This window comes from Drosophila obscura, unplaced genomic scaffold (assembly GCF_018151105.1).
Source record: "Drosophila obscura isolate BZ-5 IFL unplaced genomic scaffold, ASM1815110v1 contig_150, whole genome shotgun sequence".
Lineage (NCBI taxonomy): Eukaryota > Metazoa > Arthropoda > Insecta > Diptera > Drosophilidae > Drosophila > Drosophila obscura.
The window spans coordinates 13,105,880-13,323,967 of NW_024542736.1; the positions used below are offsets into that span (position 1 = coordinate 13,105,880).

At 46.0% G+C, this 218,088-nt stretch overlaps 43 protein-coding genes and 3 non-coding genes across 65 annotated transcripts; 20 read left to right on the plus strand and 26 right to left on the minus strand.

Annotated features, from left to right (window-relative positions):
- The first annotated feature begins 5,238 nt into the window (after positions 1-5,238).
- Positions 5,239-14,584, plus strand: LOC111066576 (J domain-containing protein). Of its 2 annotated transcripts, none has more exons than XM_022355296.2 (5): positions 5,239-5,338; positions 6,050-6,196; positions 8,751-8,852; positions 11,933-12,088; positions 12,876-14,584. In XM_022355296.2, the coding sequence occupies exons 2-5, from the start codon at positions 6,110-6,112 to the stop codon at positions 13,128-13,130; spliced, it is 600 nt and encodes a 199-aa protein (XP_022210988.1). In that variant the 5' UTR covers positions 5,239-5,338; positions 6,050-6,109; the 3' UTR covers positions 13,131-14,584. The 2 variants fall into 2 exon arrangements, with proteins under 2 accessions (XP_022210988.1, XP_022210990.1); XM_022355298.2 differs by having other exon boundaries at positions 5,240-5,338; positions 11,933-12,049.
- A 142-nt stretch (positions 14,585-14,726) lies between these two features.
- Positions 14,727-17,327, minus strand: LOC111066573 (prolyl 4-hydroxylase subunit alpha-2). The gene is made up of 10 exons (XM_022355292.2): positions 17,286-17,327; positions 16,785-17,156; positions 16,547-16,698; positions 16,329-16,485; positions 15,952-16,270; positions 15,417-15,893; positions 15,286-15,348; positions 15,151-15,226; positions 14,995-15,084; positions 14,727-14,919 (listed from the first exon to the last, which is right to left on the minus strand). Exons 2-10 carry the CDS (start codon positions 16,961-16,963, stop codon positions 14,795-14,797), a joined length of 1,638 nt encoding a protein of 545 aa, XP_022210984.2. The 5' UTR covers positions 16,964-17,156; positions 17,286-17,327; the 3' UTR covers positions 14,727-14,794.
- Positions 17,328-17,575: 248 nt separating this feature from the next.
- LOC111066575 (prolyl 4-hydroxylase subunit alpha-1-like) lies at positions 17,576-19,730 on the minus strand. Of its 2 annotated transcripts, none has more exons than XM_022355294.2 (8): positions 19,510-19,729; positions 19,315-19,454; positions 19,109-19,259; positions 18,716-19,052; positions 18,219-18,656; positions 18,116-18,163; positions 17,892-18,057; positions 17,576-17,829 (listed from the first exon to the last, which is right to left on the minus strand). In XM_022355294.2, the coding sequence occupies exons 1-8, from the start codon at positions 19,716-19,718 to the stop codon at positions 17,747-17,749; spliced, it is 1,572 nt and encodes a 523-aa protein (XP_022210986.2). In that variant the 5' UTR covers positions 19,719-19,729; the 3' UTR covers positions 17,576-17,746. The 2 variants fall into 2 exon arrangements, with proteins under 2 accessions (XP_022210986.2, XP_041452404.1); XM_041596470.1 differs by having other exon boundaries at positions 17,669-17,843; positions 19,510-19,730.
- Positions 19,731-19,852: 122 nt separating this feature from the next.
- On the plus strand, positions 19,853-21,977 carry LOC111066572 (prolyl 4-hydroxylase subunit alpha-2). The gene is made up of 5 exons (XM_022355291.2): positions 19,853-20,200; positions 20,261-21,395; positions 21,454-21,510; positions 21,582-21,747; positions 21,814-21,977. Exons 1-5 carry the CDS (start codon positions 20,013-20,015, stop codon positions 21,909-21,911), a joined length of 1,644 nt encoding a protein of 547 aa, XP_022210983.2. The 5' UTR covers positions 19,853-20,012; the 3' UTR covers positions 21,912-21,977.
- Positions 21,978-22,350: 373 nt separating this feature from the next.
- LOC111066597 (prolyl 4-hydroxylase subunit alpha-2) lies at positions 22,351-24,608 on the plus strand. The gene is made up of 6 exons (XM_022355329.2): positions 22,351-23,137; positions 23,212-23,399; positions 23,472-23,626; positions 23,729-24,160; positions 24,220-24,400; positions 24,517-24,608. Exons 1-6 carry the CDS (start codon positions 22,644-22,646, stop codon positions 24,537-24,539), a joined length of 1,473 nt encoding a protein of 490 aa, XP_022211021.2. The 5' UTR covers positions 22,351-22,643; the 3' UTR covers positions 24,540-24,608.
- Positions 24,609-25,965: 1,357 nt separating this feature from the next.
- LOC111066592 (prolyl 4-hydroxylase subunit alpha-1) lies at positions 25,966-29,295 on the plus strand. The gene is made up of 8 exons (XM_022355323.2): positions 25,966-26,287; positions 27,017-27,171; positions 27,239-27,386; positions 27,481-27,692; positions 27,750-27,901; positions 27,966-28,475; positions 28,540-28,705; positions 29,194-29,295. Exons 1-8 carry the CDS (start codon positions 26,106-26,108, stop codon positions 29,292-29,294), a joined length of 1,626 nt encoding a protein of 541 aa, XP_022211015.2. The 5' UTR covers positions 25,966-26,105; the 3' UTR covers position 29,295.
- A 618-nt stretch (positions 29,296-29,913) lies between these two features.
- On the plus strand, positions 29,914-33,524 carry LOC111066565 (prolyl 4-hydroxylase subunit alpha-2). Its single transcript, XM_022355281.2, has 6 exons — positions 29,914-30,148; positions 31,668-31,822; positions 31,879-32,035; positions 32,096-32,948; positions 33,010-33,175; positions 33,236-33,524. Exons 1-6 carry the CDS (start codon positions 29,976-29,978, stop codon positions 33,334-33,336), a joined length of 1,605 nt encoding a protein of 534 aa, XP_022210973.2. The 5' UTR covers positions 29,914-29,975; the 3' UTR covers positions 33,337-33,524.
- On the minus strand, positions 33,241-35,293 carry LOC111066566 (prolyl 4-hydroxylase subunit alpha-1). The gene is made up of 5 exons (XM_022355282.2): positions 35,057-35,293; positions 34,841-35,001; positions 33,801-34,780; positions 33,576-33,741; positions 33,241-33,496 (listed from the first exon to the last, which is right to left on the minus strand). Exons 1-5 carry the CDS (start codon positions 35,239-35,241, stop codon positions 33,402-33,404), a joined length of 1,587 nt encoding a protein of 528 aa, XP_022210974.2. The 5' UTR covers positions 35,242-35,293; the 3' UTR covers positions 33,241-33,401.
- Positions 35,294-35,967: 674 nt separating this feature from the next.
- On the minus strand, positions 35,968-51,260 carry LOC111066606 (prolyl 4-hydroxylase subunit alpha-1). Its single transcript, XM_022355342.2, has 10 exons — positions 50,826-51,260; positions 43,368-43,560; positions 38,927-39,078; positions 38,696-38,852; positions 38,449-38,636; positions 37,324-37,493; positions 36,783-37,265; positions 36,641-36,706; positions 36,412-36,577; positions 35,968-36,338 (listed from the first exon to the last, which is right to left on the minus strand). Exons 2-10 carry the CDS (start codon positions 43,550-43,552, stop codon positions 36,253-36,255), a joined length of 1,653 nt encoding a protein of 550 aa, XP_022211034.1. The 5' UTR covers positions 43,553-43,560; positions 50,826-51,260; the 3' UTR covers positions 35,968-36,252.
- Positions 39,492-43,357, minus strand: LOC111066605 (transcription factor SPT20 homolog). Its single transcript, XM_022355341.2, is given in 3 exon segments — positions 39,492-39,909; positions 39,980-40,084; positions 40,086-43,357. Coding segments are annotated over 3 exon segments (1,731 nt in total). The 5' UTR covers positions 41,376-43,357; the 3' UTR covers positions 39,492-39,573.
- A 457-nt stretch (positions 51,261-51,717) lies between the features above and the next one.
- On the plus strand, positions 51,718-53,830 carry LOC111066558. Its single transcript, XM_041596390.1, has 6 exons — positions 51,718-51,896; positions 51,944-52,050; positions 52,085-52,252; positions 52,320-52,708; positions 52,792-52,943; positions 52,996-53,830. The coding sequence occupies exons 1-6, from the start codon at positions 51,808-51,810 to the stop codon at positions 53,624-53,626; spliced, it is 1,536 nt and encodes a 511-aa protein (XP_041452324.1). The 5' UTR covers positions 51,718-51,807; the 3' UTR covers positions 53,627-53,830.
- A 466-nt stretch (positions 53,831-54,296) lies between these two features.
- On the minus strand, positions 54,297-59,414 carry LOC111066557 (neutral ceramidase). Of its 2 annotated transcripts, none has more exons than XM_022355270.2 (6): positions 59,311-59,414; positions 56,718-56,874; positions 56,325-56,648; positions 55,393-56,259; positions 54,725-55,335; positions 54,297-54,663 (listed from the first exon to the last, which is right to left on the minus strand). In XM_022355270.2, exons 2-6 carry the CDS (start codon positions 56,844-56,846, stop codon positions 54,480-54,482), a joined length of 2,115 nt encoding a protein of 704 aa, XP_022210962.1. In that variant the 5' UTR covers positions 56,847-56,874; positions 59,311-59,414; the 3' UTR covers positions 54,297-54,479. The 2 variants fall into 2 exon arrangements, with proteins under 2 accessions (XP_022210962.1, XP_022210963.1); XM_022355271.2 differs by lacking the exon at positions 59,311-59,414 and adding an exon at positions 58,130-58,860.
- Positions 59,415-59,996: 582 nt separating this feature from the next.
- Positions 59,997-62,558, plus strand: LOC111066559 (STAM-binding protein-like A). The gene is made up of 6 exons (XM_022355276.2): positions 59,997-60,109; positions 60,194-60,508; positions 60,653-61,207; positions 61,269-61,584; positions 61,644-61,756; positions 61,819-62,558. The coding sequence occupies exons 2-6, from the start codon at positions 60,393-60,395 to the stop codon at positions 61,982-61,984; spliced, it is 1,266 nt and encodes a 421-aa protein (XP_022210968.2). The 5' UTR covers positions 59,997-60,109; positions 60,194-60,392; the 3' UTR covers positions 61,985-62,558.
- A 1,945-nt stretch (positions 62,559-64,503) lies between these two features.
- LOC111066590 (calcium-binding mitochondrial carrier protein Aralar1) lies at positions 64,504-72,036 on the plus strand. 2 transcript variants are annotated; one of them, XM_022355320.2, is made up of 10 exons: positions 64,504-64,880; positions 68,065-68,217; positions 68,729-68,891; positions 68,955-69,046; positions 69,114-69,308; positions 69,371-69,594; positions 70,037-70,203; positions 70,272-70,390; positions 70,461-71,070; positions 71,132-72,036. In XM_022355320.2, the coding sequence occupies exons 1-10, from the start codon at positions 64,863-64,865 to the stop codon at positions 71,416-71,418; spliced, it is 2,028 nt and encodes a 675-aa protein (XP_022211012.2). In that variant the 5' UTR covers positions 64,504-64,862; the 3' UTR covers positions 71,419-72,036. The 2 variants fall into 2 exon arrangements, with proteins under 2 accessions (XP_022211012.2, XP_022211011.2); XM_022355319.2 differs by lacking the exon at positions 64,504-64,880 and adding an exon at positions 67,775-67,916.
- Positions 72,037-72,741: 705 nt separating this feature from the next.
- LOC111066667 lies at positions 72,742-73,775 on the plus strand. Its single transcript, XM_022355427.2, has 3 exons — positions 72,742-73,302; positions 73,366-73,568; positions 73,629-73,775. Exons 1-3 carry the CDS (start codon positions 72,852-72,854, stop codon positions 73,773-73,775), a joined length of 801 nt encoding a protein of 266 aa, XP_022211119.1. The 5' UTR covers positions 72,742-72,851.
- A 474-nt stretch (positions 73,776-74,249) lies between these two features.
- Positions 74,250-83,171, plus strand: LOC111066655 (corticotropin-releasing factor-binding protein). The gene is made up of 7 exons (XM_022355412.2): positions 74,250-74,711; positions 78,940-79,015; positions 81,782-82,047; positions 82,122-82,228; positions 82,296-82,414; positions 82,472-82,635; positions 82,692-83,171. Exons 1-7 carry the CDS (start codon positions 74,661-74,663, stop codon positions 82,932-82,934), a joined length of 1,026 nt encoding a protein of 341 aa, XP_022211104.2. The 5' UTR covers positions 74,250-74,660; the 3' UTR covers positions 82,935-83,171.
- A 36-nt stretch (positions 83,172-83,207) lies between these two features.
- LOC111066560 (sphingomyelin phosphodiesterase) lies at positions 83,208-85,616 on the minus strand. The gene is made up of 4 exons (XM_022355277.2): positions 85,494-85,616; positions 84,489-85,380; positions 83,557-84,424; positions 83,208-83,481 (listed from the first exon to the last, which is right to left on the minus strand). Exons 1-4 carry the CDS (start codon positions 85,582-85,584, stop codon positions 83,377-83,379), a joined length of 1,956 nt encoding a protein of 651 aa, XP_022210969.2. The 5' UTR covers positions 85,585-85,616; the 3' UTR covers positions 83,208-83,376.
- A 538-nt stretch (positions 85,617-86,154) lies between these two features.
- LOC111066587 (sphingomyelin phosphodiesterase) lies at positions 86,155-88,967 on the minus strand. The gene is made up of 4 exons (XM_022355312.2): positions 87,491-88,967; positions 86,681-87,398; positions 86,468-86,617; positions 86,155-86,402 (listed from the first exon to the last, which is right to left on the minus strand). The coding sequence occupies exons 1-4, from the start codon at positions 88,513-88,515 to the stop codon at positions 86,274-86,276; spliced, it is 2,022 nt and encodes a 673-aa protein (XP_022211004.2). The 5' UTR covers positions 88,516-88,967; the 3' UTR covers positions 86,155-86,273.
- Positions 88,968-90,252: 1,285 nt separating this feature from the next.
- Positions 90,253-98,298, plus strand: LOC111066588 (autophagy-related protein 16). Of its 5 annotated transcripts, XM_022355315.2 has the most exons (11): positions 90,253-90,267; positions 90,321-90,589; positions 90,707-90,968; positions 91,019-91,181; positions 92,032-92,120; positions 92,533-92,993; positions 93,530-93,672; positions 97,106-97,406; positions 97,488-97,572; positions 97,635-97,778; positions 97,985-98,298. In XM_022355315.2, the coding sequence occupies exons 2-11, from the start codon at positions 90,490-90,492 to the stop codon at positions 98,076-98,078; spliced, it is 1,842 nt and encodes a 613-aa protein (XP_022211007.2). In that variant the 5' UTR covers positions 90,253-90,267; positions 90,321-90,489; the 3' UTR covers positions 98,079-98,298. The 5 variants fall into 5 exon arrangements, with proteins under 5 accessions (XP_022211007.2, XP_022211006.2, XP_022211008.2 ...); XM_022355314.2 differs by lacking the exon at positions 90,253-90,267 and having other exon boundaries at positions 90,268-90,589; XM_022355316.2 differs by lacking the exon at positions 90,253-90,267 and having other exon boundaries at positions 90,268-90,589; positions 92,557-92,993.
- A 2,239-nt stretch (positions 98,299-100,537) lies between these two features.
- LOC111066633 lies at positions 100,538-107,290 on the minus strand. Its single transcript, XM_022355376.2, has 8 exons — positions 107,120-107,290; positions 103,740-104,211; positions 103,502-103,662; positions 103,182-103,383; positions 102,545-102,796; positions 101,545-102,476; positions 101,244-101,444; positions 100,538-101,116 (listed from the first exon to the last, which is right to left on the minus strand). Exons 1-8 carry the CDS (start codon positions 107,271-107,273, stop codon positions 101,004-101,006), a joined length of 2,487 nt encoding a protein of 828 aa, XP_022211068.2. The 5' UTR covers positions 107,274-107,290; the 3' UTR covers positions 100,538-101,003.
- A 1,462-nt stretch (positions 107,291-108,752) lies between these two features.
- LOC111066638 (trypsin alpha-3) lies at positions 108,753-110,146 on the plus strand. Its single transcript, XM_022355383.2, has 2 exons — positions 108,753-109,180; positions 109,240-110,146. The coding sequence occupies exons 1-2, from the start codon at positions 108,791-108,793 to the stop codon at positions 109,648-109,650; spliced, it is 801 nt and encodes a 266-aa protein (XP_022211075.2). The 5' UTR covers positions 108,753-108,790; the 3' UTR covers positions 109,651-110,146.
- Positions 110,147-110,167: 21 nt separating this feature from the next.
- LOC111066632 lies at positions 110,168-113,668 on the minus strand. 2 transcript variants are annotated; one of them, XM_022355374.2, is made up of 4 exons: positions 112,980-113,668; positions 112,747-112,909; positions 112,401-112,683; positions 110,168-112,342 (listed from the first exon to the last, which is right to left on the minus strand). In XM_022355374.2, exons 1-4 carry the CDS (start codon positions 113,512-113,514, stop codon positions 110,315-110,317), a joined length of 3,009 nt encoding a protein of 1,002 aa, XP_022211066.2. In that variant the 5' UTR covers positions 113,515-113,668; the 3' UTR covers positions 110,168-110,314. The 2 variants fall into 2 exon arrangements, with proteins under 2 accessions (XP_022211066.2, XP_022211067.2); XM_022355375.2 differs by having other exon boundaries at positions 112,401-112,700; positions 112,980-113,114.
- Positions 113,669-113,927: 259 nt separating this feature from the next.
- On the minus strand, positions 113,928-117,356 carry LOC111066636. The gene is made up of 3 exons (XM_022355379.2): positions 116,569-117,356; positions 115,252-116,499; positions 113,928-115,197 (listed from the first exon to the last, which is right to left on the minus strand). Exons 1-3 carry the CDS (start codon positions 116,985-116,987, stop codon positions 114,111-114,113), a joined length of 2,754 nt encoding a protein of 917 aa, XP_022211071.2. The 5' UTR covers positions 116,988-117,356; the 3' UTR covers positions 113,928-114,110.
- A 94-nt stretch (positions 117,357-117,450) lies between these two features.
- On the minus strand, positions 117,451-118,930 carry LOC111066637 (triosephosphate isomerase). Of its 2 annotated transcripts, none has more exons than XM_022355381.2 (3): positions 118,778-118,930; positions 117,988-118,557; positions 117,451-117,926 (listed from the first exon to the last, which is right to left on the minus strand). In XM_022355381.2, exons 1-3 carry the CDS (start codon positions 118,913-118,915, stop codon positions 117,720-117,722), a joined length of 915 nt encoding a protein of 304 aa, XP_022211073.2. In that variant the 5' UTR covers positions 118,916-118,930; the 3' UTR covers positions 117,451-117,719. The 2 variants fall into 2 exon arrangements, with proteins under 2 accessions (XP_022211073.2, XP_022211074.2); XM_022355382.2 differs by having other exon boundaries at positions 118,745-118,834.
- Positions 118,931-119,024: 94 nt separating this feature from the next.
- LOC111066635 (D(1C) dopamine receptor) lies at positions 119,025-133,321 on the minus strand. 3 transcript variants are annotated; one of them, XM_041591638.1, is made up of 5 exons: positions 132,870-133,321; positions 122,413-123,215; positions 121,620-121,831; positions 121,059-121,545; positions 119,025-120,979 (listed from the first exon to the last, which is right to left on the minus strand). In XM_041591638.1, exons 2-5 carry the CDS (start codon positions 122,882-122,884, stop codon positions 119,775-119,777), a joined length of 2,376 nt encoding a protein of 791 aa, XP_041447572.1. In that variant the 5' UTR covers positions 122,885-123,215; positions 132,870-133,321; the 3' UTR covers positions 119,025-119,774. The 3 variants fall into 3 exon arrangements, with proteins under 3 accessions (XP_041447572.1, XP_022211070.2, XP_041447571.1); XM_022355378.2 differs by having other exon boundaries at positions 121,053-121,545; XM_041591637.1 differs by lacking the exon at positions 132,870-133,321 and adding an exon at positions 124,373-124,388 and having other exon boundaries at positions 121,053-121,545.
- Positions 133,322-135,234: 1,913 nt separating this feature from the next.
- Positions 135,235-136,340, plus strand: LOC111066653. The gene is made up of 2 exons (XM_022355407.2): positions 135,235-135,601; positions 135,665-136,340. Exons 1-2 carry the CDS (start codon positions 135,400-135,402, stop codon positions 136,039-136,041), a joined length of 579 nt encoding a protein of 192 aa, XP_022211099.2. The 5' UTR covers positions 135,235-135,399; the 3' UTR covers positions 136,042-136,340.
- LOC111066648 lies at positions 136,020-142,624 on the minus strand. Of its 3 annotated transcripts, XM_022355398.2 has the most exons (7): positions 142,464-142,624; positions 138,995-139,083; positions 138,498-138,833; positions 137,689-138,444; positions 137,419-137,548; positions 136,336-136,660; positions 136,020-136,268 (listed from the first exon to the last, which is right to left on the minus strand). In XM_022355398.2, exons 2-7 carry the CDS (start codon positions 139,015-139,017, stop codon positions 136,138-136,140), a joined length of 1,701 nt encoding a protein of 566 aa, XP_022211090.2. In that variant the 5' UTR covers positions 139,018-139,083; positions 142,464-142,624; the 3' UTR covers positions 136,020-136,137. The 3 variants fall into 3 exon arrangements, with proteins under 3 accessions (XP_022211090.2, XP_022211091.2, XP_041447594.1); XM_022355399.2 differs by lacking the exon at positions 138,995-139,083; XM_041591660.1 differs by lacking the exon at positions 142,464-142,624 and having other exon boundaries at positions 138,498-138,854; positions 138,913-139,080.
- Positions 142,625-146,842: 4,218 nt separating this feature from the next.
- Positions 146,843-148,479, minus strand: LOC111066650. The gene is made up of 2 exons (XM_022355403.2): positions 148,064-148,479; positions 146,843-147,997 (listed from the first exon to the last, which is right to left on the minus strand). The coding sequence occupies exons 1-2, from the start codon at positions 148,385-148,387 to the stop codon at positions 147,167-147,169; spliced, it is 1,155 nt and encodes a 384-aa protein (XP_022211095.2). The 5' UTR covers positions 148,388-148,479; the 3' UTR covers positions 146,843-147,166.
- Positions 148,480-148,573: 94 nt separating this feature from the next.
- LOC111066647 lies at positions 148,574-152,924 on the minus strand. Its single transcript, XM_022355396.2, has 10 exons — positions 152,738-152,924; positions 151,685-152,591; positions 151,071-151,623; positions 150,351-151,007; positions 150,014-150,297; positions 149,637-149,958; positions 149,401-149,485; positions 149,158-149,347; positions 148,816-149,096; positions 148,574-148,749 (listed from the first exon to the last, which is right to left on the minus strand). Exons 1-10 carry the CDS (start codon positions 152,823-152,825, stop codon positions 148,640-148,642), a joined length of 3,477 nt encoding a protein of 1,158 aa, XP_022211088.2. The 5' UTR covers positions 152,826-152,924; the 3' UTR covers positions 148,574-148,639.
- Positions 152,925-154,396: 1,472 nt separating this feature from the next.
- LOC111066652 (myosin regulatory light chain 2) lies at positions 154,397-156,093 on the minus strand. Its single transcript, XM_022355406.2, has 3 exons — positions 155,998-156,093; positions 155,136-155,378; positions 154,397-154,939 (listed from the first exon to the last, which is right to left on the minus strand). The coding sequence occupies exons 1-3, from the start codon at positions 155,998-156,000 to the stop codon at positions 154,517-154,519; spliced, it is 669 nt and encodes a 222-aa protein (XP_022211098.1). The 5' UTR covers positions 156,001-156,093; the 3' UTR covers positions 154,397-154,516.
- A 1,016-nt stretch (positions 156,094-157,109) lies between these two features.
- On the minus strand, positions 157,110-159,238 carry LOC111066651 (pyridoxal phosphate homeostasis protein). Of its 2 annotated transcripts, none has more exons than XM_022355405.2 (5): positions 159,026-159,238; positions 158,751-158,954; positions 158,552-158,699; positions 158,249-158,490; positions 157,110-158,192 (listed from the first exon to the last, which is right to left on the minus strand). In XM_022355405.2, exons 1-5 carry the CDS (start codon positions 159,116-159,118, stop codon positions 158,124-158,126), a joined length of 756 nt encoding a protein of 251 aa, XP_022211097.1. In that variant the 5' UTR covers positions 159,119-159,238; the 3' UTR covers positions 157,110-158,123. The 2 variants fall into 2 exon arrangements, with proteins under 2 accessions (XP_022211097.1, XP_022211096.1); XM_022355404.2 differs by having other exon boundaries at positions 158,751-158,963; positions 159,026-159,236.
- Positions 159,239-159,314: 76 nt separating this feature from the next.
- On the plus strand, positions 159,315-161,644 carry LOC111066649 (serine/arginine repetitive matrix protein 2). Of its 2 annotated transcripts, XM_022355400.2 has the most exons (5): positions 159,317-159,666; positions 159,720-159,909; positions 159,972-161,060; positions 161,122-161,241; positions 161,296-161,644. In XM_022355400.2, exons 1-4 carry the CDS (start codon positions 159,385-159,387, stop codon positions 161,184-161,186), a joined length of 1,626 nt encoding a protein of 541 aa, XP_022211092.1. In that variant the 5' UTR covers positions 159,317-159,384; the 3' UTR covers positions 161,187-161,241; positions 161,296-161,644. The 2 variants fall into 2 exon arrangements, with proteins under 2 accessions (XP_022211093.1, XP_022211092.1); XM_022355401.2 differs by lacking the exon at positions 161,296-161,644 and having other exon boundaries at positions 159,315-159,666; positions 159,972-161,211.
- An 857-nt stretch (positions 161,645-162,501) lies between these two features.
- Positions 162,502-163,219, plus strand: LOC111066594 (trafficking protein particle complex subunit 1). The gene is made up of 3 exons (XM_022355325.2): positions 162,502-162,715; positions 162,769-162,911; positions 162,967-163,219. The coding sequence occupies exons 1-3, from the start codon at positions 162,617-162,619 to the stop codon at positions 163,160-163,162; spliced, it is 438 nt and encodes a 145-aa protein (XP_022211017.1). The 5' UTR covers positions 162,502-162,616; the 3' UTR covers positions 163,163-163,219.
- Positions 163,220-166,093: 2,874 nt separating this feature from the next.
- Positions 166,094-171,115, minus strand: LOC111066598 (acyl-CoA Delta(11) desaturase). 2 transcript variants are annotated; one of them, XM_022355331.1, is made up of 4 exons: positions 168,771-168,927; positions 168,054-168,184; positions 167,120-167,511; positions 166,094-167,059 (listed from the first exon to the last, which is right to left on the minus strand). In XM_022355331.1, the coding sequence occupies exons 1-4, from the start codon at positions 168,910-168,912 to the stop codon at positions 166,624-166,626; spliced, it is 1,101 nt and encodes a 366-aa protein (XP_022211023.1). In that variant the 5' UTR covers positions 168,913-168,927; the 3' UTR covers positions 166,094-166,623. The 2 variants fall into 2 exon arrangements, with proteins under 2 accessions (XP_022211023.1, XP_022211022.2); XM_022355330.2 differs by lacking the exon at positions 168,771-168,927 and adding an exon at positions 170,488-171,115 and having other exon boundaries at positions 166,095-167,059.
- A 3,628-nt stretch (positions 171,116-174,743) lies between these two features.
- Positions 174,744-176,263, minus strand: LOC111066600 (acyl-CoA Delta-12 desaturase). The gene is made up of 4 exons (XM_022355332.2): positions 175,997-176,263; positions 175,779-175,909; positions 175,429-175,634; positions 174,744-175,355 (listed from the first exon to the last, which is right to left on the minus strand). The coding sequence occupies exons 1-4, from the start codon at positions 176,169-176,171 to the stop codon at positions 174,854-174,856; spliced, it is 1,014 nt and encodes a 337-aa protein (XP_022211024.2). The 5' UTR covers positions 176,172-176,263; the 3' UTR covers positions 174,744-174,853.
- A 144-nt stretch (positions 176,264-176,407) lies between these two features.
- Positions 176,408-181,777, minus strand: LOC111066623 (acyl-CoA Delta12-desaturase). Of its 2 annotated transcripts, none has more exons than XM_022355364.2 (6): positions 181,548-181,777; positions 178,334-178,789; positions 177,541-177,671; positions 177,080-177,471; positions 176,841-177,016; positions 176,408-176,777 (listed from the first exon to the last, which is right to left on the minus strand). In XM_022355364.2, exons 2-6 carry the CDS (start codon positions 178,755-178,757, stop codon positions 176,614-176,616), a joined length of 1,287 nt encoding a protein of 428 aa, XP_022211056.2. In that variant the 5' UTR covers positions 178,758-178,789; positions 181,548-181,777; the 3' UTR covers positions 176,408-176,613. The 2 variants fall into 2 exon arrangements, with proteins under 2 accessions (XP_022211056.2, XP_022211055.2); XM_022355363.2 differs by having other exon boundaries at positions 181,602-181,776.
- A 3,663-nt stretch (positions 181,778-185,440) lies between these two features.
- LOC111066624 (40S ribosomal protein S7) lies at positions 185,441-187,508 on the minus strand. Its single transcript, XM_022355365.2, has 4 exons — positions 187,441-187,508; positions 186,999-187,166; positions 186,610-186,942; positions 185,441-185,662 (listed from the first exon to the last, which is right to left on the minus strand). The coding sequence occupies exons 2-4, from the start codon at positions 187,164-187,166 to the stop codon at positions 185,579-185,581; spliced, it is 585 nt and encodes a 194-aa protein (XP_022211057.1). The 5' UTR covers positions 187,441-187,508; the 3' UTR covers positions 185,441-185,578.
- Positions 185,894-186,040, minus strand: LOC121403848. The gene has a single exon (XR_005967503.1). It is a non-coding gene; the product is annotated as a small nucleolar RNA psi18S-1377 (small nucleolar RNA).
- On the minus strand, positions 186,061-186,206 carry LOC121403847. Its single transcript, XR_005967502.1, has one exon. It is a non-coding gene; the product is annotated as a small nucleolar RNA psi18S-1377 (small nucleolar RNA).
- On the minus strand, positions 186,244-186,387 carry LOC121403846. Its single transcript, XR_005967501.1, has one exon. It is a non-coding gene; the product is annotated as a small nucleolar RNA psi18S-1377 (small nucleolar RNA).
- A 3,430-nt stretch (positions 187,509-190,938) lies between the features above and the next one.
- On the plus strand, positions 190,939-191,391 carry LOC111066664 (cecropin-2). Its single transcript, XM_022355425.2, has 2 exons — positions 190,939-191,129; positions 191,203-191,391. The coding sequence occupies exons 1-2, from the start codon at positions 191,031-191,033 to the stop codon at positions 191,293-191,295; spliced, it is 192 nt and encodes a 63-aa protein (XP_022211117.1). The 5' UTR covers positions 190,939-191,030; the 3' UTR covers positions 191,296-191,391.
- Positions 191,392-193,859: 2,468 nt separating this feature from the next.
- On the plus strand, positions 193,860-194,288 carry LOC111066665 (sarcotoxin-1C). The gene is made up of 2 exons (XM_022355426.2): positions 193,860-194,048; positions 194,107-194,288. The coding sequence occupies exons 1-2, from the start codon at positions 193,950-193,952 to the stop codon at positions 194,197-194,199; spliced, it is 192 nt and encodes a 63-aa protein (XP_022211118.1). The 5' UTR covers positions 193,860-193,949; the 3' UTR covers positions 194,200-194,288.
- Positions 194,289-195,192: 904 nt separating this feature from the next.
- On the plus strand, positions 195,193-195,976 carry LOC111066628 (nucleolar transcription factor 1-B). The gene has a single exon (XM_022355369.2). The coding sequence runs from the start codon at positions 195,268-195,270 to the stop codon at positions 195,898-195,900; it is 633 nt and encodes a 210-aa protein (XP_022211061.2). The 5' UTR covers positions 195,193-195,267; the 3' UTR covers positions 195,901-195,976.
- LOC111066629 (28S ribosomal protein S18c, mitochondrial) lies at positions 195,849-196,537 on the minus strand. Its single transcript, XM_022355370.2, has 2 exons — positions 196,444-196,537; positions 195,849-196,388 (listed from the first exon to the last, which is right to left on the minus strand). The coding sequence occupies exons 1-2, from the start codon at positions 196,475-196,477 to the stop codon at positions 195,979-195,981; spliced, it is 444 nt and encodes a 147-aa protein (XP_022211062.2). The 5' UTR covers positions 196,478-196,537; the 3' UTR covers positions 195,849-195,978.
- A 238-nt stretch (positions 196,538-196,775) lies between these two features.
- On the plus strand, positions 196,776-199,391 carry LOC111066630 (thyroid transcription factor 1-associated protein 26). 2 transcript variants are annotated; one of them, XM_022355372.2, is made up of 3 exons: positions 196,776-197,056; positions 197,115-197,376; positions 198,729-198,817. In XM_022355372.2, exons 1-2 carry the CDS (start codon positions 196,853-196,855, stop codon positions 197,346-197,348), a joined length of 438 nt encoding a protein of 145 aa, XP_022211064.2. In that variant the 5' UTR covers positions 196,776-196,852; the 3' UTR covers positions 197,349-197,376; positions 198,729-198,817. The 2 variants fall into 2 exon arrangements, with proteins under 2 accessions (XP_022211064.2, XP_022211063.2); XM_022355371.2 differs by lacking the exon at positions 198,729-198,817 and adding an exon at positions 199,084-199,391 and having other exon boundaries at positions 196,785-197,056.
- On the plus strand, positions 198,752-199,391 carry LOC111066631. Its single transcript, XM_022355373.2, has 2 exons — positions 198,752-199,016; positions 199,084-199,391. The coding sequence occupies exons 1-2, from the start codon at positions 198,872-198,874 to the stop codon at positions 199,098-199,100; spliced, it is 162 nt and encodes a 53-aa protein (XP_022211065.2). The 5' UTR covers positions 198,752-198,871; the 3' UTR covers positions 199,101-199,391.
- Positions 199,392-218,088: the final 18,697 nt, after the last annotated feature.

Consider the following 218,088-nt stretch of genomic DNA (forward strand, 5'->3'; position numbering starts at 1 on the left):
TGGGGAAAGGCACACGAAGCAAATTACACGATCACGAATCCGCTGCTGCTGCCTTTGCTTTGCTTTGCTGCTGCTCTGCTTTTGCTTTGGATTCCGCTTCTGTTTCTGTTTCTGCTTCTACTTTTTTCTCTGCCTATGTTTCTAAATCTGCTGCCAGAGGCCACCGGAACCGATGCCGGAGAGCAGCCGCCCCAACAACAGATGTCTTTCTATAGGGGTGTGGCATTTCCTTGACAATTTCTCTACGCTCTGTCTAGCTCTTTCCTGGGATCACGAGGCGATGGTGGAGCAAGAGCACTCTCTGGCATTTCCTAACCCTACTCGAAATATACCTTGGCCAGCAGCATATAGTCGCTGAGCAGAATGGAAAATTTGTGCAGGAGAGGATGTGGGGGATATATAGGCTAGAAATAGCCCAGCGACTAGCGCAGACATCTCTCACGCCCCACGCTCTCCACTCTACACTCTCCACTCTTCACTCTCACTGATGCTGCCTCTACTGACGTATTTCTCATTTTTGAATGTTGATCTTCGTCTCATTTTTTGTATTTTGTATTTTGTATAGCTGCTATTGTTGCTTTTGCTTTTGCTTGGCCAAAACAAAAGAGAATGAGAGGTCCCGCTAATTGTCCGCCTGTTGCAATTTTCCCGTCAGCCAGGCGGCTGCTACTGCTTCGCTGCCCTGGCGACTGCAATTAGTGCGGCTGCCTCCTGACGTCTGAGGCGCGTTAAATTTGAAACCCCTACCGCTGCACAGACCACCCACCCCTGCATCCCTCTAACCCACCCATGCAGGGAGTCAGTCCCATGTGCGTGGAGCTATTTCGGTGGTCTGTTCCCAGAGCATGCCGTCAAACAATGGGCAGAGAGACTGAAAGAGAGAGTGCAGAATGGAAGAGTTGCTCAAATGATGGACTTTGCGATACCTATTCCCATTGTCGTTCGTGTTCCTTTCTCATATTTGTGATCACTTTTTATAAAAACAATTTATAAGAAAAATTAAAGGGGGAAACTTTCTTAATCAATAGACGGATGGATAGCCGGACGCAGCTTTCCCCATATTTAATCCCTATCATATTCCTTGCTATACATCTTTTTCCCTCCCCCTATATCATACACCGTCAGACACCCTCCTGAAAATGATACTCGAAATTGGGCTTCTACCCCACGGCATCCTGCGCCGTGCATTTGGCATGTCGGCCATTGGGCTGCTCGTTGCTGGCGTTCGACAGCTGAGAAGCCAGTGCATCCACATGCATCCCTCCCTCGCGTGGCGGTTTCATACAGGGTGCCCCAAGGCGACTGGCAGGGCATCTGTCAGTCGGCCATCTCCATCTCAAGTGGCGGACAGCCTCCGCCTTGTGTTTGATTTCCATATGAATTTGATTTTGATTAGCAAATGCTTTCAATTGCCGCTGCTGCTCGGAGATACCATTTTGACAGCACTGTGCGGACTTCCTGTATCGCATTGGCCGACTGCAAGATATATGAAAGACAAGTGTTCCAATGTCTGTCCCCTCGCCCTCACCCCACTGTACGCTGTGTAAACAAAGCGGGAAACACACGCAAGACGAAATATTCTAAAATTAATTTTCGAAAATGTCTTTTCAGCTATGCTATCCATCCCCAAAACGCAACGAGCAGGGAAATGCGACATGAAACGAGACAAATGGATGTATATACATAGATACAACCAATGGATCTCGCTCTGTCCTCTGTCTGATGAGCAAATGCAATTATGGGCTACGAAATGGGGCTACGAAAGAGCTACCTACTATCCATCTAGTGACACAAAGCCAAAGGATAACACTCATCTTTATGGGGTACATATGTACATACATACTACATACTACTAGGAGTATGTACATATGTATGTAGGTATGTGTAGGGATGCCGCCCCACCACAACATCCAATCGGGATCCTTTTGGCGTTGTGGAATCAGCGCTCAAATATGATTAATAAGTAATTTCTTTGTCAACAACTGGCTGGGGACTGGCGGATGACGACAGCCACGATAACGAGAGGAACGAAAACGACGCCATGGAAATCTTTAATAAAAATACATGCATAAATAAATTATAGGGAAAACAGGGGGAAAAGCAAGGGCTACGAGCTGAAAGGAAAGTGAACGAACGGGTAATAAAACAAAGCGATGACAGCCCCACATATGTATACTTTGTGCAGTGTGTGTACCCCACAACAGAGTTACCCAGCTGGGGAAGTGGGGAAGGGGAAAAGTGTGAAGGGGTGTGAAAGGCGTGACCGCACTTCCTTTTTGGCCTCCTCACATTTCCTTGGCCTTGGCTTTCCCTGTTTATTTCACAGTTGTAAATTGCACAAAGTAAATTAAGTACTTTTTATTATAAGCCAACAAGGCAACCCCACTTCTCTCTCTTTGTGGCAAGTGTCGTTGACTCTGGGTGACCTAGAGACGGCAGAGGGGCAGGGTGGGGAGGCAGGAAGAGCGGCATGTGTAACGCACAAAGATGATTCTCGGAAATGGAGAAAAGTTTCGGTTCTGTCTCAATTTTCTCCGAGACACAGAGCCACTCCTAGCATTGACAGTACGCAAAAACGGCAAACCGAAAGCGATTTCTGTCGACTTCTAGAGAATTCACCCCCCTCTCCCCTCAGCCATTAAATGAGTTCAATGTGTGGGAGAGGACGTGGGCGATGGCGAGGGGGAGGTGCTGGCAGGAATGGACCATTGAAAAGTTCAGATTTCCTTCTGCCACACACATCCTGGGCACTCGAGATTTGTTTGGCTTGCGATTTTCCCTTTAACTGCAAGCCAGGAGAAATTCTGTCAAGAGACAGAGAGTGAGAGGGTTAGGGGAGTGATGGCCAACAGAGATGGCAGAGAATGCAGTCCTGCAATCCGACCTGAAACGGAAGCTCACACTGTGCGAGATTTTCCATTGCATACTTTCAGCATGAAGCAGCACTAGAAACCCAAGGAACGGGGAGAGATTATAGGGAAGAGAACACCGTCTGGTATGCATACATCTGCAGTCGCAAGGAATCTCCAAGAGAATGAGCAATATTCCCCACAATTCTTGAGCTATTTGAAGCTCTTTCTTTACGGAAAAGTCTCGCTTATCAGTGCCACAGGGAATCTCAGTCCTCTAGCCCTCGCCGCATCCCCAACAGAAGGAAAAACAAGGACACAGAGTGGGGTAAAAAGAGAATGCAATTGCTTTTGGCGAGAAGGTTTATCAGCAGCTGCAGGCTTCGCTTCGACTGTGGAACGAAATGGTTTGGCATTGTATTGTCCACGTCGTAGCTCTGGTGTCCACTCCGGAGCCGGAGCAGTGCTGCGGGCTGTGGACAGTAAACAGCACAGGCGAAGCAGAAATGGAAATAAATAGTAGCTTTGCTCTTTTGTCTAATTAAAACGTTTCATTTCGTGCCGTTTCCCAGCACCAGCGCCATTTGTTGACGTCACACGCACAGCCAGCCCGACGGCCCGCACGTGTGTGGGGGTAAGGTAAGCCTCAAGCTCTCTGGCATGTGTATACCCTGTAGCCATGAAGCACGTGACTGTCTATCTCCATGTGCGAGCATGTGAGCATAGACACAATTTGATGTCTGGATTTCAGCTTGATCCCATTTTCGCCTTATTGTGTCCATTTTTGGCATATTTTGGGTGTGTATGTTCATTAGCTACTTATCCATTAAAAATAATTTCCTTAAGTAGATTTCCAATCTCAAATATAGGATATCTTTTAGTCGAAATAGCCGATCCATCAAATTTTCTTGTTTTCTCTGTCTGTGTGCGTGACAGACAAACGCACGGGCGCACTTTCCCCACTCACTCATTCGCCAACAATCTCCTCCCACTACCACTCTCCAATCGTTAGCTGGTCAAACGGTTTCGTCTTCATTTGATTCTGGTTTTCCCTCTGACCAGATATACATACATACATATGGCCGGAACTGCTTCGCCATTATGATGATTTATGAACGGAAATCATTTTTCGGCCTGGTCAAAGTGGGTGCTGGTAGTGGGCGGCGGTGGTCTATTGGCTTTTCCTGGGGACTGGTGCCCGTGGAGTTCTTGTTTTGCGGCCGCCCAAAGTATGCAACAGTTTTCAATTTCGTTTCCGTTTGCTGCAAACTTTCCTTCACACTTCGATGGTTCTTTTAATTTGAAAACGAATGCTATGTGGCTCCTTTCGTTCGGCCCGGTTCGGCAGAGTTACAGTATATTCAGTTGGGTACAGTGTGGGTGGGGCTGATGGGGGAAACTTTGCTGACAGCTGTCCGCAGATTGATGGGCTTCTCTTATTTTTTTGGGCATTAATTTCCATCTAACGAAACATTGAAACACAACATTGACAGCTGCGGGAAAGATGAATACTAAATATTTCTTTATATTTGGCTAGGCAGCAACAAGTGGGCGGAGTGTGCTTCGCATATGCCCGATCAGATTGGGTTTAGGATACTTTTGGATAGCCAAAAGCTGTCGCTCTATCAGATCGGCCTACAAAAAGCGGAGAAAACAAAAGTCGCAATGTTATAATTCAAAGAACATTAACGGGGAGCCATTTCTAGCTCAGATTGGCCCAAAAAGAAAATGAGGTGCATATTTGAACCTCGCGCCCTAACATAAACATTTGACATTAACATTAGACTTGCTCTTACGTTAACATTAGATATGACACATGAATTTTTAGTTTGAGAAATTCCCGTATACACCATCTGCGGAGAGCTTTTTACCTCTGTCAACTTTCTGAAAAGCTTTTCGACTAAATTCTGTTAAATTGCAGAATGAATAGCAAAGCTCATTTTATGGTGTTAAATTTAAATAAATCTCTCTACCTTTCTACCACAGCACACATGTGTGGGATAAGAAATATTACATACATGGGTTTATATATGTATGTACATATATATTAATTGTTCTTTTTTATTCCCCGTTTTCTCTGAGCTAAACTGAGTCACAAGTCACAGACCTTAAAATAATATTGTAGTTCCCCGATTAACCTGTTGTTCCAAGCAGACAGACCCTTCCAGGTAATCCAATAGCTCTTCTGGCTCTCTCTCTATCTCTGGTAGTGGGAGGCTGCGACGCAATTTGTTAGCCCGCAGCTGCAAGCCTCTCTCTCTCTCTCTTTTCAGTGCGTGCAATCAAGTGTTCTCTCGGCTCGCTTCGGTCACTCAGCTTCAGCGCTTTAACAGAGTTCGGTTGATGGAATCGATGGAATTCCATGAACGAAAATCTGTGGGGCTGTAAAGTGGCTTTTGAAAAGTGAATGGTACGCCGCCACGGAATTCCAAACAAAACGAATTTTGACGCGCTACCAGCAACATCGTGAGCGCTCGCTTGGCCCCAAAGTAAATAAACTGCTCCAAAGCATATACACACACACACACAGGCAACAGAGAGTGGGAGCTGGAGAGAGAGTTGAGATTTGCAAAGAGAGTGGAGTGCAGTGTGTGGGCGGCAGAGAGAAACTTCCAGCACAGTAGTCTCTGGTGCAATCCACGATTCCGTTTAGTTGATGCAATTCTGAGTGCGGAGAAACAATCAGCAACCAAACAATAGTTATTGTTCTTTAGAGTGCGGTGTTACGAAAGTGCTAGAGAACTGAGAAACGCACAGAGAAGAGAGCGGAAAAAACAGTGAAAGTGAACTGTGGCTCAAACACAAACAAAATCGAACACAAACCAGATCTGTCCCTTGATTGTAGAGCTTATTTTTAGTTGTTAATTGTTCGAATGGGAAGGTCACTCGCGGCCCCCCTTTGATTTCCACCTTTCATTATTATTATACATATGAAATAATATGAGCCAGAGTTTTGTGTGCGATAGATCTTAAAATTTATCTCCCAAGGAATATTTAAAAGATTGCCTGATGCGTGAAGTGCTCCTAGACGGTTTTCTTTTTTTTACGTTACTTGTCACCATTTATTTGTACCTGGATGTTATTGTTTTGATCCTAAGAGCGTTGAACATTTGTCCGTAAAATAAAACAAAACTGAAATCAGCAACATTTCGAAACTCAACTTTCTTGTCTCCCCATAAACGGAATCCGCTACCCCGCAGAACCAGAGAGAGAGAGAGTGAGAATCCCAGCCGATCCCAGGAAAGCAAGATCCTGACGCAATGAGCGCCGTCGATGCCATTATCAACTACAAGCGTAGTCCCAACGAGGACTTTTACGCCTTGCTCCATTGCGATGAGACCTCATCGGTAAGTCTTCCACAGGATTTTAAGGATAAAAAGGTGACCCATAAAAACCCATTAAAGTTCTCAGAGCATTTAATAGAGGTCTAATCGAATTCCGTCCAACAAAAAAGTTCGCAACCTTCAGATGAGTTCTGTTTATGCGCTACCTTGAAATCGTGATATCTTTTTATTACTTGAAATTTCCGGGCTCTGTTTCCATCTCTGATATTGAGGTGAGAGATTTTGCTTTGGGAATTAGTTTCAATTACTCAAAACAGTCGTGTTGGATTGGCGGAATAGGCACTGATCTGTCCTAACTCCACTTCCAGCGCTTATTGAAAACCATATGAGAAAACTTCCTGAACTCCACTCCTCTGAGAGTAGAATTAACGAGCTTCCTCAGCCACTCTATTGGCAGGCAAGGGCAATCCCCAGCAGCTTAATGGCACTTTGGCACATGACATTCGTCTTGAGCTATCGCATTTTCGGGCTCAGTAAATTTCAATGCTTGGAAAGGCGTTGCTGTAATCAAATTTATTGGCCCGGAAAATGCTTTTACCTTTGGCAATTTTCAGAGCTGTCGATTGCATTGGGAAAATCTATTGAATTATGCATCAGTCGAGCAGTCGAGGCATGCTATGCTGTGGCCAGGCTGTGGACAGGAACCTAAGCCTGGATCAGAATCGATTTCATCAAATATTCTCCCTCCCTGTGCCACAGATACATATCCGCTGGGAATGGGGCGGGGAAAGGAAAGGAAAAGGCTTGGGTTAAGCATTATGGCCTGGCCTCCATCACGTACTCGAAGTCTCTGATGACCCGCTGACGTTTGTTTATCCAAGACTCTTACACCACACATTCCCCTCAGCCTTGACCATCGAATGACTGGGGAGAATGCATCGGCCGAGCGGAGGGTTCATTGTCATGTAGATTAGTTGGCAATTGTTCTCGGGAATGGAATTTGCATACCCAAGACAGACAATCCGAGCAATTTCAGCAATCTATGACAATCCCACTGAACAAACTTGAAATGTTTTCGGGGCTAATTTGCAGTGGGATTTGTTCTGGGAGCTATGTGGAGTCTTATTCTCATCCAACAGAACTGGTGCAACCGAATGAATCAATTGGAAATGACTCTCCGGGGATGCAATTGCTATGCAAATCCAGATACAGATACAGATTGGCTGGCGATGGATTTAATGAAAGACATTCAATGGCATTATGCAATTTGTTAATGCGATTGCGGATTCCAAAGATTCCTAGGAGGAGGGGAATGCATTCTGTGATTCCTCAAAGGAATTCAAACCCCCGAGGCTGCCACAGTTTCCATGATTCCACTTGGTTAATTATACGAACATTTCTCGGTCTATTTTCTGTTTATTTGTTGAGTCTTGTGAGTGCCGCGTTCCTCATGTACACCAAGACCTATGAGTAATGTGAATTGCATCGAAATTAATTATACGCCCCGTTGCAGTGAATTTGGCGCAGCAAAAGGCAGCTAATGAAAACTAGAAATGGCAGAACGTTCCATTTGACCTACAAAATATCCAGGCTTTGGATACTTTTATGTTTTGCGCAATGAAATGTTTGGAAAAGTCTAGAAATAATAGAATGACCTAAATAAATTTGCTCTCTGGCTCGGCCTTTTGATATTTGCTTTCTGTTTTGTTTGGGAGGCAGACAAAAGGTTCAGAAATGGAATCAAAGTAATGCAGGGCCAACACCCCTGCTGGGCAGCACCTCTCTCTCTGGGTCCTTTGTGTGTCTTTTGTGTGCCCCGCTTGGTGGTGCCCGAAAAGCCATTTCCATTTACAAGACAATCAACAGGCGGCTTTGTGCTAGGGATAGTGGATGATTCTGATTCCCCACCAACTTAATCCTCCCTTAATCCGGCCCATTGTTACGGTGCCAGTACCAGTGTCAATGCCAGAGGTAGAGTCATTTTGATTTCTTTTAGCCGACGGTCAACTTGTTGCCCGGTTTTAAGACACTTTTGGCTTAATTAATTTCAATTTTTGGCCAATTGTTGCCGTCTGACAACAACCGTTTCGTCAGTGTCAATGTCATAAAAAGGGGAATAGTTGAGGGCGAATTAATTTGGCAACAGCTTTCAAGCCCTTCAAGTTTTCCAAACCTTCGTTTGCTTTTCCTTGCTGGGACGACAGCTTTTCTATTAGTTTAAGTGGTTTTCACCATCGCACGAATATTTTCCACACCATTCTCCATTTCCAGTCAAGTTTTAATATTTTTCCCATTGTTGTTTCCTTGTTCGGCTGGGTTTTTCATGGAAGACAGATACGACCACCAACAGTCCTGCCTCATGACTTGCTATATCCTTGGCAGGCCCCGCTCATTCTTCGGAAATCTGCATAAAACACACATACATATGAATGAATGTATGGCTGGCTGTTTCTCTGGGGATTTAGATTCCCATTATATAATATGTTTCCCCAGAGAAAGAAGCACAAGCACTTTAAAAATTAATGACACAAAATGTTTAGTTAATTTGCAGCAAAGAGAATTTCTTATCGCAATTCACTTAACGTCCCAATCCCTGTGCTATTTGTTCCCGTTACAGCCCGAGCAGATCCAGGCGGAGTACAAGGTGCTGGCCCTGCAGTGCCATCCTGACAAGAATAGCGGCGACAAGGAGGCCGAGGCCAAGTTCCAGAACCTAAAGGTAAGCAAAAGGAAACTACTGAAAAATGCCTTGTAACATGGACTCAGAATAAGGACCGGGACCAGAATCGAGACCCAGTCCCTCTGAAATGAAAAAAGGCAAGCGTTTCAACATTTTGCATATTTAATGAAGTTTTCACTTGCTAAAGACAGTGTGTGAGTGGGAGTGGAAGGAGGAATGGGGCATCATGGAGACGTTGTAAATTTGACAGCCTGTGGGCCAATATGTTAGGAACAAAGTTGGCGAAGCGAGCTTAAAATTAAAAGATGTTTAAGCCCAAAACATGGTAGAGGCAGGGGCAGATAACAAACTTTCAGATACCTCACAATCCTCTGGCATTTGTAGCCCACATGTGTGGGGCGATTAAAAGAGATGTGCGATGAGAATGGAGGATATAATATAATAGAACTATAGTGTCTATAAATATCTATAAAACTGCCTATCCCTAACATATGTCAAAGAAATCAATGCTATCTTAAAACATGATAGTGGAACCTTCACAAACAGAAAATACATTTGGATATCCTTCATCCACCTACCCACAGCCCCCCCCTATCCTAGGATAGTTTCAGTAATTAGCTGAAGGCTCACTCAACCGAAGGCACAATCCATTCAAAGTCGTGTCTGCCATTGGGTGAAAGTTTTAAGCTGCATTAAACAATGGATCCCACACACACACATGCACTTAACCGAATTCCACCCAGGCACTGTTCAATGGCTAACACACACACGGATACGCACCCTCAGCCTCAAATTGAATTTTCCGAGCAACAAAAGAAAACAAGGCGCCAGCGACGAGATAAAATCAATTACCTATAAATAATATATATATTTTTTTTGAAAACGTTTATTGATTTTCCATGTGAAAGCATGAAACATTGTCAGGACCACAAATGGCGGCGAGGTGCAGAGGATTGTTAGAGCCTGAAAATTCATTAATGTGTGGATGAAAGAAAAAAGACACACAATTTTAATGAAGAGGCAGTGGGAGATGTTTGTGGGGATTGGTACAGGTAGAGGTGTGGTCTGCTTCCACTTAGGGGATGATTTAATTTACTGAGTGTAGAATTCACTCGTGAGAATCTATGACAGTGTGCTATTTGGAACGATATTAACAGATGACCAGTGATGAATGGTACTCTACTTCTATTCCTTCCAATCTATTTCAGCAGAGATTCTTCGAACCGTAATCAGGTGTTAGAAAAAATGAAAAATAAATCCGAATCGATGATGAAATCTCGGGAATATTCTGTGTTGATATCATTACAAACATGAGAAATCCACAGGAACTGCTGCTACGGTACAGATATGCTATCTGTCCCAAAACACTTCTCTAAGTTAAGGGACTTAAATTTCCTCCATTAAAAATCTTCAAACTTATTATTCCAGTCTGTTTGAAGTTTATAATACGAGAGCCCAGAAATTACATAACTCCCAACACAGGTGGGTGTCTAAGCCTGTAGTCCTTGAATACGCATGAGGGTCCTGTGCACACTCTCACAATTTCGTCATAATGATACTTCTAACAGTTCAGGAGCTTGTTCCCTAAAATTTACAGCTCGTAAAGTCGGACACGTGTGTCGTAAAGATGTCTGCATATGCAGAAGCGGAGAGCCAAGCGGAGGAACAGAAGCAGGCTTTATGGTTAGGCCATAAAGCAAAGCCAGCTCGAGACCATGAAACGTTTAAAGTGAAATGTGGAGATTCAGAAGAGTCGGGACGTGTTCTCCATTCCCCACAGGCTATGCAAATGAGACGGGTGGCAGCGGAGGAAAAAGAGTAGAAGGCCCTGGCATAGTCCTGACTTCATTTTAAACATTTAACCAACAACTTACAACACAGTTTGCAGTTGTCAAGCTGCCCCAAAAGTGACACAAAAAGGAACCGCAGACAAGCGGACAGGCATCCAGTGCTTTGAAGCAGTTTTCATTTTGATTCCAGTCGTGTGCAGATGAGCCGCAATCTACCGACTAATTGCCACTCTGCAGGAGCTTAAAATTTTCTCGGAATATAACTAATTGAAGACAAACAAGCTGGCAGGAATCCTTTAAGGCATCCTTCTAGCAGTCAGTCAGTGAGAGTCCCGAGTCCAAAGTCCTGTTTGCTGACCCACATAATCAGTGAGTAGTAAAATAATTGATTATCATGTAGACACGGCCCCGAAAAGCGTCCCCCGAACAATAAAACAGTAGGGCGGCCGATGAAATCTCACATCTTATAGTTGTAGAATTATGCGTGTGTGTGTGTGTGTGTGTGTGTGTGTGTGTGTGTGTGTGTGTGTGTGTGTGTGTGTGCAACATGCCTATCTGTGTCTCTACCATCGCTTTGTGTGTCTGTTTTGGTGTTGGGTCTGGCCGTAAAAGTAGTCGAGATATAAATCCAGCCCAAGCAGAGCTATCAAAGCCACTTGAGCGTGCAAATATGTGAGGGCTAGAAGGAGCCCTTGCCCCTGCCCCTGCCCCTGCTCCTGCCAACTACCTCTATCTGAGTGTGAATCACTGACATGCCAATATGTGTGCTATAGACCCGTTCTCAAAGCCGTATCCTGGCTTATGAAATTGATTAACATGCAAAGGAAAGGCAGAGCCCCAGACGAAGGCATCCGCAACCTCTGCAGCTGTTTATTTTGCACTTGAGCAAACCTGACTTCTATGAGGCCATAAGGAGGAGCGGGGGCAATAGTATTGTGTGTGTGTAGGCCCACACATAAAGAAGTTATATCGAATTGCAAGTAAATGGTTTACTCCTTCCCACATTATTTGTGTAAAATGGAAATGAATTCAGGGAAAAATGCAACATTTTAGGGCCAATTATTTTTGATTTCCAAGAAACAGAATCGGAGATCAAAGGAACCACAAAAAATCGATATAAATCCGAGCAATAGTGCCAGAACTTTAAAGATTCAATGCAGTAATATTTCTGGCTGTAAAAATCAAAATAAAGCTATGCAAGTTGTCAGACATATGTATGTATATGACTTTATCCAATTTGAGTGCTGTATTTATAGTATTCCTAGTGCTATTGAGATCCAAAAACCATTTCATTTATGAATGCATTTTATTTTCATTAAATTTTCGCAGGAGGCCAAGGAGACTCTTTGCGATCCGGAGAAGCGGGCCGTGTACGACAAGTGGCGCAACAGCGGCATCTCGATGAGCTACAAGCAGTGGCTGGGCATGAAGGAGCATGTCGGTCAGGTGAGAAGATACACGATTGCCGAGAAAGTGGATAAAGAGGTATGCGTATGGGCCAGGAACAGCAGACAATACGAGAAACCAGTCAGAGAAGTAGTAACCTCTACCTCTAATCTCCCTCCGTAGCACTCCATCCCTATACTATTCCCCTCCGTGGCACAAAAGCTCGAGCCGAGTGTCCGCTTACTTATTATCCGACTTCTTTGTCCTTTAGTATCCCGCTGCACTGCGCCAACACCTGACCCTGTTTCGGTTGTTCCTTCAGTTGTTTGTTGTTTCCCAGGCAGCTAATGAAATTTGTAATCCAAGCTGGAGTCGCTTTTTGTTGCGCCACAATTAACGTGATTATTCAACCACCAAGCCCATGCCCATGCCCACTCTGCCTCCGCTCCCCCATGGTAATTTCCGCTGCCGGACAGAGCGGAAATTGTCGCGCATCCATCAGCGGCGGACATTGTCCGGGGGCCTTTGGTTGGAGTGGGAGTTATGGAGTGAAAATCCTCATTTGCAATTCCAATTTAACTCAAGTTTTAGTGTACACACAATTAGACACCCCTACCCTACACTCGTACATATGTATCTCTCTCTATATCTCTGTGAGCCCGTTCCTGCTCCTGCTCCTGAGCGCCCCACCGAATGTCTACCTATCTTGAATGTGCCTCTTCATCCAACTCTGTGTGTCGTCCGTGTGTGTGTGCATGCTTCAAGGATAGCCAGTGCATTTGCATTTGCGTCTGCATTGCCATTGGCCATCCTAGAAAACCACAGAACTTTCAATTAATGCCAATTTTCATCCTCTCCCGAATAACCCCAATAATTCCAATCAAAGTCGATGCATTGGGTCACCCCCAAGACCAAGGATCGTATGTTGCCGGAGACCGCAGATGGACCTGGAACCGGACCGGGAGCTTTAGCCGGGGCTGGGGCTGGGTGCAGCGGCGGCGGATTGACCGCAGCTTCCCCCAATCCGGCCCATCGTCGGGCCTCCGAGGGCGGTGCCGCACTCTACTATGGCGGACGCAAGACCGAGTGGGGGGCCGAGAATACGGATGTGGCCAACAAGTTCCGCAACTACGAGATCTAAACCTAAACAGGAAACAGCAAAGAGCAAAGAACGTAGGATGGAGTTGTTAAGAGGCCGATTTGCAGCCGATGGGGAGTTTCAATTTAAACATACATACATACAATATATACAAGCATATATCAAATCAAAGGATCGACATGATGGTCGATGCGCAAAGAGCGCAAAGCAAAGAAATGCAAATTATTCCATAAAAGTTAATGCAATTATATCAAAATATTCAACAAGAACAAACTTATTATCGATGTGAAGTTAATGCGTTGCAAACTACTACAGAGCACAGATACTCTCTATTATAGATACGATACTCTTTATAGGTGTACAAAAGATATAGAAAAATGGTAATATATATTTATGCGAAGAAACTGTAATTTCAATAAACGAGAAACGAGAAGGCAAAGCGTGTGCGGCAACAATTTTAAGTTAAACTTAGTCAAATTTTAACGATGAATATACAGATATTTACTATATACAACATATATATATATATATACATGTATACCTATATTTATGTGAAATCGTGTATTTGTATATCGATGTTGAATGTGTACCATGTGCCCGTGCCCCCAAAGACAATCCCTTGGAAAGACATACTAAACTATGACTAAACTTTAACTGAAACTAAAACTAAAACTAGTGAACACAGAGACACCCACCACAAAGCGAAAGCGGAACCGGAAACGAATCCGGGCCATTACACACAGAAATACACATAGTATACACACACATATGAAACGTAATGAAAGATGGAAGATACATATACACTCGTAATAAAGCGAATTTAATCTTTATAAACAAGAAACATGAAACATTTGCATAGTCAAAAGAACTTTCACTTGGTGTCCTTTCAATTGCAACTCAAATTGCAGCAAAACTCCACAACTGACAAACTATTTTATTTACTAGAAGAAAAAACAATATATCGAGAGATATAAAAAATTAAAAAAAAGAGAAATTTATATAAATGTTTTGACGGATAGAGCGGTGAACTTTTCAACTTATATGCATATACAAACCCCAGAAAAGGACAAAAGAATTACTGTCATATTATTCGACTATTACTATTATGCCAAAGAGCAGATAAGAAAGAACACACACATAAAATTACTAAATGTTGTTGCTGGAATCAAAGGCATTACACATATATATCTACAATAAACACATATGGATGTTTGTTTTAAGACATACTTATTGAATTTATTCAAATACACACATATTGCGGATAGAACAGACCCGATCGGACCCGAATCGTAGAAGCAGCTGCATGCCACAGGCAGAATATGGATTCCTCTCATCCCGTCGGGGAATCCCAGCTACTAGCAAATTATTAATGTTGGTTAGAACTAAACTAAAAAAAAGGTCGACAATTGTAAGCCGAGAATGAAATGAATGAGTAACGAAATAAAGAACTTGGAAAGGGGACCTCTGGAGACCGTTTCTGGAGGGACCTCAGGCAATCATGGCTGTTTTTTTTTATGGGATGCTTATGGGGACAGTGGGAAGGAGAGACTGTACGAGTATTTTCGTAACCAATAATGAGGACCAAAGAGACATAAAATTTATCGTAAAAAAGAATCACTTGAAATTATATTACATTTATTGCCCTATAAATATAAAAAAACTAGAATCTCATTCCTTAAAGCTTGATTTGGTTTTTTGAGTGGCCCTTAGCTTGATGCGTCCTGCTGTTTGGCCAGCTCAATAATCTGGCTATAGGTGACAAGAGAGTCATCCCACAGCAGGCAGGGACGTCGCTCGGACTGCACGAACTCCCGAATCCAGCGATTTTGCACTGGAAGGAAGATATAGAGAATAAATATATAGAATATACAGACCGCCATCTGGAGATGGAGATCCATTCGCTTACCCCATTTAGATCCAGCAATGATGGGACAGGCACCGTGCTGCGTGCGGGTATCCCCTCCGCCCGATGCATGCAGATTATACCAAAAGGCGGCTGTCGTGGCGGAAAATAACTAATTGTTAATGGTGTTTGAAGTGAACAATGGATCCTGTTAAGTACCTGCATATTTCTTGGGACGCAGGTGCTGCTTCAGATGGGGAAAGGCTGTGCCGCCGCCCTGCGCCACATCCGAGAGCTGTTCGAGGAGACGTTTTACGTAAGTAGGCTAAGCGCAGACTTAATTTTGTTACTTACGTAGAAGAGGACTGTTGCAATGCGGTTTCCCATCTCAGGGGAGGAGACCAAAGCATTATCAAACTGGGAAGAAGAAAGAGTGTCACGATAGATCTCTACATATCTAAGAACTATCTCCCACAAGAACCTACGGCATTTTGGGTGAACCAATCCATGTGCTGTGCGTAGTGTCCACCGATGCCATAGTTGGCGAACTGATGATCCTCCGCATAGTCCATGTTCAGGTTGGTCATGTCCGCCACGCGACGGTCGATGGTCTGCAGCACCCTGTGCTCTGTTTTGGGGATAAAGGTGATCTGGCTAGTGCGCGCATTGGACACCACCGACTGGTTGGTGCCTATGATCATTGCGCGGCGAATCTTGTCGGTTGTCATGTGCTTGATGGTGTCGATCTCGCTCTGGTAGATCACGTCATGGTAGAGCACCAGCAGGGGGTCGTGGCTCAATTCCTCCGCTTTGAGGGGTGCTAACAAAAGGAAGGGATGCGTCTCGGTCATGTACCCGCAACGCAAATGTCGCTCCTCTCCGGCTGTAAGCCTACGGTGGCCACTGCACGTCAATCTGTAGGCCTGAAACTCGTCCAGCTGCGAGGAATCCTCGGGTATGGGCTAGAAGCGAAATCAATCGGTTGGAATGTAAACTTGAAAATTAGCTTTTCGCACTTACGGCGTGTTCCTCTATGGTTTTGGATTCATACAAGCCATCTCTTCTTGAATGGTTCCGCATGAATTGCTCGTAGTTTCTGGCATGCTCCTCGCTGGCTGGTTGGAGCCTCAAGAGCTCCTGGTAAGTGCCATTCACTCCCTGGAAGTCGCCCAGCTCTGCCTTGGCCTGCACAAGCAGAGCCAGAATCTGTGGGTGGAGTTCAGGATCCTGAGTCAGCCGTTCTTTCGCCTCCAACAGCCAGGCGTGCGCCAGTCGCGGATGCTGATCCTTCAATGCCAAGCGAGCAATGTCCAGGCAGTGTTCGGAGCTCAGATGTGTGCTAAAAAGCAAAGGAAAAATACAGCAAATGTCAATTGGGTGCATTATCGATGTCTCACCCATGGTTCACTCCATCCAGGATGCCTTTGGCCAGGTGCTTGGCCTCCAGTCGGTAGACGAACTGCAGCCGGAGCAGGCCATCCATGGCACCCTCGAGTTCGCTGGTATCGGGCATGGAAGGACGCCTTCGCAGCTTCAGCAACCGCTCCAGTGGCTCTGGTAAGGAAGAGATGTGTCTTTAATGGAGTTTGAACCGCTAAATTCATGGGTCACCCACTCTGGCCCGTGTCGGCGTCCATGAGGTTCTCCACCCGCCGCCAGTCCACCGTCAGTCTCTTGCTGAGCAAATATTGGTTCAGCGGACTCTCGAAGTATGCCGTGCCCCAGTGCTGCGCCTCGCTGCGCACCTGCTCGAACTCTCGCAGCCGCCTGTCGGTGCAGATTGAGTTTTCCGAGATTCGATTAGTCCCTGCCGAGTCATGCTCGATTTGCCACGCCCCCTCGCTACCACTTACGCTCTCAGGAAATCCAATTTGCTCTGATTATCGGCTACAAACTTTTGCATGTGCTGCAGCATTTTCTGCTCGTAGCCAAAGACCTTGGTCATCTCGTGCACGGAGGAGTAGAACTCGGCCCCACAGCCAGGGAAAAGGACCTGCCACAGGGCACCCACCAACAGCAAACATAACATCATCCCGAAGCGATTCAATGCTGACTGAATCTACCAACATCACTTGACCCCGCGCTAAAGAGCGACTGAATATTATATAATTCCAGAGATGTCAGAGGTTCTATCTCTGATTCTGATTCGAAACCTGATTTCGCACGCACCCAAAGAAAGCCCGGGGTTCATTGAGCTGGAAACTGGTTTTTTGCTTAGACAATAACTAATCGCAGTAGGGAGAGACGTGCTAGCTTCAGAATATACTTTATAGAAATGGATAGAGAGATATGCTACCTGCTGGTATAAATCATAGAACAGAAACTCTCTTTAGATTAAGATACCAGGTTTATACATATGTGTAATAAGCCACGAGCACCGCCGCTCCAAACTGTGATTAGTTTTAGTTAGGGACCGGCAATGTTGGTCTAGCAGCGATATGCGATCGACCGACTGCAAGTCAGAGTGAGAGAGCACTTGCTCAATTATGCGTTGGAGTCACGGCGTCGACGTCGCTGCTGCTGTTGCTCTTCGCTACCGGTTCACACAATATGCACGCACGAACATGCACGTGCATGCACAAAACACTTTAACGATGGGCCACGAATGGGAAGAGTGAGAATAAATAAAATATCTGGCGAAATGTACAGATGACAGTATAAATGGTATTTATTTTGTTGCTGCCTAAGCAATTCGTATTTAATCATCCATTTCAGTATCAACGCAAGATTATGATGATTAATTAAAAAATAATATTAATATTTGCATTTAAGAACTCGTGTTTACATAATTCAAATATGGGAGTGCATCTTTTTACTATGCTACTTTTTTTTCAGTGTGCTCCCTTAGGCAGGGTCGTCGAAAAAGTTGGGGAGGCTGATTTATCCACTTGGTCATAACTGTTCGGGGGGAACTGCATGGGTGAAAATCAATATTGTTTCGCTGTTGCAGCGGATCTTACCCCATCTGGAGCCGACGACGACTGGGCAAGCCGAATGAAATGTCGTTTCCATGCCCTGCCCTCTATGATCCAGGTTGTACCACATCAAGACTGTTCCCTTCTTAGGAATCACCGACAGGTCGATCATGGGAAAAAATGTAGCGCCCCCCAGAGGCACATCACTCAGCTGCATGAAGGGAAGATTCAGAGATATCTCTCCCAAAGAATAACCACAGCATACTCACATAAAACAGGAGTGTGGCAATGCGGTCGGGGAGGTAAGGATCGGAGACCTAATTTGAATTTAATCAGTGTGGGTTTTTTTGTTCCAAGGAATCTAGAACTCACCGAAAAGTAGTCCACGTGGGGGGCATAGTGGCCGCCAATGCCGTAGTTGAGAACCTGAAACTCCTCCGATCCTTCGAGATCCAAGTTGGTCATGTCCTCTGTCAATATTCCCATCCTGCGTATTATCTTGTGTCTAGGGTTCAGCCAACCAGCTTTAGTGGTGCGGTGGCGATCTTCTGAATACTTCTTTTCCGTCTCATTGTAGGTTACAGCTCGAACCAAATTGTTCTTTGCCAGCGACTTTAGTACAAACATTTCCCTGTCGGAGAGCACGTCATGGTAGAGCACCACATAGGGCTCGAGGGACAGCAGCTCCATTTTCAAGGGCGCCAGGCGGAGGAAGGCCCTGGCTGTGGTATTGTAGAGGCAGTACAGTCGCGATCCTCGGCGGCACTCTCTGGAACAGCATCGAAAGTAGGTACTCAGGTCGTCCGCCTCCTACATGATAGATTCCTCCGGATTACGGGCTTTTCTTTGCTTTTCTTTCCTCCACTGACCTGTTTCTGTGTTTCCTGCTCTTCCCCAATACGATTGCTCATTTCCAGCCTAGTGAGAGCTCGTTCCAACTTGTGATTCTCGGGATACCTCTTTATGGCTTCCGTCATCATGGCTAGAGGCACTTCCTTGTCCTCACTCAAGTTATCTAACACCTCAACGTACAGCTCATAAAGGCTGTCCGAAGAGAGTCCCTGCTGTTCATAAAAATCCCAGTTCCCCCCATCCGCCAGGTATAGATCCAAGGCTACAGAGATCCAATCTTTTGCCCCGCCATAGTCCCCTCCTTCCGCCAGATACTTGGCGATGGTATAGCCCTCAAAGGGGGTGAGGGAGTAACTGCAAATAAACGACTACTTTTCTTATGTTCGAATGATTTTTTCCTTGTTTCTCACTTGTGCTGAACTCCCATGAGGAGTCCCCTGGACATAGCAGAGCCATTCAGATTGTAAATCACCTGAATGCGGTACAACCCATTGAGGGTTTCGTCCAAATCCTTGGCAGTCGGCAATTCGGAGTGTAAAAGGCTAATAATCGTAGCTTGAGCTGTTGACAAAGACTCCTAGTGAAAAGGTTATTCAATGGTTGCAGGAGCACTGACCTTCTCCCAGCCGCTGCTCTAGATGCCACAGAATGTTGGGCCAATCATATTGCATGTGTCGGAGGAGGGGAAAACTGGACAGAGGGTTGGAATCTATCCCTTTGGCTTGTGTCATCTTCTCTTTCGTGATCTCAACAAAGCTGCAGGGTCCAAAGGAGATCTATCAATGGGGTAATCTCATGGAGTGGCACTCACCTGTCTACCAGATACACCCTCTGCTGCAACTTATCCGCGTAATCCTCAAGGTGGTTGACCAGCACTTGATTGTAGTTCAGCAGCTCCCCCAAATCGTATATGGACATGGCATAGTTCTTGTCTAGATTCTCTAAAGTCACACTAGGAAACCAGAGGAAGATCAGGCACAAGAAGCACTTTACTCTTCTCATTTTCAAAAGTTCGTGCATACTAAACGTTTGTTTTTGAGTTTCCAAACACAAATAACAAGCGGGAAATGCATTTTTCACGCTTTGATAGCCATAACCTACTGTAGACTTTCCAACTTGGTTACCATTAAATTTTTGAATGTTATTTACTACAAGAATACTCGGGCCACAATGTGTTTGTCCCAGTCCCAATCCAGAAACATCAAAAAAGAAAAACCCAACTGTGTCAATGTTTGCCGAGCTGCTGTCTGCCGCTGTCTCTCCGGTTCAATCTTCCATCGATGCCAGTAGCGATCTACAGACAGAGCAGTGAGAATGTCCCGAGTCAGAGCGCTTCTGTGGGTGCACTTCGTGAGTGTGAGTGTGGGCTTGGGCCTGGTTCACGGGGATTACTATTCGGCCATCAGCGAAGTAGAGCGGCTGCTGGATCTGGAGGCCTTCTTGGTGGAACGGTTGGAAGATTACTTGGAAAAAGCCCAGCAGAATCAGGAGAACATCGAAAGGTTGGAAAGAAGCGGCTGAAGCGGTGTGAAATGAATGCTAACAGAGGAATGGACTTTCAGGTTTCTTCTTCATGTGGAGAAGTTGCAGAGCCAACGCGGGGACATCGAGGACTACTTTGGCAACCCGCTGAATGCATTTACCACCATCAGACGCCTTGCCCACGACTGGAAGCATAGTGTCTTCGAGCCGGTCTTCGAGACGAGTAACTTGGAGAACTACAAGAATTTGGTGAGCGCGGGGTTGGCAAAGGCCGAGATACAGGAACCGACAAAGGAGGATTTGCTCGGAGCTGTTCGTGGCTTGTGGCGCCTACAGGAGATGTACAAACTCCCCACAAAGCAGTTGGCGGCTGGAATCTTGTCCGCCGCGGAACAGCACCAAGTGAATGTGTCACTTAGCGCCAGTGACTGCTACGAGATTGGGCGTCATTTTTGCCTGATGAAGGAGTATTCCTACGGCTCAGAGTGGCTGCTGGAAGCAAGGACCAGGCTGAATCGGGATCCTTCAGGATTTGTGCTTCCCAAGATCACTAAAGTGCAGATCCTGGAGCAACTCTCGCCTGCCTTTAGCCAATTGGGCAACAAGAAGCTTGCGTACAAGCTGAACAGCGAAATCCTGGATGCGGAACCTGGCCATGAGGAGGCCTTGAAGAACAAAATTGTGTACGAGGCTCAGCTGGCCAGAGAGAGGAGCAACAGTCCCAGAATTAAAGTAGAACCTTCACAGGCGCCTGCTCCAGAGCCTGAGCTGAAGGAGAGCCAAGAACTTTACCAGCGCGTGTGTCGAGGAGAACTGCGGCAGTCCCCCAAAGAGCAGCGGGATCTAAGATGCTGGTTGAGCCACCGGAATGTGCCCTATCAGCGCCTCTCGCCCTTCAAGGTGGAACAGCTGAGCGTGGACCCCCATGTGGCCTATTTCCACGATGTGCTCAGTGACAAGGAATCTGAGCTGATCATCGAGCATGGAAAGGGGCAGGTGACGCGCTCGGAGATTGGCCAGAGCGGAAACTCCACCGTGTCGGAGATCCGCACCAGCCAGAACACGTGGCTGTGGTACGAGAACAATCCCTGGCTGGCGGACATCAAAATGAGACTGGAGGACATAACCGGACTGACCACGGACAGTGCGGAGCCCTTGCAGCTGGTGAACTATGGGATTGGTGGGCAGTACGAGCCGCACTTCGACTTTATGGATGTACGTATTGACATTGAATCCTATCCATTCACTTGGATTACTTTTCCCCTCTCCATAGGATCCCGAAAAGAACTTTGGCTGGAAGGGAAATCGCCTGCTGACAGCTCTTTTTTACGTGAGTTCGGAGGAGGCACTGATTATGATTCCCCGTAATCATTTTCATAATTTGTGTATTTCCATCTGCAGCTGAATGATGTCCCCTTGGGAGGCGCCACTGCTTTTCCCTTCCTTCATCTGGCCGTGCCGCCCGTCAAGGGGAGTCTTCTCGTTTGGTATAACCTCCATCGTTCACTCCACAAGGACTTCCGCACCAAGCACGCCGGCTGTCCCGTGCTCAAGGGCTCCAAATGGAGTAAGTTCTTCAAACTTTCTTTCTAATGATGATTTGTGAGTACAATATGTATTTTTTCCCTTCCAGTATGCAATGAGTGGTTCCATGAGGCTGGCCAGGAATTCAGGAGACCCTGCGGGTTGACCAGCGATGCTGAAAAGTTCCTCGAACTCGAAAACAAGTAGTGTACAGCCGGATATGATTATTCTGCACCAAAAATAAATAAAAATCCATTTCATTTCTAATAATTTTTAACACTAAATTAAATTTAAATGTATTCCAATTCGTTATTGTTAGCTAATAGTAAGGAAGGTCGGGGTATTTTAGGCCACGGTAATTAGTCTTACTACAATTTAAAGGAAATCTTGATTTGATGGTCCCCTGTTGAGCATAAAAAAAAAGCTTACCAAAGTACCCCACCTCCCCAACTATGCCCCCCCCCCGGGAAAATATTGATTCCTGTTGAATCACGCATTTAAAGATTGAATAAGTCCTATTTGGGTAAGTCGTCAAAATATTTTCCTGCTTGAATTTCCATTTAAAGATTGAATTCTCTGCCTCTACGGTCTTATACGGGTAGGATGGGCAGGAGGTCGGGGTGACTATAAAAACTCAGCTTAAAGGTTAGATAACTGCTAATTACTATTCATAAATAGAAAAAAAAAAAGTTGTGCCACAACTTTCCTGAGGCAAACGAGCTTCTGGACTCAGAAGAAGAGTCTATTGTTGTGCTCAGTCCAACAGCAGCATTCAAGCCCGCTAGTCGATGGTTCATTCTACTCCATTCGATTCGAACGTTCCATACATTTTTAGAAAAATAAATACTTACTGAAACATTGTCATTGACCCGAGAAACCGAAGAGGAAAAGAGAAAAAAGCCAAAGAAGAAATAAAAGCAGTGGCAGCGACATCTAATTATGCAAATGCCCGGGGCTGTTGTGGGATTGTTGTGGCTAGTCCAGGTGTCGCTTCTCTGGTCAAGGGTGGGCTGCTCCTTTAATAGTGAGGAGCAGCTGGAGGGCCTGCTGGCCACAGAAACGTTTCTTATTGATGAACTGCGCGACTATATAGAGCGACTGGACCAGCAGCTGGAAGAGATAAGGCGGGAGACTGCGGCCATCGCGGAGATCCACAGCCAGGTGGGGGATCACGTGGAGGAGTACATGGGCAACCCACTCAATGTGTTGACCATTCTGAAGCGCTTCCAGACCGTGTGGCCGAGACTGGAGCAACAGGCGAATGCCACTCACAATATCAGCGTGAGTGATGACAGGGATCAGAACATGGATCTGATTCTCCCCACAGAAGAGGACTACGAGGAGGCCCTGAGCAATCTCCTCCACCTGCAGTCGGTCTACGAGCTGGAGCCGGCAAGCCTCTCCCTGGGCGTGGTCAATGGCATGAAGCTGGGGTAAGAATACAGTTATTCAGACGTACAGGAAATGGGAAACGGAAAACAATCAAAAATTGTTTGCATACTTATAGCTCAGCCATGTCCTGGAGCGATTGCCTGGAAATGGCCGTGAAGTCGGATGTCGGAGTGGCCAAGTTCTGGCTGGAGACGGCTTTGGATAAGCTGCCGCCGGCCGCAAATGCCACGGACCACCAAAGCGAGTGGGAACGCGGAAAGGTTCAGATTCTGGAGGCGACTCTTAGCATGGAATACCGCGCGGGTTGGTTTCCCCGATTCAATGCAATTTGCCCAATTTTCAAAGAATGCTCTCTTTCCCCCCTTCTTGCCACAGGGGAACTTTCCGAGGCCCTGGACACCGTGGAGGAGCTGCTGCTCCTCCGACCGATGAACCAAAATGTGCAAAAGGCCAAGGCCAAGATTGAGCGAGCACTGGCCAAGACCTCCACAAAGCTGCCCTCTGGCAGGGGGCAAAAGACAAAGACAAAAGTAGGTGGCAAGTAGAATTTCAGTAGGGAGACGGGAGACTGGAATCTGGAATCTGGCAAGGGAATCTTTGTGCAAAGAAATGATTGAAATACCGTTTTGCAGAATCCTAAATCAGCAGAGCAGAGGCTTATAGAAGAACTATGTCGTGGAGCCACTCAGAAGGCCACGACTGGAGGTCGCTTCACCCACTGCCAGCTGGAGAGGAGCACGCCTTGGTCCATCCTGCAGCCAGTCAGAGTGGAGCTCCTCAGCTCCGACCCACACATAGCCCTGAGTCATGACGTGCTGACCCTTAAGCAGAGTGATCAACTCGTGGGAATGATGGACGAGGAGGAAACCCGAAAGGGAGCCAGTCATCAGCCACTGAAGGTTTCGATGCTGGCCCAAAAGAAGCTGCGAAGCATTCACCACCAATTGGGGCATGTCAGCGGGGAAAAGGATCACTGGGAGGGGCGTCGCCATGGCCACGAGCACACGACCAAGCCAGAGGAGCCCGTTCGGTGGCAGTGCCATCAGACACGTGTCATGCTGAATGTGTGTACTAATTAACTGATTAATGTGTCCCTAATTGGATTTTGGCCTTTCGCTTCCAGCTCCAGGCACCCGGAATGGGCGGAGCCGTGGTCTTTCCCCAGCTGGAGCTTGGCGTGAATGTCCCACGTGGCGCACTGCTCCACTGGCGCACACGCACCTCGTCCGCGTCCGCGTCCGTCTCCGAGATGGACTACCGCAGTCGCCAGGCAGTCTGTCCCGTGCTCCTGGGCGCCCAAGTGTGTGAGTAATACCGAGCAGAGATGAGTGGGTGAAATCGCAGTCCTGGCCCACGCCCTCATCTCTGACTGGCTGACTCCAGGAGTTGCCATTATTATTCATCTCAATTTCCTTTGCAGCGGCGTGGACGGGACTCTGTTGAGAGGGAAACTTCCCGTTTCCATGTCTTTACATGTGCATTAATTGCCTCTGGGAGAATAAAATAAAGTCAGCCTTGACATTTTATTGAATATCAGCTTTTTATTGCATTCCACTCGCAGTGCAGGGAGTGGTCGATGGTTGATGGTCGAAGTGTGAATGGAGTGAGCAAATACTAGTGCGAGTGGCTGGGCGGCTGGGAATATGGCATCAGTTCTGCTTGCCTGATACCCACAATGGCGACGTTGGCAAGAGGAAATACGAGTAGCAAAGGCAAACATCGGGCCAACATCAAGCAGGTGTTGGGGCTACCTTTTGAGGCATTAAATCAAAGGCGATTGCGAATCAAAATAAATAGTGATGTTTATGGGGGGATTTGTTTTGCATTTGTATACCCTCGCTACGGGGTTAATGTTATTCAGCGCAGGAGTCGACACTTGATAGAAAGTATGTCTTTTAATGGTATATCTTCAACGATGATTAAAATGCAGGCCAAAACAGAACTTTACCCTTTCGAGCCCATTACCACATAGTTTCCATTTACCGGAAGAAAAATATACATGTTAAATAATTATAATTGCTTACCTAATTTTTTCACATTTTATTGGCTACCCATGGTTATCGGTCTGCAAGGGTATACACATCTTCGTTATACCCTTCGCCGCTGTTATGTTGACACTTCATTAAAGATTCATTGCTCCGAATTGTCGGCCGGAGGCGATGAGCATAAACAACGGACCGTCAATGCGCAGTCGGGAGCCCATAAACCAAAATGACATATGATGGCTGCCCAGACCCAATCGGATATGAAATGTTAATAAGCCGCAATGAGGTGGCACTTTCCAGCACTATTGCTAGTCGGAGTCGCACTGCAGCCTTAAATATCAAACGACGCCCGTCCAATTAGTGCGTATTAATATGCTCGGGCTGGTCTAAATCAAGCCCAAATAATATCCAAACCGAAGACAAAGCCGAATCTGAATCGGAATCGGAATTGAAAACGAGCTGATGCGATAAACATCAGTAAATCAGCACAAAACAAGCCATAAAACACGCCCGACCGTCTAGAACTCTATACACTGAGAACAGCGATACTAAGCCGAGACCTAGGCTTCTAAATAGGTATTACGTTGCCATCCGATAGGGGTACGCATAAATGATGCATATGGCAAGATTCGAAATGTGAATATATAATCCGTAAATATTTAGCGCCTCAAATTTGAGTTCTCAATTACGGGAGCATTTTTTCTCAGTGTAGGCTCTTCATCAGAATGCACATAACAGGCTGATAAAACAGTTTTCTTCAAGTCGTAGTCATAGCCAACTAGTTTGATGCCGAGACTCAAAGTACCCGAAACCCGTGCAAAACGACTTCTCCGACTGTCTCTGGGAAGTCTCAGCCCCAAGCCAAAGATCCGCTAATACGATCAGTTAGCTACGAGACGCGGACAGGGGTGGTCGCCTAAGCCAGCAGCGAAGAGAACATAAAAGAGATATAGATCACGGAAAGGATATATATATGCATATACATATATCGATAACTAAAATACATACCAGAGCAAATTAAGGAATGATGAGGAGATTCTTAGTACTCCTAGGACTCTTGTCCTGTCTTGGGCATTCGTGTCGTGGCTCAGATTACTTCTCATCGATCACAGGCCTGGAGAAACTGCTGCAAACGGAAGACTTTCTTCTCAGGAACTTACGGACTACTGTAAATGCAGTCAGGACATCGCTGCAACAATTGGAGAGGTGAGTGAAGGGATGCGATGTCATCTGGGAACCGATCTCAATATGACGCGACTTTTGACACAGTAAGTCCAAGACTTGCTTAGAGGACATTCAAATAGGGTTTATTTAGGTATATCAACTAGGACTAAAGGATTCTATCGTACACAGACATTATTTGGAGGATATCTTATGGTCGAAACAACCCCTATGAAAACTATGTATAGTTTTAGTCAAAGCACGATTTTCGAACAATGCTAATTTAATTACAACTTGGCGATCGAAAATCCATTAAAGTTTTTATGCCGCCTGCGAGAACTAGTTTACAATGAGCCACGAGCCCACGAGCACACAAGCCCACGAGCCCACGAGCACACGAGGGTACCGCCAGACTTTGTGTCTGAGTTCTGTTCTGTAATAATTGAATTGATCGGAGAGCTGAGCTTGAAGGGTGCCATGACAAGTTAGCAAGAGAGTTGCGATAGTTAGTGACAGTTTGGGGATAATCCTAAGTTGGTTAGCAGGTTTCCGGCGGCTGGCATTTCGCTTTCGTTTGGATTCGTGGTGGGTTATCGCTGCGATCGTAAAAACTATTATGAATTTAGCATCAGACATAAATTAGAATTAATTAAGGCTGAATATTCGTATGCAAAATGTGCGCTTGTGACGACACAAGTCATAGATAGGGGCAAACTGGTACTGCTAAGCTCAAACTGGAACCTGTGCTTATTCTGTCCTGTTTATCATGGCCAGCGAGTTGTCCTCCATCGAACAGGAGCATGTTGTGGCTGCCAAGGATACGGAAAACTATCTCACCAACCCGGTGAATGTGTACCGCCTGATGAAGCGCCTCCACACGGACTGGCCGCATCTGGACGGACGTGTTCAGGAAATCGCTGATAAAATCGGTAAATAAGAGCTGGGCTCCGTTTCGGCCTCGAAAATGCTAAAACTGATTCTCATTCCCTCCCACAGATTTCAACGTTACCCAGGGATGTGGCCTGAGTTTCCCCAGTCAAGAGGACGTGGATGGTGCAGCCTTGGCACTGGTCCGCCTGCAGAGCACCTACAAATTGGATGTGGCCCAAGTGGCCGCCGGCATACTGAATGGCATAAAATATGGGTGAGTAATGGTAGGAGAGGAGAGGGCTCCAATAAGCAATAACCAGCGAGGCTTAAAATATGCTCATACGCCATCTATTTGAATCCTTTTTTAGCTCCGACATGAGCTGGCAGGACTGCTTCGTGCTGGGTCAACAACTCTTTGAAATGGAGGACTACAACAACACCAAGGTGTGGCTGCGGGAGTCCATGGAGCGGCTGGGACGTCACAGTCACAGCTCCAGTCCTAGTCCCGCCTCAGCCTCCGCCCCCGACAGCGGAACCCTCAATCGAATGGAGGCGGTGGCCAAGAGTTTGTTCCAGCTGGGTAAGCAGCAGGCGGAAGGATTGGCTCTCTGCATATATTGACCAATCGACTTTTTAGGCGACTTTGACACCGCTTACGAGCTCAGCCAGCGGGTTCTCCAATTCGATCCGAAGCGCATCCGGAACTGGCATCTCGGTGACAAGGGAGCTGCGACTACCCCTGAGGAGGTGGAGGACATGGCACTGCCCAGGCATTCAGATTCCTACAGCGTAAGTCGGCCCCAGGCCAGGCCTCATTCCCTCTTCCAGTTCGAAGCTAATTTTAGGTCTGCAGCTCACGCAGGAGTTCGCCCACTACGAGAAGGTGTGCCGAGGCGAGGTGGGTCCTTCTCCCAGCCAAGAGCGTCCCCTTCGCTGTCGGTACTCGCAGGGAAGCCACCCCTATCGACGCCTGGCCCCTCTAAAACTGGAAGAGCACAGCCTGGACCCCTTCGTGGTCACCTACCACGACATGCTCAGTCCGCGCAAAATCTCCGACCTCCGGCAGATGGCCGTCCCCCGGATGCACCGCTCCACGGTGAATCCCCTGCCCGGCGGCCAAAACAAAAAGTCTTCCTTCCGCGTCAGCAAGAACGCCTGGCTCGCCTACGACTCCCACCCGACGATGGGCGGGATGCTGTCAGACCTAAGCGACGCCACCGGCCTGGACATGACCTTCTGCGAGCAGCTGCAGGTCGCCAACTACGGCGTGGGAGGCCACTACGAGCCGCACTGGGACTTCTTTCGGGACCCAAACCACTATCCCGCCGAAGAGGGCAACCGCATGGCCACCGCCATCTTTTACGTGCGTGCAAGTCAAGCTAATCCCCATTTGAATTTATGACGAGCTACTGCTCCCTCCTCTGCAGCTCTCCGATGTGGAGCAGGGCGGAGCCACCGCGTTTCCTTTTCTCAACTTTGCCGTGAAGCCGCAGCTGGGGAACGTCCTCTTCTGGTACAACGTGCACCGCTCCCTCGACGTGGACTATCGCACCAAGCACGCCGGCTGCCCGGTTCTCAAGGGCAGCAAGTGGAGTAAGTACTCTCCATTTATAGGGATTGGGGACTACAACTACAAGGTTGCGATGTCAGCTTAGTTTTTAAATAAAGTGTTCCAGGGGGTATTGCCAAAAGTTGTGCAGAAGAATGCAGAAAAAGAAAGACCTTTAAAGAGATAAATGATAATATATGTGACGAGAGCCGAGTCGACTGAATAATAGTTCGTGGTTATATGAAGTTCTCTGGTTGGTATTTTTAGGGTATTATTGATTCTTAGACATCTTTGATGACCTATGTCGGTACTTAATAGACTTTGATTCTACTTACATTTTCAAAAACCTCTAACTCTGTGGCTAATCACTTGTTCAATTATATACTATATACTCCATACCACCGAACTTCCATTAAAAGTTCATATTAATTGTTACAAACCGTTTCGATTCACACAATTTAAGCGACGCCCAAGGGAATCCACATTAAAGTTCACCTTAGCAATTAACCTCCTCTGATTATTTTTCTTGCAGTTGGCAACGTTTGGATACACGAAGCCACACAGACCTTTGCGCGGCCCTGCGATGTTTTCCGGGATCACGAGGTGTCGTTGGAGTACGAGATTATTAAATAAAGCTAGTTACCAAAACATTTTAGTATCTCTTACTGCCCCCAAAGGTGCTTAGTGGGTTAAGGCAGAGCTTTGAGTGGGATTTGTGGTTCCACTCAAAACAAAGTCGAGACATGTCGCTTCGGTAGAGAGATTGTGGATGGTGGATGGGAGAGAGCAGAGAGCAGAGCGATGAGTCGGATGAGCCGGCTTCATTTGCATAAACAAGTTCACGGGCAACAAAGTTTGGGTGGGGGACTCGATTTGAATATTTGTGGGCTTGTGAAGTGACAACTGCTGCGAGCAGCAAAGTGAAAGTAATTACTAGAGTAAAATTCTGGCTGAAACAATTGCTTGGCGTCTGAGAAATGCCTTACATAACCGATTTCTAGAATAATTGGTACATCTTTGAGCCATGTAAAGGCATTCCCACAATGGTTCCGTTCAGGGTTTATTGAACTCCAAACATGCTCCTCTTGAGTACTCTCTTCACGTGGCCTATTCAGGCAGAACGTCTACCCCCGAGGGCAGTTCTTTGACCACAGCTTTGACACGATCGATCACGCACGAGCTTCACGAAGTCGCACACCAGACACCGCAAGCTTTTTTCGGAAGACGATCGCAGATCACATCGGATGCCGAACAGTTTCAAACGATTCGCGGCTGAGACAGCAAGCAGCAGCGCACCTCGCGACTCCCATAGAGATGTTTCAGTTGAAGTGGATCCTGGTGCTGGTCGTCCAGCTGGTGGCCTGCCGCGCCGAGTTCTACAGCTCCACCTCAGGCCTGGAGCAGCTATTCCGCACGGAGTTCGTGCTCCTGGACGAACTCCAAAACTACGTGGATGAAATTACTCAGCATGCAGAGGCTCTACAGAGGTAAGCGGGGGAGCCAAATCAGTCCTATGAGGTAACTTTTGATGAGAGAGATAATCTCTAGAATAAAATGGAAAGTTCAAGTAGTCTTCGTTGTGTGCCAATCTGGTTTCTGCGGATTCCTAGGCCTACTCATTATATGCAAATGAGCTTTGAAGCCCATTCGCACTCCAGCCAATTGGAATTCCGAGAGCCAATCAATCTGCCAGTTTGTCGAAATTCGAATGCAGTTTCCCATTGGAAGCCCATTCGCTTGAACAATCATGTAAAAATGGCCACAACATCCGATTGTGAATATTTCACGTCATATGCGTGGACGCCCACATTGATTTTGAATTAATTGAAAACGATTGTGGGTTTTTTTCTGATTAAAGCAAATGTTTGAGGTTGTGGGAGAGATTGCCTGGCAGATGGTATCAGACTATTCTCATGCCACTCTTATGTTCATTTAACATGGAACTTGTAGAGATATCAACCGGTTGCCATAAAAGAGAATGCCGAATAGAATTTATGTATAAGCATTACGGCCCAACGATTTGTCGTCCTCAGGGGCTCACGATCAACGATCGGTCCATCTGTTAATGTTGCTTCGGTGCAGTTTATTTTATGGCCTGCTAATTTCTCCTAGTTCCTGCCTTGATTTATTCTCAGCGGTTATAGACTTATTTATTGGCCAAATAAACCACAAATAGCGGCAAAACTTTCAATAGCATTTAGGAAATTAGCATTTCATTATCTCCGTCAATCGATTGCTACCAGAGGAGCGATATTCGCAGCTAGATCTGAAGCTGGAATCGCCGAAAGTTAATTTTGCTGTTCAGAAATAAGTGTCATCGACTTTCAGAATAAACAATATATGGTGCAATCATCGCCTCGGACACATGCGAGTATACGTAGAATGGGCATGGATATTCTATATTTTGTTTATCATGCGCACTTTCGAAACCGGATTGTCGGCAACTAGAAACCGTTAACAGATTGTAAAGTATATAATTTATAACGCCCTGGTGCAACGCTGATTCCAAAACAGGTCTTGTAGACACACATTGTGTCTCTGTACTATTCAATTGAATACCCTGCTCTCCACAGAATAAAGTATCATATTCGATTGCTGGTTTAGGGGATAATCAACAGATTAATGGCCAACAAGTGCTGCAAATTAATCATCTACAAAATGAAGATAGTGGAGAGTTGGTTCCGCTTCTAAGCTGGGAATTTGGTAACGGTTTGGTTCTTAATCTTAATGATTTCTAAATGAACTTCAATGCAGGCGACAGGCGTACAAATAAATGCGATAATTATACAAATCAGGTGGCCCGCTACTACCTCTCTGCCGCGCCGCCCCCTGCTGATTGCAACAATTAATCAAGGTTATGCAAAATTATAGAAAACCAAAAAAAATTTGGGGTCTTGTGTGACAGTTTATTCATTCAAATGTATGCAAACCCCTTCAGGTATTTTGGGAGTGGGACAAGGGATTACTCTCCTGATAAATGATACATCTGCTTACCTCTGACCACAGCGAGATCGATGCAATACGAGTGGAGCACCTGAGTGCCATGGACAGTATTGGGAACTACCTCAACAATCCTGTGAACGCCTTCCGGCTGATCAAGCGGCTGTACAGTGACTGGGAGACCTTCGAGAGTAGCGTAAAGGGAGACACGAGCCGCGCGGGTAATTATCTCTGGATATATTTTTATGATCTATGTGTGGAATTGTTTTTCCTAAAGACTACCTTGAGAACATCGCTGTGCTGAAGGAGAACCTAAGCTATCCTTCACAGGACGATTTCGTGGGTTCCGCCATTGCCCTGACACGACTCCAACAAACGTATCAACTGGATGTGGCAGAGCTGGCAAGCGGAATGCTGTATGGAGTCAAGTACGGGTGAGAGATTCCCAGACTCTTTATATAAAGAGATGTTATCAATCAGAGAACCTCCTACAGCACTGCTATGTCCTGGCAGGACTGCTTCGTCCTGGGACAGCACCTGTACGCTTTGAGAGACTACAACCATACGGTGCCGTGGCTGCAGCAGTCGATGCAGCTGCTGGGAGAGCAAAGCTACGGCGAGGAATCTGCCTCGCTGGACTTCATGGAGGCGGTGGTGGGATATCATCAGCAGATGGGCGACCACGAGAACGCCCTCAACCTAATCAACCACGTCCTTGCCATTCAGCCAGAGGAGCGACGTCACCTCGAGCAGACCCGCACGCAGCTGGAAGATCTCATCACGGATGGGGTGAAACAGGGACTCCTTCACACGACTGCCCGCCGGCCAGGGGATTACCACAGCTCCCGGGAATTCCGCATGTACGAGCAGGTGTGCCGCGGTGAGCTCGCTCCATCCCCCGCCGCACAGAGACATCTTCGCTGCCGCCTGCAGAGGAGTCGCTTCGGCTACGCTCCCTTCAAGCTGGAAGAGCTGCATGCAGATCCCCCCGTAGTGCAGCTGCACGATATGGTCAGCCAGCGGGAATCCTTGTTCCTCCAGAATAAGGCCCGACCCCGCATCCAGCGATCCACAGTGTACAACCAAGCGGGCGCTGGCACCACCGCAGCCGCCTTCCGCACCAGCCAGGGCGCCTCCTTTAACTATTCGCGGTACACGACCACCCAGCGACTCAGCCAGCACGTGGCAGATATCTCCGGCCTGGACATGGACTATGCCGAGAATCTGCAGATCGCCAACTACGGCATCGGGGGCCACTACGAGCCGCACTGGGACAGCTTTCCCGAGCATCACGTGTACCCCGAAGACGATCGCCATGGCAATCGCCTGGCCACGGGCATCTACTACGTGAGTTAATGAATCGCTGCTCCTTAAGCCGATACCATCTGTAATGATCAATCCCTTACAGCTCTCCGATGTGGAGGCTGGCGGCGGAACTGCCTTTCCCTTCTTGCCGCTGCTGGTATCTCCAGAGAGAGGCAGCCTTCTGTTCTGGTACAATCTGCATCCATCTGGGGACCAGGACTTCCGCACGAAGCATGCTGCCTGTCCCGTCCTCCAGGGAAGCAAGTGGAGTAGGTTTATGCATAAGAGTTTAGTTTGAAATCTGATTTAATTAATTTCTGTCTCTGCAGTTGCCAATGTGTGGATCCGCGAGCGCAATCAGGATCGTGTGCGGCCCTGCGGTCTTCAGCGGAACCATCTAGTCTCTTTACACTACAAAAACTTTGACTGAAAACTGAAAACTACTCAAACACTCATTAAAATAAGATACTAGTTTATTAAGAGACGAAAACCCACTCATTCCCGATATGCCACGGACTTGAAGCTATCCGAGGTGAGGTTGCATGGCCTGCGGAACTCCTGGTAGCCCGAGTGCATCCAAATGTTTCCAACTGCGGAAGAATAAACAGTGATAATTGCGAAGAATATTCTGTGTACTTGTACATCAGTAATAATGAAGTGTTCACTTACTGCGCTTGGAGCCAATGATCACAGGACAGCCGGCATGGTAGGTGCGCGGATCCACTTCCAGTGAGCGATGCAGGTTGTGCCACATGACCAGAGCACCCTTGATGGGAGGCAGGAAGACATTTAGCTTGGTGAAGACCGTGTAGCCGCCCTGTTCCACGTCAGAGAGCTGCAATTAAATGAGAGAACAATGAGTCTAGATACATAACAGATGATGCCGCCACTTACATAGAACATGCTGGTGGAGATGCGATCTCCTTTGTAATCAGTCGGTAGGTTGACCTCAAAGTAGTCCGGATGGGGCTCGTACTGTCCGCCCACGCCGTAGTTGGCCACCTGCATGGACTCGGCCCCGGCAATGTCGAAGCCGGATATGAATGCCACAAGGCGAGCGATGGACTTCATTATGGGACTCTCGTAGTCGAGCCACGTCTGCTGGCTGACTCGAAGATCGACTACAGTTCGCGTTCCACCGGTTCCTGCCACCCCAGAGCGTGTCATTTCAAGCTTGTCCGCCTCCTCGAATATGGAATCGATTTGATCGAGGCTCAGAATCCCGTGATACACGTTGATGTCGGGGTCCAGATGCACCTGCTCCACCTGTAGGGGAGCGAGGGTGAAGTACGCGTGTCTATTGCCATCGAGGAAGCAACGTAGTGGAATTCCATTTCCCTTCTCGGGAAATCTTCTGCCCTGACAGAGCCTCGTGTAGTTGGCGAACCACGAGGGCTCTTGTTTCTGCTGCCTGGTCTCCGCCAAATCCCTGTGTTCCATATAAATTCGTGTGTGCCGTGCGGGATGCGTGGGTTCGGTTTGCAGTACCTTCTCCAAAAGTCTGACAGCTAGCTTGGGATTTTCTAGCTCAAAGTTTGCCAAGGCCACATATTCCTTGATGTCAGCTATGAACTGGGACTTCCCTTCTTCCCCCATCTCGGGACTGGTCCGGAGGAGGTTGAACGCAACTTGGAGCCACTCCAAGGAGCGCTGATGTTCTCCCAAATCAAAGAGCTGTACCCCAATCTCGTAGCACTCTCGCCAATTCATTTCGGAGTCGTAGAAGAAGCCGTTGATGATGCCATCGGCCAGGTTCGCGGCGGTGAAATTGTAGACCGTCTGTAGTCGTAGCACGCCTTTGACGGCACCCTGAAGCTCCGACAGATCGGGGAAGCCGACTTCTTTGGACAGGTTATCCACCACCTGGCGGTAGTCTGCGATGACGAGGGACATACTCTTAAAGGATTAAGTTTTATCCTCCTACGAATAATCACCTTCTCTGGGTTTGTTTTCCACCAACGGAGTGTGCAAGGCATCCCAATCGTAGACCAGTCGCTTTATCAGCCTGAAGGCGTGCAGTGGATGCCCCAGATACTCATCGAGATCTATCAGATCCATGGCCATGTCATGTTCTTGCTTCAGCTGTTCTAAAAATCTGCCAAAAGACATCAATACCCGGCGCCGAGCGACTCCAATCTGTATTGAATTACCTGCGGAATAAATTAGTCTGCTGCTGCTGGGCCATCAGATAGGAACGCGTGGCATTCAGCAGCTCCAACTCCAGTTGTGCCAGCTCCTGCATGGTGTCCACAGACGAGTAGAACTCTGCCCGGGCTCGAATAATGAGCATGACGACCAGCCACAGAGACAGACAGCTCCAAACACGATGTGACATTGTGAAATGAGGGAACGACTGGGACTGACTGTAGCTGATGGATATTTCTTGTAGCCGGGCCATTTATCTATGGCCCAAAAGAATGATATTCCATTAAGAAACTGTCACGTATCCAGAATAAAATGCTCAGCAAACAAATGCCAGCCACAGACACAAGTGCGGCTAAGCAAACAATTCGCTCACTGCTCGTTCTCTCTTTCTTTGGCATTTCCCTCAGAAAGCGACAGGTGCAGATGGACAGTTTCATACCCGGTATTAGTAGAATTGAATTTATTCGAACTGTTATTCTCCCATTCCTAATACTACCAAGGAAACTTTCTAGCACCCGTAATTCTGGTACGCCTTCCCATCCGCATGTGATTCATAATTCTGTCAAACCCGACAGTGCAGTCCGTGGTTTGCCTACCGCATGGAGGCACTTTTCACTTTTCAGGCAAATCGAATTTGCCGCATGCGTCGCAGAGCATGCAACGCGGTCCTCGAAAGCCGATTTGCCGTATGCATGGACACACCACCACCCCCACATGCCCCACACGCATACGTACATATCAACTGTTAACAGCTGATGGTACCGAACCAAAGCTCCTCTTACTTACTACTCCACTGCACTTGATGGATGAGCCCTTCGGGCAGATGGATAGTCAGTGGGTGTGACTGGACACCGCCACTAATCGAGCTGTAGCGTGAGCAAGCTTCCGAAAGGTTTGAAGAATGGTTCTGCTATGGTTTCGTTTTCGATTTATTGCAATTTGTTCTACTATTTAAACTAGGCAATATACAAAAGTAGATAAATTCAATAGGGTTCTATGATATAGCTATGGACAGTCTATGCAGTCCGTAAGTGAGTACAGAATAGAAGATATGCCGCCGCCTTCTAGCTGGATGCTGTATGTACAATAGGAATTCGATGACCAGCCTGCGAGGGCGCTGGCGAGGGAGAGGGATGAGATTTAGAGGGTCCTCTCCGCACTTAAGATTCGATGTTTTGCATTGTATTAACTAGATCCCAAACTAGATGGCAAAGTCACCACTGTCCTCGTTCAAGGCACAGGGTCGTCGGAACTCCTGGCCACGCTCGTGTATCCACTTGTTGGAAACTGTTTACGGAAAGAGTAAAGGATATTGAGAAAATTCATCAAATGGAATTTATTTGGTATTGCTAGAACCCACCCCATTTAGTGCCCGTGAGGACGGGACAGGCGGCGTGCTGGGTCCTTTTGTCGCCCTCGCCATCCCGATGCAGATTCATCCAGAAGGCAGCTGTGCCCCTCTTCGGCCACAAGGCAGTGCGAAGTGTGGTGAACACAGTGGCTCCACCCTGTTCCACATCACTCATCTGCAAGAGATAGGGAAGTATAGGATATAGCTTAGGGATAACAAAAGAGTCGGGGAAACTCACGTAGAAGAGGACAGTGGCAATGCGATTACCCAGATTGAGGCCCTCAAAGGCGCGCTTCTCCTCCCTCTGCAAAGATTCAAAACAGAACAAATCAAACGGGAAAGGGGACAACAGGGGCATGTATCTGGGAATGACCACTCACCCTGGCAAAGTCAAAGTGGGGCGCGTAGTGGCCCCCGATTCCGTAGTTGACAACCTGCAGCTCCTCGGCCGACTCCATGTCCAGGCCAGTCATGTCCGCGGTGCGCTGCACCACTTTCGCAATCACGCTATCCTCCTCGGTCTTCAGCCAGGCCGACTTGCTGATCCGATAGTTGGCTGTCTCCAGGGCCCCGGTGATCGAGTTCTGGACGGTGGCGCGACGGAAGCGCGGACGGGCCATGCGCTTGATAAGATCCATCTCACTGTCGTACATGGCGTCGTGGTAGATCACTATGTAGGGATCCTTGTGGGCCTCCTCCAGCTTTAAGGGTCCCAGCCGCAGGAAGGGCACATTGTTGGTAACATAGCGGCACCGCAGCGATCGCATGTACGTCGGCGAGGGCTTCAGCTCCCCGCGGCAGAGCATTTCGTAGGACTTGCGCTCCTTCACGCCGAGTTCGCCGGTATCGCTCCTGGCCACAGGCTGAAGAGGGAAAGCCTTATAGTCTATGAGCCTTGGGAGCTGCTCGTAACTTCCTTACCAGATCGGAGACGGGCATTTCGTCGGTGCCATCGTCGCCCTTCATCTTCTTCATCTCCTTCTGGTGGGCGATCTCCTTCTCGTAGAAGCGCTTGTTGCCATTGGCCCGCTCGTGGTTGGGCAGCAGCTGCAGCAGCTCGTTGGTCATGACCAGAGCGCTCTCCACGTTGCCTGTATGGGAAAGTAAATTTGGGAAAAGTTAATTTCATTGCTCGGCCACAAGAATAACTCCAGCTGCCCGAAAGTATGCCACACTTTAGATCTCTTCTGTGGTTCCTTTTCCAGTTGGAAAGTTTCGTTTCCCGCAAACGACATAGCAACTTGTATGTATTGGATTTCTTCTGTGCTTCTTGCTTAGTTATTCATTTGCGATGCTGTCCTTGGCCCCGACTCCTTCTAGTTCACTAATAAGGTCGTCCGACCTTCCAGTCTGAGGAGCAGAGCAGGCTCCAACCGCCACCGCCACCAAAATTCTGAGACCTTGTCAGAGACAGGAATTTATATTTGCATCTCCTCGCCTCACACGACACACATGTGAACTGCTACTGCCTCCCTACCCTCCTTGGAAGGGGGTGACAGAAAGCCTGTCACTTGCCTCAGGGGCAGACAGAATTGTGTGTGTGTGTGTGTGTGTGTGCGTATGTGTGTGTGTTTTTTTGCTTGCCGTTCTCTTCTTCAACACAATATGGCGGCACTTCCGCTACGCCCAAGACCCGCCCATAAATTGTGTGCCACGAGTGGTACGCCCAACGTAAAAGTAGATACAGATGCGTGTGCCTGCCAACTCTTTGATGAACGGATGGGGCGCAATTCATGGCAATCCATGGGTAATAAGACTGTTCAAAAAACCATCAGAGGATGCGGGTGAGTATGGGCGGTGGACGTGCCTGGGGACTGAGACTGGCTCTGACTATGTGGGTGGCGCTGCTGCTGCTCTTAGCCACAACACTGTCGCAGCGACTGCAGATGGCCAACAGTTTTTAGCACTTAATGTCTGGCTCTTAGTGCACCTCAAGTCACCTGGCAGACTGGCAAAAGTGCAATTTCCTGCAGCCAAATGGACCTCAAAAAGTGCCATGCAAACGAGGACCAGGACAACAACGAGAGTAAACTGCCGGATGCTTACCCTCCTTGTAGGTGGAGAAGGCGAGGTACTCCAGCACATCGGCACGGGTGAATGTCTGGGTCTGGTTAAGGGGCTCCTCCAGCATGCGTGACATCGCCTCGTTCATCCAGAGCACCGTGTGGTGATAGTCGTTGTTCACGTACGACTGACGCCCCAGTTCGAAGCAGTCGTCCGATGACATTTCCGTGCTGCGTTTCGGAAAAGAATGGTCATTCCGGGTCTAGACGGGGCTCCCTTCCCCACTTACCTGTACTGAATCCCGTTGAGCTTGCCGCGTGCCACACTGGATGTGTCCAGCTGGTAAGTGTCCTGCAGCCGCAGCAAAGCCACCGCTGCCCCGTTGAGGTCCTCGTCCGAGGGGAACTTCAGCACGTTCCGGTATTGCGTCAGATTCTGCAGGAAGTCTATACGGGAGCAAGAAACATGTCGTGGATGTCAGGCATGTACCTAAAAAACACCCTCATCAGCCCTCACTTACCAGTGCCCACGTCGTGCTCCATTAGGTTCTCCACCTGCCGCCAGTCCGTGGTCAGCCGCTTGGTCAAGAGGTAAGCATTGATCGGGTTCGAGACGTAGGCGGTTATGTCGCTGGCCGCGTCCGCGTGCTCCCGCTGGTACTCGTCCATTTTGCTGCAGATGGAATTAAAGAAAGTTTCCAGAAACTTCACTAAGTGCTTTTCTTGAGTTTGAAAATCGTATTAGAGCAGTGGAAAGCCTTCGAGGAAGAAGTTTTCCCAGCAATTAAGGGAGCATTGTAAGCTCAACTGATATGCCATAAGTTGGGAAAATCCATATCACTCTTCCAAAGAAGGAACCAATAATTGAAAGAGCCCTCGAAGAAGTGGTGTTGAAAGTGCCTTTATTGTATGCTTATCGTTAGTTGGAAACTAACGGTGTCTAAGGGTGAGCAATAAGTTAGGAGAGATTAGAAACAAACTAAAGTCTACTCGTAAGGTAAGTACAACCCACATGGTATTTACAGTCTCTTGGGAATAAACTCTCTATGAATAATACTAGTCTTTTGGTCTTTTAGCCGTTCCGTGTGCCGAGTGCTCGAAGGAAGGGGACTACATCTATTATGGGAACTTAAAGTAGACAATACAACTACTCGTGCTAAGACGATCCTTAGACAACGTTGACGCGGTTGTCTGGCGGGGGACGGTAGCACCAGAGGCTGCCCATCACGCCCAGGCCGATGAAGAACATGGTGAAGGTGGAGAGGCCCAGGATGACGCCCGTGGTGACATCGTGGAGTGGCAGGCCGGGGAACGGGTCCAGCACGAGGATCACCAGCAGGCCGCAGCTCTTGAACAGGCAGAACACGGTGACCAGGATGTATCCGGAGGTGTAGCTCCGATTCGGCAGCCACTCGCAGTGACGCGAGCGGAATCCGAGGAATCCCAGGCCCACGCCGCAGAAAGAGGCCACCAAACCGAATTGTAGATAGAAGGATTTGCCAAACTGCAGGAGGAAGCAACAGGTTATCGAGCGATTCTTCGGAAGTTCATGGATTACTTGACTATCGACTTACGTGGGCTATCATGTAGATGATGAGGCCGGCGTTCATGGTACTGCCCAGGACGAGCATCAGTGAGACAACGGCCAGGGTGATGGTAGCATTGGCCAACTTCTGCGGGATAGGAGTTATTGTTCTGCGGCTTGCCCTGGATGCTGCTCATGTCCTGCTCCCGGTCACGCTCCTGCTCCTGCACCCGCGGACTGATCACGGCCATGGAGCGGTCTGCCAGTGGGGCAGGAGCTGCCTTCACCGTCTCGTAGTGGAGTCTCTGCGGCGAGAGTCGGTTTTGGCGGAGCGGCACTGTGGGAGGAGGAGGAGGAGCGACCTGGCTGAGGATCTGCTGGCTCTGGTAGATCTGCAGGCGCCGCTCCAGCTGCAGCTGCTCGTGGTGGGCGGCGTTGCGAGGCGTGGAGTGGGCAAGACGCGGCGGCGGCTGCATCTTGCGGGGCGTGGTGAGCAGCTCGTGGAGTGCCCGTGTGGCGGCCGCTGCGTTCCTCTGCTGTGGCGTCGAGGTCCTTGCGGCAAACTGCTGACTTAGCTCCGTGGTGCTGAGGCAGGTCTCCTGCTGCTGCTGCATCATCGAGGACTCCTCCTCGACCAGCTCCTCCTCGTCCGCGTCCGTGGGTATCATCGCGTACCGATGGGCCCGACCGTTGTGCATCTGGATGATCTCCTGGTTCTCGTCCACCAGTTCCTCGTCCTCGGCCGTGGGCACCATCTGGTACCGTTGGTTGCTGTTCTTGTCCACGATAAGGAACGTCTTGCTGCCAAAGTCGCTGCTAAAGGCGTGCTTGATCTTCGTCTGTCCCGGCATTCCCTGTTGTCCTTGGCTGGCGATGGGCTTCGGGGGCAGAGCATTCAGCATGGGCGGCAGACTGGCGAATTGCGTCTCCTGGTGCGGCTCCTCGTGGAAGGAGTGCGGCTCTTCGTCCGACTGCAGACCGTACCTGGATCCATAGCAATCGAGGTTGTCCTGGGACCTGGCCAGTCGCTGGGCCGCCTGTCCGGGCACAATGGCATATCGGCTAGCTCTGCTCACATTAAGCTCCTCCAGGGGCACCAGAGCATAGCGACCACTCGAAGATTGTTGCTGCTGGTTTTGCTGCTGGTGTTGCTGGTGGTTCTGCTGCAGCTGCTTCTGCTGCTTGTAGTTCTGTGTCTGCTGCTGTTTCCGCGTCACCGATCGCGTGGACATGCTACGCTGCATCCGCAGGGGACCCTCGCGGGGATCGCGACTCGGCGAGGGCGCGACATGGGCTGGCCGAGAGACGGCGCCGAAATTCAGCTGCAGACTGCGGTTGTAGATGGACTCTACGCGACTGCTGCCGCTGCCGGTGCCGCTGCTGGGCACCGGATAGAACTCGCTGTTCTGGCAGAAGGCCGGGTTCGTGTAGTTGTGCTGGGACATGATCTGTAGAGCACTGTACCGTATCTCAGGTCTATGTTCTTGGTATTCCTGCTTTAAGGGGTGCGTTTCACTTCACTTATTGTCTTTACACTTTCTAGGGTTCACTTTTCTCTGGCAAGATCCGTCTCTTGCTATTTCCGATCCGCTCGCGACGACAACTGCGACTCGACTGAAGCTAGAAACGTGGAAATGTCGGCTCCTCGACTTCCTGCGCAGGCGCGCAGTCGAGTGGATCGTGCCTGTCCGCGTACCTTCCCCCCCATTCAGCCATTTATCCATTTATACATAATATACATATAAAAGAGCTCTGCCCAGACACCCGTACAATGACTGTGGCTGTGTGGCTGTTCTGTTTGGCGCGTTCCATTAAGCCAGAAACAGAAAACAGAAACATCTGCTAATGCTCCTGCTCCTGCTTTTGCTTCCTCAGCGAGGGTTGAAACGAATCGAAAGGCAGCAGCAGCCACAGCCGGCATACCGTGGGTTGCGTTCCCTTTATCAGCACTCCTCGTATAATTCTTATTTACCAACTCATAACCTACGAGTATGTAGTATGTATTCGCTGCGCGTGTATTCTCCCCCAGAATTTGGTGCTCTTCTCTTTCTGTGTCTTTGTGCAGCGAAAACCTTCCCTGCGAACGGGCGCAGGGAACGGTCTTCCCTCACCCTTGGAAGCGACCGTTACATTTCCGTGGCAGACCAGGGAGATCCCATATCTCCCCATTAATTTATCCTGTGTGTCCCTATGCATATTGCATGCACATATATATCCCGGCAGTGGCTCCATATCCATATGCACATGCATAGCCATTTTCTGGCAGGCAAGAGGAGAGCTCCCGCAGATTTTTCTTTGTTCTGTGCAGGGAAATTTAATTGATTTTCCGCCATCCGTGACAGAGGCGCAGGCCAAAATCAAATCAAAATTTCATTGGGAGGCGGTGGTCAGTCGGCGCTGGGGCCAGCTGTCAAAGGGATTAGCCCTGACCGGGCGGGCGGGCACTGGCGCTGGACAGCTGTCCCGCCGGGGAGATGTCAGTTGGAAAATTTAAAGCGGCATTAAAACTTCAACTCCTGCCAACAGACGGACGGCACGCGCCACAAGCCACTGGCAGAGTAGTGTATCTCACAGATGCATAGCCAGACAGAGAGAGAGAGAGAAAAATGATGATGATGAGGAGAAGCTGAGCCACAGAGTCAAAGGGAGAGAGAGATAAAGAGAGGGAGCGACAGAAAGGGACTTCAACTGCAGGGCAATGACAGCGCACAAGGATACAGATGCACAGATACAAAGACACACACACAGATACAAAGGCAGCAGCGACAGGCAAACAGCTGTCAGCTGTTGTGAGGATCTCCTGCCAGGTCCTTTGTTGTGACAAAGCCGAGGAGCGACAGGAACAGGAACATCCAGATAGATCCTGCCTCTACTCTGACTGTGCCTCCGCTTGTTCCTGGACATGGCATTATTTGATTAGGGGAGTTGCCTCACCGCATCCTGCACCTCTCTGCTCTCTGCTCTGCGCTCCACCATGTGCATCCGCCGCCACATTCAAACACGCAGTTACATATGTTCATAAGCAGAAGCAGAAGCGAATGATGGGTATCTTGTAGATATATACATATATCTATAATCATGTGTGCAAGGCGCCGCGACAGATATGTACATATGTACCTACATGTTTGGGTGTATCTCTATCTGCGGGCGACGTGCAACAGCTGCCGCAGCACGCCGCACGTGGCAAAAGCAATTACCAGAATGCACCAAAAGACTACCTGAGCTCCCATTTTGTTGCGTGCCCCAATCCAAATCCCTCATTAGAAGATATATGAGATATTCGCCTCATCCTCATTTGCATGAGGAATGGAATTCAAAGGCAAAGGCAAAGACTGAGACGTATTTATGCGAACTTTAAGACTGATTAAGCGAAGACCATTAATCTGCATCTGTATCTGCGAGATACTTGTTTGCGTATTCATGCAAAGCATACTCACATTTTGAGGAAGCTCAGCTTGTCCTCCTGCACGCGGATGTAGCCCTCCAGGTTGGTTATCAGCACGGACTCAGTCTCAAATAGCTCCTCCATCTCCGCCAGCGCCGTGTACAGTTCCCCGTTCACGGCCACGCCCAACAGCAGCAGCAGGCAAAGCCCGCCCAACAGTCGCCAGTCCGCGGACATCTTTGGATCTGAAAGGAAAAGAAGATTTAAAAAATGAGCGAAAGTAAAAGATTGTTAAAGTTGAGGGAAGACGACCCCTAGAATGGGTGGGGAATTAGCGTATGCGTCTCCAGCCATGTGTAAAGCGACTCTAAGTCCCAATCCAGGAACCTCCTCACAAATGGGAAAGTGAACACGAAAGCCAAGCTCACTGAACTCGAAAAGCAGCTTTCATATTGATTAATATCACTTTCAGACCGCCTCATAGAACTTCAGAACATAACAGAACAGGGCTTTGTTTTAGGGGAGCAAAATCGAGACTAGGGGGAATCGGGCATGTTTTGGTTTGGGGACTTGGCAATTTATTTTAATGAGCGTTTTTTAATTTGCGCTGCAATCCAGCGGATTTTTTTATGGCGATTGCTTTACTGCTGTCGCAAAGCGCTGACTACATACAATAAAACGGGTAGACGATACATTCTCGGGGATACGGGGATACCAAACTTCACTAGAGAATACTCTGCTTATCTGAAGCACCATTAATTCCTTCATGTATTCATATTCCCAAATATCATAATCGTGGATAGAACTCTAAAGCAGTAGTTCCTTTCTACTCGTACTACTGAAATGACTCTTAATTTTGATGGAATATTTCCATAATTATTTCCGAATATCCACCTTAGTGAATGTACCTCAATCAGTCACCTGGGCGGGGGAGGAGAAGTCTCTGTCTGTTGTCTCTGTCTCTGCCATTCAAGTTCCGTTTTCGGGTGTGGGGTACATGGATTGCGGCTTGGTTAACGTGCCAATAAATTTAAATTGATATTAATTAGCAGCGCGCAGCTAATTCGCATCTTTAAGATAAATGCGCTGCGTTGATGTTTTTGGGGAATTCGATTTGCATATTGAAAAAGCTCCTCTGTGACTGCGACTGGGACTGTGCTGGGTCCCTGGCTGCGGCTGTGGCTTTGGTTGTTGCTGGGGCCAAAGGGCTCCTCCATTACCTTTGGCCCTACCATCTGTTCTCATAGCTTGGGATGGGCTCTTAAGGAGAGTGACTTGTAGATGAATTATTAATTAGCATTAATTAATTTTCTGGCTCACACTCGAGAAGGTAATTGCTCATATCAATCAAGAGTGAGGAGCGTGGCGATAAGATCTGCTATTAACATGCGGCCCCTCAGCGAGTTCTGCAGAAGTTATGGTCGCTCTAAACGGCTGCGATTTATGTCGGCTAACACTTGTTAAGCGGACACAGGCTGTCAGCAAATATAAAATAATCTTGCCTGGTTTAACGATCGGATCGGATCAAACCGGTTCGGATCAGAGATCTCTACCAATTTCCATTTCTAGTTGGTCAGTCCTATGTTCGATCAGAATGAGAGCGATAAAGTTTTACGACTCGGATATTCAATTCTATTTAATTTTATTTCATTTGTCTGTTGTTTTTGGGTCGTCTCCAGATGGAGATACTCGTTGAAGCTGACGCTGCATCTAGACGAGGCGGAGTGGACCAAACGATTCATTTGGGTTCAAAGAACTCCGTTAAATATGCAAATGTATCCACCAGATACGCGTCGCTGGTGCAACCGAATAGAACAGAGCCGAACAGAAAACTTTCATTGTGGATGGACATATAACGGGGACCCCACTCTCCCCATCGCTGCCCCTCGCTGCCTGCCCCTCTCTGGACCACACGTTACACAATCAATGTTATTGAAATGCAAATATCTATTTCATCCGGAGTTCAGGTTCTGGGACAGGTTCCCTCATCCCCCATATGCCATCATGACATCTGCAGCGTGTGCCAATGAGCAATGTCTTCTCCGAATGGGTTCACTGAACTGCCCCACCGATCGTCGCTCGTCGGTCGCTGTATGCCGCTCATGCCACCTCGGGCCAAATACTTATTGTATTTTGCTTCACTTTGCACGAATGGAATGCCAGAGAATGCCCCAACCAATGCAGGCGGGGAAGAGTGTTTGTTTTTGATGAGTTGCATAATTGGCGCTGAAGCATTTCCAGAAGCAAACATTTTGGGATTTACATGTACGTTAAGGGCGATTATTCCATGAATCTCGAGACTTGCATCTACGACTCGAAATAATATTTCAAATAAGAAAAAAGAATGGATAAGAAAATTATTAAAGATGGAGTACATAAGATATAAAAAAACACGTGACCGAATAGTCCATTAGTCAGAAATACCTAAGCGAATCTTATGGAATATGCTTAAATTAAGCAATATCAGAAGATGATCTGTGATCCCATAGGGGCACTTATCACACTGTACCTGTTATTAAATAAAATATGCCATCTAATCATCTATTTATAGATGCTTTTAAACATTTTCAGAAGCATCTGCCACCTTGTCTGGCCCAACCCTCGACGGGACCCGGCTTTCGACTTTCGGCTTTCGATTGCTCAAATTCTGGTCAATCAAATTAATGTTCGAATAAAACTGAAACTGGCGCTGAAACAGCCTTTGTCCAAACAGAACTCAAACGAGAGCTGAATGAAATCGACCATCAATATCACAATGGCAGATCAAACAGGATTCGATGCAAAGCATTCAATATTCCGATTCAATATGCGGATATTATTAATTTAAAACAGATATAAATTTTGCCAGTCAAAATGTCAGGCGGCTCTAATTACCATAGACACTGGGCTGTGCCTGTGGCTGCGGTGGCTGTCATCCAGAAATGTCAGAGGATACACATCAGGAGTCGAAATTGGATTTCAATTCACTAATTGGTAGAAAATTAAAAAGTGCGACTGGTCGGTAAAAGTGTGGAAATTGATGGATTTAACTTTGGGATGTGGGAAATTAAAGTATGTATAAGTGACATTGACTCGGTTTGTATACTCGTAATTGGTAGCTACATCCGATGCGAATAGGATGCTCAAAGCCAAATTGGCTGCATCCAGAGATATTTATTATATTTAAATGGTAAAAATAACATGGAAACATTTTACTAAGCACGAATCACTCCCTGTCGAACCTGGAAAATGTTATGTGAGCCTCGATTTGGAATGGTGAGTGTCTCCTGTAGAATCCCGTGCCTTTAACCATCTTTGCAATCAAATCATGCCTCATCTTCTACACCTCCCTCCTGCCTCTTTTGTGCCCAGTTTTCTGCAGACCGAAGTGCATTGTGGATTGGGGCATACCAAAATGGACTTTCATCATCGGATTGCACTTTTCACAATGCCCACGCCCATTTTTCACAGTCCGCCCTCAAAAAAAGCTGCCTCATCAATTTCTGGCTTTCTGGCTTGCGTGTTGCAGTTTTCTGGCTCGCTTCTGCCTGGTTTCTGCCTGGCCTGGGCAATGCGTCAGCTTTATGCAACACAAAAACAATTTTGATTACTTGCGGTAGACTCTTCTGTTTTTCCACCATTTTTTTGTTATTTTTTTTTCGATTGCACTTTTTCACAGAAGGAAACGTAAGTAAATGAATTTTTAGCTTTTTTTTCCACAACTTTGTTATCGTGCGGCAATTAAGTTATGAAATATTTTGTGCAAATCGCTGACTAAGCTCGACCCACTGCCTGACTGACTGACTGACTGACTGAGGATGGGTGGAACGATGGGTTGCTTGGTTTGCCGACAGCAGGTATGTATGTATGTACATATGTATGTACGAACGTGCATATGGATATGGTAGATACAGATATTCAGATACGTTTGTGGTAGGTGCCAACGAACGAACACTATCCAGCCCCGTCAGCAACAATTGCCACTACTCTGACAGGGCGACAAGCGACTCTGTAAACCCTTCCTTCACTGAGCGAAACAAAAGTGGGATCTAGAATCGAGTTCTGCACATATGTACATATATATAAATTGAGTGGGATTCGGCAAGGCCAATATAAAGGCTTTATTCCACAAGTTAGACTTACATTTTTCCGCAGTGTACCTCCCCTTTCTCTAACTGTCACCTTGCAACAAAAAAACAGTGTCCTCGTTGCCGCATCCACAGTAAGCCACAGTAAAAAAGTGTCAAACGCTGACCTGAATCGGGAGCATTGTATGGTATGGGATCCATTCCTTGTGGGTGTGTGCTCTGTACTGGGTGTGGGTGGATGGAACATTTGTCCACTTCTGGGAGCATCCACTGTGCATGTCACAATGGTCCCCTGCTTATCGTGAAAAGCATATTTCCCTGTTGCCTCTGCTGTTGTCTCCACCGTCGCTTTTCCTTCCTCCCACTCAAATGAAACTGTCGACAGGCGGCGGAAATTCTATAAAAGTGCAACGGGACAATTTGAACAGCCCGACATCATTATTCAGGTGCAAGTGCCACAGGACACTGGCATGTTCGAGTTCGGAATGCTCCGGCAAGGCCGACTGGTAGGCAGGCAGGTGCCTTCTCCCCCTCTCCCCACAGCAAACCCAAGCCTCTCACATCCGTCTGGTCCGCCTCGCTTGGCCCACACAATGTCGTCCATCAATTTTATGACCAGCGAAGGTAGCTTCTGAGATGACCGGGGCCATTGTCATAACTCAAAAGCAGCAGCAGAAACAGCAACTAGAAGCCACCAACATTTATGAGCCACCAAAAAAGACACAAAACTATGCATCCGCATCGAATTGGGAGCTGGCCCACATGGCCCACACTCTGCCACCCTGGCACTGTGAGAATTGTGGAGACTCCGCTTACTCTGGGCTAGTGGCTGTTAATGTGGCACGAAGTCGCCGAACTGCTCCCCCTTTAGTGTCTGTCTGCTAAAGGTCAGACCCCGGACTAACCTTAGCCATACTTCCATTACTCCTCTGCTTCGTTTCGTTGGCTGCTGTGACATTTGCCCATTCGGAATTCGAATTTGGGTACGGCTTCCTCCGCGTACGACTGAGTTTAACTCCCCAAAACTCGATTTGGCCAATTTGCCTGATCGAATGCATAATTAAAAACGAATTGACGGCAGTGCTCAGTCCTCAGATTTGCTGAGTTTCGGTCTCTTCTACACTGTAATTTGATGCCGAGTTTTTCTTTTAATTCAGTGACTTAATGGGCTCGTTAGACGCGCCTCGTCTCGTCTCGTCAATAACCACATCACATTATCGTCATTATCAAGCTCCAGTCTTGGATCTGCCCTAACATGAATGAGGGTCTCTTGCGCCATAGCAGTGGGTTGGATCCTTAGACATTGCCCTTATCTGAATGCATACAAAATCTCAATGATTTCATCCATGTATTGAGATACGCCTTCTCTGTCTAGGGATGTCCTATCCCCGCTTAACCGCCTAATTCTGTGAATATTATGCAAACAATTCGGTTAAGTGTAATTCGGTTAGCCTTGCCACATGTTGCCAACGCAGTTTGAGGTCAGATCCCATCCCATCCAGACTCCGACCACCGACAGTCAGTCACCCAAGGGTAATGTGATTTGTCAGCTGCAGGCAAAAGTTCCACTTCTACGAGGACGAGGACGAGTCTATCTATCTATGTATGTATCTATATAGAGAACAGCAGAGTGTAGGAAAAACTTTTCAATTCCATAAGCGTTAATTTGATTGCGCTGAACTTTTATGGAAAAGAGACCCAAACCCCTACCCATACCCATACCCGTCCCCCATGGGTGGGGAAAATGGCGTCCCATTCGCATTAAAGATTCAATTGGGGCGGCAGGAAGCATGGAAGCAAGGATCCGGGGAGAGCGAGAGCTTTTCAAGTGCATTCAACGAGTTTTCTAATTAGCAATGAATGACAAATGTTCGGGGACCCAATCCCAGTTCCCTCCCCCTCCGGATCCCCATGCCAGATGCCAGACAGGTGTCGTCATGGAGTGGAGCGTGTGCACACATAAATATTACAATTCACCTTGAAATGTGAGCATAAATGAAAACGGCAGCGCAAACCGGTCCAAAGTGTTCATAAAAAAGCCAGATACAAAGATGAGCTCGAGCCTCGGGAGGGAGTCGTGGAAAGTGGAAGGGGGCACGGCACTTGGCCAGACAGCAGGGAAGTGGGCCAGTGGGAGCCGGAGCCCCATTCGATAAGTAGTCAACACTTTCATTGCATTCCCATTCCCCCTAAACAAGTACATACATACATGCATATGTGTGTATCAGTATTTGGACAGCGAGTGACTTTCGTTTTCAAATTATCAGCAGATATGGAGTGGGACTGGGAGGAGATGGATCCACCTCTATCTACAGCATTTGCAAAATGAGTAACCGGTTAACGGACAACTCTCATTGCTCGACTAATTAGCAACCAAATATTGGCCAAGTGGCGATCCGATTTGATCCGACGAACGAGCGTAATTTAGTCTGTGAAACTCATTAATTAAAACAAATCGCAAGTTAATTGAAGCTATAGGAGCCGCTCTGCGATTGTGCGGCAAAAACAGAGAATTCCATAATTTATCATCAGAACCAGCCGCTAGTTCGTGCAGAATCGGCAGTCGATAGTCGAGTGGGGAGAAATGATTCAAATTGGAATCGAAAAGTTTATTTTAAATGCGAGGGGTTGTGTCCTGGCTAAGCGGAGACACAGGACACATGGGGAAAGGATATTCGGGATGGTTGGCAAGGCATGCGCATTGAACCAGTTCCAGGTTCCTTACAGTTCCTGTTCCTGTACCTGTACTAGTTCCCCTACGGAATCTGAATCCCTTTCCGTCACGAGGGTGGATTTCTTGGCCTTTCCAGCGAAACAGAGAGAGAACGCAAATGCAGAAGAGAGGAAAACAAAACCAAAACAAACGCCAACAATTGACTACGTGACCGAAGCAGCTTCCTTCTCGAATTCCCCCGATTCCCGGCCTTTTTATAAACACACGCACACAGAAGCAAACATATAGAAGTCTATGCCTATATAGACATTTTCGAGTCCAGATATATATATGTATGCCGCTTATCGCCAGCGGTGATGATAGGAGGAGGAGAGAGCGGTCACTCTGACAATTGAATGTCTTCCATGTGGTGACAACAAGTGCATACACGCACAAATACATTCATGGGTCTATATGTGTACATATGTATGTATATATCATATAGAACATGTACATACATGCTCTCTACTTAAATGATGAAAAATCACATTTCATATTCTAAATAGAGAACATTTCTTTCTAATCAAAATCGAATTCAATTTTGCTGCCCCAGATTCTGTATGGCATATCAGCTCCATGACGATCCCTCCCTACAATTCTGTTATCACTGCAAGGCGGAAGCGGGACAAGACACGTCAGCCCCAGCGACCATTTCTATTAATTAATTTTGGGCAATGTATCTGATGGATGGTGGTCAGTGGATGAATCGCGTACGTTCACCCGTACTCACCCAAATTCGGTTTCCTCTTGACTTGTTGCTGTGGTTCTTTCTTCTCCGTCTTCAAGGACAGACACCTGAGTGGATGTGGTTCTGCTGTCCACTCTTGCACTGTTCACCTTCACACTGCCCCCCTCACACCGCTGTCGATTTGTGTAGGGAACACCACGATTGCATATCTCACAGATACCTTTTCACGTATTTTATCGCCCACCGCGCACGCACTTAAACTACACAAAATAAATGCACCCGGACCACACACACGCACACACAGTCCTCCTCTCGAATCTTCTATATACTTTTCAGTCACTCCTGGTTTAATTTTTGTTTCGTTTCTTAAAAATGCATTTTTTATGTTTTATTTCTCTTTGGTTTAATGCGCGCCGACTTCTTTTGTGTCGGTTTATTCTTCGGTGGGTGGTGGGTGTAAACTGAACTAAAGCAGCTATGCTATAGACTCTATATGTATATATAAATTCCCGACTTCTACATTTCAAACCAAACAAGCTTTTGTATGAAAGAGAACATAAGGAGAGCATTTTACTCTCTCCCGACTCAATTTTGCGTTTCACGTATGAGCTCGGCCACATGCTGCTGGAAATTAGACTGAAATGTTCGCGGGCGATTCAAATTTAGTATGAGTATCGGAGAAAGAATTCAGCGGATAGAGAACCATATATGTATATACATTTTTCTTTCTACAAGTTCTTCTTTCGTTCTTCTATAGTCGGTACCCGAATTAAAGCTATAACTTATTGTATATGAATCGTCTGCACTTGTCGGTGAACCAACAAATCACCAACACTAACACAAATGTATCATACTGTTTCAGACTAAAGCTACACGATTCCAGTTTAGTGTAGTAGATTGTACTGACATATCAATATATATCGACGCATCCATACATATATCGCTGCAGCTGATAAGAAAAAGTGGGTGCAGCAATGCAATAAAAAATAAAAAGTAAAATTAAATTTAAATGTGATACAACAGGATGGCTGAACCACTGAATCTCACCGCCCGGGAAGTGCAGCAGGTATTTGCAGAGATTCTCAGCCATGGCGAGGACATCACCTGGGATCTGTGAGTGGCCGCACAATTTCCATCTTAGCTCCACTTAAAATCTATAGATTGCCGATCCCTGACAGATTGATGCAAAACCAAAAAGACATCCTGAAATGCAAGATTGGGGAGATATTTAATCATCAGTTTGGTACATCTCAGATTGGCTATGCAAACTGCTGCAAAACAGCAGTTCCGTCTCTGATCGCTTTCCGTCTACATACATACCTACATACCCTCAGGTAAATACACCAATGGCCAGTCCCTTTCTGCGCTTTTCTTTGTGGTGATTGTGAAGGGCGTGACTGAACCGAAGCTAGCGGAGACGAACAGATCCTGGTCGCTCCATCCAGTTTTCCGCTGCCGTCGCTGCGTTGGTACTACATTGAAGCTCCTTCAAGTTTGTCTTATAAGTACATACATTTATCATTATTTGACTTTCAGCCGACAGGGGCGAAGGGAGGAGCCGCAGCCGGGACTGTTGCATGATCTATGTGGATCAAAGTGGCGTTTATAATGACTGGGATACATACTTAAAGCAAACGGCTCTGCCCGCAGGGGTTATGGTAACCTGTGATCGAGGCGTCTACAAGCTGATCGATGGCCAGGTTGAGCTGAAAACATACTTGATAAAGGAGGGACGCTCCCCATCGGAATGGATTGCAGGATTTTCCCCACGGAATGATTGCTACTTAACGTCTGAAGGTCTGACGGCAGCCTTGGAATCGCCTGAACTACATCGGATTTACTCGGAACAGACCGCTAGATGTATATTGCGCGTAAATGAATTAGACCATATAAGAGCGAGCGATAAAGTGCTATATCTGCTTCTGGTAGGAATCGTAAGCAAGATCGTAGGCATCTTGTACATACATATGTACATATGCATGCAACATCTTTTTTTGGTCTCCCTCAGAAGCGTCTTGATGGCCAGAAGGTCGATAATCTCAATGCGAGGCTCCTCTCCGAGTCGTTGGTTCTGTTCACGCACAGCGTCAATAACTTTCGCCTGGCGTCTCAAATGGTTCGCAATGCCACTTATCGCACCAGCTTGAGCAGCCACGTACAGTAAGGTAGCTATATATACAGACTAGACAGCCTAATGACATGGTTGTTGCAGGAACACCTTTGACAAGATCTCTGAAGAGGCCATGGAGGCGACCACTAAAGGCAGACTGGACCTCATACGCAGCGCCAATGTGGTGCCCACAAAAAAGGAGCTCCAAAACCTATTGAAAACCCGTGGAACTGGTAGCTGCATAAGGGAACCGAAATTACCCGCTGAACCAAGTAAGGTGCCACCAAATCAGCTGCAGATCCGTTCAATCAACATCAAGGGTCAGGAAATTCAATTGGCAGATTACGGAGAGGCTATCATTGAGCACATCTCAAACGCGGAGAGTTTCGAGAATCTTATCACCAGCATTGCCGAGCACTGGGAGCCGGACATGTGCAAGCTGATGCTCAAAATGACGCAGACCTTTGGGGAAACTACCAGAAAGGAGTTTTGGATCAAGTACCACTTACCCACGGAATCGGTGCTCTATCAGATCATTCTGCACACACTGAAACGCCATTCGAGCTTGGACTACAAGGAAGTATCGCAGGCATTGCCCGATATTCTGAGAAGCGTGCGCTGCTATTTCGCCTCTTGCAGTCCCAACTGTCCGCCAGAATTTCTGAAGAAATGCCCCAAGTGCGTGGGTTACTACAATGAGGGAACGTGGCATGATGATACATCTGATATCTGACCGGAGATTTAATTTGCCTTATTTATAACATGCTAAGCATTTGAACATGTTTAAAACTGATTTATATATTTTTTCTTAACGCGCGTACACTTTTGGGTATTGCTTTTGATTAGCTGTCCTGCAAGAATATATATATATTGTATTCATGGATTGTATTTGCAACCAAATGTGTACCATATCCAATTAAAGAACGATATTTAACCATTCTCTTATTACACATTGATTTGTTCTATCGCATAATTATGATGATGCTTTAGTTGTACATGAAAGCCACAATTTCCAACACATTTTTTAACAATTTAACTGAGGTCTGCTGGTTTGCTTTATCAGTCTTTTCATCTGACCATTCGCTCGTTTTTTTTAAAGTGGTTTCTTCCTGGTCTCTTCAGAGGCCTCTCGCATCTTTTTAGTTGTAAATTGTATTTTGACTCCCAACCCTGATGTGAGAAAGCGAAATTTGTCCATACCTTATGTCCTTGAATATACCTCTCTTTTGGCCGGACGATTCAAATGATGCATCGAAAAAGTATTCAGCGGATAGAGAACTAAGTATTTATGAGTTTCATTATACAAGTTCTTGTTTCTTTCGGGATACGCAACGAGTAAATGTATCTTCTATATGCAGCAACTAACTGTCAAGTACAATTCACTGCAAGAGCATCAACCCAAGCCTTCGATTTGTTTAGTTTCAACAAAATTTGGCATCCTTTTTATTCGCAGTTGCAAAAATAAAGCTTTTCCTTCACTCCGTCACTTATAAATGGTAAATAAATACATGGATTCGCCAGAATGGCGATTCGAATGCTCGTCTAGAATCCAGGAATACATAATTATCGACCCACTCCGGCACGGATTAGTCCTCCTTGACGGTGAAGGAGTGCGAGAGGCCCTCGTATGGATACTTTCCGCCGAGGATGTACTTGTACTCGCCCGAATGCCGGATGCGGTAAACCCCAGGAAGCGTTTGCGGGCTGATGTTCCAGTAGATTTCCAGCTCGCTGAATCCCAAAATCGTGTTGGTGCGGTGCCAGATCATCCTGCAAAATGATACGAGATGGTGGAGATGGTTTCCCCTCTGCAGAGTGTGGAAATACTCACTTGGTCTCCCAGCTGGCGTCCGTGTAGGCCACCTTCCAGCGGTCCTCATTGATCTTTCGCTCTACGGTGAAGTAGGTTTTTTCGGTGAAGAGGTTGTTGCGCGGATTGCCGGAGATGTAGGTGACCTTGACGGTGTCATTGATTCCGTACTCCTTTCCGGGCTGCGTCTTCACGTAGCCAAAGTCCGTGTTGATCGGATGTCCATCGAAGAGCACGCCCGTGTTGAGGGACAGCATCACGTCGTTCATGTAGGGCGGACTGGGGCCCGGCTCCACCGTCTCGTTTCGCATCAGGGCCTTGGTCAGGCGCTCGAACACGTCCATGTAGATGGAGTGCGTGTGTGGGCCGAAGATCGTGGAGGCGGCCTCGTATCTCTGAGCCTGGTACTCCTCGGGGGTCACCGTGTAGCTGGTGTAGATGTTGGTCAGCCCGGCGATGATCACTTCAGTGTCCAGGCCTCCGACGGCGGACGCTGCAGCCCGGATTTGGTTGCGCAGGCGCCGTCCAGCCATGGTCGTGAACTCGCATGGAACGGCGGCGATGATCACGTCTCCGATCTTCAGAAGCTGGTCGGACACGATCTTCGGCTGCCACTCGTACGGGAAGGTGGCCTAGAAGGAGGAGTGTTCATTAGCACGAATCACAGCTATATCCCTTCGGATACTCACCCTTCCGGTGGCCAGAAGAATGGGCTTCGGCTCGTGGCACTTGATGTCCTCCTGGGTGGGAGTGGCAATAAAGTCGCGCACGAAATTCCACATGGGATTGTCTGTGGTTGTTCCCTGCTCGAAGCTGAAGGCGCCGGGGCCGTCGGTGGTGCCGGCAGCAAAGCTGTAGCCCATAGCCGGCTGGCAGCCCCGGATCTTGTCGATCTTCCGGCTTAGCGGGTTGTAGGCGCTGCCGTTGTAGTTGGGCATGTCCACGAACTGGTGGATGAAGCGCACGTCACCGGTGACCTCGCGGGCCGTCGACTCCTGGCTCTGCTCATTCAGCAGACCAAGAGCGGCGTCCGCCAGCCGCTGGCCCACGATCTGGGTGCTCTCCACCATGTCCCGGCCTGGGCCGGAGGCGAAGCATTCTCCCTCGCCGGCGGGGCAGCGGGAAGTGAGCAGATCGCACTCATTACCCGAGATGGAACACTTGGGTCCCATGATGTTGGGCGACACATCCCCCAGGTTGGAAGAGCAGAAGGCGCCCACGAATTTGCCCTTGCCCGGCATCTTGTTCGGGTTGTACTCCTTTTCCAGGAGCAGGGCGGCGTATCCGACGTTGTCGCTGGTCACTAGCTTGTTGGTGTTGTTCATGGAGGTGGCATGCACCGCGTACCAGTTGAAGGCGCCCAGCAAATTGTTCTCCACATCCACGAAACGCAGCTGCGTCAGAGTCTTGTCCGTGTCGTGCTCGTACTGGGCCCTCTCCTCCTCCGGATTGCGCAGATACGACGACGGGGAGCGGTTTATGTTTACGTTCAGGACGGTGGTCTTCGAAAGGAAGACGCGTCCATCCACCAGGTTGTCAGTGGCTCGTTTGATGCACTTTACATTAAAAACAACGAAAATATCATATTGATATATCATTTGATTCGATTCTTTGTGCTTACCAAATAAAGGCCCTGGGCCATCACCTCAAAGGTCTGTGGGACGAAGCCCAGAATAGAAATGTCGTAGAGCAGATGCATCAGGAATCCTCCGGGCGCTCCGTGCGTGTGGGTGCCACTGATCGCCACGTTGTCCGTGTGGTAGAGGTTCCCGTAGCGGGCCTGAAGCCTCTTGATCACCTCCCGCTTCAGGCCGTAGCCCATCATGCCCGCGTCTGCGCTGACGAAGGCCACCCGGTTGCCCTTCTCGTCCTCCACCACGAAGGCACGGGCAAAGACGCGGGTGTGGATGCCACGCCCCACTTGCTTGATGTTCGCATAGCCCATCTGTAGAAGGAGGGAGTGAGGGAGTAGAGCTAAGTGCTTCCGGCTACCTTCCGCATTCGAGCCACTTACAAAGTTGATCTCCACTGGGGGTCCGGTGATGTCTGCCCGCCCCACGCCCACTTTGTAGGTGGCACTGGCCAGGCCACAGAGCCCGCCGAGGGCTATAAGAGCCAAAAAGGCAATCTTGGATATGGCCATCGTAGAATTAACAGCGATGAACTTTGGTCTGCAAAGGCATACAAAAGTTGGATTGATTTGTAGAAAGATTAAAGCTGCGTTCTGTAGCTCTCTGGGATGTCCTTCATGAGACACATAGAAAAAAATTAACCCACATCTGGCAGCCCCTCGAGTAGATTGCAAATATTTGCAACAAAGTGATTATGAGGCAACGGCAACCGATAATCGAATGACAGCAGCGAACGGAGCACTCAGGCACCCATCCAAACCAATTCCACGCGACGACCATCATCTATCAATTGGATATAGCGAGCCAATGCAAATTTCAATGGGGTATTCGTAATCGCTTGGACTCTGGTACGACCTCCAGCAGACGCGTCAATGTAAATGTGCATGTCGATCCCCCAATAATAAAAACAATAACAAATAACAATACACATAGTAATAACAAAAGCAAAGCCGCAGCTCGGAAGCCGCCTTATCAGCTGGAGATTCGCTCAAAGATCGGGAACCGGTTTTTATCAGCTTGCGAAAGTCGCGGACTGCGGCTATTCAGTGGCGGACTGAACTCCTCCAACTGCCGACTCTGCTGGTGGATAGTGTACATGCTGGATAGCAAGTACTTTTGAAATCAAAAGTAGTTTGGGTTTTCCGATACCCCGCAGACCCGCACTCACACTGCTTGCCCCTTTGTTATGCTCTTGCGGAGCGTATTGTGATTAAATCCGATTCTTCGAGGGGTATTTCGAGGCACTGTTGCACTTTCCGATCTTTCTACAAGAGAAAGAGTACCTGCAGCTTCGGTGTTCATGAGAATGCCTGTTTCATGTTTTCCGCTGACTTTTGTTTAACTTTTCGCTGATGAATCGAGTTCTTTTGTATGCAGCGGGTGTACCAAATAACAAATAGAACCTCTCCCTCTCTCTCAGAGAAGGCGTTAAGTGGGAAATCGAGTGAGTAATTGTCGCGCATGTAAAGCAGTGTTGGTCCCTCTCTCCACCGACCTCCCTATGGGACGGACACTCTGCATAATGGACGCACAACACAGGCCTGACATTGAAATCGAAATTATAATAAAATAAATATGCTGGCTGGCACTGGCACCGTCCGCCGACAACACAGCGATCACAGCTGCAGGGCCTTCGCACAAGATAGAGATACAATTGGGATCGTAAACACGTATCTTTCTGTGGCGGTCGGTCGGTCAGTCAGTCTGCGCCTGGTCTTGGTTTCGATTCGGATGCGTATGCTTCAGATACTTTTGCAATACTTTTGTAATGAAATGGCAGCCGGCACACACTTACACAGAGAGAAAGAGAGGCAGCGACTGCTGCTGGTGCTGCGGCTGCTGCTGCGGCTGATGCTCAGCCAGATACAAAAGTATCTCTTGGCTAAACGACGCCAAACGCTGATCAACGGCGGACAAACACGCCAATTGAGCAAATTACAGAAGATTTCGGTTGATGAGCCTTTTATACACTTCGCACTTTATACCGTTCGCATATAGACATATGTATATATGTAGGTATCTCTGTATGTATGTATGTATCTGTATCTTGGAGGTTGCCTGCACTCAATTTGAACTCGTTTCCGTGGATTATATTATGCAATCGACTCCTTTAGGCCAGCTTGAGCCCATCTGACACACTGGCACTCAATACTCTGATTGAACACTGACAGACCAGTCGTCAAACTAGACTAATTCCAGTCCGAATTACTTTAATTAATGTCGAGGGCTTATCACACTCGTGGCACCCAATTAATGGCAAATTAGAGCGATTATCTGTGGGAATTTCAAAGCATTTCCCGCTGCACTGCAATGGCACTTGTTTGAGACTTGTCGATTCGAAAAACTGATTTCAAAACACGCCGAACGAACTACCGAACGACCGAACTCGATGTAGTATCTGTTTATCTTTCCACGGCACCCATGCAAACGCGACACTCTCGATGGCCCCCTTCCAAAGCCGACAAGAGCTGAACTGTGGAGAGTGAAGATCTCTTGAAATGACGCCCGCTATGCGCCAAAGCTGTGCTTCGACTGGAAGCCCACTGGGAGCCCGAGCTCGAGCTGAACCTCGTTTTCCCTCCCATTATTTGAATGGATTTTTCGGGTCTTTGTTGCCGTGTACGTGCGATCCATGAGTCAGTTTCTCAGTTGGTCAGTCACTCAATCTAAGTGGCTCTCTCTCTCGCTTTGTGATCTTCGAGTGGGTCTAGTATTACGACCCACACTGTTGATTGTACCCAATCTGAATGAAAGCCTTAAATAATCCGCCGATAGCTTATCATATCGCACTCTAACTTAGTTTTTGCAGATCAGAGGCAATAGATTGGGTTCCCACTTAGTGCTGATGTGCTTGAGTAAACAAGTACGAACTTTGACCCCCTGGAACCAAGAATTGGTTTTTTTTTTTATTGTTCTCAGCTTCTGTTTAGCCCCGGATTAAGTATTTGCACTAAAAATTGGTTGACATTAGCTTACCCCAGGTAGTCTGCTGCCTCCCTTCCTTTAGGTCTGAGCTACGCACTGCTACTGAATGCATGCAGCGGCCACAGCTTGGCCACCCAAATGTGAGCCTTTAAAAATAACAACTGATAGTTGGCCATATCGCAGAGTTTCAGATTAGCCATGTTTTATGTCCCGCGATAGCGATACGGATTAGGTTTCTCCAATGCGACACACTACAGATTAGCGCAGGCTCAGAAGTTCTAAAAGAGTAATTATTTAATCCCAGCACGATAATCCCGATTAAAATATCCATTAGCTCCATAAGCAATATTATTAAAAGTAACACTATTAATCTCCTTAATTCAAATTCAAAAAGTCCCGCCCACTAACCTCAGTCTGTCTACCATTGTATACATGTTATTGGTGGGGTAGACTTTGCTAACTTTGCTGCGAAGAGAGATAAAGAGTGTTTTGTGTTTTGAGGTTACAGCGGACTTCAATGTACATATGTGTGCACACGTATTATCGTGCAAATGAACTCCCAGCAAAACTGAGATATCTCTACAAACATGTGGGAGCTCTCACTTAAAATATGTACTACTGCTGGTACGTTTTCGTTGTAACTGGCACTGTATTAGGTACTTTTTGGTATTTTTTACGTCGAAATTTAGTTGAAACTATATTTACGGTATATAATGGTACATTTCATCATCAGCTGTTTGACATTAATTCGACTCATTTTTAAGTTCAAAAATGAGCTCAATTTGATTTTTATTCCAATTAGATTCCAATTCGTTTACCTTATGCATTAAACTTTTAATTCCCAATAAGGGTTAGTTTATTTTAAATTTTCAAATGGAGAACAACTAAATGGCAGTTTTTATATTATATAATTTAATATACATTTGTTTGGCAGCCCGATTTGGTTCCCGTGGACGCCGTGAGTGAGTAATTCTTGTACAATCCAAGAAAAGCCCCAAGGAGTCGAGCTCTGGACCAACGTGGACGGACAGACAATCCTTGCTAGTGGGAAGCCACAAAGTCCGGGCACCAACTAACCCGTAAAAAGCAGCTAAACCAGGCGACCAAAAGCAGCAGTAGGATAAACATACGCCATGTCTAAGGCTGTGAACAACATGAGCATGGGGGTTGTGGAGCCACAGGAGCGGATGAAGCACCTGTCGCACTGCGGAAACCTCATCGAAGTGGACAAGAACCAGCCTGTGACGCGGTAAGTCTGGACTCCAGGCAGGAGGCTCAAGGCCATAACAGTCGAGGCGTCTCAATGTCACAGTGGGACCTTGAGTGCACATTTTCCTTTGAAGGATGTTCCCAGTGTGTGTCCTTGCTAATTGGCAAATGCCCTTCGTTGCAGCTACTACCGCTCGGGCACGGAAATGCTGCGCATGGCGAACGTGTATCTGCAAGAGGGCAACCACGAGAATGCCTTCATCTTGTACTTGCGCTACATGACCCTTTTCATCGAGAAGATTCGCCAGCACCCGGACTATGGCAACGTCAAGGCCGAGGTGAGGGACATTAACAAGCGCATCAAGGACGAGATAATGCCTACAACGGAGAAGCTGCGCGCCCAACTGTTGGCCCACTACCAACGCGAGTACCAGCAGTTCCTAGCCAACAAAGAAGCGGAGCGTGTCAAGGAGCTGGAGCGGGAGCGCGAACGGGAGCGGCAACGCCAGAGGGAGCTGGCCAGTCGGCAGGTGGCGGGCTCCAGCAGCATACCCTCGATCATCCCGGCCAATCTGCACGTGCTGATTGACGAGGGTAACCAGCCCTCGGCCCCGGATCTCGGCCTGTTGGACCAGGTTGTCTATCCGAACGACTTTCCCACAGGAGCCAATCGCACCAACCTACCGGGCTCTGGGCTGCTGCTCCCAGCGGCAGACGCGGCCTTCGACAAGACATCCAAGTGAGTTCGAGAGAAATGAGCTGTTTCCAGTCTTTGCCGCTCATACTTACAGCTCTTTCAGCTCAAAGCCCAACTTCGACCGAAACCAGAAGCCGTCGTACAACCGCACCGATTCCTTGCTTGCCGGTTCATTGCGTATCGTCCACGTACCTGGCGACACCATGGAGGTGTTTCTGCAGCTAGCGAAGGCAAACACCTCCAACAACATCGAGACGTGCGGAGTGCTCGCTGGTCATCTGGCCCAGAACCAGCTCTACATCACGCACATCATCACGCCGCAGCAACAGGGCACGCCCGACAGTTGCAACACTATGCACGAAGAGCAGATATTCGATGTGCAGGATCAGATGCAGCTCATCACGCTCGGCTGGATCCATGTGTGTAGCCTCTACTGTGTAGTCTCTTTCGAGTCTCTGATTTTGCGGTTCCCTTACAGACTCATCCCAGCCAGACCGCTTTCCTGTCCTCCGTGGACTTGCACACGCACTGTTCCTACCAGATGATGATGCCGGAGGCCCTGGCCATCGTGTGTGCGCCCAAATACAACACGTGAGTCATCGCTGACTCATCGGGGAAAACATTTCTTATCTATTCTTTCGTTTCACGCTCAGCACTGGTTTCTTTATACTCACGCCCCACTACGGATTGGACTACATCGCCCAGTGCCGGCAATCGGGCTTCCACCCCCACCCGAACGACCCACCCCTGTTCATGGAGGCGCAGCACATCCAGAAGGATGCTTACACGAAGATCAAGGTCATCGATCTGCGCAGATAGTCGCCCAGCGAGGCAGCAAAGCTAATTTAGCAATTGCGGTGGGGGACCCTCACCTCATAGATCTAACATCACCAGCAAAAGCTCACAATTTCAGTTGTCCCATGGAACCCAATGGAATCCCCAGGGACTTCCGCAGGAGGAAAGCGAATTCAAACAGTGATTAACCATAGACGGTATATAGAGAGACAGAGATACATATTTTCGGACTACAGAGGGGATGTATTTTTGCATGCAGCTGATCCCAGTCCCAGGATCAGGGACTTCTAACATCCAACTATTTAGAGCACTCGGCGGCATTTGTTGTTTAATTTGATGTACTACCAGCTTTTGCGTTTCGTTTTCTCTTAAGAACCCAATGTGATTTACAATTGTGGCTTACTCTTTCGTTCGTTACTATCTATAATTATTAATATGTTGTCAGGCCTGTGGCAGCAGATCCCCAGCGCAACCTACTGCAGATGCTTCTCGGTAGTGTCTGACTATTGCTAACTAAATCCGCAATAACCTGTTGGTAAAATAAGAATCATCATAAAATGCTATACCTTTTAATTAAACAACAAGTATTTTTCCTGAAGGTTTCAAAATGATTCATTTGGATATTGGCACCCCCAAAAATTGAAACAAGGGCGCTTGCCCTGCGCTCTAATGCCAGGCAACAAAATATTTATTTTAATTTAATTTAAGTTTTATTCATGAAACTCTTATAGATGGCTGCTATGAAACTTTCAAAGCTTTGGATGTTGAGGTAGTTGGTTGGCAGCGCGATTTTTAGTTCAAGGCGGGCGCCACTTACATATATGATGTACCTAAAGCTAGCAACAGGTGGCGCAGTGTTAGTTTTTCTTAAACATTTTCCGAGTTTTCACAGTTCAAATTCCCGTTCGGCAGGGCTATCACGGTTTTCCTCCCATTGCAGCTGCAGCTGTCTTCCAACCATCCATCCAACCGTCGGCTATAGCTGGATCCGTTTTGCGAACCATTTCAATATTTATTTTAAGTGTTAGCCTGTAAACTGTGGTTGTAATTCCTCAAAAGAATAACAGACATTTGCTTGTGCGTAAAAATCGATAAAAGAGCAACCCACCAGCTGCCATCGTCTGTGAGTGCGGCTTCGAAACGCCAAAAATCAGCGACTGTCCCGCCAAAAAACCCTATCGCAGGCCATCCCCCATCGGTAATAATGCGAATGCACATCCCAGATGCGCTTAATTGGATCCCCGCACCGCCAGCCGCACAATGCCAAGAAGTAAGTGCACTGAAGAGGCGGCTTAAGGTCCATGCCTCGAGTGTGCGCCAGTTTACGCCTTAATTACTTCTTCCACGCAATGGGAAAACACAAAGGAAATGGAAAAGCCAGAGCCGGGGATTAGGTGCCTACCGGGGTCTAAAAATACGCGAGCAGCTTGGCAGGAAAAGGAAAAGCGTCGGCAGTAGGAAAACCATGTATAAATAGTGTGGGTGGTGGGCAGTTGGAAAGCGAACGAATGAATGTGAGTGCGTGTGTATGTTTGTGTGAGGGATGGAAAATGAGAATGAAATACGCGATGGACAGCCATACACTGATAACAGCTGAAGCCATCACAGGCTGCAGTCCTCTCGCTCTGAAGAACAGCTTCTACGTGACAACAAGGAAGTGGAAGTGCCTTTACAGTCGCCCATCATTCTTTCTGTGGCTGTGTCTGGCGGGAGTCCTCGAGGGTGTGCGTGGCGCGCCATAAAAGAGACACCCATACCATTCCGAGCTGTCCTGACATTTGGCTAACCTTCATGACAACGTCTGTCTGTTCGTGCTTCGCTTCCAGAAATTGTTCATTTCACTTAATGAAAACCCTCCTCCAAATCCGGTTGAAGGAAGCACGCCTCCGAGGAGAGAGGCCACAGACTGCTCCTTTGATAAAATGGCACAATTTTTCCGCTTTAGCTTTCCCGCTCGCAGTCTAATTATAGAGTCCCCCGCCCAACATGCTTCATTCACGTGTCCGCTGGCCAAGAGTCGGCAGAGAAATGGCACCACGTATGAGCAATATTTGTGATGGCTCTCCCTTCACGTATGCAAACAGCTGAAAATTGAATGAGCGCAAGGGAAATTCGACAGTTTCCACAACCACTTGACGCACACAATCAAACACGAACGCCGTGACCTTGCCGCCCTAAATGCACGTGTGAGTGGGCGCGATGATAAGACACCTTGAGTTTCCTCAGCCCGAAGTTGCTTCCGCGAAGGCAGTTCTATTATCAAATTTATGTTGTTTATGCCACACATCACACCACCCCGATAGAGCTTTTATTGTTGTTCTACAGCTGCATTGCTGTTGGAAAAACAATAGCAAACCGAGTGCTAATATAAATTAATATGATTCTGAAATGCAAGCACGGAAAGCGCGATTGCTCTTTCGCATTCTCTCTCTATCTCTGTGTCTCAGTCGCTGTCGCTATCGAAGTCCCTGTCTCTGCCTTATTCGCTGGCTCGGGTGTTACTGGGACTGGGAAAAGCTCTCCGCCAGTGGAATCGGAATCAGAATCGCGATTCAGAATGGAAAAGCAACGCGCCGCCAGCGGATGACAGACAGGAAAAGCGAGAAAACGCGCGCGTCTCCAATACAAAACGAAACGGCGAACTGGTCGCGCTAAGTACAAAACCCGGATCCGGTCAAGTCTACACTCCACTTCCTCCATCCCATCCCATTGGCACATTGGCAGGAGTCAGAATTGTGACGCGCAGAATAAGCAACAGTTGGAAGCAGACGCACAGAAGCGGGCTATCAAGTGGATAAGTGGATAGACATAGACGTTTAAATATATCCCCAGATATCGCGAGTGTACGAAGTCCGCGAAGATCCAAGAGACTTTCCGATTGTGTTCATTCGATTAAGTGGAAATGCCGGATAAGGAAGAGGTAACGCCCAGGGAAGCTCCTAATTAAATAGATAGTGCAAGTGGCAAGTGCCGTGAATAACTAATAATCACGAAACCATATCCGAATCAGACAGACGAAATATTACGAAATAGACAAATAATAATAATTTAATATATCCAAAAAGCTCGCTGGCAAAAACAAAACATTTATATACAAAATAACACAATATCATACCGAATGAGAGCTTTCAGAACGTCGCCTCCGCCTCCCCCATCTATGGGAGACTCACTCTCCAGCCCGATGTCAAACAACTAAATCACCTTCATCCCCGAGATTTTGTTTGTGTTTGCTCTTCTCACGACTTTGTAAAAGTCACCGAGATAGCGGTCTGCTCTATCTCTACCTCTCGCATGCAGTTCTTGATCGTTCCAGCAGCAAATGCCACCTCTGTATAAGAACATACATAAAGGCACATATATACATATATATTCATATGTACATGTGTATGTACATGGCTCTGTCGTCAATTAGCTTGCGACAGCTGACTGCTGGCACACGGTAGTAGCCACTGTGTATACGCAATCCGTATACGTAATCGAGCAGCTGCCGTTAGTTCATGCCCATGCTTCTCATTCTAGCGGTAATTGCAGTTGGAGAAAAGTTAGATCAGAGGCTGATTCATGGCATACGTTGGATTCCATTGAGTTAGGGCTGAATTTGTCGTGATTCTTCTCCATGCTGCTCTCTCCCACTCTGTCTCGGACAACTGCTGTTTGACTTCAGTGTCGGCACAGCTTGTCCCTCCCACAAACCATACCAGGCAGCGACAGCCACTGCGATAATGAACCTCTGGATTCACTGACCTTGAGAGAAATTTTAAACGGAAACAAAAACAAAACTTTGCCGTGGCTGTCGCAGTCGTTGGCGCAACAAATTTCCATGGAGCCACAGACAGTTACACACAAATACTATGACAGTTGTAGTGACAAGCACGTGCCGCATGCTTCAGGCAGATACGGTCGAAGGGGGACGAATGAGGACGAAGGCGACCTGCTCCAGCGACCTTTGACTGCGCCAAGGAGCAGGACAGGTCCCATACCAAGACCAAATCATTATGCAAATGCAGCAAAGCAGCAAAATCAGGGATCATACTTTAACACCGAAGACTTTGACACCCTGTTGTTCCCATCTCACAGCTACATATATACATGCATACATACATGTATGTATATACTAAATCCAAAAAAAACTTTGCTGCCGAAAAGTCCAGAAAATACATATACATACATACATTTTGGGGTCCTTCCATAAATACCCTCTGCAGAACAGAAGGGAAGAATCAACTCAAGCAGAGACAGAAAACCGCACAAACACATTGGTGTCTGTCACTTGGGTCGTACATACATATGTGCACAATTTCCCGCCTGTTGGCTCTGCTCGGCAAAAAAAAGAGGAGCGGAAACTTTTATCGTGTCCATGAATATGCAAACTTTTGTGCACGATGACGGGTATCTGAGGGATTTCAAGTTCAACCAATTGCATCGAGACCAGAGCTGAGCGGAGCTTCCTTTGCTCGAAACCATTCGTAACTAACCCATTCGAATGGGATTATTTCACGCCTGACTTGAATAGAAGTCGACGAGCTTTCTTTCCTTGGATGAGATTTGCATAGTGGCGGAGGGGAACATGATGCAAATAATCCTCCTCCTCAAGCGAGGGGATTTTGCGGTTGAAGGAAATTCACTTGTCTGGATTGAGTTTAAAAGAGAATGTGCTGGTAAACATTTTATTACGATCATTACGATGCATCAATTACGTCGACAGTTAAAATATTTTAATTTCATTGAAATTAAATAGAAGTTGACAATTTCCCCGATTATATCCCGGCACATGAACTAGGTTACCTTCATCAAGCGAACAATTCATTTTTTTTGATATCCCATGAATACTTAATAGCTTGGCAAAAGCCGGAGAACCAATTCATTTATTCCGAAATACAATCGATTTTGGAGATTGGGAAAGGTCAATGCGACACTTTGGGGGATCCAGAGCCAGCAAAAACAAAAACATTGGAACTATGTGAAGAGTAGCCTGAACAAATAAATAATGTGGACGACAAAATAAAATAAAATAAGATAGTGAAGTTTGGATGCTCTTTCGAATTTTGCGATAGGCAAGTGAATCCTAGGAGTGAAGTAGTGGAAAATGTTCATCATTCAAACCAAATCTATTAGGTTTTAGCCAAATTTTATTATGAACAGAATCCCTGACCGTAATCCATCCTCTTTTAACCTTTCGAGAGGGTTCAATCAAATGGAATTAAAAAAAAAAACCACAAATAATTATTTTATTATATCTCGAGCATTTCGGTTCAAAATAATTGGCTGTGTGCTTTCGCAGCTTTCATAATGAAATCTGTTTTTGTTTTTCGTAATTCGTTTGCTGAGGAAAAACAGTGGATGAGAGCGTTGGAGCTAGCTTCCCGGTCTGAGGGGAATTACATTTGCATTCGCTGGGTAATCGGATTACGTCAATGAATATTGATAAACGGGAATGGAATGATTGGGTGTATTGTCATCGAAGCTTAACTTGTTGACCTTTCGATTATGTTATTTGTGCATCGAGACATCTTAAGAGAGCTCCGATTAAAAAAGAGCAGAAGCAGCCAGCATAAGAAAGCAAGCACTATCTGGTCTGAGGCTCAGAGTATATAATTGTAAGGTGGGGCATTACTAGAGGCTCTCTCATGATAGAAGTACATATTTGTTTGCTGGTGCATATACCTCACCTTGCCTGAACACACACCTTGAGCCAGAGCGTGCGAGCGATAAGCAAAAGAGTGGAAAAGATAAAAGCTCTCTCAGTTTTGTTCTCTCAGCATGGTGTTTGTGACTGTTAGTGTTAGTGAGTGCTTGGCCCGCTGCTCATTTAGTTTGGAAACGTGGTGGATTGATGAGCAAAGTGGGTGCGAAACAACAGTAAAAGTGAAGCAGAAGCCAAAGCAGCAGCGGGAACAGCAGCAGCAACATCAACAGAACAGCATTGGAAATGCCTCTGACTAAGAACTCCGTTACCGTAGGTTAATAATAGTAGTTGGATTGAATGCGCAAAAAGCTTCCCTTCTCATGTGACACGTGTTGCTTCTGTACTGCGCCCCAAGAGAGCGAGCGCACACCAGAGAGCATTCATATCACCCTTTACTCATCATCGTCTCTCATTCTAGACCCCCTCGTTCTTGAAGCGCGCCGGCACCGACAAGCTGCGCGAGGTCTTTCTTAAGTACGCCTCTCTGCAGCGGGATGGGGAGCAGTACATGACCAGCGAAGACTTTGTCCGCCGTTTCCTCGGACTCTTCTCGGAAGCTGCATTTAATGACGTAAGTACGGGCGTCGCCGCTGCACTCCTCGGGTCATTGCAAGGTTATTGGACGCGGCTGATAAGGCGACATTGTGCGGGAAACGGGCACGGGCTTATCTTATCGGCTCGTGAACTCCCTCAGACAGCCCAGGGTGCTCGGAACTCCCGTAGACTGCTTCTACCTGTATCATAAATCACTGTCGCTGATTCACGGACTGCCCTTGACCCACACGAAGTGGAAGACGGATACCCGTACTGGGTATCCGCACACCCGAATGGGTATAATCACTTGATTGCCTCGTGCCCGGCAGTCCAACGTCACAGATTCAATTCTAATTGGACGCTTATCAGCCGCGGACCTATTTACGGCCTGAGAACCGGACAGGCGATCGAGGCCGGGGGAGTTTAATTCTGATTTCCAGGTGCCGAAGTCTGCGGGGGCAACTCTCTGTCCTCCGTTTATCTTTCACTGCTAATCATAACGAGATTCGCTACCGTTCTAATGTCCAAAGCGCTCCGCACATTTGCAGGATTCGGTACGCCTGCTGGCGGGCATTGCTGACACAAGCAAGGATGGACTCATCTCGTTCTCGGAGTTCCAGGCTTTCGAGGGCCTGCTCTGCACCCCTGATGCACTCTACAGGACCGCCTTCCAGCTGTTTGACCGCCAGGGCAACGGAAACGTCTCCTACTGTGAGTGTATACCAATCTTTCAGTGGAATGCAACCCTTCTATAATCAAGCTACTCTTTTACAGCCGACTTTGCTGATGTCGTACAAAAAACCGAACTGCACTCAAAGATACCCTTTAGCCTGGACGGACCCTTCATCAAGCGCTACTTTGGTGATGTACGTAGAGGCTCATGCACTCCAATCGCATGTTTAATCTGTAATGACCCCAATCTAAACCGAATAGAAGAAGCAACGCCTCATCAACTATGCTGAATTCACGCAACTGCTGCACGACTTCCACGAGGAGCACGCCATGGAGGCATTCCGCAGCAAGGATCCAGCAGGCACTGGATTCATTTCCCCCCTAGACTTCCAGGACATCATAGTTAAGGTCAAGCGGCATTTACTCACACCCGACGTTAAGGACAACCTGGTGGCGGTTAGTAGAGGAACCTTCCTTTTTTCACTACTCCACAAATAATGGATCATTCTGCTCTGCAGGTCACCGAGGGTCACAAAGTGAGCTTCCCCTACTTCATCGCATTTACCTCGCTGCTGAACAACATGGAGCTGATCAAGCAGGTTTACCTACAGGCCACCCAGGGCAACCGATCCGAGCCGGTCACAAAGGACCAGCTCCTCTATGCGGCCCAGACCATGAGTCAGATCACGCCCCTTGAGATAGACATTCTTTTCCAGCTGACGGGGACCGTCCAGCAGACAGGGTAAGCTATCATCCCCTGAGCTTCTTTATGGTCTCTGACTTGTGGTTTAATGTGAATGATTGTGAGAGTGGGTGAAAAGTTCCTCTGTCCGCTAAATGTTTGGGAATCCCTCCGTTGAATGTCAATCCAAATGTGCTAATCGTTGCATTTTGTATCTCTCTCTCTATCTGTTTATCTGTATCTGTTTCTCCTCTCCTGCACTGCACTCTTCGAAATTGTTTCGTGTTGCATCTCGATCTCAGGTGTTGGAAGCGCAAGAAGCGCAAGGCTGCTACGCGTAGGCAAGTGAAGTGGTCCCTGGTCTCAGTTTTGCTTTCGTTATCCAAATATCCGAGTATTCCCACCACCTAGGCATAACCAGTCGTTGTCTATAATACCCTCTCCATAAGATCCCACCATAAGAGCAGCTTGACTAATCTTTGGCGGTCTATCCTCTCCACAGGCGCATCGACTACAGCGACCTGAGCAACATTGCGCCCGAGCACTACACCAAGCATATCACACATCGCCTCGCCGAGATCAAAGCCGTGGAGAGCCCCGCCGACCGCTCGGCCTTCATACAGGTGCTGGAGAGCAGCTACCGCTTCACGCTCGGCTCCTTTGCTGGAGGTGTGTGTTCTATCCATCCTTGAACACCATTTTTCCCAATAATAACCCTTCATTTGCCTCTCTTTCAGCTGTGGGCGCGACGGTGGTCTACCCCATAGATCTGGTGAAGACGAGAATGCAGAACCAGCGGGCTGGCTCCTACATCGGAGAAGTGGCTTATAGAAACTCCTGGGACTGCTTCAAAAAGGTTAATATCCCTGATCTCTTGATTAACATCCTCATCCTCCAACACTAACCACTCTCCCTTTTTCCAAAAGGTCATTCGTCACGAGGGCGCCTTGGGTCTGTATCGAGGCTTGCTGCCCCAGCTGATGGGAGTGGCCCCGGAGAAGGCCATCAAGCTGACGGTGAACGATTTGGTGCGCGACAAGCTGACGGATAAGCGGGGCAACATCCCGGTATGGTCGGAGATCCTTGCTGGAGGCTGTGCGGGCGCCTCCCAAGTGGTGTTCACCAATCCTCTGGAGATCGTCAAGATTCGGCTGCAGGTGGCGGGTGAAATAGCCAGTGGCAACAAGATTCGCGCCTGGTCTGTGGTCCGGGAGCTGGGTCTCTTCGGGCTTTACAAAGGAGCCCGTGCATGCCTGCTGCGCGACGTGCCCTTCTCGGCCATCTACTTCCCAACATACGCCCACACCAAGGCCATGATGGCCGATAAGAACGGCTACAACCACCCGCTGACCCTGCTGGCCGCCGGAGCCATTGCCGGAGTTCCTGCCGCCTCGCTGGTCACTCCAGCTGATGTGATCAAGACGCGCCTGCAGGTAGTTGCTCGCTCCGGACAGACGACCTACACAGGTGTTTGGGATGCCACCAAAAAGATCATGGCCGAGGAGGGTCCACGTGCCTTCTGGAAGGGCACAGCAGGTAAGACTAAGATCTCCACTTGTTCGGGCCCCAAACTCTAACCTGCTTGATTATCCGTCAGCTCGAGTCTTCCGGTCGTCGCCCCAGTTCGGCGTAACCCTCGTCACCTACGAGCTGATGCAGCGCCTCTTCTATGTGGACTTTGGCGGCACGCAACCCCGTGGATCCGAGTTGCACAAGCCCGCCACTTCGCTGGAAAGTGCTGCAATTGGGACGCAGGACCACATCGGAGGCTACAAGGCGGCAGTGCCTCTCCTGGCCGGCGTCGAGTCCAAGTTCGGCCTGTACCTGCCGCGCTTTGGTGTTGGAGCCGCTGCTGCCACGCCCGGCACAACGACTGGCTCCTGATTGTACTTGCGCCACCGCCTGCCCAGCGCCCCATAGTCCAAGAGTTGTCCAGCAGGATTGGGGGGATCGGAGCAGAGCTGTGGTGCAACATAGACAGAAAAGGGAGCATATATTTTTGCTAGGACGCGTTTACACACACACACACACACAACACAGAGAAGCACTGAGAATTTTTCTAACGTTTAGGCGGAGAAGTTCGAACCGAAAATCGACCGAATATATTGTACTATTGTATCTGAAAAACGGGGGCGAAAACTTGCCTTGTGCCAGTCGACTCTTGACAACTGTCGACCTACACCCAAACCAAAAGAAAAAGAAAACGAAACGAAAATGTATGTACATATATTAAAGATTTTATGGGGAGTCTCTATTCAGGAAAGTGTAAAACTATTTTTTGTAAACTTTGTTAACTAGTTAAAAAGTCTAGAGCCACTACATTACCTACCAATTACCAGCCAATCACTGAACGTCAACTTTTGCACTCAATGGAACTTTTAAAGCGTAATCCTTCTTATCTTATTACGAATTTGTTCAAAACATCTATCAAGCAAAGGAAATGCAATGAATGACCTCTTAGCTAATAAAGAATAAACCAATAAAATGTATGTTGAAAACAGATCTGCGTTCTTTAAATATTTTTTGGAATTATATGAATACAATTTGAAAAGTCCCATATACAGAACCACTTTGGAGTATTTCGATTTCTTTGAAAAACTAATCTAAAAACCTTACATAGTATCTTCAACTAAAAGGCCCTAAAGCAGGAAATCCCTTCAACTATCTTTATATATAAATGCACTGATTCTCCTTATAGTATATATTTAAGTACCTTCGATCGACCTTCTGGGTTCCCCTTTTAATGTCCTAGTTCCCTATATCAACTGCTAAAGAAACTAACTCATGCTCATAGATGTCATATCCAAGTGTTCCACCCCTCAACGAGTCTCGCTGTTGAAAGCTACTTGCCAACTCAATCGAGCGGCTAATACACGACCAACTGCCACAGCACTGCCACTGCCACAGCCACATGCTAACAGGGCCAAAACGCATCTGATTAGAATCGTGGGGAATAATTTGCAAATCGATGTTGACAAGTTAATTCCATGGCTGGCCATGATTGCCTTTCTAGGCCGCCTCGGATCGGCCAGACTCAGACTCGGTTTCGAAGTCACCTGCCACGCCCACACCATCGAAGGCACCCGGCGACCATGACCGCCAAAGCCAGGTCTCGAGACCAGGCGACCGTTAGAGACAAGACAAGAGAATATCAGGCCAGAGCAGAGGGTCTCCATCGTCATCGTCATCGTCTGGCCTAATGACCGGGTGCACTGGACGAGATCGGTCTCCGATCAGTGACCAGCAGTGGGCCATAAAAAGTGCCTGAACATCGGCGCAGCAGATGCAGTTTCGAATCCGACATCGACAGCAAGACAATGCAAATGAAAGCGGTTCTGGTTTTGCTAGTGGGAGGATGCCTCCTGGCGCAGTTTGTAGCTGGATCTCCCCAGGCAGATACCCCAGCGGAAACGGTTACGGATACGAATAGCCGCATGTCTTGGTTAGCCCAGCTGCGGCAGCTGCGGAGCGATCTGCGGGAGTGCTATCGATCCGCAACGTCTCCCAGTCTGTGGACCTGCTTTCGCTCGCGCAGTTTGCGCATCTTTGAGGGCATCATGGCAGCCCAGGAGATTCCGCTCTACGAAGGAGTGCGCCTGGTGTCCGGTCCCAATGCCACCGCACACTCACTGGGAGCTGGAAAGGAACGCACCGATCTCAAGCATCTCACCTGGTTCGATCAACTCGCCGTCAGTCTGGCCAAGGGCCTCACCACGCACACGCTTCAAGTGAATTTGGGAAAGCTGACGGAGCGATATCTTAGCAGCGGTAGGTTCAACCCGTCTCCATTTCCATCTCGTTCGCTGATGCATTTCCATCCTCATGGCGCAGAGGCAGCCACCTCCGACCCTGTGGGAAGTGCTCGTCTGAGAAGACATCGCTACAATATGATTATCACTATGATGTTTGGAGTCACCGCTTTGGGGGCAATCCTGGTGCCCATGGGCTTCCAGATGCTCTCAATAGTCAGTGGGAAGGCCTTGCTATTGGCCAAGATGGCTCTGCTGCTGGCTTCAATCAATGGGCTCAAGAGGGTAAGTGTCTGTCAAGGGTCTAAGGTCAGATCTGATTAAGGTTTTCCATCGTTCTCGTAGGTGGCCAACAATGGTCTGCACTACGGACTCTACCATGTGCCAGGAGAGCATTTGGGCGGTTACTATGATAGAGGCGATGTAAACCATCCACGGAACGTGCCCATACCTGTGGCCGTGTCCCCCTCACTGGACATGGGCCTGAAGTAGGACCATTCCCGAAATGTACTCACAACAAAAGTTATGATAGCTAAAGATTTAAACTAGTAGATTTCTGTAGTTTCCAAAGCACGCATTTATGTTAACTTAAATAAAAGCCGTTTCTCAGTCGAAAGAGCTTTCAGCGTAGCTTTCTTGTTCTCTCTGTGTTGGTAACGATGTGTCGAAAACTCACCAGAAAAGCTTCAGAAAAGGGAATTTAAAAGCAGCGGCAAGCATTTCAAATGCCGTTTACCGAAGCGTAGGAAAAAAAAATGAATGTAGAAATGGGAAAAAAAAACTGAATGAGTGGGAAACTATAGCGAAAAAGCAACCATGGATCTTTCGTGGGACAATAGGCAAAGCGTTCATCGAAAGATGACCGCGAGAGGCATGCAGCATCGGTAGTAGGAGTCGAAACTAGAGCCAGGACGATGGCTATAAAAGGAAATGCGACACTGATAAGGGCCAACACTCTGTCGTCGTGCGGCAGCGTTGACGCATCGTCCTGGACCAGTCGACCAGCAGAAGTAGCACCAGCACAAGCGCCAGCCCTGCACTGCATCGGTTTCTGTCACCTAACGGTTTCTTTATCCGAATTCAAACCCGCTTCAAGCATACACAGCGTGTCTCCGTCAGCCTCGCGTGCTTTTGTCATTAATTTCGCGCTTTAATGAAGTTATTGAGTGCGTGATTCCGTTGCTAATCTTTGGAATCGGCTTAGAGCGCTGGTCAGCCGAAGGATCAAAGCGCCAGCGCCGGACGCGACATTTTTGGGCCGTCGGCTAATTGAAAAGTGGCCTCAGGACGGCATTCCAAAGCAGCTCCCGTTGAAGCTCCATCTCCCAAGGCAACTGGCAATTTCACGCCTCAGCTTAACCCGCGAAAGCCGTCGCAATGAAGCTGGTCGTTTACGTCTACTTGTCCATGATTGTGCTGGGCGTTCAGGTGAGTGTCAATTGTGTCGTGTCGAATTCGGGGGAAGGAAATGCGGCCACACGCCCGTAATTCGATCGACAAGTTGAGCCAACTTTTGCTGCAACTTTTTAACTAATGACTTGATCTAATTGGTTCCCTCTGGGATGTGGATGGGCCCTCTGATTGATTGATTCCCGTTCGCAGCGTGTGTGTCGTGTCGCTTTATTGCTAAAGTTTTCAGAGCCTTTCAACTTTGGCTTCTTGCTAAGAACCTAAGAACAGATTACCTTTATTAGAGTCACGTTGCAGACCAGGCTTTGGATTCACCGGACTGACGTGATTTCGGGGCTGGAAAGCAATTCATGAATGCCTCCAACGTGGGCATGCTCAATCGGGTCATCAGGTCAAACTTTTAGCCAACACAAATGAATATTTAATTTCACTGGGGAATGGGGAATGAGAATGTCCCTAATCCTGCAAAAGTTAACTCTGACTTTTGGCTGCAGCCGCAGAAATAGAACTGCTGACAAATCAGCTAATTATGATTGAAACTCGCATAAGAGAGATATAAAATCCTGAAATAGCAAATCGAATCCATCTTTTCTCTGTGGGGAAGGAGAATGAAAAGGTAAAAAATGGGGTGGAAGAAGCTATGAATATCCATCCATCCATCACCTGGCCCGTTTGCGACATATTTGCTCAGCTGCAACTTTGTGGCCGGGTAAGACCGCAGTCAAGGTAGGATATACATATGTAAATTTCCCCACCTGCCATTGAGCCAAAGAGAATAGAACCGAACCGTCCCAGTTCCCCGTGGGTGGAAAAACCTGAACGGAAAAGCGATTTCACTTGATGGGCGTAGTGCAATGAAACTGCAATGCTGCCTGCCTGCGACAGTCGTTCTTTGTGGGGCCACTCACTCAGAATGGGTTGGGATTGCATCTCTATCCCCCCTGTGATGGGGCTCAGCACACTTGTCCATTCCCACTAGGAGCCCTGCACTCGAAGTGCCTTTAAATGCCGCATGTTGACACCGACGCTTTGGCACTTTACACCCATTTAAGCCAGAACATGGCATGACCCCGCCCACAACCACTGCCACACCCCTGTCCATGTTTGGGTTCTCCTATTCCTACTGGAGAGTCCACTTTCGCACGGTAAACATGTGAGAGCGACAACAATTAAAACATCAATGTCAAAACCAACTGAAAGGAGCAGAATATGTAGAAGCAAAAAGTGTGTAGGAAAACCTGATAGATGTCTCCATCAAATTTCTGTGCCCACAAAGCGGAGCCTCCGAAGAAGGTTGGTAATTGGTTTAACCACAAACGAAAGATTCACCTCATGCTAAACTTTAAGGATTTAATAGTGAAATTTATGAGTCAGATCCCTCAAATTTCCATATGTATTTTTTTCTTTTTGGCCATGTCTCAGCAGCCGCGCTAAATTTCCTTCTTGCAGAAATGTGCATAAGTCTGCGATGCCAAATGTTTAATACAAATATTTGTAGATGTCGAGTATACCGTGCGTGTGTGTGTGTGTGTGTGGGAGATGTAAAGGATTTGAACAGAACTAATTTCCGTCCTGGGAGCGGATTTCTTTCGCATGCAGCAGCCGCAAAGGGATTCGCATGCACGACTTGACATCGCATTCCTGGAACACAAGTCTCACTCTCCTTGTAGACACCCACGCACTCAATACCCACTATTTTTTTAGCCACTCTCTTCCCTATTTCCAATTTGGGCTAAATTGCATTTCACAGTTAATTTGCGACTGCGAGAAATTAACACTCTCGTCCAGCGGTGCGTAATCGTAATCTAATTAATTTGCGGCTTTCGGCTGCTTGTGGCGGCAATTTCTGTTGGCAGCTTTACAAAGTTGGATGAGCTGTCATTAAAACTGGTAATTAAGAAAGTCCTTACATGGATGAAGCTGCTTTTAGTGGATATTTTTAAAGTCAAAAAGCATTTTCCCTTGCAAAGCCCGTCTTGGACGCATCAATGCATTCCTCAAAAGTCCTTCCGTTCGCAGCTTATTTCAAGGCGATTCATTTCGACTTGAATTAATGCTAAGTAAGTAATACACCATTGGGTTCCGGCACTATGCGCATATTTAAGCCACCCTTACTCTGTTAGCGGGATCTTTTCACAGAGATTCCTTGAGTGAAATTTACGCTGGCCATAAATGCGTCTGAATATTTGATGGTCGAACAGGATTCAACGTCAGCCTGTTGCTCGCTCGAACTGTACATCACTTATTCATGGTCAGAAAGACTCCTCTCCGGCTCACCTACCCGGAGAGTCCGGTCCCCTTTGAAGCTGCCTCATAGCTTAGTCATGCCGCCACCAAAGAGTCCCCATCTGCCCTACACAATGGACTTGAGGAATGATGCCGCCGCTGCAGGCTGAAGTATTTGCCGAACTCAGGGATTACTACCGAAGCCCCTTCCCCTATGAGTAATGTCAATATTTGCCTGGCCCCGAAAGGATGCTGCCAATGAGAAGGCTCTCAAGGTGCTTCCGTCGCTTCCGCTGCCGAGGCAGCGTAGGTGTCGCAGCGAGCTTTTAATAAAGTCACAAATATTTGGGGAATTTTGACTCCCGGCCAGCCCATGAGGATGGAGACCTGACACGCATATCCTTGGCTAATTAGCGAGACCACGACGCGGGCACAAAAGATTCCACTCCCGCGACCTTGAAAGGAATACAACAAGCCACCCAGGAGCTCAGCTTCGAAGGAGCAATACCATTCCACTTTTAAGCCGGGCATTGTTTGAACAACAGACTCATTAATCAATGCAGGCGACTCCTGAACTGGGCGAAAAATAATTGAAAAATTATAAATAAAGAAAAAGAAAATCAGAGCGAATGCTCGCATGCTCTTACGCAGAATAGAATGTACAGAAAGGGGAAGTAAACTTAAACGAAAAGGAATGGGTAATGGGTGGGTGAATGTCACTGAATGGCTGATAGGGATATTTTATTCTTAGATTTGTGACCTCTGCTGCCTTCTGGTGCTCCTCCTTTGAATTGCACGGATCTCCCTTGGCAACTCTTTAAAAGCCATCCATCGCAGTTCCATTGCTGGAACTGGAACCATTAGCTCGGGTCTGACGCAGATGTGTGTTTGGTTCTGGGAGCAGCTGGCGCAACTTTCTCGTTTGTTGGACAAAGGCTGTTTTCCTACCCCTCTCCGGGTCAATCCCAATCCCGAACCGATAGCAATTTCCGACATTGTGATTATGCAAATGATGCAGCGTCACGTGTGTTCAAAGATATCATGTTTATTATTTATTAACCGCCTGTTGACAGTTTATCGAGACTTGGCAGAGTCTCGATTCCCATTTTCCGCTCTCAACAGCACCGTTCGGCGAATGACTCGTGACGTCAGGGAGGGAACCATTTTTTTTAGCGTGTAGCACGGATTACGCTTAAAGCTTTGGCTTTGTCGAAAACCGCCACTAATTGACAGTTGACAGTTCCATAACGGACGGCTCGTTAAAGGCCAGCTCTCGAGTGTTGCGCAAACAATTAACCAAAAGCCGAGCGTTTTTTATACCTCCAACTGAAATATTTGAGCGCGTCGCCATTTATCACCCCTGCATGCGGGATATACGATTGGTGGTGGGTGAACCTCCAGTCGTTTTCAATTAACAAGAAAATCAGCGAAAATGCGCCTCCAATCAATCATCAAAGCCAAGAGACAGGGCCCAAGAAAGGGAACCCAAGATGAAAGTTTTTTGCCCTGGCCGGGACACTTTTCACTTTTAACATTTCCACCGATTTGTCAGGCTTATAATGTCCCTTGTACCCTTCCCCGCTTCACTCACCATCAGGAGCTGAGCACGTCCCGGGCGTCATCTGCTCCGATTCTTGTTTATTGGCAAATCGTGTGTGGTCGTTTAATTAAAACCCGGCTATTGTCCTCTGCATTGGCTGACCTCAGTCCCTGCTGCCTTTTTCCCTCCCCATCTGCAGTTGCATTGTGGCGGCGGGCCACTAAGTGCCGGGCCGCATTAGAAAGCTGGCCCCCGCTGGGGCACAACTACAGAAGTTGGCGGACATTAGCAGCGGACAACCCGCTGATCCTTGGCTGGGTTCTCGTTCTCCTTCCCCCATTTCGTGTGTCTGTCTTTTGTGTTGGCTGAATGGAGACCCTGATCTGACTGCCACATTCCGTTGCATGGGCTGCCATTTGCCAGAGGGGTTCCAATTTAGGTCTTGTCTTATATGCTCCCTCTATTTTCTTTCTCTTTCAGGCCTGGCCCAGTGTGAAGCGCTCCTTTGAGCTCTACCCCAGCCCGGCGATGCCCCACAATGTGCACACGGTGGCAGGTAAGTTGAAGCACTCCAAGCAGCTCAGTGACACGCACGAAGGCCGGAAGAGCGGGAACAAAGGCAACTTTTGAGTCAAGTGCTCGGTCTAAAGAGGAGGAGGGGGCCACACTTGGGGGGCTGTAACAAGTTTTAAGCGTCTTCAAAAGCTTGTTTGCTTCTGGTCACAGCTAAATTTGGCTCTCAAATTGATTTTTGCATAAGTTGTGTACGGCTGGTTTCCTTTTGGTGCCCCTCCCTGGCTCCACATGTCGTATGTGTAATTTATTCACTACAGCAACAGGAATTTATTGACCATCCAAATTCAAATAAAAGTGCTCTCCCCGTTTGACCAAATGAAAGATATCAGATCTGTGGCCTCTCCAAATGTCAATAGAGCTGAAATATTGGGATTTCGATGAAGGGAAACTTAATGAAATTCATGGAGAGCCACCAGCCACTCGTACACTCGTACAAAAACTTCGATTGGGCTAGTCCCAGCTTTTCCCATGGCTCCCGCTGTGTTCAGGCTTAGTCCAGCGTTTTGGCCAGGGGAATCGTCAAAGCAACCGCATGTCAGGCCCGGGCAACCAGAAAGTTGCATCAAAATCGGCATCATCCTCAGACGAAACATCAACAAATCTGTGGCGATGCCGATTTATAATTGCTTTTATTTAAAGCCAGGACGACGGGCAAGGTACATTTCAAGGGTTGGCAAACTCCCCATCCCATGGGAGTGACGTCACCTTAAAGTTTCCAGGAAAAGCAATTTTGTAGAAATATAATTTCGATTCACAAATGAGTTGTCGTAATCCCCAGGATGAATGAGACCAAAGGCAGAGGCAGCACAGCAATTCTCTTTCGTTTCTATTGCTGTAATAGCGATACTAATAAGTACGGTCTAGGATTCGAATGCTAATTCTAGTTCAGTGGAACGAAGTCCCATCGAACACTCTCATATTTAAGCCGTGCAAGTGTACGAGATGACGACTAAAAGTAGTCATAACATATGATGTGAGCATTCTGAGTGAGTGTGGAAAAGGTAGCAAGCTCGAACATACGCGTATGTTATTTATTTATTTATATAATGCTAATAAGTAGTTTTAACTAAAAATTAACATAACTTGGCGCTATAGCTGCTGGGGCCGTAAGCTCACTAGGGTGAATGGTTAAGATTGTGTATTTACAGAGATATTTACGCGTATTTTATTAATGTTTTTTTTTTAATATTGGAAATTCCGTTTGTAAGCTGTAAGTTTCAAAGCTGAAACCATTTCGATGGCCTCACAAATATTTTATGATTATTCATTCGTAATGCTCCGCATCCGATTATGATTATTAATTAGTATGATTATTATTAATGGCTAATCAATTATGGCTAATGTTCATTTAATTGTCAGTTGCAATTAATTGAAATGTTAAAAGTCACAAAATCCGAACACTCAAAAGCAATTAGCGAGTGTCATAATCATATTGGCGCCAAGTGGCAGGTTCTTCCCTTACAGTTCTACCAAAGACAATATAATAATAATATGCGTAACGCCATTCGAAATTTTGGCCCTCATATTTGTCAGGCTGGCTCTAGAGCTGACTCCAGGCTCTCTGGAAATTTGGTTCAAAAACCAGAGAGAGAAAGAGAGCGCTCTAGAGCCAGCCGCTCTCTTGTATCAAAGACTATACAATACCAAGATGATGCTTGAGCGACGAAAACCCTGTTGTATGGCGGGGCTTATCGCTGCGCCTAATAGACAGAGGGAGACGAACGGCTTCATTTGCGCACGCATATGCATGCATTTCGCACAGTGGGGTCTTTGCCTATATCAGCGGGCTAAATTAATAAGCGACTGAGAGCTCAATACATTGTTTCACACTGAAACAATTTTCAACTTTAAATGCTTATATCTCATATTCTCTTGAAAATTCTCTTTTAGCGCGTATATTCATTTTATCCAAAGCGCTCATACTATTTTTTGACCTGTGCAACCCGTTTTCGGCTGATTCCGCACTGTGCCGCGCCAAAGTGCATTGACGAAGCCTGTAGCATTTCAGAGTCTAAAAGAGAATTGAAGAAAAAGCCTCGCGCGCCAAGAAGAAGTTTCATCGTTTTGCACAAGTACGCATAATTATGCACTCACACAAGCGCATTCTATTTTGTGGATTTTTACGTTAGCTTGCATATGGCAATTGAAATGTACATATGAGCGTTACGCATTTTATTATTATATTGTCTTTGGTTCTACGTAGTCTAGTCCCTTCCAAGGGATTTAAGTTCACCCACACACGGAGATGAAGCCGGAGTATGTGACAAGCATGTAGAACAAGACCAAAAAAAATAAGTCAAGCAGTAGTTTGATTGTTTTTTTTGCGGTCAGGGTGGGCGGGATATGTGAGCGGGATTATAAAAGGCGCCCGCCCGCCTGAACCGAGTAGGGCTCTCCATCCCTGGGCTGTCTGGGCTTTGGGCCCAAGTCTGGCTAATAATTTCGGCCATAAATCAGCCAACGATGGCCGGGCATTAAGTGGATGCGCATGATAAATTAATTGTTGCACAGCCAATGCTCAAATGGGGATGTGTGCCCAGGAGCGAGGCAGTCAAAGGGGATTTCAATTACGACTCCCCGATGCCACACTCCCACTTCAGTTCTCCTATTCATATTCCTATTCGGACAAATTGGTTTCGGTTTCGCTTTTGGCTTTTGTTAGACAGTGGCCTGGGGCCATTTGACTGCATTGAAGTCATTAAATCGATCCAAATTCGTCTCCACCTTCTGCCTTCCCTTTACGCAGAATGCATGCACGTGGCCTCCGAGGCAGGTGACTACATCTTCAAGAAGCTACCCCCCCTGCCCGGTCTCAATCGGGAAGCGGCTCTGCTCGAGCTGGAAGCCGTTGCAGCTGCTGCTGCAGGAGTGGATCACGGACTGGGACTGGGAGTGGGAGTGGAAGAGCAACCGGAGGTCTGTGGGCTGTATGTGATTGGCGAGCCCGACACAATTGTGGAGATTACAATGAAGCACTACGACGCCAACTGCGAAACAGGATCCCTCATGGCGGTAAGGAAATCTCCCTCTAAGTCAAGTCCTTCCATAATCTTCCATGCACGATTCCATCCAACTTCCATCCGCAGTTTGTTGATGGCTGGGAGCTGAACGGTGAGTACTTCCCGGGCATTAAGGATCACCATCGACCGCTGGAGGAACGTGTCTACGAATTCTGCAACAACTACAAGCAGTGGTACGTGTGGATGCCCCTACATTTGAGGAATTGAATTTGCATGAATCAATTTCTCCGTTGCTTTTAGGCCCCGTGTTAGCAACAAGAAGTTCTTCCGATCCAGTCAGAACGCTGCCCTGCTGCAGTACCGTATACCCGGCCGAGGCTCCTTCGTGGCCAACGTGCGCTTCCACAAGATCACACAACGTGAGTCTCCAGTCCCCTCCTTACTTGCATCTCCCTCAACCATTATCCGCCCGATAGCTTGCAATGTACTGGTCCAGGACACCGTCGCCGTTTACAAGATGACAAACTTTGGCCAAGCCCGCAACTGCACCATCTCCGCGCTCTTTCCGGCCGTCGTGTCTTTGGCCAGTGTGCGGATCGGTGGCAAGAGTGTGCGAACACAGCAGAAGGTGAATTATGATGTGAGTATTCCAGAGGGTGGCTCGCTCTTGGCTAATCTCTCTGCCCTCGCTCATAGTGTCAGATGTTTGAGGATCGCCTGGAGATCGGCGGGTCCTCTGGTCTGGATTCCAATAGCGTGGAGCTGGCCAGCGCCGTGTGTGGAGCCGGCAACGAGCCGGGGCCCGAGCAGGCCATCTTTTGCGGGGTGAGCACCGTGCGCCTGGTGTCCACGGGTCGCTACCAGAACCAGGCAGCCCTCATCCTCCGCAAGGCCGATGAGCAGGACCTCGACATCGCGACGCTTATGTGCGCGCTCTAAGCGACGTCCTGGACTCAATCCATCTGTGTATATGTATGTACAAAAGCAGCGGCAGGGGCGGAAGACGAAGTGAATACGAATACGACGACACCCTCCCCGGACTCCATCGTAGTGCTTAAACCCAAACTTAAACTTAAACTTAATCCAAGCTACTAGTAATTCGCAAAGTATCCGCTACCCGAGAGGCATCTTGGGACTCTATATATATATATATATGTATATGTATATCGAACATTCTGAGTGTTGACTACAAGAACCGTGTGTATTTATTGCCCCGCCACCCCACCCCTCTAACCTACTCACATCTAAAGTATCTGTGGGGTTCCTCTGAACTTTTACGATAGGATTTATTGTCGCGCTAATCGATCGGCGACAATTGCCCACCCGCCGATGATACGGCTTATAAATACATATACTTGGGGGCATCGATAAGACGGACGTGTTATGAAAGGACTATGAATGCAACCAGCAGTCCCAAGAGGGAGGTCAGACTGAGGGCCTTGAGTCCAGGGGCACCACCATCGTCATTGTCCTCCTCATTCTCCAACTGAAAAGCAAAAAGCGTCAAAAGCTGAAGGAAAAAGACTCAAACTCAGACTCATGACCAGCCAGGACTACTCACGCTCTTCTCAAGAATGGCCTGCAGTTCGCGACAGCGCGTCCGCTCCTGGTAGTTACTGGTGGCAATCCTGCAGAGTGTCTTCGACAGACAGGTATTGTCGCAGCCTTCGCTGAGCTTGGGATCGGCACTGGTCACCTTGTAGCGCCAGAACTTGCGGAGCAGCGCGGGCTTCTCAGCCATCGCCACCAGGAGTTTGTCAATGCCCGCTGGACTGGTGTCCTCGGTGAACTCCTTGCTGAACTCGTACTCCAGGTACCACTCGGGTTGCTGGTCCGGCTGCAGATTGGCGGCAGTCAAGTTTAAGGTGTAGGTGAGGTGGTCCACCACCTGCTTGGTCGGCGGACTGAGTACGTACAGGCGGTAGTTGGGATTCTTGTTTGAGTAGGTGGTGAGGCTGCCGCCGTTCCAGTTTATGGCCACCGCCAGGCCCTCCTCCGTGTAGTGCAGATTCATTTCGTCCTTGTGTGTGTGGCCGCTGAAGATTCCCGTAATAATGCCGCTGAAGCGGTTTAGCACCCGATTGTACTCATTGGCCCATGCGGACCAGCAGTCGCCGTCTCCGGAGGGAATGTGCGAGAGGACGTGCACCTTTTCGCCCGCCTGTTCCGCGTCCAGGAGCGTGTCGTGGAACCACTGCAGCTGCTCCTGGATGAAGGATCCGTTATAGAAAATCCACCAGTTGTACAGGTAGCAGTCCATGCTGTTCAGCGCAATGATGCGGTGCCCCTCACTGGGAGAGGTCGTGTAGTATCCTCCCCGACGCACAGTCTCCTCCGCCTCAGCGGGAAGCCACTTGGACCACAGCTTCCACACATGCTCGTACAGCCAGTCGACGCGCAGGGAAGCGGGGATCTCATCGTTGCCAAATCTGTGGAATCATTTTGTGAGCTTTGTATCTGGAAAACATAGAGGGAGACTAGCCAGGAACTCACACATTGGCTGGGTGGGGCTCGTGGTTGCCCAGGCAGGAGTATACTGGCGTCTCCGGGAAGTACTCAGTGAGGAGACCATCGATCTCGGTGAGCATGTCGATGTTTCCCTGACGGCTGGTGGACCAGACATTGTGCGGCGGCACGTCGCCAGTGTGGTAGATCCACTCGATCTTGTGGTGCTCCTTGATGTGGTCGAAGGCGCTCAGGATCAGGTGCTTGGGGGTGTCGCAGTCGCGGTAGTCGCTCCAATAGCCAGCCGCAGAGGAACTAGAACTCGATTGGGGCAGGTCACTGCGGCAGCACATGGGCTCCGCGCAATCGGCGTTGCCGCCAGCGTTATACTCGGGATCGTAGTGGATGTCGGTGAGGTGCAGGACCAGATGGTCCTGGGGGCTGCGGGCGGGAAGATCCGAGTTGGACTCGGTGGGCAGATCGCCCTCGATGGTCAGAGTCAGGTTGAACTGCTCCTGCTGCACCTGGCAGATGGGGATGGGTAGCATGCCGCAGAAGGACTGCGAATTGGCGGCAGTCTCGTTGAAGATGAAGTCCAGGATTGGCCAGTTGAGGTCGAACAAGCCGGAGCAGACCTCCGTAGTCGTGATGCTGAAGTAGTCGCAGAGGCCCAGCAACAACTTCTTGGATTCGGCCTCGCGGTTGGGTCCGCTCAACTCCCCTTCGGTGAAGGTGCGCACAAAGACGTTGATCGTGGAGCGGCAGATGGTGCACACGAAGTACTGGTCTGCCGAGGTTAGCTCCACCAGGGACTCTGTGAAGATGGCCTTCCTGCTGTGGCTCGCCCTCATCTCCCTGCCCAGCTCCTTGAGCCTCTCGGACTCGACCCCAGTTCGCATGTACTTGACAAACTCGCGGCTTATCTCCTCGGCCACAGTAGCTGCAAGAGTGGAGGCAATCGCACCGGACGTCAATCGAATCTGTCAAGCAGGAACCTCTTTTCGATCTCTTTTCTGATAGGGAAACCTCAGTCAGAGCAGTCAGAGCACCCACCTGAGACGGCAGAGATGAGACGATCCTCGCTGGTGAAGACGGCAGGGACCCCGGGCAGGTTGAAGGCCTGGCTGACCAAGCAGAGGGCCATGCCCAGCAGTGCTATGCTCCAGAGCAACTTCATGGCGGAACTAATAGCCAGGACCGATTCCTAGCCGATATTTATAGCCTTGCTATCACACCCGCGCCTTATCTGGGCCACAGATATCGCTGCTGGAAATGCCATCAGCCATCAGCCCATACTAATGGCGATTCGGTTGCTGATTTATATGGTTGGAAGTGCTACCAGATCGATCAAATGTAGAAGCTGTCCATTATGTTCCGATTTTTACTCAGTTTTCGCATTAAATGTTCGTTGTAAATCATTCTTCTTTTCGTTCCTTGACCCACCCTTCTTGCCATCGTGGACTTTCATTCACGTGCTGAACTGCCAGCGATACCTCAATCATCATAATAGCTAGTTGAGCCATAAACCGGTAACATAAAAATGGGCTGCAAGTAGTTTGGTTTATGGTTTATGGCCATCACCAAGAGCAGGCAATTGGCTAATTTGTGCTAATGCCGCTACTAGCTATTAGCCGATAAGGCTGTCGATAAGGCTGGCAAGCAAACTATATGTTTTGGCAGGAGATAGCTGCCAAAAAAACAAGAGATTAGCAGCTTCGATAGGGATAAGCGCATATTTATATTTGCCACTTGAGTGGGATTGGGATTGGGATACGGTCACAAGGGAATTATATAACTTACGAGCTATGCTAACGTATGCAAAAGAAACAAAAGCTAGAAGGTTAGTCGAACGGACAGAGCCACAGCCAGCAGCGAAGCAAGGCTGAGCAGGCCTAGGGCAGAAGCTCCTCCATCATCATCATCATCATCGTCCCCTGGTTCGGTGGTCTCCTCGTTGTCCAGCTGAGGATACACAGAGGATACACATTGAAGTGGTCTAATTTCAAGGGGAATAGTGCGTAACTTACAGCCAAAAAGAGTCGCTCCCTGAGCGCCTCGCAGCGTTCGCGCTTGTTGTTGATAGTCACGGAGGCGCGGCAGAGGGAATTGGCCAGGCAATTGCGATCACAGCCGCGGTTAATCTGCGGATCGGCAGAAGTCACACGGAAGCGCCAGTACTACGAAACACAACAGAGTTAGCCAAATGAAAATACGACTGGACATGAATGGGATATACACACCTTCCTCATCAGCTGTGGATTGTCAGCAAACTCATCCAACAGCTGGTCGATTCCCGCTGGACTGGTGTCCTCGGTGAACTCCTTGGCGAATTCGTACTCCAGGTACCACTCGGGCTGCTTATCGGGTGTCAGATTGGCTTTGGTTAAGTTGTAGATGTAGGTGCGGTGATCGATCACGCCAAAGTCTTTAGAGCTGATGTCGTAGACCCTGTAGTCGGGGTTCTTGTCGGAGTAGGTGGTCACGGCGCCGCCGTTCCAGGCCACAGCGGTGGCATGGCCCTCCTCCGAGTAGTAGACAAAGAGCTCGTCCTTGTGCGAGTGCCCGGTGAAGATGCCGCTAATGGTGCCGCGGAAGCGTGTGATGCACTTGTTGAACTCGCGGGCCCACACGGACCAGCAGGTGCCATCGCCCGAGGGGATATGGGTGAGAATGTGGACATACTCGCCTGCCTTCTCCGCCGCCAGGAGCGTGTCGTGGAACCATTGCAGCTGTGGGATCTTGTCCGTGCCGCTGTGGTACAGCCAGAAATTGTCTGTGTAACAGTCGTTGCTGTTCAGGGCGATGATGCGGAAGCCCTGGCGCGGGGAGACAGTGTAGTAGCCGCCCTTAAGGATTGTATCCTTCGTCTCGACCGGCAGCCACTTGGACCAGTCGTTGTACAGGTGCTCGTACAGCCACTTGGTGCTGACCTCGTCGGGCACTCCCTCGGGACTGAAGCTGAAATCAAAGATTATATGGGATGGGGAATGGGAGAGGGGAGTACATATTAGCATATAATATAGAATGGAATGCGGAATTGAATTACTTACAGGTTGAGTGGGTGGGGTTCGTGGTTGCCTATGCAGGGGTAGATGGGAACATCGGGGTATGCCTCGTTTAGGCGGCTGCTGACCTTGGTCAGCACTTCGGTGTTCTTCTCCACAGATGTGGCCCAGACCATGTGATCAACAATGTCTCCCGTCTGATAGACATAATCGCACTTCTCGGTGGCCACGGCGTGTTCAAGGGCCGATTCAAAGCTGTGCCATGGCAGGTCGCAGTCGCGATAATCACCCCAGTAGCCTGCTGCCTCGCTGGTTCCCTGCACCGCGTCCTTGTTCCGCTGGCAACACATTGGCTCAGCGCACGAGGCGAGGCTGCCGGGCTCGTACAACGGGTCGTGGTGGATGTCGCTGAAATGGCAGATTTTGAGGTCCGTGTCCGTGGCCTGAGGGGGGTCCGACTTGGGGCCGCTGATAGCCTCGCCAGTGGAGTCCACGGTCAGAGTCCAGTTGTAGTCCTGGTTGGAGCCAGTGTTGCAGAAGCTGAACTGCATGAACAGCGAGCAGAAGGTCTGCGAGTCAATCTCGGAGTTTCGCAGGATATACTCGACGCTGGGAAGGTTGGAATCGATCAGACCCTCGCAAACCTCTTCGGTCTGCATGTTGAGGCGCCTGCACAAGTCCATTGCAAACTGTTTCATGAACTCGGCGCTGTCCTCGCCGTGAAGCTCACCATCCTCCTCCCGAATGGTCCTGGCAAAGACGCGCATCACTGAGCGGCAGGCGACGCACACGAAGAAGCTGTCGCGTGCCTCCAGTTCGGGCAGATTCCGCGTGAAAATGTCTTTCTGGCTGTGTGACTTGGCCAGTTGCGAGGTCAATGTCTTGAAGGCAGGCGTTTCAACGCCCGTCTTCATGTAGGTGAGGTATTCCTTCGCGAGGCGATCCGCAACGTCGTCCGCAATGGCGGACAGTACCTTGTCGTCCATTTCGAAGTCAACAGGTACTCCTGGCAAGTTGACCGCGGACGCGAACAACGCTCCGCAGAGCAGCAAGAGCACGATTCCTTTCATTTCCGTCGTTTGCTGGATTACTAACGGCGTCGCACCTGACGAAGTCCACTTATATGTAGCTTCGCCGCAGATTATTGCTTTATATCATCCGACTTAGTATTGGTCAAGCCATTGACAAAAATAGGAAAGCGCTCACACCGCCAAAGATTACCATAATCTCACGCATTCCGCTTGGGAACTTTTATTTTTGGCGCCCTTATGGCTTTCTCGAGTGCCTTTGGCTCTAATCTGCCTCCGGTGGGGCAGATTGTAGTTTAGATTGTAAAATCTTTTTGCCTGCCGACTCAGCACAACTCGTCAGGAACATTCCAGCTGGGGATCTTGGAGATTGGCATTGGCATTGGCGACATCTTCGTCTGTGTAAAAAACACCATTAAAAAGCTTTCCCTCTAACTGTAAAGATGAAGCGGCTGCACGAGAAGCTTTTTTGTCTGTGAGGCTGGCACGCTTTGTTCACTCGCTGCAGCATTTTGCAAGCAGCTTTGCTAACACAGAGGGCAGAGCGAGAGAGAAATAGCAAAAAGCTTATGACTCAGTACAAATATCTAAATCAGTTTGATATTCTATGCAGCATGTTTGTAAGCGTGAAATGTGATCGTATACGTCACACGTACACATGCTGCATCGTTTAGAAGCTCCTTTATGCTCCATTTTCGTTGTTTTGTGTACTTTCACTTTGCGCGCTTCAAATTTTTTTTAGTTTTGATCTTTGTTAATATATGGCAGAGACGATTATCCCCAGGCGGTTATTTTGAAAATTTATGAGTTTTTCCAACTATCCCTAAAAAAACAAAATATGTTACACTCAATTTTTGTTCCTGCGCCAGGTTTTGTCTCCTATTTTGAGGCGAGGGAGCTTGGAACGCAGCAAAATTTTCGACATTTCAGGATTGATTGACCGCGGACTTAAAGATCAAAATACACAGTAAATATACCTAGGAAAAAGTAACTTAACCCACTTAACACCGCTCTATTAAAGCAGTTGATTAAAATAATTCATTTTGTTAATTCTACTTGTAGCTCTTTACTGGAAGCATGTACTACGCCGTACTTAAAATCTAATATTTAGATCAAAGCGATTCAGTACTGCAAAACGAATTCAGAGTACAGTATTAACATTCTTATATTATTATTTATCTTATATTATAATAGTTTTTCAGTGAAAGCAAAGCCTTGTCAGAACTACCGGTTGAAAACTGTTGGTATTATATTATTAAATATTAAAAAACCGTGAATAACAATACAATTGTCGATCCTCTGCATTGATTATTCTACGCTTTACACGAAACAAAGAGGCTTGCCAAGCTTGTTGAAATTGATTTAACTATCAGGTAAAACTATAAACCAAGTGCTGATATTCCTAGCTAGGTAGTAATGTCAAATCGAATATGAAAATCCAATCATTAACAGAGTACAATTAACGCATTGTCGACTAGTGGGTATTCAAATTTACGCTCCAATATTATGAATCTGGAAGTTTTTTTATTTACGTATTTCATATCATATATCAGTATACTGCATGGTTAGTGGTATTAATAGCACACAAAAATATTTCTATTCAATACTGTGACTTTACACGTTTCCACTTCACATTTCACAACACTAAATGATTACGCGCTAGTAGATTTGTCAATAATTAGCCCCATTTAAAATGTTGGTATTAATATTTCGCCCATATATCGATATAATATGTATCGGTACATATTCCACATCTCTAATTGCTATATTTGTTGTTAAAATCACCTGGAACCTGTAATAAATAGCGTATTTGATTAATGAAATATAATAATGTGTTTTTACGCTAGTCATTTATAGCACAGATCGAAACGTGGATGCGATGCAAGCAAGTCAGCCGGACAAGTTGTCAGCAATTACTCTGCAGGCACGCCAACGGCACGAACAACAAAGAACATCATAACCAAAAGAAAGCCAACTCCCAGCGATATAGTAAAAGGCACAATTTAAAATTTAAAGATGTCTACAGAAGAGCATGTGTGGCGAGCGCATGTTGTAAAATGCTTGCGGGAACGAAATCGGAAGGAATGTGAAAATTTCAAGGAAATAATTGAACAAAGTAAGACGCGGAGCAGAGCGTCAGTCACTTCGATGGTTCCTTGTGGCTCTGCTCGACTCTGCTCGTTTACTCATCACACATATGTATGCATGTTTAATAACTTGTTTAATATTTCAGACAACCGACTTATAGATCATGTCGCCCAACTAAAATCGGACAATCTGAAGTTATCAGTAGAAAATGAACAGCTACGTAGTGCAGTGTCAACAGGTGGCACCGGCTCGCATGTGGCCATAGCTACTCTAGAAAAAAAACTGCTAAGTCAACAAGAGGAACTCACAGAACTTCACAAAAGGAAGGGGGAAAACTCCCAGTTGATTGTCGACCTAAATATGAAAGTAGAGCAACAAAGAATATTTATGTCTGAAAAGGAACACAGGTGAATATATGGTCTCTACTATTGCATAATTTATTGTTTAACTTTTGTAGCCTTGCTGAGCAACAAACGAACAACAATCGATTGCGGGCAGAGGTCCATTTGCTTCATTCGAGTTTAGAAGAACTTAAGAAACTCAACAATACTCTGCTGGATGAGCATACAGCGCTTCAGTTGGCGTTTAGCTCACTAGAGGACAAAATGCGAGGCATTCAAGTAAGTTTGTGTTGTATGTATTTTGAAATGAACAAGATCACTAAAGCCTAGTGTTAGTTGTAAAATATTAAGCAAGAAATTAGGACTTATCTAAGGCTAACGCGCATTTAAATTTTATGTGGCTGCCAAATTTTTTAGTGGATTGGCTTTTTAATATAAATTTTTACTATAGAGTAACGAGCTAGAACCTTGTAAGTACGTACCCATGTTTTGGCTGTAGCACGGCTAATAATACTACACAGAAGGATCCGTTTTAATTTTGCATATTATTTTTTATCCAAAATAAGCAAATACCATACTGATGTAATGTATGCAATGAGCTATATAGAATATCCATATGCCAATAAGTACACAAATTAAAAGTATGAATGACAAAATAACTAGCATCCAGTTAAAAAGGCTCATTTAAGAAGCATAGAGTACTTGACAGTTTTAACAAACAGATACGTGTATCCTATATTTATATATAATGGCTTTTAGAATCCAACCTTCGTCTGCATTTAAAGCACTTATGTATCAATGATTTAAATGGTTTGATAAACAAAGTTAAAAGATTTTTTTTTGGTATGCTAAATATATGCGTGTAGGTACATTTTTTTGTTGTTAGCGATTGTGGTTGCAGGTTCACCGATGGATCAATTCGTTTCACCTTTATTATGCCCGTATACACACGAAAAAATATTGATATCTTTTCTCAGCAGCCCCATTATCATTTGAGCGCTTATCGTGAAAAACCGTCCTCAAGCGAATAATATATTTTCATAATTTCCTGCAGTAGTCTGTAGCCGGCTCGAATATTAGGATGAAAAAGTGTTTACTAAAGAGCTCATCGTTTTCATTTAATTCACAGGATGAAAATCGTTGCTTACTAGAACGTCTAATGCGTTATAAGTCAAAGGATGCCGACAAACTGAATGAGGAAAATGAAAGCATTATAAGGTATGTATGTTAACTTTGAATTCAAATCATTAATTGTTATCACTTTCACCTTAAATTCACCATAACGATTTCCCATTTATTGCTGAAATCAATGAAAATTTATATGCAGTATGTATATCAATTCTGAATGTATGAACATAGGTACAAGCACTGACAAGTTACGATAAGTACAGCCACATGACCATATGTTTGTTCGTCCAGTTTATCTGTTGCTTATATGTATGTTTACTATCGGCAAATTTCTTGATTTTACTGTACAAATATTTTCAGCAACATATCGTTACAATTTTTACATATGCTGAGAAGAGCCAACCATTTAGATGAACATTTTCAATTGCATCATTCATTCTGATTTGCTCTTAAATTTTTTGGTTCAATATATAAATGTATAACCGTTTTTAAAAATATCTAGAAAAAGACTGCCGTCAATTTTCAGGAAACGATCGGCTAAACTAAAACGTGACCTCGAAGACGCTGTTCGTGAACCGAGTTCGTCGAGTAATAGTGCGCCTACATCTGGTATAACATCATTGCACCGTAACTCCATAAGTCCTGCCCAGTTCATTGGTGGTAATATAACCGACGACGACTTTGACGAGGCGACGATAAATGGCGCCATGGAAGCCATAGGTCTTGATGATACTGAATATATTAACGCTCGTTTTACAGCGGGCGAAGTTTGTGAAACAACTAGAGCTTCCATAGACGCTCTTAAAGCAACAGGTTACTTAGGTCAGGCAAATCCGACAAAGATTCTTATGAAATTCGAGGCACATGAAAACGAGTCGCATGCAGTACGTTGGAGTCCCGTGGAGCGCATGGTAGCTACAGGCGGCGCTGATCGAAAAGTCAAGCTCTGGGATATTGGTAAAAGTAAGTATTAAATGTATATAATTTCTTGTGGTCAGGCACTCCTTCTTTTATTTGTAGATAACATATTTACTATGTTAGTCTGAGCTTCTAGATAGTGAAATTGATATTGTTGTCGACTGCCATACACCAAACTGAACAGGAATTATATTCAATCCCTAATATATAAATATTGCTAATCTTTTGTGCTTATATACATACGTACATATATGAAGGTATTGCTAGCCATTCATGAGAGGACTTTGTTTTTAAGATATACATAAGCATTCATAGCCGACTCGATATAGCCATGTATGCCTGTCCATCTGTACATCCGTCCTTCTTGTTCGTCGCCTAGTTCTCAGAGACTATAAGAGCTACAGCAACCAAATTTTGTATCCAGACTTCTTTGATATCACACTGTTACAAGTTTAACATGCTCACATATTCTGCCTCGTGCAGAGGGCGTTCTCTGGTTGAGGCGACCGATCTAGAACGGCGTGATGTAGATGCCCGATGTAACGAAGATGTAGCTAAGAAAACAATATTTTATATTATAGATTCGACAGAGCCACGTGCAGTTTTGAGCGGGAGCAGTGCTGGCATTAACTCTGTGGACTTTGATTCCACGGGCGCATACATATTGGGAACCTCAAACGATTACGGCGCTAGAGTGTGGACGGTGATAGATAATCGGTTAAGGGTGAGTAAAAGAATTTGATCTAGAATATGTTGCGATCGGTTAGTTAACATATTTATTTAGTACCTCAGTTTTGAAACTAATTGTCTGAAGCTTTGCACAGAACCTATTGTAGCAAGCAATACGTAGGAATTAAAAAGATTAAATCATTACCTGCCATTGGAATGATTGGTCAAAATACTAATCCTTGTAAAATAAAATTGTTCGTAAAGCTCAAAAGGATCTACGACATTACAAATTATCTATATATTCTTAAAACGGATGATAATCCGGGTCCAGCTAGCAATGTCCATTTGTCCGTTGTTTTATATCAAAAATAGCGTAGGAATATATGTAGTTTAAGTGCAACATATATCGGGTCGCAGTCTTGATTTTTTGTTAATAAACTGTGAGTATCTAAAGTAAAAAGATCTTAAAGTAGAGACTTCTGCCGCTCCTCTGAGGTGCCCAAGATGATTTCAGGCTATTAAATTATAATTTTTACTGCTCGCACGGCACATAAAAGGGAAGGAGGGTGATTAATTTAATTAGATTTTCCTGTCATGACTTAGGGTGTCATTCAATCCTTGTTTTTGCTATGGGGATCGCTTTCATGTCTGAACACATGGTATATGATATGTCGAGCTGATATGACTTCGACGTCGACTTGTCCGTCTCTTTGTTATACATACATATACGTATGTACATACATACAAACATAAATAAGACTAAATTTGTAGGAATTTTGTTGTTGTTAAGAAAAAATTATGCTGTGGGTTTCAATGAATCTTTATCTTTAACAATGTGATTTCATTTTGCTTTGTCATTGTATATATATATTTGTCTGTGTGTACATATGTACTTTTATGTATTCATGTAAGTATATACAAAAACGAGTCAATATTTAAAAATAGAATTTTGCATGTTTGCCGCTTTCTAACTGGGAAAAAGGAAAAAAGTAAACAATGTTGGGTCGGAGCTAGCGACATGCTGATAGCAAACAATGTTGTTTACTAATAAATAAGGGATAGGACCTAAGCGGTGGCTTTGGTGGAGAGGCGGGAGTGAAACACGACTTGCCATTAAATAGTAAACGCTGCCTTGTTTGGTGTTAAGAATGTGAAAAGTAAACAACAGTTAGTCTAGTGGTTTCCAGAAATTTTTGATAGGGATGCAACGGAATGTCACCTATGTAAATAGTTGTATACCCGTGTAAAGATTCGTGTAGATGTAACAGCCAGAAAGAACCATTTCCGACCCCATAAAGTATAGGTATATATTCTTTCAGTATCCAATAGTAGACGTCGATATAGCCATCTGTCTCTTCGCTCTGATGAGAGATTAGATCTCAGAGACTGTAACCATTTTTAGATCAAATTATTATGTATTTGTTTAATATATTTTTCGCAGTTTGCACACTCTACTAGTACTTACCAAAATTTCACCCGTTCCGATATTTGAGTAGGGTAAAAAAATATCTTCAGAGTAAAAAAATTACTTGTATGTGAAGTGACAATAAAACTTACAGTCCCCATGCAGTTGGCCTGAATAGCAGCAGTATAATCCTTATTGCTCAAAGCTTCTTCTCAAGCCTGGTCAGGTTAGAGCAACAAGATCCGCAACTTCATCCATTTATGCTGCACATTGTCAGCATGCGAATAAACATACAATTGCAATTTCTTCCTGCTTCTTCACGTTCTCCATCTGTGTGATACACCGCCTCTTCTAACTGGTATTTCTGGATTGACATTTAAACGGTTCTTTTGCGAACAACTGGATACAGTAACAGAAGACTAGCGCCGCTGTGATGCAGCATTAAAATGAGCACACTGACTTGTACGGCCTCTAGCCACAATGCGATCAAACAACCATCTGACTGCAATTGCTTCTTAAGCTATTATTTATCTCTCAGAAGTCTATTCTTAACATAGATTACAACCAAAATTAATCCAAAATCTCAACAAATCGAATGTATATATATATACAATACATATTAAAAATGTAATTCAACAATAGATTATAAATTCTTGAAGCACACGTGCCATAAACAAAACTGTATAAGCTAATAATCAAAGCTGGTGCGATAAATTGTCCTTTCAAGAACATAAACGAAATTGAAAGTGGAATGCAATTTGCTACTCCTATTCAACTATTGATCCGAACCTTTTTGTTTTTAAGTTTCAAAGCTTTATAACATCCTCAGGTGCCCGAGCTTTATCAATTTTTGTAATTATTGTTGACTTGTCTAGACAAGTTATACGAATTTCTCTTTCACGTTCTTCTCACTTGAAGGAAAGTGCAAAAAGTTGCATTTACTTTATTTTAGACCTGAAGTCTTGATTTTGCGTCTCATTCGGTAATTATTTTCATTATTCTTAAATCGGTTGTACCAAAGCTTGACGTTTGATAGTCAAACAAGAGTAGTTAGTATTAGTCTCACGGTTATATAAGAGAAAAGTCTAACCTAAGTAATAATTTTGAAAGAGATTTTACTCTTCGAAAAACGGCAAGACACCGGCACTGAGCATGACGCGCTCTTTATCCAAACAAAGAATTTATTCTCTCCAACTCTCCACATTGAGAGAGCTACTTAGAGTCAAGCCCACTGCGCGTACATTGACCGTTCGCCTTGACCGGTTGCCGGTGGAAAATCAGCTTAAATGCTCTTTCTTTATAGTTACATATAAGGGCAGAAGCATCCAAACGAGCTGGAATAAAACTTGGTCAAAAACTTGCAGAAATGTAGCTAAAATTATCTTCTTTACATTTAAACATATATTTTCGCAACATTACGCCTTTTAACAATGTGTGGTTCGCATATAAAAGTTGACTCAACTTAGCTAGTAAAATTTCTGGTCTATCTCAGATAAACCTAAACTTAAACAGTCAGTTATTGCGGGGCACGCCGTATATATAAAACATATGTAAGACTTCTAAGTAGAAGATTAATTCAAAATTTGAATGCTTTTATCCCTTTGAAAGTTAGGAGCTCACAAAAGTGTCAATGACGTTGATTCATGCTGCGCGAAGTTAGGTAGAAACTGTTAAAGTGCTGCTACTACCCTCACGTTGTGAACTTTTAAGAAACTATGATTACATTATCTAAAACCAAAATCTGTCCCACCAGAGGACATGCCAATAAATTCTCTGCGGCTGTTATGTGTACTGCACACAATACGAGCACATCTACGTTGCTAACGCCGTAATTAAATGTCTACGACCACTTTAATCACAAGTTGTTCTGGTGAAAGATACTTACTCCAAGTCATTAGTCTGCTACTAATGTAATGTATGCGATGCCAACAACAGTGTTGGCTATCGGCTGGACCCTACAAAGTAAAGTTCCTAGCTATATATCGTCCACGCTCATGACACCGTCTTTCTGATGCGCTCTGTATAAAATGTTGTTTGCTTTTTAATGGTCTAACTGTCTGTTTTGTCATTTCACCTATTGAAGCACACGTTGACGGGTCATAGTGGAAAAGTAATGGCCGCAAAATATGTCCAAGAGCCCATTAAAGTAGTAACAGGAAGTCATGATCGTACCTTGAAGATTTGGGATTTGCGCAGCATTGCTTGTATAGAAACAAAATTTGCTGGATCAAGTTGCAATGATCTCGTCACAACAGACAGCCTTGGCTCAACGATTATCAGTGGGCATTACGATAAGAAGATCCGATTCTGGGACATACGTACTGAAAAACAGGCCGATGATGTCTTAATGCCAGCCAAAATCACGTCCCTAGACTTATCAAAGGGTAAGTACTCATTAAAAAAAAAAAAGCAAAAAGCAACACACAAAATACATTATAAATGGCTATATGTATATATATCTATAGATTGCAATTACCTCATATGTTCAGTACGAGACGATACAATAAAGTTATTAGACTTGCGGAAGAACCAAGTTATATCCACTTTCACGTAAGTTCGTAGTAAACTATGAAATAAAGAAATCCAAAAGGTAATATTTAATCTTTCGGCAGAAATGAACACTTTAAAATCAGCTGTGATTTTGCTCGGGCTTCCTTTAACTCGAGTGGTTTAAAAATTGCCTGTGGATCAGCGGATGGTGCAATATACATTTGGAATGTTAACGGCTTTCTAGAGACTACTCTTAAAGGGCACAGGTGGGTGGTAACAAACTTTTTTGATTGTGTTCGTACATGTATGTATCTTTATAAGATTCAAAGTGTTTAGATATCGGTGGGAACATTGAATACATTCAGTTAACATACATAACAAATCTAACATTCCTCACGCATACATTATACATATATATTTGGATTTTGTTAAACCCTAACGAAAATAGTCTTGGAATCGGTTTATTCCACAGCACAGCGGTAAATGCGGTCAGCTGGAGCCCCAACAACAATTTGCTGGCTTCTGTAGGAAAAAGCAAACGCTGCATCATATATTCGGATTCTTAGCCCTTTATTTTGCCATAGATGACAATCAGTTATAAAATACTGAAATGCTGATAGTCACAGCTGTTATACATCAATAACAGCCATTCGGAGTCTGCTGTAAATAGTAAATTTGGTCGGCTGTTGGTAAAGGAAAGGTAAATTCCATGCTGGCTTTTTCCTTTTTAATGAGTTCTTATTTATATTTAAATGGAAAAATAGTATAACTGTGTATCAAATATATTTATTTAAGTAAACTTTTTCCTACTATTTAAATAAAATGTAAATATTGGTTTTACTATTTTGCCAAAAATTTACGAAAATAGTATTTATTTATGAATACATACATATATCCTACTCTTGGTTCAAACGAGTCATTCAAATGAGTAGAGGTAGTGCCTTTCAGACAAACTAAACAAATATACGTATATATACAGACATCAATAGTGAATCAAACAGTGAATTGTTTAATACCCTTACAGAAGGTACAATGATTTTGAAGAGATATTTGCTACGTAGAGAAGAAGGTCTGACCCATTTTGATATTTTTAATCAGCGTCAAAGGCATCGATTTGGCTTTTGCAATGTCGCAGCCCGAATAGAAAGCGCATCATATAGCTGCATAGAATCGGATTACCATATAATGGCTATGAAAATCTTCGGACCACGAAGCTAGTTTTGCTTTCTTGTTTTTCCTGCATTCTCGTATGTACCAACCTTCTTTCTAAATATATTTGATTTTGCTGAGTCAGACATTGACAATGGAACGTATTAAAAATTAAGCTTGGCACCTAATACGTTTCCTTTTCATCATTAAAAGTAAAAGCAGAAGAAGCGATCGAAATTCCTTTTTACTTCACCGTCGGTTATAAATTCGTTGAGCACTTTGCTACGCTCAGATTAGGAAGCCTCGTTATGGACTAAAAATGTTCTTATAAACTTTCCTATTATGTGTTGAAGTACTTATACCCTGAATAAAAAAATCATCTGGCAGCAGACTGAACTTTTGAATGTGAACTAGAATATCGGCCAATGACTTTTGTAGTTACGAGTAGGTTTGTATGGCAATTTACCAAGAAATACCAGTAATGATACTTCTACCCGGCTGATGTTCATAGTACATTGACAAACTGAGCTGCGATTTCAGACAATTAAGCGTGACCAACGAATCAATCGAACGCGATGTATAATATCAGGTATATACTCGTATGTAATCAATTCTTGACACGAATGCTGTGGCTGTGGAGAACACAGCCAATTATTTGGTGTGCTGACGTCGCGCAATCGACACTATGCATCTCTAATTGGGGGAAAAAATAACGACAGCACCGTCATGGCAAATCTAGAGTAAATTTATTTTTATCGCCTTGCATGCATGTTTTAATTAAAGACTCTTCAAATTGTACTGGAGAGCAACTACAACATAACATGAACTTTTTTAGTGCTTTGAAATCTTTAGGCGTTCTTGAGGACTACTTGTACATACAAATGTATGTATGTAAATTGTCGCCTAAGTTGCACTTCTAGGTAAATTAATTGAGATGAATTCAGTCAGCTACGTACATACGTACATCTGTATGAAGTTAAGGAGCAGACGGGCCGACGAGCAGACAGGAGAAACTTTCCCATATGCTAACGTTCCTCTCGTAGATGAAGATACAAATCTGCACGAAGCCTGTTTCCTGTTGTGCTGAGGGTGCATTTATTCGCATGACTCACACCAACGGTTACAGGTAACGATACACAGATAAATGCTGAAGCTTCATACAGCTACAGGTGTACACCATAATGAAGATGGAACTATGTGAAGAAAAAGAATATAAACACGACATATGGACTTCTCTACCCACATTAAAAAAACGAATCGTTTTTAGCATCGTTTTCGCCAGCACGATGATTCGGTTGAGACTGGCGTGCTTTTTGGGCGACACAAGTGAACATTCCGGGAAACTGTTGAGGGGCCTTTTACTGAGGGGGCCTTTTAGAAAAATTAAAGTTTAAGATATGGCTTGTGCATATATATTTCTCAGGTGATAGCTACAAGCAGAACGGTTTTTTTTAGAACGAATGACTCAAATAAATTTATATGGAAAATAAGTCTAAGTCTAAGGCTTGAGTTCTGAATCTTTTTTTCTTTATTACAACATCATTATCCACAACCTTTTTACTTTTCTTCTCTATACGAGAACATAGATTTAATATACCCCATAGCATTTGGGACATCGACCCAATTGTTGATTCTGATCCATCATATATGTATACTTTTAATTGTAAATAAAAAATGTTAACTCAAGTATATGAGAAAGAGGTAACAAACGAGTTTTTTGTTTGCATACAAAACTTTATTGAAATGGTATTTTTTTTCTTAAAGTAATGTTTGAAGACGTTAGATAAACGAACACCCTCTTAATAAAGTGCACTAATAATGATATTTTATTTGAGTTCTTAACTTTTAATAATAATAATAAAAGACTTCAATTAGATTTTTGTATAATTAGTTTAAATCAGACATAAAATTGCTATTTATATAAAATAAATTAGATTTCTTAACTATACTAGTACACATACGACACAGATAATAAGGTGCTCAAATAAATATGTTTTACAAATATCAACGATATTATTTCCAAAGTCACAAAGGAAGTTCAATACAGAAGTCAAACTTCATTTATAAGTAAGGAAGTTGTTAGATAGAACATATAAAACCTAACACAGTAAAATGTTTTACGCAATGGCTGTATTACCAACAGTTTGAATTCCACCGAACAAAACAAAAAATTTTCATTTCTCTAAAATCGTGCACTGACTAGATAAGACAAATAGCGGTTGTTATATCAGGACGACGGGTATTCCTAGCAGATATTCAGCATTACATTGCGTAAATATGGATTGCACCTTTTGAAGCTGACTTATAAATTATGTATACATATATTAGCAGAATAGTTGGGCTTAGTACGAATGTTGATACGGTTGTAGCTTCTGACGGCGTTGATAGCAATATGTCCAAATGGCTATAATTGCCAACTGAGTAAGCAAAAATATTGTGGCGGCTGTAATGAGACCTAAATGGAAATGTGAGTATTGCATTGAATAGGACACTGAAGAACATATTAGGTAAGAGTATGTTGTGGCGTACCGAAACAAAGTTTATTTTGATCATTTCGTTTATCATTACAGAAGTTATCTTACCAATTGCGTTCACGCAAAATCCATGGCCCTCTTCGCTAGCTGTAAATGTTGTTTCATTGCCATCATAATAATCGCCGCTTTCTTGCTTATTGTGTTTAAAGCCGAATTTGTCTGTGATTTGAATTGACTGAACCAGCAACATGTCACTGGGTGCCGATTTCATTGACATATCGATATCCCGACGTGTACGTGACATATTGTCTATAGAATATAAAAGGATTGATATGAAAAATGGCTTTTAAAAATCAAAAAGCTAGGTAAATATATATGCAAACTTTACTCAGCTTGAACAATAAATTACCTGTTATATTAAGGGACCTTCGCTTTCGACCATAGGACACCAATGATCTAAATTCGCCGCTGGTGTCTTCCTGGTCGCATTGGACTGGCTCACAACTTGGCATACAAGGTGTCACTAGTGCTCGGAACTGAACGACCTCACTTGAAGGGAACTTAAACGCATCGAAATTGGAAAGGAGCACCTTGCCGGAAAGAGACCCCTTATAAATGGGACCCATGATAAAGTGATCAGTTGGGCAGCCGTTAGCGTCGATTAAGGTAATTTCAGAGTTATCTACGCCATCCATAGCTACCAGCTCGCGAATAAAGATCTCGTATGGACTTTGCTCGTCAACAATTTCAAATTTCAACGCTAGTGGATCTCCTACTTCAGCAGAGCGCATCATATCTGAGCCATCTCGGGAGGTTATTCGCATTATCACATTTGGTGAGTCGACAATGACCTCTTCGGAAAGTGCGGGCATAATATCGCCGCGTACATCTAGGTCAACGCCATTGCTAACAGACTTATTTGTTAGATCATACTGACAGGCCAATGCTAAGCCCAAGTCTGACGACGTTACTATCATGTCATGGTGTTGTATAATTATATCATTGACATAACGTCCCGAACTACTCTGCCGTACGTTACATTCTAAATCATGGTAGTTCATACGTAACTCAAAGTCTAGTGCGCTCTTAACATCAACTGCGCAGGATTTGGGAGAACCTTTGGCGTACACTTTTCCATTAAACAGTTTCGAGGTGCGTATACGTGCCAGCATATCTCCGCCACCGCACTCTATAGTCACGTTATAGCAAGATGTCAGCTCGTATGTTGACGCTTCAGGAACCTCCAGGAAAGGTTCTTGGACATCAGCGAGAGTGGCACGACTATGGTGCGATAAGCGACACACCATGTCCCCAGTATCGTTGTAGTCATAAGAATGACATCTAGTCGAAGAAACAGTAATCATAGCTAAATAACCAACAACAAAAGAACGAGAATTTATTTTTCTCACCTATAAGGGGAATTGAGGCAAAGCTCTCGACACTCATCAATACTGCTCACTTCCTGATATACAGAATCTACTGTTTTAAGAATACGGCCGGGTAGACGCTTAAATTCGCACAACTTATTTGGTTCGTCGACGCAGTGATTTTCCAGATAGTCGCTTCCCTCTTGTGTCTGAAAAGCGTTCGAGCCAGCCAATGTTAAACGATCCAACTCACTCAGTTCACATGCTCCGGAGACTCGATCATAGTTAGCTGATCTACAAAGTTGGACATACAAGAATGGAAAATGTGTTAACACAAAATGATAAAAAGTTAAGTTGAGGAAAAAGTCTTCGGATTGTTGTATTATTGATGATTGATAATAATCTGATTTTTTTCGGCAAAGCTGTGTTAATTTATCGACGGAGACAAAAAAGTTTTTCTCACAGAGACTTTTTTTTACCGATTGTACCTACACCTTCATATGCATTTGCATGTGCATGTACGTACATATATGCTTCTTTGTTCCTATCTGACTGATTTTGATAATTATATACGTATGTACTGTACAAAACACATATAAGGTTATGTGAAAAGTTTCCGCGACGCCACACGCCAGTCTCGTCGCTCTAAACTGAAAACTCGAATCCTAAGAGTTCTTACCGGCATGTGAATTCTGTTTCGCTCAGACAAAGTTCAAAGCACTCGCGCCTTGACGTCAGCGATACGGAACGCTTAACTTCCGTCTTGAGCTTATAGTTTTGAACACGATCGACATACCACGCTCGGGCACAGGGTTTCACGGAAAGGCAAGATTTTTGTGCATAAATTGTAAATACGGGAAATTGTGATTTTGTCAGGGCACCTGAAAGTAGGAAAAATAAGTAAATTGGTGAAAATAGGGCAATTATGATATTGAATTATTATTGTTTTTTGTACTAAAATTTAAACCTGAACACATATGTATGTATATATTAACCCACCTGGCAACTGATCAGCGTGGGCTGAAAATAGCACGCAAAGTCCAGTTTCGTAATTAACTGACTGACAGGTTTTGTTTTTCCTACACGTATCCAGGCAATCAGTGAGCATAAGCGTGCCTGGTAGGGAATCCATAAGCTTTTCAGGAGCTGAGAACACAAATCTATGGGAATAACAGTAACAAAAATTCAAGTTCATTCAATCCCTTCTTTTAAAAGTTCAATAACAATTACTGCTTACCCTGTAACAATTTCAAAGCCTACAAGATCAGGATTACAATCTATTGGTGCATTATCGTAATAAATTCCACTCTCTTCAGAACCCGACGAGCTGGAGATCACTTCCTTCGAGTCTAAATCTGAAGCGGCCGATAAGTCAAAAGCTGAGTTGCGAGTTTCAGCCGTATTTATTGGATCTGTACCAGTCGACACTAGAACTGTCTCAGTTTGCGAAGAAAACTGATGACTACTATTATTTAGTTCAGAAGTCTTTGAATTTGACGCTGGTATTTCTGTAGGGTTTGAAATCTGTTCAAGAACGTTTTCTTTGTTAACAGTTGGTATTGCTTCTGTAACGGACTCTGCGGCTAGTCTACGAATGCGTTCAGTTTCTTTCGCCGTAGCAACGCTATATAGCATTAGCGCTAGAAAAAATTGACGCATTAAATTTATGCGTTGCGGAGGCTTAGCCATTATAACGATTTGGCTGCTATCTGCAAGTAACCAATAATATTAAATGTTTTAAAAAACGTATTTAAAAAGAATGTATGCCAACTCGGTGCACCTATATGTAGTAGCAGAGAAACTATGAGAGATATTCAAAATGTACAACATTGATTGAAAATATACAACAGTCAATTACTCCTTTTTTAGAAACTGAAAGTAGGTATTTGAAAATGCTTTTTTATTGCGAACTCATTGCGGATGTTCTTTCATTGTACAATATAATGGATTTTCATAGCACACAGTAGAATGTATCAGTTATTTGTAAGTCTTCATATTTTGGTCTGCCACACTGGCACCATCTCAATCTTCTTAAATAAATGTGTTTGGCATAAGACATAATGAAAATAATGAAATCCCTCGGAAAAGCAACATTGCGGGTAGAAACTTTTTTATGGCAGCACAGCCCACGAGTATAACAACTGGGCACGTCGACGACCTCTTGCACTATCCGCTACTATTCCTAAAAATGTAGGGAGTGTGAGCTTATTTTTTTCTGGTTCGCTGAGTTACACACTTGCGCAATTGCTAAGTCAATGGCCATCGCGTATGATTGACGGTTGTGCGGCTAAAACTTTCAGGGGTTATGAACTTTAATTATATCTAAAGTACCATGTAGTTTTAGAACAGAACTCCGTTGAAATATGCAATCTAAAAAGTGCACCAAAACAACACTTTTGATTTACGCTCTTAAAGTAACACCTTAAAAATCTATTTTTTTTTAACTAACAACTTAAGAATTCGTATTTATATACTTGGTGTGTTACTCAATTTGAAAACCTATTATACATACATGTATATGTACGTACTTATGTATGTATGTTCATAAATTCACAGGTTATTGCACAATGAAACAGTTATTCTATGTTAATGTTTATGAATATATGTACATGTCGAAGCAACATCCGTGTGCAACAAGATTGCAAGATGATTGAATGGATGACCGCCAACGCCACCAGCCACCAGGCACCCTAACCTGTCTTGGCTACGGTACTTTAGACCCATCCCCGATTGACCAGCTGCCATAGTAGTTTCACCAAATATACATGCATATGCACATACATATAAACTTGCTCTTATGTGAAGAAACTACTATGTACATATGTATACAAAGATCCACCCATTACGGTTCGGTTCATGCTGCAGTGCAGTCTAAAAAACCCATTACATTTATAAAAATAATACGGTTGCAAGATTTTTGAGCATTATTTTTAGATTTATTCCTGCTTAACGAATCCTAACGTGTCGGTCTGGTGCACATGAATATGAATGCCAATGTAGCATGTCAGGAATGACCACTCGGGAAGCTGCGTTATAACAAGTCCAAGACCATTTTTATATACACACAAGCTTGTAGAAAGCGGCAGAAGAATTAGGTCAATGATTATCGTCAAAAAGTTGTCTTTCTGTGCATAGACATACACATGTACATATGTATACATTGCAGTGCCCGTGGCGATCAGTTCAAACCTAACCGGTATGGACACCAGAAGGAAGTGGCACTGCCTAACTATGCCGTTGATCCCATCCGATTAGTACAATTAGTCACTTATAGACAACATTTCTGTAAAAAATCGAACATTTATTGAAAGAAAAACGTTAAAAACGATGTTCACTCTTTGAAACCAAACGCGACCCCCTATATTAGAACGGGACACATTATGTTTGAATTAATAGCAAGTCTCAGATCTACCGTAATGTGGTTTATATAGGAACTCTTCATATTGTGACGGACTTCACCACCGATTCACATTTAGCCTATTTTCGGATGCATGATGTAATTTAAAAATCAACACCAGCTAAAGTCAATAGAAATCCGAACTCCAAGAGGAACCGCCAAAAACTTTCACCATTCTGAATGTGTTAATGATTTCATTTGATTCTTCTCTAAAAGGGAGAATTACTGGTTGATATGGTGAATGTATTTGTACTCAATTATTTGTGCCTTTTCCATTTCATAAAATGAAATATAATTATATAAATTTTTGATTCTCAATTTATGTAGTTAAAAAACGGTTTAGTCACGGCATTGTTTCTTCAAACATGTAATTCTAAAAAATCGTAAACTGTGTTTATAATATATACATAAAAACATGCAGAATTATATATAGAATTTCATGCCACACAATACAACGAAATATATATATGAATTTCTCTCTGGTATTGTTTGAATTTAGTTTTTATTGCTAACTATTTGCACGTCTGGCGAATAAGCCAACCGTGGCCCTATTCATATCAAATGTCCAGCCATCCAAGCTGAAGTTGAGTATTTTCAACCCATTCTAAGCGGACATCGTAATGTTCGCTAATGTTTTGACGGAAGCTGTTCACTTGTATCTTAAGACCATGGGGCTTTTGCATTATTACACAGTTCCTTGCTTTAGTGCGTTTCTACACCGGTTGCTGCAACAGCTTCTTTTTCTGCGTCTCAGTTTACTTATTCAGAATGATTGTCTCCGTTTTTTCAATGCTGGCATAGTCGTCCGTCAGCTTGATCGCTGCTGTTCGAATAAACCGGTTAACACTTTTTGTGATTTTTCTTAGTTATTCTTCAGTTAGAGCAAAGGTTTACTGAGCTGTCTCCGTGGTTCTTGCATAGCGGTTTGTTTCAAACCAAAAGACTTAAGTTACAAACTTGAACGATTAATGTGTTTGCCACACTAGGAGTCAGTACAACCTATACAAGTGCTGTTTGAATTCTCAATAAATAAATAAATGTCATCAAAAACATTTTTTATAAAGTACAGCTTCAAAAGAAAAGTAGTTGGATTTTTTATGGTTGCCCTTTCAAAGGCCTCTCAATTAACAACCATTTTTAAAACTTAGCAAAAATCATTTTCGTAATTTACTGAACAGTAATGTGAACAGTTTTATACCATTTACAAAATAACAAATTACCTAAGCAACAGTTTAAAAATCGATTTCTTATACGGTTTATCCCGTAATTCAGACTATATATAGCCTTACACACTAAGCACAACGAAACAGGAGAACACTTTCGAAAGAAGTTGCACTTTACTGAGGAGACTAAGAAGAAACCGAACTTGACCATTCAATGGTTGATGCAGAACTGAAATCTTCAATGCTACCAAGTGACTTGTTATAAAAATTAGATAAAGAAGTTCTGTAGGCGCAGCCAGGTGTGTTGGTTTTCAAGAAATGAGGCAGCGTACTACCTGCTTGAAGTTGGAGCCCCAACATATTCAAGAGAATGGTGTTGGAAAGAGAAACAGAGGAATTCTGACAAAAGAAAGTCTTAAAGCAATGGATGCTTGACGTTAAAGAATCTCAAATGAAAAGAAATTGTAAGCATGGTAAATCTCACCTGTTAAAAGTCTCCACAACATCTCTACACAGTCAAACTTCAACGGTCGAGAACAATGTGCACCTGTGTTCTCTCTTTCTCTGTTCTCTTCGCCTGTTAATAACATGCTCGTGGGTACATATTTATACATGTATATGTACGAGTGTATGTACATATGTACCTACATTAACAACGTTTCCGCCATACAAGCTCTATTAATTTTTTTGTTATGAACCTGTTAACGTTGAAAATCTAAGCCTAGGAGTACAACTTTGGCGTGGTAATAGGGTTTTCTAAGCTTATAACTGTTGCTTACTTTTATACACTTTTCACTTTCACTAATATTGTACATGTGAAATCTTTTTCCCCTTATTTTCACATTTTCTTGTCGTTAAGGCTTAATCGGATTAAACTAAAGCTGCCCATACAATTTGTGTGGGCTGCATTTCGACTTTATGTGTTCTATTTCGGATCGCATATACGGCTAGATCAATGATATTTCACAATCACTCAGAAAGTTGATTAGCCCACATATTTGGCAAAGACATCGCATAGCAGCTCGGCAAGCTGGCGTTGCTTTCAAAGTGGACATATGTATGTATGTAAAACTAGAATAGCCCATCAAACGGTGTTTGATTTCCAAATTTATGGGTCAAGCAAATGCAAATCAGTTTGGGTCCGCTGTTCTCAAGAAACGGGTCGTGCTTGGATAACAAATAGAGTAAACAATAAATATGTACATATGTATGTCTGTATAAATAACAAAAATTGGCCATTAGCTCGATACAGTTACAAAGTTTACGGAGTATTAACAAAAATGTCCAAATGTATAAAAAAAAACCTCTCCATATATTGTTTCCGAGACGCTATTGCTCATTATATATCAATAGATTTTTAGGCTATGTGCAAAATGAACGGAAGTTGCTGATTATGGTATGGTATCATCTGCAAAGCGTGAAATGTGAATATGGTGTTAAATTGACATGACACAGCGATCTGGCTTTACTGACCCAGTACTTTAAATTTACTTTTAAAAAAGTTTTATTCACTCGCAACTTCATTACTAATCAGTTCAATCGGCAACGTGCCAATAAGATAATAGAATTGGTCTTAATTACAAAATAATGTCCCAAACGTATAACACTGTTGGCTCATTACCTTTAAAGTAATATTCCAACAGTCTCATATTGGTCTGTACTACAGCGCCTTATAAATAAGATTCATTTTCAGGGCGAGTGGGCTATTGTTTAAACCTGGGCTAAGCGATGTACAAGTTAACGTCGGTGCATATTTTTTGTATTCTCTTCAGTTTTTCAGTAGCTTCCAAAGAAAATAGTCCGAATCCCCGCATAGTAGGCGGATTTCCCACTGATATTGTTAACGTACCATATATAGTATCCGTGCAGTTATACGGCAACCACCATTGTGGCGGCTCAATAATAAATAATCGTACTATTGTCACCGCTGCCCATTGCCTTGCCGGCATACCGCGGCGCCTGCTAAAAGTCAAAGTTGGTGGATCATCGCGTGATCCTACGGATGGGCAGCTATTCTCTGCAGCCTCGATTCATTATCACGATAAATGGTCTGCCAAGACAATGGATTATGACATTGGATTAATACGATTAGTCAATGAGTTGACTTACTCAAGAAAAGTTTGTGGTTTTGAGCGTTCTACCTTGTTCTACCATCATATTTACGGCTTTCTTTTCAGGTAAAAGCTATTGGTATGAATCGCCGAAAGATACCCGATGGTTCATTTGCAACCATTGCCGGATGGGGCTTTACAACTGCTAACGGTTCCGGTACACAAGTTTTGCATTTTGCCAGAGTGCCAATTGTCAATCAGACAGTCTGTAAAACTTTACTTGGAAATAGAGTTACGGAGCGTATGATTTGTGCTGGATATCTGAATGACGGTGGCGTGGATGCCTGTCAAATGGACTCAGGCGGCCCCTTAGTAGTGCGAAAAGAATTGGTTGGCATTGTATCATGGGGAATTGGATGTGCATTAACGAATAAGCCTGGAGTTTATGCACGAATTGAGACTTTGTTTCCTTGGCTTAACAATCTTTTGAAAAAACTGAACACTGCAAAGGAGCTAGCAATACCACAAATCTATTAGGATTCTTTAAGTAATTATCAGAACGCAAATGTAAAAAGTGTAACGTAATCAAAAGTATAGCAAAGAAAAAGAAAATAACGAAATAATGACTAGTTATATTACAGTAGACCAGCGGCAAAGAACAAAAATGATTCAATTGAAGCTATTATCGCTCGGCACGGCAAAGCAAATAACCGCTTTTCCAATTGAGAATAGTAATGAGAAAACACTGAATTTAATTTAAGCAGCAGAAAAAACATCCGCATTAAACTTCCGTCAGAACTCAACCTTTACTAGACCACACTTTGAAATCTACAATTTGGATTAACCAAAGGTAATAGTGAATAAGTTGATACTATCCCCACAAGCCAATCTGCACTTCAACTTCCACATAGACTAAAAAATATTTGAGTTCTGAGTTAAAAAATTAGTACCACCACACGAAATTTGTAAGCTATACCCATCTTCGGCCAGTGATTAGATAACCATTTTCCATTATATATACATATATCTATCACTTTCATCACAAACACAAAGATTTTCCGTTATTGCGGACACCAGTATAATTTATTTTATTGAAAAATAGAATTTTATGTTGGGGGCCTGAAATTTATAAATGGTTATTAAAATATCTGTCGACATGCTCGAATAGTGTATGTAGTACGGCGTGACACTTGTTGACTGTCTAGGAAAGGTTCCTTTCACGAAAAGAGCTTACTGGATCGGTGTCGAATCTGACGAGCTTCTCCCTGCGCTTACCTATCCCAGGTACCTCGCTCCACAGCCTTTGGGGATCCGTTGGCGGGTAGGCTGCTTGGTTCAAGAGTCGCATGCGGTGTCCGCTAAGCGGGGAGTTATAGTCATTGGAGTACTCCTGCGGATCGTAAGTCTGCGTCTGGCCGGCAGAGTTGGCCAATTTTTCGCTAATGAAGCCACCCTCCTGGCGACCCGGCTGTGCCTTCTTTTTCTTCTTCGTTTTGGGCTTGTTGCGCATAAGAGGCTTCTTGGGCTCCTGGTGTACATTGCCCTTGCCGAATATCCAGTCGAAGGGTTTCTTTCGCTCACCGAGCACGCAGGCGCCGTATTGTACGAAGGGATTTGGAGGATGGGGGAACATGCTGGGCATGGCCCAATCGTTCTCGTTGTACTGCGTTTCACAATGCTTCACGTGCGACTTCTTCAGTCTTTCCGGATGCATGAGGCCCGCCGGCGGGGTCACTCCAAACTCATACTCCGCCTCACTGTCGGTAGTTTCGGAAAGGACGAGGTCGTTTTCACAGTTGTCGATCTGGCGTCGCTCGCACTCTTTTTTGAGGTGGTAGACCAGGCGCTTCTTGTCGATGAAGCTGCGGCAGTAGCACTCGGTCACGGGCCTGTGGCAGGAGCACTTGCTGAAGCCCATGCTCTTGAGGCAGCGCTTTAGGTCGCGCACCTCCTTCAGTAACGGATTCTTCACAATGCGGAACTGGACGGGTTTCATGTTGACGTAAGGGTTTGCGGACCGTTTCAGCGTTTCCGTGTCCTTAAGGGGTCGCAGAGTGATGATGTACTCGTCGTTCTTTTTCTCGATGTGCAGCGTCGGCACCTGCACCAGGTCCTCGGCCTTCTCCTCATAGTCGGCAGGCGGTCGCGGCTTGTGATTGTAGTAGGTCATGTACTTCGACACGGGTATGGTGTCCACGGGGTAGTCTTTGAGAAAGTAGCGCATCAGCTCCCGTATGGATCGGCGAATGGCCCCCGGTCGCCACCCGGGCTTCTTGGCCAGTGGGTGGGCGGTCCAGAGCCACCCCATGTTGCTCGGCACCTTCGAATCGCCGTCAAAGCAGTGGGCATGGCTGCGCGCCGCATGTCCATCTCTTCCTTTGGGTAGCATTGCGTAGAACTTGGACTTGAAGGGCATTTTCCGGCGTGGGGGTCGCTTTTTGCGTTTCTTGGGCACTGCGCACGGATCCTCCAAATCCTTGCCCTTGTCCTTGACGTCTGCAGGTTTCCCGTTATTGCGAGCCGTGGAAACTCTGGAGAGCTTGCAAGCCTCCTCGCAAATCTCCTCAATCTTTAGACTCTTGTCGTTGGACTTATCTTTGAAGAGCTCCTTTAGCTCTGCGAATACACTGGCTAGATGCGGCTGCGGTTGCTTGTCTTCGGCTTCCTTGGCCATTGACAAACGCGTCTGTTTGTGGGTATGGGGACATAGCTCAGCCCGAGCGGACTTCTTAATACTTTTCTTCAGCAGCTCGTAGTCCCGCACTATGGCATCGAACGCCTCTGACGTGGGCCCATCATCTGCGACACTTCTGTCCGAACAGCCGCTCATGGAGCCAAGATCAAAGCAGGCTTGATCTTCAGGCTGTTCGAGATGTGTCAGCAGGATTTTGTCAGCTGTTGCATTCTCGTCATATGGCTTCTCCTTGAACATGGGCACTGGTTTGTAGCCGCAGTATGGACAGGCCCCGATCTTTGGCAGCCAAGATACGTCCTCCCCGCAGACTTGGCACAAGCGGCACGAGCTGATAAGCATCTGCTTCAGGTCTGGGGCCGACACCTGATGGCACAGGCGGTTGGTGGCGCCATCCCCGAATGTCGCCTGCCGCTCGGGCGAGAACTGATCCGAGGGCCCTCTTGGAGGTTCAATGGTCAGGCAGGGGTCGTCCGCGTCTGGGCAGCCATAGACTGCGTAGGGTCCTGCCATGTCCACCAGCTTCGAGGGCTGCCCCTGAAACAGTTTGCCCACCGGTTGTGAAGTGTGTCGATAAGGGAGCATGTAGACTCACTTTGGGGCCACAGGATTGGTCCAGAATACCGGCGTCGTTGACGTTGCGCATGTTGAGGCTGCGGAACTTGGAAAGGCTGCTGCGGGGGTCCGAGCAACGGTGATCAGACAGCTCCTTGTCATCTGGCCTGAAGCCCAGACATGGATCGGTGGAGGAGGACGGAAATGTTTGAGAGCTGTCGCCCACCATGAAAAAGACGTCCTGCTGGTCCACAAACTTCTCGATGCATCCTTTGAGGTCATCGCTCGCCGAGCATAGACCGGAGGCGGTCCCGTTTATTTCTCTATTGAAGTTCAGGGGCTATCGCATTTAGGTGGCTTCAAGTTCCGTCAGTGTTGCTACTTACTCTTTCATGCTTTGGCACCGCATTTGCATAGATATTCTGACGGTGGCCATGCCGACGGTGCACCCACGGCACGTGAGCTCCACGTTGGCAGTGTGCACCACTTGCTGAATAGTATTGCACATGCGCAGGATCACTGACTCGGGCAGCACGTAGCAGCCGCGACCTTAACGAGATTGAAACTGATTTTAGAACATTTCCAGCAGGAGGCTGTGGCTGTGGATGTGAGTACGTACCGATCTCCTTTTTCATATAGACAACTGCGATCGAGATGCCCTCCGCTAGACTCTTTGCCAGACACTCGCCCGCCATGGGGAAGGTCTTGATCGGCTCGGGGGGCAGACACAGCGCGTTGATACGATCCGCTTTGAGGCATGGCGCAACGCCTTTGCAGATGTCCACCTTGATGCTCAGCTTGTCTTGACATTCGAAGTCCCGGCCCGGCATATACAGCTTCTGGACGACCATGTTGAGCGTGAAACAACGCATGTCGTCCTTGTTTGACTTGCCTTTCTGACCAGGCCCCGGACAGATCGTTTCACTCTGATCCTTGGGGGGACAGGTGGAGCAGCACACATCGGTGTCTTTCGGGAACATCTGCCTCTCCCGGTTGTTCTGCCTGGTGGTGCACCTCATGTAGTCGGCCCTGTCCCGGTCCATCTTGGTGGTAACCAAACAGCGATGGTGGTCATAGCTCTTCCTATCCTGTTTCTCCGGCTTCTCCTGCTTCTTTGGTTGCGGCTCATTCTCATTCTTCTCGACGGTGGCCATTGTTCAATCAAATTTGGAACACGGAGTCTAAAATTTCCTTGCACAAATAATTTAAAACACGCGAGCAACGTTACGAAAAATTCACATAAATTGTAACAATTTTTACGGGCCTGAAAACTTGTAGGTTAACGCCCTGAACTAACAATAGAGAGTGAGCTCCCGTCCTACGAGTCATCCCAACAAAAATTGCCTCTGCCCAAATCAAAACTCAAGGCACCCTTATTGCACAGAATTTGTTTACTTGGAACTTTCCGATTCATGCAGGCAGTAGCTTCGTGCCGAAGCTGTCATGGTACTGATTTGTTTCGTATTACTTAAAGATGGCACTTAACCAATCGAAACTTAGACTGACTTCCTACTACCTGCTAGACTAGAATGCCAAGCGAGAGTATATATATTTTTCGCCCTCACTGCCTGCTTTTCCCATGTTGTTTGAATATCTTAACTTAGCAACCTTCCAGTTAATTCATGGCTAGTCTGCCATGCCATAACCAAATAAAAGTCTAAGTTGAATGAGTAAAACTACTTTCCCGAGCTTCATTGTTCAGATTCTCCTTCGAGTATCCAGAGTGTCGTGGGACTATTACAGGGTCGGGTCAATGCCAATTCATTTGTATGGGTACATCTGTAAAAGAAGACATCTCGGAAGAGTTGGACTTGTGCCAGTTTTTTTTTGATGTAAGGGATGGGGCTTGAAATATATTAGGGTTATCAAATCCCCCTGCCTGACGTCCCGGCAGTTCCTTCTTCTTCTTCTTCATCTTCGGCTTGTTGCGCTTCAGCGGCGGCTTGGGCTCCTCGTGTACATTGCCCTTGCCGTATATCCAGTCAAAGGGTTTCTTTCGCTCACCGAGCACGCAGGCGCCGTATTGTACGAAGGGATTTGGAGGATGGGGGAACATACTGGGCATGGCCCAGTCGTTCTCGTTGTACTGCGTTTCGCAATGCTTCACGTGCGACTTCTTCATTCGCTCCGGCTTGATGACACCAGCAGGCGGAGTGACTCCGAACTCGTACTCTTCCTCGCTGTCGACCTCATCATCTGTGATTGGGGAGTAGAAGAATGTTTCTACCCCATCCTCGCATCCTCTCTGCCTTAGCATGCTTTCCACCTCGTACTCGAGGCGCTTCTTGTCAATGTGACTGCGACAATAGCAGCTGGCTACTGGCATATCGCACTGGCATGGTGGGAATCCCTTCCTTTTCAGGGACATTTTCATCTCACGCAGATCAGCCGCTATGGGATCCTTGGTGATGCGAAAGACCACTGGCTTCATGTCGGCATAGGGATTCGCGCACAGCGCTAGCGATTGTGGATCCTTTAGGGGCCGCAGCGTGATGATATATTCGTCCCGCTTCTTGAGAATGTGCAGCGTAGGATGTTGCACCAGTGTCTCCTGCAATGCGTCCTCTGGATCGGGTCCTCTGTTTCGATAGTGGTAGCGCGAGAGGCAAATGGTGTCCGCGGGGAAGTCTTTGAGAAAGTAAGCCATCAGTTGGCGGATTGGCCTGGAAATGGCGCCCGGCCGCCAGGCCTTAAAGCGCGCCATATCGCTCTTTGTCCACATCCAGCCCATGTGGCAGGGAACCTTGCAGTATCCGGTGTATTTGCTGTCGCTGATGCATCTCTTGTGTCCAATGCGAAGGCACACCTTCTTCTTCGGAATATCCAGGTACGAGTATCTAGGGATCAGGCATACCTATTATCTGGGAATATCTGCTGCTAACATAACTCACCGCTTAGATTTCGAACGGTGGAGTCGGGCCTGGCAACGCTTTCTCTTGCTCTTCCTTTTCGAGTCCTTGTCGATCCCTTTAAGTGGTTTTCCCATCGAACGTCGAGCTCGGAGTCGATCCCGGGCTGACTTGGAGCTATTGCATGCCGCTTCACACTCATCGCGGAGTGCCGCTGTTTTGGGGTCATCCTGTGCATTCTTCTGGCGATCCTTTTCACCCTTCTTTTTATCGTAAATGTTGCGTATTTCACTGAAAATCGTTATCAGCTTGGAGCGGTGATGCGACGTGCTCGAAGGTATCTTTTTCGGTGACTGCCCCTTCTTTTGATGCCCACCTTCGTCTCGTAGTCCGCCAGCATTCTGGGACTTATTTTCCTGCTCTGTGAAGAACTGTTCGCACAATTTGCGAATGCGGCAGCGGGTGCAGACCCGTCCTGACATGCATCCGCAGGCGTCGGGGATGTTGGGATCAGGATCGGGTAAGTGTGCTCCAGCCTTTCTATCTTCTTCGGAGGAGGAAACTATGCAGGCTTCTTTGCGGAGGCAGTCGCGGATCAGCTGCTGGGCAGTGGCCGAGAAGTCGTAGGGCTGCTCGCAGGATTCCATGGTTTCGATATTTCTGTAGCCACAGTAGGGACAGCCGGCGATTTTTGGGAGCCAGCTGATGTCCGACTGGCAGAGGGCGCAGAGATTCGGGCGCTTGTACGTCTCCTGCTTTAATTCTGGCTCATTCGTCCGACAGGAACCCAGCACCTTCCTGCGGATCTGTTCCTGCTGGGATGAGGAGAGGCAGAGCCGTCCACTGTCCGAGTTTTGCTTCTTTTCCTCCAACCAAGTGTCGTAAAGACAGTCACTTGAGTTAGTGTCCGTACTCTCTGGTTGTAAGCGGCAGTGCCAACGCCTGGACTCCTCGTAATTGTCAGGCGGAGCGGGAATCCGAATCTTGTCGAGGCCTAGCTCCTTAAAAAGCTTCTTCAGCATTCCTCGTTCCTGTTCCCTGTGCACTTCTGGGTCCGGTTGAATTTCCCCACCGGCCACTGAGCAACCACACTCTCCGGCGTCGCGCGATTTGTCGTTGTGGACACACTGGAATGGGGCACCGGTATGTGACATAAGCCGTTGGTCCGTTATGCACGATGTTCCCGGACACTTATTAGAGCGACCCAGGGTGAAGATCACGTCCCGATAGTTGATGGACTTGTCCACGGGCCGACAAATATCGTAGCAACCGAGGGGCACAAGACCAGGGCTGAGAGGGGTAATATACTTAGTATTCATGATAGGATGCACGGATGAGACTGCAACGGTTATTACTCACTCAAGCTCTGGGTGAAGCGAGCTAAACTTGATGATGATCTCGACTGATTCAACGACCCTCCCACCCTTTGCCAGATCCAGCTTGATGGTTTCGGTGACCAGAAATGTGGGATCGGTAAGCTGGCGGAGCAAGAGCGGTGTCAGCAGGGCACTACCGGCCCCGAGAAGATCCCCGCTCTTGCTAACCGTCACGCAAACACCCTTGGACGTCAAAATGCCGATGAGCTCGCATGGACTGGCCACGAACTGACCTAGAGGATCCATAGAGAAATCCTCCACGAGCATGCGGTCCTCGGGAAGCTCCTCAAAGTTCTTGAACAGCCGGATGGAGTAGGTGTAGTCGTTAATCGTATCGGGTTCGCACACTTTGGACTTAACCAGTATGGCGTCGAAGTTATACGTTTGCTGTGTGGGCTCCATGGTGAACTGGCGTAAAACTTAGGTAAAAATTGGGTTTGGAATTTTCTTCACTGTCTGCAGATTTGGTAAGACTGCTAAAATTTAAAACTACAAAACTCCACGGTCAGTACATAAAAAAACGTGTGTGCCCGAACATAGGAGGATATGACATATGACACACGTCACAGGTCACTGCGTTTCAAGGTCTTTCTAAGCCTAGGTAATTTCGTAAATGTATCCTAAATAGGGACCACATATACATACATGCTAAAACTGAACTTTCACAGCAAAGATTGGGTTTCTCTTTGTTGGGGTCTGTAACATGCTCACTGTATTATTTTCTTTTTCAAGTTCTCTTAATGTACCTATGCGCATTCGATTTTGTGTAGCCAAGGTCGTCGCGTTCAGGGTTCACCTTTCATTTGACCACCATCCCAGCTGTTCCATAAATATCTTGCATAGTTCATAGCCATTTGGTGAATAAGTGTGGTTGTAGCGTAATTATAATTATAGCCAGAATAATTTAAGACGTATACATTGGATATACGATTAACAGCAGTATATAACTTTTTACTCGCAAGGGAACTGAGAATTTTTTACTACATTCCATGTCTACTTTCCAACGCTATCTGCCGGAATTCAGGTAATGACAACAACAAGGTGTGCGTAATGCATAGGGTGGGAGGGTGTGTTTCTCCCGCTCCACTTCCATTTGTGCAGTTTCTTTGCTGCAATTGATCGGTGGGATGCGTCTTACTGTCTGGCGTTGATGATTTCGACAAATTCGGGCTTCAGGGAGGCACCGCCCACTAGGAATCCGTCGATGTCGGGCTTCTTCGCAAGCTCCTTGGCGTTGGCGGCGGTCACAGAGCCACCGTACTGAATACGCAGGGCGGCGGAAACCTCCTTGGATATGTTGTCGGTCAGCCACTGCCGCAGGAAGGCGTGCACCTCTTGGGCCTGAAACGAAATGTGGTGGTTGAGAATGCAGAATGGATGCACATATTGCGCTAAAACTCACCTGCTCGGGGGTGGCTGTCTTGCCGGTTCCGATGGCCCACACGGGCTCGTAGGCGACAACCACGTTTGTCCAGTCGCGCACCTTCTTGGCATAGGCGCACATCTGGCGGGCGACAACTTCGTTTGTCTTGCCTGCCTCGCGCTCTTCCAGAGTCTCACCGATGCAGGCGATGACCTTGAGGCCCTCGGCCAGAGCGTGCTCAGCCTTCTCGGCGATGAGCTCGTCGGACTCGTTGAAGATGGCGCGCCGCTCAGAGTGACCCAGAATGACCCAGTCGGCCCCGATGTCCTTGAGCATGGCGGGTGAGATTTCGCCCGTGAAGGCGCCTTTGGCCACCTTGTAGGCGTTCTGGCCGGCCACGCCCACGGTGCAGGGCAGCAGGTTGCGGGCGTACATCAGGTAGATGGCCGGGCAGCCTATGACCACCTCAGTGTTGGGGTCCAGAGCGGCACCGCTCAGAGTCTTGCATATCTCGGCGATGGACTTCTGGTCGCCGTTCAACTTCCAGTTGCCTCCCACGCAGAATTTTCGGGCGCTCATTTTGCTGTGTGTACTGAAATTTGCGTAGAACTGCGCGCCGGGAAAGTGTCAAAGTAGCAAGAGTCCGCGGAAAATGAAAGAGTTAAGTTAGTTAGATATTGAAAAAGGTAATTTCGGTACGGGCAGTGTTAAAAGAATGAAATGATTAGAATTTCGCTGCCAACTTTATCTTTTACTTATAGCTTCGTTTTTGCTTAGCGAATTTCGACGCACCCACCTCGGACACAATCTACTGATGTGATGTGCTAACCTTCTTCTGACCTTCATACGTCTTCCACTGGTGCTCTGAAAGCTTTGTGAAAACAGCTGTGAACTTGGGAGCTTTCGGTGCGACGCTTTTGGGCCCGTCCAGCATGGTGTCACTGGTGCTGCTTGGGTTGTTGTCCATGATTGCGCGAAACAGCGCGCCACACTGATAAGTGTGCCAAACGCTTTTCGCTCTTCCACGGGTCGCGCGTAAAATTTGAATCATTTTGTATAGAAAATAAATTTGACGTAGACGCAGTTGATTAGTTGGATAAATGCGCACTTGAGAACAGCATGCTTGAAAAGCATGAAAACTGGAGGTATCGATAGACTTACATTTCAGCCAAGTCACAACCCTAGTCCGAAGCTTTCGAAATATCAGAACAGATGTTGCTTCAGCTTTTAGACATGATTGATATATACCCTTTCTAAGAGGCACATTCATATTCATATCTCACCAGAAGCGATTGATATTGTTCAAACCAAAGGTCAATTCTTACGCGAATAACACAACCCATTGAAATTCAGCTTTGAGCTTCCATTTAGTTTACAATTTATGATTTATTTAACTTTAACTTTGAAATTCATTTCGAATAGCTTTCGTTTTCACAGACGTTCAGTTATACACAAACATACATATGTTTATACAACATATACATCATATACTATACACATTTACAAATAGGGGCAAACAGTTAAATTGCACAAATTTATATCATCGATTACACAGATAAATACTCCAACAATATTTAACGTTATTTACAAAATTAGCTAGTCCGTACATTAATTCATACTCAAAATAAATGCATAAACGTAACTTCCTAAGAATTCAACTACCGCTATCGATGGATCCGATTGATCTCGAAAGCCCAAAGCCGCTAAGGTCTTCCTAACGCGGAAGGAAACTAATGAGAGCCATCATGTACTTAAAATATAAGCTTTGACTTGCGAGTATTTGCCTAGGGACTACTGCGGGTGGAGCGATTGCTCTCGTCCACTGGTCAGCTCTCCGCACTAGCAGTGGCTAGGGACGGTGTGGAGGCGGAGGCTGCCCCTTCTATAGCCAGGAGGGGTGCAGGCGTGGGTGTGGGTGTGGACGATCCTGGTGAATTCGTCGAAACTGAGGGGTGCCTTGGGGCATGCGGTTGGAGGAAGTGAAACAGGTTGGAATGCTGCATAAAGCTGCCCACCGATCTCAGAGGGCTGAAGAAGCTCTCCTGGTGTTGGTTTGAAGGCGACTCTTGCGGATCGCTGAGATTATTGTTGTTGTTGTGCGAAGGGACTACATCTTCATGGCCATCGCCCTGTGCACGCCCCTTGGCGTTAATGCTGCAAGTGCAGGAGCGGCTCTTCTTTAGCGAGTTCCTGGTTAGGGCGGTTCCCTTACGGTACTTTGGCTTGTGGCCTGTTGACAGTGGACTCGCCTCGCTATCTATGACGTAGACGCCTGGGGTGGAGGTGGTCCCTTCTTTTTGCGACGTCCCGGGGAGGCAGTGGGCGCTGTTTGCGTTGCCGGCAAAAAGTTTTTCCCGCAGCAGCGCTGGAAGCGGACCATTGGTGGGCGAGGTCCGGGTGGAACAAGGCCTGGCCTTGGCCCGCTCCTGCTGCAGTCCTAGGTCAAGGTCATAGGGCAGCTCGTGGATATTGCTTGGCTGATTCTGGTAGTCCGTATCGTCTGATCGGAGTTTCTCGCGCATAGCAAGGGCCAATGATCGACGGAGCTCAGTGGGATCCACGCCAATCTGGGTGACAGTGCCTGGATCAAAGACATCCTCGAAATCCAAGTCGTCGCCGTCCCCATCGCCCAGGCCTTCATCATCTTCATCCTGACTGGAGGAGTAGTTTTGGTTGTCGTATGAGTAGACGCTGTCACAGCGCGGATGCATCCCATAGGTAGCGGGCTGAAGAGGCGCTGGCTTATCAGGTAAGGTGCGAGGTGGGATAGAGATATTGCTATCGTGATCGCTCTCTCGCTTGGGACTCAGTCCCGCGGGGATCGGGAACTCGTAGCTTATCTCGCCCAGCTCTGCACCGCTGGAGGCCTCCATGATGTTCCACATCTCGCGCTCCATCTCAGTAGTAACGGAGGCGACGGCGGCCACCGTCTGGTTGATGTTGTTGAAGCATGGCGAGACCACGCCGCACTTGGTCAGCAGCTGGGAGTTCTTGAGCGCCTCCTGCTGCTGCCGCAGCCAGATCGGTGAGTCTGCAGGGGAAAGGAGTCATTAGCTGTATCTTTGGGATGTGGCCTTTTTGGCCGGTAGACGACGCGCACTCACACTCACCCACATAGAGGCGCGGCTGCGTGGAGCGCATGTTTGAGTCCATCGACTGAAGGCGGTGCTGGCTGGCCAGAGAAAAACGGTGGGTAGCCTCCGCCTGCTGATCGATATCCACGCCCATCATCTTGAGCAGCAGGTTCTTGAGTGCGGCCCGGAAGTCTTTGAGGTGGTAGGCGTAGAGAACGGGGTTTACGGCCGAATTCAAGTGTGATAGGATGATGCAAAAGAGCGTCAGCTTGGGATGGACATAGCAGTCGGGGCAGAAGGCCTTTATGCAGTTGATCGTGTATAGAGGTATCCAGCAGATCATAAAGAACAGCACAATAATGGAAAGATTTTGCGTGGCTTTCACGTCCCGCTTGCGGGCTGCTCCCAGCACCCTAAGCATTGTGCCCGCATGACCACCCCTTCCTGGCATCACCTGCATGGGAGCTGTGGAGGAGCGCCGGCTTAGGTCCGAGGCAGGATTCATGGTGACGATCTGGCGCACCTACGGGTAGAGCAGCATGTTATAGCATGACAATTCAGATCCAGGCAACCAGAGTGGGTAGTTATCAGACGCACCTGCTTGATGATGACGCGATAGATGTGCGTGTAGAAGGCCAGCATGAGCAGCGCCGGTGTGATGATCGTGGCAAAGTACAGAAAGACCAGGTAGTCATAGTCCATCACCTCCACAAATAGGCACTCCTGATTGTGAGCCACATCCGCATGCCAGCCGAAGAGCGGCAGGAACCCCACAATCGTTCCAGCCACCCAGCACATAGAGATGATGACTGAAACAGACAGCAGAGGGGAATAATGAGCACAGGGTTACAACCGAAGACCGAAGCCCGCCAAGGGAGCTCCTCCGACGTCACAGTGGCCGCGGGATTGTGGCAAAAGGGAATTGGCAAAGTGCAGAAGTCCCCCTTAGCCAATATATTGGCATGAGACTGAACTCGTCTGAACTGGGAAAATGACGCACATGCTGCTGCTCCTGGAAAAACTTGGAAGACTGAGCTGCGGACAAGTCAGTACACAACATCATCAGGCGGAGTGAGGTCATCTACCATTGGGAAATTGCAACGGCATCGATATCTATATCTGGGGAGCACAACATGGACTTTGGTGGCTCTGAAATACCAGTTAAAGAGTTTTGTACTATTTCTGCTCTCTGTGTTGGCCAGCTGAGTATGCCTTTGTCGTAGCTTAGCCAAGCAGCAACTCAAACATGGACAGCAGCCAGGCAGAACAATGTGAGAGGAATATATTAGCCAGACAAAGTCATTAGTAGTGAGGCGACAAAGGCCCAACAAGGATATAGAAGAACAGAAAAAACAAAAATATAAAATATCCTCCTCTTCCCCCAACTTACAAATCGCCGTCCGAGTGCGCACGTTGCGCGAGTATGCCATCGGATAAAGGATGGCCCAGTAGCGATCCACGGAGACGGCCACCAGGCAGAAGATAGAGATGGTGCAGAGCACCACGAGCAGCGATACGGTGAAGAGGCAGGCGTGCAGGTTGTGTGGTAGTCCGATGGAGGCTAGGATGGCAAACGGTACCCCCAGACTGCCCACTAGGAAGTCGGCCATGGCCAGGGAGACAATGTAGTAGTTGGTCCTGCGGCGCAGCTTCCGTTCACGGCGAAACACAATGATGACCAGCACATTGCCGATGATGCTGACGATGGCCACAAGGATCTCGAAAACGGTGTAGGGAATATTTAGCTCGGTGGTGGGGTTGTCCGATAAGCCCGGCTCCTCTGTCTTGGCGGCGGCATGAAGCGGTGCTATTGGCAGATTAAAGGATAGATCCGTGATCGATAGGTATCGGAACTCCGACATTTTCTCAAGCTCTGTGTCCGAGTGTTGGACGCCGATATGGGGGGAGTGTTGGCTAATTGACTGTGTGGAAGGCAACGGACAGTGTGAGCTTCAATTAAATTGTAAATTTCGTAATTGACTCGAGGTAGTCGTGGCTGGAGCAGCGAGAGCAATAACACATGTTGCGCATTGCGTATCCGCCATTTCCTTCTGCTCCTACTCCGCTGCGGTGACCCTTTTGCGGCTGCTCCGCCCTCCGCCACTTTATACTTTCTATTGCTTTTATTTCCTTTTCGGTATTAGCTTTATGGCTTGTTTTAGTTGTCACATGAGAGGATGAAATTTTATTTGGCTGAAAATATATAAAAATGAAACGCATCATTATAAACCCATCCAATAAATAATTATCTAATCACAGAATTTTCTCATTCAGAACTATGAAGAATGCTCTCAGGAACTAAATTATAAAATCAGAGATTTAATTTAAAATGTACGCATCCTTTAGCTGGTCTCAGCATAATAAATGGGGTATCTATTCGGACTTTTTTGGATTTTAAACTGGAAGCTTCTTGGGTAAGCCCCTTGCGTTCGATTCTCGAAAACTGTAGTAGTATTTTGAAAATACTATTTTAAAGATGTTCCTATGACTATTTAATGCGATTTTAACAATTTTTCAATCGACATGGGCAAAATGGTCATCATACAGAAACCCTTGTTTGACTCGTAGCGTTTACTCTAGGGTGTGCTGTGTTCAAAAAAAGGGAAAACTGAATAAAACGAACACACTCATGAAGCGGAAGAGTTAATTGTGGCTATTTTTTAGGGTAATAAATTGATAAATATTTGCCAAAAATACGAAATTCGATATCGATAACGTCGGGCGCCGAATGAGTGGAAAAAAATGCCAGAAAGCTAACTACCATGCACCGACTGTGAAATACTCTGGCAACATAACTGATTCATGTCTCTAGTGAATTTCAAGGCAATCAATTATCAGGATTATGTCGACCACACTCAAGGCTTACATTCGAAAACTTACTTACACTCATATTTGTCAGGCTGGCTCTAGAGCTGACTCCAGGCTCTCTGGAAATTTTGTTCAAAAACCAGAGAGAGAAGAGAGCGCTATAGAGCCAGCCGCTCTCTTGTATCAAAGACTATACAATACCAAGATGCTGCTTGAGCGACGAAAAAGCTGTTCTATGGCGGGGCTTATCGCTGCGCCTAATAGACAGAGGGAGCGCGCGGGGTTTCAATTCTATTTTCGGCTATGCCCCTTTTTTGACCGCAAACCCGCTACCGAACGGCTTCGTCTGCGCATGCATATGCATGCATTTCGCACAGTGGGGTCTTTGCCTAGATCAGCGGGCTAAATTAATAAGCGAGTGAGAGCTCAATACATTGTTTCACACTGAAACAATTTTCAACTTTAAATGCTTATATCTCATATTCTCTGGAAAATTCTCTTTTTCATTCATTTTAATCAAAGCGCTCATAATATTTTTTTACCTGTGCAACCCCTTTTCGGCTGATTCCCCACTGTGCCGCGCCACAGTGTATTGACGAAGCCAGTAGCATTTCAGAGCCTAAAAGAGAATTGACGAAATAGCCTCGCGCGCCAAGAAGAAGTTTCAAAAAATCTTTTGCATAGCTCTAGCTCTTGCATATGGCAATTGAAATGTATGAGCGTTACGCATGTTATTATTATATGTATTGTCTTTGGTATGTACACATGTACATATGTACTCAACTTCATAGCAGAGCCTGAGCAGCAAATACAAAGCCGTAAAAGCCCCAGTCCCGGAGAGCAACAAAATCAATTGCCAGACAATCGAACTGGGATATGTTGGGATATTCGCAGCGGAGAGGACACAACTTGGGCCAGAAGGCACACACAGTCATTGTCACCCCATAAATAACCGAGCATTCAAGCGTGTATCTCCGGCGAGGATATCTCGCCATTTAACCGCAGCTTGAGCAGGAGGGGGAGGCGGTAAAGAGCAGCACGGGGTCACAATAGGATGGACTGGGATTTGTCCTGCAGCCGGAAGTCATGGAAACCTATCAAAAAGCGTTCGAATGGGTCTTTCTTTATATGTAGTTGTCAGAAACAAAAGTCATAGAAAGTTACGATGGCGGAAGAGCAGTGGGGTCTTAAAGACCTGACTGCTCAATCATTCGGTCGAGGGTTTTGGCTGTGAGGGCTTTGGCTGTGAAAGTGCATCCATCAAGCTATGACAACAATTTGCGGTACATGGAACCGTTTTCCATTTAATTGGCCCACCTTTGACCTGCTCGGCTTGCGATTCATCAACTTTCTCTTGGCAGTTGCCACTAAGTGAAAAGCGGCAAGTGGAAAATAGAAAATGAAGGGCAAAGAGTGTGGGGGAGGTACTTCATCAAGCCAGAGCACTTAGGGCCAGACAATAACCCGCTCTGACCTAAGGGTCTGCTCAGGGCTTGTCAAATTAACGCCGTTCTTCAGACAGCCCTTATGGGAGACACTCACTTATTGCCCAACTTATTGGCAATGGAATTTATGTTGCTCTCCCCCCTAGCTGTTATCCTCCCTAGCTGTTTCAACGAAACTCCCTGTGGGCCGACCTCGCTTGCGTGTTAAGCTGGGGCGACATTTGGAGCAAGTCGATTCGCTTAATTGCCTTTTGCCTAATTAATTCAATCGAGCAGGAGGACAGAAGGACTCAGGAGCACCAGGAGCTAGCCAGCAACAGGCAACAGGCGGCATTTGCATTTCCATTTCTATTTCCATTTCAGCTAAAAACTCAATCAACAAATGGCACAGCAATGGCGACTGGGTATTGATTTAATTAATTTTGCAAGCACAATTAGCGATCGCCGTGGCCCTGGCTGTGCTGTGCGAGGGAGCGCTCAATGTTGGGCCACCTAAGAGCGGTTCCAGTTCACTGCACCTGACACCTCCAAGCTACGATTTGTTTCAATTCGTAAGGTGTGCCTTATGAGACGCTGCAAATGACGAGTAGAATCACAAACCGGAGCTTTGACATGGGCATAATTTGAATCGCTGCCACGGCGATGGGTTATGGAATTCGTTATGGATTATGGAATTCGTTGTTAGGGGGCGTACGTGACTGGTAAGCGGAAACAACATTGGATTTCAGCGGCCGGGAAGACGTAGTGCTCCCGTTCAAAGCAACATGATCCCTTTGAGCCGGTACTAATACGTCCCACACCTAGGTCCTCCTGCAACTGTTTACATTTTCGCATTTGATAGGTGTATTACAGGGTTGGAGGGGGAGCCTCGATTTCGAAGGCCTCGCTGTGCCTAATCCTCCCCTCCAATTTTTTAGCCGAAAGTGCACACACTGTCAAAATCAGTTGCCATTATGTTTATTAGCATGTCGCCATCGAATTGGCCACATTATTGGCCTTGCTGCAGGAGAGGACCCGAAAAGTGTTTCCAGCTCGTTGCATCGACACTCCCAAGCCGTGGTCTCTCCCTATACCCGCGTGGTTTGTCAGCAGATAAAACGCTTTTCTACTGCACGACATTATCTAGAATGGAGAGGGCGCTGAAAAATGACGGCTGTGATAACAAGCGAAAGACCAAGAGCCCTGCCAAACCTCCATACATGACCCCTGCCACTGGCCCACAACAAAGTTGAGTGGCTGATAGGAGTTGCAGTAAGCACGTTTTTCCTCTGCTGCTGCAGCTGGTCCCTACAAATTTCGGATTTAAATGTATCTTCTTATGCGTCACAGGCGAGCGCGCTATAAGTTTGTTTTCTATTTTCCTTTGGACCATTTGTCTTCGCTGCGTTCGTTTCTTGTGCTTGGTCATCGTCGTCTCTTCACGCGTTCAATTAAATCTAAAAGAGAACTGCAGCGGAACACCACCCAGAGCGCATCCACCCTCTTTCTGAGAACTGAGGCCATTGATGCGCCAATTTTTCCAGCTTTGGTGAACTGGCAAATTAATTACAGAATTACTTTGGCAACATATTGATGCTGCCAGCAACATGCTGCTAGGACTTTGGCAACATATTGATGTTGCCAGCAACATGGCTTTTGCTATTGTATTGATCTTGCTCGGCCAGCTTGGCTTGAGATTTCCAATTTCAACTTTCTGTCTGGTTCTGGTCAGATATTGGGTGGGGTAGTAATCAAAATAGCGTCACAGAGGGCTTATCTCCAAATCGGCATTGATAATATCTGATCCAGATTCCGACGCATTACAGCCCCAATTCAGGTCTGCAAGTGCCAGTTGCGTTTGCGTTGCATGTTGCCGTCACGTGCGAGGGCCTGCAACTGGTTAGGGGAAATGGATATTCGCGCTATCGCAGTCCTGCAGGGTGCACGGAGCCCCCTTGGCAGGAATACACTTCCTGTCCCGGAGTCAGCTCCCTATAGTCTCCGGGGCACATGTGACGAGCTTCCCATGTCAACGCGCTGGCATGTTGATAGATAAGTCAAGCGAGGGTCTGCCTCTGGCCCTTCCACCAGTAGATAAACGCGACCAGCAAAAGTCCCGGTGAATAATACCTCAATACCACCTCACTAGCAATACAATGTACAATGCATAGGAAGGATGACTCTCAATTCGGCAATCGGCAGTCAGCAATCGGCCTTAGAGTTATATGGCAGAGACACGAGTAAAGTCCGGTGGCTACCGCATTGCCCAGGGACAGGGTGACGGGGTGACAGTAACAGTCACAGTGCTGGTGATAGCGATAGTGATAGAGTGTGCCTATTCCCTTTTCCTTCTCACCGTTTGTCCTGTCAACTACGAGATCAGCCTTTTTGCTATCTTTTCTCTACTATTTCGGCCGGCCAGTGGTGTAAACATATGAGTAAATTGTACGTAATTAAATGTTATGAGTTTGTTATCTTCGGGCCTGCTTTTGCTGTACGCACAGAACGCTGCCAGCAATGCTCTTTCGGGTTCCACGCTGTCTCCCAATTGATTCACATCCATATGTGGGACCCAATTCACTATCGGGAGGGTTGTTGAGCAGCGAGCGGGGACAATCAAATCACTCAAGCTGGAAGACAGAGAGACCAATAAAGCCAATTAGACAATACACGGCATTATTGCTTTCATCTCTTGCTGCTGACCGTACAGGGGTGTGTATGCGCAATATTTCAGGATTCCCTCCCTAGATGCTCCAATTCCCCAGATGCAGCGCCTGTTCCGTGCCAGCTGCCTTCTTAATTTAATTCTCTATTCAGTAGAAACCATAAAGGAGCCAGCCGTTCCGACCCCCTGTCCCCTGTTCCCTGACCCTTGATGCTGATTCTTGTTTTTTTTTGCTGTCACATTAAGAGGTCCTGTGATTGAATTCGGCTTACGCATGAAGAGTCAGAAAGAGTCAGAGGCCAAATCCATCAGACTCTTCCCAGGCTAGCGGCCAAAGTTTTAAAGCGGCTTAAGACGTCCGCTGCCAAGGACAAATGGCAGGCGCGGAATTCATGGCTTTGCATAAGCATCTCCCAGAGTTTTACGCTGCTTTAAAGGGGTTGAAACAGAAAGGAGACCAAAAATGGCTTAGAAGAGATAGAGGGCAAATATTTTTCGATCCTATAAAGATTCTATTAAAATTTGCTTGTTCTACAACAGTCTCATCCAGCCACTCTCCATGTGTCCAATGGTGTGGCAGTTTGGCAGATTGGCATTTCATTGTCAACACTCATCCCCTCCCCCTCCACCTGGTATGTGAGAAGCACTCCCATCCACGTCTCCGTCGACAGAGGACAGCACACATCGTTTGCATTTCTGTTGATTTTGGCGCAATGACACGCAGCTCGTTACAGTTGCCGCCTTGCTGCTCCTGGCCCCTGCCTGTTGTCCATTTCCCTTCAGATCCTCCCCACACTATATTTGCGCATCAGCTTCGAGGAGTCCAATACATGTGTCTGTGCGACTGGGGAGCTCATGTCCTGTCAGCTCAGCAGAGGAATGTCGTAAGTAGAAGTAGGAGGGAGGGAACGAGGCATGCCTGGGCGAGCTAGTGTGACGAAGGTTTTTACTTGGCTGTTTATGGCGCATTAGCCTAGCAAAGGTCAGCTCTAGGAGGATCTTCTCTTTGAACTAGGCTTAAACTTCGCTCCTTCATCCACTTGTTGGTTGACTGGAAAGGTCTCTGCAAAGTTAGCTGAAGTTTCAGCACTTAGAAGCGGTTGCCATCGTTGCTGGCAGTTAAATTTAATTACGATGCCCAAAAGCTGACCCTCAGTTTCTCTATCCACCGTCAATTGCCTGTAACTCGAGCATTGAGTCAGGGATGGAGCCATAGGCTGGCCATAGTCGGCTAATGATGTGTGGAGATGTTCATTAGAGCGCTCGTGGACGTGACCATTGGGGGCCATCCATTATCCTTTTGCTTATGTGATAGTGCCGCAGTTACATATAACAAAAAGTTGGCCAACAAGTGGGGCATTATGTTGAAACTTAATAGCTTGGCTGAAGCAACGGCAGCACTGGAAGTTAGTTTTTCCTGGTCTTAGCCGCAGCGGACAGAAGTTTCCCATTTCCGGCGGATGTGACTCGCATTGTCGCCAGCGGGGGTCGGCAGCGCAACAAAGTTGCACATAAATTAATGCAGGCAGCGTGCTGAGTCCCCACCCACTGTTCCGTTCCCTTCCCTTCGCTGGGCGAGTGCCATTTAAAACGTTTTAATGATTGGCGGATTTGCATTTAAACGATCTTTTTCAGCCATAGAACTGTTCAACATCTATTTATAATACGATACCCAAAATGGCAGTAGAAACAGTGAGCAGGAATCCATCGACATTCTGGGATGCGCAGTTATAAAAATTATTAAAATCCAATTCGTATTCGCTTATTTTTGGGCCATGACGCTAAAGTGGATTGGATGGGAGCAGAACTGTCGACGTGCACCAGCTCAGGTAAGCCATGGCGCCCAGCTGATCTATTGCCTATTATATCGATGAATAGAGAGAGCACAGCCTGGAGTCTCAGCTGCTTCAATCCGGTACCTCAATTGAGTGTTGAGTGTTGAGTCACCGATGGGATGGATCGAGAGATGTTCTATGAATACGGGGGACTAATGACATACACCAACAAACGATATTCCATTTTTGGGGTGCCAAAAGGGTGAATTATCACTCTCAGCGTTTGCCCTGATGCCGATGACATCTCTGCCTGTGAAGGCGTGAAAATGTTTCCCAGCAAATCGAGCATAATTAATACAGGGCAAGCTCCCCAACTTGTTAATTATTCAGGCAGACAAATGTCATAACTGACCAGCTGACTGAACCCGAATACGAACCCGAACCCAGTGTCGGACCACGAGAAGCAATTAATGTGCATCGCATTCCCTGCTTTCCACTCTCTGCTGTTCCGGGCACTGGCGACTCTTGATGGCTGCAAAGATTTGCCTCTGCCTTTCCCACAGAGAATTTGTCACGTGCAAGCAGCGAGGGGACCCTGAACAATGCCTCAACGCTCTGTTCTATTTTTGTATTATGTAAAATTATTGGATATAATAATTACTCATATTCGGTATGGCCAAACGATGATTGCTGACTTATGTGCAATGAAGAAGAAGAGCCCTCGAGTAATCCACTCAGAATGCCAGCACCGCTCCACAGTCCGGGCCCTCCTTGGGGGCCGCCATGCCCCATGCGGTGGAATCATTTGAGGGAACTGATCCATGTCTGGAAGCTGCAATGGCAACTGCAATATGAAAGTTTATTTGCTCTGACAAATGAAAGGACATGAAAGGAGGGTTGCTAACTGGTTGCTGCTTGCTCTTCCTCTGACCGATGCAAATTTAATGCAATTGGAATATGTGTTGGGCGTTGGTCGGAGCGAAGAAAGAGGAGAACAGAAAGGAGCTCTTCCGGCGGCCACTGTGACTCGAGACAAATGTAGATGCGGGAAGGTGGCTGAGGTAGACTTTGAAGACAATGGCGATGACTTTTGGAACGGGTTAAAGGAACCCTTCTTCTATAAGAGCCACATGAAATTTTCCTATCCAGACTGGCAGCTAAACAGCCGCGCTAAATTGGCCATGAATTGGGCTCCATTCGAGCACACGTCCTTTTATTGCACTTTCTCGCTCTTTATCATCAGGTTGTAAAAATACCCATAAAGGGTGCTATTAAATGGCCAAGTGATGTCAACATTAGGTGAGCCACTCCCACAGCGCCTCATACGGCCCCCCCCATACACATTCTTGCCCGCACGTCGTTCGAGTTCATCCACTGGGATTTGCAATATGTCGCCAGCATATTCATCATGCCGCACACCTTAAACCTCCCCTCTTAATATGCCCCACCTCGGGAGGTTGAGGGTGCTGTCAAAATATTGACAATTGGTCTTTAGTTGGCGTGAAGGTCGACTGCACATTAACTGCACACTTATTTAGGGACACGAGTCGCGTTAATGGAGACTCGGTAAGGCCTTTGGAAGTGGGCTTTGCGAGGTAGTGACACCGTAAGGGCGTGGTCGAGTTTCCATAAATCTGCGACACATTCGAGATATCTTTTTGGGACATTGCGAATCGGGAGTTTGCGGGGGAAATTAGCGCTGCAATTATCTTCTAATTGAATGCTAATTACGCGCCGCGGCCCATTTATGCTTGCCTGGGCCCCGGCCACCGCGGACTTGCTAAAATCCCAGGCTGCTTACTGCTTCGTGACTTAGTTAAAATTCGAATAATCAAATTGGAATCAGATGTGACTCGTGTTGACATGGCCAGCTCTGGGCAAAAGTATAGCGGCTATATCCACCCATTCGGTCTTTGGCAGGTGACGTCGGTGCTGTTGTTGTCGAAACTGATGATGTTGACGCGGGTTTCTTACGAAATATTTATAGAAGCAATTGAAATGGATAGACACACATTACTATATCTGGCAGTGCTAGGGCGTACCAGGAGGGAAGGTGCAAACCTAATGAATCCTTCTTCTCTGCACACTCGCTCTCTGTAAATGAAGAGCATACGTGAGAACCAAACTCGTGCTGAATCATACTGTCCCCTGAGTGAAAGTTCAACGAAAGGGTGCGCTCGTCTTTGATTATTCACGGGCCCGTCGCGAAGTGCATTGTGTCTTTTACCGACCGAATGCACTGGCATTTGGAGGCCTAACCGGAAACTTTTAATTTAATTAATTTATACACAAAGGCGCAATCAACAGAAGGCGGCCTGCCATCCCCGTGCCTGGCCCACGATACGTCCCTTCCTTCCTCACTGGACCGACTGGCATGGGAATTGCGGCTACCAGCGCCGCGTGCATCTGCTAGATACCCGTAGTAGCAGTCGCAGTCGCAGATAGATGTGTATGTAGACATATAGATAGTCGTAGATAAACCGCTTCCCACTGGCTGGCTGTCATGATATAGCGCTTTTGATGTTCTGTTCAGTTCGTTTCGACTCGTTTCTGTTCGAGAGCAAATCCAAAAAATTTGCCATAATGTGGGCCACGGGCAGGGAAAAAGATGCACGAGATTCGTCTTCATCGAATGCGAGCTGCAATTGCCTTTGTCTTTGGGACTAGGCTGGGTTGGGCTGGGATGGGATGGGGCAACGGCAACAGGTGAACTCTGTTTACTGATGCACTCATTCTGCTAATTTGTTGGCTCGAGATGATTTAATGGGCTGTCCGCTGACATGACCAGTGGGACTTGGAGGATGCGGACGACCGATAGATGGACGATGGCCGGATATGGCAGTTATCAATTAGCCATCAGCGATATCTGGCCCTTGTTCAGAAATGTGGTGCAAGAAACAGGTGAGGGATACACTCTCCCCGGGGAAATTGGTTCATGGTTAATTGCTTTGTGCGATTCGGGGAAGAGCGTAAACCTCATTTGGTCTGTGGGTTGGTCCGAACAAGTACGAATCTTATTGATTTTTATGTGGTCCTCGGGGGCCTAGCATATGTTGTATACTTTTCCACTGCGAGCACACTCATATTATTTAGACAAAAGCCCGGCAATAAAGAGTGCCATAAAGAAGGCCGCCGCTAATTGCTTGCCCAAACAAGCGAGAGACAAACTAGTTACCTGGAATCACGGGAGGATCGATGATTGACTGTTGCCGTTGGTATGACTTAAATGCTTCTTGCTCATTGGCACTTTGGAGGAGCCCCTTCGGGTTTTTCAATTCTCACTGCCCATCGATAGGCTGACTGCACACAGATCGGGACTTCATCTCACAGGCACCAACACAGATACCACCAATCGCTACAAACAGCCACCAATCACCTGTTGCGCCTTGATAATCTCTCTTTTTTTTTTTGTCCGCGGAGGCGCTAATTCAATTGACACTTGTTGGCTTCGGTGCCAATAACAATTCGGATGGAAAACTTTTCCAAGTGCCTTAGTTTGGCATTTCATTGATATTCGCACTGAATTTGTTTATTAATTATTTTATGGCACTCGCGCTCAAATTCAAATCCAAACCTAAATTCCAAATCCAAAATTCGAATGCGAAATGCGAAATTCTTCCGCGCTGGCCAACGCTCGACGGCAAAATGGGCGAACGCTTCGCATGGATTCGGGTGCGGAGGCTCTGGAACCCAAACATCCACGACCACACGCATGTCGGACGGTGAGTAAGGGTGTGTGGTGTGTTTTGCGGTAGTGAGGTGAGTTCAGAGAGTTCTTGGTGAGATTTCCGTTTCTATTTTGGCCCGTTGTAAATCTTTTTTCAACCTCAGGGACACATAATTGAGACGTGAACATAAGCATATAAATATTTAGCCTCAGTTCTGTGGTTCTTTGACTGCTTAATGAATTCGAGTAGCCGCTAGAATTGACGGCACTTTCAATCAATCGACTCATTGAAATTGATGACCAGCTGGTTGACCCGACGACAGGAGCTGAGAGGCGGATCGAATCGGTTTGGGTGGAGGCGCCACCTTGATTGACATTGGAAACAAGGAGTTAAAAGGGGAAGCGACTCGACTCAACATCGATGCGGATGTTGGCGTAAATGTGTCCAAAGGCAGGCAGCACCCACAATAATCATTTGGCCGAAATCAATTTGTGCGATTTTGTTGCTTTATGGGCTGACATTCTGTCAGCGGCCCCCTCCCATTCCCATCCCCTAGCACATTCCGCCGCTTGGTTCGGCAAGTTAGCAGTTCATCAAAAAATTGTTGGCCGCATATTAATTGGCAGTCGTTGTTGCTACTGTTTCTGCTGTGAGCGATCGTATTGTGTGTTATTAATGCCTTCATATACTGGAAATATCATTTTATTGACATTTGGCGCACGTGATTCGCCTGCAGAGCTCTCCGCCGACGACACCGCCTCCACCACTACTCCACTCTACTGTTTGATTACCGGTAAGCAAATAGTGGCTGCTTTAAATGTGCAAACAACCTCAAACAGTGGCTCCCAGTGATTGCTTCGCTGCTTGCTTGCTGCAGTCGATGCGGCGTATAGTAAAATATAGCTGTCTTAACGACTAGACTCTGCCACAACTGACATCACTAAAACCATCAACACGTGCCGCCCATTGGGTGGCCATTCGCACGTCTATTTTCGGTTCTAGGCGGAAATTTATCATGTTCATAGACATGCCCGCACTAAGTTGGGCACAATGCTCGCAATAAATTAACTAGTTTTGAGTTTTGAAAATTTAATCTGAGCCATAGAGAGAGACTGCCAACATTGCCAACCATTGGGAAAAGTTTAAATGAAAGCACAAAAAGCTTTCTTGCCAACCGTAAAATTTGATCAATATGTGAACAGAAAAAGCTTGTAAAAAAGTTCAAATGTAGAATGTAGTTGGGTGTGTAGATGCAGATGTAGAGAAAGTGAAACCATCTGAGTCGTAGTGCGAGGAGGTGGGAGGTAGAGTGCTGGGCTTGGGACAACATTGCAATAAAATAACAATAATTAATAATAAATAATATTAATAATCATAATAATTAATTTTATTCATTATCCCTGACTAAGTTTATTTACCGCAGCAATGGACTGGCTTTTCGTATGTATGTATATGAATGCCTCCAAAGCACACGTAGTCCACTCGGCTCCAACAATGGGAATCTGATATTGCAGCTTCTTCGCCTTCCCGCGGCCAGTAGGAGTAAGATCGGGAGAGCGTAGAGCACATGTCATGAACAGGGAGGAGCGAATGGGGTGGAGACCGCCGCTGCTTTGTGGGAACTGAGCGATGAGCGTGACACAATCTGCACTTGGCTGCACTCTTCAACGATTTCACGTATCCAGTTACTCTCTGTGGCCCCAACAGTTCCCAAAACCCACCCCATTCCACAGACATGTGAGTTTCGTTTGTATTGCATATTCAAAACATATGCAGACATTTATTTGCACATACATACATATACATACATACATACATACGCTATTTACATATGGGCATTTCGAGCCCCAGAGCTGAGCACATTTTAATTAATAAGCAGCGCCGGGTACGGGTCTGTGCTTCGGGACTGTTTCTGGTTCTGCTTCTGGTTGTGGGTCTGCTTGTGGGTCTAGTCTCAGTCTTCAGTGGGGCCGCGAAACGAGTTGTTGTAAATATTCGCTATACTGGAAGAGACAGAGACCTTGATTGTTTGCCGCCATGTGTTGTTGGTGTGCACGAGTCTACTGGACGGTTCTGCACAACCTTTTTGCCCGGCTTATCGGCGGTATAGCGGAGCACCACTGTTGTTGCGCCGGATACCAACGTCAGGCGAGCGACGACAATGACGTGGATGTGGAGAAACGAGTTTCCGATACTGATGACGATCCCCAGCAGCATCAGCGCGATTATGTCATTTCGGGTGAGTTATTTTGAATAACTCGTGCTTTCGATGATCACTGATCATTCTCAACTTGAGTCGCAGACGATGCAGAGGCAAACTATGCGGAGATCCCGGAACACAACATCGAAACGGAGGCCTACTACTTCACGGTGGACCGTCCCACGGCTGAGCGAATGCTGGCCGGAAGAGAGGACGGCGCCTGCCTTGTACGCCCCTTCAAGGCCACCGACGTCTGCATTAAATACATCGTAAGCATCTGCGTCGGCGACCAGTTTTACCACCTCTTCGTGCGACAGGTCGACAGGAGGCAACGCTACGCCATAGGACAGAAGAAGCTCCACGAGCGAATCTTTGGCTCTCCCCACGAGATCGTCGAGTTCTATGCCGAACACCCACTTCTCTGCACCAACAAGAGCCGGAGTCAGTGCGTCCGTCTGACGCCCATCAGCTATGCTTAGATAGGGTTAATCTTTATTGGGTAAGAGTTGACGTATGTACAAATTGTGTAAGAGTATCTTAAGATTAGTTTGGTACGGTCTGTTCCGTCCCGGGCCTCAGGTGGCCACGACTGCCTTGAAGGCGCACTGATTGTTTTGCATTAGGGCCGGCCAGAGAAAGGCCTTGATAAGGTCCGAGCGGCGGTCGGATTGCGGATGACGCTCGTGCTTCTCGGGGCGCAGGAAACCTAAGTGGATCAACACAAGTATTTTAAGCAATCGTATTATGATTAATATTAAACAATATTTTCTTACCCAGATTGAAGTCCATGTCCAGATAATAGGGCGCCTTCTGGTTGATCATGCGCCAAGCCAGCCGCACACAGGTGCTCACATAGTGGGTGAGCGGGGGACACGACTCCAGGCAGGGGTACTCGTGGAGCGTGGATAGAACCTGGTTGAAGACGGATCGCTCAATCTCGCCTAGGGGAAAGCTGTTCGTGGTCTCGTGCAGGTGGTGTCGCACAGCCCGGTCCAGGGCCAAGGTCGTTTCGCTGCTGCTGTCCAGTCCGCAGTTGACGACCCGGCGCACCTCCATCACTTTCCGTTCCCGCATCCCGTGGCAAAGGCGGAAAGAAAGCTGTGCAAAGGGAACATTTTCAGTCATTAGAAAATTGTTCTGCCCACTTATTCCGATCCAGCAAGGTGCGGTGTCATTCGTCTCCAATCGAAAGTCATTCAACGACAACAGGTATTTCCTGGGGACCAGATCCCCATCGCGTAAATAATTCCTCGGTCTGTGCGTGGCCGACGCCCGCGGCGTCACTTTCCCTGAGCTCGTTTTCGTCTAAAAAGTGTAATCAGCATCGCCATCACAAGATCGACTTGGATAATTTGATATTTTGCAATAGCAATTTACTGTCTGACAGGACCTGGATCTCCAAAAAGTGATTGCCAAGTATTAGCTGAAAGTCGATGCTGTAGCTGCAGTTTTACAGTTTCTGTACTTTAATGCAAGCAGCCTCAACAGTGTTTAGTTCGTTGCAATCAGAACACGTTCGATTAATCACATGCATCAGATACATCTATCTGACCTCCAATATACTGTATTGATACTGTACTGAAAGTTCTACGTCATTGTTTGAAAGTTTCATGTGTATAAGAAACGCTCAGGCAACAAGCTTCGTATGGAATTTCTCTTTGAGCAACTGACAATTGAAAGTCTTACTGACTTTGAATCGGCAATTGAGTAAACAATAAATAATGACTTTCCCCGATCGGGCTAATCTCAAAATATCATTTCGGCATCTTCTACCTTCCATAAATGACGGCACCTTCAAGGACCGGCATTTAACCATATTACAGTATGGGGTGCAATCAGACTTTGCCGCTACTTACCACGATCATGGAGAAGAGTATCTTTCCCTTTAGACTGTGCGCGTGTTTCAGCTGGGGCAGACTGTCCAACGCCTCTAGGGCATCTGCTCGGTTCTCTATGTACAGATTTCGATAGAGCGACACCATTTCGCTGTGGACCAAACAAGATCGTGGGCAGAGCCCCACATGTCAATGAGTGAGAGTTTGGATTTGGATTTGATGTGGGTGTAGGCTCGCATCAAAGTGGGTCAACTGTTAGAACAGAGTAAGAGAGAGAGAGAAGTGTCTCACCTGCCGTCATCGCTGGCGGAGTCGTCCGAGTGGTAGCCATCGCTGCAGCTGCTCCCACCGGTAGTCACGGTGGCCTTGGCAACGGCCAGGGGACTGGGCGGAACGCTTTCCGGCCCCATCATTTGCAGGACGACCTCGCAGCCGCGGGAGAAGTTCATCAGAAGGCCAGCGGCCGGGCGCTTCTCCACGTGGGCCTGTGCGTCCAGTCGCTTCACCTGGCCTACGCAGGAGAGAACCTCCTTGTCGTTTTCCACGCGGGTGCTAAGATTCTCTACGAGGGTGTGAAGCTGCTTTAATGTGGGTTTGTCCAAAATGGTCAGCAGCGTTTTGTTGTCGATCAGCCGCTGCTGGATGTCTCCATAGTTGATGGCCAGGAGGCGCTGGTGGGACGAGTGGGCTGGGTCCTGGTTGACCGTCACCATGCTCAGTTCCTCCAGCTTGTGTATGGCCATTTTATAGGTATCCACGTGCCGCTGCAGCTCTGTCTTCAGAGCCACGTGCAGCGAAATGAGCTGCCCCGAGGCATCCGTGGTCAGCCCGTGCACCCCCAAACCCTGCACTGCATTGTCGAAGCTGCGCCGCCGCTCACGCAAGCTTTGGCGAAGATTGGGCTCGTATTGGGCAAGAGCCTGGAGCAGCTTGGTGCATCTCTGCCGCAGTCCGGATTCGTGGGGATTTGCAAACAGCCTGACCAGCTGCCAGGCCACCGTCTCGCTAGGTACAACCGGCTTGGGAGTTGTATTTAGGGTGGTCAACCTATGATGGGGAGGAAATTGAAATCACATATCTCTGGTCAGCGGCTTACTTACCTTGTGAAAAAGGACTCCAGTAAGTAGGCACTGTGTGGCAGGTGCTCCAGCAGCAGATCGAGAGGCAGCTCGGCAATTACCGAGCGTAGAACAGAGGGGCCCAACCTTCCAACGACGCCTGCGGCCTCGCGGTACTGTCTTCCCTCGGACAGAAGCATCAGGCGGCGCAAAACCTGCCTGGGGCTAGTCAGAAACTCGCGTCCATCCCGCGAGGGGCCACGAATGCGTTCCCTGCTGTCCGCCATTGGTCCGGCCGAGAGGGACAAGGCCGGAGACTTGAAGTGCAGGTGCGAGTGCAGTACAGCGTCCTGGTGGTTCTTCAGCAGCAGCTGTTTCCTGTCCGTGGTAGTGTGCGTACTGTGGGTTACTCTCACTGTGATCGAGGGTTATGGGTTAATGGAATGTGCTTTTTTACAGATGCAGATGCAAAGGCGAAGGCTGAGATGCAGATGCAGATACGGATGCAGATGCGATGGGAGAGCGGTGAGACTGCTTACAGCATGTTGGGAGTCGGCTCCATGTCGGTGCGTGGGCAAAGGCAGTCGGAAAACTCCGGACCCAGTTTGCTTGTTGAATGTCTTCGGGGCTGCAAGGCAAGACACAATGCCACAATTATTTATAAACGAAAAGGAAAGCCTCTGCGGCAAGAATTCGCTCAAAAACAATTGGCACTTTCTCCGCTGGACTGGACTGGGGACGGGAAGGGGCACATAATTTATCATAAGTTAGAGCGCCACGCATTAAACCAGGTACAAGAAAAACTACGTGCTACAGTCTATGCAATTGTCGAGGAAGCAGCACAGTCACAAAGAGCTGACAGCTATACGTATGTACTTACATACTCGTATGTGGGAGTTTCCACTTCAAATATGACAACTAGGAAAACACTCACAGGTCCCAGCACAAGCCACTTTCCTCAAGGCAACGCCACGTATTCCAGCCATCTCTTATTAAAATACCTTTCATACCTTTCCGTTTAGCCTTTTGGAAGGCAGTACCAGACAATGGATCTACACTAAATGATGTTTATGGGGTGGAGTGGAGTGGCGAGCCAACTGTTGGGTGGAACCAACAAAGAATTTAAGTTTTTATGTTAAAAACATAACTTGGGACAACTGCAGAGTTACTGTTACTGCCTTCTCTTCTCTCCACCCTATCCACCTCACTCCACTACATTTGGGTACTGGCCGTTTGCATGGACATGGAATCGGACACACCGGATAGCTAGACCGCTGGAGCCGAACCGACAACGGCAGAGAAAATGTTTGTCTTCTCGAGAACTGAACATTTTATGCTTACCACCAACTCCCTGGAAAAGCAGCCAACCACAGCGTCGGCCAAGTGAGTGAGTTTAAAGTGGCTGCGAGTGGGGGGTTTGTAGTTGGGTTGGAACTGGAGCTGGAGGTGACAGTGGCAGTGACCCACCCAAAGAGTTCAGGCAACGTGCATTACCGGCTCAACGGACAGGAAGACGCCTTAAATGAAGGCCAGCCTGGGACAGGTAGACGGTGGAAGTGCGCTTTGGCAATACTTTCCGTTATGAGAGCAGAGGTGTGTCAGCCTCGGAAAGAATGTTCCAATGTTTTACTTGGGCCTGGCAATGGGCGTGGCTCCAGCTGCAGACCTGGTATTGTGGGAAAAAGATTGCACAGTGGATAGCCGCCAGCTAATAGTGAATACGTGTTGCCAAAACAGCGTCCAGGATCAGATCGGATTAGTTGGCAGTTTTTCCCACAGCATGCAAAGTGCGGAGTCTGGGAGATTGCGCTGAGCTCATGCCCGGGGACGGATAGAACCGAGACATGATCTGCACAAAGTGCAGGTAAGAGAAGAAAACAAGCAGACCACTGTGTAGCGGTTACTGCTAAAGCTAGCCGTGTATGGGCAGAAAGAAAAACATGAAAAAGGGCCACGAGATTACAAGACGATTATGACTACACGGGCGACAAATTGAAAGATTCCATCGCGGCTGGGAAAGCCATAGAAACGTGGCCATGATACCCGGGGTGGATGCGCTTCGCTGGGCTTACAGAGAGTTTGTGTTGAGCAGTGGCAGAAGAGTAGAGTGTGTTATGTAAGATTGCACACATCAGAGACAGCTGGCGACAAATAAAAGAGCTGAGAACGGAAGCGGAGCTCCACATATGTGTATTATATTGTGTGCGTGCGGTGTGTGTGTGTGTGTGTGTGTGTGTGTGTGTGTGTGTATGTTAGTATGTGTAGCACTCCAGGGTATCTATATCTACGTATATATATATATCTATGTATATCTTCAGCTGTGGCTTTTAGTTACACTCTGGGTCTCAGTTAGCAAGGGTTTAATGAACCCTGCCAGCAAAAAGCAGCGAAAATATAAATGTGGAGATGTGAAATGATTTGTTGCCGACCAGAAGACAAACATAACTTCTTTCTCTTGTTCTTTATTATTGTTATTACAACAATTCGTTATGAGGTGCTGTGGATCTTTTGGCTGGTCTTTGATAGTTATAGTTTCGCAGGCCAACAAACTTATAATTGTTCCAACTGGGCTCCTTGCATGTAATCGAGAGACTTTTATTCGTTTTAACTTTTTTTGAGTTCCCCTGATTTCTTTCGCTGTCAGAATGGTATCCATAACGAGCACTGGCTGCGGATGGAGCTGGCGTGCGGCTGCCATTAAGATTTGATTACGATTATCTATCTGTCGGCTGTGGCATGATGGGCCACAGTGTCTTCCCATTGCCGAGACACCTGTAGCGACTAGCGGCGGCGGGAACTGACAAAAAAAAAGGGGCAGAAGTAAGGCAAGTGATTCTCCACAGAGTCGTTAATCAAAGAAAGCGCTCTAATCAACTCCAGAACCGAAGTGACCCCGAAACCAGGCCGAGACAATGCGGTACAAATTTATTGTCGTAAGACAACACACACAAATTTTGCATGGCAAAGAATCTTGTTGTTGGAGAGCTTCGAATTTTCGAAAACTTCTAACTGTTCCCATAGAATATGTACGAGGCGAAGAATGGCTCTCTTTTATTTCCCATGTCTCTAGAGAGAAATTAGCATATCCACGATTTATTGATTGATTCTATCATAAAGCATAAATGGTCCGAAGCCTCATACAAAGGCCCCGGGAGGTGTTGCCCCGAACTAGGCCCAGCCCCGAGCAGCGGCTCACCTACTACCCAAGACTGGCTCCAAGTCAGAGTTGGGACTGGGGCTTAGACTTGGACTTGGCTCAGCACCATCAAAGTTTGACAGCGCACAAAACAATCTTATTCATATTAACTTTTTTGTTTGTTGTATCTTGCGGCCAGCACCTCAATTATGATGGGAACAAGACAAAGCCGAAACTAGGTTAATTTCATTCATTCAATTAGAATAGGAACGGAGCTGGCCAAGAAGGGGCTACATCTGTTTTTATGGTCAGCGCAAGTTGCCCCGCTAATTGGAGTCGCCTGTCGCCTGGGAAAGATTCGTGTGGCCAGCGAGCAAATTAATCTGCATAAATTAGCGCAGGCCCAGCCCCCAACTAAGCAGATATAAAGCGAGACTAAGGAAAGTATCTAATTATGCTTGAGTTCCGACTCGATTTGTCTGGCTACAGCCACAAGTTACGTGAGATTTTCTAATGTTTCTATCGTAGATTGATAAAGCCATTTTTATGGCAAATTCTTTTAACTTATGAACATACATATGTATGTATATACACACGTAGAAAGGACTTAATTTGAAGGGTCCAGACAATCCCTTGGCTAATCAGAGGCTAAGAATCCGGTTGGAGGAAAACTTTTCTAATCGTTTTGGGCTTACATATTGGTAGTCGTGAATCATTATGAAGCCTTTTTCTATGTTTAGTCTTGGAATAGTCACATTTAGCCGACGGTATTCTTTCAATCAAGTGAAAGTAAGCATATACATAAAGCCAAAATTCAGTGTACCACAATTATTCTACTCCCACCAGAAATGGAATGTTTTCGTGCCACTTACATGTGTTTGTGCTGCGGTGATTGTGGGTAAATGTGCCACTATTCCAAGCCGAGACACCCAGGAGGTTAGCCGGGTCTTCTCTTTTGACACCAGCCAGCGTCACAGTCGCTGTTCTCCTCGGTTGCTGCGGCTGCTGTGTAATTTTCACTTTGGTGCTGAAAGCTCGGGTCGGATTCTGCTTTTACTCGTAGCGTGGAGTGCAACCGCAAATCAAAGCATTGACGGTGACTTTGTGTTCAGGCTGTCAGCTTCCACTCGGCAACGACAACAGCAACAGCTTTGACAACAAACATTTTTGCACTGCATTAAGTTTTCCAGCATTTGTGTTGCAAATGCTACGCTAAACTCTTCTGGTTCCCGCGGAAGTTGTCCCTTTCTTGCATTCACAAACCGCGGTTTACCGTTTCGCTGACTCTGCAGCACGCGCCTCCATAAAAGACCACAACACCAACAAGTACAGACGAAACAATTTCTCACTCAGCGCGAGTAGCGTAGCACAACCGATCGAGTCGAAATACTGAACGCGAATGTCATGACCAAAGAAGCAGCAACAGGTAAACCAGGTAGAAGAGAGCAGCAGCGCAGCCGCACACGTTGAGAGCGTCGCGACTAAGATTGGCAGATGAAGCAGCTGCTGTTGACTTCCCCCCTTTTGGCCAATTCGAATGGTGCTCGCCCAAATCGAGACAACTAATGCTAATCGTCGTTGTTTGTTGGGTTTTCGACGAGTTTTCCCCATTCCGCGCCTCGGCCGGAAAGTGCAAGCCGCTGCAGCAGCTGCGCTGCCATTTACCGATTCTTAGTTTAATTGAAATAATGGGGGACTCTGCGGGGACCGAGCACTCGCCAATCTACTCCGGCTCATCTTTGGATTCTGCTTCGGCGTCGAGTCGAGGAATTTGGGTTAGTGTGTGCGGTTTTGGCAGCACAGATTGTTTAATCAGTAGCAAAGGAGGGAAGAGCTTTCTATCTGGGTCTATTCTGGGCCAAGCTGAGTTTCAAGTTAATATATTAAAGAATTTCCTATCAGCCATTGGATTATGTACATATGTATGTTTGTATGTACATATATATATGTGGATGATGCAACTGTGAGAAAGGCCTTAGCTTGGCTTTGGTGGGCTGCACTTTCAGCCAATTAGTCTTAATTACCCCTGCCAGAGGCGGCTCACTGCCTGAAAACGGTGAAAAATGTTGGCCCGCTCTGCACTGAGCGCCAGAAAAAGCGGGAGAGTGTTAACTCCCATCAGCAGGCAAAGAATGGACCGAGATCCGAGATTGGCGGCCACTGATTCGGTCTCATTGCCAGTCCCTTGGCCGAAAGATTCAGCCTCGAGCCAAATGGTTTGGATACTCATACGAGCCACACGGCTGGAAAATCCGAAAATTGCGACACCTTCACGTGTTGCTTACATCGCGTTGATCGTCTAGCGCAATTGGAAGACGCTCCACAAGCTTTAACCAAAGCGAAGCAATTAACGGCTACAGGGGGAAAAGGGTGAGCTCAGAGGGTGTCGGGAGCGGGGACCAGGCCCATTTATTTGCGCCAGGTCTGTTGTGGATGCCACAACTACGACTACTTCTGTGGCATTTGCATTTAGGGGGCTTAACAGGGCGTTAAGTTTGCGACATGGTCATAAAAATACATCTTTATGGAGACGTGTACTTATCTTCAGTGATCCGAGCGCCCAAAATACATTAAATAAGGTGTTAATAAGTCAAGGTTGCAAGTAATGGTCTGGCAGATGAGGACCGGTGTAACTGTGGCGATCTGGTAGATCCCCAGAGCTTCCTTTCCTTTCTAAACGCATTTCACTTTTCTCCAACGTAGCCACAACTGGGAATGAGCACCCACGACAGGTGTGCAAATATTTTCGAGAAACTGCTAAATGGATAGCAAAATAGTAGAAATAGGAAAAGCAGCCAAGATACTTTTTGTGGGTCTGTTGTGCGCTGTTCATTGGGAAACCGCTTACCAAATCAAGTAATTAACTGTTTGATTTACTAAACGCATCAAATGGTCGCCTCTCCGCTTGTCGCTTGTCTCTTGCCACTGGACGCTTGTTGGTTGCTCCGACCGCACTTTATGTGCATGTGTGAAATGTCTCCAATTTGATTTTACTGTTTTCATTTCGAGTGCTTGCGAACTTTTCCCCGACTTGACTTTGTTAGTGACTGGGACCACGACATCTCAGTGGCTCACAGCTCTGAGGCAACTGCAGCTGAAAATGCGTTTGCGGGAAGTTTCCCCCCACAGCGACATCTGCCAATCCTGCCGATTGGCGGTTTCTCTTTCTCTGGAAAAATGTGGCAATAATCATAAAATGTTAACACAAATATTGAGCAGAGTAATTATCAGTGACAGTACAAGTACAAACCAGTGAGACTCTTCTCCCAAATGAGTTGCGGATGACGAGGGATTTCAGCGAGTGCCGATAATATTATATGTATTGTCTATGCTCGTACAGATACAGAGCACATTTCCGTTGCTGCCCCTTTGTTGGCAGCCCTTTGAATTGATTAAAGTCTGATGTTAATTGTACTCTGCATTGTGGAGCATTGTGGATTCACTCTCTCACGTCCAGCTTCCGCAGTAGGATCCGTCGTGAAAATAATTCAATTTCATGCTGCATTACCTCCCGATGCTGTACATGGCTGGGACTTGATGTTAAGCGTTCTTATATAAGTCACTGTAGAAAAGTGATCATGCAAAGATTGAGATGAAATTAGCCTCGAATTATTACCACTATTGGCCATCACATCGAGAGATAGCCAGCGATGGAGAAATCCCAATCCCCCCCACCAATTCCGATGCCGATCCAGTACCGGTTCCCCCACCGTCTGCGGCACATCATGTGGCTGATATGCCGCGACTCCTTGACAGGCTGTCAGGCCGTCGCGGCCAGCCGTTTGACAACAACTTTCACAAACTTTTGCCCGCTTCCCAAGAGACTCCGCGAGTGCCCTCGCCCAGTCAGCCTCCGCTTCGATTTCTGTTCGATCGCGATTCTTATTACAGAATCAGGTGCAACTTTTGCTCTCACTCTCTCTCTGTCTCTCTCTCTCTCTCTCTCTCTCTCGCTCTGAGTCAGTGAACTAGCGAATGCAGCATGCTGCATGGGCATGAGGCAGGCGGCATCTGGGTTGCACTTTCGGTTGACAGTAAAAGTAACTTGGAAAAGTGAACGCAATCGAAGTCGACCCACTTGTGGTGACTGCACAACACTAAGACATCGCTCGATCGTATCTACCACTTGCGATGCTCTTTTCTGGCTTAGGTCTGAAAGGCTGTGAGGCTGCTGGAGAGGGGCTCACATATTTTGGGAAATTTTGGGTGGCCCACAGCCAGCAGCGGGTGTCGACTGTCGGGTGTCGGGTGTCAGTAGTAGAAATTGAAGTGCAACCCAAAACGTGCCCAGACAAACGCACACGCAGAAAAGCGAACCAAAGTAACCAACACTCGATTTCGAACGGAGTATCCCAGTCCGGGCACAAACGAGCAATTGGCGTGACTTAATGATGCATAAATAAAAGACGGTCCAGGTCTGGCTTAGGGCCTGGGCCTGGGCCTGGCTTTGGCTTCTCTAGCTTAAGCACGCATCTACGGGTCTGAACGTAACTTAATTGCGCACATTCAATGAAAGTAAGCTGCCGATAGCCAAAAAGATAAATACATATGTACATATGTATATACAAAAACATACATACAAAAAGCGGTTCAGCGACTGAACTAAGATAACCAGAATTTCCAGCCAGACGAGCAGGCACAGCACTCCTTTCATCCTTTTATTGGGAGTCCGCAAAGAATGCAATTCGCTTTTCTCTTTTCACTTTCCAAAGTTAACTTTGCCTTCTGGAAAAGTGAGCCATGTGATTAATAAACGGATTAAGTCTCTTGATCTGCGTACGCAGATAGAATAGAATAATGGGCAAAAGATTCAAACTGCATGTAGTAACAGTAGTTATAGTTCCAAGAAAGTGTCCCTCTATAGGTAACTTTGTATCAATTGGCTTTTAATTTATATCCTTTTTTTATGTTCGTTAATGAACTCACCTTGTTGTACCAGCACACCCAGCAAAATCCATGTAAATTGCCAATAAGAGGAATGTCCTAGGCGAACATTCAAAAATGTCGCAAACAAGATTACAATAGTGTATCTTGTAGGAAATTTATTAATTGAATGCTGAGGGGGCTAGCTAGCTATAAATCTTAAGCCGAATATTAAAATCGAGGAATATCAACTCATCAATCACATCATCACACATTCTCTCAGGCTCATGCCAGCTAAAGATCGACGAAACTCACCAACATAACCAACGCAAATAATCTAATTAATCATAATCCAAATTCCAAACAAAAAATAGTAATAATAATGGAATGGGGTTGAGATGCGGATATATTTGTTAGTGTAAGTACAATTACAATTAGTGTAGGAGTATTTAATAACAAAGCCAAGTGGAATTTAGTTAGTTAGCATATATTTTTGTTTGACTAGAATGTATTCAATTAAGTCCAGTATGAGCTTCAGTAATACCAAAGAACATAGACGTAGAGCACGATCAGCACGAAGAGCAGATGGATTAGAAACAGCTCAAATGGCCAAGGTGAAGAGCACCAAAGGGTTGACAGCCATGTAACTGATCAAGACAAACATTTCGCAGCGAGCTAAGATTTAATTAAAAATGTATGGAAAGAAGATTGCCTACTCCTGGACCGTGAAGGTCAACTGCTTGCTGCGAGAGCTCTCGAATCGGTTTGGGGTATGCATGCTGAGCATGGCGGAGATTCCGAGGCCTAGGATGCCGAGCAGGAGGGTGACTACAAAGAGACCTGATAGGATAGGCGCAGAGATGAAGCCAACGCAATCGTATACCTCGCCGAACTCCTTGCGCCCGTTGAGCCAGGGCTGCACCTGGAAGTCGGACAGGATGAGGCTCTGTAGGGTCTCGTTTTTGTTGGGGTTGACAAAGCTCAAGTCGTTGGCGGAGCAGCGATAGGAAAAGCCCAGCGGGGCCGAGGGCAGAGTGTATTCGTCGCCGCGTGCCAGGAGTACGCTCTTGAGCTCCCTGTACTCCACCTCCACGTTTCGCAGGATCCACGTGCCACGCGCCAGCGAGAACTTGAAGCGGAGCGTGCACTTCTCGCCGCTGTGCATAAAGGTGATGCTGAGGCGACCGTAGCCCTTGGCGTGCTGGTCGTCGAAAGTTATCTGCTTGATGTGCTCCTCCAGGCGCAATGTCTCGTTGGTAAGACGCAGCTCGGGCGGACCGTTTAGGGAGAGAACCGCCTTGTTTCCTTCGGCTAAGTAAATAAAGCTGGCCTCTGTCTCCTCGGCAGCGTCAGCAGGAGCTGCCTCAGTCGTCTTTTTGGATTCTTCCTCGGCGGTTTCACGTTTGGCTAGGAAGTGTGCCTCCTCCTCACGACTGGCTAGGATTCCAAGAACCTCACCATCCCCGTATATCCTCAAAGCGTCATTGTATGCCGTCACAATCTCAGCGTCGTCTTCTTCCCCGTGTCCAGACAGGCTTATGACCTGCACGAAAAATTTAGGGGTTGATACACAGGAATATTCAATAGCTCTTTTTCTTGATATACACACCTCAATGTTGGCATTGTACTTAAAAGGCTCGGTCGCCAGGCTGCGCTCTGGTAGATAGGTCCAAGTGCCACTCTTCACCAGATTCTGGAACCTGGGGTACTTGGTGCCTTCCAGGCGACTGGTCGTGTTCCTTACGAAAACTACGATGGCCTTGGCCTCCCCGAACAATTGCGCCAGCGGGTGTTCCCTGCTGCTGGCCTCAACTAGCACCTGGGCTTGCAAGCTGGCCACCTTGTCGGGGCCCCAGAATAGGAAGGGTCCGCTAATTGTCGCACTGCAACTGTAAACCAGCCCCAGCAATATCCCAACGAGAATAAGCCGCATTCTGTATAGCTCTGTATATGATTATTCACCGAAATCACTGAAATCTCTGACTTACTGCCTGTCCTCCACTGAAAGAGGATAGTACGAGTATATACGCGAAAAATCGATTGAGTTTTACGCATGCGAAGACGTGAGCATTAAAAGGTGGTGGGTTCCCGAATAGTGGTGGAAAGCAAAAAGTGAACATATGATTTGACAACCTGTTGCTGGAAGGAATATATCTTTACTTCCACTTTAACTTGAGTGCAGTATTTACAGGAATCTAATAATTAAGCTGATGACTATGATGGCTAATACAAAAGGCTTTGGTTCCATTGGTGCAAAACTAGAAGACGAGAATCGACCCTTGAAACTCTTGGTACCTGTGGGGATGGATGGAAAATTGTACTCCCGAGATTTGAGGTTTCATTCACTCCTGATTTACTCACGCTTCTCATTGGTATCCCTCACCCCGCAGGTACGGTAGGAGATAGTCGGCTTGCGCTTTTGGTTCACGTAGCCGGGAATGAATAGACTGGGGGCATCCAGTCGACCAGCGGCTATGAGACGCGACATGTCCATCTCCAACCGGTGGGCGAGGGGTCCCTTAAAGTGAATGATCATTTGGATGCATGCGCCGCCATGAAGTTCCTTAGTCTTGCGCGCATCCACGTCCAGCATCCATTCAGGAATACCCATCACAGAACGGAGCTCCTCTAGGAATTGTGCCCTATCGATAAGGATATCCATCCACATTAAAGTGAGGTTACTTGAGGTAGAATCTTACTTACACTACAAAGCGCGGTGGCTTCTGCAGATTGATATACTTGATGACGTTATGGTCGGGCTCGATATTGGCACAGGCAAATCGTTCATGCGTGTGATCAGGTCCAAAGATGACAATTGAGCGTCCAATCGCCCCCACTGGCGCCTCTAGGGGGAAGTTTGAGTCGGTGAAAACTACGCGCTCCCCGCCCAGATCTAAAACACTTTGGAGTGAGCATCTTAGAATGTTGATTCCATTGATCACTCACCTATTGTGCCCATGCGGGCCCCCACATCGCCCACATAACATCGAAGTGGATTGTCCGGAGCACATTCCTGTTCGTAGAGGTCGAGCTGCACGAAAATTCCATTAATAACGAGAAGAAACGTGTGAGTCGCATCTGTAGACGCAACTCTACTTTTATACCGTACTCAGTCGGTATATAATTTTGTGAGCTTATGATTTATGTAGAATTTTAAAATATTTTAGATTTTCTTAACTCACATTCAGTGGATCTGCCAGCTGCGTGTAATACGGATTCCACACATATCCTCCGGCCACACAGCGTGAGCTGGTTGGCTTGACGGCAGCGTCCACTCCCACGGGGTTAACGAAAATCTGCCAGTTGTGGTTGCGGGTGGAGTTCCGGTCGTTCTTGCCGGGGTGCCGCAGCTTGATCTCAATCACCGTCTCCGACTGGCTGCCATCGTTGTGGATCAACTGCGTCATCTTAACATATCCGTAGGCGTACCCCGTGGGATGGTGAAACGAGGCGATGGCTCGGAGTTCTCGCGCCTCGCTAGGACTGTAGCCTCGCTCTAAAGTGCTGTAAGTATCGGGCTTAGGTCAATAAATCGAACACTCTATTCCGCTGTAAAAACCTGCAGGCCCATCGGGCATTCCTCTGTTGCTTGTGAATGACCACCGATCGTCCGATTATACTGTTGTACCCAAAGAGCGGCAGGTTCGTATCGTTGTACGAATCCTCGTACTGGGTGAGTCCGTTCAGGGCGCCGAACTTTCCGCTCAAGTCACCCAACTCGTATTGATCACTGGTGCCCCGCCTTGGGGGAGGCGAGGACTTGGGGTTCACCTCGAAAGGATTCCAGTGTCCATATAGGGTCGAAGCCTCGCAGGGAAAGGCCAAATTGGCCTCAACAGGTGTCTGTGGATCATCAAAGATTAGCGGGTATCCCTTTCTCTGGGGACGAATCTTACCTTGTGTATGTGATACCCCCCGTTGTTTTGCAGCCCCTTGAGTTGCACCTCTACATTGCTGACATCGTACTCTGACTGCTGCGTGATCTCCACCCTCCCACTCACTGTCAGCTCATCCCCGTTGGCGTACCACTCCTTAGCCACCACTTTTCTCCGGAAGTGTCCGATCACGGCGGAACACGCAAGCCTCTCGCCCCTGGCCTTCGGCCCACTGTCCTCGTAGATGACTAGCGACTTGCCCAGAATGCTGTGTCTTCCTGAAAGCGGCAGATTCCCATCAACAAACATGCGGCGGCTAAACTTCTGTGCAGTCCGCCTCCTTCCGGCAATGGTCAACCTCCCCAGCCTCGCGTCCAGGGCTCCCATTCGACACATGGCAGGTAGCTGGGGCTGACAGAAGTCGTCAGCACTGCGATTTCCCCAGTCCACTTTGAACGGGTTGTGGACGCCACCGGCCGAGAGGCAACGCTGCTGCCAATCGTAAAAGTCCTTGCCTGGGGCACTACTGTGGATGGCCCAGCGATGGTCGAATGTGGTGTTCTGCGTGGACCCGTCCGCCTGTATCAGATACTCAAACAGCACGGTGGTGTCCTGCCAAGGCTGTTCGGCGGGCTGTCGGAAGATTACTCGTCCCACCACTGGATACCGGAACAGGACCTGTCAGAGTACATGTTAGATGGTAGATGAGTTCTATCGAGTTCTATCGTTCTATCTACGCACCTGAGCTGTGAACATCGGCTGCTGGTATACACCGTTCCGCAAGTACTGGCTTAGAGAGGAACAGCCCCAGATGCTTTTTGTGATGTTCTGCACATCTGTGCGATTGAATGTGTAGATCACCAAACTCCTCTGGGCTATGCTGTGGCGGCCCTGGAGCGGTAGGAAGACGTCCCAGTAGAGGCCGTTGAGCTCAGAACTGGTTCCGGGCAGCACGTACTGATGCCAGTATGCCTTGTTGCGGCCCTGTAATTTTCCTGAGAGGTCTCCAACCGCATATTGCTCCTGTGTGCCGTAGCCTGGTGGTGGGACCTTCTCCTGAAGGTCGCGGGGGTTGTGCATGTCCCCAGTGGTCAGGCAAAAGTCCTCCCTCCCAATGCGCTGTGGGACGGGAGGCATGCTGTGAAGGCGGAAGGCAGCCACATCTTCGGCAAACTTGCGGCTGACGTGCTGCGACAAAGGTGCGCCCAATGTGAAGTTGAGGAATGTAGGATCGAACTTGGAGCGTTGAGCGAATGTCACCTCCCCCTTGACACCTCCCGAGTTTATGAAAGTCCTGCGGAAAGACGGAACTGATTATGGTCTCCATTTAAATTGTTTCCTTTCATCTGACTTACTTGTAGATGAGTGGCTGCAAATGCCGAATTTTGGTGCAGGCCAGATAGGTGTCCGGGTGCTGATTGTCAAAGAGAACGAGGTAAAGCGTGCGGTGGGGGATCGTAAGGTCCGAGGGAAGAAGAGCAAGCTGGGCATCGCGGAACACGCTGCGCTTGGGTGTCTTCAACGCATTTGTGGCCACTCCAATCCTGCCCAGGCGCATGTCCAGGTCACCGATGCCTTGACCGGGTCCACTGCCTTGTGGGTCGAAGACCAGCTCCAAAAAGTTGCAATTGTCCTCGGTGCGATGGTGGTCGTGCTTAAAGATGTCAGTCACGAAGATCTTCCAGTGGTGCTGGGTGAAAGACCGCTGATCGCTGCCTTCCAGATCCGCTGGCTGCTCTTTGATGTGGTACAAGTCGGAGTATATTAATGTATCACCGCTGGCGCCCTCAGCCGGGGCGAGCCAGCGGAAGTGGACAGATCCAGCTACGGGCGTGTTAAATCGTGCCTCGGCCATATGCTCCACGGAGTTCTGGATCGTGCTGATCGTGGCACAGATACGTGCATCCTCACCCACCTCTGTGAGCACCAGCGACTTACCCCAGATTCCGCAGTCGCCGATTAGCTGCATGTTCCGCTGCCATGTCGAAGTCTCGTTGCCGGGCAGCACCAGGTACTCCAAATCCTCGTCGAAGCTCAGCACCTGCGCTCCCAAGCGATCGAGCTTGCAGCGCTCCTCGGGATCAATGATCGAGTAGTCCACCGCAAAGCGCCGCACGGCCCAGCTCCAGACCTGATCCGGGTACTGGAGAGTGGCCTCCAGGCTGGTCTTAATCTCTACCGTCGTGGCGTTCATCTGCCGAAACGTTATCTCCCCGTGCAGACCCCGCTGCGAGATGTACGCAATCAGCTGTTGGGCATCGCCTGTTTACGAAGCAGAGAGTGGAGAGTGAGTCCGAGAGTGTGGTGAAAACAGGTAGACGTGGAACGAAAAGTGCGTCTCCACTTGCGATATGTGTATACAATGGGAGGGGGATTTGACAAGCGCTGTCTGCAGCTTGAGTACCTACCGCCTCTGGGTGATGCAATCCAGCAAAGTGCGATGGAGCAAAGCAGTGCCCTGGTCGCGCTTAATTGGGGGCTTATGGTATGAGCCATTTGTCCTTCCAGTGGCTCAAAATTGTTTTATTTGGGTTTATTTTTAGTCGTTGCAGACTTTCACATTGTTTTGCGCGTGCGTGCGCTCGGGAGAAAACAGCCATATCGATAGTTTGCCTATCGAGAGCGTGAGTGTACTGAGAGAACAGCTGATAAACAGCTAAGGAATTTATTGTTTACAACTCATCCCCCTTAGTTCCCTTCAGTAAAACACATATGTAAAAGTGGGTTTGTTTTTCAAGACGACTCGCCTTTGCTTTATTCCAAGACTATGTCATCAGTATCATCATCATCGATATGTTGTATAAAAACAGCTTTTTTTGTTAATATTTCTGACCGGGTTAAAAAAGTTTTCAGAATTTTCTATTGCCATATAACTTAATTTATACTGAAGTAAAGATTCGATTCGCATTCGCATTTAACAACTTGTTGCATATTTAATTGGTTTGTGTGTGTTGTATGTATTTAGTACATAGTATAAAGGGATGCTTCTCCTCTTCCTTCGATCAGCCTATGTACTAATGGTTGTATGTACTGTGATTGAATTGACAAACTACCTGATCCGCGTCTTGCTTTCCCCATTGTCCCTGCACACCATCCATGCCATTATGTAGCGAATGGGCAAAAAGTGAAGATTCCTCTTCAAAGATTCTTCACAGACAAAGTTCTAGCTTCCGCCAGATACTCGTACTTTTGAAACGCATTAACTAGAAACACTTTTTGATTTGGTTGTTTGATCGTTTTCTTCATATTTTATATCTTGTATATCATATTTGGTTTTTGTTTTGGTTATAACGCTGATAGTTCATAAGCAGAAAATTGTGGTTGGTTAAGTTATGTAAATTCGCATAAAACAATTTGAGTGAACGGACTTTATGTTTCCTCTGTTATTAAGCCTAACTCTCGATAACTTGCAATATTGATAAATTGAATATGTTGTATTCATAATTGATAACTCATAATAATTGATATTGAAAATTGAAACTGAGTAACGAACGCTAGATAGATATGCATAACAATATATTTTGTTTATAGAAGATAAATAATTGGCTCTCAGATAAATGTCTCTAAAAATATTTGGTTTGCCTCTCTCTCTCCTTGTCCTGCGAGAATCAATAACGAGAAACAACAAATTTCGAACAAAAAAACTCTGTGGGGCGTCTAGGCCTAACGAATCCATCCTAGTTACCCACTACCACTACCCTTTCATCATCATTTTCATCTTCATTCTCATCTTTCTGTGGTTTGTTCTTCAACGAGCAGCGATTAAAATAAACATTGCTTGGTTTTGTTGTTTTTAAGTTTTTTTTGTTGATTTTATACGTGTTTTAAATAAAATAGTTTGCATTTGTTTTATAAATTTTACGTGTAAAATTTAACAGTAAATCAACTTGAAAACTAGCCGTCAAGTTGGTGATTTGACATTGATCGTATGAGAGTATCCCTAAATAATGATAATGTTCTTATTCTTGATCGCTACCAAGGTCTTGTTGAAGAAGTTTTGAGTGTTTTTGAGTGTTCACAAAAAGAGATTATATAGATATTGAGAATTTACAAATGTAAAACGAGCATTTCTTTTAATTACGTTTATTGTTTTTGACTGATTGATTTAAAAGTTTTGTTGGTTGTAATATGGATGCTGAGTTAGAAGTTAGGATGTGTGCGGGGATGCCTGGTGCTTCAGCTACTGCTTAGGCGGCCTCCTCCTCCTCTTCTTCACCCTTGCCGGTGAGCATTTCGATCAGGGCGCCGGTATCGATCTGGTTCTTGTCATCAATGACCATCTGATCGTAGGCATCATCGACTTCCTTCATGGTGAACTTGTCACCGAAGTTCATGAGCATTTCGCGGAATTTATCACCATCGATGAGACCATCGTTATCGAATGTTTTGAAGGCAGCAATAACAACATCGTCTTCATCGTTGGCACCGGCAGAGGCCATACGGTTGGCGAACAGGGTCAGCAATTGGGTGAAGTTAATCGGACCCGAGGCTTCGCTCAGCATGACGTCCAACTCCTTGTCGTTGGCGATTTTGCCGACGGAGTCGAAGGCAGCGCGCAGATCGTTCTTGCCAATAATACCGTCCTTGTCGGCATCCATTAGTTGGAAGGCCTAATCAGCGCAGCACGCACGGATTCGGAAAGAGAGAGAGCGAGAAAGAGACAGAGAGAGAGAGAGTGGGTTGGTGATTTGGTCATTGACTTGTGCGATAGATATGTATTTGGATTAAGGATGGGAATGGGATGGGGTTGGTGGATGGCGGATGTGGGGGTAGATATGGGGAATTGTTAGGCCATGGCCAACTCACCTCCTTGAACTCGGCAATCTGCTTCTGGGAGAAGACAGAGAAGACCGAGGAGCCGGCGCGCTTCGACTTCCTGGAGCCACGAGAGCCGCCTGACGCTCTCTTCGATCCAGTGGCAGAAGCAGCCGGGGCAGGAGTGGCAACTGGTGCGGGGGTTGCTGCCTCAGATGCGGCTTCAGAAGCGGTTTCAGAAGTACCTCCCTCTTCCTTGGTCTTCTTCTTCTTAACCTTCTTCTTCTCATCGGCCTACATAAAGAGAGAACAATCATCAGTATCAGTCTTGAATCAAAATTTGATCGTCCGGAGTCATATGTGAAGGTTCAATAGTCAAATGTCTAAGGCAGAAAGTTCCCTCCCATTTGCTTTCGTTTCGAAAATATGCTCGGGAAAAAATTTTCCACTGAATGGCCCCCTATCTAAAAATATCCGGACCATTGTTACGTAAGCGCTGCCGTGTATCACTTGCCATCTCGCTCGCTCGCCGAAATGGATATCAAATTACATTACTGACGCATAGCACTTGTGTCCATTTATAGAACTGCTCCCGACTGCCTTCGAATGCGTGGGAGTGGCACATCCGGAGCCAAGGACCATTCACACTTTTGCTTCATCGATTAAATACACACACTACAGTTATGGGCGAGTCATTTGGGGTCAACACGATGGTGACTGTTCGGAATTACGTTAAGGATCACTTCATTTTCGATTGAATTGACTTTAAATTTATCCTTTTTCGGATGCAACTAAAATCACTGCACAAGTCCTTGCTGCATATAGCCTTGCAGTTAAGTTCTTATGTTCGTTCAGCTGCGTTCTGTTCAGATGAGTCCAGTTCAGTTCGGTTGGTGTATATCCCGATCCTTACCATGGTGCTGAACTGTGATGTGGCTGTCTAAACGAGTTGAGCGGTCAGAGCACACTGAATCTCTGGCTGATTTTATCGCCAAGACAATGATGTTTTAAGTTCTTTTTGGCGTGCTTCTTCTATCCACCAGGGACCCACACACACGTATCGCTGTATCTGTATCTGCAATATTCGTGCTGCCTTTTTTAGTATCTACAAGGCGAGGTCCGCCCAGGCGAATGGCGGGGGGGCTGGGGCCATATCTATAGGTATAAAGCCAAAGAGCTATGGCTGTATCCGAGTTGTTTACTCATCGGGCGCTGCTCTAATCAAAAATCTAATTTTAACGGCAGAGAGAATGCTTTTCTCTAGGCTTTTGCCTATGTGTACATATGTTCAGAATTTATTTCGGTGCGGTTCGAAATGATTTTCGTGCTTTCGTGTTTCGGTTTCTGCCTTCGCCTACTCTTCGCTGTAGATACATTTCCCTCCGACATTCACATTTTGTTTTGTTTCATCTTGTTTTGTTTTACTCATCTTTGCTCTTGGGGCCACCTCCGAAAGGTGTCCTCTTGCGCTGAAATCACCTACATTTCCCATGGCAGCACACATCCAAGCAAACATACACACGAACCAAGCATGTATAGCCTCTACATATATGCATGTTCTATGTATAAATACCCGATTCGATGTTTTGCCTTGCCCATTTCTACGCTCGGCATTTTTCCGTTTCTTTTTCGGTTTCTGAAATGCCCCGAACATTGAGCAACATGAAGAGCTGAGAGAATTCCAAATCTTTCTATGTGTACACAGATCTTACGGATTTCATATCGCATAAATATCCAACGAACCCGATATTTGGCCAGAGTTATTTCGGCAACGAATGTGGAATAAACATCTGAACTTATCTATATCCGAGTCATCCATTACCATTGCATAACATTCGAAAAATATTTAATCAATGTTTCCATGTACTACATATCTAGTCAGCTGTACTTTATAATTAAATGGAATAATTCCTCAAATACATACAATTTAGCCACTCTTATCCACATTTTGGTTAAATTTTTTCAGTTAGGATGGTTTTGTGAGCCGAACCCCATTTAGAAGACATTTTGACACAAAAATGTATTGAAATTTGTCACACAAAAAAAATCTTTTTCTTTTTATTGTATAGAAGGAATAATATATTTTGCTGAAGGGTCTGAACACTCAATATGTCATCTGTTGCATTTGAATCGTGATAGGTTTCCAGGGAAATTATTATAGACATTTATTTATTTTGGTTGTGATTTGTATGTGCGTTTAAAATATTTTCTAATGAAATTATCATTGTACACATGTAGGTTTATGCTATAAATATCAATCGCATTTTCAGTTAATGGCGAGATCACACAAAAACGAATTCATAATTCATCGATCAGACATAATAGAAATCGATTTTGAATTTGGTTTCATTCGTGCTTCATTGAAAGTGATTTTCAGCAAAAACTTTCGTAGCATTTGCAATGCTCGCGCATAACCAGACAATTTGGCATAGGGCCAAGAAAAACAAGAAAATGTAAAGAAAACTGCCCACAATTCCACACCCGATGTAGCATTGATTGTATGCTAAATTTAAAATAGAACAAAGTGCAAAATAAAGCAAGCAATATTAAAAGGAATGTTGAAATTAATGAAAATTTCGGCATATCTATTCACTTTTCCAAGGTAGACCAAAGCTAGATACGTCGTATTTGACAAGATGAATGGATTTGGCGTTTTGGATTCTTGTTATACAAATCTATATAAAATTTTAAAATATTGTTTATGGAAGCAAACAATGGACCCACAACGCTAGTCAACAAACAGTGGAGAGGGAGGTAATAACACATCCAATACATAATATTTGTTTATCTCAACTTTTTCTAATTTTAAAAATTCTGCCAATTCTACAATTCAAAATACATATATATATATATATTTATATATAAATATATATATATTTATGTGCACATACTAGTATCTCCATCTGATATATAGACGATACATGGAGACTACGCATCGCTTGGATTTTTTTGGGATAGTTGGGAGGTTGGACGTCATTGGGAAACAACTGTATTCGGGCAGACACCCGAAAGCGCATTCCTTCCTCGCCGACGATCGCCTTATGCCTTGACAGCGCGATGTCCGAAAATAGATGAACCGACACGTACCACGGTGCTGCCCATTTCGATCTGCGGACAGAGAATTATGAACAAGAGTTTCCTAGCTAGTGATTCGTTTAACATACCGCTCTGTCATAGTCGTTTGACATGCCCATGGAGACGAGCACGGAGTCGGGGGTCAAGGAGTTGGCCTCGCAGACGGAGCGATGCACTTGCATGAGCGAGACAAAGTCTGGATTTGGCCCTGTGCTGTAGTCGAAGCCAAAAGCTCCAATGGTCATAATGCCCACCAGTTGCAGATGCTTCAGGTTGTTCCTGATGAACTGGTAGAGCTTTGGCGCTTCATTCATTCCGATGCCGCTCTTAGCTGCAAAGTAAGTAATGTAGTAACTGGGATTTGCTCGCCTGACTGGCTGGCATCTTTGTACCCTCTTCACCGCTGGTATTGATTTGAATGAGAACCCGGAGCGGTGACTCTGAGGCTGGTTTCAACTTTGCCCAGGCGGCATCTAGCCTGGTAGCAAGCTTCTCGCTGTCTACGGTTTGGATCATATGCAGATTAGGCAGAGAGAGTATCTGCAATAGAGGAACGCTTTAGATAATGCAGTGTAGTCTAAATAGGCGCACCTTGTTGATTTTGTTGTTCTGCAGGTGACCGATGAAGTGCCATTTGATGGCGGGGCACTTAGCCACTATGTCCGGGTGCTGGCTCTTCTCCACCAACTCCTGCACGTAGTTTTCCCCGAAATCCCGCTGGCCAGAGTCGTACGCCTCTATAATAGCTTCGGCTGGCTTCGTCTTGCTGACAGCCACCAAGAGAGGTCTTGCAGCCTGGATTTCCTTCAATAAATAATTGCGATTTGTAAATAATTAAGTGGGTTCCATGTCATCAGCAGTATCACATTTGGACGCTGCAAAAGAACTTCGTCAATACGCTTCAACACGTGCTGCAGACCGGCTCTTATGTCAAACTCCGTCATGGTGCGTCGTAACATTTGACATTTAACGCCACAGTTAAAGTTAAATCAAACAAGTCGCTGATGAAGTATATTGCAATTTGCAAATTTGAAAATAGTAAAATCGCAGAAAACAATTTACACAAGAACTAAACAGCTGTTTCCAGTTGTGATAACAGAGTGCTGTTAGACGCAGCTGTTAAATTCCTCTGTTTCAAATTCAAAATTGACGAAACGGAACATTCTACCCACCTTTGGGGTTTCAGTCAGTTCATGGAGCATTCATAATCCTTTGCCAACAAAAAATGGCATCACTAGTCCCCAACATCCCCCTCCCCTCGCTATGGACCACTCCACTTACACACAGAATGGCAGAATTGGTGGACCAAAGTTGCTGTGCCGTGGAAACATGCCTGAACTACTTGGCGAGCCTCCGCCCAACGGATATACGACAGACCCTTGACTATCTCGGCGTGCACCACTCCGAGGTGCTGTTCGGACTGCTAGCGTTCGTCATGTTTCAGTTCACCAAGTTTACAGCTATCCTCCTCCTTGCTGTCTTTTTGGCTTACTGCATTTTCTACTGGGTAAGTCAGAGCATGGAAGAGAGAGGCAATTTATTTATCTAAGCATCTTGCAGTGGGATACATTCTTCCCGGGACTGAGCCAACGCGAGTCTGGGTTCTCGCGGCGGGATGAATACTTACCCGGAGGTGCCAGCTACCTTGCCTCCTTTCCCGATACGACGGAAAAAGCTGAGTATCGCGATGAGCTAACAAATGCCAGGCTGCCGCCATTCTACGGCACACCGAGTGCTGACCCCAGTCCGGGTGAGTCTGAATCCCGTGCACTGTAAACCCGAACGTAACCACTAATGTTTTTCGCCCCCAAGTGAATTCTAATTATGGGCCAAACCAAGCCCAACGAGGCTCGAAATCTCTGCCACATCAAACCATGCGAAATAATGAAGCTCAAACCGTATCGACGGCCTCTAGTGGAGCAAGCACAACAGATCCAGGAGCTCAGAAAAAGAAGATGCTGGTTCCCATGCTCCCGCAGAACAAATTGGTGGGCAGCAGCAGACCAATGCGTGAATGGAGTAGTGGAATGTCGTCAAAGAGAGAGTCCCGAAAAATGCCCGAGCAAGAAATCCGAAAATCACTAGCTCCGCCTATGGAGAATATCCGTAGAACACCCATAGCACCAATAGAGAATACCCGAAAGTCGCCAAATACGCCCAGTGAGAAATCTGCCACTCCGACGTCAGATACTTTGCGAAAATCGTCCACTCCTCCCTCAGAGAATTCCAGGAAATCGTCCACTCCACCCTCTGAAAACACACAAAGAATGTCTACTCCCACCACGGAGAATACCCGAAACTTGTCATTACACAAACCCGAAAGGGTGTCCGATGGGGCCATATCAACGCCTGTTTTCAACTATAACGGATCGACCCCCCGGGCAACCCTGGAATCTTCGAACAGAAATCGACATTCGTCCAATCGAGCTGACGAACAGCTCAACAGACGATCTCAGTATCCCTACCATGATCATGACCAAGCCAGGCGACCGCTACTCGCAGCAGGTGTCGGAGAGTTCAGATCCCGACGGATTTCGGATGACCCCGCGCAGTTGCGACGCCGCCCGGGATCCCTTGAGGAGCAGCGTCACCGAAGGCCCCCACACCTCAGCTCTCATGATGAGGGAAGAGCGGGGAAGCAACGACGACCTACAAACAACAGACCCGCCGTCACGCGTCGACAATTTCCTGATGAAGCCATCGAGCGCCTGAGGACCGATTACCGCGAGTTTCCGACTCGGAAGATCCAGGCACCAATCCCTTCCGAAGGGGCCTATTATAGCAAGCTCCACAACCTACTCCCAATTAATCGCAACAATTCCGATAGACGGGATCAGAGTCTAGCCCCCAGTAATCGCAATAATTTGGAAAGACGTGATCTATCAAAAAATTCGAGAAATAGTAAGCCGATCAAGGAAAGTACTCAAGGATAGCTGCTGATAGTAATCCAAATTTATTTTAGACAACTTGAGTCCCGATTCAGGTAATCGAAATAGAGATAACCGCCCTAACCCTCCCAAGCTATAGCTTGATCAGAGTTAACAATCAGTCACCTGTCGGAATGGATTGTACCCGATATGAGGTAGGACCTTGTGTAATTTTTTTGAATAATCATTGTATCCAGTATTCCCCAAAGCTCTTACAAAGGCCGTGAGGGAGCGCTCTGCGACTGCCCCAGAGGTATGCAAGAAGAGGACCAAGGTGAAGCCTATCCGTATGTCATAGAGCCTGTACAAGACAGCAGCACCGAAGCAACAGGAAAAAGCGATAAAAATAAGGTTCCTGAAGGTGCAAAAATGACCATGGGCGAGGGGGAACGGGCACAATCATAAAGCGAAATTTCTTTACAATCCGTTTGTTGTGGAACTTTTCGAGCCAACAAAAAAGTATGGGCTGAATGAAGATCCATAGCTGGAGAAAACCAAAATTTCACCCCATACATATTTTATAGAAACAATGTCTAAATTATAAATGAAATAAATATTTATATATTTATATAGATCAAACACACTTTTAAAATGTAACGAAGAGATGCATTACACTTTTGCACAAAAATACCACGAGGAAATATTTTTCATCCCAGGCTCCAACAAATGCAGAAACTAGTTTTTTTTTTTTTTTGTAAAAGCTATCTTAATGAAATGTATAATTTTTAGGAGACCAAGAATAGGTATCGTGATCGAGATATGTACATACATACACACAGAAAACTAATGGATGAATAGGTCAATCTGAGATAAAATCCTGTTAAAAAGGTTTCAAAGCAAATTGAAAATTATCATTTTTAATGGTATTAAATAAAAAAAATAGGGTATAAAAATGTCCATACTCATAGCTGAAACTCGCCGGAGCTGCAACAATGACGTAACATTGCGTGCACACCTAAGTTTTATGCTCTGACCTTTAAAACCGTATTGTATAAAAATTCCAATTAAAATTAGTTCTAAAAATTAGCCAACCTTGTAGAGAATTGATTAATCTATTGAAAAATCTTCGTGGCTTCAGCTAGCTCGTAATATTAAATCGAACTTTAAAATCAGGGAAATGATTCCGGTCCACAAAACAAAACGTTAGCCCATTGTCGACCAGGGGGTACTCCCACGAAATTGATTGAAATGAACAAAGCGCAATTCAGGTGAAAGATATATCTACATGAGGAATCTACAAACATTATTATATTCCGCTAATTTAGCTCAAGTTGTTCACCTATTTAAATAAAGGGGGGTTAAGTGGGTTAAGTTCCTTCACTCACTCCTGATTTTTGGTATATCGGTATATAGTATAGTAAATTTAATACATTTTTTGGTATATTGTCAGACGGTATTTTTTTTAATCGCTGGTCACACAATTATAACAATAACAAAACTAAATAAAAAATTTTAATTAATATTTAATAGGAATAATCTATAATTAGCCGGCTTCTGGGTGTCACTGTCAATGCAATTCACAGTCGTAAGATGACCATCTTCAATCTGTATATATTTGACAAGTGCGGCACGCTGATGCACTACGCTGAGTGGAACCGCACCAAAAAATCCGGCATTACCCGCGAAGAGGTAACAAAGTCAGGGAAATCTATGCGTAAGACTTTAATTACACCCTCTTTCAGGAAGCCAAGCTGACCTACGGCATGCTCTTCTCCATCAAGTCGTTCGTGAGCAAGATATCTCCCTACGATCCTCGCGAGGGCTTCCTCTACTACAAGACAAACCGATACGCCCTTCACTACCTGGAAACGCCCTCGGGACTGAAGTGAGCTGAAACCCATCGCCATTATAAACCCTATAAAACGTATGCATTTTTACAGATTCGTGCTCAACACGGACACGACCGCCATCAACGTCAAAGAGCTGCTACAGCAGCTGTACGCCAAGATCTGGGTGGAGTACGTAGTCCGGGACCCCCTGTGGATGCCCGGCACGGTGGTTACCTCCGAGCTGTTCCAGAGCAAGCTGGACGAGTTCATCAAGCAATCGCCCATATTCGGTATCAGAAACATCTAGAATTAAATTACCCCTAAGCCAATATCAAATGCTTACAAAATTCCAACTCTAAGGTCTATGTCATTAGCCTCGGTCCGCGCAGATTTGAGCCGAGTTGCTCTGAATTGCAGGCCACTCTGGCACTCGACCAAATACACGCCTCGGGCGGCGGGCCGGAAATGGCTTGCACTTAAAAAATGTCTGCGCCCGACCGGAGCAGCTTTAAAACTGGCCTCCAGTTGCGCAAGACTTGCCGTGTGCCGTACGGCGCTGACAAAGGGGGACAAATGTCAAAATGATTACTGCAACTCCATGTGGTTTTAACAAGCTTGACTGTAAAAACCTGTAGACTGTGAGGGTGCTGCTGTTGGCGCAGACATCTTAGCCGCGTCAAGGGTTTTTCGCAACTCTGAAAATGATTTGCAGAATGCATCCACAAACCGCTGGGGAAGACCGTAGCAGCAGAGCTACATTGTGGCAGCACAACCGTTGCCACAAACAAACAAGTCGCTCGTCGAATCCCGCGTGCTTTCCTTATATGCATACATACATAAATATATAAATATATATATGCCTTTTACTATATGTACATACATATGTGTCTAGATGTCTTACTTATTCAAAATTTGAGCAAGTCACAAGACGTTTGAACTAAATATGCTTTGTATGGTTTAAGTTTTTTTTGTTCGCTTTGTCTTTGACGAATTTGAAAACGAGTTTTGACAGTGCGAGCTGCTATGAAAGCACCGATCCCGGTGCCGCAATGCAAAAGTGCCCAAGACAATAAAAACGGAACCACAAAGCGGTTTCTTTTCGTAGCGACGAAGAAATCAATTTCAAAGCCAAACGCCCGGTCCGAAAAATAAATCAAACGGTCAGCCCAGCCATCAACCTGCCTAATGACATCTAGGCATTGGGGCCTTCTCCCAACAGCATCCGAACCAAGAAAAACTCGAGCTGGAGCCCGAACACACGAACGGGTTACAAAACGCCCTTTCCAAATCGGCATCGAACCCACATCCAAACGATTGCATGGATTCGTGTCTGTGCATAGATAGACGGCAGGCACAGATGCGTATCTTGTGGATACCAGTTCCGAGAGATGCTGCCCCCACATACATATATGGGCATACATATGTATGTAGATTTAGTAGGTGCCCCGACCCCGACCGCCCTTTCTTTCCTTTCCTTTCTTTCTGTTTCTATCGATTAGACGATCGGCAGCACCATCGGCATAGGCTCACAATTAGTTATAGCTCTGATGGGTGAGAGGGGAAAGCTAGCTTTTGGTTTCTTCGACCTCTCCCAGCTCCAGCGTCCGCAGCTTTCGGTTTCCATTCGCAAAAAGTTACGCAAATGACGGGCAACTCAATTTCCGAGTTTCAGTGTTCGATTTTCGTCACCGACTCAAGCACCAGCTCAAGCATCGACTCGAGCCACGACCGGCAAGGTTAGTAACGCTTTGTTGGACAGCGGCCAGCTTTTGGAATTGGAAATTGTCGCCCGGTAACGTCATTAAATGATTACTTGATTACTTTGCGACGCCGCAACCTTTTCTCGTGGATGCTCGTAATTAAAAGTTTAACGAGCACATTTTGCTCACATTTCTCACCTTTGCAATGGTCCAGCGGAGAAAGAAACAGGCACGTAGAGGCCGGAGAAGACCCCACATTCCCACCCACGCAGATTAAGTTGATCAAGGCCCTGCGCTGCCACGAGGGCGGACCTGACAGACACCAATAAACCAAAAACAAACCCAGTCCCGACTTAAATAGTATGCAAAGTTGTAGGCCTAGCCCAGAAATAGATTGGACCGAAGAAATCTCGCACGTTCCACGTGAATCTACCAAAATATGTCAATTTTGAACAGTTCTGAACAGATCAAAAGTTGACTCTGGGTCGGCCCTTTTATAATAGTGTGAGTGGGTAAAATTCTCTGAAGTTTCCATTGATATGTGGATGAAATTCGTATCCTCCCCATCTGACGTAACCTTCAACTACCTAGGCCTGTAATAAGGGCAGAGCTCGTTGGGTGGGTACTGGCTCGTCACCAATTAAGAAACGGTGGGTGTCAACATTCCACTAATGAGATGACAATGACAATGAATGTGAGCAGAGCTATTGCATTTTTTACATTGCTCAAATTTTAAAAATTAATGGCAGGGCACTCTACTTTTCCTTCCCCCAAGAGAGGGGCAAGTCTACGTACAAAAAATAAAGAGCATGAGGCATCAGTTTGTTGAAGATTTACGATCATGGCCCCCAAACGCGGTGGTTGGGGAAGTGCTCCACTCCAGGAATTCCATTGAGTTTTGCTTGAACCTTTTCAAGGTTCTCGTTCTGGACCTTGGTGTACGTGCCAACTGCACGTAGGCCTTGCCAGTTTGTGGTGCAGGGAGGAGCGACTGCTGATGCAGATGGAAATCGATTAAGGAACAATTATCTAGTTGCGGCTCCTTGCGTCAGCTCCTGCGGTCGAACCGAGACCGTGATCGTGGTCGCGATGGCTTGATCGAATGCAACTGTGGTCACGCAGTCCAAAGTCAAGGAAAACCAGTTGTCGCTCAACCGCCGACTAACTAACTCAGCCCAACTCCTGCCCACGGGGTGCAACTATGATTAAGGTGATGATGATGATGATAGCGACGACATCATATCCCATTTTCATGTGAATTTTCATTTGTATTTAATTTCGTCACAAACTCAAAAATGCTGTGAACAGCAAACAAAGCCTGGTCAGTGTGTAAATGTAGGTGAATGAGTGAATGGGGGATAGGGATGCGCGAGATGAGGTTGTACATGGTTGTGGGTCAAGATTTTTAAAATTATGTCCCCATGAAGTGGATCCCATTTAAATCGTGTTGATCACTCTATAATAATAATATTGATCATTCTGAATTTGTCTGGGAATAGTAGCAAAAGATACCCAAAATATAAATACGCAGCAGCTTTAATTTCGAATTATTTTTATTTGTAAATGTTGATTTTGTTGGTGTTGTTTCGCCGTTTTGTTTAAACGAAGAGAGGATGATGCTTGATGTGTACACATATGTATGTACATACTCAAATGGTATGTTCATTTTGTGTGTGACTTAACTTATGTCGTACCGTGCTAAGCTGCTAAATACCTAAACCTACAGAAATGGAGATTTCGAATGTGAATGTGAGAGGATGTGTGCGTGGTGTGTGTGTATCTGTGTGTGAGTATAACCGTTGAAGGTGCAAGTGTTGGATTTGAGTGAAGATATAGATAATGATAGAATATTATTAAGTTATAAAACGATTATCGACTATGTCCCGCCCTTGCTCTGTGTGCCATATGCGTAAGTACAGATACAGATACATAGGAACAGATGGGGATGAATAAGATTTGGGGTGTTCGATCAACACTCTCCACATTCCACTCTGACTCCGTCTCTAACTCTGACTCTGTCTCCGATTCTGAGAGAGCGCCACTTCAGTGGATCGGCTTGTGGAATCGCCTAGGTGGTGGCCAGCTTCTTAACCTTCTTCTGCCGCTCGCTCTCGTTCTCGTTCTCATCGAGCTTGGCGCTCTCTGTGCTGCTCGACTCGGCATCGTACTCTAGCTCGGGGTCGGGCACCTCTGCGTAGTGGAAGTGTCCCACCATTTGGGAGGACCCGGCCAATGAGCCCTCCAGACCAGCTCCTATCTGGGAGGCATGGCTGCCGTCACCGTATTTCTCGAGGGTGCGGCGGACGAGCTCCTTGGATGGCTGCTTCATGTTCCAGGCCCATCCCAGCTTGTGGAAGGCGTCGAGAACCATGGTGGTGAAGTTAACTCCGTAATTGCCCAGCTCAGCTGCTTTATAGTCCCAGGGGAAAACGTGGTGATAGTTGTGCCAACCCTCGCCCATGGCCACGAGTGACACGTAGATGTTCTCGCTGGGCATAATTCGCCTATTGAGAGAATCATAGTATTAAACCGGATGAACAGAGGCTCTCCTAAATCTCACTCACTTGTCGTACGGACGGGATCCCCAGAGATGGGCAGCACTGTTCACTGACCAGGTGAAGTTCAGGCTACTCACGTATCGGAAGAGGCACTGCTGGATCAAGGCCAGCTGCCAGGATTCACCCCAGCAGTAAACTGGCACTGCGCTGGGAAGGATGAAGCAGAAAAAGATCTTGAGGGGTATGAAGTACTTCTGGTGGAAGCGCACCACGGGATCGCCGAGCACGTCGCTCATGTCGATCTGGCGGCCCCGACGTAGCACATCCGGGTGCTTCAGCATCATCAGCCAGCCCACGTGCGAGAAGAAGAATCCGCGGTTGGCATTGTGCGGATCCGCGTCCGTCTCCGAGTACTTGTGGTGCACGCGGTGGTCCCTCACCCAATCGTACAGGGTGTTCTGCAAGAAGATCGGATGCGAATTAGATTTTCCATCATATTGTGTAAGTTCCTCCCGTCCTGAGGTTCCGTGAGTATGTGCTCTTTTGTGAGTCAGAGGGGTTCGGTTCATAAATTTGGCATTTACGCGAAATAAAAATATATTGTTCGGCTTAATATCCAACTAAGTCTGTCTCTGTCTCTATCTCTATCTCGGGCAGTGTCTCCGTCTAAGCTTCTGCTGAGGTAGGGTTTTCGAGTTGAGCTTAATCGCTGCAGTCATTAAATAAGACAAATGTATCTTTACTCGAACACAAAGCACTTTTGCCAGCAACAGCACCGTCTCTCTCTTGCCCTAGTAGCTTTCGGAATTGTCAATTTTACAGTTTGTCAGCCGCGAAAGGCATTAAGTTGTTATACTTAATGATGCAATTAATGTTAATGGCATTACAGCGGTAGACAAAAACCCCCCAAAAACCGTCGAGGGTGTAGGCTGAGGACGAGGACCGCCCCAAATGGATTGGTAAGTGTCTCAGGTTATGTTTGCATGGTGTCGTAACTCACCTGTCCAGCCACGCAGTAGCAGATCATCAGAATGGAGCGCAGCACAGTGTTCGCCGTGTAGCTGCGATGGGTCCAGAAGCGATGGGCCCCAGCAGTCACTCCGAATCCAGCCACGCCACCAACGAAGAACGCTAAAAAGATACGGGTGATGAGTGATGGAGACGGGAGATGTGTGTAAGTTTCGGCTATAAAACCTGTCCAAAATAGTGTGCTAATTAGATACGAAAAGAAAAAACCGAAATTACATTTCCGCAAATTGAGCTATTCGAGCTTCCACGCTAATTCCCCGAACAAACAACGATATCTGAGATCTGAGATAGCTGCAAGGTCGGACCAGAGGGGAAGTAGTTGATACTCAAGTCATGGCATTCAACTTCACGATTCCGACAATCATCGGAGGCGACTTGGCACCCGCATAGGCATCTTTCAGCCAGCTGCATTGCCAGATGTATTTTTCCACTAATTTCTCAATTAGAATATGCAAAATGCCACTGTCACCATCGAATCAATTGAATAATTCGAGTGAGTGCAATTAGAGTTAATTGCCGATCGGTCCGTGCATCATTTGGCAGCCCTATCGGTGGGGTTTTCCGTGTCCCCTAACGATTCTACGATCGGACGAATGGAATTCCTCGTACACCTCACATTTCTGAATCCAACTAATGAACTTTTAACGATTTCTCTGGCGGGAATTTCATCGATAGAGGAAATATTAACCTTCACAGTCTTGTGGCTTGAGTAGTTTCGACAGAGTTCGAGAACTGATCCAAGACCCAGTGTACACATGTATGTATATACAACAGAATGACGAAGAGGAAGATCTGACTGAATCTGAATCTGAATTGCAAATGTGGTGCATGCCTGTGGCCAATGCATGGGTCAAGTTCAGGGAGGTGCGCAGTCCAATCCAGCTGCGTTGCCGAAATTGTATCTACGCGTGTCGATTGTGTTGACTTGGAGATCGCTAAATCGCTAAGCTGCATTAGATATTCCAAGAAAGGGTTATCTTGCACCCAAAAAAGCGTCCCTATCCCAGGCAGTGCTTTGACTTGACTCTCGGCACATAGACCTCGACACGGCCATCCATACATATTAGTTTTTGGCCCAGCTTCATTATCGCCGAATGTGAGACCGCTTATGTAAGTCCTCTCCGTCTCCGTCCTCACCGTTTAATCAACATCTTCTGTGTTCAGCACGACAATTTTCGCCATCAAAAAACCGGCAAAAAGATGATAATTTCGAGCATCGTGTATCGAGCGTTGAGCATCACCAGGCGTTGCACGTTCGAGGGGCAATTTGCCAAAATATTTACGAGCTCGACGCCCCAAATAGGGACCAAGTCCACACAAGGATACTGGATTCCTGGTGCTTACATCCGAACCCTTTGGCCCTTGGTTGGCCCGCACAATGAGCAATAAATATTAAAAATTACAGTCTATTAAGGCATTTTTCGCGGTACTCCCATTAAGTGGGAAGTACCCAAGTACCCGCTGAGAGACCGTGTATGCACTGGTAATTCCAATGAATACGAAATCGGCTGCAGAGGATCCCCTACCTCTGCTGTCTGTAGTCTGAAGTCTGTCTCAATGTCAACGTCATATGCCTCATGCCTCGCATGTGGATTGCCCATAAATCCGACCTCAGAGGAGCCCTGGGCAGGGCGACTGTTGGCCTACGCACCGCTGAGTGAGCCTCCATCGAGTGTTTACCGTACCGGCAACTCATCTGCGACTTGCGCAATGTGTGCTGTGGTCGATGAGTCGATGTGGTGGGGGCAGATGAAGCAACCTTGGGCTGCTCGCCTGAGAAACAACGGGGTGAAGCCAGCAAGCCCTAAATAAATTTGTGTCAAGCGATTCTTGTTTCTCTTCTGCTGGCCGCATATTTAGTGGCTTCTTTGTTTTCGCTTCGTTTTCCGCAATCCACCTGTGTCAGTCGAATTTTGTGCTGAGGCTGAAATTGCATACCAAAAAGAAGCACAAAACATTCAACAACTCAAAGCCAAAACCCAAAACCAAATCCAAATGAAAGAAATTTCAACATTGGGCAACCCAAGACCCATCGAAGAAGACGCTAATGCCGACGAGAGTTGAAAGCGAGGCAGCATGTTAAGCGGCACTTAATTAAAGGCAATAGGAAGGGGCCCAAAGGGCAACATAGATACACAGCCCAAAAGAAAACCCAAAGAGGCGTTAAGCGGAGGGAGCGTTAAATTGCAAATAATTGTGTGGTCGGGAAGAGACAACATCATCAACAACGCCATCTGCCACGGCATCAGCGATCGATGGAAATCGGTTGGTGAGTGGAGGCGAGGTGACTCTTTCTTTCCACACCTTTCCAAATCTAATTCGTGGCCAGAGAAAGAGAGAGTGGGAGATGCACGGACAGATAGACAAGGGGTTACGCAATGCCGGATGGGGGCTGACATACTTACACCAGAGCGTCGTGTACGGGTTGAGGTCGCGCAGGGGATAGGTGAACAGGCAGACGACGGCCACGATGTGGAGCAAAGAGATCTGGATGACTTTGTCCCACTTGAGAGGCGCCAGGAACTGATAGCCGAGCACCTTGTCCCCCTGGAAGTTCTTCGTGTATACCTCCAGGTCGATCTGGTCCTTGGGCACATGATCGACGAGGTCCTTGGGAACTATCGAAGCTGCCGGCTTCATTGACGAAAGGCTCTTGGGGAGCGGCAGTTTGCCACGCGGGGGCAGTTCCGGGGAGGAATCCTCACCCCGGCGTGCCTGAGCTGAATCGCCGCTCAGCTTAGAACGACGGGACAGCAGCGGAGGACTTCCCTCGCCGCTGCTGGGGATCGGCGTCTTGCTGCATACTCGCTCCGACGTGGAGAGGTGACCCATTTCGCCTTCGCTCAGGTGGCACTCACTTCGCTGGCAAAGAGGTGTTTTGGGCTGGGGCCTGGGCTTGGGTTTGCCGGCGGAAACCGCGTTTCGTAACAGTCCGAGCACTCCGAACTTTCTTCACAGGTTAACACACAAAACAAACTTAATTGCAGCTGGAGTCGGAGTACTTGGCTATCTGGGGGGAGACGGATGGCGATGGCGAACGCGCACTCAACACTGTCACTGGCGCGGCCCTTTAGTTCGGTCAGCGGTGTTTCTTCGGGGCTGGCGGAGACTTGGTGGGACGTTTGGCAGGAATCGCTTGTTCCGCTCTGCTGTTTCTAACGAACTCGACGCGGCGCCGTTCCGTAGACAAATGATCGTAGCCAAAAGTGTAAATTCCTACCAATGGCTGTGGGGGCTCCACTGGCTCCAGCAGCAGCAGAAGCAGCACAATCAAAGGCAGCGACTGAGGCAGAGACAGAAACAAAAAACAGAGAGACAGACAATCTGACTGATTGACCGACTGACGGACGGAGTTTCCGTTGTCGTGCTTTTTGTTGTGTGTTGGTGCGCGGACGCATAAAGGTAAAGAGAAGAAAAGAAAATAAAAGATGGCAAGAAGGCCAAGATTATGGCACCACACACACATTCGCAAACTCATGCGAGCCGACAGCCGAACGAACCACCTGTAGCAACGAGCGCGCAAGCAGTAAAGCCAGCAGATTCGTATCCGCTGCCCATCACATTCGCCAAGTGAGTGGGAGGTCCGGTCATGCATCGCGAAGGGAAACCTTCAGCCATAGGATAATACCAAAATCCGATATACTCAAATAAATATTGATTTTAGTCGTCTGGCTCGGTTATATGCAAGATATCGGTAGGACTGAAATCAAATATATGTACATATGTACATGTTCAAACAAAATTTAATATGAATATTTGGATATGAAACAGAAAGAACAAAGTTAAATGCTACCATAGAAAACACTTTTGCTATAAGCTTTATTTGCTTAGATTGTTATATGCCAAGGGTAGCAGAGAGTCGATGCATTATTATCGGACATGCTATATCTCTCTCGCTCTCCCACTCACCGCGGCTGGCTGGGCCAAACGACAAGAAGTCTGCCGGTGCTCCTAGCGATTACTCACGAATGCTGCACGAAGCTGCCGCGCAGGCGCTTCTAATTGCATTTGCTATTTATTGTTTGAGCAGCAATCGGCGATACTAATTGAGAGATATAGGCTTTCCATAAAACGGATTTGCAAATCCATCTTGTGTTGCAAACTGCTGGAAGCCAAAGAATTGAAGTCCATTACAATATCTTTTCGGCTTAGCAGGTAATCAAAATATAACGTAAATGATAAAAAAAACCTACATAGTCTACAAAGAAAGAAGCGATTTCTAATTCAGGCGAAGTGAGTGGATCCCAGTCAAAGGCTGGCAGTGGATTCTCCGATTCTGCTGCCCTATTTGCATAGTTTCCGACTCAATCTCTCCTTTTGCAAGCGGCACAGCTCAGATCAATAAAATACATTCGAGTCATCTTCTTCAGATACTTCCATTTCTCTGTGTACGTGTGAGTGTTAGTGTTGACTGAAGTCAAAAGCCGTTCAGCAGCGGCGCAGCCCGAAGACCGCAAACACAGACCCAAGCAGAAGAGAAGAGTGGCTTTCTCTTTACGTAACCTCGGCGACAGAAACCGAAACCCAACCAAAACTTAATTAAAGTCCAAAAGCAAAAGCAGAAAACCCGAAACGAAATAAAATAGTCCGAACCAAAAGGAAGCTCTTCTCCTCGTAAAACTCGGGCCCCAAAATGAGTTTACCACCTCCCCAGCCCAGTTAGTAGTACTCGTTCCATCCGTTCAAAGACGTTCAAAATGTCACGCGACCAATCCCTTTGATGTCTGTTGATAGGTGGTGCCCCACTGCTGTGGTGCTGATGGTGTTGCAGAGTCCAATGATGTGCTAAAGCTGCTGCTGCGGTGTTGTAAGCACTGGCCATTAGCCAATTATGCAAAGCAACGGCAGCTACAGCGATGACAACGACGGACATCTGCAGAAAAACGCTTTCAAATTGTACGAACATTTTACACCAGAGACGGCCCCAAAGACAACGACGGAAGGGCAGGGTAGGACTGACTGGAATGCTTTGTTTATAAACAAACAACAAACTGGAAATCTTTGAAACCACTTTGATATACTATTGCGCAGCTTCTCTTTTCGCATTGTCAGCGTTTTTTATGAGCTTACCAAAGTCGTGAACACCAGCGTTCTTGCTCGAAAAGTCCCCCAAAACAAAGCAGCTGACTGGGATCGCATATGCATACATATACATATGTATGTAGTACTTTATAATAATATATTGAAGGTATGTACATATGTATGTATGTATTCTTTGTACTTCTTGGCTACGCTCAAAAGAAATCTATTCATCCGTATGAAACGACCATTTGCCAGCGATTAGTTCGCAAGTTGGTGAATAGTTGAATTGATAAATTGATGTATTGGTGAATTGGTGACTTCCATATATGTTTGCTCTCAGGGCTACTCTTCATAGAGTATGAAGCGGCAACACCTGCTCAAATCGAGCACACATCTATGTATGTATGGCCCTACCTACGCCACCAGGCGTTAGTTATTACATATTAGTTATTGGGAATTAGGCATTACATAATCTGAAAAGTCAAAAGGCAACAGATTTTGCGTACTCCACGTACTACAGAGCCGTGTTTGTGCAACCTTCAACTGTCTCTCAGACGGTCTATGGAAAACAAATTAACAAAACAACAAAGCGGAGAACACGACGAGACTGCAATTTGCAACAAAAGGCCCAAACGGAGTGGAGCCTAGTGCTGTGGAGCGGATTACTGATTTTCGGCTGCCACAACAGCAACGCAACGCAAACAGACAGTACTAGTAAACGCAGCTTTTAGCAGTCAAATTCATTAGTAAATACTTCAGTTTATAGTCATTAGGAATTGGTACAAGTGGCAGGCCACACTCGAATATGAGTAATTTCCGATTTGGAATGTTCACACCTTGCCCTGGGAATCGGCCCCACCAAAGGGGAGGGGTAAATGATGGGGATAACCAGCGCTTTGCACGGTCCTAGCATCGATTGTTCTGACGAGCGATACGTTTGCCTAAACCGTGTTAAATGGGCAAACACTAAGCTACCTCCAGGCAGGAGCTTCTGTTGAGGCTGCCACCAAGTAGAGAAGGGATTATCGGCATTGACAACAGTGCAGGCTTCTGGGCGGCAGATACTGAGTGCGTCGTCAATATTGACGAATCAATCAGTAGCTCCACCTGGTACTGGGCACACATTGCGTATGGGCAATCAAATCATTAGGTCCCATACAGTTTTGCGTAAAGAGCCCGAGACCGAGCATAAGCGCTATCCCTATCCGATCCGAAACGATCATGGGAAAGCAAACGAACCGATTGCCAAATGCCAATTTATTTGGCATCCGTAAACAGCAATCAGAAAGAGAAAGAGCCCGGCTAAAGTTCGAAAACAATCTCGAACTTTACACCGAATTGGAATACCTAATGAATGTTATTTTTGATTTGTGAGCTTGTTTGGTTGCTCTTGAGAAATGCTGGCCAAGTGCATCTGATGCCGATGGCGATGCCGACGCCGACTCCTCTTCCCACTCCTTTGCCCATATGGAGCCCACGCCGAAGTGGAAATCGAGCTTTACCTTTGTTTGCTACCCAAACCCAAAACCCAGACGCAAACGCAGACCCAAACTCTGAAACGTCCACAGCTTTGTGTATCAGGCCAATAATTAGGCTTCGTGTTTGCTCCCCTCCCTCTACCCTACTCTCTTGGCCAATTGTTGGTGCTTAATTTATTTTTACGACTGCCTCGACTATTTCACGCATCATTTCGAAGACGAATGACGCAAGTCGCAAGCCAAGCAAGACGCACGACCAGCCAAACGGACTTCACATGAACTTCTCGCGATTGAGGAAGTGATTGGCGGGCAGGGCATTCTCCTCGAGCCGCACCTGCTCCTTAATGCACTCGACAATAGGACGGCCGGTCTCCACCGCTCGGGTCAGGCCCTGGCGCACGGCCACCGATCCGACGGTGCGCAGATCCTTGGCCCAGTCGAGTGCTGCAAAAACGCGGATCACACTGGCCCCCACGCCGCCCGCGTAGTCGCCGAACTCCCCGCTCTGGTAATCCTGGGGCAGGAGGTAGTGAAACTGGGGCCAGTAGCTTTTCGTGATGATGAAAATGCTGTTGGAGTCGGTGGGCTTGAACCCCTTGTGGATGCTCCACACAAAGTGGGCAGAGTTCACCAGATTTCCCAGGTTGATCACGATCAGGCTGCGCAACCAGAAGCCCACGAACATAGAGGCGGACAGGGAGTCCCCGAAGTACTGGAAAGGGGTGTTCACCGACAGAAGAATGTTGAAGAATATGTACAGCAGAACGTAGAAGCTGAAGATCACAAAGATATCCGAGGAATCGGAGAATAATAACAGAGCTGAGAAAAAGTTCACCAGTCACCTACCGCTTCTGGAACATCACTATCGAATCACTTTCCAGATCCGACATGTCCACGTCCTTCAAGAGCTCCTCCTGCTGGGGCGAGTACTTGAGGAGACCGCCGCGCACCTGAGCGTACAGGAAGCTGTGCTTGCTGTAGTAGGGATCCTCGTCCTGCTGGAACTTGTCGTGGTGGAGGCGGTGGGCTTGGACGACACTGTAAATGGAGCCCTGGCACAAAAACGAGAAACGGAAGAGAAAATGTGAACCGGTTGGGTTTTTGTCGGTGCTAAAAGCACAGACGAAAGCTTTTTGGACCGCTTTTACCAGTTGCTAAGTCACCCGAAGCTAGCGGGGTCGTGCACGTAAGCTCACCTGGCCGGCCATTGTCTGGCAGAACATGAGGAAGACCCGCAAAGGCTTCGATGCCGTGAACGTTCTATGGGCCCACAGCCGATGCACGCCCACGGTGGCCCCCATTATGCCCAGAAGCGTCAGGAGCGCAGCTGTGGAAGGGGAGAGAGATCGAAGGGCGAGTGGAACCAACACATTTGTTAGGCAGCACGTTGAGCTGATTAACTTTCTGAACTCACTGAATAAAATAGTGGACCAATCGGCACTCGACACCAGAACGTAGATTCCGTAGAGGCCGAGAATGTTCACGTGGATGTAGAACAGCACCAGAGGCCATATGGCGTCCCGCTTTTTGAACTCACTCCCCAAGGAGCTGCTATCCTGGTCAGCATCATTCTGGCTCTGCTTCTCCATTGCTGATCGCTGACTATTCCTGATTCCAGATTCGTGATCCCTGATCGCTGCCTCGTCTATTCCACACGCCAACCCATGCGATACTGAACGATTTCCGGCGCCCGAGAACACGGCGAGGCGAAGGTCTGCCCTGGGCTGAGCTTCGAGTGCTTGCATATGCATGAGGAACGCAAAATGCCCCAAGACTAATACATACCTAGGAAGGCGCACAGTCGAGCGGAGGGCAAAACGCACAGTTTGGTTTAATACAAAACATAGTTTATTGACCCGAGTACTATCGGGTAAGTAACGAAAGCAACGGCGAACTTGTGCTCAGACGGGGATTTATGGGATTGGTCATAGGACTGGGACTGGGACTGGGATGAGGCGACTGGTGCAACTTAAACTTAAAACTATTGAAACCACAGGTTGCAAAGATAATACAGTGCCAGAGCTCGAACCCTCAATTCTGCATCTTGGCCAGCTCGGCGAGGTCCTCTCGCGGCAAGTCCTTGTCCCCGAAGCCCCAAACTTGATCCTTATGGGCGAAATCGTCGTCCAGGAAACGTGTTCCGTCCCCACACTTTGCCGCGCGTCGCTTCACCATGTCGGGGGAAACAACTTTGCCTGTTCAGTGATTATATTCAAGGCATTAGTTGAAGGTCACATAGAGATCAAGGCATAACCTACGTCCACTGGCCAAACCGAGGCGGGCGCAAAAGTCAATAAAGCCCGTTGTCACGTTTAGGCTGTAGTTGCCGAACTCTCCCGTCTTGTAATCCCAGGGGAACACGTGGTGGTAGTTGTGCCATCCCTCGCCCATGGCCAGCAGTGAGACGATGGGCGTCTCTACGGACATGATATTCCTGAAGAAGAGAGAGCAAAAAGTAAAGGAATGTATGTGAAGGTAGGTATCAGGATGTTCGTACTTATCGTATGGCCTGTTGCCATACATGTGAGCCACGCTGTTCACGAAAAAGGCCACGTTGAGGGTCCAAGTGAATCGCATGTTGAAGTTAATCCAGAAGGACATCCAGAGGCTCTCGCCCCAGAAGTACCATGGCACGCACACGGGCAGAATGATCGAGCAGAGGGCGAAGAGCGGAATGTAGTACTTTCTCTGGAACATGCACACAGCGTCGGCCTCCAGATCCGACATGTCGATCACCTTCCGCTTTGCCACAACCTTCGGGTGGGGGGTGAGGAACAACCAGCCCACGTGAGCGAAGAAGAAGCCGCGCTTCGCATTGTGAGGATCTGCGTCCGTCTCTGTGAATTTATGGTGTATCCTATGGTCCAGGGCCCATGTGTAGGCATCACGCTGTAGGAGAAATGAGAGTGCTATCAACACCTTTTCTCGCCTTCTGAGATCCTTTCCCGACCCACTTACCTGACCAGCTATGGAGAAGGCGAACGCGAGCAGAACACGCAGAACCCAGGAGGCCGTGTAGGATTTGTGCGACCAGAGACGATGCGCACCCGCCGTGATCCCAATGCCCGATACCCAGATGGTGCCAACCACTGAAAGAGGGAGAAAGAGCACAGTAGAATGTCATTGTTTATATATACAAACACACACACACTGCCATCTGTATATAGCAAATAACATATATGTACATAGGTATCTGAATAGTTCGCTCTGTTGACTTTGCCCCGCTTAATTTGCTCACCGCATGACACAATACTAAATATATCTATTCTCTGTTCTTCGGGGTGGCCTAGATGTCGGAAATCGTTCTCTGTCACTTCGATTATTGTTCGAAATTGTTCGACGTTGGCAATTTAAGCGTTCGTTAAGTTCAATTGCCGCTAGTCAAAGTCTATTCTGCCACTGTTAAATATAGATAAAATATTCCCTTCCCCACTGTTATAAATAGGTTCTTTATCATTCCTAAGTGAAATCTGTTATATTTTATCATCCGCTCCTCGCTGACCATTCCTAAAGTTTTTCCTCCAAATGAATGATTGCATACCCTACTTTAAATGCGTGTGTTATGGCCAACTAAAAAAACTGGCGAGCCAGAAGCGCAGCTTACCAAATAGCTAATATAATGTTTGCTTATTGCCTCAAGTAATTATGAATTACGGACAAGCGGAGACCAGGTAGAGGCACAAACTCATTTGTTACACATGTTAATTACAGATCACGATGCGGAAGAGTGTGGAGGACAGTGGATACTCACCCCAGAGGAATGTGTAGAACTTAGCGTAGAAGAGCAGGTAGACGCCGTAGAGGGCACCAACGTGCAGGAAGGTCTGGGCCCCCAGATCGGGCCATCTGATCTGTGGCTTGTACACCTCCTCCTCTTTATCCTGCAGTTGCTGCTGCTGCTGCTCCTGCATCTTCTGGCCCTTCTCGGGGTTCTCCTTATACACGGCATTTTCCTCCTTATAACCTAAATTATCGTCTATCTCCCTCTTGGGCCCTTTGGTCTGTCTATCCTCTGTGGAGTGGCCTCTGTGCTTTAGCTCTCCGTTAATGCTGCTGCTGCTAGTGGTGGTGGTGCTGCTGCGGTTCCCATTCTTGTCCAGGCTGCATGACCCGTTGCATTGGCTCTCGGTTGCCTGGCTTTGGCCGGGCGCTAGTGATGGCGAGGAAAGGCACATTGTGTAATCGGTGATCGGAGCTCGGAGATCGGCTGCAAAGAGAGATCAGAGTGTCGATGGTTAGATGGATGAGTAATCAGACTGAATCCATAGACACCTGCTAATTGAAATTTAGGACGGTTATAATCGCCACTATTAACAGGCCTTTGATAAAATGGAGGCTGTAATTGGTGTGAAATTCGCAGCGCTCTCATGTGCCCCACCCGCTGCTGCTACCCACCGACGGAGTGGGCTGCTATGTTGGCTCTGATTATTAGCATTTATGTATTGTATTGTATTTATGGACAAATTTTTTAAGTCGTTGGCAGTGCGTCTGTCTATTCCGATGTCGGTCGTCGATTGCTACAGCGGGCTTATCGTCAGCCAAGTGCCGTGTTGTAGTCATCGAATTGTTAGTCGGGCTTAACCACTATCTGGGTATCTGGCCATAAAACAAACAAAACTACGCTACCAAATGATGGCCATAGGCGGTATCAACGTTGAATCCACCAGAGCACTGAGTCATCATGCAGGTGGATCTGCACACGACCCTGATGGATGTTCGGGCTGAGAACTAATTCCTTGTTTTCTGGTGTAAAATATCAGTGGAAGATTCCGCCCTGTCATCGACACTATCCGAACTGCTGGAATTTCGGGCAACTGGTGCTAATCTCCGTTCTCCAATTGCTCATGATTATATTTCCTTATCTAACTCAAACAGACATAGATAGATAGATAGATAGATATTCTATTGCAACCTTTTTTCTTGATGCTCGGAATAATTATTATCCGACTATCTCCGAAATAAATTGCATCGTTTGATGCACACCGTTTTTATAGACATTCTATTTGTCTCTTTCGCTTTTCGATTAACAGGGGATAGCCCGACGATGGCAGCTAGACAAACAATAGAAATGTTTATCTACCAAATTTTAGGTCTTGGGAGTGTACGAGTATGAATATGACTCTCGGCTAGGGACTTATGGCTTTGCTGATAAGCACACCTGGACATCTGGCCCACATTTCTCACTGAGTTCATTCGAAATTTCGGGGGCTCCGATAAGCAATCATCGAGTGCTGTAAATACTCCTACTTGAGATTATTGTTCCCCATGATTCATGGACAGTCTGGTCGACCCAGGTGTTCAAGTCGGGATGAGTAATTGCAGAGTTCCAGTAGGGGCCCCTTACGTAACTAACAATTCCCGCAGCCCTGCGATAAGATTGCGTCCGTAGCCATTTGCATATTGATAAAATACTGGTCCCTAGGGAGGTAATGGGGGTTAGCAAACACACCCCGTTTTGCCTTCGACTTTTAATTAGAAAATGTAGCCCCGCACGCTAATTTGATAAGGGGGTACCGGCGGAGAATGAATATAAGAAGGAGAACGGCCACCAGTAGGAGAACTTGACGAACACTGTCATATAGTCGTAGTCGCACGAATTTATCAATATTATCATGAGAGAGCGAGAGCACGCGACTCAGCCATTGTGCCACGAGCTGGAGCAAAGTCTGAGGCGAGCAGGCGAGTGTTTCTGACACCCTGGCCCCGAAGAGCGCATAAGAAAATTAAACAATCTACATATTTGGCCCAATAATAAATAATAATAAACAATAAATAAATTCAGTCATCGTCAGCACTCTCCAAGACCCCGAGCCCCGTAGAGCACCTTCAATTTTCGTTCGTTCGTTTAGTTCAATTCAGTCTGGAGTGTTTTTTCTGGCGATATTCGCGATAAAGCCGACCATCCATTTATAAATTCTGTTTAGTTTTCGTTATTCTTGCCATGGACGGGCGACTTTTCAAACATGGCTAATTGCCTGATGGCCCGCACGTCGCCCTATCGCCAACTGTACGCCCACTCTCAACTTTCAAGCACTTTTACTGCCGTAGTGCCAAATTTTATTGGAAATTTTCCATGCCCAGACCAAATCGGAAACTTAGCGGCAGGTCGAGCTTTTATCTCGCTGAGAGAAGCCTTCGGCGTTTCTCCCAACCCTCAGATAAAGTATTGCCACTTGTTGCCCGCGCAGCAGCTGCCTTGCCACCTTTAATTGGAGCTTTTAATAGCAGAGCACATTTAGTTGTGGGGCAATAGAAACCCCCATTCGACATTCGCTATCTAAAGATAATTCTGGAAAGATCTCTCACGGCAGCAGTTGGTGGAAGGTTCATGCCGGTCTCAAGCGTGCGATGACAGAAAACATCTTTAGTGGGAAGGGACTTCGGCACGATTAGAAATTCTTAGGAATTCACAGTTTGGACATTTTTATATCTCACACTCGGTGGATTCATAGGACATATGCACATATGTACGTAGAATGTGCATATGTATGTACATATGTAAGAGCTAGACAGTCTTATATGGGTTGGTTGTTCTTTCTGCTGTGTTTTTTTCTCTGATGTTTGGTTATTGATGGGGGTCAGCGCGTGTCGTGGCGGCAATCAAATCATCAGGGATAATGTGTGTATACAGTCCTAGAGCCAACACCTGGTGGCAGGTGGTCGCGGTGTGTGCATGTTATTCGGTCTGTTGACTCTCATCCCGTCCCCTGGCTTCCGCGTTCTCCCTACCCGCCTCTAATTGACGCTGGTAATGACAGAAATGAGCAAACAATTGGGTTACAATTTGCATGTGAACGGCGCCGGATCGAAGGGGATGGACAGTCGACAGTGGGAGAACGAGTGGGAGTAAAAGTTGGGACGCGGATGATTTGGGTTGGGTTTCTATGTCGAAGATTATGCTGCTCCCGCAATGTGTACGCGCTGACGTCAGGTTCACATTTTCCAAGTTCTTAAAAATAGCTTACGGTTACGAGATTGCGGAGAAGCTTTGCACCGATATTTGACACTGCTACACGTACTTGGTTTTGGAATGCTGACTGCAACTGTAACTGAGACTGCTATAACGCGACGCGGAGGAAGTTTCGGAACTACCGTTAGAACTGATACGCAGCGGCGGCGGCGCGTTTCTCGTGTCTTAGGTTCTCTGCTCTGGGGGATGTGTTGGCCAAGCGAACGAACGAACCGAAATGACTAACAACGCCCCAACGGTCGACATTTACATCCAAGAGCTGGGGCTGGCGTTGTCGGCGTCGCTGCCGCTGATAGTTCTGGGCCCCTATAGTAACGACGCCAGCTGCGACGGCGACTGCGGGGGAGCGGTGAAGACCATTCAATTTTTATTTCACTTTATTTGTTGGTGGAAGTCGCTCCCTCTCTCTCTCTCTGCTCTCTGGCACGCGGCTGCGACTGCGTCTACAGTTATTATCTACATTTTGCCTTGCCCTTTTCTCTCCTTCAACCCGCTAATGTTAACGCGTTCGTTCCATCATGTTGTTTATCATTCTCTGTTGTGCTCACACATTCCGTAAACATTACACAAACAACACACTTGCAGAGCATGAGGTATATTAAATAGAAGGTAAGAGAGTCATATATCCCACCCTCTCTCCTTCACTCTTTGGCGCTCTTTGCGACAGGTGAGGAAACATACATACATACATACATATGTACACACATATTTGTACATATATGTGAGTGATGTGGCTTTCTGCCTTACCTATTTCTTCATATACCTTGGCAGCGTGGTTCAAAGTCAATGCTTTCTATAAGAAACCATACAGCAAAAGAGCCTCCCGTGGGCGAATAGTGGATACACTGTTTTGTGATTCTTCATGAATCAAGAAGCGTCGTGGGGTGGAAGGACATTTTGATTGCTAGCGTGGCCATTTAATTGATACACGATTATAATGGCAACATGGAGCTTTTATATCTTATGATAGTCCATACTAATTCCTTTAGCGCACTGATAAGTGAATATATCTCCATCGCTAAAGGGTACGTACTCGAATATGTGTCAGCACTAACCGCGAACTGCGGCATCGACGCAGCGCAGACGCTGGCAGGGCTGGCAGTACTATAGTGTGTGTGTGTGTGGGGGGGGAGATATATGTATGCGGTGGAGGCATTTCGTCATCGTGTGAGATCCCAAAGCTCTTAAATATCGGCCAAGTTCCTACAGCTGCTGCTTACTAACCCACTTTTCGTGAGAGCGTATTTCTGCTCTACCTCTCCCATCGTGTATTTTGTTTGTTGCTTCTTCCCCCGTTCAGCTCATTCCAATCGTATCATTATCGCGCTGTCGCTTTTATCTGCCTCTTCTGTATATTTGCTTCCCATTTTTGTTGTCCACGCTGTGGATAAGGGGAAGCAGAGCCACATGCGTAGAGAAAAAGTAATAGAGAGAAACAAACTCGTTTCGAGCTGAACGACAACCGAATGTCGACTTTATCACCATCCCACAACATATTAAATAATGATATTTTAGTTCTCTGAACGGAGATAAGCCACTCTCTCTCTCATTTTAATATTGCATGAATATGTCTAGAATCTCATCTCTGCGGTAGAAGGACCAGAAAGAAAGATGATGCAACGGCATTGCTGGATAAATATAGAAAACTCATTGGTAGAGAGAAATAACCTCTGGACGGTACTTGTGCGATCATCAATGCACAAACTCTCACGGACGGCCATTTACTATGTACATACATATATAAAATATATATATATATATATTTGTAGAGTTTGTATGAGTTTCTTTTGTTGCCGCGACTCAACTTTTATACCCGTACTTAGTCAGTATATGTGAGCTTATGATCTATGTGGAATATTAAAATATTTTATCGCTGACAGATTTGGCAATCAAATAGATATGGTCATTCTCTACGATACTGCGTTTTTCTTTATATCGTATCTTCAAAATTGTGGATGCCACAGATCGTCCTTTGTGGAAGCGGAAGGTTGCGGGCAGAAATTTTGAAATACACTTGTAACTTTGTGATATCACAGAATTCTTCATTTAAAAATATGAAATAAAAATAGGTATGTACATATCGCTGCAGAGACGAAGGCTGAACACTCTTTAAGCCTGATATGGTATTTGTGCTATACTGCACAATACTGATAGCTGCAAAATACTAGTTGCTGATTATAGCAGCAGTCAGCGAAGAAAAATTAAGTTGTTCAATAGCAAGAGCAATTGAGAATCAAATCGTGACTCATACCGGCGACGTCACTGGAAGCAGCAGCAAAAGCAGTAGGGGATGACATAATTTGTCAAAGAGCAGCCCACTTTGAGGCTCGCCAACCGAACCGAATTGCGACTGTCATACACATTTTTCTTTTAAGCACATGTTCAATAAAATCTACATACAAAGTGCCCTTCCAACACTTCCTTGGCTATGTGTGGAAGGAGCGTTTTAATTAGAGAACGAAATGAATTTTTATCAAGACGGAATTACACATACGCAAGGCTGAACCATTTCCCCACCAATGATAAGCATTACTTTCGAATGACCCACAATTAGGAAACATCAATAATAGATGACACAGCGGGGTATTAAGATAGAAGATAAATAGATACAAGCAAGCCCTTACTCCAGCGACAACCTGTCAACAAAACCTGTCTCGACGACGCCATCGAATCACATACCACACTACAAAAACTCCCTCTTGGGATTCCCACTCAACGGTCAAATAACAGACACACCGAACACAAAAACAGCATTTTGTCTGCGCCCTGAAAACGAAATGGAGCTCGTGTTGTGGCCAAAAACTATTGTTTCTATTTTATTCGTTGCCTCGACCTTAAAGCAGTGCCACGTTCATGTTCATGTCCATGTCCGCATCACTCCTGTCCGTGCACCTACCCACCAAGTTCTTTGTGCGCCCATTCCTCGTATTAGATTATAATTTTGTTGAATTGCGTGATTTTTTGGTTAGTTCCAATTAAATTTCAAAATTGAAATCGGTGGACTATACTAGTTAAATGGCACCCGCAGTCCACAACTGGCATATAAAATAAGACATCAAACAAAAGTCCAGATTGCAAAAGTTCACTTCCCAATCGATTTTGAATTCGCTTCAATCATGATTGGCATGGAGTAAAGAATTCATCTTATGGTTTTAGATCATGCAGCTTGGAGTTTTAAACCATCCAGCTATGTTAAATAATAACTTAAAAAATAGCATTTAAATATGCACGTTAGACAGGGCTTAAAAGAAAACTTTCCCAATTCCAGAATTCAGCGTATATTAATGAAAAGCTGAAACTTTGCTACAATCCACAGCGTGTCAACGTACCACAGACTGCCACAGCACAGAGCTTTTGAAAGCTCTCCCAATTTCCATCCATACAATAGAACGATAATCAAGTTCCGTTCCCACCATCTGGGTGTCACACCCGGCTACGAAAGTAGCGCCTACACAAGTGTACACATTAACGTATGAGGCCGATTCTCGGAGTTCCTGTAATTATGGGAAGTAATTGCATATGAAACCCTTTCCACACATACATCTGTGGCGGAGGAGGGATCTAAGTCCAAAGAAAGCGATGGTAAAAGTTAACAAGTGAATCCGATATAAATAGCACGCCGTGATAGTTTTAATTAAGGATGTAATTAAATACTGCATGGCGGTAGCTACCGACCCGATGGACAGGACTTAATTACGTCTTCTATGGCTACACTTATTCAAAAGATGTACCAAATCGCAGTGGATGAGGCGACGCTGGGGACTACAAAACCGGCTCAAATACATGTAATGCCTTGGGCAGTGCTTAATCTTAAATCGTATTACCGGAGCCGGGAGCGCTGGGAGTGATTAATTACAAGATAGAGCAGTTCTGTTAATTGGGATTTGCTTAGTTTTAAAAGTGTTTAATGTTTTATTTCTTTCACGTTACGTTCTCCAGCTCATGTAAAAAATACACATTCTGTACGACAGAATTGTTTCAACTTTCTTAGATGAACCGAACCAGCGCGACGGCGACGAACACACTCTAGACATTCAGGTAGTTGTCGGGGAATTCGAAGGTAACATCGCGGCCAGTCAGCTTCTTGTAGACCGATGTGAATGTATCAACCTGGAGGAAGTAGAAAAAGATTTTGCACATTAGTTTTAGACATATTGTGGTTATCTATATAAATTAATTGTCCAGTTGCCGTGCTCTTCGCTGCGGCAGGATATACTGCAACGAAGGAAAACACACGAAAGGCTGGATTACTCTTCCGCCAATATAGGAAGTCCCAAGACACCAGGAATAAAACGGTGCTCGGGAGGCAAATGGGCGGTAATCATTGTGCATCGTGTGTGGTGTTGTGGCACGCTAATAGTAATGTAGTAGTCCCGGATATAATGGACACAACATTGTGGAGTGAAAGCAGATGCCTGGTCTTCAATGTGCGTTCTGTTTGACAATCACTGGGCTAAGTTGGGCATCCAGCGAATAACACAAGAACGGTGGAAAGTCTAATGGGATTATTCTGTAGCAAACATTTAGTAATGAAGATGCCTTGGTTATAGTCGGCTCCCCATTGTGGAGTGAGTAGTTGCTTTTGAGTTTACTGTACGTTCTGTTTGACAATCTCTGGACTAGAAGGTGAGTTCAGCGAATAACACAAGAACGGTGGATCTATTGATCTAGTTGACACGGCATATATATACAAATGTGGCAAACATTTAGTAATGATGCGGCCTAGGCTATTATCGGCTAATCATTGTGGAGTGAGTTGTTGCCTGGGATTAGTGTACGTTCTGTTTGACAATCGCTGGACTAGAAGGTGAGTCCAGCGAATAACACAAGAACGGTCAAGGGTACCAGAGTGTGGCCAATATATGGAGATGCAAGCCCGCAAACGCGTCAGTGACATACAATAACGAGTTATTGGCACTTGGTGATATGCGTCCCCTTTGACGATCACGACGCTTGGAAAACGCGTCACAAATAACACGGGGACGAAGATGTAACTGCCACACGGACCACAAGATAGCACTTAAAATATAAAGACTTCCACTTGACTTTAAACTCACTTTGTGCTCGATGGTGGTCTGTTGGTTTTTGTCCAAATGCACCTTAACCAGCTGGGAGCCGTCCAGCTTGACGCGGATGCGCTTGCCAACGATCTCGGCAGGGAAGACCAGATCCTCCAGAATGGCATCGTACACAGCGGTCAGGGTACGGGAGCGTGGACGCTTCTGCTTCAGGGGATTACGCGCCTTACGTGTGGGCTTGGGCAGAATCTTGCGCTCTCCAATAACCACGACGTGCTTGCCGGAGAACTTCTTCTCCAACTCGCGGACCAGAATGATCTGGATCTTCTGGAACACCTTCTGCTGGGGAATGGGCACGTAGATGATGACGGCCTGCAGACGTAAACAAGTTAGAAAGAGTTTCACATCAAATATAGGCATCAACTCACCTTCTTGCTGCCAAACTCAATCTCGCGCGCACGGGTGATGTGCAGATCGCGCAGGTAGGGCTTCAGGTCGCTGTTTGCCTCAAGCTCAACCAGAGCCTGGGCAATCGACTTCTCGAAATCATCGGGGTCTGCGCCGCCGGGCTTGATAATCTTGGAGCCGATAGCCATCTGCAAATGGACACCATGCCAACTTAAATGAGTAAACAATTCAAACATTCGCATCCACGAAACGCAGTCTACGAAAAGCAGCTTCTCGGTCGTTTCAATTGATTTTCCTAATCGCAGTCCATCGGCTACATTTTCAGACAATTTCACTCGCTTTTTGTTTTATCTCTCAACAGCAAGCATTTAATTTCTTTTCCCTCTCATTATTTTAATCCACTGCGTTGCGCATCTTGCATATTTTCACGATTTTCGTCGCCTTTTAAAACAAATGTACCACCTTTGTCGACTATTTTGACAGGAAAAGGAAGTGCTAGAGGTGTCTAACCATAGAGGGCACTATCGATGGTATCGATAGTTTGCTGCTATCCGATACTATCGACGGTTTTGCGACTATCATGATAGTATCGAGCTACAGTCGTTGCCCTTTTAATATGTTTGGATTGGCTGCTATAAAATACGAAGACAAATCTAAACATCTAACATCTAATTTTTGCAATGGACAAGTTCCTAATAGGTTTCAATGGTTTTTTATTAAATACTATCACGATAGTATCGATTGTTTTTTTCAAAACATTCCAAGTTGATATTCCTCGATTTTGATATTCCGTTTGATATTACTAGCTAGCTGGGACTCTCAGCCCTAAACAAATAATTTTATCCGATAGATACGTTCATTTTCTACAAGATTGGCAAGTTTTCAGAAGTCCTTTTTATTTGATTATTTACATAGCGTTTGTCGTCGTTTTTGTGGCGCTGCCAGACTCGTGCAATTCGTAGTTGCTACGAGCTGCCATACCATAGATTGTATTTTGTGATATGAAATTCGTCAATTTTGATATTCAGTTTAATATTACTAGATAGTTGGCCCTCTCAGCTCTAAAAAAATAATTTTATCCAATTCCTCAATGAAATTTGTTCAAGATTGGCTAGTTTTCAGAACTATTCTTTATTGGATTGTTTACATAAAAAGGTTCAAACAAAAACGGCCAAAGCATTAAACGTAAATGTTGCCTAAATGTGACGTCAGTGTTGCTGGTCAACCAAATTTTCATCTATGCGTATGGAATAGTGTATACCTTATTTCCTTTAATTGATGTTAAATTTGTTTTTCCAAGCTCAATTGAAACATTTATAATGATTTTATCATAGATTGACATGTTTTTTACATATTAATGCATATGTTTTGTATTTTATATGTACATATATCCCGGTTCTGATACCCATTATTGGTACCCGTGGGCTGCAAAATTTCGTTAATACCTTTCAAACAGAGACTGACTGGGTTCTGCATTAATTGGAGCCTGAAATTACAAACAATATTTCAAGTCCTAATATCTATTTTCCCAAGGTATGCAGATTGTTGCTCCCTTTTCCCAAATCAAATGTATCTTACGGGAACGTCGCAGCAATGTATATACGTTCCCGTAAGATACATGTCGCTCACACCACGAAAATGAAGGAAGAGTCACGACGAAAACGATCTCTTCACCTCTGAAAAGAGAGCAAATTTTGAAAACCCACCACGAATTGAGAGCGAATTTTGAAAACCCACCACGAATTGAGAGCGAAAAATGTCAGTATTTTTTGTGCGCTAAATTGAGTTTGGCGGTCAATTTGAAATGTGTCTTAATATATGGAAAAATAAATATTTCACTTGATTTGTTTTGTCGAGTGTGACTGGAACCTCAGAAACCGAGAAAAAAATAGCTTAGCCCCGCTCTATTTAATCAGGCTAGTAACCATTAAATATCAACAAAAAAATAATTAATAATTATTTGAGCCCGATACTATCACGATAGTATTTTACACGTAAATTACATGGTAACTACACATTTGCTACATATAAACAACTTAATTATGGAGTATGCATTTTGTATATGCTATTTTTATACCCGTACTCAAAAAAGAGTTAAGGGGTATATTAGATTTGTGGTAAAAGTGGATGTGTGTAACGCAGAGAAGGAAAATTTTCCGACCCCATAAAGTATATATATTCTTGATCAGCATCAATAGCCGAGTCGATATAGCCATGTCTGTCTGTCCGTCCGTACGTCCGTCCGTCCGTCCGTCCGTCTTGTTGAGCGCCTGGATCTCAGAGACTATAAGAGTTAGGGTAACCAAATTTGGTTTCCAGACTCATGTGATATCACACTGCTACAATTGTATTTCAAAATTTCGCCCCGCCCCCTGCCGCCCCCACAAAGGACGAAAATCTGTGGCAGGCACAATTTTAAAGATACGATAAAACTAAAAACGCAGTATCGTAGAGAATGCCCATATCTACCAGATTGCCGAATCTGAATCAGATCGGATCATAACTATAGCCAGAATAAAGAAAATTAATTTTCTGTTGCTTCCCCTGCCACAAAGCTTCCCCTCCTTCCAACAACAACGCAACTCATTTTCCTTCTCGCTCGCACACTCTGCCGCGTTCAGTGCGCGGGAAACCCCTAGCGGAGGAGATGTAGAATCTAATTGGAACATGTAAAATCTACATGTTAGATGCATTGTATATGTAGATGTAGATATCATATGTAGCAAAAAAATGTAAAATATAAAATTTTTTTTTTTTAATTCTAAAATTCTTAAAAATCATAAGCTCAAAAATGTATATACTGACTGAGTACGGGTATAAGTAGAGTCGCGTCCCCAGAAGCGACTCACACGTTCCTTCTCGTTTTATCTTTAATTAAGTTTAATAATTAAGTTTAAAAATCCGTTTTCAAAGCTGCTTTTTACCATTTAAAATCAGTATCAGAAACAGTACCATCACTGCCTGTTCACTCATTCTCTACAATTGCAATCAACAGAGGCTGTCGCCGTGTCTTCAGACCCTCATTTGCTCGACGTAGGAAACCCTCTTCGCAGTCCAACTGGTTCAAGTTCTAGTTGCGACGACAAATTTGTAAACGGTTTATGTACCGTATGCATACCAAAACACACACACAAATACACATTAACAATAATGATTTTATCTTAGAGTGGCATGTTTTAAACTTATTCATATTTTTCCGGAAAAGTATATACCCTGAGTGAGACCGTTCGTTGTCGAGCTGTCAAAATATTGGATAGTATAAATTACAATTATTCATGTGTAGGTTAATAAACTTAAAAAGAAAACACATATTTTATTCAGTAAAAATATTTAAATTACGCAGCAGCAATGAAAATAACTATCGCAGAATTTTGGCAAAAAAAAGAACACATGAGATCCGTAGTAAATTAAATAAATTTAATTTTCTTTGCTCTCATCTCTCAGTTTTCAGCTACCGTTCCGGCTACGCAGAGCAAATCATTTCATTTTCTTCGGTTGCATTTGCTATAGCTGGGCAAACAGGGCCCCTCGCTGGCCGGGCTCTGTAGTGGGCGGCCGCTTGCCGCCTCACGGTTTGGGTCTTGTTGTTTCCCCGTTCCTTTGTTTTGTTTGAGCTGGCCGCCGTCAACTGTGTGGCGCCACCCAGTGGCCTTGTTTGTTGCCTGGGGGTTAACGTGGGCTTGAAAAACATCACGCGTCAACAAAAGTTGGCGGTAGCAACAATACCATATAAAATAACCGAGTAGAAGTAACAGAAGCAGCAATCGAACGGTGTGCCGACCTCTGAGTTAAAGGAATGTATTTCCCCTGTTGGTCACACCCGAATGAATCAAGAATGCCATGGTGATGCCGATCTAATTTTCTCTCGTGTACTTTTTCGCCAAGCAAAATCCCCGTGGTGTACCTTATCATCGCCGCTTGGATCTGTGGGTCTGATGGGCTATATAATCTCGGAATATTTCCTTGAAATATCATTCTTCTCTGAGCATCAGCAATATCAGCATCACAAGCAATTTTTGCTGTCATCCCAGATATACTCAAGCACTATCATCATGCACTTCTACAAGATCTTCGTCTTCGTTGCCCTAATCCTCGCCATTAGCATGGGACAGTCACAGGCCGGATGGCTGAAGAAAATTGGCAAGAAAATCGTAAGTCATCTATCTGCCCAGTATTTAAGTCATATGGAGGCTAAATGTACATATATATATGTGTACTCCACAGGAACGCGTTGGCCAGCACACTCGGGATGCCACTATCCAAGGTCTGGGAGTTGCTCAACAAGCAGCCAATGTAGCAGCCACTGCTCGAGGATGAAGGAACTTTTAGGACCCGACCCTAATTGTAAACATTTAAGCTTATATTATTAAACTATATTTCTTGAATTAAGTAAATAAATTATTTTCAAAATAATACTTTCGTTGTCTAGTATATCAGAATTCGATTATTCAAAATTCTGCAGATCAGTTTGTTTATGTTGTGTAGGGTGTTCAACCAGAGTGGGGGTCACCGAGAGAAAGTTTTGTCTATTTTAACTATTCTATCATGGTACTGTTTATAATCAGTATATAATTTAAATCAAATATGGAGGAACTGTAGAAAAAAAAAAATATATATGTATGTAAAAATATAAAGCAGACAAAACATCAGAAATAAATATGCATATGTATGTACAAATGTACAAAAGCTGCCAAAGAAAAAACAGAAAAAACTTCATCAATGTGGTTTTACATATGCATGTATATAAACACATAAATAAGCTTTTCTCTTAAGCTCGGAAATGCTCATTTGACCTGTTATACATATGTATATACCAATGAATCCAATTGAAGTGAATTCATTTAAATTCTACGCCTATTTTTCCCCTTTTTCCATTCTCAAATTAATAATACAAAAAATAACATATTGTCAAATCACCACAGCTACATACATATGTACATATGTATGTGCACACATGTCTACGGTGATTCCGAGTCGGTCGGTACTTTTTTGCAAAAGAAAATCCCCGATCGCACCTTATCAGCATCGCTTGCAGCTGAAGGTATGACGGATGGCGCTACATAAGATTGGTAGATTGGCTGGAATAGTCATCAGTCGGTCAGATCCCAAAGCAGCAGCCACAGCAAAAGCTGAAAGAATAATTCCAGATATCTCATCATCTCATCTCATTGATGGATTGATGGATTAATCATGACCTCATCCTGGCCATGTTAATGGTCAGTCGGAAGCCGTCTGACTGAAGAAGATGGGCAAGAATTTGTTAAGTCGTCTGCCCAGTTAATATGTAATTTATTCATAGGCTAAACTCTTTCTCCTCAGGAACTCGTTGGCCAGTACATTTGTATGAATGTATTCATACTCATATGAATGTATTCATATTCATATGAATGTATTCATATTCATATGAATGTATTTATATTTATATGAATGTATTTATATTCATATGAATGTATTTTTATTCATATGAATGAATTCATATAGTGATTCAGCATCTGAATCAAAGCTAGGGTGACCTCCAGCTCTTAGTTTTGCACACTATCTCAGCAGGGTATTCTGAGGGTCTGACTTCGAGAGCAGGATCGAGATCATTACTCAATGCAGTTTTCTAATTCGGACATTTGTATGAATGTATTCATATTCATATGAATGTATTCATATAGTGATTCAGGATCATGATCAGTCTGAATCAAAGCAATGATGACGTCCAGCTCTTAGTTTTGCACACTTTCTTAGCAGGGTATTCTGAGGGTCTGACTTTGAGAGCAGGAGAGATCATTACTCAATTCAGTTCTCTAATACGGCCTGAATATAAATGTATTCATATTCATATTAATTCGGATTTATATGTACTCATATAGTGATTCAGCATCATGATCAGTCTAAATCAAAGCTAGGATGATCTCCAGCTCTTAGTTTTACACACTTTCTCCGCAGGGTATTCTGAGGGTCTGACTTCGAGAGCAGTATCGGGTTCATTACTCAATGCATTTCTCTAATACGGACATTTGTATGAATGTATTCATATTCATATGTATAACTAAATAAAAAACTTTAACCGTAGTCTCTCATTTTTGGAATTTGTACTCACTGTACAGATATAAAGCTCGTTAATAGCTCCACTTGTGTTATTTTGAGATTAGTAACATTTGGGTTTAGAATTTAAAATTGATACATATCACCAGAGTAGAGTACTAGAGTAATAGAGTACTATAGTCAAGTATTGTCACTACTACGTAACTTGCACATACTCTCGCTACGCAACCCATAAAATGGAGAATAAACCGATATTTTATACCTACATATACACTTAAAAAATTTACTTCACGGCTGCCACAGATGTAAATAACGACCGGTAGCAAAAACTTAAAAAATCGCAAAAAATGATTATCTGTAGTCATTCATGGTTCAAATACCTCTCATTCACACTGCCTACTTTTCACCATCTGGTCTACCCAATCTTTTGTTACTTACACAGAAGTCTAGTGGAATGACAAAAGGAAAAATCGCACCTTTCCAATAAAAAAGAGCTAAGAAAATAAACACCAGTTGAGGCATAAAATATGGCAGCCTTAGTTAAACAACGTAGTTGGTTAATTTTTCCTGTTACTTTTATGAAAATAATACGTTTAATAATTACATTTAAACCTTCAGGTTGTACTAGATACATGGGTACAGAAGACAAAACGTCATGTATTTCCCCTTTTGACCATTATAAAATCTGATCTCTCTTAGCTTGCCACGGTTCAGCTGCCTAGGGGGATTCCAATCTGATCCAATCCCTCTTTTGTACGTTTTTGCGAGAGAAAATCCCCGACTGCAGGTTATCAGCATCTCTTCATGCTGTTGGACTGCAGGCAGGGCTTTATAAAGCCTGCCTGTCGTGGTTTTCAGTTCATCAGTCGCACAGCTCTCCCAGCAACAGCATCAGGAAATTTTTTCTTTTAACACAGAAATACTCCAAGAATCTCATCATGAACTTCTACACGATCTTGGTCATATTTTCTCTGATCCTGGCCATCAGCGTGGGCCAGTCAGAGGGAGGATGGTTAAAGAAGATTGGCAAGAAAATTGTAAGCCGCTTGCATAGTGTACAATTATTCATAAACTTAACTATATAATTATTGACAGGAACGTGTTGGCCAGCACACTCGGGACGCCACCATCCAGGGACTGGGTATTGCTCAACAAGCAGCCAATGTGGCAGCCACAGCTAGAGGCTGAAGATTCTCTATAAATTACGCGCATCTATAATTTAATTTATTTTATATAACTGTATTCCTTGACTTAAGTAAATAAACAAATTTTAAATTGAAGCTATCGATTTATAGATTTGAATTCCGGAGCACTTGTCCCAACCATTTGCCGCACGCATACATAAATATGTACATACTACAATATGGGAGCCGGGACCCAAATCAAGTATAAATGCTATTCGGAAAAAATAAAAAATAAATACATATGTATGTATATGCATGTCTTTACCCTTTCTTTTGTGTGGTAGTGATTCGTACTCAGAGGAGGAGTGGCCGAATTTATCAAATAAATGTCCTTCCCTGGGAATATGCAGGTGAATCTGGGTGTATGGAAGTGTGTTCGTTCTTCTATATATTTTTCTGTCCAATATGTACGTTTTTCTCTATAAATTAACGTTTCCTTTTCCTATTCGGAGACACTTTTATTTACTAAAATATGCGTCTGAACGAAAAAGCCAACGAACTCCTTAAGTCATGTGGTTCCCCAATTACCTATTTTATTAGATATGGCCAGCTATCTAGACTGAATCGGATCGCTCTCGTGTTGTTTTTCGCTAAAGAAAATCCCCGATCGCACCTTATCAGCATCGCTTTCAGCTGAAGGCATGACGGATGGCGCTACATAAGATCGGTATATTGGCTGGTATAGTCATAAGTCGGTTAGATCGAACAGCATCAGCCACAGCAGCAAATAAAGCAATGAAGAATGTCGGCAAGGAAACTTTAAGGAGGCTTGCTTGCTTATTAAGCAGCTTATCAAACCTGAATCTACATCGTTATAGATACGGTTCGATTCGACGTGTGGAAATCAATATGAACACAATAATATTAAGTGATTTTAAAAAGTTATTAAATTAAAAATAAAATAAAATGAAAACGATCAAAATATATAACTTTCTCTACATTCAAAGGGGCGCCACAGTGGTGTCCATTTATGGAACTAACTTCGCAGGTAGTCTGGCAGCCTTGCGCATTTCTAAAATGCTTGTAAACAATTCAATTTGAATGTATTTTGCATGTATTTCGTGGAATTTGAATGGCGGAGGAGGCGATTGGAACCCCGTTGTCTGTGCGTAGACCCCGGCTTGGCATGCCAAGTCGGCGGTGCTTTACCACGCCTTTGGTGAGGCTGCACCAGGATAAATTGGGAACCACAACACCTACAGATCAGGCTCAAGATACTCCCCGCGCCCTGCCGCTATCCACAAACACTCGCAAACGCGTCGGATTGTCCCGCATCCGCACGGAGCTTACCAAGAAGCGGCTGGAGTTCCCAGCTGTAAGCGAACATAAGGAGAATGAGCTCACTCCAAAATCAAAGGATAATAAACCACTAGAAAAAGAGAAAAACAACAAAGAGCGAAAAGAACAGGATGATGAGCAGGAACCACAAGAGGGAAAGATGCAAGACGATGAAAAACGCAAGATTGTAGAAGACCAAGAGGATGATGAAGAAGACGACCAAGAGGAAATGGAAGAGAACGATGAAGTAGAACCACAAGACAGCAGAATCCCCGAGCTGCAGGCGGACATCGAGACCTGGCGGAGGGGTTTCATAGCCACTGTGAACGACCTGCAGGCCATGGTCGATCCCCGCCCGACAAAGAAGAATATGTTGATACACCTAGGCATTCCCCTCGAGATGCTGCGGTACCTGGAGGAGGACTGACACTCGGAAAATGCTTTACGGTGGCAAAATGCATTACTTCGCAATAAAAACCAATTTTGAACAAAATATAAATGCAAACTAATATTTATGCGGACGCACAGGCCTCTCCGGATCGAAGAGCTTGGGGTCCTGCAGGAAGTCCAGGTCTTTGTGGTAGCCCGGCATCAGCAGACACTGCTGGGCCCGCAGAATTGCCCGCTCCACATCCTCCTGCTTCTGCTTGCATAACCCAGTTATGTGGCGTCCGTAGATGCGGCCCGTGTAGGACGACTGGAACTGGGACAGCAGCCGGACATTCTTGTAGTGCGGGGTGATGTTGTTCTTGCACAGTATGCACTGCTGGGGATCCTTCTCGAAGGGATTCGTTATGTCAATCGGTTCATCCGATCCATCTCGTGTTGTGCTTTTGTCTTCCACACTGCTGGACAGGGCATACAAACGATTTGCGGGCCGTGTCAGACGGTTGCCAGTTAAATTGGCAACTGTAGCTAGTGGGCGAAGGTTGGATTAGATAATGTCTAGATAATTATATCATTTACTTGCCATTTTGTGCAATAAATTTAGTAATTTTAAACATTTTCAATAAATTGTAGTACCGTATACCGTATAGTACGTATAGAAATATACCGAAATATACCTTCTTATGTTCGAAAAATACCGTATATATACCGACGAACACTACAAGCTGTGATGATGTGACTGCGTTGCTATTCCTCGATTTTGATATTCGGCTTGATATTATAAGCTAGATAGGACTCTCGCCACTTGACATATAATTTTATCCGATTAACAAATACATTTTCTATAAGACTAATTAATATTAATGACTTACATTATTTTTCGAAAAGGGTTTAACTAATGTTTTTACTACACATCTATTTTATTTCTACACAGACAGCCCTTATTAGAGTGCTACCTAATACCGAATTCGCGGTGTCTTACAGCACCGCCAATGTGCAATCGATACATCGATATGCGACAGAGCAACAGCTGTCTGCCGACACGTTTTTCGTTTGTTTACAAGTGGAATAAAATGAAGCCGAAAACACAACAACCTCAGGGAAAAACCAACAAAAAGCCAACGCCCAGCCATGCCAAGACTACGCAGTGGCAGAAACCAAACTTTAATCAGAAGAGCAAGCCGAAACTAAAAACAGTAAGTAGCAGCAAAATGCTGAGACGCCACCACTCACACATTACGCACTGCATTCCAGGATAAGCCCAACAAGCCCGATATCCGCCAAATGATCCGTCAGCAGAAGGCGGCCAAAGCCGAGGCTGAGCGCCAACAGGTGCGAGCCGAGAAGGATGCCCGCATCAAAGCCTACAAGAAGCAGCGACTCGAGAAAACCAAGGCTATCAGCAAGCGCACCCAGCGCGGCCAGCCTCTGATGAAGGATCGCATGCAGCTGCTGCTTAAGCAGATCGAGGAGATGAAGCAACGGTGACACCTTGCTTCATTACGCGCATGACTGCGTAAGTCAATCTCCTGGGCGGGCCCATTGGTAGTTTCCGCACACGCTCCGACTGAAAATTAAATTTAATGCAACCTGTAATAAATTCGCATGTCTCGCGCTTCCGGCCGTGCGGCAACCCTTTGATTGCCTTGGATTGTTCGCTCCCACGAGCTATGCAAATTTTCGCGGGATATTGCCTTCTGCCAAGCACTTTCGCGCCTTATCAGGTGGCACTGGCGTCTGCATCCTGTGTTCATGCCCCAGCAACCCCAGTTGAAGAGGTTGTCATTGCCGGTAGGCGTCTCTGCTAATTCCCTCGCGTATTCGACAAAGCCAAACAAAGCAATTTGTTGTCATCTGCACTTCGGCAGTTCTCTTCAATTTTTACCAAATTTAAGGCATAATAATAAACTTTTATGCGCATTCCGCTGGTATAACATCCGCTTCCGCCTTGCAGGAGGATGGAGTAGAGGTCTGCCTCCAGAATCCTGAATGACTATCAGCATGCGGTCTCATATCCGCACCATCGTATACAAGGCAAACAAAGCGAGGAAAACTTTCACTTTTCGGATATTGCGAAACTATTGCGCTCGCTTAGACCTCAACCCTTTTGCCACCCCCCGTGTGTGCGGCGCAGCTCTCAAACCGTTGCCACAAATCGCACTAAATCAAAAATTATACTTTATACAAATAAAACGACGACGACAACGTCGACGAGGACGAGGACGTCGCTAGCCCAGCGGAAGTCGCTAGACCCTGTAGCCATAAATCTCATATTGTCAAATATTGAATTACGCAGGATGTTCTGGAGAGGGATGGGAGGAACTCTAGGATAGAAAGGGTTCTTTGCGCTATTCTTTCAGCCATGCAATTCGCATATCCAATTTAGTGGGTCAGAAGGATGCTCGTATATATGTCCTAGGTCCTCTGTCCTCCCCTCTGTAGTAAGAGCATGTGACATTTTCCGGCCATTGCTTTGTTCTGTTTATTTAATAAAAATTTGAAGTTACGAGTGCCCTGCCCTTGGCCCGGGAGAGGGTCGTTTATGTGTCGATAATGAATAGTTATGGCTGCTCGGGCAGCGGGAGGGGATCGCTGAAATGGTTAATGCTTTGTTTGGGTCGCTTATAATGCAATTTATGCATGTTTATGTTCGAGTAGTCGGCACTCGAGTGCATTGGCTGTCACTGTCACCCCGATAATGGTTTGAACGAGCTCTTACGGGTAGATCCGTTTAGCAGGGTATTTCATTGGTCCGGGGGTTTACTTTCGGATTTATTGATAAGCACGCCCCAGTGGTAAAATCCAAACAGATAACAGCCTCATTGATTTCATCATCATCAGCGTTTCGGGGATTTTATACAATTTCAGAGAATTCCCGATGAGTTTTTTAAAAATTCTGACTCTGCACGATGATTTATTTAAGAACGGTCATCATCTAAACCTCAGTAATCGTTCAGCTCTCAGCCTCGCTCAATCTCCGTTATACATAAGTACGATTATTCACAATCAAAATGAAACACTTCAGGTTCGGGTGGCTTCTGTTCGTGGTGTGCCTTGTTCTCTGCTCTGGGGATGCCTTCGCGGCCCCCAAGCCCAAAGGCAGAGCCAAACCGAAAATAAAGATTCCAAAAATTAACATAAACATCCATCATAATAGTAAGTTGTGTCGTGTGTTGTATCAAGCCAACCAGCTAACCAATCACTATGCTCTTTCTTCTTTTAGATATCCACATTGGCTAAGATCGAACTCACTCGCATGGGATATAAGTCGTAACTTAACTTAAGTCTAGCCTTAGCTTCTTAGCTTAGAGATGCTCAGTGCACACATACTCGCACTTTTCTATGTTAGTCGATCTATGGATGATTACATGCAAATAAATTTCTATAAGCTCTTTCAAAGTTAAAGATTTATCGGATAACGTAGCGCACTATTACAAATAAAGCTACTTTAGTAAGATATTGTAAATATTAACATCGTTTGTAGTCGTGTATATTTTTCCATCATTAAATTCGTTTAGTTTGTGAAATATACTAATGATTTATGTACTTCTCTATTCAGAGATTCCGTTACCCATTCACTGCTGCCTAGCAAGCAATATTCTTCAGGTCGAGAGGCATACATCTTAATTACAATTTCGGCCACTCAGAAAGAAGAGGCACTTTCCCTTCAGGTCCTTCTCCTCTCCACCCGATATTTACATGCTAAACTTGTGCATAACTCAGGGGCTTTCCAATCTTGTTAACGATTCGGTATGCTAATTAAATTCTTGGCAAAACAAATAGAAGGAAAAGTCGAGGGAAAGCGAATTTTCACTTTCGTTGAGGCTGAGATAAGAAAAAATCAGGCTGGAAATTAACACCCGACCATGGACCATGGGAGAGATTCGCTTTAGCCGACCCGTAAAATGTTTCCCCAACAATTTGGTGCTGATCCTGGTCGAAGGACCAAGTTTTGGTTCAGAATTTATGGGTATATCTGGGATGGGAATGGTTGTGAATTCCCATTCATGGGGATACGATAGGATAGGGTGCAGTTGCTCTTATCTGTCTGAAATATTAACGGTTTAGGCTTAATTACAAATGGCGACGCTGCCTGCTCGACTCACAAATTAACTGTTCAAGAAAAAGAAGTGGCAACTGGTCCACGAGGAAATGGGAGACGGGTAGACGTAGGGTTGGATGGGGCATGCAACCATTAGGGTAATTATTTACAACAATTTCAAATTTTACACATGAACAAACCGAATAGCAATAAAATGGCGCCGCAACAACAAAATAATACAAGTTTTTGCATGCACTTTCCGTGTTCGGTGTGGTTCGGTTCTGTTGGGTTCTGTTTCTGTTTCAAGTGCTGCGGCTCGTAAATTACCAAAGTGCGGGCTGTAAATCACAGGACTCCGTCCCGCCCTTTCCCCGCTCCACCTCACTTTCACCCCTTCCAGGATCGCTTCAGGCGATTGTACATGTAAATTTTGAAATTTTCAACAATTTGCAATGCTTTTTTTGGCGAACACGTGGCTGGAGGAGTGTTGGCAAGGTAGCTAGTGGGCCCGTTTGGTGCGGAGAAACCCTTTGAGAGATGCGCATAAATTTCAATTAAAATTGAAAAGCCATGAAAAATAAAACCCCCTCCAGAGCAGGCACAAAGTGATAACCATGAAAACTTTTTCAATGGACCTCTGGCAGAGGTTGGGGCTGGTGGAGTGAGCTATTTTAATTGTGGACAACAGCAGCAGCAGGTGCAGGCATGCATGAAAGTGGCCCAGACCAGATGGGTATCAGCAGGAAAGCCAGATTTGGTTTCAGTTTTTCAATTAAAACTGGAAAATATTTCCAATAATTGCCAAATAAGTGAAACTTTGTCAAGCGGCCCCAAGGGGTCAAGAAAAGGGTTAACATTCTCGGGAATGAGCGATGCGTGGAATGTCCTCCGTATCGAGAAATGGCATCCAGAGAAGGGAGAGTGGGCAGTGTACACCGGACAAGCTGACGGCATATTTCACACTTCAACGGAGAGGAGGGGGGCGCATCCATCATCCGCTTCCGACGATACTCATCTGCAATCAGCCTCTCGCCGATCGGAAAAATGTCAAAACTATAATCCGACACTAAACCATCGAGGCACTTCAGCGGCCAGCAGTAAACAGGCAAACATCAAACACACCCCCACCCCGATTAAGAACCAGGACAGGACGAGGACGACCTGAAACAATGAGGGTTGTTGGTGCCCCGCCCTGGTCCGCCCCGATTGCTCTTTAACTTGCAACAGCGAGCGACTAACAAGCGACGCGTGCCACTTCCTCCTTTCGCACGCAACAACCCAAGGCTGATCCTGGGGCGGAGGCGCGGTCAACAAGTACAGTTTCGTCGGTATACAGCTCCGTGCGTCGACTGTACCGTGTACAGTGTGTCATCGCTACATAACCTCACAATGAAGCATGACATAATTCACTTCCTGCATCATCAGCGACAGTGGTCCGCGGCCATCCCTCAACTCGGTTTAAAGTCGCATAACTCAGAAATTAAAGTGACCATGCGACAATTTTCAATTTCCACATTGTCCATAAATCAAATTGCGTTTACGATGAGTTGCCTGGAGAACATCCTCAGGGGCACAGGGGAAGGAATATTGGCAGGGCCACGGTCACGGACAATGCCAAGGGTGAGGGCTCAAAAGCATCAGCACTCGTACCTTTTCATAGGTTTATTGAAAAACTACGCTGAATTGTGTTAAATACCCTGCCCAAAGGGGCATTGTATTGTATTGCCATGTATGCGATGGGAAATCTATTGAGGCTTAATGGTTGAAGTATTCGTTGGAGGGATTCCAAACTATGGAATAGTAAACCTAGAATTGCAAGGGTATTCCATTCATCGTCTAGTCCTTTCGAAACTTTATCTTCCCTTTTCACTTTTGTTTTTATGTTTTTGTTCCTTTTTTTTTGGGTGGTTTGGTGTTGACACACCACGGAGCCATGTGTGACAGTTATGAGCATCTACAATCCAATTTAATCAGAGCTGCTGACAAATGGCTTTCCTTTGCTTTCCAGAATTTGGGACAAAAACACAGAAAATAATCGCATTAGGCCCCTCGGAGAGTACCAGAGACAATGGAAAATGGAACTCGGTGTGGCATGTGTCAAAATTTTGCCACGATAAGAGATCTAACAACCGCACACATGTGTCGAACCGAACCAATCTGATGAATGATTAGCCTGCAGTGAAGCAGGAGGATTTAAAATTCAATTTTTAAATTGGCCCAGGACATGCCTGTCCACCTCCAAATGTCACTCCTCCTTCCACCCTCCTTGGTCCTTCCTTTTCTTGGGCTATAAATCTGGGGGAAGTCTTAACATGTCGGCGACACTTTCCCCAAACAAGGTCCAACTTTATTCAAATGTCTAAAAGACCCCAATCCACAGCAGGAAAGCAACAGGAAGACAGGACTACGACTTCCACTACGATTGGGAGAAGGAGTTAATGTTGAAGTTGGACTTTCTTAATGTCTACAAATTCCTTTCGGCAAATCCAATACAAAGCCCACTGACTTTGATTTACAACAGCGGGGCGTGGTATTTATACTCGGAATACCTAGAGTAGAAAGGGTGTATTCCATTCAGGCGAGTCTCCCATTCTGTCTGCATCTTGGAGATATACTTTTGCTACCGATCCAGAAAGAATCTAATCGTGATTGTATAAATGTACCAGACGAGCGGTACCTCATAGTCGTATAATTTTTACTTATTTTAATTTAAGACCTCAGGCATTCAGGGGTAACTCTTCCCTTTTCCGTAACCCCCTTAGGCCGCCTGTCTGCATAATTATTTCCGTGTCGCCCGCAAATTTATGGACTCACCGAACATCTTACTCGGAGCGGGCTCATCTTGGATCCTGGTGTACCACTTTGTCAAATGGGTTGCCCTGTAATTGGCTGCGTTCTGGATTCTGGGCTCTCGGTTCTGGCTCGGATTCGTTGCGTTCCTGAGATTTATACTCCTTCTGCAGGCCTGGTCAAGTGGTCAGTCATCCGGAGTTGGTTTGATTAATTTGTGGCGAGAATTTACACAAATTGTTGGAATAAACGTATTCCTTTCAACCTCTCTTCCAATGGCGGAAACCACAAATGATGACTGGTTCAGACCAGAGGAGGATTACGGGCAACATGACAATAACTTCTCTGTCAGTCCTCGAGGCAATTTCTGTAAAATTCTATGACTTCGTAACTAATTAGCGCAAACCATAAAAACAATGAACGAACCACAGCAGCAGCAGTAGCAACCAACCCTCACCTCACCCTCTGTATACGAACCATCCTCAGTCACATCTTTTCCACTTTCCCTTCCTAATTAAGTTTGACGTGCTGATGTCCTGATGTGCGGTGACGTTGACGAGGATGCCGCGGAGCAGCAGTCAACAAGTGAAAGTCGGCCCTCTGGAGCAAACTCTGATGGGGAGGGGACTCTGACTCTGGCGAAGACTTCGTTAAGGGGGGCCATAAAATGCATTAAAATTAAAAACGTGTTAAAATGCTCAGGAATAACTAGCGCGGCGGTCTCCTTGAGTCTCGAGACTTTAATGAGCTCTTAATGAGGCGCGACTTTGACCAAATCAAGAAGCGAACCGTCTCCGAATGAACCGAAAATAATTTGCGTCTCATTTGTTGTCGCGTGGTTTGAAAAAACGTAAATTTTAAACATATTTTTAATAAAAAAAAATGTGGTCCTGGCATATGCTATGACAACTGCTCCTGCTTCAGGCTCCCGTATCTGTATTTGACTTTTGTTGCTGCCCATAAATTATGTAAATTTCTATTCGAAATTCAAAATTAAAAAAAATACATCGCATAGAAAAGGCGGCGCTGTCCCGCTGCTCTAATAAGGGTGAAAGGTCATCAGAAGCAGGGTTCGTTGGGGGGCGTGTCCAGTAAACATCATAAAAGTGAGAAATATGCCTCTTATTTTGTATTTTGGATTCTGTAATTTGTTTTGTAATTCCATTCCCTTTGAAATATGAGCAAAAAATAGCCACATTTACCCAAAAAAAAATAGGATGGGAAAGGGAAGGAGAGAACGCGGTGCCTGGCAAATGGATTTTTTATTCGATTTCCCTCATGAGCCCGGGCTCATGCATCCCCTCTCCTGTCGTGGGAATCCATACTTACTTCCCTTCGCTCGGTTCGGGAGAATGTTAGTCCTCACTAAGCCCTTTGCCGCGCTCCTTTGACTGTACATTCTTAACTGTGAAAATTCGTATAGACAACCTGCAAGTTTTCCAAAGCCCACTCACACAGTCTAACTTCCATACATACGCAGAGGTAGATGCATAGATACTTTCGCTCACATAAATTAAGGAAGCAACGAAGGATGGTTTGGGGAGAGACATATGCAGAGGCGTGACAACGCCGACTCAGGTGAAATTTATTGGGTTGGAAGAATCTAGCGCGAAAGAGTCACGAGCGAGTGTTACACTGTCCTGCAAAAGTTTCGAGAGAGAATGCTGATAAAAGTGATGGGAACACAACTCCAGAATAAAGATTTTTTTAAATTTCCAATGCAATCAAATAGTTTAGAGATTAATCTGGTTATTTTTGGAAATTCCACTAGTTTTCATTGTAATGTTTATTTAATTCATGCCGATCAGTGTAATTAGCTGAAGGATGTGCAGAAGAGATTCCAACAAAAAAGTCAACTGCCTTTTCATCTGTGGCGACGCTTAATTTTTAATGCCAAGACGTGAAATTTATTGTGCCGCCACAAATTTAAGCTAATCTCCCGAGTTGCCAAAGGGCTTAGCAGTCCGACAGGAGCCATGTGCCAGGACTGACTGTACTTCTGGAAGGGATTGGTGCATTGGGCCATGGAGCTATACTTTGAGTGAATAGATGGATGCGGCAGTCTCATTTAAAGTCCCAACTGAAATCAGCGCTGATTTAATTTCAACTGTCAGTGAAGGAGTTTCCAGGATGGAGGTGCGATAAGTGCTTCTCAATGCGATGTCCTCATATCCAGGCCATTGTCTGCTACGACATTCCTCAATGAGGCCATCCATCAATTGACCGGCTAACGAGTGGCATGTCCTTGTCCTGCCCCGTGTGTGTCCCCGTGTGGGTCCTCGTGTAAAAGAGAGCACGTAATTTCGCTTAGCCATGTTGAGGGCTGCTTCTCTCTTCTATTGACACTGGCCAAGAGCGATGGCCTAACGGATGGAGTCAGAACGGACCGACTCTTTCCCCTATTTGAGAAGGGGTTTCTCAACTGCTCGACGCTAAGCGCCGCACCACCATAAATATTTATTAACGAAATTAACTGAGCTCACAATATTTAAATTCAAATTGAAATATCAACGCCGTAATTAAAATTCATGGAGAGCTATTCTCGGGCGGGGATGGTTTTGGATCTAGTAAAAATGATGGCACAGCATGGAGCCCCATTCCCATACCCCAACTATAGATGATATATGGGCAGAAAGGGGTTTTTCGTTTCGGCCCATTTGCATATGTCTTGCCTCTGAAATGATGGCCTTAATTGTAGCCATAACATGTTGTGCGGTTCGGGCCATGTGTTGGCGGCGGCGTGTGTGGTTAAGTGGTTTTCCAGGTTGAATCTAGAATCCACCAACACCCACCCGTCCATCCATCCATCCTGTGGATACTCCTCCTCCGACTGTGGCAAGTGGTGCTCTCGTTTTAATGAGCAACAAATTCAATTTCAACTTTTGAGCGCCTTTGTTCCCGAAAATTAATTCATTTGCAATTCATGGCTTCAATTGCGTTTGTTTGGAGTTTAGATCGGAGAAGGGGCAGAAGAAGGAGTGGGGGATGTCATGTCTCCTGGGAGCGGGGAATTATTTGGTTAGCTTAAATTTATGCGCCCAGATCAGGAGCAGTCCTCCTTTATTCAGACACATAAATCAAGTGATTCCCGACACACGAAAATGCAAATCGAGTGCAATGGAAACTGTCTTCCCAACAAGGATATTCCACTTTAAAGTATCCCCCTGGCCTTAGAGCATGTCCAGCCTGTCATATTCCCCCTAATTTCTTTTCCCAGCATCAAATGAGGTGCTAATGCGATACATGCGATGCCCAGAACCCACTGATGAGGATGAGAATGAGGGATGAGTCACAGGGGTGCATTTCATATCTATTGTTAAAATACTAACAGCTGTCCCCCAACCCATCCGTAAATCAAAATTATGAGTTTTCAATGGAAGCTTTGCTAAATGGAAACTTTTAAACAGTCGTTCGGATCCGCTCAGTCGTTTCGCGATAGATGCCGGAAGCAATAATGGACAATGGATATTTATAACTATTATTTACGCACGATTAAATCATCAGCGATATCTTCCCCAAACTTACATTGGGGAACAGGATAGAGGATGGGGACAAGGATCCAGCTCACAAATTGCAATCATTTGTTGGACTTAAACCCTTTGCAAACATAGGAAGGCACAGAGATGCGATGGATCCTAATGAGGCAGCCATAAAAACAAAATAAACCCATCTAAATATGGCCAGACATCCTCCTCCACTACACTCCTGATAAATGGCCAGGACTCTGTCCGAGGGCGTGACGAAAACCCAATCAAGCTGTATAAATATTCAGGCTCAGCACTTTGTCTGCGGCATCTATGGACAGTGTCCATCCCAAGGAAAACTAATATAGAAATTAGGTGTGTAATGTGCTGAGCGAGCCATAAATATTTCCTATTCCCGATTCGGCTCGCCGAAGAATATTTGCAAAATGTTTCCGCACCACTGAACCAAGTCCTTTGAGGGTGACTTCTCCTGTGAGTGGGACGAAGGAGTGGTGTCCATTTCAAGTGTTTGCCACATCTGACATTTGTCATCATGATTCGGCCATAAATACAAACTGCGATGCACATAAATAAACATTTGCTGGACTCCGGTAGACGGAGAGGTTTTCTCATTTTGGCTTGGAATGCTTTTGGGGTCCTCTAATAACAAGACAATGGCCCAAAAAAACAGAAAGCCCAAAGGTGTTCGAATCTAGGACTAGTCTCTCTTCTAAAATAATAGAGAAATCAATTTACAATCAATTCTGACTTGAGCACAAAACAAAACAAAGCTTACTTTCTTGCGAAAACCATCTTTAAAGCCAGATGCAACGCTTCTCTATCAGCCTGAAATCAAATCAGAAATAACCCGCAGACGCTTCTCCCTCCCAAGACCCGTCGCTTTTTGTGGATCTGAGGAGTAAACATAATTTAAATTTGATGATGGCTGGGTCTGGTCTGCCTTTGATGTGTGGCCTCTTGATGGCATATCAAATGTGGAACTATCGATGGATGATGTTCGCACAAAGCACACTTCTCTCGTGAGCAAGCAAACCAGTTAACGCAATTAAGAGTCCCTGTAAGGGAACTTAATTAAGGATACCCTGTCTTGGCATTTGTCAATGGCAACGGCATCAGCATCCAGGCATCCAGGCATCCTCAGCGTCAGCCGCATGGAGAAAGCAGCCGCAAAAGGCAAATGCTCATCAATCGCCGGGGGAAACCCATTCGTGCACTGCTTATCCTTCATAAGGATACGTGAAACTATTCTAATGTGGTTGGTGTTGCAATTAAATTAACATAAACTTCGGGACCAGCCTTAAGCCTCAAGTTTTCCAACGTTTTCAGCCCAAAAATGTAACCCTAAGAATGGATTGGGAGTTGGGATTGGAATGGGGTGTGTCCTCCCTTTCACGAAGACATGCAAATTGAGAGCTGGGAAGCCCCCAAGTTGATTGACGCCACACGACGCGTTAATAACTTTAGCAACGCCTTTGTCCTGCGGCAGACTTTGATGATTATGATGATGGGTAGTTCTCCAGAGTTCCCTTCTTCGATGTTCCGCGATGACGCACTATCTGGAATCACTATAATAGCATAGGTTATTAATGCGGCATGTGTGCTGTGGTCGCTGTTCTGTTGTCAGTTTACTTTAGAGCCGCCGCTCTATTTGTTTAATATTTAGCTCTACCCCATCCGTTTATCTTCCTGTCATTATCCTGGCCGTCACGCAACCCAATTATTCCGTTCAAACACATGTAACTGTTAATTGGCAAAGTGTCTCCTGGGTATGTCCCGGATCCGTCCTGGGTGCGCCACTCCCAGATAGTTTTGCCCTCCGGCTCCGAGCTGAGATTGCTTTTTTCCTCCTGCGGAAAGGGAAAGGGTTGCCTTGCGACTAGTTGTAGTTTCTTATACTCGTATCTATCCCCCTCCATATTTGTCTTAATCTTTCGGGAGATGAAAAGTAAATATAAGATTTTGTTCGAGAAAAAAAAAAAAACAGAAATGTGCAGTGGAATAATTTAGGTTTTACAGAGAACTTATGAATTCCCATAAGACGTTAGTTTGATATTAAGTCTCTATTTCTGTTAAAACCGCTTATTGTTAGCTGTTCGAATAATTCAGGCTTTTTTAATACCTGATTATAACACTATGTAGTGTTTAACCACTACTGGACGACCGTCCGAGTTTTGTGTTGCTTCATCCGGATGCGAATCTTCCGTTCGTTCCTCCGTTCGGAAAACTTTAACACAGCAATTGGTTAACTTGAAAACTTGGAGATTATTTTGGTGGCTCCCAGAAGACCAGAACTGAGTGGTGCACGCCGGGCGGGATGGGGCAGATTGCGTCGAAGTTCCGCCCGTCAAGAGCGTAAAAATGCTTAAATCTGGTTGGCTCGTGTCTCATCTCTTACGGATACTTGGCTGCATATGATTTATGGGGTAGACAGACAGCCAGTCAGGATCGGAGCGGAGTGGCAGACGCACCGCCAAAAGATTTACGACTCTTTCACACACAGAATATTTGCCATCAGGCAACGGGGGATGGGAATGCAAATCGCACACGCATGAAGAAAGCGCGAGTACATGTCCTTAAGAAGTTTTAGACTCCAGTCGGAAAACTTTAAAGCCAATTACAGGACTGCAGAGTAGAGCATCATCCCATGGATAATCCCCGCGTAATTTGGCAGACGATTAACAGTGCAGCGCAGTTTATTCTCCTCCGACTGCTCCGATAAGGATGGGCATCAATTGTCCAGGCTAATTGCCTGCCCATTCACTCCCAGAACTCAACGTTCTCCCTGTACTCCCCATGCTCCCACTTCACATCTAATTTGCCTCGCATCGTATCTCGGCATCCATTAGGCTATCGCAAATGGGAAAGACATAAAACTCGTGATGGGAAAGTCATCTCGAATGGATGTTTGGCTATAACTGATGCCCTCCAGGCGGCAGCCCCTTCCAGGACATGCATCCTGTTGTCACATGCTATCAAAATCATAAAACTATCCGGCCGGCGGGTCCTTTGTCCGCTAATAGACTCCGCTCTCCGTCTTTCTTTCGCGTTTTTGCCAATTTCGCTCTTCCGTCGGAGGAAATCATTTCTGTTGTATCGAATCTTTTGTTGCTGCCTTCGCTTTTTGTTTCGACTCAGTATTCTTTGTATCTGCCGTATCTGGCAGACGGAAAGTCTGCGTCGAGTGTGTCCTGAGTGTCCTTAAGTGCAGTCTGTCCATTTGTTCTGACTCCTGACTTCGGAGCTCGCAAGGAAAACATGCTGGAAGGGGTATCGAATCCCAGAGATTAGTGTCCAATGAGACAGGGAATCTTTAACAGAACAGACGGAGAGAAACTCGTTTAAGCTAGAATAATAATCGAATAAAAAATTCTGTTGTCGTGGCATGACCCTTGATCCGGGATTCCCATTCCCCCTTCCTTACGCTCCACTTGAAAGTGTCACAACAAGTAAACAGGGGAATCCCCGACTTCTTCTGTTGCTGCTGTAATGAGAGCTCGCTAATAACTCAGACCGAAGTAAATAAGAAAATCAAATAAAAACAAGTTAAAACTTCCGTGAAAAGCGAACAAATGAAATAACAACAATTAGAAGAAAAAGGCGACAGAAAAAAACCGGAAAGGGCGGAGGAAAACCCTCGTGCGCTCGCATTTTTAAGCAGTCGAGTAATTACACGTTTAATTGCAATGGTCGCAAGCAGAACAGAACTCGGAATGGAACTCCAGTAACTCAAGGGCTCGGGCCAGGAAAAAATATGCCATGAAGGAAAAAAATTACTTAAAATTCAGACATAATGAAAACAGTTGAGGAAATTATGCTAATTCCGTAGGAAAAATCAACGCCCTAAGGTGGAGTCAGCTCCTGATCCTTGTCCAGCTTCACTCATTACGTGTCCTGCCTATCCAAGCGACGACAACGAAAGGAAGAAAGGTTCTTTTTAAGAAAAGGTCGAAGTGAAAGTTCGATTTATGCAGCTACAAATTCACTTAACTATGCAGAGTGTTGCTCCAACCCCAATCCCGCGAAGTATTCCTTGATGTACGCACATTTTTGGTTCCATTTATTAGATTTCCCCAGTTTCCTGCTGCAGCGGTCCCACCCCTAAGATCCATTTATTCTTTGTGTATTTTTTTAAGCGCGCATTTTGCCTGAATTTGTAATTAGCCACGGGGTTACTCCAGGGGGAGATTGGGAGTAGGGTGTAGGGTAGAGCGAATCCTCAAAAATAGAACAAAATTCCTCAACTCCTGAGGTTCCTGACTTTGAATTCAAAAATGAGAGAGTTGCAAACAGTTTTAAAGATTAATTTTAGGCAGCGAGTGTAGAACAAATCAGACAAAACAAAAGAAGAACCTCAAGTATTGTCTGATCTGTTTTATTTTCATACAGATAATCAAAAATAGATAATAAACAAATGTTTCCTATCATAATTTCATAACTTGTATCCGGCACCAGCTCTCTCTCTCTCTCGGTTTTTGCTTTCAATTACCATCTAGGGTAATCCAATAGTCTGTCCTGCCCCCATTCCCTCACTAATTAGGATAAACTTTCCTCGCGCTCATTGCACTTGATCTTCTGCTCCGAGTCCACCCTCAGGACAGGACCCGTGTTGATTTGTGTAAATATTTTTAATTATGAATGCGCTGCGTTGTAATGACTTTGTGTTATTCAGATTCGAGCCTCAGACAAAGCTCCCCCCGGGGCTAATCCCGCCCCTGGACACTTGCGGACAGTTGGAAGATTCTCACGTTCTTCATTCGGGAGTCTTATCGGCAGACTCTGAGCTCTAGCTTCTGTGTCTGCTCCTGCCACGACACCCGCATTAAATGATTAATAAAAGTTATCATCAATTCAGAGAGCGAGTCAAATTTGTAGCCGTCTAATCCGTCCAGCCATCCAGTTATTGTGACATTAATTTTCGGTGAAATGCGCACGAAAATTCGCAGAAGCAAAAGGCAGGGCAGATTCCTCGGGAGGCTGCTGGGTCACGCCTCCGTGGCATAAACATTCAAATTGTGGCATAAACATGCAGTTGCCACACACATTTATGACGCTCCATGCGCGTGTCCCGACCATAAGGCGAGAGATCAAATTGTATAATATTAATTTCTAATTGCATAAATTTTGCCTCGTTATCCTACTGGATTCCTGTCATTTTGCTGGCATTTACGATTTCTGGCTCCTTTGTGGCTGCATCATAAAAATTAAAGCGCTCTAAGGTGTCTTCCAGGACTCGGCTCGGGTTTCGGTTTCAGTTTCTGCTTTTATTTTTATTTGCCGGTCGCAATGCCACACAAATAAAATTGGGGAAAGACAGCCATCAAATGTCGAGTTAAAATGTTTTATTATTTTACTTTATGCCCCTCAAACGACGTGAGTTCGACCGGGTTTCAGGATCAAGAGACAATTGCCAAATGGTTTATTGTTTCTGGCTGCTCTGCGGAGCGTTGATAAGTCTCTCTGGTAAGACAAACATTGAAGCCCCCCTCGGGGCCTGATGTCTTAACGGGGCAATATCATTTGAAATTGTTATTAAAATCGCAAAGCGATAAGCTGCCAGGGGATCGGGATAAATATATTCTCCCTTGTAGCGCACATCTTGTATCTTTTTGCAATTATTTTGATATGCTGCGCTCCACTGATGTTGAATTTAAAAGTAAAACTGAAACTGAATTTGTCTTGTCCCGTTATTCATCGATTTGTTATCATTGCAACGTTGTTGCGGCTTTGCTTATTTGATTTTTATTTGCACGGAAAATGTTTTCCCACTGATACGTGACAATTGTCGGGTCAGGTCGGGTCCGGGACTGGCGCCAGTCAGCCGTGCTCGTCAAACGCTAAATGCCCTGATTAATCCACTTGAAACACAGCAACGCAGCACACCTCCACCTACCAGCACCGCCTCTTGCGCCTCATACGTGAATGACGGCAAAAAGTTTTCGCCCCGAAATGAAACTGTGACAGGGACAGGGGCGGAGTCTAGGGCTGAGGCAGGTCTGCGGCTCAGGTATCGCTCTACGTGTGCACACGCTGATTGCATTTACGTGTTGTCACCTCAACCCCCTCTGCTATTCTACTCTTCCTACATCAATATCCCCTTCCCATGTATCTGTCGTGATTCACTCAGCGACTAAAAGCATTGCCTGCTCCAATGGAGGAAACCGCACGCAGCCATTGATAAGCAGCTCGAGGTCTGCCCTAGAACTTACCCCTTCAACCCTGCTCCCCACCCGTGCAGCCTGCAACTTGCAACTCCATTAGACACAGCGAGACGTAGCAAAGTTCGGGCTAATCAGATGCAGTTGTAATTACAAAACCTCTCACGGTGAACACAAGAAACAAACGAGGAGCCAAATAGGATTAGATGGGGCAAGTGGCAGGTGGAACAGGAAACACGGTTTCCTGTCGAAGAACGAGGAAACTCTTTGTCGAGAGGGGATTGGAAAGTGCCTGGAGTTACGCTAACGTATTTAAGATGTTCTGGAAACGAATTGCTATCAACTTGAAGTTCAGATTTTATTTGCTAATAAAATCGATTTGCGTTTAAAAGGAATTTTGTACTAAATACACTTTAGAATCGCTCTAGTTCTGTCACTACGGAAACTGAAATGAAATAAACATATAATCATAATCCCAATTCGTATTCGAATCCCATTCAGCCTTAGAGAAACTCCTCCCAAAGGATATCGCATTCAATATCAAAATGATCGACGGCAATCGCCAAAAATTCCTCCCACTTTCAACCATTCAAATCGAACCTTTATTGGGTGCACGCATATCAGGGATTTCAGCGAGGCAATGAACAAACTGCTGCACCACAAGGCACCCCTATATCTATGCCTGCATCTCGAAAAGATAGCTTTTGGAGGGGAAATGGGCTTGGGACAGAGACAGAGGCATGTCGGGAATTCTTGACTTTGAGTTTGGGCAAAGTTTAAGTAAATCTGCTTATCTTGTTGGAAACTTTACGTTCTACGTGCCGCCGTCGCGACGCTGGTCGCGGTAGCATTCTTTGGTTGTGGGCCATTCCCATGCCCCCTCCACGTGTACTGTACTGTACTGTACTGTACTGTAGTAGAACAGATACTACCCCAAAACCCCACCTATTCGAAGTTGAATAAACAGTCGTCATGCCTTTGAAGCCTAGGCATTAACGTGGTCATGTCGTAGACTCTGTATCGCAGGGGTCGGTCGCTGTCAATCATCCGAATCGTGTGTAAAACGCTTCTCGTCTTTTGTCCACTGTTGCCACGGGCCACTTTCCCAAGGCTCTATAGGGTGGAATTTAATTGAAATTTTTGCTCGGGGCGCCTAGATTGCACCTGGAATCCTAACTAAAATTCGATGATCCTGAGTGCACAACGAATTTGAAAGTGTTTTGTTGACATTGCATTAGTGCCAGACGAGGTAGGAAATTGCAATGGAAATGGGAATGCTATGATATGACGGTTATCATTAGAATTTATATTCCACCTTTAAATGGACTTCCACATCATCAGCTGGCAGCCATTCAAATTCAACCCGTCGAATGCCATTTGTCTCGGCTCGAACTCTTTAAGCGCATCTGTCGCTGCATTCAAGGCTGCTCCTGAAGCTGCAGATGCTGCTCCTCATGGCCAAGTGCAAGTGCATGGACCAATTTATGGTCAAATGCTAATTTCGTTGGCGTTCTCGCACAAAGCGTGAATTGCTGTAGTAGCTCCCGATACCACTGTCGGTGTTACTGTGCGTTGGTTTCGGTATCTGTTTTGGACTGGTGGCTGCAATAACTCGTCTCGGTCCCAGGGTCCATGTCCACATCCATGTCCGTCTACGACTGCAGCTGCCAGATGCCTCGGATCTGGGCAGAAGAAACTTTGTAGCTCCCGGTAATCCTTGTTGCAGTTGTTGTACGCGTCTCGTTGTTGCCATTAGTGCCCATCGCTGCCACAAAGCGAAAGGGCAGGAACGGAAAAAATGCTATTATCTTTTAAAATTGTCTGCCAGGCAGGAGCGAAACAGCATGAACAGGAGTAGCATGAGCAGGAGCTGCAGAAAATATGGATTAAAACATTGCCAGTGGCAGGCAGTGGCGGCGGCTGGTGTATGAGGCAGGAGGATCCCTGTGTGGCTGCCGCGTTAACTTGATTTTTTAAGTGCCTCTCCATCCGCCCAGCCGATTACAGTTCTTCCACGGTTCTGTCTCCGTTGCGGGCTTCCCATTTTTCTCAATTTCTTGCATCGCTTTTCATTTCTGCTCATGCATACAAAATTAGTGCTGGGATAGGCACGAGGATTGTTGCTCGGAGAAGCGTTTATGGCTTACAGCGAGTTAATCGCGCTGTCATCGTCGGTCGTTTGTTGGACTTGTCACAGTGGCAGCAAACATTTTGCGGCAATTGTGTAGCTCAGTGTTCGGGGCACTTGAAGTAAGCGGCTTATGATGCTGACGTCGTGCTCGGATTCCCAGCGAATCTCCAGACATGAGACTTGAGACTTGTCCATGGTATTGTCGCAAATGAATTTTGTACCATTGTGCACTCACACCCATCTTTCATTGGCTATCCTGAAATATTTGTTCGCTGCAGTCGTAAAGTGCAAGGAAGGGTTCTTATCCTGTTTATATAAATGTGTATATAAAGTTTATATAAATGGAAGAATTGTCTTTCAGTTACTCAGCAGAAGTGCAGTTTAAACGCTGAATAAGTTGATCTCAGTAGCAGTTGTCTAATAGGCGGAATACCATACTGCGAGTTTTCGTAATTTCCTGTTGAATTGTGTTGATTTTTAATCAACTGCTCGATGCCTGCCAGCACGTTTCTCTGAGTGGGAGTGGTAGGGCCATAAAAACTGATTTTAATGTTCTGCCAAACTATTGGGCAGTTCCACCACGGTCTTCGCTCCTACACTCCCACTGCCACAGGCCAACTCTCTTCAGTCTTTGTCTTTTACAACCTTTTGTCAGTCGTTAATTTTTATGTTTATAGCGCAAATTCTCGCCTTGCTGCACACACGCTCACTGAATTTTCAAAAACCGCAAAATGGCGCAGCACTTATTTAGGAAGAGGGGTGAAGAGGCAAACGACAGAAAGACAGAAGGTGGGGGCACTTCGACGTCGTTCAAGGTAGTTAAAACAATAACAATTAGCTGCAAGCCAAGTCTTTGGCCACAAGCAGAAATTAATTAGCGAACCGAAGCGATGCTGTTCGAGGTTAGGTTGAGGCGAAAAAGTGGGTTTAGCTTGGTGCCAAATTGAGTTTCGAATTAGCTGTAGCAAGATTCTCTAAGAATGAAAAAATTTGACAAAATAAAGTCATGTATAAATCGAGGAGGACATCAGACTAAACATCAGATAAACTATACAACCAGAAACTATGGTTAAAAGGTTACTTTCTTAACAGAACTTACCTTTGGTTCCTCCCAGACAAAGTGTAATAAGTGATTTCGAAAAAAATGTATCTTAAATTACAGATCTGTGTGAAATGCAATGGACAGCAGGAGGAATCTAATCAAACTAGTGAAAACTTTCGACCGGAAAAATTGCACATTGAAAGTTAGTCCGCCTCCTTGGGGAAAACTTTTCGCAGAGTCGCTCTCTCTATACACTTTTGGGGCTGGGCAGCCGTCTCTTCTCTGGGGAGAATAATTTACAAACTGGAAATCCAAAACTTAAACAAAAACGCAGACGTTAATGAAATTTCGATAAACTTTTGCCAGCCACTCGACTGCAACAATGAAATGAGAGAGGGATTATGTCCAAGGAAATGGAAAACATGAAGCCAAATGAAATTTTAGCAGACAAATCAAAACAAATTGTGATTTATTGAATTTTAATTTAGTGCCAGTGCAGAAAATTTGCAATAAATATTTGAGGACGCCCAGAGCCTAGCCGAACCGAATCTGAATCAGAATCAGAAGTTATGCTCATTTCATAATTTGGGTGGAGTGTGTTGGGCTGTTTGCAACCCCCAGGGCGTCCGGGCAGTCGACTGGAAGTACAGTTGCCGTTCAGCTTTTTAGCTCTGCGCGTGCCTGCCTCACGCACAATCAGGGACGGGATGATGCGAAGCAGCGGGAGCAGTATAGAAGCAGCTGCCAGACTGAGAGACGCGGATGAGATGTGGTCCTGGTGTGGGTTTGCAAAATGTGCGTGTACGGATTGGTGCATGCAAATTGCTGGCCACATGTCATTTCTGACCATTTCCGCCCGAGGGACCGCGTTAGCTAAGCCAAAAAAACAACAACAATTACAAAAGCAAGGGTTGCTTGCGAGGGTTGCTTTTCCAATGCGAATTTTTTACAATTTGTTTTTACCTACTGACCTTGAAAAAGGAATTTCATTTCAAACATGCAAATTCAGTGCCTCAGAGCAGCTGAAGAACCAACGCACAAAGCACCCCAAGGGGTGGATCAGGATCAGGTTGCCCGTGTCCCCCTACCTCTGTTCAAACCTTGGTGAAATTGTGCAAAATTTTATTATTTCAAAACGAGGAAAAACAAAACAGACAGAGAAAGAGAGAGATTCGCTTGCTTATCGCCGAGTCGAGTCGCTTATCTCGCCACATGGAGCAGATCCATTAGTCAATCATCTGTCTTTTGATATGTGAACCTCTTACCTATTATCCATTCGATTGCCTGGCTAATCGAGCAATCCCCGAGGAAATTTGCCTCCTATGATTGCACAAATTGCTCGGGGAGCTATCGATTTCACGGGAAATCTTCCCTCAAGTCTATTCCTCGTTATGCCAATCGCTTTATTAGGTACAATCTGCTGTTGTTCGGATCAGCTATATTTGGTTGGATGCGAACCGCAAGGGAAGGATGGTGACAGGGATAGGGTTCTCGTATTAAATAGATATATAATGAAGAATAAATAGAGAATTGCCGACTACATTAGCTTTTATCAATAAAGTATTATTTCCAGTATTTCCTTCATTCTCTTTTTCTTTTCCTGAACTTTCGCCTAAACTTATTTTCCGCTAAAGATGTGTTTGCAATAATTTTAAATATTTTCATTATTTCCAAATATTTGCTAATGAAAAATTTCTATTAATAATGCTTTATGCTTGCCACTGGAAACGTGGCCCAAAACAATGCCTGGAGAAGACTTTTAATTAAAATTTCACATACTAAAGTAGTAGTCGACGGGGGAGAGGTGAGAGAACACTGCGAGTGCGAGTATGGGGAAGAGACGGCAAGGATTATTTATGGGGAGCCGGAAGCTGTCGGCGCAGCTGCCTTTCAGTGGCTGCAAATGGCATTGCAATAAAACGAAAAATAAGTTTTGCGTACATATTATGTGTGTCCCGCATGTCCAGGGCACACTCAAACACATCCCGCACGCAGATGGTCTTCATATTCATATCCATACTCATATTTGTCTGGCAGCCAAATCCTTTGACAACATCTGGCCTCCGAAAATAGTTTGCAGCCTCTGTTGAGTTCTCCAAACTCAACCCTTTTGTAATTGCTCGACGCGATATTAAAATGCATAAATTAATAGCCAATTTTGGGGGTAGAGACACCTTTTTATGGCCTCGACATGCACCATGTGGGGATTGTTCCCAAAACGGTCTGCCAGCCACGTAATTTGTGATGGCTTATGGCATAAACAATTACATTTAGAGAAAGTAAGATCCTGGCCAAATGCACCACAAATGACCGCAATTATGGAACCCTCCTTATAAGTCGACGGTCCGCCAGTATCTAGCCGCAAATCAGGGCAATTAATATTAAGTGGATTATTATTTAATGACCATCGCACGCACTCGGAGACAATGCCCCGCCCTGGAGCACCACCAGAACCCACCATCCAGCTCAATCTCATTCGGTCCTAACTGTTATGATCCCAAATGGAGTTTTAGTTCCTCTTATGGCTGTCATATTCTAATTACATCAGAGCACGCAGTTATTACACGGATTTGCGTTGCGATT

Excerpts from the sequence above, each read along its gene's own strand:
- LOC111066576 (XM_022355296.2), top strand. The coding sequence starts at position 6,110 with ATGAGCGCCGTCGATGCCATTATCAACTACAAGCGTAGTCCCAACGAG. Across the intron at positions 8,853-11,932 it reads CCAAGTTCCAGAACCTAAAG|GAGGCCAAGGAGACTCTTTG; the intron begins GTAAGCAAAAGG and ends AAATTTTCGCAG. Across the intron at positions 12,089-12,875 it reads CCGAGAAAGTGGATAAAGAG|TCGATGCATTGGGTCACCCC; the intron begins GTATGCGTATGG and ends TTCCAATCAAAG.
- LOC111066573 (XM_022355292.2), bottom strand. The coding sequence starts at position 16,963 with ATGATGTTATGTTTGCTGTTGGTGGGTGCCCTGTGGCAGGTCCTTTTC. Across the intron at positions 15,227-15,285 it reads TTGCAACAGTCCTCTTCTAC|CTCTCGGATGTGGCGCAGGG; the intron begins GTAAGTAACAAA and ends CTCCTCGAACAG. Across the intron at positions 14,920-14,994 it reads CATTGCTGGATCTAAATGGG|TGCAAAATCGCTGGATTCGG; the intron begins GTAAGCGAATGG and ends TCTTCCTTCCAG.
- LOC111066575 (XM_022355294.2), bottom strand. The coding sequence starts at position 19,718 with ATGCACGAACTTTTGAAAATGAGAAGAGTAAAGTGCTTCTTGTGCCTG. Across the intron at positions 19,260-19,314 it reads AGAGCAGCGGCTGGGAGAAG|CTCAAGCTACGATTATTAGC; the intron begins GTCAGTGCTCCT and ends CTTTGTCAACAG. Across the intron at positions 18,058-18,115 it reads TTGCCACACTCCTGTTTTAT|CTGAGTGATGTGCCTCTGGG; the intron begins GTGAGTATGCTG and ends CCCTTCATGCAG.
- LOC111066572 (XM_022355291.2), top strand. The coding sequence starts at position 20,013 with ATGTCCCGAGTCAGAGCGCTTCTGTGGGTGCACTTCGTGAGTGTGAGT. Across the intron at positions 20,201-20,260 it reads AATCAGGAGAACATCGAAAG|GTTTCTTCTTCATGTGGAGA; the intron begins GTTGGAAAGAAG and ends ATGGACTTTCAG. Across the intron at positions 21,396-21,453 it reads CGCACTTCGACTTTATGGAT|GATCCCGAAAAGAACTTTGG; the intron begins GTACGTATTGAC and ends CCCTCTCCATAG.
- LOC111066597 (XM_022355329.2), top strand. The coding sequence starts at position 22,644 with ATGCAAATGCCCGGGGCTGTTGTGGGATTGTTGTGGCTAGTCCAGGTG. Across the intron at positions 23,400-23,471 it reads TAGCATGGAATACCGCGCGG|GGGAACTTTCCGAGGCCCTG; the intron begins GTTGGTTTCCCC and ends TTCTTGCCACAG. Across the intron at positions 24,401-24,516 it reads GCTCCTGGGCGCCCAAGTGT|CGGCGTGGACGGGACTCTGT; the intron begins GTGAGTAATACC and ends TTTCCTTTGCAG.
- LOC111066592 (XM_022355323.2), top strand. The coding sequence starts at position 26,106 with ATGATGAGGAGATTCTTAGTACTCCTAGGACTCTTGTCCTGTCTTGGG. Across the intron at positions 26,288-27,016 it reads TCGCTGCAACAATTGGAGAG|CGAGTTGTCCTCCATCGAAC; the intron begins GTGAGTGAAGGG and ends TATCATGGCCAG. Across the intron at positions 28,476-28,539 it reads TGGCCACCGCCATCTTTTAC|CTCTCCGATGTGGAGCAGGG; the intron begins GTGCGTGCAAGT and ends CCTCCTCTGCAG.
- LOC111066565 (XM_022355281.2), top strand. The coding sequence starts at position 29,976 with ATGTTTCAGTTGAAGTGGATCCTGGTGCTGGTCGTCCAGCTGGTGGCC. Across the intron at positions 31,823-31,878 it reads GGGAGACACGAGCCGCGCGG|ACTACCTTGAGAACATCGCT; the intron begins GTAATTATCTCT and ends TTTTTCCTAAAG. Across the intron at positions 32,036-32,095 it reads CTGTATGGAGTCAAGTACGG|CACTGCTATGTCCTGGCAGG; the intron begins GTGAGAGATTCC and ends AACCTCCTACAG.
- LOC111066566 (XM_022355282.2), bottom strand. The coding sequence starts at position 35,241 with ATGTCACATCGTGTTTGGAGCTGTCTGTCTCTGTGGCTGGTCGTCATG. Across the intron at positions 34,781-34,840 it reads GGAAAACAAACCCAGAGAAG|ACTACCGCCAGGTGGTGGAT; the intron begins GTGATTATTCGT and ends TCGTCATCGCAG. Across the intron at positions 33,742-33,800 it reads TCTCCACCAGCATGTTCTAT|CTCTCTGACGTGGAACAGGG; the intron begins GTAAGTGGCGGC and ends ATTTAATTGCAG.
- LOC111066606 (XM_022355342.2), bottom strand. The coding sequence starts at position 43,552 with ATGTCCGCGGACTGGCGACTGTTGGGCGGGCTTTGCCTGCTGCTGCTG. Across the intron at positions 38,637-38,695 it reads CTCAACGGGATTCAGTACAG|CACGGAAATGTCATCGGACG; the intron begins GTAAGTGGGGAA and ends TCCGAAACGCAG. Across the intron at positions 37,494-38,448 it reads CTTCTCCACCTACAAGGAGG|GCAACGTGGAGAGCGCTCTG; the intron begins GTAAGCATCCGG and ends TTTCCCATACAG.
- LOC111066558 (XM_041596390.1), top strand. The coding sequence starts at position 51,808 with ATGGCTGAACCACTGAATCTCACCGCCCGGGAAGTGCAGCAGGTATTT. Across the intron at positions 51,897-51,943 it reads GAGGACATCACCTGGGATCT|ATTGCCGATCCCTGACAGAT; the intron begins GTGAGTGGCCGC and ends TAAAATCTATAG. Across the intron at positions 52,709-52,791 it reads AAGTGCTATATCTGCTTCTG|AAGCGTCTTGATGGCCAGAA; the intron begins GTAGGAATCGTA and ends GGTCTCCCTCAG.
- LOC111066557 (XM_022355270.2), bottom strand. The coding sequence starts at position 56,846 with ATGGCCATATCCAAGATTGCCTTTTTGGCTCTTATAGCCCTCGGCGGG. Across the intron at positions 56,260-56,324 it reads TGGCCCAGGGCCTTTATTTG|TGCATCAAACGAGCCACTGA; the intron begins GTAAGCACAAAG and ends TTTAATGTAAAG. Across the intron at positions 55,336-55,392 it reads TTCTTCTGGCCACCGGAAGG|GCCACCTTCCCGTACGAGTG; the intron begins GTGAGTATCCGA and ends TCCTCCTTCTAG.
- LOC111066559 (XM_022355276.2), top strand. The coding sequence starts at position 60,393 with ATGTCTAAGGCTGTGAACAACATGAGCATGGGGGTTGTGGAGCCACAG. Across the intron at positions 61,208-61,268 it reads GCCTTCGACAAGACATCCAA|CTCAAAGCCCAACTTCGACC; the intron begins GTGAGTTCGAGA and ends CAGCTCTTTCAG. Across the intron at positions 61,757-61,818 it reads TGTGCGCCCAAATACAACAC|CACTGGTTTCTTTATACTCA; the intron begins GTGAGTCATCGC and ends TTTCACGCTCAG.
- LOC111066590 (XM_022355319.2), top strand. The coding sequence starts at position 67,890 with ATGCCTCTGACTAAGAACTCCGTTACC. Across the intron at positions 69,595-70,036 it reads GGGACCGTCCAGCAGACAGG|GCGCATCGACTACAGCGACC; the intron begins GTAAGCTATCAT and ends TCCTCTCCACAG. Across the intron at positions 70,391-70,460 it reads CCTGGGACTGCTTCAAAAAG|GTCATTCGTCACGAGGGCGC; the intron begins GTTAATATCCCT and ends TTTTTCCAAAAG.
- LOC111066667 (XM_022355427.2), top strand. The coding sequence starts at position 72,852 with ATGCAAATGAAAGCGGTTCTGGTTTTGCTAGTGGGAGGATGCCTCCTG. Across the intron at positions 73,303-73,365 it reads GGAGCGATATCTTAGCAGCG|AGGCAGCCACCTCCGACCCT; the intron begins GTAGGTTCAACC and ends CTCATGGCGCAG. Across the intron at positions 73,569-73,628 it reads CAATCAATGGGCTCAAGAGG|GTGGCCAACAATGGTCTGCA; the intron begins GTAAGTGTCTGT and ends TCGTTCTCGTAG.
- LOC111066655 (XM_022355412.2), top strand. The coding sequence starts at position 74,661 with ATGAAGCTGGTCGTTTACGTCTACTTGTCCATGATTGTGCTGGGCGTT. Across the intron at positions 74,712-78,939 it reads TGATTGTGCTGGGCGTTCAG|GCCTGGCCCAGTGTGAAGCG; the intron begins GTGAGTGTCAAT and ends TTTCTCTTTCAG. Across the intron at positions 82,048-82,121 it reads AAACAGGATCCCTCATGGCG|TTTGTTGATGGCTGGGAGCT; the intron begins GTAAGGAAATCT and ends TTCCATCCGCAG.
- LOC111066560 (XM_022355277.2), bottom strand. The coding sequence starts at position 85,584 with ATGGCCCTCTGCTTGGTCAGCCAGGCCTTCAACCTGCCCGGGGTCCCT. Across the intron at positions 85,381-85,493 it reads TCTCATCTCTGCCGTCTCAG|CTACTGTGGCCGAGGAGATA; the intron begins GTGGGTGCTCTG and ends CCACTCTTGCAG. Across the intron at positions 83,482-83,556 it reads AGGCCATTCTTGAGAAGAGC|TTGGAGAATGAGGAGGACAA; the intron begins GTGAGTAGTCCT and ends TTTGCTTTTCAG.
- LOC111066587 (XM_022355312.2), bottom strand. The coding sequence starts at position 88,515 with ATGAAAGGAATCGTGCTCTTGCTGCTCTGCGGAGCGTTGTTCGCGTCC. Across the intron at positions 87,399-87,490 it reads GAACCCCACCCACTCAACCT|CTTCAGTCCCGAGGGAGTGC; the intron begins GTAAGTAATTCA and ends CTTTGATTTCAG. Across the intron at positions 86,403-86,467 it reads GGGAGCGACTCTTTTTGGCT|CTGGACAACGAGGAGACCAC; the intron begins GTAAGTTACGCA and ends GTGTATCCTCAG.
- LOC111066588 (XM_022355315.2), top strand. The coding sequence starts at position 90,490 with ATGTCTACAGAAGAGCATGTGTGGCGAGCGCATGTTGTAAAATGCTTG. Across the intron at positions 91,182-92,031 it reads ACAAAATGCGAGGCATTCAA|GATGAAAATCGTTGCTTACT; the intron begins GTAAGTTTGTGT and ends TTTAATTCACAG. Across the intron at positions 92,994-93,529 it reads GCTCTGGGATATTGGTAAAA|ATTCGACAGAGCCACGTGCA; the intron begins GTAAGTATTAAA and ends TTTATATTATAG.
- LOC111066633 (XM_022355376.2), bottom strand. The coding sequence starts at position 107,273 with ATGGTCAAGTTCGGTTTCTTCTTAGTCTCCTCAGTAAAGTGCAACTTC. Across the intron at positions 103,663-103,739 it reads GGCTTTGAAATTGTTACAGG|ATTTGTGTTCTCAGCTCCTG; the intron begins GTAAGCAGTAAT and ends TTATTCCCATAG. Across the intron at positions 101,117-101,243 it reads ATTTTGCGTGAACGCAATTG|GTCTCATTACAGCCGCCACA; the intron begins GTAAGATAACTT and ends ATTTCCATTTAG.
- LOC111066638 (XM_022355383.2), top strand. The coding sequence starts at position 108,791 with ATGTACAAGTTAACGTCGGTGCATATTTTTTGTATTCTCTTCAGTTTT. Across the intron at positions 109,181-109,239 it reads AGTTGACTTACTCAAGAAAA|GTAAAAGCTATTGGTATGAA; the intron begins GTTTGTGGTTTT and ends CTTTCTTTTCAG.
- LOC111066632 (XM_022355374.2), bottom strand. The coding sequence starts at position 113,514 with ATGGCCACCGTCGAGAAGAATGAGAATGAGCCGCAACCAAAGAAGCAG. Across the intron at positions 112,910-112,979 it reads CTATATGAAAAAGGAGATCG|GTCGCGGCTGCTACGTGCTG; the intron begins GTACGTACTCAC and ends AATCTCGTTAAG. Across the intron at positions 112,343-112,400 it reads ACCAATCCTGTGGCCCCAAA|GGGCAGCCCTCGAAGCTGGT; the intron begins GTGAGTCTACAT and ends AAACTGTTTCAG.
- LOC111066636 (XM_022355379.2), bottom strand. The coding sequence starts at position 116,987 with ATGGAGCCCACACAGCAAACGTATAACTTCGACGCCATACTGGTTAAG. Across the intron at positions 116,500-116,568 it reads TCGCTTCACCCAGAGCTTGA|CCCTGGTCTTGTGCCCCTCG; the intron begins GTGAGTAATAAC and ends TACCCCTCTCAG. Across the intron at positions 115,198-115,251 it reads CACCGTTCGAAATCTAAGCG|ATACTCGTACCTGGATATTC; the intron begins GTGAGTTATGTT and ends CCTGATCCCTAG.
- LOC111066637 (XM_022355381.2), bottom strand. The coding sequence starts at position 118,915 with ATGGACAACAACCCAAGCAGCACCAGTGACACCATGCTGGACGGGCCC. Across the intron at positions 118,558-118,777 it reads CGTATGAAGGTCAGAAGAAG|TTCTACGCAAATTTCAGTAC; the intron begins GTTAGCACATCA and ends CCCGGCGCGCAG. Across the intron at positions 117,927-117,987 it reads AGACAGCCACCCCCGAGCAG|GCCCAAGAGGTGCACGCCTT; the intron begins GTGAGTTTTAGC and ends ATTTCGTTTCAG.
- LOC111066635 (XM_022355378.2), bottom strand. The coding sequence starts at position 122,884 with ATGTCGGAGTTCCGATACCTATCGATCACGGATCTATCCTTTAATCTG. Across the intron at positions 121,546-121,619 it reads ATCGCGTCATCATCAAGCAG|GTGCGCCAGATCGTCACCAT; the intron begins GTGCGTCTGATA and ends CTCTACCCGTAG. Across the intron at positions 120,980-121,052 it reads GCGCCTCTATGTGGGTGAGT|ACTCACCGATCTGGCTGCGG; the intron begins GTGAGTGCGCGT and ends TTTCCCCTGCAG.
- LOC111066653 (XM_022355407.2), top strand. The coding sequence starts at position 135,400 with ATGTGTTGTTGGTGTGCACGAGTCTACTGGACGGTTCTGCACAACCTT. Across the intron at positions 135,602-135,664 it reads GCGCGATTATGTCATTTCGG|ACGATGCAGAGGCAAACTAT; the intron begins GTGAGTTATTTT and ends CTTGAGTCGCAG.
- LOC111066648 (XM_022355398.2), bottom strand. The coding sequence starts at position 139,017 with ATGGAGCCGACTCCCAACATGCT. Across the intron at positions 138,445-138,497 it reads CTGGAGTCCTTTTTCACAAG|GTTGACCACCCTAAATACAA; the intron begins GTAAGTAAGCCG and ends TCCCCATCATAG. Across the intron at positions 137,549-137,688 it reads TCCGCCAGCGATGACGGCAG|CGAAATGGTGTCGCTCTATC; the intron begins GTGAGACACTTC and ends TTTGGTCCACAG.
- LOC111066650 (XM_022355403.2), bottom strand. The coding sequence starts at position 148,387 with ATGCGGCTTATTCTCGTTGGGATATTGCTGGGGCTGGTTTACAGTTGC. Across the intron at positions 147,998-148,063 it reads AGTACAATGCCAACATTGAG|GTCATAAGCCTGTCTGGACA; the intron begins GTGTGTATATCA and ends TTTTTCGTGCAG.
- LOC111066647 (XM_022355396.2), bottom strand. The coding sequence starts at position 152,825 with ATGGCTCATACCATAAGCCCCCAATTAAGCGCGACCAGGGCACTGCTT. Across the intron at positions 149,959-150,013 it reads AATGCCCGATGGGCCTGCAG|CACTTTAGAGCGAGGCTACA; the intron begins GTTTTTACAGCG and ends CGATACTTACAG. Across the intron at positions 148,750-148,815 it reads GAGGGATACCAATGAGAAGC|GTACCAAGAGTTTCAAGGGT; the intron begins GTGAGTAAATCA and ends CCATCCCCACAG.
- LOC111066652 (XM_022355406.2), bottom strand. Across the intron at positions 154,940-155,135 it reads AGATTGCCGAGTTCAAGGAG|GCCTTCCAACTAATGGATGC; the intron begins GTGAGTTGGCCA and ends TGCGCTGATTAG.
- LOC111066651 (XM_022355404.2), bottom strand. The coding sequence starts at position 159,118 with ATGTTACGACGCACCATGACGGAGTTTGACATAAGAGCCGGTCTGCAG. Across the intron at positions 158,964-159,025 it reads TTCTTTTGCAGCGTCCAAAT|GAAATCCAGGCTGCAAGACC; the intron begins GTGATACTGCTG and ends TATTTATTGAAG. Across the intron at positions 158,193-158,248 it reads CAAACGACTATGACAGAGCG|ATCGAAATGGGCAGCACCGT; the intron begins GTATGTTAAACG and ends CTCTGTCCGCAG.
- LOC111066649 (XM_022355400.2), top strand. The coding sequence starts at position 159,385 with ATGGCATCACTAGTCCCCAACATCCCCCTCCCCTCGCTATGGACCACT. Across the intron at positions 159,667-159,719 it reads CTTACTGCATTTTCTACTGG|TGGGATACATTCTTCCCGGG; the intron begins GTAAGTCAGAGC and ends AGCATCTTGCAG. Across the intron at positions 159,910-159,971 it reads GAGTGCTGACCCCAGTCCGG|TGAATTCTAATTATGGGCCA; the intron begins GTGAGTCTGAAT and ends TTCGCCCCCAAG.
- LOC111066594 (XM_022355325.2), top strand. The coding sequence starts at position 162,617 with ATGACCATCTTCAATCTGTATATATTTGACAAGTGCGGCACGCTGATG. Across the intron at positions 162,716-162,768 it reads CCGGCATTACCCGCGAAGAG|GAAGCCAAGCTGACCTACGG; the intron begins GTAACAAAGTCA and ends ACCCTCTTTCAG. Across the intron at positions 162,912-162,966 it reads GAAACGCCCTCGGGACTGAA|ATTCGTGCTCAACACGGACA; the intron begins GTGAGCTGAAAC and ends GCATTTTTACAG.
- LOC111066598 (XM_022355330.2), bottom strand. The coding sequence starts at position 170,914 with ATGGGTCACCTCTCCACGTCGGAGCGAGTATGCAGCAAGACGCCGATC. Across the intron at positions 167,512-168,053 it reads GCTACTGCGTGGCTGGACAG|AACACCCTGTACGATTGGGT; the intron begins GTGAGTTACGAC and ends ATCTTCTTGCAG. Across the intron at positions 167,060-167,119 it reads GGATCCCGTCCGTACGACAA|GCGAATTATGCCCAGCGAGA; the intron begins GTGAGTGAGATT and ends TTCTCTCAATAG.
- LOC111066600 (XM_022355332.2), bottom strand. The coding sequence starts at position 176,171 with ATGGAGAAGCAGAGCCAGAATGATGCTGACCAGGATAGCAGCTCCTTG. Across the intron at positions 175,910-175,996 it reads TTGGTCCACTATTTTATTCA|CTGCGCTCCTGACGCTTCTG; the intron begins GTGAGTTCAGAA and ends CCCCTTCCACAG. Across the intron at positions 175,635-175,778 it reads GCCAGACAATGGCCGGCCAG|GGCTCCATTTACAGTGTCGT; the intron begins GTGAGCTTACGT and ends TTTTTGTGCCAG.
- LOC111066623 (XM_022355364.2), bottom strand. The coding sequence starts at position 178,757 with ATGTGCCTTTCCTCGCCATCACTAGCGCCCGGCCAAAGCCAGGCAACC. Across the intron at positions 177,672-178,333 it reads GTTCTACACATTCCTCTGGG|TGGTTGGCACCATCTGGGTA; the intron begins GTGAGTATCCAC and ends TCCCTCTTTCAG. Across the intron at positions 177,017-177,079 it reads GGCAACAGGCCATACGATAA|GAATATCATGTCCGTAGAGA; the intron begins GTACGAACATCC and ends TCTCTTCTTCAG.
- LOC111066624 (XM_022355365.2), bottom strand. The coding sequence starts at position 187,166 with ATGGCTATCGGCTCCAAGATTATCAAGCCCGGCGGCGCAGACCCCGAT. Across the intron at positions 186,943-186,998 it reads TTGAGTTTGGCAGCAAGAAG|GCCGTCATCATCTACGTGCC; the intron begins GTGAGTTGATGC and ends TTACGTCTGCAG. Across the intron at positions 185,663-186,609 it reads AGACCACCATCGAGCACAAA|GTTGATACATTCACATCGGT; the intron begins GTGAGTTTAAAG and ends TACTTCCTCCAG.
- LOC111066664 (XM_022355425.2), top strand. The coding sequence starts at position 191,031 with ATGCACTTCTACAAGATCTTCGTCTTCGTTGCCCTAATCCTCGCCATT. Across the intron at positions 191,130-191,202 it reads AGAAAATTGGCAAGAAAATC|GAACGCGTTGGCCAGCACAC; the intron begins GTAAGTCATCTA and ends TGTACTCCACAG.
- LOC111066665 (XM_022355426.2), top strand. The coding sequence starts at position 193,950 with ATGAACTTCTACACGATCTTGGTCATATTTTCTCTGATCCTGGCCATC. Across the intron at positions 194,049-194,106 it reads AGAAGATTGGCAAGAAAATT|GAACGTGTTGGCCAGCACAC; the intron begins GTAAGCCGCTTG and ends AATTATTGACAG.
- LOC111066628 (XM_022355369.2), top strand. The coding sequence starts at position 195,268 with ATGGCGGAGGAGGCGATTGGAACCCCGTTGTCTGTGCGTAGACCCCGG.
- LOC111066629 (XM_022355370.2), bottom strand. The coding sequence starts at position 196,477 with ATGTTTAAAATTACTAAATTTATTGCACAAAATG. Across the intron at positions 196,389-196,443 it reads TAAATTTATTGCACAAAATG|CTACAGTTGCCAATTTAACT; the intron begins GCAAGTAAATGA and ends TTCGCCCACTAG.
- LOC111066630 (XM_022355372.2), top strand. The coding sequence starts at position 196,853 with ATGTGCAATCGATACATCGATATGCGACAGAGCAACAGCTGTCTGCCG. Across the intron at positions 197,057-197,114 it reads GCAAGCCGAAACTAAAAACA|GATAAGCCCAACAAGCCCGA; the intron begins GTAAGTAGCAGC and ends ACTGCATTCCAG.
- LOC111066631 (XM_022355373.2), top strand. The coding sequence starts at position 198,872 with ATGAAACACTTCAGGTTCGGGTGGCTTCTGTTCGTGGTGTGCCTTGTT.